Consider the following 286110-nt stretch of genomic DNA (forward strand, 5'->3'; position numbering starts at 1 on the left):
CGGCCCCGGACGCCCTAGAGGGGACGTTCCAGACCGAGGGATAGTGGGTGACCCCAGGGAAGGAGGGGCCTTAGCGCCTACCGAGCAATGCCCATGTGCCCGCCCTCCGCAGGGGCCACGTCTCACCCCCCGCAGGATGCTTCAGGGCGGGGCAATGACCTGTTTTACAGAGGAAGAAACTGAGGCTCGGCCGGCCTGGCCCTGATCAGTCACACACAAGCACTCAGACGTGGGTGCCTTCACACCAGGGTGCCTGACAGGGACCACTCGGCTGAGGCCCGTAGCCCCTGCAGCCTTAGCGGCTGGCCCTGCACCCTAAGGCTCCGTGCGGGGAGCTGCCCCCCACGGACCCGAATGGCGACGAGGAGGGGTCTGACCGCGCAGCTCGGTGCGGGAGGCACAGCGCACAGCGGCCTCTGGGGACGCACAGCCAGTGCCCGCCCTCCGCCTCCCCCTGCGCGGGCCAGAGGCTTCCTCAGACGCCCTCGATCACATTTGGCCCCGTTCCTGGACCCCCTAGAAGTTTCTGGCAGGCCAGCAGACAGCTCTTCAGCCCCGTCCAGAAACCCTGCTCTGGAATCACACTGTACGCTCCCAGCACAGAAGTGCACCTTTAAAACATAAATACAAACCATTTTTGGCACGTGAACGCTTCATTAGATATTTATCGCATATTTAAAACGTTGGCTTGGAACAGCACACGGCGTGCCACGAAGCTGCTCCGCGGGGGGGAAAGGCCGGCTGTGTCTGGGACGGCTGTCGGGCCTCGTGCGCAGACCCGGGCTCAGCGCTCACCGCATGCCCGGGCCGCACCCACGCCGGGGCCCGGCAGGCTGCCCGAGGACCCCCGCGCCCCAGGCCTGTCTCCGGTGTCAACGCGTAGACGGCTGGACACAGCGGACAGTGCGTTCCTCCCTGCGCAGGAGGAAATCCAGCGCTCTTGTGCCAAATAACTCAACAAAAATAAACATTAAGCGCTGATGCGACTCCAACACATTAAAATGTGGTTTCACTGTTTAAGCTGATTCCTCCAGCTCCCGCCCCCGGCCAGCTACCTATCTCTAGACAAAGAGAGCTGTCACTCCTGCTGAGGGTGGACCCCACATTTATTTTTGGAGGGGTACCATGAAACCAGGGGTTCTGGGTGTCTCGAAGACTCTAAGCACACTTGCCCTGAAGCCTGCGTTGGAATTCAGTTCCTGAGCTCTTGGCCCCGTGGCCTGTGATGAGACATCCTCTGGGTGTTCCTGATGTTCTGCGGAACTGCAGAGGCTGGTGGGAAGGCAGCTGTTTCTTGGCACCCTCCTGAGTTTGTGAAGAAAACCCCACAAGCTCCGGATGCCGCTGGGGGTGCGAAGGTCGCAGGCGGGGACTGCCCGGGCAGCCAGGTGCCGCGTCCGCACATTGTGCAGAAACACAGGAGAGCATCGGATCATTCTAGAACCCCAGTGCAAACACAGGGGCCGCTGCAGTGTAGACAGTCGGCCTGGCTGGCCAGGGGCCAGCGCGCTGTGGCTCCAGCCACCTGGCTTCGGCTGTGCGCACACAGCGATTCCTCAGTGCACAACCAGCTCTCATGAATCCTGTCTTTCTCATCCTGAGTTCCCATCAATTTTGCAAAGCAAACTTACTTTGAAACATGTCAAAAGCTGTGCACGTCCCAGGTGGGCTGAAGAAGAGGCAAATTGGCGTAAAAGGAGCCAAGAATTTTCATTTGTTGATGAAAGGTGAAATTACGCACCTGGCACTCATTGCCTGGCTGACCAAGAGCGAAGAAATGGTTTTCTCTGGCCCTTTTCTAAATGCATTTGCTATGCTCGACTGAGACAGAAACGCCATTCACATCTGCGCGAGCAGACCTCGTTTCCACCCTCTGGACAAGCTCTGAAGCCGGGGCTGAAGTAGATCAAGTCCCCAGAGAGCCGGGTCTGATTCCAAGGAGATGGCTAACATTTTAGAAGAGAGTAAACATCTTCTGAAGTCTTTTGTTGTCTAAAGCCAAAAAATGCACTTGGGCCTCCTGAGAGGGTGGAGCGGAAGCCGGGGGCTGGGAAGTGAGCGCAGCAGCAGAGAGGACGGCGGATTCTCGGGGAAGAGGAGAGGCCGGGGTTGGGTGGGTTCCAGGCCACTCTGCGAAAAGCAGGTCTCCGCAAAGGCCTTCCGCAGGGGAAGGTGCACGTCCACTTTCAAAAGCGTCTTCCTCTCCCGGTCCCTCTGCTGCTGCCGCCAGGTGGGACCGTGACGCTCTGACGGGTGCAGGGACCAGGCGGCAGCTGCCACGCCCTGCATGCGCCGCCCTCCCCTCACTCAGCTCAGCAGGTCGGCCCGAGTGGGGCCTCTGTGTTGAGAAACCAGGGAGGGGACAGTCCCCAACCCGTGAGCTCATCTGCCGGCTGGCACCTCCTAGACCTGGGCTGACGCCCGTCTGGGCCCTGCTGGCCTCGACTCGCGTCTCCAGTGGGACTTGCCCAGAGCCTAATTCTAGGCCGTCCTTCCAAATCTGCTTCAGCTCTGTTTTGTCTCAGTAAATGACAGCCCCACCCACGTGGCCACCCGAGCCAGACACCTGTGGCGTGTTCGATTTCCTCCTTCCCTCACCCCCTCGCTGGCTGCACTTCCAGGCCTCTCTCCCTCCGCTCCTGCCCCTCCAGGCCCCGCCCTGCCAGTCTGACGTGGACAGGGACCCGCTCTCCGGTTCCCTCTGGGTCATGTCCCTGTGAGGACACCCAGCCAGCGTGACACGTGACATGAGCAGAGCCAATACCGGACTGTTTTGAGTATTACAGCTGTGTAGTGTGTTTTGAAACCAGGTGGTGTGATGCCTTTAGCTTTGTTCTTTCTGCTCTAGGTTGCTTTGATATTTTGAGTCCTTTGTGCTTCCACGTGAATTTTAGGATTGTTTTTCTAGTTCTATGAAGAAAGGCATTCGAGTTTTGATAAGGATTCCATTGGCTCTATAGATTGCTTAAGAAAGTATGGCCATTTTAACAATATTAATTCTTCCAATGCATGAAATGGGATATCTTTCCATTTATTAATGTCTTATTAGATTTCTTTTATGAATGTTTTAGTTTTCAGTGTATAGGAAAAATACATTTTTCTTAAAACGATGATTTTTCTCAGGAGCGGCGGTGGTGCCAGGACTGTATGTGAGGATTGTGGACGCATGGTGGGAGGCGGAGCCCTCAGTCCCACAGTCGCAGACAGCCAGGGCACCGGCGGCTGAAGCGGTTTCTGGATCGGGGTCCCAGCGCGTCGCCCAGCACAGGAGGACGGCAGGAAAAGCAAAGGGACGTGTGGGACGGGGAGTTGAATTGTGGCGCCCAGAGAGTCCCCGGGGAGCACCCCAGCCACGAGCAGTAGGGTGAGGAAGGGGTAGTCACACCGTGTGCGCGACGGGGACTTCACATCTGACCCATGTGTCCTGCAGCGTAGCAGGGAGAGACGGGGGAGGACTCGCTTGCCTCTCCCCTGGCCCAGGGATTTCCCGGAGTGGCTGCGCCACCCCCTTCCCAGCTCTCCTCTGTGTCCCTGCCAGGCCTGCTGCCGTCACCACGTTTATAACTCAGCCGTCCCAGTGGGGCAGTGACACCTCCCTGCAGTTTTGGCTCGCATCCCCTGGTGGCTGGTCACGCTGGACACTTTGCACGTGCTCCCCTGCACTGGCGTGCCCTCTGCCCTCTGCCCTCTGCCCTCTGCCCTCTGCGGTGGGAGGTCCGCTCACACCTTCACTCACTTCGTACTGTCGTGTTGAGAGCTGGCTGTACGTTCTGGACACCAGTCCTTCGTCAGATGCGGGGTTTGTGAATATTTGTCTTTTCATACGCGTCAGGTCTTCTGCAGAGGGGAGTTTTTTATTTCAATGGCGTCGACTTGTCAGCTTACCTTCCTTCTGTGGGTCATGCATTTGGTGTGAGGTCCTTGCTCATCCCCACGTGTCCATCTGCGTCTGCTGTAAGAAATGCCACCGACGGGGTGGCTGCCGTGGACTGGGATCTGCTGCTCACGGTTCTGGAGGCTGGAAGTCCAGGATCACGGTGCCAGCAGGGCCGGTTTCCGGTGAGGTCCCTCTTGCTGGGTGTAGACGGCCACTTTCCCGCCGGGTCCTCTCACCACGCTTCCTGTGGGCGCGTGTGTGCGTGTGTGTAAGGAGAGAATGCTCTGGCGTGACCTCCTCTTCATATAAAGACACCAATCCTAGCAGAACAGGGCCCCACCCTTATGACCTCATTTAACCTTAACTACCCCCGGAAGGTCCTGTCTCCAAATACAGTCACATTGGGGGTCAGGCCTTCAACACAGGAATTTCTGGGGGTGAAAGGCACAATTCAATCCATGGTACCCTAATTCCAAAAGATTTTCTTCTACATTTTCTATAAAAGTCTTATAGTTTTACATTTTACATTTAAGCCGATGATGTAGTTCTTAAAAGATGGGTTGATTTTTTGAAAAAGGTATGAGGTTGCATTGAGGTTCTGCCTTAAACTTTTTTCCTATAGGTGTGCATTTGCTCTGGAAGCCGTGGTTGAGAAGCCTCATCCACCTGCGTCAGGCGTCAGCTGGGCTTGTTTCTGTGACTGTTTCTGGGCTCTCCCCTCTGTCCTGTCGGTCCGTGTGTCCACCCACAGCACCAAGCCGTTCTGACGACTGTAGCCGGAAGGTTAAGTCTTAACATCAAGTAGAACAACTTCTCCTACTTTATTCCTTTTTTGTTGAAATTGTAATGCTTGGTCTTGTGCCTTTCCACGTCATTTTAGAACAGGTTTGTCTATGTCTACAAAAATTCTTGGTGGAATTGTGATGAGAATTTCATTAAACCTAAGGGTCAACGTGGGGAGAACTGACGTCTTTACTTCGTTGCTGTCCAGCCTGCGAGCAGGGACCCCGCGTCCCCGGTCCCACCCGCGTCCCGGACTTACTGCAGCAGCAGTTTATACTCCAAGATACAGATCCTGCACACACTTCTTTAGGTTTTGTTTGTTACATTTTACTTCTTTGGAGTGATTAAAAGTAATATTGTGTTTTAAATTTAAGTTTCCACGTGTCTGTCATTAGTATGAAAAAATACGATTGATGTTTGCATGTTAATCTGGTACACGGCAACCTTGCTACACTCACCTGTTAGTCCGGAGGATTTGTTTGTTTCTTTATATTTATTTATTTTTGTAGATCGCATAGGATTTTCTACATCAGCAATCATATTATCTGGAAAACGGGGCAATTTCATTTCTTCCTTTCCATCCGTACACCGTATATTTCCCTTTCTTACCTTACACTGTGGCTGGAACGTCCAGTGCTACGTCAAACAAGAGTGACAGAAGCAGACACTTTTGCTTCGTTCCTGACCAGGGTGAGGAAATTTTCTTCTATTCCTAGTTTACCTGGACGTTTACCATAGATCTGTACCTTTATTTTTATACCTTTGTTTTTAAACCCCTTGTATTGCCTCTTAGTTGATTAAGCATTTGTTAAGAGTACAGCAAGTCTACTTTGTTTTAATCTCCCACGTTTAAAATCATCAAATACTAGATGTCAAACCATGGGAAATTGTCCTTTCGAGTTGGGATGTAGATAAGAAATTGGAGCCAGAAACTCAAAGCATAGAGGGAAAATTTGAATTATAAGGAGATACTAAATTATAAGCACGTATGTACAGTGGAAAGTGTGACAACATGGACGTGTGTGTAACCAGTGTCCGGGTGCAGAACATTCCGGCAGCCCGGGGAGCGCCTCCTGCTCCCGCAGGCTCCCTCTCCCTGGGGACGGACGTTGTCTGGAGTCTCCGGCTGGCATGGCCGCTGCCTCTGCACGTCCTCACACAACGCGGCTCAGGGCACGACCTTCATTTTTACAGACTGAGCAACATATGTGACCATCCGGATTGACTGTCCTGTTGGCACCACAGCCAAACTTACCTCCACGTCATGAAACAAGACCCAGGTGGCTGACTGAAGGGAGGTTCCATCATTGACAGCAACGATCTGATCTTAGGTCGTACCCTTTGACCCGGTCAGTCCTTTCACTGAGGTGCGCAAGCCACGGCCCCAACTGTGATGCTACCTCGATAAGCTTTAAAAATGTCTCTGTCCTCCCCTTCTCGAAGCCATTAAAAAGCAGAGAACGTCAAACGGGGGAAGAGCAGGGATGCGGCAGTTCACGGGCTGAGCCGCGCGCCCCCACGGCGCCGACCGCACCGGCCCGTCCCCTCCGTCCTGTCTTTGAGGCAGCGTCTCCCCTGCAGACGCAGCGGAGATTTAGTAAGTATTTGTTTAAGATGCTGCTGATAAAACTCGGCCCTGCCACAGAACTCTTCCTGCGGACCCGCGTCCACCGCGCTCCGGCTCTGAAGTGTCACTGTGGGCGTCAGTGCCTGTTCCAGACACGCGAGACAGTGCCGGCCAACTCGCGTGTCCAGTGCTGGGTAAACGCCAGTGTAGACGTTGCTGCGAAGGCTTCTCTTAGATGAAATAACACAAATCAGCAGACTCTGACAAAGCAGGTGACCTGCGTCATGTGGAAAGGGGCGAAGTCCCGCGGAAGGAGGAACGGTGCCTCCATCAGCCGTCGGACGGCTGCACCGGCTCTGCCCGACCCCAGCCTGCGCGCCGCGGATTTCAGACCCGGCAGCCCCGATATCGCGAGAGCCACTCCCTGAAAATCCCTCTCTCGCTCCATGTGTATACACACACACGCTCGCACACATATACACACACGCGGAACAGACACACGCGCGCACGCGTCTTCTGTTGGTTCTGTTTCTCTGGAGAACCCTGAATAACACAGTGGCCCTCTGCATTGCTATATTGCTTCCCATTTTTTAAAAACAACTATTTTTACTGAAGTGTGAGACTCACCACAGCTGGGTCTGACCTTACGTGTGTAACTATTTTAACCACCTCCTTTGAATAAGCCAGTTCCTCGCGGGTCCTGCGTGTATCTTCTTGTTGCCCGACAGCAAGTTCATACGTCTGTGGTGCCTTTCTGTGACGGACGCCCTCTTGCTTTTTCTTATCCCCCTACTCACGTCCAGAGGTAGCTCCATGTCCCCTGGGATTGCTCTAACGTAATAATCCACGATGACATCTCCCTCCCCAGGACTCCACGGTACTCGTCTGTTTAGGACTCATAAACACAGGAACCTGGTGCGTGCCAGGGAGCCCCCGGGGCGCTGGGATGGGAGACTCGGTTATCTGCTGCGGGATCTCGTCGCTCAGAGCTGAGGCGGATGCCGACGAGTTGAAACAAGGTGTGGTGGGGCCGCAGGTGAGAGGAAGTAGGGGAAAGGCCTGTGGACCGAGCCACCTGGCCGTGATCTGGGCCCGCGGAAGCCCTGTGAGCAGCTCACGGAAACGGGGGCGGAGATGCTTGTCACAGATGTTCTGACAGCCAGATTCGGGGAAAACCCAGCCAGACTTCAAGTCTGGTGAGTCCCGGGCAACCTGAAAACAACAAAACGGTGTGACCTTCGAGCCAGGTAGGCAGGAGAGCCGCCGTCCGGGGGAGGGTGCTGGTGGAGTGGAGTCCAGGCTCACAGAGAGCAACGCAGGCTGACAGGAGGAATCGCCCCTCGGAGCTGGGCGCAGACAAGCATTCCGGGCCAGAAACCCAGTGCCTGGAGGGAAATTCAAATTCCAGACGTGCCAAACTATGCCAGCAAGATTCATCTGCACCCTGGGCCCTCGTGCTGAAGGAGCTGCGTGTTTTGCCTTCCAGACAGCACGTGCTGTGCTGGGGTGGGCAGGCACAGGGGGTGAGTGCTTTGGGTTGCAAAGGCCACAGAGACCCCGGCGCACAGTCCTCCCACTGGCCTGCCCCAGGGCCGGCATTAACCGTCTCAGCAGGACTGTGAAGGTCTTACGGGGACTGCCCTGCTCTGCCACTGGCCCCCAAACAAGGAGGGTGCACCGCCTTCCAGCACAGGAGAAACTGTGTCACCAGGGGTGCAACCCCTGAGCGTGGGGTGTGCAGCACCGGCCAGCCCTGGGGGGAGACCTGAGCTGCCCGGAGCCAGGGACCCAGCAAAGCCACACCTGTTCCCGCCCCACAGAAACTCTGCAGCAGTAAATGCTTGTTTTCTCCAGCTGCTAATCTTTGGGGTAATTTGTGATGCCAAGGGGGAAAAAAAAAAGAAGTAGCTATTATAGCCACATGTGGTGGCGTGAACCTGTAATCCCAGCTGCTCGAGAGGCTGAGGTAGGAGGATCGCTTGAGTCCAGGAGTTTGCAATCAGCCTGGGCAACATAGTGAGACCTCATCTCTACAAAAAAATTTAAAAAATTAGCCAGGTGTGGTGGTGCACACCTGTAGTCCCAGCTACTGGGGAGGCTGAGGCAAGACGATCACTTGAGGCCAGGAATTTGAGGCTGCAGTGAACTAGGCTGACACCACTGTGCTCCAGCCTGGGCAACAGAGCAAAACCCTATCTCTTAAAAAAAGAAACAAGGTAACTAATACAGAGTGTGTTACCCGAAAGTGGCGGTACCACAACAACATCTAAAATATGGGAGTACTTTTAGGGGGTGGGTGGGAGCGTGTCAGTGAATGCTTGCCCTTTGCATACACCATTCGTGGATTCCACAGGTGAAAGTTTGCGGGAAAGTCAGGGGACCTTACTGAAACCTGGAGCAGAGGGGCCTTGGGAAAGTGACAGGATGTCCAGCAACACCGTAGCCTGCTGTGCCGGGCAACGGAAAACAGGAAAGTGGTAAAGTGCTAATGAGTGAGATCGGGAAGCCAAGGGGCTGCCCCAGCAGGTGCTGCAAGTGCCCGCTGTGCTAACCGGTTCGGGTGCAGGGTCAGCTCTCTTGTTTCTCGGGACGGAGCAACCGGCCGTTCAGTGCCGAGGGCCCAGAGTGGAGGGGCGCTGCTCTCTCCATGGCTTAGGTTTGACTTTCTTTTCATTTCTTTTTAAAGCCTGTGACATTTTCACTGCTCTTGCCCTGAGCAGCCCCACCCCAGATCCTGTATTTTAAGGAAGCTCTCGGAGCCCTAACCGCCCCCTCTTCGCCTTCCCCCACCCCATTCGCTCTTGGGACCTCTCCCTGGTTTGCACAACCTCATGCATATCCTTCCCTCTCCTCCCGCCTGTCCCCTGCCCGGCACATCTGGCCAGGGAGGACGGGCAGAGCTGGGGGAGGAAGGACTGTCCCTTCTGCCCTGCTGCCCCCGTGTCCACCCCAGTCCTGCCTCGCCAGCTGGCTCCTTTGGGTCTGTTGTCTTTGCCTCTCACAGCAGAGCTGTCCTCAAACGTCTGGTGCCCTCGGCGTCCGCGTGTGTGTGCAAGGCCGGGACAGTCCGCTGCTGCCGCCGCCGGGCCAAGCGTGTGGTGAGGTCTGTCACCCGCAGCTCCAGCTGGGGAGGAGTCCGCCTGCCCCTGCCCTGGGGGACCCCACTGCCCGCATCTCCACCTTGTTCCTTGGCGCTGGCTGGATCGGACTTTGTCTTGGCTTTTCCCTCCTCTGTTTCAGTCGCTGCCTCCTCACCCGTCTGCTTTGCAGCTTCTGGAACTGTCTTGCGTGTCTCCTGTCCTTTCCCTGCCGTCCAGTTATGCCTCCCATGCGGCTCAGCTTTGCCCTGCAGGTGTCTTTGCAGAGGAAGGAAGGATGTTCGCGCCCGTCTGCCGTCAGGACTTGGGGAAATCTGGATGCTGTTTAGACTCTTCTTTTGTTTCTCATTAGTTTTTTGAATTTTTGTTTTTGTTTTTGTTTGGTTTAGTGGGCATGTGTTTTTCTTATGTTGAAGAAAAATTATAAACCCAAGTATAAAACAGACCCATTATTAGCTATTATCATTGTTCCAAAGCAGAGAACAGACATATTCTATTTTATACATTAAAACATGCTCATTTCCCTTTATATTTTAGCAACTCAGGGCAGGGGGTACCTTAAAGACTGCTAAGAAAGTATTGTGTCATAGTTTAACTAGACATATTTTTTTCTTTTCATAAGGATAAATAAAATAATGGTATGCTTCTATTGATATAGTTGTATATTCCAATGTTTTACAGGTGGAAAATAAATTAGAGATGTAAAATAAAATAGGATAATAAAATTAGTCTGAAAAAATCTTGAAATAATAAAGAAATTCTAAAAATGAATAACAAACTGAAAATTGCCTATGATGATCTGAATTACCAATGGTAAACAATAAACAAAAATAACCCCCAAATGCAAGGACATACTTTTTTGGCTAAATAATTCCACCCGCGCTTGCGTGTTAAGCAGCCCTCCACGTTGTATACCGTTGGGAGCCCCAGGCCCTTGCACAACCGAATTCCCCCTTAATTAAACATGAAGCTGGTGTTGAATACACTGCAAAGTCGATTGCATTGTCTGATTCAAGCACAGATTTCTAAGGTATCCTCGAACTAAGCTGCTTCCTTCTAGATAACAGATGTAGCCCACACAGCCACGGTTTCAGTAGCTCCTAGTAAATCGAGATGTATGTCCCGTGGAACTCAAAGAGGTGCATCTTGCCATGTTGCATATGTTGTGGTGGAATGATGATTAAAATTGGCCTGATAGTTCAGAAAAGTGCTTGAAGATGCTCACACAAGTAAAGAAACGAGTAATTGCTTAGGATGTAGAGGAAAAAGGTCCCAAGTGCCTGAGCGAACAAGAGACGCGCTGTGAGGCCGGAGAGCGCAGGCGGGGGCCGTGCAATTTCCACCTGCTCCTCTGCCGGCACCTGAGGCCACCCGGCCAACACGCCTGCCCCTTCCGTGCTGCAGCTCCCGGGCACAGACGTGCTGATTACCCCCACTGCCCGCGTTCTCCCACGGGCACCTGCGTGGCCGCGGACACGCTGCATACATTCGCTGAACATAACGAGCCCCGCTGTAAGCTGTGGAAGACAAACCTGTGAGCACGTCCTACCTGGAGCTGGCACCTGCAGAGGCCTCACTGGCTCTAGGGCTCTCGTGGTTACATCACTCACAGGTCTTCTTTGGGCAAGTGTCTGAACATATAGAACTAGGAATAAAATGGCCCCAAGTCATGTAACTGAATCTCCACTTTTGGATACTGTTTTCTAGACATGAAAAGAGTTAAGAAATTTGCCTGGGATGGGGGCACAACCAGCCAAGACCAAGAAGATCTTGGCTTCCCTCGCAGAAGCCAGGGCCCCTGGCATGAAGACCATGCAACGCTATTTGGTAAGGGCTGCTCCACCAAAGGTCAGATCCAGCTGGTGGTGTAAGGACTAGGGGCAAATATTTGTCACATCGCTGTTTCCATGACCATGTTGCCCAGTGCTGGGCTGTTTTTCTGAAACACGCAAGGATTTTTATCTTTGTATGATGCATTTTAGGGAAGGAGGGTAGAGTGAATGGAACTCCGTGCCGGCCTGTGTGCTGGGCTGGGGAAGAGCGGGAAGAGGGGGAGTTGCCGAAGGGAATCGAAGCTCTCTGTATCGGAGTATCTCCTTACACTGCGCTCTGTCGGTATAAATTGTCTCTGTGTGGTCCTCACCGCCCAGTTTCCTGGCAAGTTGTATTTCTGTTGCCATTTTACAACTTTTCCCCCCTAAAGGCAGCCTCCTATGAAGAAAGGAGGAAGGGACCCTTCGTTTGAGTTAATAGGGAAGGAAAATGCAAAAGTAGTTTAGATCATCTGCTTTTAGACTAGGTTGGTTGCTATAAATTTAATCAGTTCTTATTCTCCTTCCCTGAAACACCTTGTGCCTTGATTAGTCTTGGTAGGGCTCAGCTTTTATTAGCTCTGTAGCTGATACAGTCTGCAAGTTTCATATGCCAATAAAGGCTGCTTCGCGAATGGAAAGGCAAACATGGCTGGGTATGATGATAACAAATGATTTCAATAAGCCTGGGATAAGGATAGTAACAGTCTCAGCAAGCTTGGTCGTTAGATGGGATGTCTCGCCCAGGCTGCAGCTGTGGCCTTTCAGAGGGGCACAGGTGTCTCCCTGCAGCTTTGGAGGGACGGTTCTCACTGTGAACGTAGCAGTTTTGTGTTTGGCTTTGTGAAACAGCTTTCTCAGGAAACATTAAACCTTAACTTGGGAAACACTGGAATGGGATTGAAGTATTATCAATAAGTAAAAAAACAACGGCCAAGTGCTTTCTTATTTGTTTGGGGGTAGATATTAAAGAATATGAGAAAAAGCGAGTCAGTAGATGAGTGTGTGCACAAACGTTTTTCTGGGTAAGATGACCCACGGTTTCATCACATCTCAAAGGTGTTCATGATTTCAAAAGTCTAAGAACTGGTTATCCGCAGGCCGGGCAGCAGATTTTGGAACTCTGTTTCCTTGCTGAAGTCCACAGGCTCTCCTGCAGTTTCCAAGATGTGGAATATTCTAGGTGAAAGATTCTGGACCCTGACATTAAAGTTGAGCTGAATTCTGCTCCTACCCTTCCTAGTTGTGTGAATCTGGGCAAGTTCTCTAATCTCCCAGGATCTGATTATTATCATCTGTCAAACGATCCCTTTGTAGTTTCTGTGAGAGTTAACTAGATAATGCATATAAAATACCCAGCACATTCCAATTGTTTATTAAAAATTTCTGTTAAGAGCCTGAAAAGTATTGTCATAAAACTTGTCCGAGGGCATTTTAAGGAGGAAGAAGAAACTTGTTTAGACCATTTTATTGAGCACGGAGACAAGTTCAAGTTCTCTGTTACTTAAGTATGTCAAAGTGGGGGAAGGCACAATTCCATTGTCCACCCTCCAGCAGGACTTGCTGGCGCGGCCCAGCGAGCTCAGCAGTGCTGTTTCCCGCCGCGGGTGGGACGTCCTCTCTCCGGCTTCTGCAGCTGCGGTGCGCAGGCTGAAACCTGGGACTCCCTCGGGATCAGGCATGGGCTCCCACGGCCGAAGGGAACAAAGTGAAGGAAAGAAGCAGGTTGTCAGTGAAGAGCAAAGAAGACTGAGACTCCAGGGAGCCTGGTCCCCAGTGCGAGGTGGCCTAAAGGGACAATTGCACAGCGCTCGCCTAAAAACTCCAAGGGGACTGCAGACTCCCGTTCCCAGGATTAAGTAGAAAGTAGGAGAAAATGTCAGTAAAACAAGAGACTGACGGGTGACTGGCGGCGTGGAGCCCACGCTCCGAGTGTAGACGGCATTCAGTGCTCCCTCACTGCCCGTCTGTCTCCACTGACACTCAGAATGACGATGGAGAAATTTCTGGAAGTCATTGAATCAACAAAGAGACATTTGATTAAACGTGTGCTTTGCATATTGAGGTGGGAAAGTGGCTGACAAAATTTTTCTAGCTAAACACGAATTAGCCAGAAATAATAATTACATTATATCATGTCTATAACAAGCATAAAATCCTTTTGCAGTTTTACCATAGTAAAATAAATAGAAAAGTAAGCCGATACCCACGGTAAAGCATTTTGCTAATGGCCCAGGGGGAAAAGTCAGTTTAGAAACGTGAGAACAGCAGGGTACTTAGGGACTAGCTTCTCCTGCTCTTCCTTGCTGTGACTTCCACAGCGACAGAAAGTTAAACTCCGGATCCACAGGCCAGTTTTCAGAATGGACGCTGCATCGCTTATTGATTAAACACACGCGCACACACACAGACACACACACATGCTCTTGCAAGAGGAGGGAGCGTCTTCCTGTGTCCTGTAGGAACTGTTTGGAAGCATCGAGCTGATCAGTTCCTGTGTTAGCTTTGAACCAAGCTAATTTACTTCTATATTCTTTCTGACGTGACACTCACCGTGCCAGTAATAACTTTCTTGGAGACGTACAAATGAAAGACAGACATAACTGTTCCAGCTTTTTAAATAAACGTATTGTTTCTCTCCATAAAAATGGGACCTGATTATCTCTTCACATTCCATTTCTAGGATCTTTGACAAACTAAAATTTGGCTTTCCGGACTTGTGAACTTCTCCAGATTTTAAAGGGTTTTTGAAGGCTCAAACCTTGCCCAATCTGTCAGAGTCTTGGACAAATACATTTCATTTATCTTTCTGAAATTCCCAGAGGATTCTGGAGTTGATCCATGAAAGATGCTGAGATTCTTGGATCCAAGGCACGCTTCCCCCGCCCCCCACATATCCGGAGGAAGTAAAGTGGATTTGCCAGTATGGCAAGTTAATATCTGGATTCTGTTTCTGATTTTTGTGCTTAGGAGATCTGGCTAAGACATTTGGCCTCTTTGACTTTTATTCCTCATCTGTAAAATGGGAATAATTAAGGCTACTCCTTAACTGCCATTCTTGCAGTGGGTGAGGGTGAACAAACGAACATGTTTTCAATCTTTTGGGTTCTAGAGAAAAGTGCACAATATCAAATATTTCAGCTATTGACTTATGACACTCTCAGTAAAATAGAAAGTAAAAATTCTTTCGTGGCAAATACTTTTTAAAGGAGGCATGTCAGTTTTGAATGTAAATTTTCTTCTTTGGATAATCTTAGAATTAAGTAGTGGTATGCAGTATTTATTTATTTTACCTTTTCTTTAATTTGTATTAAAGTTTCCTACTAGTGAGCCCTGTTCACTTAATCCTTTGCAGCTGCTTTGCTCACCTGTGTTTCTGGACCCAAAAGCAGCCCCTAAAGAGTTTTATTATAATTTCCTTCTAAGTCCTCAAACCAGGAGGAATGTGTTTAAATACTTAATAGAGTCTCTGGGCTCTGGAATGTGGGGGGACCCCTTAGAATACCCTCCTTCAGGAGGGGCATGTTTCTTTCCCACTCCCCCGCTGATGCACATCACCTTCCTGGTAAAATGTGAAGACTTCTCCCCCACCCCGCAGTACGGGAAGGTTGGAACAGGATGGCCTTCCTCCCCCAGCAGCCAGTCCCAGAGCTTGCGGATACAGCCTCCACCCCCAAATTCATAGCCAAAGCCGTGTACCAGACGCCGATGAAAATCAGATTTGGATTTTCTGTTTTGTTCTTTCCCCAGTACCCTGACAAATCAATTGATTCATTGTTCTTGAAAATCTTCACTCTTTGGGCTTTCTGTGTGAGACAGAACTAGGCTTTTTCCTGCGCAGTTACAAGCCGAGGCTAAGCTATTTCAGCAATGTCGTCCGTGTGGATGTTGTCCAGAGCCTAGGTGTGCAGCGCTCGCTCGGTTTCCAGCGCAGTCCCCACGGACGAGTTTCCAGCCTCCGCAATCGGTGCTCGCTGCATAAACACCTGGCAGACTTGGACGAGCAGTTTAAAAGCCGCCACATGTGTCCGCCAGCGACAGCCAGCCGCGTTCCCCCGCGCTTGCCGGATCAAGGCTGCACAGACTTGGGTCTCACTCCTGCGGCCCCCACGGGGTGGATTAACCTTAACCTGCATAAAGATGCCAGAGCGCTGCCCCCGTAGTGTTTTCTGGATGGTGTGGCGTTCCAGCGCCTTTGCCGAGAGCCAGCTGTCAATCAGCATGTGTGAGAGGCGGTATTTGGGGCTGGACCAGGTGGCATTAGAGTCAGAGGTCAAGAAGAACCCCGGGGCTTGGGGTCGGGCCAAGGCTTCCTGTTAACCCTGTGGATGAAGGAGGCTGGCCCTGCCAGTGCCCTGGGGCGGGAGGAGGGCGCTGTGCACCCCGTGCCTGCGCCTGGGAGCCCTCCCGGGTGGGCGCGCGTGTGTGAGTGCGCGCGTGCACATGTGTGCGCGCGCGAGAGTACATGTGTGTGCGCGTGAGCGCGCGAGGAGGCACGCGAGCAGCACCCACAGGCCACACACAGCCCTCGTGGCCCCTCCACCTCGCCCTCTGCCGACCCGCGCCCAGGGCGGCCTCTCGCCCCAGCGGGCACCGCAGCCAAGCCGGGCGCGGCGGCGGCGCGGGGAGGTGGGGCTGGGGGAGGAGAGGGGGAGGGAGGCGGGAGCGAGGCGGGCGGGAGGGGAGGATCCGGGAAGTTCTAGGGGTATTTGACAGGAGCGAGGGAAGCCGCACAGGACGCGGAGGACCGCGCGGAGTGGAGCCGGTCAGGTCTGGGCCGCCTGGAGCGGAGCGGGGAGAGGACCGCAGCAGCCCCTGCCCGCCGGCCGCGCTCGCCCACCCGCTCACCCGGCCGCCTCGCCAGGGCGCAGGGTGCGGCCACTGCTCCGTGTGTCTCCCCGCCGTCCCCGCGCCGGGCCACCATGCTGCTGCCCCAGCTCTGCTGGCTGCCGCTGCTGGCGGGGCTGCTGCCGCTGGCGTCCGCGCAGAAGTTCTCGGCGCTCACGGTAAGCCCCGGCCCGCTTCGAGCGGTGCAGCCTCCCGCCGCTCCGCCGGCGCGGCTGGGTCCCTGCGATCCCTCCAAACCTAAGCGTCCCTGCCAAGGGCGCAGGTGGCCCTCGGGGGCGGTGGTGGCTCCGCTCGCCCGCGGGGCCCAAGCAGGTGGGGCCGGGCGGGTCCTGCGGCGTGTGCGCCTGGGACTGTGAGACCACCCGCTGCGATGGCTCCTGGGGACCCTTCCCCGCAGCGGGGTCCTCTGGTTCTATCCTTGGGACTCCTACCTGCCTCCGGCCCTGCCCCCGCTGTGCTGAGCTATGGGTCCTGCCAGCAGCAGATGAGTGGGAGTTTTGGGTGCGCTCCGGTGGGTGTCCTGCGTCCCGGGTTCACTGGTGGGCGGGGCCTGCGGGGTCTGGGAACGCGGCGCCCCCGGGGGACCCACCGGGACCGGCGCCCACGTCGCCCCACGCGGCCAGCGTGTCTGCGCTCGGCCGGTGCGCCACGCTGACCCAGTGGGCCCCACTCTGGGCCCATCCTCCCAGAGAGTGTACGTGAGCCGAGGAGAAGCAGATGGCATTAAAAATAAAAGATGATTTTTCACTCGCCTACGTGCTAATAGAGGAGCAGTAATGAGCGCTTTCCTTTCTTCTTGGGTCAGAAAGCGGAGGGAGGAGGCGGCTGCTCATCCCGCCGCGCCCTTGCCCCTCCAGGCCGCAGGGATGCTGCGCGATCCCGAGCGAGTAGGTCACCGCGGTTGACCGCTGTGTGTTTTTCTTTCTTAGCTGCGAGTTCTGTGCGACAGCCTTGGCCCGGCCGAGGCGCGCGGTGCCAACCATGGAGCTATGTATAGGGGCTGAGCCAATTCCGGGCTGGCCAAGCCACCGTGGCCGCCCGGCCAAGGCCCGGTGTCTGCAGCCCCTAGTGCGGGCAGACCTCGTGGGCTTGCAGTGTCTGCAAAACCGTAATTAATGCAATCTCCAGAAACGAAAACATTCCACTTAAATGTGTTTTTGAACAAGTGCTTGAGAAAACACGAAGGCAGAGAGAACATCTCTGGTGGGGAGACGCTTTTAAGTGGCCAGAGACTTGTCCTAAAGGTGTTTATTGTATGGAAAATAACAGTTGAAATGAGCTGTGGCTGGTTTCTGCTTTTCAGCAAAATTTGGAGCAGTTGTGGGATCGTTTGCCTTTTCCTTTTCTTAGGTTCTTTCTTCTTTTCTTTTCTTTCTCTCTTTCTCCGGGTTTTCTTCTAGCAGTGCTGGGGGAAGGAGTGCGAGAGTTCATTGTTCATACCTAAAATTCTTGTGCAGCAGGCCTAGGTCACTGCCTTGTGTCTCACAAATGACTTGTAGATTAGAAACTGCCAAGTGGAAGTTTTAAGGGAGTTTTCACAGGCTGGAGACCTTCTGTCTTCTCGGAGGGGACCCCAGAGTGCAGCTGCTGTACGCACTCCTGCACACGCACACGTCATGCATCCATAGGCACCCGTGTAATATAAAACCAGGCCCCCCACACACTTAAAGCACATCAATGGTGAGAGAAACTGAGACCAATTCTCAAAATGAGATTGTAGCATTTTCTTCCAGGGCTGTCGCAGCAGGTACCACAGTTGCCATCAATTTTCTGAAAGTGCAAAGAGTAGTCTGTCATCCACCTGCTGCCGGGGATGGGGGGTGGGGAGGGGTGGGGGTGGGGAGCCTCCACCACTGGTCGCACCTGGGAAAGAAGAGCCTGGTGGTTAGTGATTAGAGCGGGTTGGGAGGAGGTAGCTTTCCTGCCTTCTCCCCGCCCCTCCTTGCTTAGCTGTTTGCTTTCGCTCTCCCACCTGGCCTCTGAGACTGCTCCAGGGTCACCTGGGCTGCTGCAGTGCCAGCCACCTGTGGGCCCTGTTCAGGGGCCAGCACCCCACCCACGGCCCTCCCCACGAACACTCTGCCTAAAATTCCATTCGCAGATACAATGCTCTGCTGTTTTTGCATCCAGGAGAAAGGTTCAAAGCATAAAATACTTTGTTTTAATCCTTTCCACCCACTCCCCAGTCTAGAAAAATCAGGAATTAATTAGTGGGTTACAAAGTACTTGAGATAAGATTGAGATAAGATTGAGATTTAACTGGTCAGTGGGAGAGGTTAAACAGGCTGGATTTTTTTTTTTTTTTTCTTTTGTGGTGCTATCCTTTTTCAAATCACCTTCTGGTTTTTGGAAGTGTCTTGTTTCCAGGGATGCTTATTCAAAGCGTGTCCTTCCCTGTAAGATTTACCCTCTGAGCTTTAATAAATCCGAGAGGCAGTGTCTGCCCTGTAAGATTTACCCTCTGAGCTTTAATAAATCCGAGAGGCAGTGTCTGCCCATGTAGTGGGTGAGGCCACAGCTCCATGTCCTGCTGGATGTCCCCTTAGGCAAGTTACTGCATTTTCCTTGTCTGTAAAATGAGGATAAAATCATAGTATCTCTTTAGCATGCCATGAGGATTAACAGTAAACCTTCTAATATGTCCAGTATGTATTAATCCCACAATTAACATTATTTTTGATGGTGGCCATGCCATTGGTCCAGATGAGCGGGTTGTCATGACCATAGTTATCAATTCGTGTAGTGCTCAGGTGTGTTTGGAAATTGCTGTCTAGGTTTTTGCTTTCCACCAGCACTCGGGGCACACCACTGGGCTCTTGGTTAATGAGCTTAGTGGAGGGAAGTCAAGAAGGGCGGTGTAGGCAAAAGGGGTAAAAGTGACTCCCTACACCCTCTGTTCCAGCCACTTCTTCTCATCTAGAACTCGGGAGACTCATCAGCTCTCTGGGGGTACTGAGGCTGCTCGGGACTATGCAGTTGTCGTTTCTACCTGTGACAAGTGTGTGCTGTTTGTGAGCACAGCCTGGCCGGAGCATGCCACTGCTGCGGCCACCTCGGTCACTCTGTGTTCAAGACTAAGAGAACCCGCTTTGCTTGGGGACGATCTTTTCTTTTTTCCCCACCAAAGTCATTCCTTGCAAATGGCACTACAAGGCCCTTTGTGTCTTTGCTTATGACTTTCTGATGGCTTTGTGTCATCTCCTGGTTGTCTCTCAGACCTTGGTGTCACTTCCAGTCAGCAGTTGGCATTCTTAAGTGTGTCTTATACACCCTAATTTGGATGCAAGTCTATTTTCTTCCTTGGAGAAGTAGGTACATTCCAAGGCTAGACTGTGTCCATTTTTCTTTTAATTTCTGCAAATGACTGAGACTACGAAATAATTTCTAATATAAATTGTTTGGGTTACACATAATTATGTGCTTCAAAGAGTAAACAGACATGATCACAATTCTCCAATTTTGTCATGGATGTAGCTATATGAGTTTTGATGCCCGACCAGTAAGCTTGTGCCTAGATGTTTCTTCAGGTGCAACAAGGAACAATGTTACCTTTGATCCCTTTCCCAGGACTTTGGGGTTAGAGCCCATTGATTCATTTCAGAAGTGACTAAATGGCATTTTGCCTGTACTTAGAAGGCTGAAGTTAAGCCACCACCCTTCTCATGCCTTTTCTTTTTGCCAGTGTCAATGCTCTTCTAAGTGAATGTCCGAGACTTCACCGAAGGTATCGTCTCCACATTCAAGAGATGAGGAAACTGAAGTTTTGAAAGCCTCTGTAAAAGCCCCTGAATACTAAGCTATCTAGAGACTTCTAAATTCACCTGCAATTATTTTTCTCTCTTCAGGGGAAGCTCCTCGCACTATTTTCATGTAACCTTGAGGAACTTTGCAGTTCCATGCTGCTTTTCTTATCTCAGAGTGCAGCCAATTTCCATTTTGAACCAGCGCCTGCTCACACGGGGTCTGGCGCAGAGTGATGTCTGTTACTGATCTGGGAGGGTGTGTCACAACGGAGTCGAAATGGTTCTTCCCCACCCCTGTTTGGGTTTATTTGCTTTGAAAGAGACCGATATCTACCCACATGTACATTTAAAAAAATGTGTCATTATTAGCAAGTCCATGACAGGATTGAATACTGATCTTGCTGAAACATCCAAAGTAAAAGTGCTCTTCCGTGTCTGAGCAATTGTGCTATGGAATGTACACACCATCCTGTTTCGATGTTGTTCTCACTCAGTATTGGATACCCAAGGGAATGACTGTGTTTTCCCCTTCCTCTCCCGCTGCGAACGTGCCGAGAGTGTGTGATGCCCGGGGAAGGCCCCATGGACGGGCCCTGAGGTGGTTCAGGAGGAGGGAAATAAGCACAGCCCCAAATCTCCCACTGAGAAGCCCATCTGCATGGCGTCTAAAGCCCAAACATTTAGAAGAGTCGCTCTAATTTTGATTTGAAATCAAGACCATAAATAAAGCTATAATCAACTTCAAGCCCCAACAAGATTGTTCAGTAAATGGACGTTGGTGTAACATAGGTTGCCAGGGCCCTAAACGGAACAGATTTCTAAGCAATTCTATATGAAAATAAGCCTTGGTGACAATCCACAATTTTGGAATGGGGGCTGTTGTCAAGATTGTGGAACATTGGGTTGGAGTCAAGTGTAACATTTATATATTTCTGAATTAAAGGGTACACTATTACACATGTACATGACACGAGCCTCGAATAATAAATTTCCAGCAGGATTTTGAAGTTAGAGAAGGAAACTTAAGAAAATACTTTTCTTTTATGCCTGAGTTTATTCATAGAAGATGAGAACTGTCACCTTTATGTTTCCCCAATTGATGATGTTGAGGAACAGAACAAGGTTCCACCATTAATCATTGTGTATCTTCAAAGTTTGAATAACAGTTAGCGTATGGAGCATTTAACTGTAGTCCACCAAAAGAAAGATTTCAGAATAAATATTTTCTTGACTCCTAATTTCATATGGGCTAAAAAGTAACTACTCTAAATGTGAAAATAACAGATATTCTTATGTGACAGTCTCAGAATGACTTTTTTGATGAACCATAACTATTTCGGATTTTTATTACGTACAACACAGTGTGATGTGTTCACCAGTTAAACTGCCATCTAAGAGAAGGCGGCACGTGAGTACAGTACGTGCTCTGCTCTTTCTTCCTCAGTGTCTGTCCTTTCTTGCTTTACTTCTTCTTGTCCCTGTCATCTGTTTTCTTTCTCTTTTATGCTTCTGCCCAAATTACAAGGAACTCCCTTTGCTTCTCCTATTGCCAATATACTGACCATGAATGTTACTACTTCTATTTTGGCACTAGCTGAGATTCCACAGGGGTTTCCTACTTTCTGTTCCTCACATCCTTCCTCTGAGGGCGCTGGTGAGCTCCTGTCCGCGGGCCCTCCCCTGGGCTGAGCGTGTCCGGTGCGTGGGCCGCCGCAGTCATCCTGGCCCTGGCGTGGTCACGCTGACCCCACCCATCACCAAGCCCCCGAGCCTAGGGCAGAGTTTTCAGCAAAGGGAGTGGGAAAACTATTAACACGTGAGGTACCTGGCAAAGAGTCTTCCAGTAGAGCAAAGTCTCAGAAAGCCTGACGTGTTGTAGGTAAACCCAGCCACCTGTGGCATGTTGGATCCGGGGTCCAGAACGCCACACTATGGGACACTCTGTTAGGCCCATTTCATTTTGGGTATTCTGAGTCTGTTGGATTGTAGTTACTTCTTAAGTAACAAGTTCTTCAGTTTGGTGGCAAGAAGATGCTGTAGGGTATCAGTCGAACTTGCCTGAGTTGGGGGTTGGTTTGTCTCCTGCTGTGAGCGGTCATCCAGGCTCCGGAAACAAGCAGGACCAGCTGTGTGCCAGGCGGGCGCAGCCACAGTGGTCGGCTCCTTCTTGGGATTAGGAACATCGTCTGACTTCCCGGGGCTTCTCCTGCCCTGGCCAGTCCCTCCCACCCCACAGCCCACCAGGGACTGAAGATGACAGTCACATTCCCCGCTGCCCCTGGGCCAGACCAAGTCATTCCAGTGTTCCCCAGTAAGGACTGAGGAGGAGCTGGTGGTACTGAGGGCTGAGCTGTGGAAGAGAAGAACACCCGTGGAAGAGACCCTTTTCGGTTCTCTCCCATGAGGGTCACATTGAGCTGGACTTGGGAAGCCCCCTGGTGGGGACCTGGGCTTCCCCCTCCCCTCTCTGGCCCCCAGGGGCAGAAGAGAAGGCATTGCCGTCCCCCCTGCAGCCTTCGAAGGAGCTCGGTGCTGTCTGTCCTCTGACCGAGACGGCGGCGCCCCTGTGTTCCCGCTGATAAGCGCGACGAGTCCCTTGGTGCACATTTATGTTTAATGAACAGTTAAAAGGACTGATAAATATATTTTAGCACCTTGAGGAATGATAGAAAAGTGCATTATTTCAGTGAGTAGACTGATAATTCTAATTTCTTAGGGCACTTCTTTAGTTTTAGGGCAGGAAGATTGGAGTTGCCTTAGTGGGGTCTGTGTTTGGCAGGCAGATGTCAGCAAATCTTTTCCAAGGTCATGATGTTACTGTGCTGTGATTGTGCTGATCATTGCAGCTCTAACAGGCAACTCAGAACCTAACGCCAATTTCAATTTTTCATATCTAATGACCTTTTTTCCTTTCTTTGCTCACATCTTACCACCTTTGTGGCTCATTTCCAGAAAAACTGAACACGGACTTGCCTTTTCCTCATGGTGTCTCGTTAGCTGATTACTAACGTTCATGCAATATTCGTCCCTCTTCACAGGAATTTCACGCAAATGCTTGCTCTTTTATTATTCTGCCTCATCTTTTATAACATTAAGAAAATACATAAATCCAAAGTAACATCACAGAATCACTGTTACAAACTCTTCTCACATTTCTACTGACCACAGGAATGTTCTTCCCCACACTAGAAATCAAATTGTAGTAAAAAGACTTCATGAGATGCAGTCACTTCTATTTATAAGAAAGAATTAGTTTTACATATGAGGTAGAAATTTCAAAATAACAAAGAATTTTACATATATACTTATAATTTAAAAAATAATTTTAGAGATTTGAATGAAAATAATTGAGTAGAATTTAGTATATATGTCTTTGTTTTCAGTTATATATTAATTCATTCCAAATAGAATGTGGGTCTGTGTAATCACAAATTTGAAAAAAAAAAGTATAATTAAAATTAATTTTAAAAATTGACCTTTGGAGAAAGGGTGGTGTCCTTCCATTCTGTGGTGGCTGGAAGCCTCAGGACTGTCAAATAAATGGCATTTTGAAAGATCATAACCAGTTTGGGGCAATGAGGTTCCAGGCAGTGTAGTTCCCTGTGAGTGAAAAACACTCTCTGCTACGCTTTCTGTTGGATTCATGAACTTGACTACAGTGTGATACAATGTAGTGAGCACTGTGCTTTCCGCCGTGCTCTCATGTCTGAGGACAACCCAGTTAAATATCTTAATATGCCTGTTTTAAGAGGGACTGTCCTATTGTTTACAGTGACATGGCTGCTCAAAGAACAAACGGACAGTGCCATGGTCAGACCCCTCTCCCACTGGTGAGCACAGGGTTCCAGCTTCCTGCCGGTCCTGTGTCCCCAAGGGAAGGCCGGTGTCAGTCAACACACTGTAGCTGCTCCCTCCTTCAGATGTGCTCATCTGCGAGGAGGAGGAGGAGGAGGAGGAGGAGGAGGAGGAGGAGGAGGAGGAGGAGGAGGAGGAGGAGCGGGGGGGCGGGGAGCGGCAAGGACAAGAGGAGAAAAGGAGGGAGAAGGAGAGGGAGGAAGTGAAGCAGCTTTTCTGTTGAACCGAGTGGCGTAACATGACATCATGGCCCTTTTCAGACAGTCCAGGCCTTTGTGTGTGGAATACAAACACGTCTAACGTTTCAGACGTTGAAAACGGGAGCTGGTGTGAACGTACCGCTGCCTGCCCCAATGCCAGTTTCCACAGAGCAAGGATTCTTCTTGGACCCTGTGTAGGAAGTTGTCAGCAGGAAGTGCTGGGAGAGCTTTTGTTTCACTGCAGGCTGAGGGTCATGTAATCTTTACCACACGTGTCTGTGAATGAATCAGCAGGAACTGGCACCCTCTGTTTTCCAGGGGCCATTCACTTACATATTTAAGGAGGATGCTCGGGTCATCTGAGGACACGACCCCTCCCAGCACATCCATATCATCCCTGTCCCTGTCCCTGTCCCTCCACCGCCTACTCTCAGCCCGCTCTCTCCAGGACTCTGAGTACTTCGCGAAGGTGCAGTGAGATGTCGTCAGTCAGTAGAGTGCGGGTCATTCACTGGATGTCCCTTTCCCTCGAAAGGGGTCGTGTCGCCTGAGCCACTGCTCTCAGCCAGGGCCCAGCAGCCTCTGGCTGGTCAATATCCTTTTAAGACTGTGACCTTCGATCCAGACACGATATTTCACAAGTAGCTGGATGCTACGTGCAGAACATAACCTTTCAAGATGGCACTAGTTTGTGGTTGGCTAATGTTCCTAAGTGACTCACTAAATTCGAGATTCTGTTAAACTGGTCTCTACCAGTAGTTGTTTTTGTAAAATGTTTTGAACCTGTACAAAGTACTTTATACATTATTCTTATTAAAAGTAGATTTTCATCTTGATTCCATTATCCCAAGCTGGAATGTCCCCAGCAGTCAAGGCCAGTGTGCTGAGTAGTCCTGTTTCTTCCTGCAGACGCTGGGCCTTCCTGTACCTGAGGGGGCTTGGCCAGGACTCCTCCTGGGCGGCAGAGGCGGATTCCTCTCCACGCGCCGCCGCACTGACCACCGTCCCGGGGGAGCCCCAGGAGAGCTGGGACCTGACTCCCCTGCCCCCAGCCACTGCCCCAGCCAGCGATTTAAAAACCACCAATAAAGTACTAAACTGGACTCCCTAGTACGTGTAACTGGAAGTGTTACTCTAAAAAGCTTACGCTAATCCAGTAATTGACACCTTGTGAACAAGGTTGTTCAACCAGCTCTGAGTGCTCATGACTGTCTCTTTACCCCCATCCTGCCACCGGCAGGGGCCGTTTCCTGGAAACATGGGCACGTTCTTCTAAGTGACAGGATGATGCATCTGGTCCGTGGGATTAAGGTGCCTGAAATAATAATAAACTGTCTTCACACGCTGTACCCTTTTTCCTAAAATATGCCAGAGCCAGCTTTCTGTGCTTTCACAGATATTATCCCATTTGTCCTCCCACGATCCTGCCAAATAGCTCTCTGTGCACGTGTGTGTCCTGGGTGTGTGTGTGTCTCCTGGGTGTGTATACATTAGATTTTTGCAAACGCCTGAGGGTATAGAAAGTGAGCAACAGCTCCAACCTGAACACACATGTTTGCTAAGTTCTTTCTTCGCTGGCTACACAGAGACGTGCTTATGCTAATCAGTTCATTCTTAAAAGATTTATCTTTTGGAAGGAGTTGCCAAGGATGGCTCTTTCTGTCTATTCAGAGATATCATCCAGGTGGAGTCATGAATTCTTCTTTCCTACTCTTGGCGTCTCTCCTGCTTTCACCCTGCTTGAAACACCCAGAGCAGCCGCTTGGCTGGTGTGAGGAGAGGCCCGTTCTTGATCCACCACAGGAGGGAGCCCGAGAGCAGCTGGCCGCTGTCCTTTAGGGGAGGGGTCCTAAGCTGGGGCTGGGTTACGACCACCAGCAGAGTTTCTGCCACATTGATTTTAAAAATAGCCCAAGGACCTGACACTTCATACAGTTTAACTTTCCAGTTTTAACGATTTGGCTTATGAGGCAATGTGCTAAATTAGGGAATGAAAAAACGGGGACATTTTTACTTGATGTTTCTCATGACTTTATTTAGAAGTCTGGGCTATGTGTGTTGAATTCAGTATTACCACCCAACTATCAGATAAGAGCATTAAGTTATTAAAGTAGAATTCAGGTTTTAAAATAACCAAGTCTGGGAGGAACGTGAGGTGGGGCTGTCTGTGGGGCCCAGGACTGTCCAAATACGATGCTGTTTCCTTCCTGCCGAAAGGTCGGTCCCCTGAGTGAGTTGGGTTTTATTTAAAGCAATGGCTTCACTGGTTTTACTTGCTAAATTAATATTATATTTCACTGTTCTCCAATGATAGGAGTTCTCAGATATGTCATTTTTTACCCACAAGAACAATAAATGCAGCAAATCAAAACGTTGTGCACAGGCTTTCAAACGTTTTTCCTATTGAGTCTTTCCCAGTGAGGTCTTCACACAACTGTATGGAAAGAAAACTTTGGGAAGATAAATTACCGACCTCCATTTAGATACATTGTCATTAGATACTTCTTAGGAGATACATTGTCATTAGATATATTCTTATTAGATACATTGTTCTTACAAGATATGTTGTTATTAGGTATGTTCTTAATAGATACATTCTTATTACTAATGGATATGTTGTCAGTAGATACATTATTATAAATGCATTCTTAGTAGATATTTTGCTATTAATGTGTTCTTAGTAGATACATTCTTAATATTAACAGATACATTGTTAGTAGATACATTGTTATCAGATATGTTCTCAGTAGATACATTCTAACTGGCGCCTCACTGGAATCAGGCTTAGAAAGCACTGTGCATCCTATTTATATTCTTTGTATCCAAAAATCTGAAGGAAAGTTTTCAAAATCATTCGTGGCTCCATTTAGATTTAAATCACTATTCCTCTTCCCACATTTCTACCACTTTGTCTTTTTGTTTTATTTCTTAAGTGCCAGACATGTCTGCAGTTGTGCAGCCAACTCTGACTCTAGAAGTCACGGGCGGAGCAGCAGCTGAGGTACTGTGAGCCCTGCCCTGGTCTCCTCTGGAGCCCACGCTCGTCTCCGCTTGGCTGGGCCTGACAGCCATTCATCTGCGTGTCCCTGTGCGTGGCCGTGTGATCCCGCGCAGGGCGACGCAGTCTGCGGGCTCCAGGCAAGACCTGCTCCTCCTGAGACCCCGAGAGCAGGATGGGGAGGGCTCACTGGTAGGTGGTCTTGGGGGTCACAGCCTCTGTCTCTGCAGCAGAGTCCCCCTGCCTGAGCAGGACGCTGGGTCAGGAGGGCAGCCCGTCCCGTCCCGTCCCGTCCGAGGGCTTCCGGGCAGGGCGCTGGTCAGTCTGCTCAGGTGCAGGCACAGCTGGGCGCAGCCGCGTGTGCTGAGGTTTGCCTGAGGAGATGTGGCATCTCTCCTGCGGGGGAGGAACAGGGACGGGGGATGCTCCCGGGAGGCCGTGGGGTCAGCAAGCGACGGCACCGCACTCAGGCCGTCACTGCCCGCCGTTCTGTCTTCCCAGCTGTGCCCGTGTCTCTGGATCTGCTCCTTGGCCCTTCTTACTCTGCCTCGAATCTGGCAGAAATGATCAAAGAATTTCCCTGGCAAAGCCAAGGTGGGGAGGTAGAGGCTGATCTCTCTGTCTCTCTCTCCTTCTGTGTCTCTGTGTCTGTCTCTCTCTCACTCTCTGTCTCTCTCTCACTCTCTGTGTCTGTGTCTGTCTCTCTGTCTCACTCTCTGTCTCTGTGTCTGTCTCTCTGTCTCTGTCTCTGTCTCCCTCTGTCTCTGTGTCTGTCTCTCTGTCTCACTCTGTCTCTGTGTCTGTCTCTCTGTCTCTGTGTCTGTCTCTCTGTCTCTGTGTTTGTCTCTCTGTCTCTGTGTCTGTTTCTCTGTCTCACTCTGTCTCTGTGTCTGTCTCTCTGTCTCTGTCTGTCTCTCTGTCTCTGTCTCTCTGTCTCACTCTGTCTCTGTGTCTGTCTCTCTGTCTCTGTGTCTGTCTCTCTGTCTCTGTGTCTGTCTCTCTGTCTCACTCTGTCTCTGTGTCTGTCTCTCTGTCTCTGTGTTTGTCTCTCTGTCTCTGTGTCTGTTTCTCTGTCTCACTCTGTCTCTGTGTCTGTCTCTCTGTCTCTCTGTCTGTCTCTCTGTCTCTGTGTCTATCTCTCTGTCTCACTCTGTCTCTGTGTCTGTCTCTCTGTCTCTGTGTTTGTCTCTCTGTCTCTGTGTCTGTTTCTCTGTCTCACTCTGTCTCTGTGTCTGTCTCTCTGTCTCTCTGTCTGTCTCTCTGTCTCTGTGTCTATCTCTCTGTCTCACTCTGTCTCTGTGTCTGTCTCTCTGTCTCTGTGTTTGTCTCTCTGTCTCTGTGTCTGTTTCTCTGTCTCACTCTGTCTCTGTGTCTGTCTCTCTGTCTCTGTGTCTGTCTCTCTGTCTCTGTGTCTGTCTCTCTGTCTCACTCTGTCTCTGTGTCTGTCTCTCTGTCTCTGTGTTTGTCTCTCTGTCTCTGTGTCTGTTTCTCTGTCTCACTCTGTCTCTGTGTCTGTCTCTCTGTCTCTCTGTCTGTCTCTCTGTCTCTGTGTCTATCTCTCTGTCTCACTCTGTCTCTGTGTCTGTCTCTCTGTCTCTGTGTCTGTCTCTCTGTCTCTCTGTCTCTGTGTCTGTCTCTGTCTCCCTCTGTCTCTGTGTCTGTCTCTCTGTCTCTGTCTCCCTCTGTCTCTGTGTCTGTCTCTCTGTCTCACTCTGTCTCTGTGTCTGTCTCTGTGTCTGTCTCTCTGTCTCACTCTGTCTCTGTGTCTGTCTCTCTCACTCTGTCTCTGTGTCTGTCTCTCTGTCTCTGTGTCTGTCTCTCTGTCTCTGTGTCTGTCTCTCTGTCTCACTCTGTCTCTGTGTCTGTCTCTCTCACTCTGTCTCTGTGTCTGTCTCTCTGTCTCTGTGTCTGTCTCTCTGTCTCTGTGTCTGTCTCTCTGTCTCTGTGTCTGTCTCTGTGTCTGTCTCTCTGTCTCACTCTGTCTCTGTGTCTGTCTCTCTGTCTCACTGTCTCACTCTGTCTCTATGTCTCTCTCACTCTGTCTCTGTGTCTGTCTCTGTCTCCCTCTGTCTCTGTCTCTGTGTCTGTCTCACTCTGTCTCTGTGTCTGTCTCTGTCTCCCTCTGGCTATCAGGCGCTCACTCCCAGTGCCTCTCTCACTCTCCTCCCTGTGACCGCTGTCCTGCGCAGCGTGGCGGGCCGTGTGCACGCGTGGTCTCAGCGCGCACAGGCCGCCGCTCCTGTGCGGAGGACGCAGAGCCCGAGGGCTCCGGGCCGTGCGCTGCCCGGGTCGCACAGAGCTGTCTGAGAAGGAGAATTGAACTCACGCAGACAAGCTTCAGAGCCAAAATCTAACCGGCCTTTGTTTTTAGGTCACAATGTTTTGTTCACCTCTTCTTCTTCAAACGCTTTCGGGTCTCCCGGTTGCCCCCAGCCCTCGAGCGCCCTGTGACTCTGCAGCGTGGGGTCCGGGCTGTCAGGGTGCGGCCGCCCCAGAGAGCAGGCCGGGCCGTGACGCCCGCGGGCCTGTCCGAGACCAGGTGTCTGCAGGTGGACACCTGCCCTCCAGCCCAGCCTGGCGCAGCTCACTTTGGGGGTTTTCTGAGTGCACATGGAGAGCAGGGGCCTCGATGGAGAGGAGAGGAGAGACTCACAGCGCGACACGGGAGGGACCTTGATGTGCTGGACGGAGCCAGCGACTTTGCCACGAGGCAGGTCTGAAGGGCCAGGTGGGGGCTCCGGAGCTGAGCCCCGCGGGCCTGGCCTGGTGGGTGTCAGGGGCAGAGAGCCCGGCCAAGAGGGTACTCTCACTGGGGCCCCAGCAGGGCACAGGGGGCAGAACGGGACGGCTGAGGGTCCAGCTTGCGGGTGGCTCTCGGTGTGGCCTGTGCTGCTGGGGAGGGACCTGGCTCTGCCCTTCCACTGAGGCCGGACAGGGCCAGGCGGGGGCAGCTGGCTTTGGCCTAGTCTAGAGTTTTTAAAATGTGAGAGAATTAAATGGTGAACTTTGTAATAGTCTTGTAATTTTCACATGTGGCCTTTTCTCCTAGCAGTTGCTGTCTCTGAGCAGAATCAGAAATGCCGAGTTTTTGGGGGGTTGGGAGTGGCAGGAAGGACATTGGCCCAGTGGCCACCCAGACCCAGGGCTGGCCCAGCAGGTGGGTGTGGGGGCTGCCACGGCTTCCCTGGCTGTGGGGTGTGGGCCTGGCTGGCCTTGGCGTTTCTCCCTGCAAACGTTCACACCGTGCCCGTCCTCCTTCCCTTCTCAGAGTTTGCTTCTGAACAACGTGTGATGCTTGTTCACCTTGAAAAGGTTACACAGCAGAATCCGTCATTTAAAAACAGCAAAGGAAAACACACAGATTTTGTCATTATTTCTGGGGTCTGACTCAAGATTCCTGTTGTCGAATGTCACAGCAAGGACAGAGGACTGCTGTATGGCGGGTGGGTCAGAGGCAGAGCTGATGAGTTGGGAACAAACAGACCTACCCCAACCTTGTGCAGATGGCAGCCCTGGGATAAGATTGCAGGTGACAGAACCAACCTGCTCAAAGCGCCGTAGCTCGGCACCATGGAGGAAAGTGAAGATGACACATGCTCTATAAACCTACGTAAAAGTCTAGACAAAGTCGCAGTGTCTCTTCCCCTATTTTAGGTCTAATCCAGGGAAAGCACAGGACTCTGGCCAGGGAAGAAATGGCCGAGCCCAGCCTTGGGGCTGTGCGGTGACCCGGCCGGGGCCAGGCCAGACGCCTCGACCAGGCCCGGCTGGCTGGAATCAGGCAGCAGAGAGGTGGCTCAGCCGGTCCCTCCCAGCCTCGCTCCTGTTCCCCGGGACCCCACAGCACTTACGAGGGTCTTCTTGGTGCCAGATGGAAGCAGCTCTCTGATGTGGGGCTTCCTTCCCTCGGCCTGGAACTGAGGCTTGAGGTGGACTCTCCAGCCAGTGCTGGGCTGTCTGGCTGTGCTCACCACAGTCTCAGGACCGGGCCTCGTGGTGTCTGGGCCACAAGTGTCATCAACAGGAAGCAAAGCTGGGATTCCCAGGAGAGGACCCTTCAGGCCTCCCTTTAGGTGGGGGCGAGGAGCCTGTTGCAGAGCGTGGAGGGGAAGCGAGCGGCTCAGACAGGGACGGGGCGGGGCTGCCATGTTCACGGCAGCCAAGGAGCTCTGGGGGGTCGGGGGAAACAGCAGCTGCAACGTCACGACACTAAGACCATTGGAATTTGTGAGGAGAACTGTTCGGGGACCAGCATGCACACGCGTGTTGGACAGGGTCAGCATTCTATGTCACACCTGGGCTTTTCCTCTGGCAAACCACACACAGTTTGGGAGAGACGGCAAAGCCTGGCCTGGGTGTCCTCAAACTTCCCTCGACACTGCCCATGTGGCTGAGCCCCTCCTGGCTCTGTATCACCTTGTCCCCTGGACACGGTGCCTCCTCTACTGTCCACAAAGGGTGTCAGGAGGAAGAGGCACTTAAACACTTGGAGCAAAAACACAGGGCACCTCCACAGCGGTGTCGTCCACTCTCCACACTGCACAGGTCAAAACCGAACTTACAAGCAGCCCCGGCCCCAGTGTGAGCCCTGCGGCCGTGGACAGGATGCCACCGACCTTCTCCAACAGGCTGGCGCAGCGTGCGAGGGGCTGGGCTGAGGACAAGGGACGCAGTGACAAATGGCACTCAATGCCGGCACTCAAGCCGGGTTACTTAATGCTTTCGTGTTGCTTGTGGGGTGACTGGCAAGGATGAGGTGACCTGGAGTCGTCATTGTAAATACGCGGGTGCTGGGTCCCAGTCATGTGCATGTGGTGAAATAGTCGTCACGGATCACGAGCCGATGACATGTCCCTCAGGCCGCGGTTGTGACGGCTGCCGGGGGTGGGAGCTCGGCCTGGCGCTGTGCCCTCCCAGCCCATGCAAGTCCTCTGATCTCTCTGGGGACGATGCCACGAGGTCGGCCTGGCGGTGGAGGGGGATACAGGCAGCTCGGAAGCTCTGAGTTTCTCCGAGAGTGTTTTCTTCTCTCTCTCCTTCCCTTTCTAATTAGCGCAGTAGAAACATTCCTGCTGATTCTTTTTTGTTTTTAGTGTTTTGGGGGTGACTCCTGCAGCCCGGGTACCGTCTCTCTGGTGAGAGTCTCGGCCCAGCCTGTGGCCAGTCATCCCCACCCGCGGGAAAAGCGGACACTGCAGGCCCTGTCACTCGACGTGCTCCAGCGTGGACTTTAGTGCGACAGGGGCCTGTGACCTTGTTCCGCAAAGATTTAGAGATGGGGATGTTGGAGGGGCTTCAGGCGACACAACCCTGTGGGTGTGATGACGCCAGGGCTTCCTGGAGAGTCTTCACACCCGAGGGTGCCGCCCTGGGCCTCCCTCGACTTGGCTGGGCCACCAGGGATGCCCAGTGGCCCCCAGGCAGGGGACATTCGGTCGGCTTCCGCGGGAGGGAGAAGGGCCCAGTGCTCACCAGGGGCATCGCGCTGCCCGTCCCGGGGGTGCCGGCAGCTCCGGTGTGAGCTCCGGATCCAGTGCTCACTGTGGGTTGGGCCAGCTCTGGGTCTCAGTCTTCTGTGCTGTGAAATGGGGCGGGATGTGCTCCTTCGGCCACCGCGCTGTGTGACGTCGGTGTGCCCTTCCCTGCTGCAGGGTGAGGCCCCGCTGCTCAGGGCAGAAGCAGAGGCCCCCGGACCTGGGGCAGCCTGTGCCCCGCCCTGCGGTCTGCAGTGAGGCAGTGGTGCAGCCCTCGTCCTGCCACACCCTGGCCTCGCCGCGTCCCCTGCTGCGGGTCTTGGCTTCTCCTCCTCTCTTTCTGCCACCGGGGCCACGTCTCGGAAGGTGGCCTGGACTCGGGACAGGCTTAATGTCCCCTCTTCAGTACAAAGGCAGTAGGAAGCTGGGACACATAGTTAGGAATATCATTATATTTATTCTCATTTTATAATAATTAAAAGCTGATTTATCTTATTAAGTGTGTCTTGCAAATTAGCATAGTGTAGAGATTTAATTTTATGGGAATTAAGTACTCCCCAAGTTGTGGTGAAGAATGTGGAGACGTCGGCCACCACAGGTCGTGTTTCCGTGGTGTTTGCTGTCTCCAGGGCCCGGTTCAAACTGCCTCACCATGCTGACCCTCAGGCCCAACACATTCGCACCGCACAGATGCGGAAACTGAGGCACAGATGAGCAGGGTGACCTGCCCAGTGGACGTGACAGATGGAGTCCTGCGGCCGCCAGGGCAGGGCCTGGGCCGACTCCAGGCACCGGGAGGTTAGACAGGAAAGTCACACGTCAACCCAGTCACGTCCGCGGGGACTTGGAGCCAGCGGTCCGAGCCTTGTTCATGGCGTCTAGGGTTCCGTGGACCTGCTTTATCAACGCCGCAGACTCCGCTGGGTCCAGTGGCGGAACCTGGGTCCTCTGCAGGGAGCGCAGCATCCGGGCACAGCCGGAGAGGACGTGTCGGCAACATCTGGAGGGAGAATTCTCCGGACGCTTCCGCGAGTGCGGCTCAGTCCTGCCGGGGATGGGCCGAGGGACAGCCGCGAAACTGGATCCTGGCGTCCAGCTTCACAGAAGGAAGCGCGGTCTGGCCCCTGGCAAGCCCCGGGCAGGCGCCGGCCTGGTGGGCACGGCCCCGGCAGGCTGTCGATGTTGGCCCGGGGCTTTCCTGAGCTTTGGTTTCCTCATCTGTCAATCACGTGGTTCTCCCAAGTAACAGGCTTCCATGATCTTGACTGACGGGTGTTTTTCTTGCTGAAATTTTCAACTCTTTGGAAAATCTTCAGAGATACTTTTTAAATTTTGCCAATGAGATAAAACTCACCTGCAGGGACTGATGCCCAGGAGACACTCCCAGGCCTGCTCATTTGCCCGGAGCACGAGGCTGCACACGCAGGGCAGCCGGGCACACTTGAGACCATTGCCGAAATGATGACAAAATCAGATGTAATAAATCCCCTAGACCCCAGTCCTCCAAGCGGTTTCTCTGAAAGAAATTATGGGAGATTCTCTTAAGGAGAGTAAAGAAAATCTAGAAGCAATATAACCACATAACAGGCACTTTCTACGGATGCTGACCCGTCACGGTGCACCCGATGCTTTTGGGGCGTCCCCTTCCAGACTTTTCGCATGTGGTTTTTAAAAACATTGTTATGATGAGAACATGCACCAAACGTTCTCTCTTTTTAACTGAGTAATTTTTTAGGGGCAGACCCACTGGAGCCCCAGAGAGGGTATTGGGGGTCTGTCCGCCCAGGCCTGGGTGTCGGGGTGGGGCCAGGTGTGCAGCCCAGCGTTTGGGACCAGCCTCTCCAACTTCCTGCCAAATTCCTCGCTGGCTTGGATTTAAAGTTCAATTCTTGCCGCACTTTAGCATTGAAGTTGAAGTTGGTTTCCACGTCCAAACCCTCCTGGTATCTTACATTCATTATTTTGAAGAACTTATTTTGGTAGAAATGTGTTAACAGACAAAGGCATCACTTGTTAAAACGAAAGATGCATGATGATGTGAACACGTTGTGGATGTCCTTTGATTAAAATGCTTGTTAAGTAACGAGTGACTGTCGGTGCGTGGGGCCAGCGTGAGGCGGGGCCATGGGACATCCCAGACTGTGGCTCCGAACATGGGAACTTCTGGCTGTGTCTGCAGAGACCCCAGGCTGTGGGCAGCATTTGGGTTGACGGGATGAGGAACATTTACCTCATTCCCTGGTGGTGGTACAGGCACTATGGATTTCAAGTGAATAACTTGTAAAATTTTGCTGGGTACCTTTCAGAGAATACCTAAAAATCACAATTTATAGGACAACTTTCTAGGTATTTGCTTGAAGCAAACTAAGGCTTAATGTTCCAGTGACTTTTCACTTGACGACTGTGTCTCTTTCCCTAACGGTTTCTTTAGTTTAGTCAGAGTCTGATGTGGCGTTTCAGAGCAGTTTGAAGCATTTTGGACGCTCACGGAAGTCTTCACTCCAGCAGCACGTTTAACCCCGGTGCAATCTAGCTGTTTCACGTGCGGAGAGAGATGCCTGATGAGGACAGTGACGCAGACTCACTACCCAGGGGACTTTCCCTACACGCTTGTTTCCAAGGTGCTCCCGTCCTGGGACTCTGCGTCCAGGGCTGCTGTCGTCTGGGCAGCCGTGGTGTCTAAGTCCAGAGCACAAACATGTGAACGGGCAACTTAGCAGTGAGACGACACCTTAGTTCTCTGGGAATTTAGTCAGACCCTCTGACTGTCGCTGACTCATTCTTTCTTCCCCTCTTCCCCTCTAGTTTTTACTTACAGAGGATTTTTTACGGTGGTTCTCCGTGTCCAGGTCAACTAAGAGTTGTGAGCTGTGCCCCCTCCTCCCGCTAATCCTCTGATTTTTGCCCTTAACTTTCGGGCAGTTTTTGGTTGCACGAGCGATTCAGAGGCCAAGAACCCGTCCGTTTAGTCTGCTCCTTAGGAAATAAGGATTCCGTTTCTGTGAAGTGTGATTGAGACTATTTCCCATTCTGAAGCTCGTGCTAAGCTGTGACAAGTTGTCTCTGGGGAAATTTTACCTTTGCAGTGAAGCCGAGATGAAGCCGTGAGCGTGTCCTTGCTGGAACTGCCCAGGGTCGGCAGGTTGGGTCACCCTCTCCGTGCACTGCTCAGGCCTGGCCCCGTCCCCTGAGGCCCTGCCAGCCCCGCTTCCCTTGACGCTTCCCAAGCTCTCAGGGGTCTGCTGCTCCAGCCGGTGGTCCCCACCCTTCTCCCCAGGGGTCCTGCGTGGGAGACCTCACCTCCTCCTGGCTGGTGACCTCGCATGGGCTCCCGCTCGGCCTTCCCAGTGGTGGGTTATGGCGAATGGCAGGAGGTCGCATGGCTTGAGTGTTCCACGGAAATGAAGTCTGCGGCACTGCAGAGACATTTAGGTGGAGGAATAATGTATTCAGAGGATTTAGGGAGAAAACGGTTTGGGTCTAAGCGTCTCCATGTTACTGCGGTGCACCCTTTCCAGGAATGACTTGAGCGCTGGCGCTGCCACCCACTCTGCCAACCCTCTGGGGAAAGCCGCGGCCTTCAGGGGGAGGGTGGAGGCGGGTGCACCTTCGGGCCAAGCGCCGCCCGCAGTGCGCTCAGACTCGCGCGGTGGGAAGGCTGCCACGTTTATTTGAGGACGATCTTTGGATCAGAAAGTGGCCCCCTTCCTACAGGAAAGCGGAACCCGGCTGTCACGTGGAGATTGCTCCTCGAGTCCCTGTCCCCCACCTCTGCCCCACCCCCCGGGTCTCTGTCTTTAAAACACGCTACTGAACAAAACTCAAACCACAGGAAATAGTGAAATGCAGTATGGGAATTATTTTCTTACTGTGGACTAGTAGACCCGGTTTTTCTATATTTACCCTAAGGATAATCTCGTTTTAGTAAACGTAAAACACTGGCCGTGAGGAAATGAGGTTACAGCTCTGGAAAGTTTTGATCAACACAGTGTCGGCAGCTGAGCTGGCCTCTGCTGACAATCTTGTGTTCTAGCATAACAGGAGGTGCCCAATAAGGCGTGGGAAAAGCAGTCATTTTGAGTGGTTTGAGAGGTTAGTGAAATCTGCTAGTTTTCATTTTTCCAGTTAATGCCTGTCAGCGTTTGGGGGAGTTTGCTATCAGAGCATGGAGGGGTGTGGAGACGTGGGGAGCGGAGTCGCCCCAGCGGCGAGGTGGATACCAGGGAATGAAGTGCGATGTCTGGAAGCTGAAGGAGGAAGATTGAGGCTGCTAGGCAATATCCTGTGCTCGCGGGGAACATCATCCTGGAAAGATATCTCCTTCCTGACACCTCCGCGCTGACCTCTGGAGACCGGGGGGCCAGGGGGGGCCAGGCGGAGCCGGGGCTCGTGGCTGCTGCTGTCAGGGCTTTCCCTGCAGAGACGCCCCGAGGTGGGACTGGGACCAGGTCCTGCACTGAATCACGTTTTATCGCCAGGATTCAAACCTCCTCCTCGTCGATACCAGCTGTGGGGCGGCCCCCGAGGCTTCGTACCGGCCACGGACGGTGCCGTCGCGCGTTGAATGTCTGCCGGCAGGGCGGCTTGTCTAGGGCCATTTCTGCGTGGATTATTTTTATTGCAGAGGGGCAGACGAGTTCTCCAAGAAGGAAAGAACATTTTGGGATCATTAGCAAGGGACTGGTTCAGATATAATGTTTCATAAATATTTAATCAGGTTTTCCTTTTTTCTTTTTTTTTTTTTTAACATGCCTCCTACATCTAAGCTTCAAAAACCAAAATGCCAGATACAACTATTGTAGTATTTCTATTAAACCACCAGTAAGCAACCCAACCCTGAAAGTATTGTGTGTCCCGGCTTTTTAAAAAATTATTTTTGAATGTGTAAGTGGTAATATTTTGAAGATTTCCAGCTTTCTCTCCAGATTGCACTAGTTTACCTTATTCTACTATCCTAGAAACAGATCCCTCTGAGATAATTAAAGAAAACCAATTGGGAGAGGAATAAAAATAACGTACCAGGTGGAAAGTTCTCAGACAGATCGTGGGTACAGACGTGCGCTCAAAGCCCGAGAGGGCCCCGCAAGGCTGGGCCTCAGACAAGCCGAAGGGCCTTGGCCGCCCGCTGTGGTCCTGGGTGGGTCGAAGCGCCAGTGTCCGCGAAGGACCTGCGGCCCCACCGATCGTGGGACACCCCTGCCCAGAGAGGAAGTTTCTTACTTCTGGGAGACCCCGCGCCTGCCCTGGGCAGACCGTGTTTACAGAGCTCCCCCCCAGAGGAACGAACCTGACCATTGCAGCTTCCTGCTGCTGTTTCATCTGCTGCTTTTTGCCAGAGCTTCAAAACATGCATTCTTGTCTCTTTTTAACAAAACATGAATTTCCCTATTTGTTCACCTATTCTTTACTCAGTAAAAACTGGCCGGACCTGCAGCTATTTTCTGTGGTCTGTTTTGACTCTCAGCTGTCGGGAGAGTCCACCCTTTGCTTTTGGGTCTAGGTGATGAGCCAGCAGACTTGGGACACTTCTGTTTCCCCCAAAGTTTCTAAGCTTGCGGAGATTTTCTCTGGTTGTCAAGACTTAGGTGCAACTTAGGGGCACAGAGTTCTATACTGATGAGCCATCAGCTGAAAAAAAGATTTGCAGGAAATGCTGAGAGAGTCTGAATCACTCTGGGTTGTGCGTGGACAAATGAGTGATGTCTGAAAATGGCATCCTTTCTCCTGCCAAGAGAGTCCTCGTGCGAGTGACGGGGGTGGGCGGTGCTCTGGCCGGGCTGAGATGCTGTCCCTAGAGCCCGAGTCCCACTCGTCTGCGCGCTGTGGAGGCTCCACCGGGACGTGCGGGCTGCTTCTGCCAGCTGGTCGCGGGGGCGCGTTGGGGACACTGGGGCAGCCTTCGGAAGGGTGGGGCTCGGTGGCCAGGCCACTGCCTGTGGCCTCGGTGGACGAGGAAGCCTCTCACCCTCCTCCTCTGCTCTTCTCAGCTGCAGCGGGTTTCCGAGGGTGCCAGGTACACGTGTCACAGCACTTGTGCCTACGCGTCACTCGAGCTTTCTGTGTCTGTCCCAGAGGACACATGCTTCAAACCCCCGCTCGCGAAGGGCGCACCTCAGTGTGTTTGTCCCCACCTCGGCCAGGGCTGGTGTGGGGAGGGAAGCGGGCTGGGGAGCGGCCTGGGGACCAGGGCCAAAGGTCCAAATCCTCTCAGAAGCCTGGTTTCCCCCATGTTCCAGTTGGGCCAAGGAATGGGGACCAGTGCAGCAGGGCGTCAATCCAAAGCCGCTGACGTTGCCCTGGAAGAGGCAGCCCTGCAGGGGCTGAATCCCCTGTCCCGCTCCGCACGGAGGGTGATGGCGCGGCTGGGGCTGTGCCTCCCAGGGCCACGCGGCTCCTGTGGCCGGACGGGCTCTGGGCTAACAGCATCAGTCCTTTCACGGGTGGGGGCTTAATGCCTCGGAAGTGACAGGGCCGCTACAGTCCCAACTGCAGTGGGAAAGTCACCGACAACCAACTCAATACAGTCAAACTGAAATAAAAATTGTATTTTTTACCAGGATGAATTTTATAATATGTGAAATACGTCTTAATGAAGCTGTATAAAATCATACTTTTATATAAGATGTTTTATGGAGTTCACTCAGTTACCATCCCTGTTGCTCAGGGGTTATAGTTCTTTTGATTTCCCTGCATGGGCCATTCTTATTCGAATTTTTCTTAAATTCAATATGCTATCTGTTATATGAAAAGATTTCCTATGTATGTAATGAAACTGTAGCCCCCAAACCTGCAAAATCCATCTACATTTCTTAGGATGCACAGTATTGTGTTTGTTTTTAAAAAATAATAGATGCACTTTATTAACATTGACCCTGTTGTACAAGTAACCCTGGGAAGCTTCGAGGCTCGTGCTTTCGTCCCCCCTCGGCTCACGTGACACTCTTGCTGGGCCAGTGTCAGAGGCCACGGCGGAGTCGGCAGCTGCAGACACACCATCCATGCTCGCCCGCACTTGCATCTCGGAGGGCAGACGCCGCGCTGGCTCTCACGCCCCCCAGCAGCGCCAGCAGGTGAGGACCGCGGGAGGCCAGGGCTCTGCCAGTCTTGCCGGAATTCTCCGAGCACGCGCTCTAAGGTGATTGCAGACCGTTCAGCCTCGTGATTGTCACGCCTTTGGAGCCAAGGAACCCTCCACTCAAAAGCTGTGGGTGCTCCCCGGGAAAAACCTCCCCTCCCCCGCCGCCTCCTGCCTCGGCGTTGAGCATCATTTCATTATTCCGACTGACCACCTCGATAATGAAGTATTTTATGTGCAAAGCTCATTTCTGCATCTCTCAGTAAGGTCTCTAAATAGTAGTTTGAAATGTAAGTGGTCTTATTGATGATTCCACTTTCTTTGGTCCCCAGGGAAAACGATAGTGACAATATAACTATAACCATTAGGTGCAGAAGTCAGCATTTTTGGAGCAATCGTCTGAGACAGGTCTGACCAACTGTGGCTGGTGGACGAAACTGTGCTTCCCTCTCAGCAGCTTCCTCGTGTTCTTGCTACTCACGAGCCAGAACCAGCTGCAGAACTGGCCACACGGTCCTCTGTTCTTAGTCTCAGAGACGCTAAGTGTCCTTGCCCTGGCTGGGGAGGCCGGTTCTCCGCAGGCCCCGACTGGCGGAAGATCTGCATCCACAGATAGGACAGGCGCTTCCAGAATCCTGCCACCCCCCCACCTCCATCCCCCGAGAGAGCAGCCGGGAGGGAGCAATTTCAGCTGCAGTTTTGCCTCCCGGAGTTTTTTATTTTCTTGGAAGCTCCCTAACTGGGCAGTGCGTTTGCCAGTGGAGAGTCTGGCAAAGGTGCAGCGAGTGAGGCTTTGCTGGGGTAATTTAGCATGTTTTGTAAACAGACTCGGGGTCACCAGTTTATATAAACATGAACTTAGGAGATCGATAGCATTCAGAGGCTCAGGGGTTGAATACAGAAGCAATTTTCTAAATCTTTCTGTTTGTAAATGGTGTCCTGAAATCAATAAACTTTAGTAATTTGAATCATCGTGCAAATTCAGACCCGTACTGGAAGCCAAATCACAAGCTTTTGTGGTAAAAATAAGCAAAGCCTTTGGTTCTCCACCAACTAGCCGGTCGGGGCCGATGACATTTACCGAGGCGGAGAGCACTCACCGCATTGCAAGCACGGCCGGGACGCCTGGTCCACAGTCTAGAAAGGCTTCCTCATCCCTTCAAGAACATTGAATGGAAATTTCCAGTTCATTCAGCGAAATCGTGCATTTGTCTTTTTCCTTGTCTTTCGGCTGCAGGACTAAATTAGAAACAATAATTTTCTCTGAGTTTGATCTGCTTAGAGACAATGCAAAAGAAATTTAAAATATATTCCTTTCCCCACATTGGCCTTTAGAAGTGGCAATGTGATTTACTGCAGCCCTCTCTGGTGTGACCAAGGCTGATCTCGTCAGAGCACTCGTAGGAGGGGCCCAGACGTGCTTGGTTTTAAACTGGGCTTTCGGGGGCCTCCCGCATGGGACGTTTCAGCATCGCGGTCTTAGCATGCTCAACGTGCTTGTCGTCTTCAGCGAGCCCCTTCAGACATAGACCCCACCGTTTCCTTTACAAAGCATCTTTGCTTGTTTATGAAAAATACCTGCCAGTTAAGCTATTTTGCCATACAGGTATAATTTATTATATATTAGAATCCAAGTTTTAAATTGGTCTTCTTTGACATTTCTTTGTTCTGTGTTTGAAAAAGGGTAACCAAATTTTCTGAAAGGATTTCTATTTCAGAATTCCGTAGGGTTTTTTTCCCGACATTTTATTTCTTAATGAAGTCATATTAGATACATCTACATATGTGGATATGCAGATGCCAAAACACGGAAGCCTAGAAGTGCAGATTCTCGCCGCTGCCATTTGAGGCTCTTCCAGGAAAATTTTTACCCAAACAGGAAACAAAAAAAGAAATATCACATGTGAGATACTGAGAGTTTATTATATATAAATTCTATTATGTCTATCTACTATGTTTCATAACACTTGATTTTCATATATACAAATTATTGATTTTTAATTGAGGTAAAATACACATGAAATTTACCATCCTAAGTATTTTTTCATCTGAAGAATATTTAAATGTAAAGTTTAGTTCTGTTAAGTATGTTCATATTGTTACTCAACCAATATCCAAAACTATTTCCAGTTGCAAAACTGGAACTTTAACCACTTCTCCCTGCCCCAGCCCCTAGCAATACCACTCTAGCTCTGTCTCCATGAGCTTGACGGTTCCAACTGCCTCGCGTAAGTAGAATCATACGATATTGCTCTTTTTGGGACTGGCTTATTTCACTTGGCATGGTGTCCTCAAAGTGTATCCATATTGTAACATGCGCCAGAATGTCCTTGTTTTCAATGGCTGAATATTCCATTTATGCACAGACCACGTTCTGTTTATTCCTTCATCTGTCCACGGACACTTGAGTTGCATCTAACCTCTTGACCACTGCTGTGCACACATGTGTCCTTTAAGACCCTGCTTTTGATCCTCTCGGATGTATATCTACAAGCTGAATTGCTGGATCATATGGTTATTTTGAATTTTTCAAGAAACCACCATATTATTTATTTTCCATGGTGCCTACAGCATTTTGTATTCCCACCAGACTGCACGGGAGGAAACTGGTTTCTTCACATCCTCACGAGCACTTGTGATTACTGTGTTTCTTTTCCTTCCTCCCTCCCTCCCTCCCTTCTTCCTTCTTTCCTCCCACCTTCCTTTCTTACAGTAGCCACCCTAATGGGTTGGGCGGATATGTCACCTAAATGTTTTGAGTTGCATTTCCCTAGTGATGTTGAATATCATTCCATGTGCTTGTTGGACATTTGTACGTTACCTTTGGAGAAACGTATATTCAAGTCCTTTGCCCGTGTCTACTGGGTTATTTTCATTGTTGTTGACTTATAGAAGTTATTTATATAGTCTGCATAGTAAACTTTTTACAGATATGAGTCACAAATATTTTCTTTCATTCTGTGGGTTGCTTTTTCATTCTGTTGATTGTGTCATTTCATGCACAGAAGTTTTGAATTTTGATGTAGTCCAATTTATTTATTTTTACTTTTGTTACCTGTGCTTTGGTGTCATACCCAAGACGTGGTTGCCAAAGCCAGTGTGGAGAAGCTATTCCTCTATGTTTCCTCCAGGAGTCTGATAGTTCTGGATCGTAGCTTGAGATGTTTGACCTATTTTGGATAATTTTTGTATGTGGTGTTAGGTAAGGGTCCAACTCCATTCTTCTGCTTGTGCATATCCAGTTTTCCAAATACCAGTGGTTGAAAAGACTGTCCTTTCCCCATTGAATGGTCTTGCCGTCCTGTTGAAAGTCATCTGGCCACATACCTGTGTGTATTTCTGGGCTCTCTGTGCTAATCCATTGCTCCATGTGTCTGTCTTCATGCCAGTGCCAGTATTTAAGGTTTTTAAGGTTCCTCTTTTAAAAAAGTAAAGTCTTTTTCTTCCCCCGAAGATCTGTTAGATGAGATCCGTTGCATTCAGGGTGGTTTGGCCGTGGACTCAAAGATCTTTTAAGAAAAGTGCTGGAGAGCTGGATGTGGGGGTGCACATCTGTGGTCCCAGCTACTCGGGAGGCTGAGGCGGGAGGATCCCCTGAGCCCAGGAGCTGGAGGCTGCAGTGAGCTGTGATTGCACCACTGCACTCCAGCCTTCGTGACAGAGCAAAACTCTGTCCCTAAAAAAAGGAAAAAAAGGATTGTAGAATTTGGCATAGGCAGTAGAGTCCCATCTTTGAACTGTGGGTGTGGCTGTGTAAGGTAACAGTCTCTCCTGTTTATTCAGATAAAACCTTCCATGTTGCTGCGATACCAAGTTGCTGTTGCCTTTGGGCATCTTGACTCTGGGAAAAGGGTCATCCTTCATGAAGATACAGACGTTTTCTCTCCGAGGCATAAATTAGGCCCCACGTCACACACTCGTCTTGCAGGTGGAAGGGCCAACGCTGAACGTTCCCTGTGCGTAAGGAGACGGTGCTGATGGCTTCACTGGCCTGACGCTGTCAGCTGGGGCCTCCTGGGGGCACTTTTAACTGCTCTGCCCTCTTTATGGCATTTCTTTCTCTGTGCTGCTGATGCCACCATCTTCTTGTCCCGGGGCTGACTGATCCTTTCAGCCTCCTTTCCAGGCTCACTCTCCTGCCCCTGAGCTCTCTCTGTTGGTTCTATCTGTCCCCTCTGCCCTCTCTCTGCAAGCTCACTCTCTTAGTAATGCCGCCATGTCTGTGTCTTTAAATACTATCCACACTCTGATAATTTACATATGTATCTGTCCAGCAAAGCCTCCGGATGCATATGCAACTGCCTCCTTGCTAGCACTATGGCCACGACCACCAGGCACAGCTGCACAGGCTGTGCACTGTACAACCCAAGGGTGTCATTTATATCGTACACATGATGAAACACAGTAACCAGCCAGGGTAACAATTCAGAAATTGGCAGTTATTGCTGCTATTGTTCAGTTCAGAAAATACGGAATTAATGACATTGTCTTAGCCTTTTTAGGCAGATTAAACTTTTCAATATTTGGACATTGATGTGCTTAAAGAGGTTTAGACTGTTGGAGTGTGGTTTCATAGTTATTGGAATGTATTATTGATTCATTTTCATTTTTAAATGATACTATACCATTAACCACATAGGAAACTAGCTTCTAGTCTTAGCACTAAGGACCCAGATACATTTTTAAATAGAAAAAAGAAAAAGAAAATAATGTAAGATGGATTTGACTGTAATTTCGGATTGGGTTGCTTTATAGTGAGTTGGCACTCATGTTATCAACTTTTGTCGGATAGTTTCTCACTTTAAGAAACCACGATCCGGTGGAGAGTTTGGAATCACAAAGACTGAAGGTCAAATCCCGGCTGTGCTGCTGGTGGTCAGGCCAGGTAGTTGACCGACCAAATCCCTTTCTCCTCATCCATCGCGTGAAGGCCGTGAGGTTTCACTGAGTCTGGCTGAGGCTGGGACGCTCCCGGCACCAGGTCCCGCGCTTCCCTTCTCTCCCCGTGGGAGTCCATGACGTCCACTCACTCGCTCACTGATTCCCCAAGCCTTTGGAAAGCGGCATCCCACGCGCCAGGCACACGTGGAGGTACCTGGGTGAACAAAACGTTGCTCGGCACCCCCGGGCCCCGCTGCACCCCCGACTCCCGAGGGCACAGTCTCACGTGGGCTCCCGTGTGCCAGCACGGAGTGGGGGCGTGGAGCCCCCCGAAGTCTGCAGGGGCCCTGGGAGAGGAGGAGGCCGTGAAGGCCTCGCTTAGGGAGGAGGGACATGGTCCCGAGGAAAGGCAGGGACAGCACGTACCCACAGGGTGAGGCCACAGCAGGGACCGAGGGCTGAGAGCTGCTGTCCAACTGAGCAAAAGCAGCTGGAAACGCAGGACAGGGTCCTAAGTTACAGATTCTGGGAGTCAACACAGACAGGGTGGTGGCAGCGATGACGGGAATGTGTCTTTGAGCCACACTCTGCATTACATACGGGTGACCACTCAGTACTTGAGAAAATGACACCTAAGCTTATTTGTAGGGGCAAAGAAATTAGATTTCTATTTTTCATTGGATATTTTCTGTATTTACTTTTTGCTATTTTTTTTTAATAATTAATATTTATTTTTCTTACTTTGCTATCGAAACACATAAATTTGGGTAATGGGCATATAGTTATACACTTTTAGTAGGTTTGAAGTATTTCATAAGTTCAAAGTAAAAAAGGTGTGTGAAAAATGAAATTTCTTTTTTCTTTTTAAAGAAAAATATTTCAGGTCCATTGTAGAAATTTAGAAACTATGAAGTCACAAGGAAAAAAGCACAAATCTTCAATAATACCACTATAGAGAGATTAAATACTGGTGTAATATTCTGGTACTGAAAATTTTGCAATCTTCTATCTTGTGTGTATTATATGTACATGTGTGTATATCTGTGTACGTAAAATTGGGGTCATATTCTACATTTGCATTTTTGAGTATTTTTTGTTTGAAAATATATAATAAATACTTTCTATAGTTTTTACATAATATAAAATTAATTAATACATTTATGATATATGGAATTATAGGAATTTATTTAGCCAAACCCTTATTGTTGGATATTTAATTTCTTTCAGATTCACTTTGTTACTAAAAATAATATTGCAGAGAGTAACATTGCACATAAATATTTATATGCATTTCTGATTTTTTCTTCACATATATTTTGGATGTGAAGTAGTTGAGTCAAAGGGCATCAACATTTTAAAGGCTTTTAATACATATTATAGAATTAGGGTTTCTGAATTTATGAGACATTTGGAACTGCTTGGAGCAAGTCACTACTTAAAGTTCAGAATCAGCAAATTTATTTTCCTTGGTTTCTGATCTAAGAGTCTATGTTCATTATAGACTTTTGCGTGCAATAATACCAAGGACTCCAAACTTTTAACCAAAGTTGAACTAAATTAGAATGCTTTTGAGTCTCAATTAAGGTTGGTTAACTTTAAAAGCTGCAGTACATGTAGTTTCGTTTTCATGTGGGTCTGCACTTTTCAAACCTTGGTGTCAACTAGGAACAGATGGGCTCAGATCCTGAAAGAGCAGCCTTTCCTGTGGACACTCCAGCCCACGCTCCAAGACAAAATTGAGAGTTGCTCAGATAGCTGTCCAAACCTCAAGCGTATGTGTGGACTGCGCAGTTGAGGTCACCAGCCGCAACCTCGTGCCCACATTAGCTGGCCTGGCCGGCACCTCTGAGACTCAAGTCTGACTCTTCACCTTGGCAATTTATGGAGCATGAGAATGCATAGTGTGGGCTGTAACGTGGGGCTCAGTTATTAAACATGTGTTTAGATGGGCTTCCAGTTATTTCTTTCTTTCTGCTGGAAAGTATGACCAGTTGGTATTTTTATAACTTCTATTTTCTACTAAGAGAAATGACAAGTCCAGTGGAAAGTTTTAGGCATACAGCAGAGACTTTCTCTCTCTGTGATGGGCATCTCCAGTCCTGAGGGAAAGTGCTGGTGGAGCAGGAAGGTCCGTGGTGAGGAGTGGCTGTCACTCGTCATCTGTGAGCCCTGCTGTTGCCATGTGGGAGCAGCTTGGTGGACATGTTGGGGGGGAAGGGAAGTGAGGAAAGTACTTTGGATGTGGTTCTCTACAGAAGCATCCCATAACATGCTTGACTTTAGGGGTCCACCCAAGGTGAAAACCAAAAATGCGTAACAGAAGTAATTTACAATTCTGCAGCACTGTGTATCCTCCAGAGCGTTTTCCACATGCACAACCCCCAACTCGTCCTACAGCCAGTGAAGATGGTGTCATTGTCCCCAACTCCTTGTGAGAAAACTGCTCACCAAGGTCTCTCCTTATCCTGCCACTCTCTGTTTCTCCCCCAGGGGAGCAGCTGAGCATGTGGGACGTGCACTGGTCTTCGTTTTGAGGGCCCAGTGCATGCCATGCTCCCACAGTCCCTTCCGTACCCAGGGAGCACAGTGGGGCCACAGCGGGGACACTGTGGACACCTGCTGTGAGCTCATGCTCAAGATTAGGAGTGATGTACAGAGTCAGGGACCACATTCTCCGCCTTGAAGGCCTTCAGTCCGGCTGGGAGCCTGAAGGGTGGGGACTTGGGCTCACAGGAGAATAGCTCACAATGGTCTGTTTCTCCTGACACAGCCAAGAAGGTGACAGTTGCAGGAGTTTAGGTAAAGAAAGGACAATTGTGGTTGGGGTGGTGAGCAATAGACCAGAGACAGAGTTCTAGGTGAGACTTCCAAGTGTAGGATGTACACCTGTAAGAGCAGGTCAGTGGGGGATAGAGTAGCGTTATTAGAAAAGATAGGAAAATGGTATTAAAATAAGTGTTTATAAAGAATCAAAAAAAGATTAACTTCCTGAAACAAAGGTCACGTTTTGCAGAGAGTTGTGGCAGGTAAGGCTGACAAGTGAGGGTCCATTTGAGGGGGACATTTAAGCCCAATGGTTTTCCAGCCAGCACAGCTTCTTAGCTTCACGTGCTATATGGGAGAAAGAGTGATCATGTTGGATGCGCTTAATCTCTGTCTGATTTATCCCAGAGAAAGAAGCCAGGAGCATTGAATAATATACAATGTCTGGTCTCAAAAGCCATGGCTTACAAAGAATGGTTCTGCTATTGATTAGCAAGTTAAGATAAAATATTTGATTTATATTTGTGAGTATCGGCAAAACTATGTATAGGTGATTATTTATAAACCTATTAAAATGTATTTATAAACTATTTTATAAGCCATCTCTGTTCCATAGCTTAATGAGAATCAAGAAATTAAAAATGCTGGTAGTTTAGGGAAAATGGCGGAGCAGAAAGCACCAGGGGTGTCTTCCCAGCTAGACAGCAATTGCACGGGCAGAGTCTGTCTGGAACCCTGGAGTCTATTAAAGACTTACAACTTCCAGGAGAAGGCTTGGTAATTTCAGTCAATTTCCACTCTTATCACAGTAGCAGCTCTCCGTCCTCCACCCCAGCCCCATGTGCACACACCCCAAGAGCAGCTGGCATGCAGTTTGTGAGGGCCACGGTGAGCAAAAAGGACTTTGTCCTCCTAATATCAGGGATCTGTGCTGTGAATGTTGATTGCAGCTTTTGATCATGGAGATGCTGACAAAGATGTGGCAGGCATTGTTGTACCTCTCCACATCGCTGCAAGCTGCTCTCCTCTGGCTGAAGTGACTTCCAGGGGATTTCAAGGCCTGGTGCACTTTTTATCCCCACCTTTCCTTTTTCTCTTTTTCCCCTTTTGGGAACGAATTACTAGGACATTCCAAAGCAACTTCGTATATGGTGAAAATTATTACAGAAAGTGACCACACATAGCTAGGGAAAGGTGCAGGCTCAGAAAAGACCTAAGAAGACCTTTCCTGGCACAGAGGCAACAATAAAAAAAATTAAAAAAAAATTAACAGGAAAGCCAGCAAACCCTGGGGAAAAGGAAGAACCTGATTTTCAGAGTTACCACATTATTAGATTCAAGTATGCAGTTTTCAACAAAATAATCACAAGATATACAAAGAAACAGGAAAGTATAGCCTACTCAAAGAAAGAAAATAAATCAAGAGGAAAATGTCCTTGACAAGGACCTGATGGCAGATCTACTTGTCAAAGACTTTAAAACAATTGTCTTAAATAGATTCTCAAAGAACTAAAGGAAGACATAGAGAAAACCAAGAAAATAATGCATGAACAAAATAAAAATATCTCTATACATAGAAAATCTAAAAAGAAATCAAGAAGAAATTATGGAGATGAACAGCAAAATAACTACAATGAAAAAAAATCACTGGAGGGATTAAAAGACGTATTTGAGCAGACAGAAGATACAATCAGCAAACTTGAAGTTAGGACAATGTAAATTATTGCTTTTAAGGCAAAATATTTTTTGAAAAATGAAGAAAAGTGGACAGGGACAAAGGAACCTGTGAGACCTCATTAAGGAGACCAATATACACATTATAGGAGCCCCAGAAGGAGAAGAGAGAAAGGTAAGGGGGAATATTTGAAGAGATGATGGCTGAAAACTTCCCAAATTTGATGAAAAATATGAATAGAAACATCCAAGGTCAGTGAACTCCAAGTAAAATGAATTCAAAGAGATTCACATAGAGATGTTACAATCAAACTTTCAAAAGACAAAGACAGAGAGAGACTCTTGAAACCAGCAGGAGAGAAGCAGATCTTACATACAAGGATATTCAATAAGACTCTCAGCAGATTTCTTACCAGAACTTTTGAGCCAGAAAGCAGTGTACATATACATTCAAGGTGCTAGAGGGAAAAACAAACAGTCAACCAAGAACCATGTATCCAGCAAAACTGTCATAGCCTTCAAAAGTGAGGGACAGTTCAAAACTTAAGACATTCCCAGATAAACAAAAGCTGAGGGAGTTTTTTTTTTGCTATTAGTCCTGCCATACAAAAGATGCTTGAGGGAGTTCTGCAAGGTGAAATAAAAGAACACTATAGATCTCAATAAAGGCAAATACATGGCAATTATAAAGATAGTGTTATTGTAACAGTGGTTTATAAATCTGTATTTTGTTTTCTACATGATTTAGGAGACTAATGCATTTAAAATAATTAGTAGTTTGTGTTTTGGTGTACACAATGTATGATGATGTGATTTGGTAACATCAATAATTTAAAGGGGTAGGGACAGGGCTGTTAAAAGAGCAGAGATTTTGTATTCTATTGAGGATGAGCTGGCATAAATTTAAGTAAGAATGTTTCAACTTTAGGATGTAAAATGTAATTGGCATCATAACCAAAAAGAAAATAGCTATGGAATATATACAAAAGGAAATGAGAAAGGAATTTAAATGTTTCACTACAAAGAGTCAACTAAGCACTAACCAAGACTGGAAATGCAGGAAATGAGGCAGGGACAAAAAAAGTTATAAAACACATAACAAACAAAAAGCAACGTGACAGAAGTAAGTCTCTTCTTATCAGAAATTACTTTACATGTAAATGAATTAATCTCTCCAATCAAAAGACAAATACTGACAGAATGGATGAAAAATAATGCAACTCTATGCTCTGCAAAGGACTCACTTTATATCTTACAGGACTTGTGTCCAAAGACACAAATAGATTGAAAGGGAAGAATGGAAAAAGATATTCCATTCCAATAATACCCATAAGAGAGTAACCAAACATTTACAGAACAGAGTAAAAGCTGTGCTAAGGGGAAGATTTATAGCTATTCATGATTACATTAAAATGAGAAAAATCAAATGCACAACCTAAATTTATAAGTTGAGGAACTAGAAAGGAAGAACAAACTAAACCCAAAGGTAGAAGAAGAAAGTAAATAATAAAGATTGGGGCAGAGATAAATGAAATAGAGAGTAGAAAAATAATAGAGAAAAATCATTTCGATTGAAATACAAAGAACTATAAAAGGGCACTATGAACTGTCGTATGCTAACACATTGCATAAACTAGATAAAATCAACAAGTTTCTAGAAACTCAAAACTTATCAAGACTAAATAAGGAAGAAATAGATAATATGAATAGACCTATAACAAGAAGATTGAGTTGATAATCAATAAACTCTCAACAACAACAAAACAAACCCTCAGCCTAACGACTTTCACTTATGAATTCTATTAATACCAAAAATTTAAAGAAGAACTGCTACCAACCTTCCCATAAAATTTAAGAGGAGAAAACACTTCCTAACTCATTCCATGAGGCCAGCATTACCCTGATACCAAAGCCAAAGGACACTACAGGAAAACTACAGACCAGACCAATAACCCTTATGAGCATTGGTGCCAAAATCTCCAACGAAATGCCAGCAAGCTGAACTCAGCAGCCTGTTGAAAGGATTATACACCATTATCAAATTTGATTTATTCCTGGAATGCAAGGATGGTTCAACATAGGAAAATCAATCAAAATAATATACAACATTAACAAATGAAGGAAGAACAAACATGATCCTCTCAACAGATGCAGAAAAGCATTTGACAAAAATTTATCACAATTCATGACAAAAACTCTCGACAAACTAGGAATAGAAGAAAACTACTTTAACATAATAAAAGCTATATATGAAAAATTCATTGCAAACATTATACTCAATGGTGAAAGACTGAAAGTTTTCCTCTAAGCTCAGCGAGGAGAGGATGCTGCTCTCACCATTTCTACTCTACATAGTTCTGGAAGTTCCAGCTGGAGCAATTAGGCAAGAAAAAGAAATAAATAGCATGCAAATTGAAAAGAAGTAAAATTATTTCTTTTTACAGGTGACATGAACTTATGTATAAAAAACCCTAGTGATTTTACACACACACACACACACACACACGTGTCAGAACTACTAAATGAATTTAGCAAAGTAGCAGGGTACAAAATTAAAATACAAGAATCAGTTGCACCTGCGTACACTAACAATGAACAATAGGAAAAGGAAATTACAAACACAATTCCCTTCAGAATAGTACCGAAGAGTGATACACTTAGCAATAAACTTAACCAAGAAGATGAAAAACTTGTACAATAAAAATTATATATTGTTGAAAGAAATTAGAGAAGACATCAACAAATTGAAACATGTCTCATGTTCATGGATCTGAAGACTTAGTATTGTTATGATGTCTATGCCACCCAAAGAGATCTGTGGGTTTAATGCAATTCCTACCAAAATTCCAGTGATCTTTCTTTTCTGCAGAATTAACAGTGCCCATCCTGAAATTCATATGGAATCCCAAGGGACCTAGAATAGCCGAAACAATCTTGAAAAGGAAGAAGAAAACTAAAGGACTCACACTCCCTGATTTCAAGTCTTACTACAAATCTACAGTGGTCGAGACAGTGTGGCGCTGGTGTTCTGACCACGGGAGCAGAACAGAGATCACAGAAATAAACCCTCACATGGAGGCCAAATTTTTAACGAGGGTTCCAAGACCATTCAAAGGGGGAAGGACACTATTTTCAGAACATGGCACTGAGGAAACTGGATATTCCTATGCAAAGGCTGAAGCTGGACCCGTACGTGCTGCCAGGTGCAAAATTCACTCACGATGGTTGACGATCTAAAGGTTAGCCCTGAAACTATAAAACTCTTAGGAGAAAGACATAGGGAAAAATCACACCATGGGATTTGGCAATGATTTCTTGCATACGATGCCAAAGGCACAGGCAAAAAAAGTAAAAATAGAAAAATTGGATTTTTATGAAAAATGTTTAATATTTGTGAATCAAAAGACACTATCACAGATACAGGGCATCACCCAGGACGGGAGAAAATGACTGCAAAGCATGTCTGACGAGGAGTTAATATCCAGGACATACAGAACATCCCGAAAATTCAAGAACAAAGAAATAAGAAACCTCATTTTTAACTGGGCAGAAGACCGGAGTAGACGTTTCTCTGAAGGAGACATGCCGGTGGCCAGTAAAGACAGGAAAGACCCTCAGTATCAGTGGTCGCTGGGGAGCTGCCAGTCAGAGCTGCAGGGAGACGCCGGCTCACACCCATCAGGACAGCAGCTGGGAAGCAAAACGGAGTCACGAGTGCCAGGAGGATGTGGAGAGGGGCCCCTGGGCAGTGCTGGGAGCGTAAGACGGTGCCCCTGCTGTGGAAAACAGGACGGAGGTTCCTCAAAAAGTTAACAGTAGAATCACCATAGGATCCATCAGTTCCACTCCGATTCTGTACCCAAAAGCACTGAAAGCCGAGTCTCAGAAAGGGACTTGTCCCCCGGCATTGGCAGTGGCGTATTCACAATAGTTACAGCTCGGACGTGATCCGAGAGTCCGCTGGCTCACAGCAACGTTATTCCTAGTGGCCAAAGAGGTAGAATCAACCTGAATATCCATCAGCCAACGAATGGATAAACAAGGTGTGGTCTATTCGTGCAGTGGGGTGCTGTTTGACCACGAAGAAGAACGAAGTTCTGATTCCCATTTCAACCTGATGAACATTATGCTGAAAGTAGTTGTCACGAAGGACCAGGTGTCATGTGAGTCTCTCTCTCTAAAGTGCCCAGCGTGGGCAGATCTGTCGTGACAGAAAGCAGATTAATCACTAGGGCTGAAGAGGTTTGGGGGAGATGGAGGTGTGACTGCCAACGGCTGTGGGCTTTTGGGTAGATGATGAAAATATTCTAATATTAATTGTGCAATTGTATTGTGCAACTGTGATAAACTAAACAAGAAAACATTGAAGTGAACACTTTGAATGTATACGTCGTATGACAGGTGAGCTATACCTCAACGAGGCTGTTATTTAAGAGACACTAGCAGTTTGCACAAGCCTCCCTTACAGCTTTGACTCCTCATCAACCAAAAGTGCTCTGCAGCACAGATGGTTTTGTCATGTTATGAGCAGTTCAAAACTGAGCCACAGAAGACACCGAGAAATTGGGCAAGAGCCGGGTGGCTCCTCCTTTGCTTCTCTCTGACGGCGGATGTGCACCTGTGCTGGCGTCGGTGCTGCGAGGTGGGGAGACGGTTCCTCTGCTCCTGAGCACGGGCAGCTCGTCCCAGCGCCCCGGGTCAGCGGTGCCCAGCAGGGGGAGAGGCCCACCCAGTGCTGGCTGGACAAACATGAGAGAGATATAATACCTTTCCCAAAAACACTGGAAAAAAGTCTAATGGCAGAACGGGGGAATGAGATGTGGGTTGTCTAATTCTCAAAGCAGCACACCACCCATCCAACTGCATTTCCAATTTAACACTTCGTCGTCTTCTCTCCGTGATCTGCGTTGCTCAGTGGGAGCTTCACGGTTTGACCTTCACAAAGGATCTGCATGTTTCCTTGGGCGATGAACAAGAGAAGGGAGGAAGAAAACTCAGGAAAGAACCGTCCTGTGTCTTGTCCCTGCTGCGTCTGCACAGACATGGGCAGTGAGCGATGCAGAGAAGTGAAGTTTGACCTGGCGCAGGTTTGGATGTGCAAGAGCTGTTCCCCGTCATGTTAATTTCAGAGCGGGCTCCCGCGGCTTCCTTCCCCAAACCAGTGCTGGTTGCCAGCGCGTCCAAACCGGTCGTGACTCACCGGTGAATCAGTGCCATGGCGTTTCTGGGGCTGATGATGTGAAAACCTATCTGACTCCCCGTATAGTTTGTCCATATTCGATTGTGGTTCTACAGTGTTTTACAAAAACAGTATTCCCAGTTCCAACTCTCTGCTGTCCAGATCCACATCTTGCAACTTTTTATCACCGAGTAAAAGTCCAGGGTGAGACTTCGGCCTGCACAGAGCTGCTTTCCTGGGAGGAGACCATGAGCGAAAGCTGCCGGTCCTCGGGAAGGCACCGCCGAGCCCAGGGCGCACTCCACGCCCCCATCCGCTGGGAGGTGGTTTGGAAGCTCTCGGCAGGACAGTGTCTGGCCAGGGAGCTGCGCACAGTGCAAGAGCGGTTTGCCTCCTTTCCGGAGTGGGCGGGAAGGGGACCCGCAGGGGACGGGGCTGAGAAGGGAGATGAGACTCTCAGACACACGCTGCTGGCGCGAGTCCCTGCTCGGCCCTCTCCTAAGTGACTGCTGGGTCTGAGCTTGTTTGTGGGGGACCTGGGGGCAGTGGCAGAGTAGTCCCTAAGAAGGTAATTTTGACCTTGATATACCCTGTCCCCATCCACTTCCAGTAAGCCCCGAGCACCCTAACCCGATTCCGCTTCTCGTCTCAGCTGCCCTCGCAGCTTCTGCCGTGCTCAGCAGATGGCACCTGCCTCGACTTCTCTCCTCTCTGCTGGAGCTGTCACCATGCACCTGTCCTTCTGGCCACGTTCTTGCTGGGGCGTCTTGGAGCAGACCATGAACTCAGTGAATCGAACCCCCGGCCCCCCGATTCCTCCTGGCCTCCCTACCTGCTCCACCCCCACTGGCTGCCTGCACCCCCGCCGGGTGCTGGTCACCTGACACGCCGAGCCCTGGGCCGTCTCTTTTCCAGGCAAAGCTGCACCTGCCTCCCGGGTGCACTTCTCGTCTCCCTGGAGACATCCCTGCGCCCCTGTGTCCTGAGCTCAGCTGGACGCAGAGAAAGGTCCAACTTAAATTCACTCACAGTTGACAGGAGCGACCGATTCTTGGCTTATGAATTATTCAACCCGATTAGCTGCTCATCCGGGCAATGGGCAAAGTTGTCTTTATCTCAGAACACAGGAGAGGCTGTGCTAACGGGATTTGGAGGCTGTTTCTATATGGTGCATTTTAGTGTTTGCTGAGGTACCTCATGCAACTTGAAGGGTTAAATACAGAGTCAATTAAAAATTATCTTTTGGTCAAAAAATACACGAGGCACACAAGCTACATATACACATGGTTCTTCCTCTTCTGAGTATTTTTGGCAGAACTGCTCTGCCTGTATGTAAAGCAGTGAAATGTCACAGTATTTTGGCTGAGGAATTTTTGGTGTGTTGCCATAGTTATTTCATTATTTTTCTCATCTGCTACAGCCGGGCAACATATCTGCATTAGTTTCTAGCTGCCGTAGCAAAGCGCCACTAATGGGGTGGATTAAAATGATGGAAACTTACGCTCCCACCGTTCAGGAGCTGGAAGTCCCACCTGAAGGTGTTGGCGGGCTGCGCGCTGGGCGACATCTCTCCTTGTGCCCTCCGCCCGCTGGTGTCTCTGTGTAACCCCTGGGCTGCTTTCCCTCCCGGACGTACCGCAGGACTCTGGGTAGGCCGTCCCCGATGGCGGGAAATACCTCTGGATCATCTTGAGGCTCGCAGCGGGTCAGCCCCGCCAACCGCAATCTCTCCCCTCACGCCTTCGCTGTCTGGTGTCTGAGGGATACGGTGCTTAGATTGGGGTCCGGTTGAAGCTGGGTGGATTTAAGTTATGAAGAGTCAAGACACATACAATGCTGGACAGAAATGGATTTTATTTTAACTAAAATCACAAGTTAATCTGTGCATGTGAAAGTTTGGACGCTACCATAGTATGAAGATGTCAGCTTCCAAACGTTTGCATCATGGGACGAGGGTGAGAACAGGATTGGGGAAGGGGCTTCCAGGGCCTCGCAGGGGGCTGGGACGTGTGGGTCTCTGGTTTCAGAGTCTCGCGATGAGATGGCCCACTGGGTGTCAATCCAGCCCAAGGTCCCCAGGGACAACTTCCACCAAAGTCAGTCAGAGCTTCATGTGTACATCTAGAGATCAGAACTATTATTGCTAATAGCAATACAGTGTTTAGTGACAATTTAAACCAAACATTAATTTGAGACTCCAGTTAAAATATCTGTGCATATGAGCCATTGGAATGTTTCTAATCTTATCACGGACACAGAAAAGCTGTTTGCGTTTCCTCGGTTGAGTTCTGTTTTGTTATTTCCAAAGCGTTTGCCTGTCGGCCACGTCACAAACTAAAATTGGGTGGGAGCCTCGACTGCAGAAATTATAAACAGAGTGAACTGTCTGTTCAATGTCTGAAGTCTCTTCTGGAATGATCCTAGATATCGCTAACTCAATGGACAGCCTATTTTCACCCATTCGCAGGCCGCCCACACACTGCCCCTCAGCTCTTCTCTTTGATAAACCTCATTTTCTAGCTTTGAACACGGCCCCGTCTTACTGGTCTGGACCTGGAATTCCTAATGAATTTACTTAGATAGGGTGATGTCTCCTCTGGTCTTTACTTGTGGATAAAAATTACAGGTTGTATTTGAAAGGAAAATTTCTCCTGGAAGCTTATCTATCTAAATTAGAAAAGTCAATTGTATTTGAAATGAAAGTTTCAACTTGCAGTTTGCATGAGAATACTCTTGGCCTGGGCACCGGAGCCCGCACACATGCATGCTGCTTATCTTCATTCTCAAGACTTTCATCCACCTGCCCATACCTTTCAAGCTTCCCTTGTGTGTTAGAGGTCAGAATATCATACAGACAGGGAAGCCCTGCCACTCCCAGCGGGGGGGACGAGTTGTCACAGAGATGGGTTAATCAAAGGTAACCAATCTCAGCTGACAAAGTCCCTCTTACAGGTGTGTGGAAATCGAAGTCGCAGTCCCGTGTTGGAGGTGAAAGTTTTGCCAGAAAATATAAGCATCAGCATCTGTTACTAATTTCCTAGTCATTACCTCAAGATTTAAACAAAAATTGTTGTGGCACGAGGTGGGTTTATCTAAACTGACTTTTTTCCCAGGGACGGGATGATGTGATCCATGGGGTCGCTGACATTCTGGGAGACGGCTCTGTCTCGGGGAGGCCTGTGGGCAGTGCCTGTCCCCACACCGCGAATAGTGCTGATCACTTTGACATTTCTCTGGCTTCAGCATTGCCCTCTGCACTGGGAGGAATGTCCCTTGGTTTCCTTGGGCCATAGGCGTGTTAGGATTAAGTGAGATAATACAGGAGAGACTTCTTTGTGTTTTGCCGTCACCCCAGGACATAATAAGGTTGACTTTTCTTAAGTTCTTTGTAAACTGTGAAGTAGCTTCAAAGGAAGAGTTCACAGCTTTGAATAAAGACGAAATGCTGGAATGTTCACATGTGTCAAAAGTGGCCTCTCTGAAGGACAGCTGACTTGAACACTGACCCGTGTGGGTCGAGGTTTGCTGAAAGCCTAGTTCCTGCTGCTGGGTGAACTCACCTTGTGCGAGACAGTATGTGCCTTTGCACACGACGCAGGTGCACGTTTGTGGGTGAGGCGCGGGTGGTGTGTGCGTGGCCGATGTTCGGACCCGCAGAAAACTGACCTTGGAAACACAGAGGCCGAGATGGCTCTAGAATGGACGCCCATGCAGACAAGATCTGGCTTATAACAGTGTCGCAATTTAAAATTGCATTGGTTTGGTATATTAATATCACAATTTTAGGGATATTAAATCCTAGTTAGTTAAAATTAGATTTAGACAAACAAGTTGACAATGTGGGTGTTATTTTTCACAAAAGCATATAAATCCTAGTTTTTCTTTTCCCAGTTAAATGACAGCTAAGAAAAATCTGTTTTATCTCAGGATTTATTTCTTCAGACATATCTAGTTTTTAACTGTCTTTCCTGTTGTTGCTATTTTAATTAATTCTTGAGATTCAGTGTTTTTTGACAACAATTTCCATAGCAGTGGCACTTCAGAAAGCAAAATCTGACTGTACGCCGTAGCCACTCTTGGTAAGTCTTACACAGCCGACACTGGAGGGTCAGCAATGTTAAAATGAGCCAAGGAGTCATCCCGATGTCCTCGGAGCTACCCTGAATTAGAGCTTTCTCCCTGTTTCCATCGCAAACCTCATTGTTTCCTCGGTTTGACAGTGTTCCAGGCACAGTGGTCTAGCTCTTGGCAAGTCCGTTACATGGTTATACCAGATGTTGTCAAGAGCAGTTGTCCTTTTAAGCCGCCAGAGTGGACATTTTCTTCATGAAATGCAAAGTACCTGGTCTGAACCGGGCCGCGTGCCGATCCCGTCCCAGGTCTCAGCCGGCACCTACACAACACGCTCGCCAGGTAGCGGACAAGTATGAACAGGAAGAGTGGGTGGTCTCCTCTCTTTTCCCCTCTCCTGGTCTTCTGATTCTAACACCTAGGTAGCATTTTTCTGGACTTTAGTCGAAGCACTGTGCTAGGATTCAGGAGCCCACCAACACCTTTCCCGATAGATGAGCCCACAGAGCACGTTTCTGCGACACATGGTCACCGTCTAGCAGGTGGGGGTGGCTCTATATGCACACGGGCGGGCGCTGGACCCCATATTCCCGGAGGCAGCACCTCTTTCACTTACTCTGCTTAGAATTCAACTGATTCCCTGGGGCAGAGAGCCCCAGGACTGTGAGAAATGTGGTTTTCCTCATGTTAGTGTTTTGTGACTCTTTCCCAAAAGTCGGGGGGGCCCAGGCTGGAGCAGCCCCATCCCAGCACCAGGCGACTGAAGGACGGCCAGAACCACTGAGCGGGACAGGGGTGGCTTCGCTCCCAGCCTCCGAGCGGAGGGAGATGCTGGCCGCGGCCAGGGGCGGGTGGTCCCAGCTCCCCGGCTCCAGTGCGAGTCAGCCGGGGCGTGTTGTGGGCAGGTGCCAGTCTCTCCCTCCCTGTCACCTGCACCCTCACCCGTGCACACCCACGGCACCGTCACCCTTTCTCATGGCAGCAGAGTGCCTGTCCTCCCACGACCTTCCTCTGAAAGTCCAGGCTGGGGCGGAGGCTGGGGTCCAGCGTTCAGGAGGACGAGTGCGTCACCTTCCAGAGGGACGGCGTGCTGGTGCCTCACACACGCTCTCCGCCCGCCTTCCTTCCTCTCTGGGGGCCTGTGGGCCGCTGTGCTGGCCGCGCCGGCCCTGGGCGCACTGCCCTGGTAAATGTGATTTCCTCCTGGCTCCCGCCCTGACACTGACCCGGGAGGGCCTTGCCGCTGGTCCCCCCCACACGGCTGCGCTTCCAGAGCTCTGACATTTCCCCTGGAGACCCACGGCTGAGCTGCAGATGGGGCCAGTCCTGCGCACCTGTCCCCGCCCTCGAGTGCTGCCAAGAGCAGCTCCTTCCCCGAGACGGGTTTCTTCTGCTGTTGGCACCTGGGCGCAGGCCGAGAGGTGTCGGGGAAAGGACCGCAGCGGCGGCCGGCGCTGGTGCCCGCGGGGCTCCCGGAGCGCTCACTCCTATCGGGAGATGGTGCTTGAGCCTCTCAGCGGCGGTGACGGCTCTGAGTGGTGACGGGCAGCCGTGATACGGGGAACTGTCCTGGCAGGAGTCCTGCCCGGCTATCTCTTAACGTAAACAAAGACTGTCAAAAATTCCAAGAATCTGTCTTGACATGTGGCCCAAGTGAGAGGGGACGAGCTGTTTCCCAAGCGAGGAGAGGATGAAGACCTTTCTAATGGGACGGGCCACGGCGGGTTGCGGCAAACCCCCCGCCGCTGTCCCTCGTGTCTCCTGGGGCTGCTCTCACAGTCGAGGCTGCGCAGGTGCGGGGGGACGTCCCGGGCCCTCTGGGTCGGGTGTCCCCATCGGGTGGAGGCCAGAGGTGTGGGTCCCAAGGCCTCTCGGACCTGCCGGGTGATCTCCGAGTGCCACAGGTGCTCTGCGCTGGTCTTGTCAGAAAGCCGATGGGACCCTAAGCGGATGGGACCAGGGACCCACCGGGTTTGCAGGACATTGCAGTCATCACCCTCATTGGCAGCCAAACATCCTTAGTTTTGAAATCTTTCCTGGGGGCACGTTTGGCCTGAGGAAGGGCAAGGTAAGGGCAGAACTACGGAGAGGGCGTGACGTGGGGATGCAGGTGGTGTTTAGAGTAGCGTGAAGGTGTCCCTGCATTTAGACAGCGGCGTGGCATGGACACTGCCCAGTCTCGTTCGGAGATCCGAGACCCCTGACCCTTCCAGAACATATTCATCCTAACGCCTATGAAAATAGAAGTGTCTGTCCCCATAGTGAGCCTTCCTGCTGTCTCTCAGGCCTCGCACAGGGGACCGATCCCTCGTCACCTTCCTGAGTGGGTGGGACAGGGGACCCCGCCAGGCTGCGCCTTGGGCGGTGTTTGCAGCATGGGTCTGGCCTTCCGTTTCCCATCTTTAATCCTTCGGTTACACCTCCTGCAGGAAGTGATTTCACCGTGTAACATGCAGTCTCCACTGAGGTTTGGCTGAGAAACGTGGTCTGGAGTCTCAGCGTGTGGCTTCATTTCCCACTTTCCAGGTTCCTCTCATCTTCTCTAACGTGTACTTTAGTGCAATTGGCCCTAAAGGCTGTGCAGTGAGCAGGGGCCTTGCTAAAGAGACGCGAGCTGCAGGCCTCTGCAAACGTCATTTCCTCACAAACGCATCTGATCTTCCAGGGCACGTAAGGCCAAAGGCAGCGGTGGTTGTCCGTCAGTTAGTTTGGCTGCTCCAGAAAATGTAGACGCTATTAGGGAATTTATAAATTACATATTGCCATAAAAATGGAACTATTTTTTAAACGGCACCACTTGGGTGTTTGGGGTTGCCAGGTACTGTCATTGGGGACGTAGATCCAGCGATTTCTCACCTCCCTCCTTGCGGTGTGGCCAAGTGCTCAGCCACACGGTCTGCTGCACCCCTGAGCATACGAGTCACCCCGCGTTCAGCATGTGGCCGTCACACGGGAACCCCGGGGTTCCACAGAGCCCACTGAGTCGGACTCGGTGGAGACGGGCAGTCTGCAGCCGGGCGCAGAGCCACACGCTGGCCCCGAGGACTCCGCGTCCCCGCGCAGGACGGTGTTAGGAGGTATGTCCAGCAAGTGCTGCTTGGACTCGTGTCTGAGGTTGTTCGTACTTTCATTTTTAGACACTTTTCACTCACCCTCTTTGCTCTTGTCATCCAGTGATCACTCTCCGGGTAGAGTGTTTGTTTTTGATATCACCAAAAGTCGGAATTTATCTGACTTTTGCGTGTTTTGGCCTGGGGTTCTGGGAGCTGCACCTGAGACACAAAGGCTGCAGTGGTGGCGGCTAAACCGCAGGTCAGAGGTCGGGACGGGCTTTTTCCAAGACAGTCACAGCAGAGAATTCCAAGTGCATGAGACCCCCCAAAGTTTAATTTTCTTCTATACGTGCACAAAATGTTTATGCATTTTCATTGTTTATATTTTTCATGGGAACAATATTTTCACGTTATACCAAGTTATGACCCAACTTCCTGCTCGGAGCCCTGGGGTGCCGCACGTCCCTTTGCGATAAGCAGCAGCGATGGCCCAGGCCTGGAGCCGGCCGCGAGGGGAGCCCGCGCCACGACGGGCAGGTCAGTCCCTCACTCTGCTCCCACCAGTCCCTCTGTGACTCGGGCGGATGGTGGCATTTGGTGCAGGGGGTCGTGAGGTCAGAGGAGAGCGCGTGCAGTCAGGTTTTCAGAGCACGCCTGGCCGTGTTGGCTGTGCTCAGGGTCGCGGCTGGGGGAAAGCAGCCCCACTGAGACAGATCCGAGGGGTGGAGCCAGAGGAGGGAGGCGCGAGAGGAGAGGAGACCGGAGGCGGGAGGAGGGTGCACCCTCGGCGACACAGCTGTTTCCGTGTGGCACTGAGCAAGTCTCTCGCTGACTCCGTCAGATGGAAGGGACGGTGGCCGTGCTGGGGACACGGGGCTTCCCCACTGCTGCCCTCCAGGGCCGGCCTGTCTCACCCCCACGGGTCACACCCACAGAGCTCTTCAGGCAGCAGCCACTCGTGGGCCCCAAAGCAGGCCAGAGCCCGTGCTGGGACCCCAGGGCCACCTCAGCAAGTGGACGCCGTCTCTACTCTCGAGTCACCCTCTCGAGGGCTCAGGAGTGGTCGAGTGTCACTGTCATGTTCCTCCATATCCCGAATGCATGCTGTCGACAAAGCCACAGCCGAGGAAACGTGCCAGCTGTTAACGTCACCTGCACCTTCCTGGACTCGCGCCGCGATCTCGAAAAGAAACTGGTGCCTAGTTGTGGCTAAACCAATGCCCACCACGCCCGAGGCTGAGCCAGCGTGCTGTACACGCCCCCAAGCGACCAGGGTGTGAGGAGCCCCCCAGGCAGAGTGGGTTCAGCTCCGTTTTAGTGTTTCGTGGGGTGTTGGTTCTCGCGCAAAGCTCAGCTCTGCTCTGTGAGAACAACCAAACGTCAAGAAAGGCGAGTTTTTGTTGCCAGAGAGAATTCTTGCCTTGAGGTAACACCGTCCACAACGATGTCTTATTAGAAGTTTAGAATTACAAAGTGCCTACTGAATCTCAAATAAACACAAATCTGGAGCAATTAATAACCCAAGAGCGATCTCCGAACATTAAAAACAAGTCGCAGAAATGCCACTGTCACCATGGGGACGCGCGGGGTGTGGAGGCGGGGCAGGAAGCGAATGCAGGTGAGCCTTTTGGAGACCAGACAAGGGCTGCAGGCAGGACGAGCCGCCCTGGCCTGGAGTCTGGGGTGAGGGGTCAGCGGCGACTACAGGGTCGCAGGACGGTTGGGTCGGGGGCCACGGCCCGTAGGAGTCTGTAAAAGCACTTTTAAAAGTTTTACGTCCACTAGAACAGACGGTAAAGGCAGCGTGGTGAACACAGAGAAAACAGCAAAGGCCCCTACGTGCCCCGTTTCCGTGGCAGGATCTCCCGCCCGGCCGCGTTGCGGGGCTCCTGGGTGCGAGTGTGCCGGGGGCCTGGCCGCTCCCCAGGAGGGGTCCCGGTGCCGGGTGCTGGGGGGCTGCCCTCCGGCTCCCAGGTTTTCCTTCCTCTGTCTGAAGCTTCCCCGAGAAACCTGCTTCCTCTTCCTGAACCTCTAATTTCACTCCCTTTTTTTTCTTGCCCCTAATTTTCTCGGTGTAAACGATCTCCAACAGGAGCCTCTTCGTGCTCGTCCCTCGGAGCTGAAATTCTCCACTGTCGCTGTTGGGAGGTGCCGGCCAATGGCCCGCGCTCTCGGAGCAGGCAGGCTGCTCGGGGCTTATTGCAAATGTCCCGCACTGCTCCAGCCACTTTCCTGTGCAGTGCTCTGTCCTATCCCACACCACTCTCCGTGACACAGGCGTCACCCAGAACCCTCCTCCCGGCGCAAGGTCCACTCGGCCCTGCGGCAGCTGTCAGGTGGGCCCTGCCGGAGCCAGGAGTGCACGCCCACCCTGCACCACGGCCTACCCTGCAGTCCCCACCCTCGGTCTTGTCATTTCGTTCCACAGCGACCTCAGAGGCAGGGGAGAGCGTGGCCACCCCCACTGTGCAGACGAGCCAATCAGAGAGGCTGCGGAAGTGGAAAAATGCGGAATCAAAACTAAATCTCAGTCTGTCGCTTTAGAACCAAGGGATGTCACAGTCTTGCTAGTGGCTGTGATGGCCGCTGAGTGTCCCTCGCAGACCAGAGGTGGCCGGAGTCCGGCTGTGCCGGCCGACAGCGGGTGCCTGCGCATGTCACGATTTGGTCTAGTGCATTAGAAGGAATTGAAAACAGGACTAAGAATCGAGTCAGAGTCTACGAGGACTTTGTCCTCTGGCATCACCTGTGTCGACCCACGTCCACGGATTTGTCTCCCGGGATCGGGTCTCACGTCTCTTCTTGTTCTCAGATGATCGTTTAGAAAACGCTGCGATCCTCCGAATCCGATGGGAGGCCCCACCCCAGTCTGCGGGGCACTTGCGTTCCGCCGCGTGGGGTCGTTTCCCGCTGTCTTCTCTGCACCCGCTAGGGCACGGCCCTCTCTGAATTCCCACCTTCCTGCAGTTGGGCAAGACGCCCTTTACAGAAAGTAGCCACTTAATGATTTAATAACCTTGATTCAAGCTGGATCTGACTTTTGAGCTAACTTAGAAAGATGAGGCTTTATTCCTAATTAAAGATAGGAGCAAAAGGAGGCAAAGACAATGAGAATATGAAGAAAGGTGTTTTTAAGATACAAAGTGGCAAATTACTTCCATCAGATGAATGAGTGAATGCACGAAGCAGTGAGTGGATGAAGTGGCAGTCTCTCCGGGAGAAAACACCCCGGGGCGAGTCGTGCTTCACTTTGACATTCCAGCTTCGGATCACTGGCTCCAAAAAATAATTTTCACACTGGCATCGTAGATTCAGATTCTCTCTTCTACTAAAAGAGTGGGAAGCTCTTCCCTGAAGCCTGAGCAAGTCCAGGCTCTGAAATGGAGAAACCACTCTTCACAACAGGCCTGACTTTGCAGTTGCTCTGCCCCAGGTCCCTGTCAGTCTCTCGACCAACCCCCTCCACCTTCCAGATCTGGCCCCTCACCAATGCCAGGCTGTCGTCCCAGCCCTCACCCTAACCCCAACCCTAATCCTAACCCTGACCCTAACCCTGACCCTTCCATCCTAGTCCTCGCTGCGCAACCTCCTCCTTGGAGAAAGCAGACACTCTGGGATACTGTCGTCACGTGCCTGTGTCCTAACATCGAGAAGAACCTGCCTTTTCAAATCCTATAGCTACAGAATTGTGTACTTCAGAGCTGAAATTTTCTTAATGTGGTCTCACACCATATGATTTCCCGTATCATAATCAGAAAAAAAAAATAGAGATTTTAATCAATATTACAGTGGGAAAATTCATCCATTTTAAGATTGAGGAGTGTTTTAACCCATTTCTTAAATGGTTTAATTTTGTTTTAAACTTTTTATTCTGGCTTAAAGCCAGGAATTTCTGAAGAAAAACACAGGCCTTGTCTTTGATCCATTGTTTGATCTCCTGACTTTCTAACGTGTGAGCTGCTCGGGTCCACAAAGAGGCTTCCTGTGCACCTCACAGCCTTCTTCCCCCCTCACCTTGCACCTGTGCAAACAGCACTGCTTTGTGGAAATAAAAAGAAATGGGAAACACCTGAGATCCTCAGGGTTTTTTTTTCTTAAATAAAGTTGCTCAAAGTCTAATTGGTTGCATTCTAAATTTGGCAAAGCGCCTTTGATCTTGAATTGGTTTGAAGACCCTCAACGAAGTTCTTTTAACAAATAATAAATTCTCCAGAAAAGGAATGTTTATTTTTCTTTAATGGGTTCTGTTTATTAATGAACACAGCTTAGTTATAAACTTACTTTCTCCCATGCGGTGTCTTCCTTGAAACTTAATTGCTGTTAAAAACCAGGAGGGGAGAGATGTGTGCACAAGGTGTGTGTTCTCTGATTTCCGAGAAAGAAAACTTCCCCTGTTAGTTCTCCACCGTTAAATCATCCAGAATTGTGGTCACATTCCAAATGCCTGAATGCCAGCCTCTTTTTTTTTAAATAAAAAGTTTAGCGGCTGTCTCTAAGTGAACATGGTAATTACAGTGTCTCATCTAAGTCCTCAGCATTTCCTCACTTAGAGTTTTAGGAAATGCAAATAGATTACCTCTTAAACATAAAAATTAATAGGATTTAGGTATTCTGTCTTTTCATCTGTGAACAAAATAGAAGGCAGCTGTCCCCGGGGGTGGGCTCTTGTTCCAAACCAAGGGACTTGCGCCCATCCCCAGCGTGCCGTGTGTTCGGAGCCTCCTTGCTGTTGTCCCTGTCCCGGGCGTGCATTTGGGTGAAGTGAAAACGTGCTCTGAAGCTCCTCGGTGGTAGAATGCAAACCGCATGTGCTTATGTGCTTGTGCTGCCTGTTCTAAGTAAAAACACAGATTTTTGCAAAACCCTAAAAAGGCAATGGGTCTGTTTTCACTTGACTCTTAGCTAAATTAAGCATGGCTCGTTTTCACAGGTGAACCTATTCTTAGGAAAAATCAGAGCCTGCCACGTGAAACTGCACACGTCAGAAAACCAGCTGTCGCCTTTGTCCTGGGGCAGCCTCTGGCGTGGAGGCCCCGGCCCTCGGGGCCGCCCACCTGCCTCTCGTCATGCCTTCCCCAGGCAGCAGCTGGGAGGTGGCCCCTGCCCGGCTCCCACAGGAACACACTGGCACCTGGGGTCGGCCACACCTGCCCTTCCGGCTCTGCCGACCCAGCCGGGCGTGGGGCTGTGGTTCCCGAGGGTGGCCCTCCCCACGGGGTCTCTTCTTCTCCCCCTGACTTTGACTCCAGCTTGAGCTTTTGGCCAATCTTGATTTTTATTTTTTTATGTTTATCTTTTTTCAGCATAAAGTTTTTTTTAAAAAAATTATGGATCATATTAGACAAAACTATTTATTTAATGTCAATACATTTTTATCCAAAGAACTTCATGTGTTGTGATTCTTCCCACTGCCCACCAAGGTCACCTGAGTTCCTTTAGAGCTCGAGTCAGGACTCACCTTCCAGGCGACGCTTTGTGAAGACAGGCGCTTGCTGTGCGGTGCCCTGCAGCCCTGCGTGACAGCAACGCAGAGGCACATATGTGTCCCCAGAGGTGCCACCACACGCACATGCCTGGTCACTAGCAACCCCGAGGCCACAGAGCAGGGGAGCCAGCAAGGCCAGTCGCTAGACAGAGACCAGAGGACACTCGGAGGTCAAGGGGGGATGATTTGTTAACCATTCAAGGAACGAAACATCCTTGAGAATTTCTTTTTCCTCTCTTACTGATGAAGGGACAAGGTGATAAGGGTCCCTGAACTTTTGCTGGAGCCCAGTCCTATTTTCCCCAGCTCAGCCTGGAAGAGGTGAGGGTTACTGTGGTGAGTGAGCACCGTCTCTGTCTCCCTAAGTGTGGCCACGGCAACCAACCGGTGCCCAGGAAACCGGCTCCAATACTCACAACACCCAGACGGTCCAACACCCCATGGGTTGTTTAAGAATAACCACAGCTCCCTTTCCTTCCTTCCCTCCCCCCTCCCTCCCTCCTCCCTTCCTTCCCTCCCTCCTTCCTCCCTCCTTCCCCCCTCCTCCCTTCCTTCCCTCCCCCCTCCTCCCTTCCTTCCCTCCCTCCTCCCTTCCCTCCCTCCTTCTTTCCTTCCCTCCTTCTTTTTCCTTTTCCTTTTTCCTTTCCTTTCTTTTCCTATGAATTGTTAATGCTCCATAAACCACAGAAAACACATTCGTGGGACATGTTATATTCCAGTGACCAAAGGCTTGTCACAATTGCCTTTGTCCTGAGTGTCACCTTGAGACTCACCTTCTTTCTGTTGCTTTGTGTGGCCCGATGCAGGCCTAGACAGGACCGAGGCCAGGGGTGGGGGCAGGACAGCCCATCACTTGTCCAAATCCGAGACTCCCTGGGAGTGTCGGGCTGTGGGAGGAGCCGGTCGAGAGCAGAGGCCTTGGGCAGTCAGCGCTGTGTGAAATGGCCTTTAGGGACATCTACATCCCCCAGGCTCCGGCGAGACTGTCTTTCTGCCTGTAGCCACTTCCAAGGACCCTGGGGGAGCAGTCGGCCATGTGCTGTCTTCAGTTGGGCATTTTCAGAGAATTAAGAAAGCTTCCTCTGCGCAGGGGAACCCTCATTCACTCAGCAAACATTTATTCAGGGAACAGTAATCCACACAGGCGCACACGAATGGATTCTGAGAACGTAGACAAAATCCTGGGCTGCCCTTTAAGCTGGGAAGGGCTACCTCCCAATTCCCAAGGGGACATTCCTGACGTTTGCAGCTTCCAAAAAGATGACACAATATAAAATTGAAGTAAATTAGCAAGTTTAGCAAATGAATCTACAAATTAACAGAAAAACATCGCCACTCAGAGCAGTAAAGGCAAAACAGAATCCGAGTGCCTCCCTCTCCAGAGACGCGTGGCCTTGAGTGTCGTTCTGTGTCAGACACTGAGTGCTGACTTAGAGAATCGCCAAATTACGGAGGCCGTGGACACAGACGATGGCCTAGAGGTTTCAAAGAGGCTCACATGATGCTTCTGGCAGTGGAGGAAAACGAACAGCGTCGTTCCTCGCGGTCTCGTTCCCTGGCCGTGAAGTGGCCTTAGCCTGTTTTCTGCTGCTTCCCAGAACATGTCTTTAAACTTGTATGGCTTCTTTTTTTTTTTTCCTCCCCCAAGTTTTTGAGAGTTGATCAAGATAAAGACAAAGACTGTAGCTTGGACTGTGCGGGCTCTCCCCAGAAACCTCTCTGTGCGTCTGACGGAAGGACCTTCCTGTCCCGCTGCGAATTTCAACGCGCCAAGTGCAAAGACCCTCAGCTAGAGATTGCTTACAGAGGGAATTGCAAAGGTGAGCTGCCCTGGGCTGTGGGTTCCAAGATCCCAGATCAGTCATGAAAATGCTTGTATGCATATTTTATTTTCACATTTGTAAATTTTTGTATTTGAAAACTTGAGTTATGTTTGTAAATTTTTTCCAGGGCATGTAAGGAAGAAGAGTAATTTCTACAAATTGCAAGAGCAGAGTCTTTTGTTTCACTTGTTCAATTCTCTTTGCTTAGAATGTTTCATGCCATCACAAAACAAATCTACCCAAGTATTTTATAGTGTTTGTTCCAAAGTCTTCTGACATTATTCTACCCAAAGTTTACTGCTGTTTCTTTCAACTCTTTCTCGTTCTCTTTTTAGTGAGTGGGATTGTACCATGCACCTATGCAGTTTTGAGTGATTTTTTTCTTTTGGTGCTGATTTTACACTTGCAGTTTCAATGTTCATAATTTGAGAGTCAGATTTAGAATTAACTAGTGTGCTTAGAGCCAAACATTGAAATGCTTCCCACATTAATGAAGGGTTTGACTCAGTAAAATGTGCTGATGTCTCAAACACAAATAGGGCATTTGCAGAAAGAGATTTATCTTCTTTCTCTTATTATCTAGGAAAAAAGACCACACAGACTAAAAAAGCCTCTGGGATGCTGTTCTGGGTTGTCTAGCTATTAGCTGCAAAAATCCTTTGAACAAAGCAAAACCCCAGCCGCCAGCAGGCCCTGAAGTCCGAGGTCACAGCCCCTCCTCAGCCAGGTTTTGACCACGTTTGCACCTCCTTTCATGGTGCAATGTGATACCAGGAGCATAGACCTGAGCTACTTTTTCAGATGACAAAGACAAAATTTCGCCATGGTCTTCAGATCTGAGTCCTCCTGCTGACATTACAAAGGAGTCTCTGTGTACTCGGATTCAGAGCCCTAAGCAGACAAACAACTTAAAACTCCCGCTGGAGCCCCGGCCTTTGCCCAGTGACCACCGCTCCGCCGCCGTGCACCTGTTTGCCGCGGTGGCCATGGACACCCGGCGCCCGGCCCTCGCTCCCGCTGACATGCATGCGCTTTGCCATGAGCGATGGCTTCACACCATCAGGGCTTGCTCAGGGTACTGTAGGATGCTCAGCCGTGGACGGCTACAGAAAGGCCAGCAGCAGCCACGGCAGCAGGCAGGTGGAGTCCCAGTGGGTCCCTGGGAGTTACTTTCCGTCTGACGGCACAGGAGGGAAAGGACTGCGGGGTGCAGAGTCCCATTCTGATCCTGTGGTCAGATGCTGTTTCTAAAATGTTCTCACGCCATGGTGTTATCTCCCCCTTGCCAAGAAAGACACAGAGACCCCAGGGTAGGATCCCTCTCAGAGGGGCCAGGAGAGGTAGGTGGAGCCAGATCACAGGGGCCTGGAGTCGGGGACCCTGTAGTCTGCTCTCACCTGGGGAAGTGGAAAGGTGTGAACATAATTAGTCTTGTTGTTCTTAAACCCTGGAGTGTTTCAAAAAGGACACACAAAGGGAAGAAATCAGCTACTTTCTTTCTTTCTTTTTTTTTTTTTGTTTGTTTGTTTTTCAGCTCATTAAGGGGGTACAAAAGATCAGGCTATATACATTGCCCATGCCTCCCCATCCCCCCGAGTCTGAGCTTTAGTTGTGTCCATTCCCTAGACAGTGCACATCACTCTCATCATGTAGGTGTGCACTCCTCCCCTCCCCCACCCCGTCCCCCCCAGTCAGAGCTTCAAGCGTGTCCATTCCCCAGGCAGTCACTCAGTAAGGTCAACATGCTATTGAGTTTGCAAGAAAGAAATGTAGCAAAAAAGTATTTGATTAAAAATTTAAATAAAGATATTGCAGTGATAGTATCATATCTGAATCAGAAAACATGAGGTTTAAAGGTGTGGAAGTGAAATTAATGCTACAGAGGGACAGGGGTGGAGCGATAGGGACAGAGAGGCAGAGAGACAAGGGACAGAGGGGCAGAGGGACAGAGGGGTAGGGGTAGAGCCACTCTCTGTGTGGCCTGGGACTAGGCTGCTCCCTGGGGCTGCTTCGAGTGCCCGGGTGACGGACCCCCTACCTCAGAACCGAGGTCCAGAGAGCTGGGCTGGGGACAAGCACCTGCTCTCCCCAGAGAGCCACTCTCCGTGGCTGACGGCCACGGCCACGCTCACCCAAGGAGATTTTAGCTGATCTTGTTCCAAAAAAAGTAACTATGTGAGATGACAGATATGTTAATATGGATCACCATAGCAACCATGGCACATCTGTACATATCCCGTAACATGTCAGAAACCTTAAATATACACAGTAAAATTTACTTGAACAATAAAATAAAATGCAATTACAAAACAAGAGAAAGAAAGGGCGGGTAGCTGATGGGTGACGCTGACTCCAGCGAACCTAAAACCTGAGCAGCTGATGTGACCGGAAGGAGTTTTCTTCCAGCTTCAGCTCAGATAGAAAATGATGGCACCTCAGAAATGTGTTCATGAAAAGAACTATAATTTTTTTGTATGAAACCAATATTATTCACAAGTAAAATTTTATCTTAGTAGAGAAAAATAGTTTAAAATGATAAAACCACATATAAAATACTTTTCTATAGAAAATTCCCATAAAAGTAAAGAACATAATTCAAACCAACAGCATTTTAAAGTATTTCATTGACTTATAGGCTCGTATGAATTAAACTCTCAACAGTAAAAATATACCGAAACTCTGAATTTAGAAGCAGGAGTAATTTCTCCAGCTTTCTTTGTAGTGTGTGGGGGGAGCTAAACACGCCATTTAAACAGCGTTTGTAAGTGACAAATGTATCTTTTTCTCCATAAACGTCCATTTCTCTCTGTGGTCCTGTGTGATATTTTCAATAGAATCCCAGATGCCCGCAGTGACCCTCGGCCCTCAGGCCTTCCCCTGAGGGGACGTCCCGGAAGGGGACTGTCGTGGAAGGACACCACACACCGCGCCAGGCACCGTGTGGCACGGGGCACACGTGTGCACCAGGGGGGCCTCCTGGGTGCAGGGAGGGGTGTGTGTCCCAGGCCTGGTGGCGCCTGCATCACGGGGACCGTGAACACAGGACCCCAGACCTCCGTCCCCGCCCAGCCTCCCATCCGGCCTCAACACTGGGAATCTGCTAACTTGGCCTTCGACACGGAGCCAGTAAGCTCATTGCTCCGGAGAGCAAGTGACAATCGGGCTGCGTTTTCCAGCCCGGGGACACGTGCTCACCGGGAGCCGTGTGTCTCGTTCCGCATCCCGCCTTCGCAAGTGCAGATGCTCTGCGGCAGAGCTCTCCCGCGCTTCACCAGGAAGGACAGCCGTTCCGGGTCGGCCTGGTCCACGGAGTGCTTCGCCACGGAAGCAGCGGTCGTGGGTTACGGAAACCCGTGTGTGTGACTAGCGTGTGCAGGACACATACGCCGGAGGAGCGTGCAGATGTGATTTTATGCTTTGACCATAGTTAGAAATCTCTGCTGTCTGCACTGAGAAAAGAGAAACAATTTAAGAATAAATTTAAATTCAGATGACGTACTCTTCAGGGGAACTTCTAGAAGCAATTGCCTATGCAGTCTTAGCTTGTAAACCAAGTGCTGTGGAAGTGGGACGGCCACGTCACCCACGGTCCTTTTCCTCGCCCTGTTCCCACACACACCCGCCAACGTCCTGCAAATGGCCTGGGCCCCGGCGGGAGCCGCAGCCTCCGAGGCAGAGCCCAGGGGCTTGTTCCGTGGAGGCCGAGGTCGCGGCCGTCCCTCGGGTGGGAGCCAGGCCCCGGAGACCCCTGCCCTGGCCTCCAGCGTGGTCCCCCCGAGCACTTGCCCCGACCCCTGCCACGCCGCGGGCAGGGCCGAGTCGGATTCCTGTGTGACAGGGCGGATTTGAACCTAACACGGACGTCCTTTCCGGTGAGGTCGGCGTTGGTTTGTCTGCGCCTGTCCTGTCTGCGTCCCCCGTGCCTGCAGCCTCCCTGCTCTGGCGCCTCCCCGAGCTGGAATTCTCCGCTTCACTGAAGAAGATTTACACCAGAAAAACGTGGCACGAAAACATGATGCGGGAGAAGTAGATGGAAATGAAATTTGCCTCACAGAGGTGTGTTTGGCTGAAATCCAGAGGACGAGGACAGAACACGCCAAGTCTGTGGACCTCAAGATCGTGCTATTTGGCACTGCAGGTGCCAGGGCAGCAAACGCTACCATCAGTCTCTGGAGAGTGGTTGTCCACGCACTGTGGTTATCGCGTGACTGCGTGTGGCACATCTGAGCTTCCAGCTGTGGCCTGCGGGCAGCTCCGAGGGGCTCTGCTTCCAGCTGGGTGGGCTGGGTCTGTTCCCGGGGGCTGCCTTACAGAGGGGTTCCAGAAAACAGGAACCGTGGTTTAGGGCCTTACTGGGGGACAGGCTCCTTCCCCGGCTGGGTCACTGGCAGGGGCTCACCCACCGCTGTATCCAAAGAAGCCGCAGCCGCTCACGCGGAATCAGGGGAGGCGTCGCCGAGCCCTGCGCTGACGTGGCCACACACAAGCCGTGGCTGCCACGGAGCAGCCCGTGCTACCGTTTCCCCCGCTTCCCTCCGAGCATAAGCACTGCAGGCTCCTCAGGAAAACCAGGTGGAGAACGTCCCTCCCCGAAGGTGCCAGAGAGGGCAGAGGACTGTCCCCTTAGATCCGCTCGGGGAGCACGGACAGCCACGCGGAGTCTCTAGGCCACTCCTGGCCTGCACTGGCGGGAGCGGCGCAGCACGGCCCCCACAGATCAGGCTCCTGCTTGTCTTCACCGTTTTGAGGGCATTTTCACGTTTTTGGAGGGTGATCCTTCTGTAGGCCTGTCTCTTGGATGTACTAGTTTGGAAACAACAATTAAAATATTTTCGTCCACATTTAATTAAATTGGATTTAAATGCCTTATGCATTTTACATTATGATCTCACCATTGACCTCAGATAGAATTGCAGTGGTTCATACTGGTGGATTTTTCTCATATTTTCATAGAAATTTGTGGAATTTGTGTTTTCAGAACTCAGCAAACACATTAATATTTTTCTTTTGATGTAAGATGATCAGGGCTGTCTTTCTTTTTAACAAAATCTCTGGCATTAAGTAAAAAAAGCAAAAAAAAAAAAAAAAGAAGACAAAGTCAAATGCCAAGACATTGGAATTATTTTGAGATTTCTGGAAACAAAATTATAACAGATATCTGACAAAACATCTTCCTTGGAGACTGGCAAGACCAGGGCTTTGTGAGGAGCTGACCCATGTGGAGGACGCTGTCACCGTGCTCCACTGCCGCGGCGTCACCATCACCGCCCGCTCCAGGGCAGCCCGAGGCTTGGCCCAGTCCCCGCAGCATGGGGCGCAGAGCAGACCCCGTGCAGCAGGCCCGCGGCCCCAGGACGTCAGAGCCCCAACTCCACACGTGCATCCGCAGGTGCTACTGACGGTGCTGCTCCCGCGAGCTCTTGGAACCGTCACTCTTTCCCAGGAGACCCCAGACTGCAGCGTGGATCCGCACTGGCCAAGTGGCATTTTCCTTGCGGAAACCCTGGAGTTGGTGCTGGGGCCTCTCGCCCCCGCTGGGTCTGCCGAGACAGAGCCCCCACCGCAGGAGCCCCTGGAAAGCCCCTTCCCTGGAGATTGTTCCCCACTCCAGCTGCGCGTGGAGACCTGGGCCCGACGCCCTGTCTGCAGCTGCCTCTCCGGCATTCTCTGCAGCTCCTGCGGTGCGGTGGTGACGCCTCTGTGCTTGTGGCCAGCAGTGCCGCAGGCGTCTGGGGTCACACGTCCCGGGTGTCCTGGGCAAGCCACCTGCAACGTGCTCCAGGACATCCGGTTTGGAGCAGCCGTGGCAGGCGTGACTCAGGGAAGAGCAGCAGGGCCTGTCCTGGGTGCGAGGACGAGCTGCAGCCTGCTCTTCCGGGCCTGGGCCTGGGCCTGGGCCTGGGCCTGGGCCTGGGCCGGCCGTGCGAGGGCGTCGGCAGGGAGCCCACGTGCCCCGGGCCAGGCCGCTGCCGAGAGCTCAGTGGAAGGAGGCGACCCGCAGCCTGCGTGGCCATCGAGGGGGCTCGTCACACCCGAAACCAGTGAGGGGTCCTCGTGGCTCCACACAAAGCCCGGAGGCCGTCCGTCCTCCCGTCCGGTATGCGTGGCCATCCCAGAACCGCTCCGGTGTCCCTGTCACAGCCGTATGAAGGAATGTGCCACGAGTCCAAGCACAGCGGGAACTGCCACATGCCTCTAGCGATGACCTCTGCCCTCCCCACCCGGGCCTGAGGGGGGCTCGGCCACGTCAGGGGAAACCGCACATCCGGCCCCGCCGGCCGGGCGAGGGGGACTCCGGTGCCCCGAAGCCACTCGATTCCAGACTCTTGGAACCGCAGAGTGAAGACGCCACGGAGCCCCGGCCGGTCCCGGACTCGCGGGGCGCCCTGTCCTCCTCTGAAATGAGGAGTCGGTCAGGCGCACCGGGAGAATCCTTCCTACCTGGAGAGTTTCTCGTCATAAAACTGTTCTTAACAAGCCTGCCTTGCGCCAGTGACCTGGACACAGGCCAGAGATCCGCCGTCACCGCACTCCGCGCGTGCCCAGCCGTGCCGCCTGCCCGGACAGGAGCTGCGACCGCCCTGGAGCCCCCCGGGGCTTCCTTAGCCCACGAGCCGGCACCTAACGCCAAGCAGTGTCACCCGGTCACTCCCAGCAAGATACTGACTGTCCCATGTTCTTCACTGACACAGGCACTGCACAAGCAACCCGTCGTGTGGGGCTGCGAGTGTGTGTGAGAGCGTGTGTATGTGTGTCGGAGTGACAGTGTGTGAGTGTGTGTGAGAGCATGTGTATGTGTGTGTATGATGGTGTGTGAGTGTGTGAGATTATGTGGCTGTGGTGTGTGTATGATGGTGTGTATGTGTGTATGACGGTGTGAGTGTGTGTGAGATTATGTGGCTGTATGTGTGTGTATGACGGTGTGTGTGTATGACGGTGTGTGTGTATGACAGTGTGTGTGTATGACGGTGTGAGTGAGAATCACGTGTGTGAGTATGTGAGATTATGTGGCTGTGTGTGTGTGTATATGATGGTGTGTGTGTATGACGGTGTGAGTGTGAGAATCACATGTGAGTTTATGTGGCTGTGTGTATGTGTGTATGACGGTGTGAGTGTGAGAATCACGTGTGTGAGCAGGTGTGAGCGAGCGTGAGTGTGTGTGTGACTCTCTGTCGGGGTCTCCTGGCCAGGTGCCGTCTCTGGCCCACGCGGTGCCCGGGTCAGGTTTCTTTCCTCCCATGAACACAGCTGTGTGATGCAGCCTCACTCCTCGCTGTCTCGTCTCCTGCGGAAACTCTACCCCAGCCGTGTTGGCCGCAGCTCTTTCGCGGCACTCTAACAGGTGTGATGTTCGGAAAGCCCTCTTTGCAGACGGCGGCAGACATGACAAGAGGCAGCGCCTCGCTCTCACGTTCGGGCCTGATCAGAAACACAACAGAATATTCCTGGCATGTCACTAACGAGAAGATCTTTCTCCGTGCGTGTCAGCAGATCTTTCTCCGTGCGTGTCAGCAATACCTGTGACCTCAAAGCAGTGGCTCCCCCCGGGAGCAGGCGCCGCACAGCACAGCGCAACGTGGCCTCCACCCTCTGCGACATGGCCTCCACCCTCTGCGAGGTGGTGGCCAAACTTACAGCAGAGAACTTGGCGGCCACTGGCGCAATCATCTACTAATACACTGATGCATCGAATCATGGTTACTACCATGGAGACGGTCACGATCGGTTGCTTCTTCCGTAAGTATTGGGAAGATTGTCTGAATACCGTAATATGTTCTTGCAATGCTTTGCCGTTTGCCTTAACTTTTCCTTTACAATTTGGCAACCCCGTTCCACACTTAGGGGTTTCCTAGGATACTGTTGCTGCTTTTGTTCATTTACAGTGAGAATGTCATTCCTGCCCTCCCCTTGCCTGAGATAATGCCTTCTCCATCAGGGGCAGGAGGTTTGATAGACTGGCCAGTCTGTCATGGGGACGCACCTTGGGCCCTCAGCTGGCGGCAGCGGGGAGCACCTGGCCTGGACCCCACGGGCTCCTCTGCACGTGCATCGGGGTCGGGCAGGACGTCCCACCCATGCCGCAGGGCACCGCAGCTCCACTGCTAGTTCTTCTCCGAGTCTGGCCTTCAAAATTAGGGCCGGGTAAGATGGGACAGCTCTAAAACACAGCATCTTCCTTCATTTGCTGCCAGTAGAAAGGAAAGGCGTGCCGCTCTGAGGGCCACCACCCCTCTGGCACCGCACGGGTGGGCGCGCTTCCTCGGCTCGGGCGCCATCTTGGTGCACAGTGTTCGCACCCAGCTGTGTCCACCCGGCCCTGCACCAGGTCACCAGGAGACAGCAGTGGAAACTGGCCTTGACCTCAGAGAGTGCGCACACCTGTGCCCGTCAGCAGCAGCCGTGCTAGACCTGGAGTCGGAGCACCTGCCGGCCAGGAGGGCACCAGGCTGGCCCCTCGCTCTGTGTCACGTGAGTGGGACGCTGGAGCTACGAGTCTCCCAGAGGTTTCTCCCTACCGCAGTGGGAGCTTGTTGAGCCGCGTCAAAGCCGTGACCCGTTATCTCTGGCGTAAACCGAAACATCGTAGGAGACCAGCGGGCAGAGTTCAAGGAAGACTCGACTCCCCTTCGTCTGGCTTAGTGTGTTTGTGTCGCCCTGTCCTGGCGTGGACAGGGTCCCTGAGAGAGGAGCTCCCTGAGCTGAGGATGGTCAAGTTCAGGGTCACCTGTAAATACGACCGTTTCACAACCTTGTTTTGAGCAGGTGACCTCAAAGCTTCCTTTAACCTATTCCTTCTAATCGTGGCTTTCCAAAATCCTTCTGCGTAAAATATGCAGCAAAGTTCTCTTCTGATTATGCTTAATCCTGTTTTGAGAGTTTAGCAAAGCAGGGGATTATTTGCTTCCTGTTTAAAAGAACATCATAGACATAACCTTCATAAAACGCTGTTGTTTATTTCTGGTGTACAGAGAGCATCACGTTCTGATAGTTTCCATGACTAGCTTATCTCGATACCCAAACAAGCTTGCGTCCCTATTTTACTTTGCAACTGAGAGGGGGAAATCAACAACCTGGTAGAAATAAATTGCTTATAAAACTCATTAACCAAAAATCTGTGAAAATTTTCTATTAAAAACCTGTAGTTATTGATGCCTTCTGAGCACAGGGATGACTTTTTTACGGGTAAAGTCCTGGCTCTTTCAGGTAAGAGCAAAAATATTTCACCAAATTTGCATCCAATAGTTTTTCTTTGGTTTAGTAAAAAGTGATTAGAGTCTTCAATTAGAAGGAGATTAAATTAACAGTTTTATTTAATTAAAATATTAATATTATAGTTTTCAGTTAAGATAGAATTTCCCAATATTAACCAAGTAGAAAAGTACTATGATCCAAAATATTATGACACCACTTCATACCCACTGAGATGGCTGTCTTTTAAAAAAAAGACAAAATAAATTTTGGCCAGAGAATTGGAATACTTTTCCACTGTTGGTTGGAATGTAAAATGGTTCAGTCATGGTGGAAAACAGCCTGGTGCTTCCTCCCGAAGTCAAACACAGAACTGCCGTGTGACCCCTGAATTCTACTCCTGGGTATTTACCCCAAAGACTGGAAAACAAGCGTTCCAACAAAAACCTGTATGTGAATATTCAAAACAGCATTATTCACAATGGCCAAAAGATGGAAAACCCAGAGTCCATCAGCAGGTGAACGGACAAACCATGGTCTCTCCGTACCAGGGAATATTATTTGGCCACAGAAAGGAACGGCGCTCTGATACGAGCTGGCATAGGCGAACCTCGAAGGCATCGTGCTGAGTGGAGGAAGTCAGACACGAAGGCCGCGGATTGTAGGATTCCATTTCCATGAGGTGTCCGTGGCAGGCAGGTCCACAGAGGCAGAAAGTAGATTAAAAGTTCTGGGGCTGGGATGGGAGGGAAATAGGGACTGACTGCTTAGTGGGCACAGGTTTCCTGCTGGGGTGATGGAAACGTCTGGAACTAGACAGAGGTGAAGGTTGCACAACACTGAGAAGGTATTAAATTGTTCGCTTTAAAATGGTTAAAATGGTAAATTGCATTACACAGAGCTGTACCACAATAAAAAATACTTTGCTTATATTTTGAGGATTTAATATCCAAACAATTGGCAGTAAAGCGTCCAGAGAAAAATCTCAAAAGGCCCCTGAACGATTAGGGAACTGCCCAATTTTAACTTAACCGCAAGCATCACACAGAGTGAAAATGCAGTAAGGGCAGAAATTTATCCCCTGTAAGTAAGGTGTCAGGGGGCAGGTGTCGAACCTTTCTGTTCCATTCTTTCAAAACTGATTAAGAGTTAGGAAGTTGGAGACAATATAATTTGAGGGCATGTGTAATATTCTGATTTTTATAAAGAGGGCGTCTAACCTAGCCTAAGTGCGCACACTGAGCACGCTCGGTTGGAGTGGGAGTGAGGACAGAGGGGGTCCCTGTTTTGCTGTGAATCCCCCCGTGGTTTTCCGTTGCTCGGCAGGCCGGATCTGGGTGGCTGCTGCTCTGGCTTCTCAGTAGGAAAGACCCTGTCGCTGATGTAACACAAGGTATCTGGAGTGAGGGTAACACACAGGGAGAATGAGCCATAACAGGAGGTTACTGTCTCGCATCTTTGTTTAGTAAGGTGACCACAGATTGGCTTGGGGGGACTGGCGTGGGCTCCGCACTTCACGCCGCTGAGTCCTGCCTGTCTTCTGTGACTAAACAGTCTGCAGGATGCTAGGCATAAACTTGGAATTTAATATTCTATTAAACCAAGGGCTGCATGTTTGAGAACTATCTGATCAGTGGCAAATGTGAGGTCTTTAAAAGAAGCCCGAGCCGGGAACAAAGCCCACAAGTTGTTTGGGAAAAACGTATGCTTTTCTGGCATAATCTGTGGTAGCTCAAATATTGGAAATAATTTATAGCCCCACCCCTGCCCTGAGCCCTTGCAAGCTGGAACCCATATCGCTTTTCCTTTTACACAGTCAAAACCACAGGTTAGACAAAAAAAAAAAAAAAAAAAAAAAACCAGGACCGAAGTCCAGCGAGGCAGTGATCCCTCCTCGGCTGAAACACAGACTGCATTAAAACCACATGCTGCCGAGTGCCGGCCGCGGGGCCAAACGCAGCCGAGACGGAGGGCCCGGAGCCGGGATGCAGGAGCGTGATCCGGACTCCGCAGGCTGCCCCGCGGTTCTGCAGGCGCCCAGGATAAGTCCTGCACAGGCCCTAAAGGACTTGCATCGTGGAGCCCCCACTCAGCACGCTGTGGCCGTCGGAGCCAGCGCAGAGTCGCCGGCGCCCTTGAGCGGGTGCCCAGCACGGCATTCTGTCGAAGCCAGCAGTTCGTAGCCACCAGGGCGTCAGAAAGTCACCGTCTGAAGATGGGGGTGGACGTCACTTGCGGAGGTGCCCCTCCGAGTCCAGGGGGTATTTACACTCTCACGACCTCGGTGCTCGTTATTTAAATCTGGAAACACTTAAACAACTGGGAAGGCCTTTCTTTTCAAGTTTTAAAATTCAAATGAGCAACACCGTGTGCTGGTCCAGAGCAGTGAAGCCGGGGCCTGCGGCCGTGCTCCTGGCGTCAGCCCTGGAGAAACGTCACAACTTTCTTCCTGGGCAGTGAGAAGCCACGGGGGGCCCGGGCGGAGGGGCCCTCGCTGACCGGGGCTCACACTTCACGCCCTGAGTCTGAAACAGGCTCTGCGGTCCTCCGTTCTGGTTGTGCGATTCGAGGAGAACCGTGGATCTCGCCCTGCTGGTTGCCGTGTCTCTATTCCCTAAGCAGCGTTCTCCAGACTGAGATGAGATGTGCTTGATTTTAGACTTTTCCATCTTTACTGGTTTATCGAGTCCCTGGGAGATACCTGCCTAAGTAGCAGCAGCAGCACAGTGATGTGTATCAAATTGTAATTTGCAGTAATTTTGACATGAATCTGTGAACGTTCGGGGAGGGAGGAGGTGTTCTGAGGACGTCTGACCTTTTATGCACTTGGTTGTCAGACTGTCCCTGTGGAATTTGAAGGGGCAGGAGCTTAGTCTCCTCTTGAGATCCTTGGAGTCTAAGAAACAGAGACCAGCCATGCTCCACGGGTTCCTGGCAAAGGTGGCCTCGGCGTGGGCAGGTGCCCTGGCTGCGGGTGTGCGTGGAAGGCCCCCACCAGGTGCCCCAAAGCCCCTTCCCCAGTCCCTGCCATTTCGTCTGGTTTTAACGGTGGTGTCTGGACCTGGCCCCAGCTCTGCGTCTGGCCGGGATCCTGGTGGGCTCAGACGGCTGTCTGTGGACCGGCAGAGCCAGCCTGTGCCTGGCCAGACAGCCGGCGGTTCTGCCTGTCCAGGGCCCACCCTCTTCCCAGGGACCAGCTGAGCCTCAGTCTCCCCACTCATCCCGTGTGGAGAATGATCTGCTCTCTGCCCCAAGCCCCTCTCCAGCATAGGAACAGGGCTGCCCGCCCGGGGCTCCTGCTCTCCTTGCTGGGAGCCGCGCTGCCTGCGAAGCCCCTTCCAGCCTCCGACGCATCTGTGACTCAGGCACTTGCGTCTCACGGTGCTCTGTGCCCTGTCTTCTTGCAATTGCATGACCTCTGCCCTCTGCTTCCCCGCAGACATGTCCCGGTGTGTGGCCGAAAGGAAGTACACCCAGGAGCAGGCCCGGAAGGAGTTCCAGCAAGTGTTCATTCCGGAGTGCAACGACGACGGCACCTACAGCCAGGTTGCCCGCGCTGGGGGGCTGCCCCGGCAGCTGGGGGAGGGCGGTGCCGGGGTGGGCATGGAAGGACAGGACTGTTCTGCGGGAAATCACCTTGTGCACTTTAGAGGTTAGTTCATAACGAGCCCGAGGGGCGTAAACAGCCGTGCAGGTAAATGTCCGTGCTGAGTCCTCAGCTGGCCCTGGTGCTCCTGCCAGGTGCTCCTGCCAGGTGCTCCACCATCGCTGCCATCCGCACCTGCCTCACCCTGAGTTTACCCGCGGCAGCTTCCTCCTGTGACCTGCTCACTGCTGGGAGTTTAATTTGGGTTTAACTGATGCGGGAGCACGCGGAAGTCACACGGCGTCTGTGCCGGCAGAGAGCTCCCCGACGGCGGAGTCCGAGCCGGCGGGTTCGCAGATGGAGGCGGAGCCGAGTCAGCGTGTGCTCAGATTCGTAGCCGACGGCGCTGTCGGGAGCATAACCCAGGGCTTCACTCTGATGTGTCAGTGCTGCTATTCTTTATTAAGGAAAAACTCCTACAATACAATGCTAGCTAACACGGCGGCAGGAAAACAAAAGCGGAACCACGCCTGTGATCCAGCAGAGAATAACGCCGGTTCTGTGTCTGCAATGGTCGCTTGGCCTTTCCAGGACGAGGGAAGGAGAGGGCGAGAGGCCATGCAGAGGGGCTGGTGCTATGGAAGCAACCGGTTCTCGCCGGTGGTGCCTGGGCTGGGGGTGCATCCTGCCCACGGCTGGACGCCAGACCCCTCCCGCTGGCCCTGCCGGGGACCCATGGGGGCCTGAGCAAGTCTCCTCAGCTTCGGGCCTCAGTGTCCCCATTCGCAGGACTAGAGCTTGGGCTCCGTCTCGCAGGTCGTGAGGCCTAGACGCTTCCTGTCCCCGGCACGTGCCAGCAGCTCTGACGGTCCGTCGGTGAGACCCTGTGGTCTAGGGCGGCACCTTGTCCCCACTGCGCACGCAAAGCAGCAGTGTCAGGGGTGCTGGGTGCGCCGACACCCGTCACCTGTCTGAGACGATGCTGGGGGGTCAGAGTTGGCCTCAGAGCGGGAGGGGCTTCCTGTGCCGACCCCGGGAGAGCTCACCCCCCTTGTCCCCTCCCGGCAGGTCCAGTGTCACAGCTACACGGGATACTGCTGGTGCGTCACGCCCAACGGAAGGCCCATCAGCGGCACGGCCGTGGCCCACAAGACGCCCAGGTGCCCGGGTAGGTCCGACTCGACTCCCAGAGGGGAACGTCCGCGGGCATTAGGCTGCCGCTTCTTCCCGGCGTCCTGCCTGGGCTGACTCGTAACTCGAAAGGAGATGCAGCCTGGGTGGACTGTCAGCAACCGCGGGTGGGGGTCAGGGACGCAGCCTAAGCACTGGGCGACGCTGGTGTCTGAGAGGAGAGAAGCAAAGGTGCGTGTGTGCGCACGAGGGAGGGGACAGCTCGGCGAGACACCCGGGTCTGAACCACGGTGGGTGAGATTCGGGATCCTAAGGTGAAAAATAACCCCAAGTCACCAGGGGAAATGACCAACTGTTTTCTTTGGCCAAAAAAGTGAAAATTTCTGGTTTCATATGTATGTTTTCAAAGAAAAAGTGGGTCATTCTTCATCGGTCAATATCCAGATGGTTTATTTGTGTTATTTTGTTCCTCAGAAGACAGCTTGATGTACAGAAAATAACAAAATTAGCAGGATAAAAATCTACAAGATGTTCTCTTTTCCATTACTATTTTATTGAAAATGCTATAGATGATTCATATCATTTTCATCTAAAAATAATCTGCAGCCCAAGTTTGATTAACTTGTTGGGGAGAGTTACCCAGACCATAGAGCCGTCTGTGAAGAAATTGTGTGATCTGTCATCCAAATTCCTCAATTATACAGATTAAGACAGGTAGCATATTTCATTATATTAATATAACAGCTAAAGTGCAGAGCACTGTTCCTAGTTTTTGATGTAAAATATTGAAACATTTGCATTTAGAGTTTGCTTTTAGACTAATTTTCTCTTCAAGTGGCAGGCGTCTTGTAACTGGGAATTCTGTTCGTAATTCAGGCATTCTGAGCAACCCGGAGCCCGGCACAGGGTAGACTCAGGCTGTCTACGGCTTCTGTGAGAATGACGAGATCTGTAATTCACAATAACATACAGCTGGGTATTTCAAGTGACTGGTCATTACTGAAAGGCTTTGGGTGTACATCATGTGGAACTAAAATATATTTATTTTTAGAAACTGTTCTATAATCCAGGGCCCCAAAATTGCTGAAAATGTGTTTTTAGCAAGCTAACATTCACATGTAACAGTTCTTTTACAAATTCATGGGGGAGAAGAAAAAGCAAACAGGACATGATGGAGTTGGCCTCGGTGTGCGCCGCCCACTCTGGAAGACGCTCTCACGTGCTGTTTCGTTCCTTCCGTGTAGCAGCGTGTGAGCTGAGCCTTGTGCTATGAAGGGGAAAGCAACGTGGCTATCTATTTTTGTGATTTTAGTGATGCCATCTGAAAAATTAAGAAGTGTCCAAAAGAACTTTCTTAGAAAACCATGTGCAAAATTGGTTGAATTTCGTGCCGTCTCCAAATATTGCTTTGTCTCTGGAATCAGTGCACACTGTTCACTTGTGTTATTTTTCCCAACCAGGTATCGGCAACATTTCCCTACATAGAAATGGTCCATTTATGTAACTACTCATGTTGGTTTTTGGTTCAAGGAGTGGATTAGGGAACAAAGGGTTCTGTCCTTTTACTTAAAATCTGGTAGGTATTGTGTGGAAATGCTACTGAGCAGGGAGCCGAGTGTCCCGGGTTAAGGAGCTGATTTGGGGGGGCAGTCTCCCCAAGGAACCTGCTGCAGGCAGTGAGTTCCTGCTCCGCCGCGCGGCTCTGGGGGCAGCCTGGACGCCGCTCGGCAGGGGTCGCCTCGCCCCTGCTCACCTGGTCGCTGTGACTCACATGCTCCATGTTTCCCACACAGTGACGGAAACTCTAATCCACAGCTGCCGTCGGGATTTATTCTGAGCACTCGTGGGCGTGGGGAGCAGGTGTCGGTGCTAGGAACACTCTGGAAACCTTGTGGATCTGTGGGGAGTCGCTGAGGGAGTTGGAAAGTTCAGGGAGAGTCAGGGGAGCCCTGCGCGCACACCCTCCTCCCCACAGGTGAGGAACCCACAGGCTTTCCGTGGTGCAATTTAACTTCTTGCAGATGTGGACGGGAGCCTCACAGATAATGCAGAGAAGCAGGACACGGGCACCACTTTGCCCGAGACTGTGACTAGTTCTGTGGGCCACAGCTGCTGTCCCCAAACACCAGGGAGCTCCGTCTCTGGCTGACACGCACGCAACCACGAGTCCGTCCATGCTCACAACAGACCAGGCTCAGCTCCAGCACTGGGCGAGGCCCTGCAGTGGTCCAGCACACGGACAGATGGGGGTGTGTGTCACACACTGGGGGTCCAGCACACGGACAGATTGGCGTGTGTGTCACACGCTGGGGGTCCAGCACACGGACAGATGGGGGTATGTGTCACACACTGGGGGTCCAGCACACGGACAGATGGGGGTGCATGTCACACACTGGGGGTCCAGCACACGGACAGATGGGAGTACATGTCACACACGGGGGGGATCCCCAAGGCAGTACAGCACACAGACAGGGGTGCGTGTCACACACTGGGGGGTCCCCGAGGTGGTCCAGCGCACGGACAGACGGGTGCATGTCACACACTGTGGGCGGGTGCTTGCGGCAGAGGGGGATTCTGTGGTGGAGGGAGCTGACCTGGGGCTCCTCTTCCTGCCCTGGGTGCTGTTGTCCCGGGTCACGGGGGTCCCTGGTTGATGACAGTCCATCGTGGGTACATCTGTGTTTTGTGTACTTTTGTGTGTGGGTGTAAGTATTTCAGAAATCGAAAATGTTCAAGCTTGCGAACGCCCCTGGAAGAGGTAACACTCGGCTCGAGTTCTCGCTAAAGACACGTGTGTCTGGCGTCCTTTCCTGGGGATTCTTAGGGAAGAGCCGGCAGGCGCTCAGGACTGGCGGGCGGGGGTATGAGGACAGCGCGCCCTGCGCCTGGGGAGGGTGGGAGGAGGGGCCCAGCCGAGACGGCGGAACTCAGGTGTACGAGGGTGCTTTGGCACCAAGCGGTGATTGCCGAGTCTGGCTGGATTTGAACCAAGTGCTTAGCACTGCGCGACTTGGTAGCTCATCATTCCTCCCTCAAACCAGAGACGCTTTCCTCACGTTGTATTTTGTGGTTTTCTGCACTGGAAATGCGTACTCTATTGCTAAAATAGCCACGCCTTTTAAAACAGTATCAAAATGGGATGAGATCTCACGCACAGCAGAAATACAAGTGTGTCCTTCGAAATACAAGCCAGAGGAACGTCACTTGGTGGAGTCCTCGTATCTGCGAACAGTGATCAGCGCTGAAGGTGGCACCGGCCGCGGTTTGCGGAACCGTCCCTGCCTACCCAGCGCCCTGCATGTCACCCCTGGTCTCTGCACCTGCATCCGGGAACCTTGCTGTGGCAGACACGGGGGGTCAGCACATCCCTGTCTCCAGAGAAGTAGAGTCGGGATAGGAGCAGTGTTTTGTTGCCGGATTCACGTTCGTTTGCACGGTTGCGCTGACAGGCGGAGAGTGACGTGAGCTGTTTTCCCATCCTGGAGACTGAGGCAGGGAGGTTGGGGGACGTCCTCGGTCCCCAGGCGGCTGGAGGAGGAAGTGGATCCTTGTCGGGGTCTCCTCCAGATTGCGTTGCAAGACACTTGGATCTCGGAGCCGGTTATCAAGGGACAGACATCTGGTTCTGTTTTAAAATTATTCCTTATATTTGAAAACCAAAGTAGAGACGTTCTTGTATGGGCTTATTTAAGTAAATACCGACTGAATTTCGGAGCCCGATGGGCGAGCTGCCGCGCTGGTCGGCTCAGGGAGAGACGGGCGCCCGCGGGAGGCGGGTCCCACCGCGAGTCGCACCCGCAGCCGCTGATCCAGCCTGAAGCCGCGGTTCGCACTGCTCTGCCTTTGGGTCACAGAATAGCATCTCAGTTCAATGGACGCTGCCTCACGCAGGTGTGCTGATTGCTGCTTAGCGTCTTCTCATTTCATTCACAGTGTTAAAACCTACGGAGTTACAGTCAGAAATATTAGCGAAGTATTATCATTTCCAGTCAAAAGGAGAAGATATTTTTTGCCTCATTTCGGGGACATGTGATAGTAACAAACTGCTGCCTAAGAAACGCGGGCTTGCTAGGGAGGCTGGATCTGTGGGGAGACACAGCCCAGGCGGGTCTGGGGCTTCAGGAAAAGGCCACACATACTAGTGCCGTGCCCGGGGTTCCCGCCGGAAGTGAAACCCTGTGTTTTGAGGCCTGGACGTGATGAAGTGTTTCACCAAACGGTGACAGCAACGGCTGGGAAGCAAAGACTTGACTCGGTTTAGAAAGTACCCAGAACGGGTGGAGAAACAGAGGAACCGGGAAAACCGTGTTCCTTTTTCTCCATCGGGAACGCCAGGTTTTCACACGTGCATTATTTGGCTATTTCTCAGATATGTGGCCCTGGGTGGGGGTGGGGACACCGGCGTGTCCCGTATAAATCCCGTTCAGACTGCCGGGGGTTGGCGCTGCCTGAGAACATGGCTAGAAAGGAGCATTTCAGGATGGTCGCACGTGCTCCCGTGAGTCACCTGCTGAGCCATGTGCACCCCCTCGCTGCCTTCATCAGGACCTGGGGGACCTGGGGGACTTGGGGGACGAAGGTCAAGTGGCCGCGCTGCTTCCCGGCTGTCCCAGGGCCTCTCCACAGCGATTCACTGCGGGTAAATTTCCTGCTATGTAGCTATCGCATTTCCGAGAAACAAGATAAAAACACCCTCAAAAATGTCATAAACTTTATATCTTTAATGTACCTGCTAATCTGTATTTCAATGTCATATTCAAAATGGAAAAAAAAAATAAATTCCCAGTTCTGAGATGTTTTTGCTGTAGAGGGTTTTACCTAGCATAGATGTGGCCACGGTAATTCTAAATTCATTCTGAACAGAACATTCTGAACTCATCAGCAGATAAACTTCTAATTAATTCTGAACAGAACCTTTTTTTAATTTCTTTAAGTGTAATAATCATGAGGAAACAGAAAGATGCCTATAGCAGTTTAAGTCTATTGGAAAAGAAAGAACAGCACTTTATAATATAAATATTTGGCATTATATAAATGTTAAAAATTTTGTCACAAATTAGTATATTTCCTATACTCTAATACAAAAAGATAGTTCCTCAATTTTCATATCTATACATCAGAATCCAACTAAACCAGGGTTATCTTTAGTTGCATTACATTTTATTATTATAACATTATATTATAACATTGCCTTTTTACCTAATGTACTTCAGTACCCAGCCTGGTGAGGTATGTTAAGAAGGTCAGGACGACATTTTCGGGCGAAGGAACTGTAATATTTTGGCTAAGGGGCCTTGTAGCCGTGTCCCACTACTTAGCACAGGAAGTAGAATCTGATCCTGGGTGTCCTAGTCCAGGGCTCATGACTTAGGGAGACCTTGTCCCCTCAGGGTACCAGGCAGCTTACAGAATTTAACTAGAAACTGCCAGAGCACTGTGAATGAATCAAAATGGAGCAAAATATTTGCATAATGTGTTCTTTGATAACCATTAGATATTCCAAACTAATTTCGTTCCTTACTTCCCTCTTTTAGGTTCCATAAATGAAAAGTTGCCCCAACGGGAAGGCGCAGGAAAAACAGGTAACTATCTTCAATGAATTTCTGAGATGCTATAGAACATCTGACCCAACCTGTGCCTTAAAATCACTTCTCAAGGTTAAAACTTAAACATGTGCCAGTGATGCCAGTGAGGCTGAGACAGCCCGTTGGTTCCTTATTCATTCAACAAACGTTTCTTCAATGCTTGCTGTTGCCAGTTACCTTGCTGGGGTTGGGCATACACTCTGCTGGGAAACCCTGGGTCCACGTCGGGGGTTCTCAGACGGGGCTTGTGTGGGGACTGCGTGTGGATGCTGCCGGGTACCACGTGGGCCACGTGGGCCAGAGCTGGTGCGCAGGGCTCAGAGGTTCGGCGTCTCGCTCCACACGGAATTCTGATGTCTCGACCCTCCTTGCGAGGAGGGTGCTGTTCCCATGTGCAGCAATCACGGCCTCTGGGACAAGCAAGAATGAAGAGAGTAGTTGACCAGATTTCTCATGGAAACCACTTTGTAGCCCCCCGGGCTTGTGTCTCAGTGGCAACCACACGCCCAAGACCTGCCGGGAGGGTCCCCGCCTCGCTCTCTGCTGTCCCTGGCTACTTCCTTCCACTCCAGGGACAGTCCGCTTTCCTCTGATGTCAACCTGGAAAGTCAGAAATTGCTTTGAGACAAAATGAGGTTGGGTTTAATTACCGAGGTCTTCGACACTTTCGTCTTCCCTGACGTAGGCTGTGGTGTAGGGAACCAGTGACAGAGACAGGAGACCGGGTCTGTCCAGCCCGATCTTGCACATGTAGGAACCGGGCCGGCACCGTCCCTGCCCTGGGAGACCATCTGTGAGACGGTCTCTGTGTTATTAGGACACAGACGTGAACAGGGACAAATTGGCAAGGAGCGAATCTGGGGTATCTGGAGACCTCTCACTGGGGGTTCAGAGGTGGCATTACCACGAGAAAGGAAGTTTTTACCAGGTGTGACATGGAACAGAGCAAGCCTCGTAGTTGAGGAAAATGCCTCATTTCTGAGCTCATGTCCCTGTCACACCTGCTGTTACTTTCCAGCTGAACATGAGCTCATGGCGGTTCATATGGTGCCCACGGTAAGCAGATGCTGGAACTGCGACTCGGGCACAGAGGTGAATCTCAGCGGCGAGCAAGCGCGTGGTCCAGACACACGCGTGTCACAAGGGAGGCTTGCAGAGCCAAGCGCACAGCTCGCTCACAGACGGGCACGAGGCACTCAGCAAACCCTGACAGAGAAGAAGTGAAAAGCGCGCAGCTCTCCAAGACTTTGTTTCATTTTCGTAATGCCGAGTTTGGCAGCTGCCAGGGTTTGCTGTGTCGGGACAGAGATATTCCGGGGCGGGGTGTGGAGTGGCATCGGGTGGACCAGGCGGAACGGGGAGGAGCGGAGACAGGCGCAGAGCGGGGGGACCCTGGCGCGGCCCCTCACTCAGCACGTCCTCAGGCCACGCCCTCCCCTCACATGCAGCGTGGGCTGGGCCCCCCCAGTGCCATCCCCCCGTGATTTTGGGAACACACTGGTGGCCCCAGAGTGGTGACCTGTTTAGGCCTCAGCAGAAATACGCCAGCAATAATGTATTTGATTCTCGTCTTTCCAAAACCTTTCAAATATGTTCCTCTAAGACATTCTCTTATGTTCTTTTAAGAGCTGTAATATGTCAAATATGTTTTAAATATGTTCCCCATTTCATTGCATTTTCTTAGAAGAAGATTGCAAAATATTTAACAGCAAAATATTTCTAGTTGATAGTCATTATCAATGTTAGACTTGGATATTTCAAACAAGTGATTTTGCATCTTTGTCAGCATTTTGACAGCTAACAAATTTTCTCAATTGTTCGATGTTAAAGACTTTTTAAGAAATCCTTTTTTAGTTTTCCCCTAAAAAAAGAGCCTTCTGAGAAACTTCATTTTCACTCTTCAGACGGCTGTGAAAGTATGAATTGCCGTTCCCCCAACAGCCCTGGTGGCTGTCCTGTCCCTACAGCCCTTCCGTGTATTTCCGTCCTGAAATCACCACTGAGCGAGACCACAGAGCGCGCTTGGGGGAAAACAATTAGGCTGATTCTTGGAGGCCCCACCAGTGCCTCGTGGCCCCTCCTGGGCTGGGCTGGTGTCGGGGGACTCCCGGCTCACAGAACTGGCACCTGTGAGTCTCCAAGTGCTTCACAACCTTAAATTTCCCAGGGACCCCAAGGGGGCCTTTCAGTTCATTAAATAAAGAGTCTTCACATGAAATGTGGGTGTGGCCCACGAGACGGGTGTGGAGGTCCCTGTTACCCCCTGCACACCTCCCTCCGTTCTCTGACCCTCCGCTCTGGTCCCTGTGGCCCCCACGTGGAACCTCGGATGCTCACGCGTGTCAGCCACGGTAGCGGTGGAGAGAGGGAGGGCTGAGGTGCGCAGAGATGCGCAGGGAGGGAGCCCGTCCACGGTGCTCTAGGCCCCGCCTTTCCACCGGGGACAGCGGTGCACTGGGGGTGTGAGGCTCCGGCCCCTCCTCCGGCCAGTGTCCCTTCACAACATCTGGTGACCTGACTTTGTGGCTTATCTGACTTGACGTCCCCTGCCCACATTGTCTCTGTTCTTCCTCATCCAGCCCATGGCCCTCATTGGCCCCCGTAGTTTGGAGCCACGTTGACCATTTCCCTCCCGCCCCTGCCTCAGCGCCAACCTTGCGTCCGTGCCAGGGGGTGGTCGACTGGGGGGCTGCGTGCGAGTCCTGCATCCATCCTGTATGCACACTTACTTCCCTTACTCTCATAATTGTAGTCTCCTTGCAAATCTTTTCCGTTCTGAATTCAGATGATGCCGCGGCTCCGGCGTTGGAGACTCATCCTCAAGGAGATGAGGAAGGTGAGCCCGGGGGACGACCGGTGGCGGGAGGGCGGGCACGAGGGCGGCCAGGCAGCTGGGCGGGGAGCGTCATCCGGGTCAGAGCTGCATCCGGAATGGCCCTAATAAGCCAGAAAGAAAACACTGCACGATCTCACCTATACACAAAATCTGATAAACCGAAAGACAAAACTCAGATGCACAGGAGCAGAGAGTGGAAGGAGGGGCCGGGGAGACGGAGGCAGAGGGAACCAAGCTGCAGCTGTGCAGGACGAATGAGCCACAGGTCAGAGCAGGTGCAGCACGGGGCACACGGTTCGTGGTGACGTCTCGTGCACTGCAAGTCTCCGATCCACACACACAGGCAGCTGCGTGAATGGCGTGCACGCTCATTTGCTTTACTGTACAAATTATCCTACCACACACATGCAAATGCAAACAGCGTGTGGTGCACCCTAAATGTAGATAATACGGCAAACCAACGCGCAAAAACAGATTGCGTTTGGCCATTTGCAACTTACGGAGGACACCCACTATTTTTCCGGATGACTTTGGGTCTCGGGCTTTTAAATGTCGCTATGGTGACTTTATATAGCAGAGCGCTGAGTTTTGTTTTTTTTTTTTTTAAATAAAAACTTCTTAGTTGACATTTTACAACTTGGGTCACATAAAGTGTATAGTTCAAAGGGCGCAATAACACATGCCATTTTCTATTACTGTTTCCCATCTTCACAAGTCGTCACGACAAGGACAGATTTCCTGTTTGTACCTTTCATAAATTGTCTCGGGTATTTGCAAAGGTACAACAAATCCTCAGAGCAAACGGGGACAGGATCTGAAGGCAAAGTATAAAAAATACACATTATGAGTAAATCACAGACTGAAGTATAGAATTGCACGGCGCTTTGCAAATAATAACAATAACAGCTAATGCGTGAAGTGCATCATGGCGTGTCCTCCTGCTCGTCACCTGACTGAGCCGCCAGGTGCCGGTCCTCAGACGAGAACGCAGAGGTCATTTGTCCAAGGTCATGTGGACAGTGAATGCAAATGGGTCCCACTTGGGGTCTGTGTTCTCAGTCGCGTGACGGTGACCATCACCGGAAACACCCAGTTTTGTTTGATAAACAATGTTACTTACTACAAGAGATGTGTGCTTGAAAAGTTTTAGGCAGACGTTATATTTTACGTATTGCATCTTGTATCAAGTCTTTTACCTGAGCGAAAACCCTGTATGTTACGTGTGAATAACCATTTTTGCCATACAAGCTGATATTTTTATACATTTGGACACTTTTCTAAAATCCAGTTCTTTTAAAGTAAAACCTGTCTGGATCCAAATAGCTTGTAATTACACTTTTGGATAAAGAAAAAATATGCTAAAATAATGTCTTAAAATGTATATCATTATTTTCTTTGTCTTATCCATATAATCATTTTAATAATTTCTTTAAAAATGCACAATGTATATTCATTTATTTTATTGAATTTTTTGGATTTTAGGCTACCTGCTGAAATCTTTAATTGAGGACTTTGTGCTTTCATAATGAAATAAAAATAATCATCATTTTCTTCTGATTCCCTAGATATTGCATCACGGTATCCTACCCTTTGGACGGAGCAAGTTAAAAGTCGACAGAACAAAACCAATAAGAATTCAGGTAAGATGGGGCCAACGTCACTTTGTAAGAAATGATTTAATAGGTCCAGAAAATGGTTTTGTTTCCATGGAATTCAATGTATAGAGCAGTTGATCCTTGAGCAACAAGGGAAGAGGGACGCCGTCCCCGGTGGCCCAGTGAAAACTCCACATGTAACTTGGACTCCCCCAAACTTAACTGCTCACAGCCTGCTGTTGACCTGAAGCCTTACCGACAGCATAAATGGCCATTAACACATGTTTTGTATGTTATATGTATTGTGTGTTGCATTCATACAATAAACTAGAGAAAAGAAAATGCCACTAAGAAAATCACAGGAAAGAGAAAATGCACTTACTGTTCATTAAACAGAAGTGGATCATAGTGAAGGTCTTCAACATCATCATCCTCACCTTGGGTAGACTGAGGAGGAGGAGGGGGGTGGTCTTGCTGTCTCGGGGGTGGGCAGAGGCGGGAGGAGCCTGTGTGTAAGTGGGACCCCTGCAGTGCAAACCTCTGTTGTTTGGGGCCAACTGTGTATCTTTTTCCTTGGCTACTGAGTCATGAAAATACGTCTTCCAGCTTGATCACCAAAATATATTTCCAATTTTGGCATTTTTACTAAATTTTTAAAATTCTTCAAAAGATTTCTCTGTATGGGCCAAGCGAACTATAGTTTTAAGTATAAAAATGTAAATATTTGTTAGTAAATATTTGCTTTTGACTTAATTTCAGAGATGTCAAAACACTTGGCTATTTTAGTTTAAAGTCCTCCAAACTGTGGATTGGGTTGGCCACAAAACAGTGCTTGGTAGAACTTTTACCTCTTAAAACTGACTGTTTCTATGCTTTATAGACAAGCAGTGGGTTGCTTCATCTTTGGTGAGTGATTTTGACTGTTTTCACGAAAACTGACTCCCTGTAGTTTGCACCTGAGCTCTGGGGTGATTGCTGGTGTGTTTCCTCTGGCCTTGTCAAACTGAGACTTCATAAACTCTCAGTGAAGGAAAGAGTCATCCAGGTTCGAGGCATTCGGCTGCTGAGGAAGCACAGAATTAGCAAAAACACGGGTTTTCTGTGCTCAGCTTTGAGTGGAAAACTTGCAAACACACGGAGGAAGACTCCGCTTGCAACAGAGCTTTGTTATCGGCAGTTAGCTGTTTTCCTGCAAAGTATATTTTTAATATCCACTTACAGAAAGATAAGAAGGTTCAGGATCCTAAGAGTTGTTTGATTCTCCTTTCTCCCACCTGTGTCCTGACTTGCACGTCCTTTCAAGGACTGTTGAGGGGAGACGCCCGAGTCCTGATATGTCACCGGCCACCGCGGCACCCCGTGTGGTGGGGGAGTCTCAGCCGCAAAAGGTGACATGAGTGGCTCGTAGTGGTGGCATCGGGGGTTAGGAGGGGGCGGGTCCCGTGTGCGCTTCCTGCAGGATTTCCACCCACGGTGTCCCTGTTGCCACCTCCCACCCCTGGATCGTGACTGCTTAGCTGCTCCTTGTTACCCTTCGTCCCGGGCTGCGGTGACACAGGGCTAAGTCCGGGGGTTTGACCATCACATACATGCATACAAATGGCAGGAAAATTAAAGACATGTTTATAGAATTTATTTTTTTCAGAAACGATTGTTATGAACAAGTATTCCCTATTGTGTAAAGATTCTGACTTGTATGCTTCTCGTATGAACTTCAGAGACTGAGTTTTCTTCCATTTTGCCACCCTATTTTCAGAAGTTCTCTTATTTCAGTTGCTTCTGCATCATACAAATCAGTCTTGGGAAATTTAACTTAGAACACTGCATGTTTCAGATTTACTGGTAGATTCTGAAAGCAACATGGCAACACCTAAACACAAATATAAAATATAAAACAAATATAAAATTAAATATAGAACTATTATAGATGATGGCACTGGAAATATACGTTTTTTAAAAAAGCAAATTTAATTTTTAGTGGGACACCATTTCGGGTTTGGCGTACGGAGTTTCGCGTTAGCTCACGGAGGGAGGAGGCTGCTGAGTTCCACCTCTCACTTGCAGCTGCCAGATTTCCGAGCATTTGCAAGACCTGCCAATTACAATTAACCAGTAAAAACTGAGCAGGCTTTTAGTATTTAGTGGGATTGAAAATAATGCTTCAGGAAATTCCAGTTTACACAAGTTACCCTACACTGTAATTTGATTTAAATCAGCCCAAATGAGTGGAACACAAAAAGATGACATTCAGTTGATTTGCAGGCACAGGGCGTGAAATTGCCGGATTACGTACTTGTTTGATGCTGGTTGTCCAGCTACATGTTCTTTCTGAGGGTCTGAAGAAAGACCGTGTTGGTATTTTAAGACATTAAAAATAGTATTTAATTTATTAAGTTTTAACAATGAGATGGGAAATGATCATAGGGTTTACAAAATGACCCCTGTTATAAGTGAAATTTCAACATCAGAATAATCTCATTTGTTTTAATTTTTATATTTAAATAGTGCTTTACCTTATGATCAGCTTTGGTGGAAATAGACACAGTTTTTTAATAAAACATAAATAGTCTGTGACTTGTTTATTATTCTGTATTTTCAAAAATTTACTTAGCTTGCAGATAAATATTCTTTCATGTTTTATGAAAAAGGCCAAACGAGAAATGTATTGCTTTTTTTGTTTTCCCTTATGTCTCTTTGTATTAGCTAAAAGTAGTATTTTTCCCATAAGTTTTTTTTAAGTAACATAACATTACTTTTGTGACCAGATACAGTGTGATTGCCACGCACCGGAATGTGGAAGGAGCGTGCACGGTGACGGTGGGATGGTGTGCTTTGGAGCACATGGTGGTAGCAGTTTTTCTAAAACAGGGACCACCCTTGCAAAGGGAAATAAATTGCTCCTAGTCTATGAAAAAATGCACATGGTAGCTACCCGATAAATATTTATTTACGAAATTTGTAATAAAGAGTTCTACCTTCATATGTTTCATGGGCACTCCAGTGGTATCTGCTTTTTCCCCCCTAAAACAAGCTAAGTGAAACAAACAAAAGTAACCAAACGGATAAATAACTAGAAAAGAGGGGTAATTTAAGAGCCACTAGAGTTTGACTATTGAAATTATTTTGATTGAAAAACAATATAGGCCGGGCGCGGTGGCTCACGCCTGTAATCCTAGCACTCTGGGAGGCCGAGGCGGGTGGATCGTTCGAGGTCAGGAGTTCGAGACCAGCCTGAGCAAGAGCGAGACCCCGTCTCTACTAAAAATAAAAAGAAATCGAGACCCCGTCTCTACTAAAAATAGAAAGAAATTATATGGACAACTAAAAATCTATATAGAAAAAATTAGCCGGGCATGGTGGCACATGCCTGTAGTCCCAGCTACTTGGGAGGCTGAGGCAGTAGGATCGCTTAAGCCGAGGAGTTTGAGGTTGCTGTGAGCTAAGCTGACGCCACGGCACTCACTCTAGCCTGAGCAACAGAGTGAGACTCTGTCTCAAACAAAAAAAAAAAAAAAAAAAAAAAGAAAAACAATATAAATAGAAAATATATTCTCCTGTTGGTTCATTTAGTAAGAACAGCACCACTTTCACTATGTGAATCAACATACATTAAATAAATGAGTAAAATCTGAAGTTGCTGTTCCCCAAGAACGCATTGCTCATTTTTCCTATCGATATAAAATTGAGTATTATTTTTTTACTATCTTGAATCATCTTATATTCAGTTTTATTATTCTATTGGTAGAATATATACAAATTAATTATAAGATTTTATGAGATAAGATGTTTTGCAAGATGCTTTTGATTATATAAAATGTATTCATATATCTATTTAGTGAACAGATATAAATCTACTTGGCACTCTTTTCCCGTGGTGCACTGAGAGCTTTCTAGATTTCTGCCCAACTTCCTTCACAGCAAATCTAGAGTATTTAAGAGGGGACTGCGGTTTTTTCTCAGTTGGACAGTCCATTATGTCATCACAGAGTTACAAGTGCTGTTCGTGAATCACAGATACCAATGCCTAGGGTTCTATATCCTGTCCGTAACAAAAGACATTTTTCTTTAGAGAAAAGGCACGTGATCAGGACATTTTAAAACAAATGTGGGATCTGACCTACAGGGCCGGGGGCTCAGGTGACAGTTCCTGTGTCACCGGTACCGGTTTGTACCGTTTGCCGCGTGACACGGCCTACAAGCAGCAGAGCCCAGACAGAACGGGGGAGGTCTGAGGAACGTGGGCGGCTGCGTGAAATTTTGGCAGGGAGAGTGTTCGTGTTTGTGTCTGTACCTACGTGTGTGGTGCTCTCCCCCCGTGTCACAGCTTTCACAGAAAGACGGAACACGAGAGCCCTGGCCGTCCCCACGGTATTTCAGTGCCGTCATCTTCCGTAAAGTACCGGGAACCAGGTTGCCATCACCTCACTATTTTTACTCCGAGCACAAAGACTTCTTAAATTCATGCTAAAAATCTTGCCTCAATCTCACCGGTTACTAATAATCAGTGTTCTGGGGTCCTGCTCTGGGTCTGCACGTGGCACTGAGGGGAGCGTGAGAGGAGCTAAGAAACAGGTGCGTGAACTCAAAACACGTCTGTGAAAACATTTCTCCACTAGGGAATCGGAAGCCGTGGGCTGGCCTGGGGGGCCCTGGGGGGCCGTAGCAGCCTCGCCTGCTTAGCCTTGGGCGGACATGGTCGGTTCTGGGACCTGCGGGGCCGGAAACCACGTCTAACCGTTGGGACAAAAGGGCCAGACGTGGACCCTCACGCCGTGGGCCGAGCTGGCGCAGCCTCGGTGGCTGGCGGGTGGCAGGCAGCCCCTGTCCGTGGCCGCCGGCCAGGCCAGCTCAGCCTGACGCAAGGTGACTCTGCAGCCTTTCAACTCAACACCGTGTGCCCAACCGTAACTCGACGGTAGATGCTGCCAGGCGCTTCGTCACGGGGCAGAAGTTCCTGTCTCCTTCTCCTCCCAGTTTGGTCCTTTGGGGTCCCAGGTCAGTGCTGAGACAGGTCTCACGTTGCCTGGGAAACTGAGAGATTCAGGTGAGTCTCTTTGGCCTTTTTGAAAGCACCTTCTGTACGGTCGGTGGGAAACCAAGGCTGAAACGAGCCAGGTGGAGAAGGGGGTGCAGCCCCCAGGGGGGTCCAGCTGGGCGTCTGCTGCCTCCCGCAGCCCCGGCACTTCCCTCCTGGACCGCCCGTGTCACCAGCCGACAGGGCGAGCGGCCGAGTGGTCCACGTACGTCCAGCTGGCGGGAAGGAAGTTACGTGTTGGCAGCTGCTAAACGGGGACCAGAAACTCCGGCACTGCTCTGCGTCCACCTGCCAGCGCCAGAGCTCCGAGGGGCCGGGGGCCTGTGGTGCAGGTTCCAAAGCGGGTGACCGTCGGGAAGAGGTCGGTGCTGTCTGGACACGTAGCTCCCAGCGTCACGCAGCTTCGACCAGCAGTCAAGCGGGGATTCCTATTCCCTTCCCTTGACGAGCACGAGGAAGCCGGTCCCCAGCTCGGCCAGCTCATGGCGGGACCCTCAGCAGGTCCTGAGCCTTCACCCCGGAAGCTCAGCTCCCTTGTGCCGAGCCACGCAGCTCCAGTGGGATTTGGGGGCGGATTTGTGGAGTCCATGGTCAGAGGTCCCACTCATACCACGTTAGGTAGTACGGAGCCTAAATCACGCCTCCTATGGGGTTTGAACAAACTGGGGTCTGTCCCTCAGGGTGGAATGCCTTCAGACCCAAGCCCGACCAGATCCAGGTGCGCAAAGACCCCCTCCAGCCGCCCCAGGCCCCTCAGGCTCCTCACACGCACCGAGTGGGGTGGGGAGTGCGCGGTGTCCTCACTCAGTGACCCTGAGGGCTCTGTGGGCGAGGCTGACCACACGGCTGAGGCTGCCTTCCCCACACGGAGGAGCCTGTGAGCTTCCTCCCCAGCTTGGTCTCCACCAGCCGAGCTGCACCTGTCTGGGTGGCTCCAGCACCTGTGACAGCGAGGTGGGTGAGCCCCTGCCCGGCTGGCTGGCGCGTGCCCGGCTGTTGGATGCCGCTGCAAGGGCTGTGTGGGTGGGCTGACACGAGTGCAGCCGGTCGCCTCCGCAGGGTGGGTGGCCCACCCAGGCAGGGCCGAGGGGTCCCACGAAGCCAACGTGCAGTTCGGCAGAGGGTGGGGTGGGCAGACTCTGGCGGCCTGTGCCTGGAGGCCCCGTTTTAAGTCAAGCCCGTCGCCTCCCCGATGGGGACCCTGAAGTGCCCCATGCAGTCCAGGGACTGGGCGGGGCTCCCTGCAGGGGTCAGAATGCAGCGGGGGGGGGGGGGGGTCTGGGGTGTCTGCAGGTGGGGGAGCAGTGACTTCTCTCTGCGAGGAGGCCGCGTGTGGGCCTAACTGCCGCCGCTAGGATGCCAGCGTCTGTCTGTCACCTCGGGTGTCTTCAGCGTGACGTGTGCTGGGTTGTTTCTGCCCCGTCAGAAAGGCCATTGTTGTGAACAGCTGCGCTGTGTCCTGGCAGCCTCGTTGTCATTGGGTTTGAAAACCTGGGTGGTTTCCATGGCTGCGGTTCCTCCCAGCGCGCCCCCTCCCCCCCCCCCCGTCTGCAGCCCCAGGAGGGGGGGGAGGGGGGGCGGCCCTGGCGGCTGGTGCTGCCCAGGGAGCTCCCCGGGCCCGGCCGGCCACCTGCCTGGTGCTGCAGAGGCTGCTGCCCTGGGTGGCCGGCGTGTGGCCGGTGTGTGGCCGGCGTGTGGCCAGCAGGCACGCCCCGTGGCGGGAGCTCTTCCTCGGGCTCATGGGGTGCAGCTTCACACAGAGAGTGGAATCGGGGTGCTTGAGGTCTTATTTCTTTATTTATTTTAAATCTGAAGGTTCTGTTTCCCTCCATCCAAGGCTCTTCCGAAACCCAGGGGCCCTTTGGGGCCAGAGTGAGGAGCCTCTGCCGACCCGGGAGCGTGTCCCCCTACCCCGACCCCGCAGGCTGTGCCCGACGGGCCTGGGCTGCGCCGCCCTTTTCGCTTATCGACCTTTTAGGTTTTGCGTGCGAGCCGGGGAAAACATAGAGCCCGTGTTTTGTCATCTGTGAAAATCCTCCTACTTGGGAGAGCAATGTGCCCCCCTCCCTAACCCGTCAAAAACATCTCTGTTTTACATCCAGGAAGACACCCCGATGTTCAGGGCGCCCTGCGGTTTTATGGGACCCTCAGTGGAAATGCTTTTCTGCTTTATTCAGGGCTGATAATTTTTGTTTTATTGCACATATTAAAATCAGTGCCAAAAGATAATTATCTCTGGATTCTGCTTTAAATCATGCTAGATTGCATTCCCTCGGGGAAAATAATACAAAATATACTTGACTTTTCATTAAGCTTTTTCTTTTCATTCTGTTTTTCAATATGACATTCCAAAAACATCAGCATGCCAATTAGATTGTTAAGTTATAAAGTTTTGATCATTTCAGGACATTAAAGTACTGTATTAAAAGAAATCAAATACCTCCTCTTAAGCATGAACTTTAAAAGTGTATTATTTAAAAACATTAATTAACCTAACTAAAATAATACACCACTGAATTATCCAATTTTCCTAATTAAAAAAGGGAGATTTAATTTTAATCATATTTAATTCTCAGATTTCAATATTCAATCAAACTGTGGCTAAATAATCAAGATGTAGCGTTGCCACATAAGTGCAGAAGATCGTGATGAAAGCACGAAGATTAGGTCTGAGCTGGTTGAAAACATACATCACATGTGTACTTACAGGCCTTGAGCTCTCACCACACAAAGAAGGATATTTGACTGACTTTATTTTCCAAAAATAAATGAGATTCAATTCACCATTGAAATAACGAGCTCTGCTATTAAAGTTTCCTTTGTAGAACCATAGCTAGTTACATATGTGATGCTTACTATGCACCAGGAAAAGTATCGTATGTTTTAACGCATAATATATAATCCAGGTCTTAAAATAGCCCTGTGAGCCTGGACCTACTTGTCTTAGATAAGAACATTTTTCAAAATCACTACATGCCTGGGCCTGGGTTGAGCCCAGATCTGTGGCTTCAAACCTCCCCCCTGGTGCACACAGGACAGGCGTGTTTAGCTCCTCAGCCAGCAGCCTCCCAGCCCGCAGGGCGTCTCTGTGGCCACGGCTGGAAGGGGGCTGGGTGGCCCACTCGGCTGTGGATGCTTCTGTGTAATGCCGGCCCACCAGGCGCGGGCATGTCTCCTCTGGGGGGCGGGGACAGGTTCCAGATGTGACCTCACGGAAAATGGCCCAGGGCAGAAGCCGTGAGGTGCGAGGACGGGAGAGCCGCGGTGTCTCCACTCTTGACCCGGGAAGCAGAGCGCCGTCCCCCTCACTGACTCAGCAGGTGCCTGCGTGCCATGAAGGCGTGTCAGGACGCCGCACGCTCCAGACACCACCTTTTCTGCACAGGGGAGCACAGGGAACTGGAGAGACGTGAGGGGTGTGTGCGCCTTCTGTGTGCTCTCCGTCTGCTCGGAGCCTTTCTTCTCACGAGAGTTGCGAATCTGTGGCTTCAGGCTCCCTCCCGCCGGCCGGCACAGAAGGGGCCCATGGCTGGTTCTGGGCTCGCGCTGTGCGGCCCTGATGGCTGCCCGTCCCCTGTCTGAGCCCAGGCGTCCCGTCTACCATGGCACGGAGGGGCCACGCCGCAGCAGAGGCCCAGAGCTCAGTCTGGCTGGGTCCCTCGGCCGGCGTGCGGTGGGGGGCGGAACTAGCTTCCGGCTGTGCACTCCTGAGATCAGCACCCAGCTTCACTGGCGACAAGAATGCGGGATATTTCTTGAGAATCTTCTGTATGTGAGTGCATGTGTGTGCATGCGTGTGAGCCCGTGTGCGTGTGGAGCACCGCGTGTGGAGACTGCAACGGAGGGAGAAACCGCGCTGAGACTTCCCGCTGCAGTGAAGTTCACGGGGTGGCGTCTCGCGTGCTGGTTTGGAGGGAAGCAGGGACCGAGTGAAACGCTTCCTTTTGCTTTTCACACTTAGGAGTAGAAACTTCCCAGGACAGATTTCGCCGTGGTCGTCCCGCCAGCTAGCGAGGACACTCAGTGAGAGCTGGTGTGACCTGTCAGTCACGGCGACGCTGTGTCACTGTGTGTCACTGACACACTGTGACTCTCACAGCCACACTAAGCTCCGGATTCCTGCCTTCACCCGCTGTGTGATGGCTCGGGGACCGCTGGCGGAAGGCTGTGTCCCCCAGCTGTACCCCGTCTTGTGAGTAGCCGCTGTCCCGGCTGTGAGCGGCTGAGGACTGATGTGGGTGCGGTAAGAATCTCGGCAGCCGCAGGTGCGTTACCAGCACATCCTCCCCCAGCGGGGTGACGCCAAGGAAACCGTCTTCCTTACTGCCACCCCTGTGTACTGGTGGTGACGGGGACCTGTCGCCCAGCATGAGGCCTCAGTGCCAGTGAACCAGGATCACACCGGGGTCTGAACGATGCTGATGTGTTTGCTAAGGAATTGGACTCCTTCCCCAGGAACCGTGTGGTGCATGTGTGCACACACACGTGTATGTCATTGAACACGTGTTAATGATTTTTACCTGAAAATACCTTGGTGTTTGTCATGGGTACGACCTTTATTCTTACTCTGTTTGACTTTATATTTGTCATTGTTTCCCTCTGACACACCCACTTCCTGCGTTTGTCTTACATGAGAGTAGGTACAGGCATGTTGCTCTGTGTTTTTGCCTGGAAATCACGTCAGTGACATGCCAGAATACATCGGGCTAGCATGTTTCAGATGAAAGAGCAAACCAAGGCGTTATTTGAAAAGCATTTCAGAAGATCTTATCCGGTTATATGTTTAATAAATATCTGCATCAAAACACAGACTATTTAAGTAATGTTAAGGTTCTGTGTGATCACAAACAGACTTGGAGAGGACCTGAGTTATTTTCAGACTCCCCAGATACTGCAGGAGCGGAGGATGTGTCCCTTTGTCCCTGCCTCCCTGCCCAGATGCGGTCACGGGGCAGGGGGGGTTATTGTCATGAGGTCCTCACGTTAGGTATGAGGAGATATTATTTTCCCTATTTACACGTGAAAACTGCAAAAATTTACCTAAACAGTAAGTGAAGATCCCGTGACTTGCTTCACGCTCCAGTCTGTGTTGCGTGTGTTCCATCAACGGTGCACATTTCTTTTTTTTTTTGGAGACAGAGTCTTACTCTGTTGCCCGGGCTAGAGTGCTGTGGCATCAGCCTAGCTCACAGCAACCTCCAACTCCTGGGCTCAAGGGATCCTCCTGCCTCAGCCTCCCGAGTAGCTGGGACTACAGGCATGCACCACCGTGCTTGGCTAATTTTTTCTATATATATTTTTAGTTGGCCAGATAATTTCTTTCTATTTTTAGTAGAGACGGGGGTCTCACTCTTGCTCAAGCTGGTCTCGAACTCCTGACCTCAAGCGATCCTCCCGCCTCGGCCTCCCAGAGTTCCAGGATGACAGGCGTGAGCCACCGCGCCCGGCCACTAAGGGTACACATTTCTAAAGTGCAGGTCGGGGTTCCCAGGTAGGGTGGCTGCACCTGTTGAAGGAAACACCCCCCACTCAGGTCTCAGCAGCTCCGAAGTGCCCTGTCTTGCTGGTGACAGTCCTGCCCTGGGAGCACCGGGTCAGGGGAGCGGCTCTCCACGAGGTCATGCGGGGATCCAGGCAGGCGCTCTGCACGGCTCCCTCCCCTGCCCCCGCCTTACGCTCACGGACACCAGTCGCAGGAAGGGAAACCCCAGCTAGTGAGGACCAGCCGTGTCCTCACATCCCGTGGGAGAGAAGAGGCGCCCGGGCACACTGACCACAGAGGAGGCTGGGGAAGTTAGACCCACTGTGCGCCTGCGGCGACCCCACCACCGTGGGAGGGGAGGGCGGCTTTGGAGGAGCAGCGGGTCTCTGCTGCGTCAGGCACGGCTGAGCCCGTGACAACCTCTGCAGAAAAGAGCAAATATTATCAGAGTCCCTCTGCACGGATTATATCCCGTGTTTAAGTTACACTCATCACTTGCTCACTTCTTATAACATTCTTATGATTAAACACACACATGCATTTATACACATACATAGATGTGTGTATGCACATATGTGTGTGAGTTATATATATGTGTGTATATGTTAATATTGCTTTTGCTAAAATTACTGCGCTTGTGTCCTCTCTCCCTGCTACAGTCTGAATGTTTATGACCCCCCCAAATTCAATGTCGAAACCCTGATCCCCGGGTGACGGTGTTAGGAGGTGGGGTCTTTGGGAGGCGACCAGGTCGGGAGGGTGTGACCCTTGTGCATGGGAGTAGTGTCTTTCTGAGAAGAGGCCCGAGGGACCCGCACCCCTTCTGCCGTGTGAGGACAAGTGAGAACGTGTGGTCTGTGACCAGGAAGTGAGTTTCCATCAGAAACCCAATCTGTCAGCACCTTGGTCTTGGACGTCAGCCTCCACGGCTGTGAGGAATAATTTCTGTTGTTTATAAGGAACCCAGTTCGCGGTGCTTTTGTCACAACAGCCCAAACCAACCACGACGCTTCCCAACTCAGGGCACGCTCCTTAGAGTCCGCCTTTCATCTGCGTGTCTCCTGAGCCGTCCACACTGCGGCTCACCTGCACCGCCTCACCTGTGATCCCCATTAATGCACAGTCCCCGTGGCCCCGTTAGACACTGACTAACTGTCCCTGCTCCACGGGCCGTAGCTACTGCTCTGATGGGACCAGACACTGATTTCAGGAACTTTCTCCTGATACGAGACCACCCACCATGGACTGGTTCTGGCCTGTTCACAGAGGCTGTGGCTGAGTGCCTTCATGTCCCTGTGTCACCTTTTGATAGAGATGAACTAATTGTAGCACACTTAAATTTTAAGTCTCCACCCCAAAGTGAACATGGGACATATGTAACATACATGTTTGCTCATCACACATGCACATGGCCCCCTGTCATGATTATTCACAGCTCCTCCTATCACTTTCAGCCTGAATTCCTGCCTCACCCCTCCCTCCCCACAAGTGTCTGTCCCCAGCTCTGGCTGAAGGCCACTTCCCAGCCTGCAGGTTGTAACCCCTTCATAAAAAATAAAGTCTCTTCTCCAAATTTGTGAAGACCTCAGGTTCTTTGTTTACACAAACTTTATACATTCTGCTTACAGAATATTAACCTGAACCTTGCAGGTAGAATTTGAAGTTAATACCCCTGGATAGTTTCCTCCTCCTGCCTTGAAACTTATTTGCTTATTTATTTATTTGAGCTGATGACGCTGATTAAATGTGATATCGATAGCAACTCTGAATGGGGGAAGAATAAGAGGAAATATTACTTAAAAATATCAATTTTGCACATGATAAACTTATACTAAAAATTATTCCTTATTTATCAGAATTCAGATTTAGCCTGGAATCTGTATTTTATCTGATAACCTTGCCAATAAATAAATATAGTTCCCTGCTTACAACCTTCGTTTAGCTAATCTTCGATTGGGGAAAACTGCCATGGGCTTCTTCAAAGATCCAATGTTACTGCGTGAGTGAGTCAGCTTGGGCTGCTGGTATGTCACCACTGCCAGAGTCCGGGATTTGTCTCATCCGAGTGCTGGCGGCTGGAGTCCCCCGTGGGGTGCTGCAGGGCCGGCCCCTGCGAGGCCTCTCGGACTTGCAGCCTGTGCCTGTGTCCTTCCCTGTGTCCCCAGCTGTCCCCTCCCCTTCCTCTGTTATCCTGCATCAGGGCCCTGCTGTCATCGTGACCTCATTTATCCCTAACTGGCTTCTGAAAGGCCCCTGCTCCAAATATAGCCACACTGGTGGTTAAGGTTTCAATATGAATTCTGAATCTATAACAAGCAGAATAAAATGATTTCTATCAGTGTGCCTCAGATTTGGGTTTTTGGCGTTGAGAGTGAAGCCTGTCAGTAGAATGTCTCAGTGTGGAGGTGAAACTGACCGCGGGTCTGTCCCCGGCCCACCCCCCACCAGCCGCGAGTCCCGCCCTCCCAGGTGTCTTCCCGCCGCCATGTCTCTGTAGCCTGGTAAGGAAGGCCACGCTAGGGGAAGCCACGTGGGTGGTTTCGCTCCAGTCTTTGACACGTTTCCAGTTTGAACCAGGTGGAATTGATTCGTGTATCAAATGTTGGCTGAAGATGAAAGTGAGAATTCCCCCCAAATTTTGCTATTGTTTTTCACGGCTACTGATATTTTATATAAAATAGTTATTTTTAATCTGTGATTCTTTTCTGCTATTTTTATGAAAACTCGCCAAGGACAGTTCAAGTTAGCTAAGAAGGAAGTTCGTGTACTTCAGGAAGCCCCAGCGAAGTGTCTGTCACCCGTGCTGGCAGGGAGTCCCCGGCCACCTGTGCGTGCTTCTGCGCGTCCATACACAGCCTGCAATGTCTGCCAAAGCACCTGGTTTGAGTGCAGTTCCAATGTCTGTTGTATATAACACGTAGCATTTAAGATTTCATGACAAATCCTTGTAATAGACGACTTATCTTCAGTTTGCATGCTTATGGGTTTAATATGCTTTAAGAACTGAAATTTTTAACTAAGCTACAAAGCCTCAAAGGAACTTGCAGCCTTTGTTATTAGTATCTTAACGCTTCCCATGCAGAGGTGGGCGCTGCGGAGCCAGCGTGTGCGGCACGTCCGTCCTGCGGGAAGGCGCGCGGTGTGAGGAGGACGGTGGGGAGGGTGTTGCGACAGCGGCTGGCTGGCGGCCGCGCAGCAGGAGAGGGCCGTCGTCTTTATCTACAATTAAACCCTCGACTAGGAAACATTCTACCCCTGTGTTTTACCTTGTGGAGTGGAGCTGCTAACTACATGTGCACAGGGTCACCTGGGCGTCCTGCCGTAGGGCACCTCTGGCCCCCAGGTGAGGCCGGTGCTGCGGGTCCGGGGATGACAGTCTGCGGGGCCAGGCGGGCAAGACACAAGGAGTATAAGAGTTCGTCTCAGCCGTGTGGGTAGCAAGTGCCTGTAACCAGATAAAAAGTGATTCACGCAAAGAGCCTTTGACCTGTTGACACGATGACCCCTGCGTGTCCTGGTGTCCACACCGCGGTGTTGGGACCCGTCTCTCCCTCCCCCGTGTCATCAGCTTGGCTCTCAGCGGGATCCCTGCACGTGGGAGCCTGACAACAGCCAATATGGTGGAATTAAAAAATAACAAAAATTCCAGCACTGATTTCCAGTGACGGTCCTAGGTCACATGTCCACCCCTGAACCAACTGCGGTGCCTGAAGGGGCAGGAAACGCTCACTGGCCATGCTGGGACCACGTGTCCCTCTCTGGAGTTGGTGGCCCTGGGGCCTCGTGCCCACCACAGGCGCTGACCACGGGAGAAGCGTGTCGCCCACTCGGGAAGGAAATGCAGGTCTGTCCCCCACGGCCCTCTGCTCCCTGGACACGTGGCTTCTATGGCTCGAAACCGTGGTTCGGGGCAAACCCCTGTACCTGGCACACGGGGGCTGGTGGGTGACGCAGGACATCGGGCCAGGCCCGGGAGCACCCGTGGGGGGGCAGGTGAGGAGGGCCCCACAGGCCGACCTGGTGTCCCGGGGTGCGTGGCAGGGCTAGGGCAGCAGGTGTGTGTGGGGGGGGACCCCTGTGAGTGGCACAGGTGGCAGAGGTCACCCGAGACTGTGGTGTTCTGTGTGAGCACCAGCGTTGCCACCAGGCCTGACAGAGTTGCAGAACATTCCGTGGGAGTCACATCACAGAGGCTGGGGGAAGGTGAGGGCGTCTGCCTAGAACACCCGCAGGTGCCGTTAGAGCTCAGGTTTCTCCCAAGGCACCAGAGTAATTCTGCTCAGATCGCGAGGGAGATGCTGCGCCTCACGTGCCGGCGGTCGGCGTGCGACGCCGCGGGACACGGGCAGATGAGAGCTGCAGCCGCTGCACTCGGTGCCCTGCCCGCCCTGACCGCCGTGAGGATCTGCAGACCCCGTGGGAGGAAGGCCCTGCTCCTTCCAAATCAAAACAAACCCTGGACATAACGTTTGCACAGAGGGCGGCGTGAGGCCGGCGACAGCCCGTTGCGTAAACCAGGGCAGAAACCTCGCCTTATTAGGTGGCTTTGGCCGGGGGTGCCGCTTCCTGTGGTCCCTGCTGCTCTGCACAAGTTAAATATTTAGAATCTGTCCCGTTTGCACACGTCTGCCCAAGTGTTTCTTTCGGCTTCCCCCTGTCAGGACGGGCCTCAAACTAAACAGGGTCCTCAGGCCAGGCAGGAAGGGGGAAGTGTCTGGGGACAGTGCGGGCCGCAGCGTCACACCCCTCCCAGGGTTAGCGTCCGCAGGGTGGGGTTCTCCACCGAGCTGCGGGCTTTGCAGCTGAGCATTTAAAGCAGTTACTCTGCGGCTTGCAATGACAGCAGACATCAGGGTGTAACGTGAGCATTAAACATGCATTTTTGACGTATCTTTAATAATGATACTTTCCTGCTTAGTTTCCCCTCCGAGCCTTGTAAGGGCGTGCACCTTGATCTATAGCAGAGCTGTTGGAACATTGTTGGGAAAAGTAACTTTATGGACGACACTGGTGCAGGGCCGGGTGGCGGGCCTGGGGCTGTGGGCAGGTAGGACACGGAGAGCGTGGGTGCAGGGGACAGGTGACCCTCCTCTGGGGGTTTGGTGTCTTGGTGACGTTGGAAGGCAGAGCCGAGCCTGGGCCTGTCTTCACCACGGGAAGCAAACACAGGCAGGACCGTCTGAACCCGCCGTAAACACCCGAAGGCTAAACCAGGCTGAGCGGCGGGAACAGGTCGCGTAGCTCAAGGACACCATTGGCCTCTGGGGACACCTGTGCCCCCGCTCGTTCTCATGAGGGATGCAGCGCTTGGCGCATTCCGGAAGCTCCTCTGTGATCTGCCCGGAGACTCTGCACCTCTCTAGCGCAGGCCCGGTTTCCGTGGTGATTACCCAGCGCTTTCCCCAGGGTCACGCTCCAGCATGTTGGTTTCACCGACGTTAGCGCCTCACAACCATCAGCCGAAGGCGGAGCGTCCTCCCTGCCGGCCACACGCAGGCAGGCGGTGGCCAGTGTCAGCCGTCGGACACTGAGCCAGGGACCCCAGGTCTCAGAGCGGATGTTCCCTGCCTGCCCGAGTCCGGTAGGTTCCAGCCGCTCAGACTCAGCTGTCCCCACTGCCCAGCGGGGCCGGTGACAGACCAAAGCCACACGGCTGTGGCGAGGCCTGAGCAGGTCTGCACATCGCACCCGGCACACGCCCCGAGATGTCCATTGCCGTGATGTGAGGCCTGCTATGTGCTCATTTAAATACATAGAGAGCACGAAATTCTTCCCCTTGAATAGTTCAAGTTTATGGTCTAATTCAGCAGTTCTCACAGTTTTCTATGTAATTATCCCTTTATACTCTTAAAACTTAGGGAGGATCCCAACATGCTGTTGTTAACGTGGTTCTACCTGCCCGTGTTCATGATCGGTGTTAACGCTGAGCATTTAGTGCTCGAGGACACGTCCTGCCCGGCCTGCAATGGTTGGTGTCATCACAGGTCACCTGGGACCACAGGTGTGAGAGCGACAAGGCAGTGGACACTTTAACAGTTTAGAAACCATAGTTCTGACCTCACGGAACACCTCCGAGGGCCTAAGGGACCCCAGGGAGCCCCGGACCTCACTCTGAGAGCAGCTGGTCACAGTAAGAACTCGGGAAAGAAATGCAACTCTGTCCCCTGCAGAAATGGCAGGTTTCTCTGTGGACACGTGGGCCCAACCTCACATGCGCTAGGTGCGTTGGTGTCAACCCGTGTGCTGAAACGCCCCAGCCCCGCTGGGCCCGGCCACCGCCCTCACTGCCCGGGGCCTTGCCTACAGCCCGCCAGCCACACACGCGGTGGGGGGGACATGGGGAACCGCACAAGGGCTGAGAATTAGGGAGGACAAAGGTGCCCCTGGAACCACAACATGAACAAAACGGAGGCTGGAGTTGGGGACAGAACTGGAGAGAACTCGTAAGTGAGAAAAGAGGGCTGCTGACGGCCAGTTTCACCATTTTGAGCGTTTTGGGGACCAGCTCTGCTGATGTGTCACTGGAACTTTCCACCAGGCTGCGCACAGGGAGGGAAATGCAGTCAGACACTTGTCCCTGTGAGCACCCAGGACAGGGCGTTGTCAGCCGTGGGAGGAAGGCTGTGACGCCCTGCTTTGCCCTGTACGGAGAACTCGCGCCTGGATTTCAACAAACGCCGGAAAGATGACGGACGGAGGGAGAGGACGTGGAGGGCGACCTGGACCCGCCTCCCCGACAGCGCCGGACCCCGACCTTCCACTTCCGCTTCTGGTCTTTGCCCAGCCCGTTTCCCACATGGACGCTCTGACCCCCGGAACCCACCCAGCCAAGCCCCCCTCCCCCTCCCTCGGCACCTGCCCAGCCCCAGCCGCCCCCACCGCCCCGTCCCTCTGCAGAAGTCTGATTCGCAGCGGCTTTGAACACGAGGAGCCGTGTTACTTACTTTTTTTTTCAAACATTTACTATTGTTTGCTTTTTCTTATTTCAAAAATAATTCATGCTAATGGTAGAAAATTTGGAAAATTCAGGTGGAAAGAAGAAAACTAAATAGCCCTGACATCCAGGCACAGCTGCTGAGGTGGAGCCGCGGTGAGTGTGGACCTCGGGGCCGCGATGACCCGGCTCACGTCCCGTCCCTGCGCTCAGGTCCCTCACGGAAGGTCACTCAGCTGCTCCAATTCAGCCGCCTTGCCTGTACAATCCCAGCAGCGCCCCTGCCTGGCAGGGTCCCGTGCAGTTAGTTTGTGCGCGAGAGGGCAACAAGCTACCGACAGCAAGCGTTGCCGTGGCCCATCTCCAAGCTGTGCTCAGGTGTGAGACGCATGCGCTGTCTCAAAAGTGCGCTCCTCCTGAGAGCAACTGGTACGGCTTCATTTCCGAAATATTTTTACACGTCGGATCCTTTTTAAACCGCAGAATACTTCACAAACCTCCCTTATGTGTAACAGTTAAACTTTCAGTATCCACTAGCTGAGACAATGTATCTAGGAGACAAGCAGAAAGAATTCACAGCCGTGAACCCCAGTGCCTTTGCACATGTTGCGAAACCAGGAGGACAAAGGTGCGAGAGTCGCACTCAGAGCACTGACCAGGCTGCTGCTTGTCCTACTCGAGCACCTCGAGTAAGTCGGGCCCGCGGCCCACCGGACGGCAGTGGCCGGCACCTTGAGTTGGGCACTGGCAGGTTATTGCCTTGTGCTGGGTTGTCTGTTTTTATCCTGGCTCATCCAACAAGCAGCAATGTTGTGTTGCTTGTTGCTCTACGCCGTCTTGTGGCCTCAGGGGCTCCAGGCCGTGGAGGTCTGGTCCGCTCCTCCTGCCTCTCGCCTTCCCTGCACAAGTGAGAAAATCCGGGATGTTCTTCTCACAGCAGTGGCAGAGGCACAAGAAGGCAGGTCCCGGCACGCAGGGAAGCTGAGCCCAAGCTCAGGTCAGGTCCAAATGCGGCAGCCACGGTCAGTCCACGTGTGTGGGCCCAAGGTCGCAGGCTGGGAGGAGCACCGGCCTCCCCCGGGAGAGCCACAGAACCGGGGTAGGGGGAGCGGGGCGTGGGCCAACACAATGTGTTCATTCCTGGAAATGGGGCGTCGATGTCCTGAGTGGGAACCGACTGTTGAAGTGGGGAGAGTGTGCGGGCTGCAGGCGGGGAGGGTTCCCGTGCCCAGGACCGGGTTGTGGTTGCCACGGTAACTGGGACTTGGCAGTGGCCATCGCAGGCAAACAAACTAGTCCCCGCGCGTCAGAGCAGCGCAGCAGGCCCGCGCACGCCGGGCGTCAGGCCAGGCAACGGTGACCCGGTGAGGGCGGCAGAGGAAATTCGGGCAGGCCGCGAAGAGGTCGTCAGGGAGGCTGGGGGAGAGCAAGGCACGCAGACGCCTGGCGAGGCTGCGTCCAGAGCAAACTCAACCGTCCGGGAAAACCGCCTCCGAGAGGGAGACTCTTGAGTAGCTTCTCGCAGATGCTCCTCTAAGGCCCTGGGACAAGGGCCTGCAGGGATCTGGCGCACTCCTGCGGCCTAATTCACGCTGCCCAGTGAAACCCCCGCTTGCCCACGCGGGCAGCACTCCGCGGCCCAGAGCGTTACTGTAAACAAAGCTGAACTTGCGTGTATAAAGCCAGACCTGGCCCTGGCTGCTGATTCCCATGGCCTCTTCTTTATACCACCGTTCAGGGTAATAATTCTTTGCTCAATGGAGGAGTGCTCATACAGTAGAACACTGAGTCCTCTTGGAAAAAAAAGAAAAAAGAAAGGCATTATTTCTTGGGAAGGGAAAGCACTTAAAAATACCTTCACTTGTATTCTTGAATACTGTTGAATCTGAGATACTACCCCTTGTAAGATATACCGAAAAGGGAAAAAAAAAAGTTACCAATTAAAATGTGACAGACATTTTCTCATCTCTTAGAATTCCTATTTGATACTTATTGAGAGAACTGTGTAAGACTTCTTTCGGCATCGACTGTGCTTGCTGAGGGTATTTACACGGAAGGGCAGCGGTGGGCAGCAGTGTGCAGGGAGGTGCGCGTGGCCCGTCCACCTGCCCAGGTGACACACTCAGTCAGGGCGGGCGGCACGTCCTTCCCCGAGAGCTGCCCGGTGACGTGCCGGTCGGTGCCTCTTTGCTCGTGGAAGCAGCTGCTGTTCGATTCCAATCACCAGGTATGTCTCCTGCCCGTCCCCAGCTCCATGCCGATGGAATAACGCACGAGGTTCCCTCCGTCTCGTCCCTTTTGGGTCAGTGTGACGTTTTGCGATTCATCCTTGGTGGCCGTGTGTGTTGCCTACTCACTGCCCGCAGTGCACATGTGTGATGGCACACTGTGTGCACACACCACACTTGGTTTCCGCGTTTCCCAAGTAACGGATATTTTGTTTTTCCTCCCAGGTTGGGGCTATTACAAACGAAGACCCCATGTGCGTTCTCGTACTAGTGACTCTGTGAGTGTGTGTTTAATTACTCCTGGAGACACAGGGAAGAGCAGGTTTCCACACGGTCCTACCCGTCCGCACTCACGGAGGAGCTCGCTGGAGCTGCCGTGGTCCCAGAGCTCTGCGACGTCGGGCGGGCGTTTCCGATTTGGGCCCCTCCAGCAGGCGGGTGGTGATGTCTCACTGTGGTTTTTATGTGCGTTTCCATGACGACTGATGATGTTGAACAGTTTTTTCAAGTACTTACTGTTCAGTCATCTTTTTCACTTTGAAGTGTCTATTTCAAACTTTGCAAAGATTAGGTTGGCTTGTTGGTCTTTTGTATTGATCTGTAGGAGTTGCTTATATGACCGGGAAGCTCTGGCAGGTGTATGTGTTAGGAATGCCTTCTCCAGGGCTGTGGCTGGCCTTCTCACTTGCTTAATGGCATCTTCTGGTGAGCGTAAGTCCTAAATTTTAATGACGTCCAGTTTGCCACGTGTCGCTGCTGTGGTCAGCGCTTTCTGCGTCTGCCCTGGAGATCTCTGTCGAAACCAATGTCACAGTCACGTTCTCCTGCATTTTATTTTATGGTCTTTGTATTTTAGCTTTTGTGTTCAGATCTCTAGCTTATCTCTAATAAATTTTATGTGTGGTGTGCGTTAGGCTTTTTTCTCGGTAGTTGGCATTTGGATATCCCACTGTTCTGGAATTATTTGTTGAGAAGACTTTCCCTCGTGGAATTGCTTTGGCGCCTTGTCAAATACCAATTGAACACATAGCTTTGAGTCTACTTATAACTTTTATTCTTTTCTGTTCAACTATCCAGCTATCCTCAGCCTGCTAACATACTGGCTGGACAACTGGCTTTATGATGACTTTTTAAGTAAGGTCATACCCACCCTCCAGCTCTGTTCTTTTAGAAGAAAGCTTTGGACGTCTTAGGTCCTTTGCATTTCCCTATACATTTTAGAACCAACACGTCAGTGTCTACTAAAGAGCTTCCTAGAATTTTGATAGGAATTATGTTGGATCCACAAATCAATTTGTAGGGGAATTAACATTAGTATGTTACTCATTTATTAACACGGTATATCTCTCCATTTATTGAGGGTTTCTTTAATTTTTTTAATAATGCTCTTTAGCTTTTAATGCCTTGCACATATTGTCATAAATTTATTTCTAAGTGCTTTTTGTTTTTGATGTTAGAGCAAATGACATTTGGATTTTTTTAGGTTCCAATGATTCATTGACAGTATATGCAAATAGAGGTAACTTTTGCATGTTGATCTCGTATCGTGGGACCTTGCCATGTTCACTATTAATTCTAGCAGTCTTTCTTTGTAAACGCTTTAGAATCTTTTTTTAACACGCACAGTCCTATCATGTCCCATGTGTGATTAACCACAGTCTGCATCTTTCCTTCCAATCCTTACGGATTTCACGTTCTTTCCTTGGTTATCTTTGTGGGACCTTCAGAGTAATTATAAAAATAAGTGGTGTATTTACAATGTTACAGTGGAAGCATTCAGGCTTTTGTCATTAACTATGATCTTAATTAGGCTTTTAAAAAAAATATGCACTTTGTCAGATAAAGAAGGTTTTCTTCTATTCCTGGTTTCCTGGGAGTTTTGCCATTTAATTAATGAAATAGTTCACCTTAGTAAAAATGTACAACTAAATCTTCTTTTCAAAAGATTGATGATTTTCCTGTAGCTGAGAACATCTGCACAGAGGATACAATGCTATTGCAGTGACTAAAAGAGTTACTGGGTGTTAGCTTGGCATCTGAAATAGTCCCTTCCGTTTTGCAGGACACGTTGTCCCCTTTGCAAACACACTGGTGTATCGTTCCATTAGCAACTCTTGACCAGCTTAGGAAGCAGCGAGACAGGTTTGATATTGTGTTAACAAAATAGACCAGGAGGCTTATAAACCACAGAGATTTACTTCTCACTGCTCTGGGGACTGGAAGTCCAAGATCAAGAAACTGGCAGATTGATGTCTGGTGAGGGTCCACTTTGGGTTCGTAAACAGTGTCCTCACCGGGTAGACGGAGCAGCCCCCCGATCTCCTTCGTCGGGGGCACGTAGCTCATTCCCAGGGCTCCCCCAGCACCGACACTCAGACCGTAGGAGAGTCCGGCCGGGCTGGGGCTGAGCTGAGATGTCGCTCTATCCTCACCCTGTTTCTTCTTCCCCGTTCCAACTGCGCACCTGCCATATTTTTGGAAAGGTGACCTCAGGCTTAAAAACTTTTTGGCTTTGCAAATTAGATTCACTTAGTTGCCTCTTCTTGCTCAACATGGAATGAACAAGAAGATGGGGGTAGACACAAATTAGAATCCACCAGCGTAAGGTAGATATGAATCAATGTAAACATCACGGACATTGCACTTAGTGTCCATTTACTTGACAGCTAAGACCTGCTGGGGTGACGTGGGGCACCCCGTCCACTCTGGTAACATGTTCCTGAACAACTCGAGGTACTGGCTGCTCCTGAGTGACAGTTTTATGCGGTTCTTTGCAAACAAGGTGTGTCTGGGAAAGTCTATTGTGCCAAGAGGAGAGGGACGTGGAGAAATGAGACACAGAGTCCCTTGGCAACTCACACCAGTAGCATCCGGCCAGCAGGCTGGTGACCTCTCCAGTGACAAACAGCAGGACAGACCCGGGGTGGCAAATCCGGGGCCGGGAGCGGCGTCCTTGCAAGGGTGCAGGTACCTGAGCAGCACGCAGAGCACCTGGCAGCAAGCAGAAGTGGCCCTGGGCCCCAGCAAGGCCCCGGTGTCTGGGAATCCCATCTCCACGGCACTGGCTTGGGGACAGTCACCGTGGGGGCGGCTTCAGCTACTTCTGTGGTTCCAAAGCGCCTCAGGAGCCTCTGCCTGTTGGAGGGTGAACAACAAAGCTCTAAATGTTAATGCAAAGCTCTTGAGATGTGCTGGCCAGAGAAACACACACACGCAGCATAGAATTTCTTGAAATGTGGCCAAATCCAGAGATCTTTCTCTGTAGCATGGATGCGATTTGTCATTGTTTCCCACAAAATGCTTCAGGCATCATCTTCCTGAAACCACAGGTCGCCTGTGGTTAATACGAGAAGCATTTAGTAGTTTTTAAGTTCATAAATGTCTGGCAGCTGTTTGGTATAATCTAAATTCCCTTTGGTTGTATTATTTGGACAAACTGTCAGGCACATTATAAGTCACAAACATCTAATACTAGTTCAGGAAATGAACTAGTATTTTCTTTAATGGACTTTCCACCAACTTTACGAAGGTGAGCTTTCTTTAAAACACGGTTGTTAAAGCAGATAACTGGCGGATTGCGTCTCGAGCGGGCGCTCGCCCTGTGCCCCAGCGGTGTCTCCGCAGCCTGTCGCGGGACCCTCGCCTTCATCACGGCTTTGCTAGAAGAAAACGTGATTTGAATTTCTGCAGTAAGCTGAGTTCTTCACGCAGAGGCAGGTTCCTCAGGCGGCCTGTGTGTGCTAGCGGCCCTCACCACCCCGACGCGGGTGCAAACACACGTGGGTTGTCGTCTGACTCCGCTGCAAGAGCTTTGATACTTACAACATGCTCAGCAAATTTTAAGAGGTTTTTGGTTTATTCGATATTATTTCATGATTAGCCTTCCAATATGACATAAAACCCACAAGAGTTACACTGCAAGAATTTCCCACAACTATTTCTATAGATACAGTGTGTCCTTGGATGGAGCATGAAGAATGTTCTGTGGCCAGATAATCACACCATAAATTCTGTGCACTAATAACATTTCTGAACGAGCGCCCGGTGACCATGTCGGTGAGGGAGGGGTTTTGCAGCTGCCGCCACCGGGGCTGGCCCTGCCCGGGGAGTGGGGGTGGGGGGCTCCCTCGTGATCCATCAACAGTCTCTACAAAGAAACAACCCCAAGCAGCGTTGAGCTCAGCACCTTTTTTCGTCTGTTCACTCGATCTAAAGTAAATTATGGAACAATTAAGAAAGAAACATGAATCATTGTCATTTTAATTTCATACCAATTTCCTAGTTATAGTTGGGGCAAAATCCTCTTTAAGATAAGAGTATTAACTCGGGGGGGGGGTGTTTATTTATGTCTCATGTGTTTACTAAACAAAATCTAGAGTATACAAAAGGAGGTGCAGAACTTATAAGGCACAATTGACATGAAATGTCAGTTGATGACCAATTTCTTCTTCTCTTTTGATCATTAAACCCATTTTGAGCACCTGCTGTGGCATTTGGGTGACGTTTGGCGTCTGTCTGGGGTCACCCTGCAAGTGTCGATCTGGACAGAGGCAGTGACAGCTTCAGTCGTCACCAGCCACGATTGCAACGGGCTGAGAGCACCAAGGGCCAGAGCGGGGAATGATTGTTAGTCATCTGGGAATAGGAAATAGGGAAGAAGCTAAACAGTAACATTTATTTTTGTACATCTCCAGTGAATGCACAAAATTATATACTTTTTAAAACTCTAATGGCAGCATTTGGTAATATAGTCAGTAATGAATTCACCATAAAATTATGTATGTCATTATCCTTGCTTTGTGAATAGAATCACTGAGAAGCTGAAATGTAGGTGATTTTCTAACAATTGATATTATTACTATGATTTATTATCTCAAAAGAAATTTGCTGAGAGCCTGTTATGGGCCAGGTATCCTTTCAGCATTGGAAAGACAGTGACGTGATAGCTGGCAGGTGCAGAGCACCGTCACTATGCCAGGACAGGACAGGGACGATCTCGTTGATCCTCGGACAACCCCTGTGCCTGGCACTGCGGCTCCCCCACGCCACCCCTGCAGCGACCGGCTCCGGCCGGGTGGTCTTGAAACAGAGACACACTCAGCTCCCTCATGTGTCCCACCTGCTTGGTGTCACCTTTATGGTCCTAAGACCCCATTGCCCTAGGGGGTCAGTTACAAAGCAGGCTCAGAGCACACCTTATCGACAGTGACTTCCGATTCGGGAGAGAGATCCTGGGTGCCCGGCCCTGCCGTTCCTCTCACTTTCAGCCTCATGGAGGGGCTCTCCCCGCGGCCATCCCGCCTGGCGCTCCCGCTGTGCCAGAAAGGTCAGGAAAGGTCTCTATTCCCGGGCGCTGCGGCCGGTCAGGCGTGTGTGTGCACATCCGCGTGTGTCTTTAGCGTACACACACACACGCTAAAGTATTCCTGGCTTAGCTGTTTGCAGCAGAAAATGGATATAAATAGACACGTCTAAACACTAAGGAGAAACCAAGTTTATTAACATAAAACGAGGCAAACCTTTATACATTGCAATGCATCATGCTGAAATTTTTAAAAGCCGTTGTTTTATTTTTATGTGAATGAGTTTCAGTATTCATGGAGCACAGTGCCTGGTTCACAGACCTGAGTAAGAATACCCTGTGATAGTAATATTAATAGAATACTGTTACTCTTTACTAATTCCCAGTGGCGAAGCTTGTTTCAGACACATTGCAGTGGAAATTTCCACCATTTGGGGCTGATCAGCCTGGGTACGTTGAGAGCCTGTTCTGCTTAGATCCAGGTGGGCGCGTGGAGCTTGCGCTGCTCCCACTGGCAGAGGGCGTGGGCGGCGGGTGCTGGCGTGTGAGAGGGGCCACGAGGGCTCTCCTGAGACTAGACAAGCTCCCACCCCAGGGCGCTCGGCTCGTGCCCCCTTGGCATGTGCTCTGGAGCACAGAAAAGGCGGTTTCCAGCCTCGGGTCTGGCTCCGACCCGGGGCATCCAGACCACCTGGGGATCACCTGTCCAAGGCGACTGCCGTGCGGACCGTGAGCTCACTGTGTGCTCAGCAAAGAGTGTCCGTCCTTTCCACAGACTCCAGGTGTGGGTCGGTGATGGCGGGGGCACCTTGGAGCCACCGGGACGTGGGGCCCCACATGTTCCTGGTTCTCTGAGCCCCAGAGTGGCCACACCCTCTTCATCTAGTCCTCGGTGCCCCCAGTCGCACCTTTCTGCCGGCTCCATGCGTGAGACGCCCCCTTGGCTCTGCTGACCTGGCTTTTGTCTCCCTCCTCACCCCAGTGTCGTCCTGTGACCAGGAGCACCAGTCCGCCCTCGAGGAGGCCAAGCAGCCCAAGAACGACAACGTGGTGATCCCTGAGTGTGCTCACGGCGGCCTCTACAAGCCGGTGCAGTGCCACCCCTCCACGGGGTACTGCTGGTGCGTCCTGGTGGACACGGGCCGCCCCATTCCCGGCACGTCCACGAGGTAAAGTGCACCCCAGGGGCGGCGGGGAGGCTGAGGCGTGAGCGTCGGGAAGGCAGAGCCCCGTTCCCCGCCCACCCCCAGTCTCCGTCAGCCGTGAGGCCGGCACCTCCCGGCCGGGTCGGGCTGGGCAGGCTGGGCCTGCAAGTGGCGGCTGTCTGAGTGTCAGCCATGTCCTCAGTTTCTGTGCAGGGACCACCTGGGGACACGGACGGCTTTGGCTCTCGGGAACTAGAGGGCATCATTTCTCTACTGGTCGCTAAGAACTGGCTTAGAGGCGCTGGAGAGCGGGGGCTGGCCGCGGTGGGCAGTGCTGCTCCTCCTGCGGGGCGGGACGGCTCTGAGACGCTGGTGTCGGGCCAGGCGGGCACTGGGGAGGGGGCAGGCGACCGCGCAGCCCCTGTGCCCTGGCTTTGGCAAAGACCTAATGTTGGGCTGAAAGCGCCGCCCGCTCGGGACGGCTTCATACGGACACGCGTGCCCTGAACCTACCGCCGAGGGGGAGGGCAGGGCCGTCCTGGTCTCCGAGGGTCTGGATACGAGCACAGCTGTTCACTGACGCTTCCTGTGAGTTTGAGCACAGCAAATAGCTTCACGGCAGCACCTGGAGAACGAGTTATTTGTCCGTGGAAGTCGTACGATGAGTGGAGACGTTTTTGCAGCGCTTTGTTATATGAATTTGCCTTTGATTTTTCTTAGATTTATATAAAAATAGTTTACAAATTTATGAAAATATTGCCTCTCACATATATCAGATTTAGCCACTGACCTCACCCCTAGTGCCTAGGCATGGGCATGTGACGCTTCCTAAATTATTTCCCTGAGTTTTTCAAGAATAACCACTGGGCATTTAGAGGTGGGAACATCCGTGCAGGTTTCGGGAACTAACGCTTGTTTCACCAAGATCGAGTCCACCCGCCCAGCCTGGCCGGTGCAGCAGGGCCGGTGACCTCAGGAGCCCTGCCTGGGAACTGTGGTGGCCCCGCGGCCAGCGCCCGCCGTCCCAGCGCCCTGGAAGGCCGTGCGCTTCCGAGCCGCACCCCGCAGAGGAGGCCGCACGGAGCGGGGTCCAAGCAGGGCTCCGAGGCCAGCGGCTGCGGTTTGGCTTACTCCGGGCTGGGCTGACACAGGGGCTTGTTTCAGACAAGTGTGCTCTGCGCGGTTGGAGAGAACATAAATCTTTCCAAGGTTTTGGTTTGAGAACTTTTTTTTTTTTTTGGTCCCTGTGCATATGTATATAGGGGATACTGTTTTCTAAGAAACCTTTCTTGGAAGTGGTGTTTCTGCATGTTTCAGATTTTGGCTGGTTTCCTGTATACTTGGGGGGACATTTGTTCCCCAGCTCCAGCCGTACCCGCTGTGGCCCGGCCCTGCGCCCCTGCGTCTCCCAGCAGGGGCGAAGTGTCCTGGCAGACGCTGGCCTGCACCGGCCAACGAAAACCCTCAAGCTGTCAGCCCCAGAACTGCTCACTCTGGCTCCGACGATGAGGTCAGCACTTACCACGTTATCCTTGAAGAACCTGCAGACATGCTTACAAAACGCCTCACCAGAAACTAACAACCCCTCTCTTCCCATCCATCCGTCCCCATTTCGTCCTTCCCGAACCGTATCTGGTTTCATGGCAGAAAGAAAAGTGTCCAGTTCTCATTGGCCCTACTTTTGCCTACAGGAGGGAGTAACTCTCTCTTCCTGCAGTTTCCAGAAAGGGCATTAAATTAAACCATGGGGAGAAGCCCACTTAGACTCCTGCTGTATTTTTATACTTGTCATTTTTCATTCATTTGTTGAGCACAAATAGTGATTGGCAGGACATTCAAACACCGGGACAGATGAGGTCTGGTCTCCCCATGGGGTTTGTTTTCTGCGTGGGGGCGTCAGATAAGGAACGTTTTTCACAGCTGGACAGCTTTCCCTCGCGGCTGACAAAATCCTCAGACGCCCCCCGTCCTGGGACCTGGGAGCCACACACTGCACGGGGGCGGCAGGACCTTCTGGGCGACTTCAGCGGCTCAAAGGCTTGATTGCAATGAGCTGTTTTTTCCTTTCTGCTCTGCCGTCTCCAACTCCGTGGCAGGCTTTGTGGCTTGTCCATGCCGCAGTTTCTAGAAGTATCATATGTAGCTGCAACCACATATTTTGGAAGAAAAAGGTTGTTTCTCTTTTGATATCAAGAAAACCTCCCCCACCCGCCTGCAGTGGCCTTGTCCTCCCTCTGACCGGCTGGCAGGTCACCATGTGCCGGGACCCGGCCTGGCCTGGGCCGTGAGGAAGAGGAAGGGCCCATTGTGCTCCTGTCTCCAGGCCCAGGGCTGGCATGGGGTCAGCTCCTTGGTGCCCACGGCCACACAGAGCAGGTTCTGTGTCCAGCAAAGTCTTGATTTTTCTAGAAAAGCGCAGGGGGAGAACCCCCCCAACAGGGTCTCCTCACTCACACAAACGATCAAACAGGTGAGAGACAAAAACACGTGGAGGCCACGGTGGGCACATCGAGGGGCGGCTTCAGGGACGGGACCCTCCGAGGCCAAGATGGTGCCGCTGGTCACAGCCAGACTGGGGGTCCGGGCGGAGGGCAGGGCGTGTGGCGTCCTGGGGTGGGGGAGTCTGGTGCGCATGAAGGAGGAGGGGCACTGTCGGGACGGGGTGGGCCCAGCGAGACAGCAGACGAAAGCCAGAGACAGACAGCAGAGCCTGGACGTCGGGACGGGGCACGTGGTCGCCCGCGGGTAGCTGCTGGGACTGTTCAGTGAAGAAGTGATTCGGTCTCTCAGCAGCTCTGCAAAACCACTCGTATCTGTACACTCACTGTTGTTGGATAGACACCTGAACGTCCCCAGTGTTCCAGGCCCTGTGCTAGCGGCTCAGACGCACCAGTGACCCAAGCACGCAAAGTGCACGCTCCCGTGGGGCTCACGTTCTGAAGGGAGGAGACAGATAATAAGTAAAACATGCACAGACGAGCCAAGTGTGAGTGAGCATGTGCATGACGCGTGCTCCGGAGGAAAGTAGACGCGGGTCGGGAGTGGGACAGTGGGACAGGGACGTACCACGGACGGGATCACGGGGTGACCCCTGCAGTGCTGACACTGAAGCCGGGGAGCGAGCGACGGCCCAGCCAGAGCTAGTGGAAGCAGCCTGCACGGTGGATTCCCAGCGCCGGAATCCAGGCGCTTGGAGCAGGAGGTCTGGTCTGTGGACCAGGGAGCCTTCGGTTCCAAGCACTGAGATGAGAAGCTGACAAACGGGCGTGAACAGCCACACAGGTTCCTCTCGAAGAGGTGCTGGCGTGGGGGGCGAGCTCAGTTGTGGGCGGTACTGTCATCTGGCGATGCTGCCCAGGACACGGCATCTCCCATCTGTTCTGTCATCCTTGTTCTGTGGGCTCAGCCCTCGGGCAGGTTCCCCTCTTGGTCATAAGGTGACTGCAACAGCTCCGGATGTCTCAGCCATACGCACAGTGCTCATAGGACTCAGGAACCCGTCTCTTTCTGAGGAGCCCAAAATACCTTCCCTGGAAGTCCCCTAGCCAATCGAACTCACGGATCATTGGCCAGGATTGGATCGTGTGCCATGGCTAAGCCTATCGCTGGCGAGAAAAAGGGAAGCGGCTTAAACTCATCTGGACAGACAGGGACGCTGGGGGGCCCGTCAGTCGTCAGCACGGGGCCGTGTCTGGTAAGTCGCCAGGCAGCGTCCCCAGCCCTGCTTCCCCCAGTTTCTGCTGTGACGGAGCAGCGAAGTCACAGAAAGTCGTCTGCACCACTGTGTAAATGCCCCGTGTGGCATTGATGTGACTGTCTGAAATAAGCAGTTCCGGGGAGACGCTTGACAGTGTTGACTTATACCTGGGTAGGCAGCTAGTGTTTTCCTCAGCCACCCTCAGTGTTTCCTGATGGGGAAGAAAAACCTAAAAAGTCAACAACAGGAAGAAGCTATGAAAACAAAACGCACCACCCTGTATATGCTGGCCCTGTCCCCCTCGTGTCGCCAGGCAGGAGCACTGGGGAGCATTGCTCAGGGAGCACAGACGCACACCGTGCTGCCTGTCCCCGGCAGACAGAGCCCCCGCCGCAGTCTCTGGCGGGAAGCTCTGACACAGTGAGGGGGACAGAGGCTGCAGCGCCTCCTAGTTCTCCTGCCTTTTTGTGTTGGGATCGAAGTCTTGGCCTGGTGCGCAGATGCCCTGGAGGACGGAGTCCAGGCCCCTGTGGTAGGCGAGCAAGCTGGGGCAGAGGGGCACGTTTCAGCAGGGCCACTACCTACCATGGGGAGATGGCTGGAAAGGCCGGGATGGCCGGGATGGCTGGGATGGCCGGGATGGCCGGGATGGCCGGAGTGGCCGGGATGACCAGGATGGCCGGGATGGCTGGGATGGCCGGGATGGCCGGGATGGCTGGGATGGCTGGAAAGGCCGGGATGGTCGGGATGGCCAAGATGGCCGGGATAGCTGGAATGGCCGGGATGGCCGGGATGGCCAAGATGGCCGGGATGGCTGGAATGGCCAGGATGACCAGGATGGCCGGAGTGGCCGGGATGACCAGGATGGCCAAGATGGCTGGGATGGCCGGGATGGCCGGGATGGCTGGGATGGCTGGAAAGGCCGGGATGGTCGGGATGGCCAAGATGGCCGGGATGGCCGGGATGGCCAGGATGACCAGGATGGCCGGGATGGCCGGGATGGCTGGAATGGCCAGGATGGCCGGGATGGCCAGGATGGCTGGGATGGCTGGAATGGCCAGGATGGCCGGGATGGCCGGGATGGCTGAGATGGCCGGGATGGCTGGAATGGCCGGGATGACCAGGATGGCCGGGATGGCTGAGATGGCCGGGATGGCTGGAATGGCCGGGATGACCAGGATGGCCGGGATGGCCGGAATGGCTGGAATGGCCGGGATGGCCGGGATGGCCAGGATGGCTGTCAGATCCAGTGGGGATCGGGCTGCTTGCCAGCAACTACACTAGTGCCCAGAAGAGGGAGATTTCCCCTTGGCCGTCCACCTGCCGTCTGTTCCTACCTTGGGTCAGGGCAGCCTCTGTCCCCGCCTCCAGAGCTGTCCCCCTTGGCGTGCACACGTGCACACGTGGCCACGTGGGCGTGCGACTGCATTCCTCCCTGGCGGGCAGCCTGCTGTGTACGGGCAGCACAGAGAAGGGCGTTCTTTCTTCCTTCCTTTCTTTCTTTTTTCTTACATGAATAAATTAAAACAGACACTATTGAAACGGAGGGCGATGGATGTCAAAGCTGAATTTAATTATTTTTAAATTTGAGATGTCAAAGGCATTGACGCTATTTCTTGAGATCGCTGTTTCTGCAAGGTACAGGCATTTCACGCTCCCCTTTTAAGAGAGAAGAAGGCTGTTACCTAAATATGTATTTTTGTATTAGCATCAGTGATAGGATTCTTAGCACATCTCCAGTCCAGACTTGGAACAAAACCGGAATGGCCATCCAGGGCACCGGCTTCCACTTGCTCCAAAGTTAGAAGATTCAGAGTGGGGAGAAGAGGTGCTGTGCTCTTACCACCCCCGTTACAAAGTGGGCAAAAGATACGAACAGAAGTTTTTTCAAAATAAGATAGACAAATGGCCAAAAAACATATAAAAAATGCTCAATGTCACTGATCATTAGGGAAATGCAAATTAAAATCATAATGAGATATCTATCACCTTAGTCCTGTTAGAATGGCTTTTATTAAAAAGTCTAAAAACAATAGATGCCAGTGTGGATGCAGAGAGAAAGGAATGTTTATACACTGTGGTGGGACTGTAAACTAGTACAACCCCTACGGAAGACAGTGTAGAGATTCCTCAAAGAACTAAAAGTAGACCTATTATTTGATCCAGCAATCCCACTACTAGGTATCTACCCAAAGGAAAATAAGTCATTTTATCAAAAAGACACTTGCACTCGAATATTTATTGCAAGACACAATTCACAGTTACAAAGATGTGGCATCCAGGTGCCCATCAATTCATGAGTGGATTAACAAAGTGTAGTATATTTGCACCATGGCGTACTACTCAGCCATGAAGAAGAATGAATTAATGCCTTTTGCAGCAATTTGGAAGGAACCGAGACCAACTATCTCGAGAATGGAAAACTTAACACTACATGTGCTCTCTCATAAGCTGGAACTAACCGATGGACACGCGTGCCATTTGCACTTCTCACGAAGTCTCTCCCGAGGCCCTGGACGACACCTGTGCTCCAGGCTGTGATGGTGCTGGCGGGCGCTGCTCTCCCCTCAGAACATCACCTGCCACGTGGGTGGCCCAGGGCCCCAGGAGACCCCCGGGATGGACGTTCCTACAGAGGGCAGGTGGCCAGGAGAGCACCAGACGGCACGGCTGGGGGGCTGCAGAGCCAGTGGGGGGGAGGGAGGCGGCTGGGGGGACTTGTCCCGGTGGTGGGATTCCACAGACAGGGGCCGGGTGATGCCGTCTGAGGACGCCCCACTTCCCAGGAGCGGACCTGCCCAGTCCTCGTCTGGGACCAGCCTGTGAGAAGCTCGACTTTCAGTCAAAGCTGCGGGACTCTGGCTTGCAGACGCCGGTCCCTGGGCCGACTGTCCCGGTTGAAGTCCGGACTCTGGGGGGCAGGGTCTCACAGCCACCACATGCTCCATTTTGGTCGTCTGTGTCCTCCCTAGATGGGAGGGTCCCCCCGGCACCGCAGTGTCTGGAGCACAGCAGCACTTGTCAAGAGGGTGGGGCCAGTGCGCACCTGGCTGTCCACGATTTGGGTCTGAGGTGCCACCCCCCACCGCCAGTTCCACAGCTCCCAGGTGCCACCCCCCACGGCCAGTTCCACAGCTCCCAGGTGCCACCCCCCACGGCCAGTTCCATGGCTCCCAGGTGCCTGCCCCACCCAGCGCCCGTGCCCACCCGCCACGGCCACCTGCCTGCCTGGGCGTCAGCCCCCAGCCCCCACAGACGGGCTTCTCTGCAGTTTTCTATCAGTGCTGGGACCAGAAGTAGATTTTTTTTTAACACTGAGACAAACTTTTTCAGCTTCATGAATTGTACTGAAAGTGAGTTAGTCCTCGAGCAACTAGGACTAGAGAACGTATCAGTGTCCCGTTCTGAGGCTCTTTCTGCCATGCTGCATCCTTCCCGGGGGTGAGCGGCCGGCCCGCCGCCCTCCTTCACACACGCTTCCGGCTCTCACGGCCCCTCCCTGCCCTTCTCTGTCCGCACTTTTCATACAGTCGTGAGCAGCAGGCGGGCGGTGCTGGCAGCCGGTGGGCGTGTGGTTGGTCTCGGGACCTGCACCCGGAGCGGCCTGGCCACGGGGCAGGGGTCTCCGCATGTTCTCCCTGCGGCTGTGGGAAAGCAGCCCCTCGACCGAGCTGCAGAAAGGAGCAAACAGGAACCAAGCCAGGGCGTTGCCACACCAGAGCCACATGCCGTGCTGGGTGCCGGGGTCAGGGACGGGCACAGACACTTGAAAGAAAATTCCTGTACCAAGGTCTCCAACCAGGTGCTTTCTCTTTCCTCCCCCTCAGGTACGAGCAGCCGAAATGCGACAACACGGCCCGGGCGCACCCGGCCAGAGCCAGGGACCTGTACAAGGGCCGCCAGCTGCAGGGTGAGTGGCCCGGCGGGCGGGCGGGGGCTGGGCGCTGCCCCGCGTCGAGGGTTCCTGCAGATCTGGAACAAAACCGAGCTTATCCAGCTCCACTTGGCAGAGGGCTTGGCTGGGACCTTGAGCCCAGCGCAGATTAAGAGGGTCCCGCAGGTAAAGTCCTCGGGGAGTCCCCAGGTTGCTGTCACTTGTGGCTGGCAAAGTCCTGAGGCCACCAAGTGCGAGGTCAGACATGGAAGAGAAGGGCAAACGCCACGCTGAAATCAGAAAATTCCCACAGCGGAACCTCATGCTTCTGAAATACACAGTCAAAAGGATCCTTTATTTATTCTACCTAAAAGAAAGCAATAATTCAAATGCCGTTCTCTGACATTTTAATAAAACATGAGCTCAATCTATGTATCAAGTGAGTTCAGTTGCAAAGAACCATTTGAAACTAAACAGAGGCAGTGAGTTTAAATCTGTAATGATCACAAAAAGCATCCAGAAAAAGATGGTTCATAGATGTTCTCTTTCATCAAAAAGCAAAACATCAAAAATGATTCCATAGCAGTTAAACCTACAGACTGTCAGGGAACCGCCGTCCTTGTAGGAATTTGCGTAGATGCGAAACGGCTGCTGGGTTGCAGAGCGCCGGCGGACACAGCGCGGTCCCAGCCCAGGTCCTGTCCGGACCTCGGCTGGGTCGGGGCGAGCTCTGGCATCACGGGCCACTCGACGCCATCGGTCAGACACTTCAGAGCCACACTCTGTTTTATTTCATTTTGATCCACTCTGCTCATGAGACATCCCCAGGTTGTGAATGTTTAGCCGAAGTCTCAGAGACCATGAACGTCACTGTGTAATGTTTTTACTGACAGCAGTGTTTGACCTTGGTCTCACGCAGAGTCTGGACAAGTTCCTTGGCAGAAAACTTGCAGTTCCTGCGTTGTTCGTACTATCCCTGATAAAGGGTCTTAAATTTTGAAAGGTAAAGATGTTTTTCTGCTTATAAACAAAGGTAGGACGACCAGAACATCCAGTAAGTAAATTCTTCATTCCTACGTTTCTGTATCTGTCCAACAACATCTCGAACAAAAACACGTGGCAGGGAGGAGGCAGAGATGGCGGAACAGGGTTCCGGGGAAGCAAAACACGACTTCTCCACCAGCACGGAGTCCAAGTGGCCCCTCTGTCCCTCTGCTTGTCCTGGGACGTGCTTGTCCCCTTCCCAGCGGGGCAGGTTTGAGGAATCTCTCCGAGGCGTTGTTTTCATCCTAGTGTTTCTCTGTGTGTGTGATCAGCTTGCCTTTGCTTAAGAGCCCGGCTTCTCTCTGCACCTGGGTGTGCGGGGGAGTCGCTAACAGTGCAGACACAACACCCCTGCGGATCCCTGGCGGAGGGTCTGCCGTGTCCTCGGAGGTGCTCGATCCGGAGCTGAACTGCGAGCTCCGTGAGGCTCCTGGCAGCAGGGAATCCTCTCCCCCATCATCTGGTGCTGCTCTTGCCTCTGAAGTCGGATATTAACGCTGGGGGGCTGTACGCTTCCTACAGAGACATAACACACTTACCACGCTGCATGGAAAACCCTCAGTAGATAGATGTTTGCCGGTTTTGACTGGTCTTAATCATGTCATCTAAACGTCAAACAATCTGTCCTTTGCCACCAACATGCTTGTTAAAGGGTCCAAGCTGCTTAACATTTTTTTTTGGTTATACCAAGCTGCATTACTTTTCAGCCAAGCTGCACTGTTCTCGCCGTCTTTGCACAGGTAACAGGCATGTGATGTCTAATGTGCATCACGCTTTCCTCTTCGTGGGTGAGAGAGAGTGTGACAGAAGGTGACTTCTGCTACCTCTTGTGTCTGCACTCGGTGGGAAGATCTTCCTGTGGTGAAATCAAGGGCCTGACCCCAAGACAAGAGTTCTCGATTAAAGACTGAATTGGTCGTTTATCTGGTGAGAGCGAATGGTCACTGATGTGGAAAAATGTGAAATGACGCTGTTGTCCTCGCTGAGTGTCGGGAGAACACCTGCATCGCGGGGGGTGCAGGGCAGAGCCACAGAGCGGGCTCCCTTCTGCCGGGCCAGCGGGGGGCGACAAGGCTGGCACCACAGAGATGCGAACTCCTCGCCCGCAGCCCCGATAAAACCAGATTTCTCCGGCAGCAAAGCCGTGGTATGCACACTGCGCGAAGGTCGGTTTATCCCGTGGCTGTGGATGTTTGGGAGTGTGCTGTCCATGAATACTTAATCAGTTTGATTATGTGGAGATAATTATCCTTGTTAGGATGAAAACAAGTAGGTCTTAACTCTGGGATAGAGGCTATTCTTGGTAACAGGAGGAAACAGATTTCTCTCCTGGGGAACAGGAGGAACCTATTTCCAAAATAACAGCAACAACTGGGCAGGCAGATTCTTCAAGTCCCAGATGGGCTGCGACCTTTTCTTCCTAAAAGGTGCAGTTTCCATTTGAAGTTGTCTTTCTGTGTTTTGTCCAACAAGGGTCCTTTATTTTCCACGTAAAGCTGACAATCTTCTCACACATAGTTCACTGTGGGGGGCCGATGGCCGCCACACGTGTGCTCCTGTCACAGGCAGGAGCGGGAACAGGTTTCCTAGCTCAGCCCGGCTGACAGCAGACGCCATTGGGTCCTGGAGGACAGCACTTTGTCCTGTGACCAAGAGATGAAGGCCCGGCCTGCGGGGTTACGTACTGAGATTGGAGCCATTGTTTTGGCTTTCGAAGATCCGTGTTTCATTCTGTAAGTTTCCTTGTAGGATGGTCGTATCTTCTAGGGAGAAGTCTAAGCTCGAGTGGTGGAAACTCTAAACAAGGCATCAGACCGCAGCCTCCCCCTGTGCGGATTCCCCACGTGGTTTGCCCTGGCAGCCCAGTCGCACCCCAGTTGCTGAGTCATGGCGGCCGCCTGCTCTGTCCTGGCCTCCTGTGCCCAGTGCGGCTGCAGGGACACTTGCGGCTGCGCTGCGGTCCCCGGGGCCCTGCTGCCCGGCTCCCACTCCTCAGCTGTCCTCCCGGGGCTCCCCGTGGCTCCGTCCTCGTCCTTCTGGCCTGGGCTGCTGTTGTCTGCACACGCCCTCCCCGGGCAGCCGGGACACAGCACGTTCCGCAGGTGTGGACCCTGCCCTCGGCCTCGCACGGTCCCCTGAGAGGTGGCGACTGGGCATTGGGGTGTCCCACCACCCCAAAACAGGCGCATTAGTGACACTAAGCCGTTTTTCTTCTCCTACTGTAATGCCATTTGGCTCCTGTGTAGAGTGATGCTGCTGGACTGTGACCACCTGGCTTTGCTATGTCGAGGGCCTGTAGCATCCGTCACAAGTGGGGTCTTCCGTGTGTGTGGGGATCCTCTGGCCTGAAGGGCACTGCGCTGGGTTTACCCCCGTCCTCGGCTCCGTCTGCCCAGGGAAATGGCGAGGGCCAGCAAAGCCTTGCCCTCTTTTCTCCCTGGGGGGCCGGCTGCACCCCTCGGAGGCCAGCAAGACATGGCCAGAGGAAAGATGGGGGCAAAGACAAAGACAGAGGCAGATTCCTGCCCTGGGGAGGGAGGAACAGGGGTGGGAGACGCCCAGGGAGCCGGCGCAGGAGCTGACGGGGGGACTAACATTTGCAGGGAAGTCAAAGCGAGTTATTTTTACCGCTTGGATTTTATGACTTCTTATAACTTGTATTGATCAGATGATTGTATCTTTCATTCTTGAGCACAATTGTTGGCTTTGCTTATCCTCAGGTGCGATTTTAGTTGAATAAACAGGCTCTTTCCCCTTCCTCTGGGCCTTTGCTTCATTTCGTCTTTGCTGACGGGAGTTACTTGCTGTAGTTGTCGGTTTCTGCAGCGCGGTCAGGTGGTACCTGTGGGCGTGGCCTATGCGGTGGCCCAGACAGGGCACCGATAGAAAGCCGTGCTCCGTGAGCCGCTGGGGACTCTGGCTCCCCGCCTGACACTCTGATCCTCCGTCAGCGGGTGGGGACCACACGGCCTTTCTGTGGCCGTCACAGTGCGGGCGCAGCTCTGGCCCACGGCGGGATGCGGAAGGCGCAGCACGGAGCGTCCCAGGGGTCCTGGCCAACCTGGGGACGGTCTCCCCTCCCGCCGGGGCCCCAGCCAGAGCCCTGTCCATCTGGCACGGGGGTGTGGAGAGGCATTTATTTTGGTCAAACAGCCTCTCTCCGAGTGTCCTGGCAGCTCTCGGGCCCAGCAGCCGCCAGGGACAAGCCAGGCCTCGCCCGCAGCCGCGGCGTGAAGCCGACTCGCATCTGCGTGACGATCAGCCGTTTTCTTAGGGCCGCACCATGGCAGGTAAGTTATAATCTTTGACTAAATAGAAACCCCAAAGGCAGCCTCTGGATTTTTCAAGCAGTATTTTAGCACTATTCTAAATTTTTTCAGAATTAATTATGATTTTCCAAGGCAGCATAAAATGATCCTTACCTCGCCCTCAACATAGCTTGAGATATTTTCCAAAAGGTAATTAGAGCTGGCACCGTGCACTTGTGCCAGATACTGCTCGACGCTCAGGGACTTGGGCGTTTACCTTCCTCGGGGCAGAGGCAGCGGCGAGGGGCTCCCTCCTAAAACAGGCGGAGAAGGGGCGTCAATATTCCGCCCGTTAACAATGCCAGCGACAGAGCAAATGCTGGATTCACAGACGCAGGTCTGCAGCCTGAGCCGAGCGGGGACCGGGTTGTCCCGCTGCAGACGCGCAGCCCCGGTCCTGGGAGCGCGGCGGCCCCGTGAACTCTGCCCTCGGTCCGCGCCCACGGCAGGAGCGTTTCCAGCGACACTTGTGGTCTTTCTCCGCCGAGGCTGGGCGAGGCCAAGGCCGTTGGGAGGTTAGGGTGAATGTGCCCTGTGCGCAGAGTGGATGTTTAAAACAGCCCTTTGCTTTTCAGAGCTGTGTGGCGGCGCCGCGCCTGCAGAACGCTGCTTGTGACGCGGTGTGGCAAACTCAGGTCTGCGCCTCTGCGTGTGCCAGGGGCGGTTCGGAAGGCAACACTCGCAAGAGTGACCTGAGCCTGCATCAATTTGTTTCGGGTCACTAGGCTTGACGACTCATTGTGAAATTAAATTTGTAGATGAAAAAGCTTACTAACCCTTTAGAAGAAAATGGCATTTTTTTTAGAAAGCCTAACACAGAAATGGACCATTAAATGAGTCTTCCTGAGGGAGACGGCTCGGAATGAAAGTCAGTTACGAGAATCACACGTGTCATTTCTACCCTGAAGGCCTCGTAAGACAGAAACAGCAGGACGGCAGGCGCCGCGGCTCTGGGGTCAAATGGTTGGGAACAGGTGACACTCAGGTGGCAGCATCTGCAGGAACGTCCTGAAACGCTGGTCCCGTCTCGCAGACGCGTCACAGGAGGTTACAGGGAGCTGGGAGCAGGCCTGGCAGACACGGGGAACCGTTGCTAAGCGAGCCCTTACGTAGCACTTGCTGTTCCTCAGAGAAAGTTGACAGGATGCAAATACTTTGCAGGGGCATGCAAAAGGGAAAATGGAAAAGTAATAATTGTGCTATGCTTGGCAGAATTCTGAGGGTTTTATTAGAATATTTAGTTCAGTTGATGTTCTGTCTCCCTTTTTAAGAGTGAGGAGAAATTGGAGAAGGCTTTGGGGAGATTGTGGGAATTGGTCATTCACAGCGAAATAAGAACAAATAAAGTTAAGGAGACAAAGGCGTTCTCTTTTCCTTCACATACAGAGGAAAGAAGAGTAAATGTCAACTGAGAATTTTAAATGACGTACAGGAAGGTGTTGGGCACCTTTTCCGTTTGTCAACACTGCGGCATCGGGATGAAAATCGCCCGTGTGTGCGGCTGTCTCCCGCCTGCTTTGGCCGCGGACGAGGGGACGTGTTCCCAAACCCTGGGATGTGCCGCCAGGGCGAGCGCGGAGATCTCAGTTGGTGACAGTCTCATACGTTAGATCAAAGCAGTTCAGAAGAGACGGGACGCTGGAGCGATCGTTTCCTTCGTGTCCCTTCCAGTGAAGATTTCCTGCTCTGATGAGTCAGAGATATTTTCCGTCTTGTCTGCTGACCTTGAGACGTGTCTCTCAGCCCGACGGGATGGTCACAGGGGCACAGCTCCTGATCCAGGGAGACGGGTCCATTCCACGTCCTGAACGGCCCCGGGTCTCCCATCCCTGGCACTGTCCCATCCCTGGCACTGTTTAATTCCCGCATGGCCCTGCAACTCAGGATGTGAGGAGGCGCCACTACCGCTTCAGTCCTCGGGACACAGGTTGTCACCTGGGAGATGCCCTGTCATGGATCGCCAAGTTTGTGGGGTCTGCCAGTGACAAAATAATCTGAGATTTGTGCACAATTAATCTACTCATTTATTTCCCACCCAAGAAGATGGGCAGGTTTTAGACACTAGCCTGAGTGGGCCTACGGTCCTTACTCTGTGAGGGCGCCAGCCCTGGGGGTGCTCCGAAGGGACCCGCACTCAGTTCAACGCTCTGGTGTCACCGCCATGAACGAGCTGATTTCAGAATGTGGGCCCTGGATGCTCAGTTCTGCGCTGGGCCGTACGGACTAGCTGGTCCTGGCTAGCAGAGCGCGTGTCTCACTATTCACTCGGTGGCGTTTGATTGCAAAGAACCAGTAACCAGCGTGGGGCGTTTAGAGAAGAGCAGAGCAGACGCAGAGGATTGAACTGTGCCGGGGACGCGAGACACAGGGTGTTCAGGACGCCGAGTGCACCAGGGGGATTAGGAGCACGCCCCTCCCACTTCGCGAACATGGGTTCTCAAGCCAGAGGCCCGAGAGCGTTGCGTGGCGGACACAGCCGTGGCAGGGACGCTGGAATGACCCGCAGCTGTGACTGGACAAACACTAGTAAACTAGAACCAGTGAGATGAAATCACATTGCGAATGTTTAGCTTTTTAAAAATGTTTTAAAATTTCTAAAATTCATAGGCTCTAATTTGATTTCTTGGTTCTCAACATAATAGTACAATAAATGTCTTCATCTCAAAATATCCAGCAATTTGGCGAAATGGCAGAGAACCAAGCGTTTGGTGACCTGTGACCTGACCCAAATGGCCGTCAGCAGGGACCAGAGTGTCTGGGCTCTGGGCGATACCGGTGACACCTGTGTCACAGAAGAAATGCGACTTGAGTTGGTTTATTGTTTCCTTTAAAGCCAAACTTTTGAACCTAAAGTGTCATTGATTAAGAAACTCCCCAAGATGGCAGGGAGTGTTACTGATGTCATGAAATCTGGTCAGTTTGGCCTTGGTTACTTCGCAAGTTATGATTACGCGGAAGAGAGATGGAAGAAAGTTTAGATTTATATGAATCATGATAAAAGCATCTGCCAACAAATTAATAGTGTAAGCAATATTCCAGTGACAGTTTCAATAGCTCGAGAGAATAAACTGTTCTCCAATGCCATCAAATATGTTAAATTAATTGCGAAACAATTGTTGTTCTATTGCACATAATTCCTCTCTCTTTATCGAAGCAGTTTATCTGAAATAATTCACCACTCTAAGAACCTGCCAAACATAGCGAGCACTTGAAAACAACAAGTTTGCTTTTATGGGCTCACAACTCATTTTTATTAACGTAGACATTCCTCAGTCTCATCTGGATTTACTGGGACTCTACATAACCAGACGAAACCCTCCCGCAACGGGAGGCTCGTTAGTGACAGACCAGCGTGGCCTGTTCCGAAGGCCCTTCTCTCTCAGGGCGGCTCCGCAGGGGAGGCGGGTCAGGTGGTCCAGGCAGGTGAGGCTGCGCCCGGGGTCCGGAGGTCCCCACAGCCCGGTGTCCCTGTGCGATGAACAGCGTCTACCGCAGTTATTAATGGAGGTTTGCGTTTCGATTTGACATTTTCTGCGTCCTGTGATCCCTTTATTGTCAACACAGCCGGTCTGCCTTCGCTGCCACGCAGTGAGCGAGGTCCTCGCTAGGATAGGAGCTGCCTCGCTGCAGAAACTCGAAACCCGCTGTCTGCTACTCGGCAGCTGGAGAACTGCTCACCCCGCCCTGCCGGGGCAGCGCTCGGGCAGAGGGACGCAGGAGTCCCGCCACCTTACAGAGGCCAGTTCCTGACGCTGGTTAGAGGAAACCCAATCTCAAGCCCCGAGGAGTTAATTCTTTTCACTTTCCGGCTTCGGTGGGTGCAGCGCAGACACGTCGCGCTCCTGCCATGGGCTCGTGACAACCCCTCATCTCCGTGGCCTGCATGGGGACTCAGGCCGGGCCACCGTGGCCTGGTGTGAGGGACAAGGCAGGACAACCTGCACTCTCACCCTGGGCTCTGCCTTTCTCTCCTGGGGAACAAGTGTGTGAGAGATTCCTGCAGGCACAGCCAGACGACTTGAGGTTGTCCCGAAAAGTGTGGGACGTAGCTGCATTTTTACATCAGAGCAGGCACGGTCAGTGGGAAAACTCGACCGTGACATTCTCACAAACATGCCTGTGGCCGCTTGGGTTTGTCCCTGTTGTCTAGAACATGCTGCTACAATCTGCTTGACATAATTTGGGGCCATAAAAGGTCTGGTCCCTGCTCTCTAATTAGTGCTGTAGGTCAATTGCTCTACAAGCAAACGCTGTCATTTGCTGGCGCACATGTAGTTAGAGGACATGAATAGCAACTTAACTCGTGCTGTCCCCGGAGCCAGGTCATCGTTGGCCTGTTTATCTTGGCACCTTCACCGGGGAGTTGGTCACTCAGAACCCACTGGCCTTGACTGGGATTTTAGGGTGTGGCTGGAGGGTATGTTTGGCTACACCTGCTTAAAACGTTTCAGGCTGAAGATGCGGCTATGGACACTCAGGACGGTGGTCGCCTGTGCTCTGTGCGCTAGTGGACCTGCCAAGCCATAGCCTGCCCAGCCGTGGCCTGCCGAGCTGCAGCCTGCCCAGCCGTGGCCTGCCGAGCCGCCCCCGAAAGGAAGGAACATTCTTCCCTCTGGTGTGTTTGCTTGGGCGTCTTAGTTCATGGGACTCTCAAGGCAAACGGCTCTTCATTTAGCCAACTTCAGAGACAAGAGGTACCCCAGGCCCCCATAGCCTGGGAGGAGCTAGATATTTGCCCAAACCCAGCCTAAGAGAAACATTTATAGAAAATTTGCATGGGAGATACATGCTACTTCCTCGTCTGCTAGCATGTTGGCTCTGGGTTAGCAGGAGCTGAAGACACGTGTACTTATGGCGGTGTGTGTGTCTCTACGTATGTATCTATGGGGTGTGTGGACATATATATATGGGCAGGGGATATGTGCATATATCTCTCCTCTGGTGGGACGGATGTCCCTGGCTTCATGGCTGTGCCACAGGCCTACAACTGGAGCAGCTTATTATACAGCTGCCCTTTGAAAACTGCGTGCTGTTTGCCAAGACGCGGGTGAGAGTGCGGTCCCCCAGGACATGGCCTGCATGCTGCGGGCACAGGGAAGGTCTCTCTCTGGCTTCAGGATAAAGGTGTGGTGTTTCATCTCCTTGCTGTGCAATCACTTCTGCAGTTTTTGTTTATCAGCTCTCAGTCTTCTGTGAGCTGCTGAAGTCAAATTTGTGGCTCCGTCTATATCAAATATGCATTTTGTGTGTTAACCTAGTTCTTACGTTCTACCAACATTCTCTCTTCTCATTTTTCTCTATGCTAACTTCCTTACATTTATTTTAAATTTAATTTTATTGTGCAATAGTGTGTGCACTTTGGAACATGTGTAACGTCTCCTTGGATTAGGTAAGCAAATGCACGTGTACACAGATCCTTAGAGACGCAGAGCCGCCCCCTCTACCCGTCCCGTAAAGACTGTAACGTTGTCCGCTGACTTTGTTACATTTCAGAGAGTGAAGATGCCAAGTGTGGGGATCAGGACACCACTGAAGTCGTGAGAAAGACAGTTTCACCCAGAGGTAGTTGGTTGTTTCTGTGGGCTGAGTACTGAGAGGGAAAAAATGTGTCCCTTAACTGCAAAACAACCAAAAAGTACGAAATCTAGTGATTACGACAGTTGCTCAGTGTGATCCAATCCAAGCGAAGAATTAGGTTATAAACATTGTTCCTACTCCAAGGATGGATGGTCACCAGGACACTAAACAGCTCTGGTCTGTCTCTGTTAGAGTAAAGGGCCCAGTGTGGGGGGTGCAGTCAAGGAGTGCAGGGAAGGAGTGCAGTGAGGGGGTGCAGTGAAGGGGTGCAGTGAGGGGGGTGCAGTGTGGGGAGTGCAGTGAGGGGGTGCAGTGAAGGGGTGCAGTGAGGGGGGTGCAGTGAGGGGGTGCAGTGAGGGGGTGCAGTGAAGGGGTGCAGTGAGGGGGTGCAGTGAAGGGGGTGCAGTGAGGGGGGTGCAGTGAAGGGAGTGCAGTGAGGGGGTGCAGTGAGGGGGTGCAGTGAGGGGGTGCAGTGAAGGGGTGCAGTGAAGAGGTGCTGTGACGGGGGTGCAGTGAGGGGGGTGCAGTGAGGGGGTGCAGTGAGGGGGGTGCAGTAAGGGGGGTGCAGTGAAGGAGTGCAGTGAGGGGGATGCAGTGAAGGGGGTGCAGTGAAGGGGGTGCAGTGAGGGGGTGCAGTGAGGGGGGTGCAGTGTGGGGAGTGCAGTGAGGGGGTGCAGTGAGGGGGGTGCAGTGTGGGGAGTGCAGTGAGGGGGTGCAGTGAGGGGGTGCAGTGAAGGGGTGCAGTGAGGGGGTGCAGTGAGGGGGTGCAGTGAGGGGGTGCAGTGAGGGGGTGCAGTGAGGGGGAGCAGTGAAGGGGGATGCAGTGAAGAGGTGCTGTGACGGGGGTGCAGTGAGGGGGGTGCAGTGAGGGGGTGCAGTGAGGGGGGTGCAGTGAGGGGGGTGCAGTGAAGGAGTGCAGTGAGGGGGATGCAGTGAAGGGGGTGCAGTGAAGGGGGTGCAGTGAGGGGGTGCAGTGAGGGGGGTGCAGTGTGGGGAGTGCAGTGAGGGGGTGCAGTGAGGGGGGTGCAGTGTGGGGAGTGCAGTGAGGGGGTGCAGTGAGGGGGAGCAGTGAAGGGGTGCAGTGAGGGGGGTGCAGTGTGGGGAGTGCAGTGAGGGGGTGCAGTGAGGGGGTGCAGTGAAGGGGTGCAGTGAGGGGGTGCAGTGAGGGGAGTGCAGTGAGGGGGTGCAGTGAGGGGGAGCAGTGAAGGGGTGCAGTGAGGGGGGTGCAGTGTGGGGAGTGCAGTGAGGGGGTGCAGTGAAGGGGTGCAGTGAGGGGGGTGCAGTATGGGGGGTGCAGTGAGGGGTGCAGTGAAGGGGGTGCAGTGAAGGGGGTGCAGTGAAGAGGTGCAGTGAGGGGGTGCAGTGAGGGGGGTGCTGTGAAGGGGGTGCAGTGAGGGGGGTGCTGTGAAGGGGGTGCAGTGAGGGGGTGCAGTGAGGGGGTGCAGTGAGAGGGGTGCAGTGAAGGGGGTGCAGTGAGGGGGGTGCAGTGAGGGGGGTGCAGTGAGGGGGTGCAGTGAGGGGGGTGCAGTGAGGGGGTGCAGTGAGGGGGTGCAGTGAGGGGGTGCAGTGAGGGGGTGCAGTGAGGGGGTGCAGTGAGGGGGTGCAGTGAGGGTGCAGTGAGGGAGGTGCAGTGAGGGGGTGCAGTGAGGGGGTGCAGTGAGGGGGGTGCTGTGAAGGGGGTGCAGTGAGGGGGGTGCAGTGAGGGGGTGCAGTGAGGGTGCAGTGAGGGGGGTGCAGTGAGGGGGTGCAGTGAGGGGGTGCAGTGAGGGGGGTGCTGTGAAGGGGGTGCAGTGAGGGGGGTGCAGTGAGGGGGTGCAGTGAGGGGGTGCAGTGAGGGGGTGCAGTGAGGGAGTGCAGTGAAGGGGTGCAGTGAGGGGGGTGCTGTGAAGGGGGTGCAGTGAGGGGGTGCAGTCAGGGTGCAGTGAGGGGGGTGCTGTGACGGGGGTGCAGTGAGGGGGTGCAGTGAGGGGGAGCAGTGAGGGGGTGCAGTGAAGAGGTGCTGTGACGGAGGTGCAGTGAGGGGGGTGCAGTGAAGGGGGTGCAGTGAGGGGGTGCAGTGAGGGGGTGCAGTGAGGGGGTGCAGTGAGGGGGTGCAGTGAGGGGGTGCAGTGAGGGGTGCAGTGAGGGGGTGCAGTGAGGGGGTGCAGTGAGGGGGTGCAGTGAGAGGGTGCAGTGAGGGGGGTGCAGTGAGGGGGTGCAGTGAGGGGGTGCAGTGAGGGGGTGCAGTGAGGGGGTGCAGTGAGAGGGTGCAGTGAGGGGGGTGCTGTGAGGGGGTGCAGTGAGGGGGTGCAGTGAGAGGGTGCAGTGAGGGGTGCAGTGAGGGGGTGCAGTGAAGAGGTGCTGTGACGGGGGTGCAGTGAGGGGGTGCAGTGAGGGGGTGCAGTGAGGGGGTGCAGTGAGGGGGTGCAGTGAAGAGGTGCTGTGACGGAGGTGCAGTGAGGGGGGTGCAGTGAGGGGGTGCAGTGAAGAGGTGCTGTGACGGAGGTGCAGTGAGGGGGCACAGCGGGCTCCTCCGTGCCCTGAGATGCAGCTGTGACCAGTACCCACCTGTGGCCACAGTTGCCGTGCACGTGTGTTCCAGGACTGCAATTCCTGTTCATTCCTGAACAAACTCATTTTTAGGGGGGCTCACTTTGTTGCTATTTTATGTTGACAAAACAAAGGGCCTTGTTGTGACATAAAAGTTCTTGGAAGCTGAACAGTAACATCCACTTACTGTGTGGGGAGAAAAGTCCGCCGTCCTGTGGCTAGCCCCCAAATGAAAGTTTAGGGTTTAGAAAGTATTTCTGCCATTAATTAATATAACCTGAAGTACACGAATAAAGACTGAAGTATGAAGTGAGAGCGTTTCATTCCCACGTGAACCTGGGTTCGTGTCCCCCACGCCAGCCACGGTCTGTGACGTGTCTAACGGAGAGCGCGTCGGGTCTGTGAACGTCACAGCAGGGAAACAGTTTCAATCCTGAGAAATGCGCAAGTGAGCAGCTTGGAGAAGTGGCCTGAGTTTGAAAATGCGAACCCGACAGCCTGTTTCCAACATAAATTATCCCTTTATTTGAACTGTGTTCCTTTCCGTAAATCCCCACTTCTGTGCTCGGCTTGCTTGTTTAGCAGGGCTGCCGGCCTTGCGAGAGGTTCCTGGCCCGTGCGCAGGGCTGGCTGCTCGCGCTGGTGGCGCCGCCTGTGCTCCGTAAATTCCTCCCCGAGGAGAGGTCGGGAGGGCCCAGGACAAAGCCTGGGCAGAGTCCACTCAGCCAGGGCTGGTGGGCAGCAGGGGGCTCACGATTTCTCTTCACCTCTTTTTTCCCTGCTTGCTGTCGAGCTCTGAAAGGAATCCCGTCCTCGGCTACCGGAACGGCCGCGCCTGGCTTTGCTGTCGCCTGGAGATTTGTGCAGGTGCCTCTGACACCACCAACCCTGCAGCGCCCGCCCGAGCCCAGCTGCACAGCTCTGGGCTTTGTGTCATCTGATGTGTCCTCTGTTGCCCCAAAACGTCCCCATTGCTCTTTCGATTCTTCCCGAGTGGGAAAGAATCCAGGTGGGTGGACACCTGGAAGCCCCTGTGCACTGCTGCTTCCGACGGGCCCACCGCCCTCCCGGCGTCTCTGCTGATCGAAGCCTTTGTGGAGTCCATTGTCATCTGGGAAGTTTTAATCCAGCTGAGATCACTCTACACAAATCGTTCCCCAGAGTCCCCATGAGAGGAAGCTCGTCTCTACGCATCACTTGCTGTGTGTGACACGTCCCTGAGCGCAGCCCGGGAAACCGAGGGTCATCAGGGATGAAACAGACGTTCAGACCTTCCGTTAAACACATGCACCAAGTGGGCAGCTGAACCACGCCAGAGTGGCGGGGAGGCGTGAGGTGGACCCCGGGCTGGTTTCCAGACGCGGCTTCATGCCTGCTCCGCAGCCTGGTGGAATAGCAGGCCTCGAAGGCCCCGCTGGGCTGTCCACGTTCCCAGCATTTGCGAAGCCGCCATTGCTGGTCCCTCAGCAGCCCGAGTTCCCTTTCGAGGTCACGCGTTTGCGCGAAACCCCAGGGGGCTCGGCGGAGGGCGTCCTTCGGGAAGCACAGCTGTGTGTGGGCCACGGCTCTTGCTCTGCCGGAAACCACGTTCCCCAGGATTCCATGGTGGGGGCATGTCCTTCGGGTGGGGGGCCTGGATGACGCGCTGGGTGGCTGCGGTGCCCACCCATCTCCAGCCTGGGGGGCCGCAGCGCTGGTTTCCTGCAACGGCCTCCCCTTGTTCGAGACGCGGGGGGAAGACCACAGGCACAGAGCGGGTCTCACTCCCTCAACCCAGCAAGACCTGCCCCGGGAAGGCGGGCATCGGCCTGGGAGACGACCGGGAGCCTTTGGCGCTGTGCCTGGTTCCCGGCGCTGTGCGTTTGTTGGCGTCAGGAATTTAGACAGGGGAGGAAGTTCAGGTCGGCTGGAGTAGGCAACAGCTATTCCTGAGAAAAGGGGCTTGGAGCTAATTTGCTGAGAATGAGAAAGATGTGAGTAGCAGAGAATAAGTGATGTTCCAGGCAGGATAAACGCCCCGGGCAACAAAGCAGAAGTGAGAATGTAAGGATTTGCAGTTGATAAAACTAAGAGCATGTGTTTGCGAAAAGCTTATGTTTAAGGAATACAGAATTGATGTGGTTTATTTGTTTCTGTCTGGTTTTGCTTCGTGTTTCAAAACCTACCGTAGTGTTTTTCTAAGGAGGGTGGGACTCGCAGACGCAGTCTTTGTGGATCCCGGGGAGTAGCACCCTTGCCATCTTCTCTCCAAGCACCTGCCGTTTCCCGAACTTGCACGTGGAGCCGCGGCCTCCTCAGCCAAGCTCACGACTGTCTGGTCTGGTGACAGTGACAGCCCTGGAGAAGGAGGAGCTGCTGTGTGTGTGACTAGTGGCCAAGAGGCTCTGGGTTCCAAATGCAGCCTCAAAGGGTCACTGCCCGTCACGATAATCACAGACGAGCACCGTCCCCTCGCCCAGCAATTCCAGACCTGACGCTTTGTAAACACAAGCTAGGACAATGATCTCAGATTTGAAAACATCTTCACCTGAATTTTTTTAATGACAGGAGGCTTTTTGTCACCTAGTTGGTTAATAATTAATGGCTGAACTCAGTGACATCAGAAATACTATCCATATTGATTATTAACCTTCCATCCCAATAGCAAGTGCTTCCTTAATTAGATGAATTTCCAAAAGCTTCTCACCCTGCACAGTCAGAGAACAAAGTTCCCAGAAGGCACTTGTGCGGAGAATCAATAACTTTACTCTCCTTGTCAACTGTTTGTGAGATGATTGTTTCTAAAAGTACGAAACCAGAAAGCACTCATGAAAATAACGGTTCTTCCCTTATCAAAGGCAGTGCTTTCGCCCTAGAGAGTTGGTGAGATTTAAGATCGTCTAAGCATTTGTCTCTCGCTGAGTGTTTTTAAGTCCGTGATTATGGTTGTTTACAACACCGCACAGTCCAGGTGCGGGACTTTGGCTTCTCTGTTATATTTTGTGTTGCAGGTGTTGGCTCCATGCTCCAGCTGCTATGACAATTTTGAATCAAGGTTTCTTACAATTTTGCTATCTAGCCTATTATAAACTGTCCTCATTTTCATGCTGTTTCAGAGTTTGATGTGCAGGCGATTAATGTCCTTCTTCCTCCATGTCATTGTAAATGATCTTGAAATGGGGCAGGCTAAAGACAGAATTCCACGGCTCTTCCCGACACCATGAGACGTTGATGCCAGTCCACAAATTTGATGGCTTTTCCGTGAAGCCACTGAGCCCGACGGGAACCCACTGACCTCTGTTGCCCACGAAGGCTGTCCCTGGTGAAGCCTTGAGGGCCGTGTCCCTTGCTCAAGGGTAGCAGGTGCGGAGGGTTCCCGCCCTGTCTTGGAGCCCTCGGGCAGCTCTCCAAATGCCCCCGATTCTCCGGTGTGGAGCCTGAGGGCTTCATTCTGGGCAAGGTGTCCATGGGAACCAGATAAACCCAATGCCCACTTCTCCTCTGGGACATTAGAGTGAAATGACTTCACTTTTCCTCTTCGGATAGTGAGCCTTTGTGTTTCCCTCGCCTTGCCAGGAATAAGCAGGGGTGTAGCTAATCTGGAAAGTGAACTTTGGAAAATTTGCTATGTTCAGATGATCATTTGAACTTTGAGAAGTGTACATACGTGGAATCTTCTGGAATCTGAAACCTTCAGAAACTGTATTAGTCATGCCCCTCCCTAAAGGTTTTGCTTTGCGTTTCCCCCAGTTCTTAATTTTGGGGGACAAACCCCCACAGCACTCTAGATGCCCCAGGAATGCACGATCCCAGGATGAAGTCCTGGGTGAGCAGTCTATGCACAGCTTCCGGAGCACCTGCTCTGCCGCGTGGACTCTGAGTCGTGGGGAGGGGCACATTCAGCCCTTGTGCACGAGGATTTGAACTCTAGTCAGGAAAGTGGAAATAAATGTCACAAACTCAACAGTAGGGTAAGAATTACCCCAAATGCACAGCAAGACAGCAGTGGCCACAGTGCACGGCTTGGCCACGTGCCATTTGGGCAGAGCGGGGGAGGGGTCCTCCATGCCAGGCACAGGAGGGCAGAGGTTGCTGTGCAAAAGCAGAGGTGTGTTCTCGGGGCTGCGACACCATCGTCTTGGGCTTAGGTTGAGTTTTTGCAGGGACAGGGTGTGGTGGTGGTGGCTCAGGCTCTGCAGGCCAGGTGGGGGACTTCTGGGGCCAGCCGTCTGTCACTGAATCCGCTTACTCTCCTCTCACTCGTTGGTAAAGAGGGAACGATGCCAACTAGTGCTGGGCGCCCTGCGATTATTCCTCCCAGCTGTTTCGTAACACACACTGCGCTCCTCTTACCTATGACTCCCCACTGTGCTGTGGCACACTAGAACTCATTCCTTCTAACTGTAGCTTAAGTTAATCTTTCCACTGGAAATTGGTTAAAATGGGAATTGTTTTTAAAATCCAGCAATCCTGGCCATATTCTGAGTGAGTTCGGTTCACCCTCAGGCTGGTCCATCTGCTCAGGGAGTCACTTCTACTTTCATCCTTCATTTCTGTCTCAAAATTTCAAAAAAAAAAAATAATAATAATGCAATTACAGATATTGCAGAAATGGTCCAGTCCCCTGCTTGTGCTCCTGGTGCGATTTCCAGAAGCTGGAACGCGGCCGGCACAGCCCACGTGAGCAGGGAGCCTCGACTTCCGGAGACCGTTTCTCTCAGGAGCAGCAAGGGTTGGATTTCTTGGGGACCTCCTTCTTTTTGGGGGGGGCATGGCATAGCTTTATTTTTGTGTTTGGGTTTCTGAAGAGGTAACTCTTACCTGCACCTAGGTAATTAAACCCTGGGTCACTCACTGATTGATTTGGGGACAAGGGGCCATTGCCTGTCACCGTCCTACCCCCAGCCATCCTTCCCGCCAGTCCCTCGCAGCCCACAAGAGCACCAGACCGTGTGGTCGGCTCCGCGGTCCTTTCCAAGGGACCGTCCACCTCGCTTCCACGCGAGGGCTTGCTGGTGGGGGACATCAGGTCACCGAGCCACAGCAGGGGAGAACCGGGCGGTTGGGAGGCAGCGGCCGTGAGGCCAGGCGCTTCCGCGGGTGCTGGGCTGCTGGGCGGCTGCAGGGCCACCACTTCCAGGCCCCCAGGGGACACGTGCCACGCGAGCTTCTGTAACTGCACTGGCGGGGACAACGTAAGTGGCCGTCCACTGGACGCTGCCGTGCACTCGGGAAACACTTACTTGCTCTGAGTATTTTAGGAGTTCAGGAAAATGTAACCTCACCTGAAATCAAAGCAAGGTCGTTGTAGCTACAAAACATAATTTACTAGCACATCGTAGAGGGGAAGCTCACTTTTTATAACAATAGTAAATGAATTTTTAGATATTTGTGATTTTTAAATAAATGGAGAGTCTATCTTGTTAGTACTTAATTCTTTCTTAAAATGCTCATAAAAGATACAAAAGGGGCCACATTGTAGAGCACACTATTGAAAGTAAAAATAAATGAACTGGGAGTTTGGAAAGGAGAGTTTCTCTCTTTGACTTGAAAGCGTTCCTTAAACTCCATGTGTGGGGGAAAAAGAAACAGAACACAAGTCTTTGCCTGAACATCTGGACGTAGTTCAGTTCTTTCTGGGCTGTTTGTTTTGTGCATATTTGGTGCCATCACCAGGCCTGGAGCAACCTGCCCAGACTTTCCTCCCTCCCCGGACAGGCAGGTGTGAGGCTGTCAGACGGGGCGGAGTGACGGCCGCGTGTGCTCTGCACGGACAGGCAGGTGTGAGGCTGTCAGACGGGGCGGGGTGGCGGCTGCGTGTGCTCTGCACGGACAGGCAGGTGCGAGGCTGTCAGACGGGGCGGGGTGACGGCTGCGTGTGCTCTGCACGGACAGGCAGGTGTGAGGCTGTCAGACGGGGCGGGGTGGCGGCTGCGTGTGCTCTGCACGGACAGGCAGGTGCGAGGCTGTCAGACGGGGCGGGGTGACAGCTGCGTGTGCTCTGCACGGACAGGCAGGTGCGAGGCTGTCAGACGGGGCGGGGTGACGGCTGTGTGTGCTCTGCACGGACAGGCAGGTGCGAGGCTGTCAGACGGGGCGGGGTGACGGCTGTGTGTGCTCTGCACGGACAGGCAGGTGTGAGGCTGTCAGACGGGGCGGGGTGGCGGCTGCGTGTGCTCTGCACGGACAGGCAGGTGCGAGGCTGTCAGACGGGGCGGGGTGGCGGCTGCGTGTGCTCTGCACGGACAGGCAGGTGTGAGGCTGTCAGACGGGGCGGGGTGGCGGCTGCGTGTGCTCTGCACGGACAGGCAGGTGCGAGGCTGTCAGACGGGGCGGGGTGACGGCCGTGTGTGCTCTGCACGGACAGGCAGGTGCGAGGCTGTCAGACGGGGCGGGATGACGGCCGCGTGTGCTCTGCACGGACAGGCAGGTGCGAGGCTGTCAGACGGGGCGGGATGACGGCCGCGTGTGCTCTGCACGGACAGGCAGGTGCGAGGCTGTCAGACGGGGCGGGGTGACGGCCGTGTGTGCTCTACACGGACAGGCAGGTGCGAGGCTGTCAGACGGGGCGGGGTGACAGCTGTGTGTGCTCTGCACGGACAGGCAGGTGTGAGGCTGTCAGACGGGGCGGGGTGACGGCCGTGTGTGCTCTGCACGGACAGGCAGGTGTGAGGCTGTCAGACGGGGCGGGGTGACGGCTGCGTGTGCTCTGCACGGCCTGGTGTTTGCAGGCAGAGCTCACCCTGCACCTGGCCAGGTGTCTGCCCTGGTTGTGTAGCCCAAGAAGAATGAGGTGTTGTCTGCCCCGCTGACCTCCGTTTGACCCTGTTAGGTGAGGTGATCTCTCGGGGGAGGTGACCCTGTTGGGTGAGGTGACATTGTCAGGTGAGGTGAGGTGACCCTGTTGGGTGAGGTGACCTGTTGGGTGAGGTGACCTGTTGGGTGAGGTGACCCTGTTGGGTCAGCCACCTGCCCGCTGCAGTAGGAGCAGCAATGACGTCAGTGCTGAGAACCGTGGGCTACATTGTTACTGTCGTTAGCCCTGTTGTAGTAACATTAGTCACACTGCTGTTACTGGTTTGTTAAGACCCCAAAAGCCTTTTAATTAGCAACTGCATATACGGCATCCAGCCCTGGCTTCAATCCTGCAGGGAGGCAGTGGCACCTTCAGAAATGACCAGACATAGTCTCGGGAACGCAAGCCTGCGCCGCGTGTCCGTCCTCGGAGGGCGAGGCGGTGATGGGCGTGGGAAGTGCTTTACAGATTCAAACCCTGCACAGCGCAGCAGCGTAATTCTCCCAGTGTCACACGGACATGCACAAATCTTGGTCTTTCGTGAAACGCAAATGCCCCGAGCTTGTGTGTGCAGCCTCGTTCCTGCTGGACGCCGACTCTCGTGGGCTTTCTCCTCCCTTTCTCGGTCTCCTTACCTTTGAGTAACAGCTCACGCTCTCTGTCCCCTCGCGCAGCTCGCTCCTGCTCCTCAGCGTGCAGGGGCTGAGGGCAGCCCCTGGGCAACTCGGCCACATGACACTAGAGTGCGAGTGGCTTCCCGAAGGGCTGCAGCATTCAGATGTTGTGAGAATAAACAGCAAAAGTTATGCTTTACCAGTCGTCTCTGAAACGTTCCACCTAAAACTTTTGTTGTCAGTTTGGAATTGTTCCATAAATTTTGCTCAGGAGAAAATCCAAGCAGCAGTCGTTGTTTTGTGCTGCTGAGCAACACTGGAGTGGGAGTAAAGTTCTGCAAATCAGAAAAGGTTTCCTTGTAGGGCACCAGGAATGATCCTAACACGTGGCAAAAGTATTTATTGGAGAAAACTCCTTAAAACAATTGAACATCTGTCCTCAAACACATGCTCTTCCGAAGACGGCAGGACGTGGCCTTGGTCTCTCCTGAAACGCCAGCACCACGCAGTTCCCAAGTTCATGGCACCTGTGGAAGTCCTGTGCTTCCGGTTAATACCAGTTGGACTTTGATCTTACGTCACCGCAAACCCTCTAGTCTCCACCTGTAGTCCTCTATTTTATGAGCTCCTTGAGGGCAAAAGTGGTGCTTTTCACTAAGTGTGTTGCTAATAATTAGTTGTCAAATAAATGTTTAAATGACATAACGTCCCCGAGAAATGTAGGGGTGGCTCCAGAAACCCACACGTTGGTCTCCAAGATGGACACTCACAGTTAGCTTATTAGCTGTGACAAATTCCTAATGCACATCTCGGACTTGGATGACCTCACCCAAAGAGTGTTAAAGTCACAGGCCAAGAATCCCCGGGACGTTGCCGTGAGCGGAACCGTAGGGAGGCTGCCCCAGGGTGGCCCCGAGGGTCAGTGGGTGGGAAGTGGCTGGGCCAGAGCAGGCAGGTCCCAGCGTCTGCACTTCCTCTGCTCACGCCCTCCCTGGAGTGACTTCCTGATCCTGTCGGCACCGACTCCAGTGAGTGCTGATTTTTATCAGGGTATCACTAAGTGTTGACTCATCAAAGCACAATCTAAAGCCCATGAAATTCTTTTAGAATAAGAAAAAAAATGAAAAATCTAGGACTATGAAAATAAACAGAAAATATATGAGTATAGAAAACACAGAAAGAGTTAATACACAAGAATAGTGATTTTTTTTTTTTAATCTTAAGATTGAACAGCTTCATGCTTTTTCCTTAGTGCCTTTTTTAAAGTAGGAATAGGTCTGAGAAAATTTCGACTGATAGATACGCTTTTGACCGTCCTTGGCTGGGACTTTTTCCCCATCACATGGTACTTAAGAAGCACGTCTGTGATTGTGCGTGGTGGGTCCGTGTGAGGGGCCCTCGCTTCTGTGCTCTGCAGCCTGGGCCTCGGGGTCCCGACGGTGTCTCTCTGGACGGTGACTCGACAACCAGGCTCCACGTGGAGGCCTCGTGTAAGCCGCAGGCACCTCGTGAGCCTTAGAACGAAAGTGGCTGCGGGCAGCGTCCTGACCTGCCTGAGTTTTCCTTACGTCTGAACTGCGCAGAAAGTTAACGCTAAGACGTGCGTGTCAGAGGTGACGTGAGATGTAACAAGAGACCTGACGTACTTAGTGGAGAAAGTGGGGCACTTAGGAAATGCCATCTCGCGCCCGTTTCTGTGGCTACAGAAACGTGGGATGGGGCTCTCCCTCGGGAACGGGGTTGGGGACTGAATCAAAGCCAGCTGCCCTGCGCCTGTCTCTGGATACTTGTTCAGGGGGCGCAGCCGACCCAGCCACAACCGAACCCCCAAAATGCTGGACCTGCTACCTCCGTGACTCCCCCGAGCCTGTCTCACTTGGCCTCCGTGGGCCCCCCTCGGGGCTCAGCCTCGGCCACCCTTCCTGGACCACGCGGAAGCCTCGCCCTGGGCTCCCTCCGGCCTGGGCCCGTCTGTCCGTGACTGCAGTCTGGACACCCGACACTTGCAGAACAGAAATCAGATTATTGTGTCACTTCTCCAAGTGTCCCAGTGGCTTCCAATTTTCTTTCAGATCAAGTACAAACTCCTTTCTGTGACTTTCAGAACCCCCTAAGTTCACGAGGCCCCTCTGCGCCCCACTTCACTCCCCACTGTCTGCAGCCTACTCCACGCCGGCTGCCCTGGGGCCCGTACAGCACGAGGGAACGGCGGGCACCCCCAGGCCCGGCTCGGCAGGGGCTTTCCCTCTGCCCACGGTGGTCTTCTGGGCAGAGGAGTGGCCTGGTCACATCAGCAAGGAGGTTCTCCGGTGTCTGACACCACTGCCCCACCCCCAGAGCAGGGGTGGCCAGAGGGCAGGTCCTGTCCCTTGTTCCCTGCTGCGTGGCAGCCTCCAGACCAGTGACCAGAGCTCCGCAAGGACTCAGCGTATGTATCTGTGGGTGCAACGCTGCCCTCCTGCACCCCAGCGAGGTCATAGTTCTTGAGTGCAATGAAAGTCTTAATGTGCCACTGAATAAATCTGTGTGTGACCTGGGCCTCGACTTCTCTCTCTCTCTCTCTCAGTCTCTCTCTCTCAAATACCAGTCTGGCCAGATCTAGGGAGGCCTGGGCGTGGGGGTGGGTAGAAGCTGTGTGTGGGAGACGTGTGCCCCCACAGCACGTGTGAAGCTTTGTGCACAGCCCGTCATGGGCCGTGCTGGACCCCGCAGGCCCTGGCTGCGCCCCCTGAATAGCGCTGCAGGGGAAACCTCTGCCTGGACTGAAACTCGGAAGCTCGACCTTTAAGGAACAGGAACGTGCTGAGCGGAAAGAGCTGTGTGCTTAGGCGGGGCGTGGAGCATGCGCATTCGAGCACTTTCTAACTGGTGCTGATGCCATGATTGTAAGCAGACGTTTCAAATTCAGCAAGTGCCACTAACCCGGAAGTGCAAAACGTGATCACACGTGTTTGTGGGTTTGGTTTAAGGACGTCTCCTCCCTGTACAATCTCCTCTTTGTTTCTCAGATGCCTCTATGTCCCTGGGAGTCGCTGGGGAGCCCTAGAGATTCCCTTGTTTTCTCTACTAGACGGTTGTGTTTAAACTGTGAGTGTTGGTGAAGTTTTGTCTCTAGTTGTTTTTGCAAATGACCCCCCAGATGAACGAGTTATTATCTGGTGCCCTCCCCACCCCCCAGGGGCAAGAGGAAAGGGCTTTCTCCCAGGAAACAAACACAAGGTGTCTGGCATGGGGACGATGGGACCTTCTTCACGAGTCATCAGTGCTGCTCCAGGGGAGGGTGGGACTCTACGTGGCACCTGGAACTTTCTCAGACACTCACAATGCACAGAGAAAGAACAAATCAAACATTTGCCCGTGTTTAATACCCACTGTCGAGTAAAGACAATTTATAAAGAAAAGTACAAACTGCTTCGCTGTGTTTATATGGTCTGAAATAGTTTCAATAGGGGACTTAAGATCCCGGTGCCTCAGACCCATCGTAGTGTCGGTACACACGCGATGTCCTTAGTCTGCGGCAGGACTGGATTAGCTGGTAGCCAAGGGACGTCATCGGCCCGTTGCTCAGCGACTTCCAGAGGGGTCCCACGAGCCTGTTAGCAGCACCATTTCCATCTCTCACCACCTACAGGTAGCAAAAGATCTCATTTTCTAGCCCACTTTTACCTCTACGGTTAAAAATGTATCCCTATTACTTTCCAGAAAGTAGCAAAAAACTAGACTGCTCAAATTTTTCTATGATAAATTCTTAAAACTGTGGAGAAAGCCTGGCCTGTGAGTGTGTTTGAATCCGGGGGAAGGGCAGTTCCGTCGGGGGAAACGCCGCCTCGTTACGACGGACTCGGGCTGGGGGACTTGGCTTTGGAGGAGACTTTTCAAGCCGCCCAGGGCCTCTCTTTGGGTCCCTCCCCCCCTTGGCCACCACGCAGGCCATTGAGCGAGCCCAGCTCCTGCCTTAGAGCTCTGAGCAAATCTGTGAAAACGCAACCCTGCAGGCAGGCGTCTTCTCCACCCAGAAGTGATGGCCCGGGGCAGAGGAGGGTCCCAAAGCCACAGCCCCACCGCTGCCTGCTAAGGGAAGCCCCCCGAGAATGCAAGCAAGCGTCCTCGGCAGACAGTGGACAAATTCCTGGCCACATGTAGAGAAGCGGCTTCCCCGTCAGCCTCTCAGGGCCTGGGAGGGCTCTTTCCCCGGGGGGCTGACCCAGCCCCTCACACCAGGGAGCCGAGGCCTTCCGTGCGCGGCTGGGTCGGGGCCTCCGTGCACGTGTGCCACGTGACAGGAAGCGTTTGACTCCCCAGTCGGGGGACAGACAGCTGTAGACAGACACGCGGGTAACGGCGACGGAGGGAACACGCCAGCACGCAGCCCCGGGGTATCGGGAGAGATTAGAGGAGGAGGCTACTTTTCTTACCCAGCCCTTCCTATTCCCTTCTCAGCTACGTCAGTTTCCTACACGTTTGAGATGACACACATACAACCAGGCAAACGTTTTTACGCCACCGTCAGATGCTTTAGAGCCGGGTTAATCAGCCTCACTGTCCCGGGCACTTCACGCCCACGCGGTTCCGCATGTTTGAGGTCTCAAGACTCCGTCCCTCGATCCGAGTCTCCGCCGCGGGGTCCCTGTCCCGGAGCCCCGCGGGCCGTGCACGGACGGGTCAGCGTCCGTGCGGGTGCTACTGTCAGTGCGTGAGGAGGGCACCCCAGCTTCACCACGTGCCTGGTTTCCTCGGGGAGAACCGAGCGTGCCGGTCGCAGGAGGGACCAGGGGGTTGATTACAGACGATGCGGAGAGGAAACAGCCCTGCACGGGCATCAGTCTGTCCTGGGAAGACTAAGGGAAAAGAAGAAACTGTATCAGAAAACTTGTTGAAATTAGGAATTTTTATACGAAACATGTACACACATGGGGACAAGCAAGAAATCGGTGTCTCGGGACGGTTTCGAGGTGGAGAAAGGCACAGTTGGCCGGGCTGGCCAGAGCCGGGCGTTTCCACGGAAACCCGACCGAAGTCGAGTGCTTTGCTCCGACTGCGGATGAGCCGGCACAGGGAGCCCCAAACCCAGGACGCCCACTTCGCTGCTGCTGTGCCAGAGATTTGCAGCTAGGCTGACGCGAGCGTCTGAGCCTGGCTTTGCAAAGAGCAACCCCGTTGTCCTTTCCCTTTCTCTGTCCCATCAGTCGGCTCATTTTCCCTCTGTGGAGCCAGGGCAGTAGGAGGCCCCTGTCGTGTGGGTGTTGGGGACGCGCACGTCCAACACGTGAGACTTTGCGCCTGTGGGGGGGGCTGCCACCCTGTCACACCTTCGCTGGCCTGAGACCTCTCCACGCTGTTCCAGGTTCACTTACTTGGAGCACGCACTTGTGGCTGGCCTGTCCCAGAGTAAACAGGGACTTTGCGTTGCGTCTCGGAGCCCCACGCCGTGGCTTGACGCCAACCGTGTGTTTGTGGAAGCTATCAGAGCGCGGACGGCGGCTGCACGCGCAGAGAGGGCGGAGCGAGCTCGGGAATGAACCAAGCCCACGGCCGTTCCCCTTCCACGGCCCGCTGAATCCTGCTCTGCCCAGGGCCCGGGGGCAGGGGAGCAGGAGGCGCGGGGGCTGGTCCCCTGCACGGGACGAGGGTCTCTGCCCCGGCACTGAGCCGTCACGAGGGGCTGCGCGTCTCCCCTGCTCGGCAGTGGGAAGCCCCGGCCCCGCGGGGCGGTTTCCTTCTTTACTGCGAGCTGTGTTGCTCCTTCGTCCACTTGCGAGACCCGCCGGGCATTTCCCGGTGCGGGAACTGTCTTTCACGGCACTTCTGTGGTTCCCTGCACGGTGAAAATTCACTTTCATGGATTCTTTAGTTTTTTTCCTTCCGATTTCTTCTAATTTTACATTTTTATTTGCCCTTTTTCCCCTCAGAATAGCTTCGACCTACAGTCACCCTCACAGTGAAGGCAGCACCACTGCAGGTTCTGGGGTGACTGTGACAGGGCCCCCAGCTTTCCATGAGTAGAAGCCGCGTCAAAGCGTGAGCCGAGTGACGTGAGACAACTGCAGGGGGGACATGGGGACAACAGGGTCCCGCTCTGGCTCCCTCCCTGTGCCCCACTGTCACATCCCGGGATCCGCACCCCATAAATAGGTCAGCCCAGCCAGTGCCACCTCCTCCCCTGGTTGTCCTCTCGGCCGATCTGGAGGTGACACAGGCTACTCCCATCTCACACGCCGTGCTTCTCAGGTACAGGTGAGCCGAGTCCCTGTCACCCGGTCAGGTGATGCAAGGTGCCGGGACACCCTGCTCACCCCTGGGTCTCGGCACCTCTGCAGGGTTCCCGGGACTTGGGGGGTAAGTGGACCCTCGGGCCAGGCCTTCCCACGGCAAGTGGGCTGCACGTGTGTGGTCTCTGTTCATTCCAGCCACGCGTGTGTCTGCGTAGCGTACGACACAGAGTGACCTTGCACGTCATGGAAATGTGGCGGTTTTGCCTTTCTGGGCCTAATTCATTTTCCCGTTTCTTTACTCAAAATGAAGTTCAGTGTCTGTGTAAACGCAAATAAAAAATACTCTCCTTTTGGACTCAAGTGCCTCCCCCTGATGGAATGAGACCCTTGGCAGGAAGATGCGCGCACTTGACAATGTGTAACTTATACCACAATTTAAAGAAACACTTGAGTAGGCTTGAGTTAGTATTTCTTGTTTTAAAAGTAGATCATATCTTTTATGTTAAGTTTTCCTTTTTGCATTAGAATCCTACAGCTTTATATATGATGCCAGCCCTGTGCTTTATCATAGATATATGTTATTGTCTAATTAAAGAGATATTGTGTTGCTGTCCCTCATTTGGGGGGATGTGATTAAATTAACAGCCAAAAATCCCTTGGTGTATCCGAAGTGACGTCATAACCGCACCGGACACAGGCGTGATTCTCACAGCCGCTCGGTGCTGAGGATTATGGAATATTCTAACCTTCCCCGACAGCTGAATTTCCCTCATCTTCATCGCACCCCTCTGGGGGGCTCTGGAGGGTGCTCCAGGGTTGGGAATTCGCAAGGACTGGCCTCCGTGGCAGCTGTGGTGTCCTCGCCGGGCCACTCTGCAGAGTCCTCACAAACTGCTGGCCCCGAGTTCCTGCTGCCCCCGCGTCCCCCGCATTCCCGCTGCCCTGTGTTCCCAAGCACGGCCGGGAGGCGTCCTCAGACCTGCGGGTCGGGTCCCTGCTCCTCTTGGCGGGATTCCAGCCTCTGACCCCAGGCCATGGCAGGGCGGGAGCCGCTGAAGCGCCACTGGCCATCTGCAGCCGCTGGAGCCCACAGCTTCTAGTTCTTTCCGAGGGAATACCTAATGAGATAAATTACATTCTCTTGGAAAGCAACATTCTGCCCACGGTGGTGGGTTTCTCTGTAGATTGCAATCTACTTTTCGGTTGTGTGCAAAGGGGACAAACACCGGCCTTTTCACTCTCAAATTCCGCCTCCCCCCTTAATGGTTCACATCTGTTTTCTGACATGTGCATTTAATGAAGTGCAAACAGGCATAAGTGGATTCCTGCTATAGGCAATGAGCGTATGCTTGAATAATAATAACAGCAAAACTCAAGTGTCAAAAGGGAACTTATGAAAACCAGAGTGTTCCTAATTGCATCAACATGTTGGTCTCCGAATGGCTTGGCCGCCGTGGGGCCCTGCCGAGTTCTGCCACTGCCCCAGAGTCCCGGGAAGACACGTGGCCTCCCCGTGGGCCGTCCCCTGACGGTTTCCTGGGAGAGCGTGTTCCGGTTTCCTTCCTCCTGGGGCCACCGTGAAGGGTCAGGGAACGGCCCCTTCTCCTAGCTGGACACATCTTTCTGCCATGGGCTTTGCAGACCTTCTTGTCTTCTCTCTGAGCAGACTCCAGAGATTTTAGAGGGACCATCTAAAGCTTTTCTTATTAAAAATTTGATCTAGATTTGGTAGAAGTCAGCTTTCCACTCACCGTGTGGTGTGAACTTCCTTCTTGCCGTGGCGAGGTTGGTCCGAGCAGACGCCTGGCACAGGTGCTTTGGACATCTAGGCACCTGCGTGGCACGTCCGCAGCCACAGCAGAGCCGGAGGACACCCAGAGCCAGCACGGCAGCCTGCCCAGACTCGTGGCCGGGCATGTGGCACGTGGCATGTGGCACGGCAGGCCTGGTGGCCGTCCCTTCAGTCCCGGCCCATTGGCTTCTCTGCTTCATTCCTATCACGTCTGTCTCTTCCTTCTACCAAACTCTTCTAGGTCTTTTTTAGCAAAAAATTTAGTTAAACAAAATGTAAATGATGAGGAGTCAATTTGCCGCCTGTGCCCTGGACATCTGCTCCTGAACAGGTGGACAGAGAGGACAGAGCCCCTCAGACCCTGCACCGAGCTGAGCCGAGCGCCGGTGGGATCCGCAGACGTCCCCCCGTCCTCCCCGCTCTCCGCGAGTGCCCGCCACCAAGCTCCTTACACCCAGTGTGCTCATCCGTAAAGCAAGGATGGCGCCTTCTGTCTCTTTCTTTTGTGTATTTATCCCGTGGACACTCACTGTGTGTCTTCTCCACGTCCGGAGGGCAGCCACAGAGGGGACAGCCATGGTGGGGATGGCCACAGAGGGGACAGCTCCCATTCCTCCTGGCACCCGTCCTGGCACGGGGACTGCGGGGGCTGCCCACACCCAGGCGCCACCCCGCAGCAACGCATGCCTGGGGGCTTCCAGCTGGGAAGGACCCCACAGTGCGCTGACGGCTTCTTTACAAAGTTATCCTGAACTCGGGGAGAGAGGACTGTCCCAGGCATGGCGTTTAGGGAATTGCAGGGGGGGGGCGGTGAGAGGGAAAAGACAGTTAAACGACGTCCGCATGGAGAGGTCTGTCGAGGAACATCAGGTTTGGATACACTGAATCACTGCATCACCCCTGGACCCTGGGACCATATACGGTCAGCTCTGAGCTCTGAATCACAGGCTCTAAAGCTGCTTAACTGTGTGAGCCCCGGTGTCAGGCATAGACACCCGGCCCCGCCCCCCGTCTCCTTAGTCTTCCAAGCAGTGAGGTGGTTCTGGGAAGGGAACGGGCAGAATCGAGCTGCACTCAGGCCCACCTGGACCACCAGACTCGTCGTCTCTCCCTGTGGTGTCAGCAGGGCTCCTGGTCCTTCCATGCGTAGGTGACTCGCGTGTGGCTCTGGGCAGTGGTACCACTGACCCTGGGCTGCTGTTCTGAAGATCAACAAGCTCTGAATGCCAATGAATCTTAGTCTCACCTAATAATTCAAAAAATGTCAGATATCGTAATTAATAACAACTACAGTTCAAAGTATGCATATCTGGGTGCACATATTGGAATGTGTTTGTCAGTGTTCAGATTAGCTCCTTAATATTAAGGTAGTCCAACAGAATAATTTCCAAATACTGAAACGACGTTTCTTTCCATTACAGAAAACATCTGTTATACGTTGTGAGTTCTGTGAAGTACGAAAACATGTGCATTTTTTTTCCAGGTTGTCCTGGTGCCAAAAAGCATGAGTTTCTGACCAGCGTCCTGGATGCGCTGTCTACGGACATGGTCCACGCGGTCTCCGACCCCTCCTCCCCGTCCGGCAGGTACGCCGCGTGCGAGAGGCCCAGGAGCCGGGGAAATCTGCAAAGCTCAAAGTCGATCTGACCCTTAGATATCTGAGACCGTCAGCTTATTCCGACACAGTAAGACCTAAAAAAAAGGTGTCCTCGCCAAAAACAATTTGAAATAGCATATTTTTCTTGTAACACATCTAAATCCCAGAGGACGCTGTCATCAGGGTAGAGGCCCTGGGCACGTGATTCCCAGGGGTTCTGTGGGGCAGGGTCACCGTCCCTACAGGTGGTGGGGTGAGGCCAGGAGGGTAGAAGTGGGGGGAGGTGCCCCCTTCCCATGGCCGTGTGCTTTGGAATTGCATTTTAGAGTTGCAGGTTGGATTTTAAATACTTTGAATGGAAACGTTTGAAGTTATCAGAATATGATTTGTTTCCTGTGCTAAAATATACATCCCATAAATTTGCAATCTCAACCATTTTCAAATGTATGATTGAGCAGCATCAGTTGCATTCACACTGCTCAAAATACGATTTCTGAAACCTGAGAAACGTTCTCCTGGGTGCTCAGTAGCCGTACCTCGGTGTCACTTCCACGGTAGAGGTAGGCGAGCCTGCCCCGGCTCTCGCCCACCTTCCTCAGCCCGCGCTCGGCGGGGCTGCCAGAGCTTATTGCTGTGGCATTTCAAGGACGGGACATCCCCCCGAACTGGCAACCGTGTATCTGCTCCACTGGCCCACACAAACGCACTGGATCAGCTGCGATTTTGAAACCAACTTGAAAAATGTTTACTAAATTGCTTTCCTAAATAATTTTTACGAATTGTTATATCTGATGAGTGGTACATGATACACGCAGGCTTAGACTCCAGACCGTGGGAACCGCCGCGGGGGGTGTGAGTTTGGGGAGAGACGGGGCAGAGAGGCGGCCGCGTGGTCCGCGTCCTGACCGACCCGTGCTCCCCGCAGGCTCGCAGAACCCGATCCCAGCCACACGCTGGAGGAGAGAGTGGTGCACTGGTATTTCAAACTCCTCGACAAGAATTCCAGCGGGGACATCGGCAAGAAGGAAATCAAACCCTTCAAGAGATTCCTTCGGAAAAAGTCAAAGCCCAAAAAATGTGTGAAGAAGTTTGTGGAGTATTGTGATGTGAACGACGACAAGTCCATCTCTGTGCAGGAACTGATGGGCTGCCTGGGCGTCACCAAAGAGGAAGGCAAAGCCAGCACGAGGAAGCGCCACAGTAAGGCCTTTAACTTCCTTTGCCTTTGGGACGTGTCAGCTCTTGGTGCCTGTGTGGTCGGTCACTCCCCACACCCCACCGGTCGTCCTTGTGGTCTGAGGGTGCAAGGAAAACCAAGCAAGCCATTTAATTGCAGGTCACCTGCCTGCAGGGATAAGGATAGACGATAATAAACCACCAGCAACTTGCCCTGGGGTCAGGAGAGCTCCGTGTGCCTTCGCACATGAGCCAAGTGCTGATCTGAACAGGGGTCTTTAGTGTCCGAGTCACAGTGGCCCAATTTCCAAACACGTTTAGTCTCCTGGCATCTGAAGTGCAAACCTGGGGGTCACTGGACGTGACCGCCCACCCTGCACACGGACTCCAGCCAGACATTCAGGCCCATGGGCCAGCAGTCAAATAACTGCAATTATGCAGAGCAGGTATTGCAGTGGTTTTAGCAGTTTTACCGATAGAATTGTGTGCGCGGGCCTGGCCTAACTGAGCAACCGTTACAAGAAGAGAGAGCATCCTACCATAGCCAGAGCCCACGTGTTCACACGTGGGCAACACGTGTGGAAGAGCCAGGTCTCAGAGGCTGGGGCCGCAGGGCCAGACAGTTGGCCACACGCGTGTGCTGGACACGGTGCTTCCACGGGGGTCTCGGTCTCCTCATTTGTACAGTGGGGTGCTGGGTGGGGCTGGGGGTCCTCCCCCATCGCTGGTATTTTATGCTTCTTTTATTCTATCATCACCTTTGGCAGCACACTGGGGGAGGAAAGCGAGTGTGCGCGTGTCCTGGGCGCTAAGGTTCTGTGCGGTCTATGACCAGCCAGTCCCGAATCTCAGCTGTGAAATATGAACCCTTGGAGCTGATCTGGGCGAGGCTTCTGGAAGGCAATGATGCATTCCTTCACCTTTCTCCGTGTCCTTAGTGCTTGTCCTGATAGTCACTCAGCATCACTCAGCTAAACTAGGTTCCAGCTAGATCTGTGTCGCCGTGAAGTGCTCCGTACTCCTTTCTCTGCACGAAGCCAGTTCTGAAAACCGAGCCTTACTTAGAAGATGTTTGCTTGGCTCTGTCAACCACTTCTGTTGTCCTGATGACGCCTTCCCTGGAGACCACATGGCAACCACGAGGCCACCTGGCTTTGCTGTGTGCGGAGGTCACACACGCTACGTGCTGGCCCTTCTGCTGTCTGACAGGGCGAGACTGAGAAGTCATTCTAGACCTTCTGTCCCTAGCAAGGCCCCTTCTGCAAGTGTGGGAGGGGCTGGGCTTGCGCGAGACCAGCAGGGCAGGAGTCACCCCGGGCTGGCACAGCTGCGCCGCGTGGAAGCAGGCGCGTCCCGATTAACACCGTGGAGACAGCGGCACTAAAATTAAACTGTCCCGAGGGCTGGAGAGGGCCCTGGGTCCAATCCCACTCCATCTTATCCACAGCCGCCCCTGGGCCACGAGGCCACAGCACAGCTGGAAAGACAGTTTGTTGCTCACGGACCCCAGAAGAGAGGGCAGGTGTTGCCGGCAGGGCCAGCCCGGAGACGGGGCTGGAGGGGCACGTGGGCAGGGGCCTTTGTGGTGGGCCCCCTGGGAAGGAGGGTGAGGGGTGGACAGACGCCGGCCTGCACCTACAGGAGGCGGCTGGGTGGCCGGTGGGGGCAGGCGCAGGTGTGGGTTGATTTGCACGGGAGGGGCGTGCTCCCTGCTGTCTCTGGGGGCTGGCCGACCCCGGAGGGGCCTCTCCACCAGCAGCGAGGCCCAGCTGTCAAAGCGGCAGGTAAAGTGAGAGACGTGGTTCCTACACCAGGGACTCGGCCCACTGACCCGACTCAGACACTTGACCCCTCAGACACTCACTCTGGACGTGGGTGACAACCCGTAGGTGACTGTTGTGGCTAACGCGTCCTGACTCACGATGCTGGCGCCAGTGCCTTCCCAGGGCCGTGCCGTGCTGCTGGCGGCAAGGCTGAGCGGGAACTGCCACTGAAGAGCATGCGGTTCTCAACAGCAGAGGGAGAGGGGGTGGGAGGGACACTCCGGTACTGTGTACGGTGACAGATCGAGCCACGCTTCACTGGGCGGGGGAACATCCTTCCTGGTCCCACTGCCTAACGGGTGACACGGAGTCCGAGTGGCTCAGGACTCCCCGTTTCCTTCCGATTAGTGTCACGTAAGGGCTGCGGGCTGCTGGCACGCTGCCGCGGGCGTCAGCTCCACGTGTCTTGGGGAAGGAAATGCTGCTTTCTCGGCAGGAGACAGACAGGACAGCTGGGGCCGCCCACTCGACTGCAGGTGAAGAGACGCTCGGGTGGAACAGGCCGCGTCCTCCCCCTTCTGCCGGCCTGAGCCGGAGTGTGGCCAGGATGCCGTGTCCCCCTGCGAGGGCAGGGCGGGAGGGCGCAGGGGCCCTGACAGGGAGAAGGCGTGATGACGGGGCAGAGGACACTCTTGATGGCATCATCACTTATTAGAAACGTTTAAATTACTGCAGACTTTTGAGTTAACTTCTTTAGGTCCCTCTGAATAATCGCATATGTCTGAGCTTTATTGTCTTATTAGTAACCAAGAAGAAAGTGTATGATCTACCCCTAAAATAAGCTATAATTGGGTAAAAGTAGCACTTTGGTCAAAGACGAGCATTGGAGATTTGAACACATATTTAGCTGATCTTGCAACCCTTTCATTTTCCTTACAGAGTTTTTCTAGATTTTTCCTCCTGTTTGTCCCCCTGCCCCATTTTATTATTAGCTATTTTTTTTCTACTCTGTGTCGTTTGAAACAGTGAAAAGTCAGAAAAACCTACATATGCAGGAGGGAATTCACTGGGACTCTAAATATTCAAATGCTACTAGTTTCATTTGTTTTGTATTTTTTCTCACAAGTGAACATGAATTTTTTATTCTAAAAAGTGAGAAATCAAATAAAAAACATAACATTTGACCTTAATTCTCAGAGATAAATAGACCTAGTTCCATATCTTCCCAAACAATATTTCTATGCCTGTGTATATATGTACTATGATTTTTCCCCGCAAAATGGTATCATAATGTCTATACTTTCTAAATTAATCACACTTATTTTAAGCAATTACAAAAGAGTTTGCATTGAAATTATTATAACTAAGACACATTATTGGCAATTTTGATCTAAATTTTTGCTATTAAAAATGCAAAAGAGAAATAATTGCCTGAAAATGATTGAAAAATGATAAAGCCAAGAAAAGACATATTTCTGAAGAATTCAGAAAAAAAAAATTACACAAGATTACAACGTGCCCTCATAATTCTCCAAAATTACCATTACACAGAAACTCAGCAATTAGGGAATGTTCATTTTTGACCAAATTATCTTTTTTCAACCAAATCGTCATGCTAGCTACGTTTCTTTCAGGCATGTTTCCTTACAGCCACGTTGCTGTTTGCAAGGTCACCTGGAAACAATCACTGTCATCTGATACCAGATGATGTCAGCTGTCCCAACTGGTTCTGAACTTTATTTAGTGGTTGTGAGATACATAGTCTCTCTCTCTCTCTCTCTCTCCTATGGCCTCACTGAAATGTATTGTTATTGATGTAGCATTGCCGCACATTTATTTTGATAATTTACATCATGTTCCATCAAAATTAATGAGTAATTTATTACTTTCCTTCCTTCCATATATTTTAGATAGTGTTTTTTCCTACTGCATCTTACATAAAATATTCTGCCAGGTGTCATTAATGAAATTTATATTCTTTTCATCTCTATAGCAAGGCTTTTGTTCCTCACACATGAGAACATTAACTTTTTCTTACTGTAACTTATTTTTAATCTACAGCTACCTCTAAGTATCAGGGAGATTGATATTAATCGTAAAACAATCCAACAAAAACCTGGCAAGTGCTGAGTAGCCACATTGGCTCAAAATAGAGTCAAGTATCACTTTCATATTCTTTAATTTTGAACTATTAGCCACAAAGCCTATTTTTTCTCTAGTAGTCATTTCAGGCTATGGGCGCCAACCCCCAGGGCCTGTTAGGAACTGGGCCATGGAGTCCCCCCCCACGACCCCCGTCCATGGAAGGATTGTCTTCCATGAAACCAGCCCCTGGTGCCAAAAAGGTTGGGGACCACTGATTTCAGGAAAACAAAGTGGATGAGTGTAGCAATTATTCTGACATGTAGATCATTGAAACCTACAACTGAAGAAAATAATAGACGTAGCTACTGTTTAATATATTTGCAATTTACTGAATACATTTGTATTTTACCTGTTTACATTGTGTTTCTATATAACAAGAGAAGACAAAGTTTGAAAGTAGAGTAAGTTTACTCTTTTCTCCATATTTTTTATTGAGCAGATAGAAATAAACACATTAACAAGGAATTTGGGATGCGGACGCTCCCCGCTACCCATCCGTTCCCCTGGCAGCTAGTCACGGAGGGTTCGCCGTTCCAGATGTGACAACACGGTACACAGCACAGACAAACACTTTGCCTGTTTGGGGCCCGCACTGTAGCAGGAAACAGGCCGTCCGACAAGTGAGAAGAGCCGTGGTTTGGGGGGGACTCGAGCTACGGAAGTGCAAGGGAGGGCGGGTGCCCAGTGGGGAGGGACAGAGAGGCCCACCGGGGTGTGTGCGGTGGGGACCCCGAACAGGCACCGGGAGGACCAGGGGTGTCGGGTGGGGCACAGCCAGCAGGGACAGCAGGGGCCCCGCAGGCTCCAGGAGTGGAGAGGAGTCCAACCTGGGGACAGGCAGTGCCCTGGGGGTGACAGGAGGTGCGGACTCGCCCAGCCCGGCAGCACTGGGAGAGTCTGGCCAGTGCGCAGAGCAGGGGCCCCGGGAGGGCGCGTGGCCGCCCTGTCGGTGTACACGGCAGGTGGGGAGGGCTGGGGGGCAGAGCCGTGGGGCAAAGGCTCTGCCGGGTCCGTGCCACACAGGTGGACAGCTGGGCCGGGCGGGGCAGCAGGTTCTGGGAAGCTCCTGAAGGCAGAGCCCAAAGGACCTGCTCACGGGTGACACGGCACGTGGGGGCACAGGAGTGGAGGCCACCAACCGTGTGCCCTGGGCAGCGCCAGAGCGGAGCTGCTGCACCCTGAAAAGGGACGACGACAGGAGTGGCTTTTAAAGGGCAGGTGACAGTCTGGCCCCATCCAGTTTCCTTTGAGCTGCCTGTTAAACATCCCCACGGACGTAATGACGTTGAGTCTCAGACTCCGGATTGAAGACCCTGAGACATGTACCCCTGGGGGCCGCCAGGAATTAGACACTGTGGAACAGCCGAGGCTGAGCGAGACCCCAGTGGGTGAGGGTCGCCCGAGTGCCCTGGGGGGCGATGGCAGGGGACGGAGGGGAGGAGCTGGAGGGGGCGGGGCGAGCGGAGGCAGCCCTGGGTGGAGGCTGTCCTCCCACCGTCCAGCAGTGCGGAGAGACCGAGAGCCAGGGGGGAGAGCCGGGGGGGAGAGCCGGGGGTTGCGCTGACGGGTTGGGAAGAGCGCTGGAGACAGGGCAGGCGCTTCCCAGGGACGTCTCTGTGGGGACAGAAGTGGAAGCTGGCCCTGGGGAAGAAGCCCTGGCGGGCTGCTCCATCCGCCCTGGGCAGGGAGGCCACAGAACTAACCCCAGGGCTCCTTCTGGCTTTGATTTTACTTGAAGATTTAGGAAAAATTATTTTGAGCCAAACATGTTATTTTTTCATGATTTTAATATAAAACTAAAAGATTGCAAGGAACTTGTCAGCTTGGTGCATTAGGGCTTCATTCCCAGAATCTCAGGGGCAGGAATCCTCTCTCCTCCAGGAGAGTTTGGGACTCACCTGTAAGAAATTCTCCAGTCAGTGGGTTTACCTTGGAGTCCGGGGCGGAATGAAACGTTCTGTGTTGGACTGTGCATTTCCAGTATCAGAAGGTGTCTACACAGTGACTTCAACAGCGCACTCCTCGTCACCTGCGCTCCAGGTGCATGCAGGCGGCTCTCCACGCCCGGAGAGGCCACTGCTGCAGACTCGAGTAACTACAGATGGAAAATGCTCGAAAAAATAACACAAAAAATAACAATACAACAATGAAAATAATGCAAATGAAAAACAATATAGTATAGCAGCTGTTTACATAGCATGTACATTGTACAGGGTGTTGGAAGTCACCTAGAGATGATTTGCATACCCAGGAGGACGTGCGTGTGTTCCGTGCAAACACGACGCCATTCTGCATGAGGAACCTGAGCAGGTGCAGATTTGGGGTATTCTGGGGTCCTGGAGCCAATTCCTCTCAGATTCTAAGGGACAACTGGTATTTTTTCTCATGTAAAGAAATTTGTCAGTTGACAACAGCTTCGTAAAGTGACATGGACCCTTCCTGAAATTATAGTGAACCTTTCATTGAATGAAGAATATTTGATTTTTAATAATATCTTTTTTTTTTTCCTGCTAGCCCCTAGAGGTAATGCTGAAAGCACTTCCAATAGACAGGTGAGTATGTCTCTATTTTAGCCTTAATAATTTGCTGGTTTAATTATAGACAATAAAAATTCAGGGCCATGTCGATTTGCAAAGGACAGGTCTTGCCAAGAGAAGACACAGTCCGGGAGCGGCAGCCGGCACCGTGTAACCCCTGTGGGAACTGAAACAGCCTCGCAAAATCCTGTCTGAAATCGTCAGCTTGTCTAATCATCGACGTGAAGATTTTGCCCTAATTTTTTAATTATTTAACATTTCAATTGTTTTATTATTTTTTAAAAAAAATCTGAGTTCCCTTATTTTGTGGAAATTTTTTTTTAAAACTATTGTCTGGGTGTTTGTGATTTATCTCCTGCATTTTGTTCCGGGTGCGCGAACAGCACACTCTGGGTGCACAAGTGACTATTCTTTTCTCCTAATCCTAACGAGACAAGCGTCGGGGTCCCACAGGGATTGTCAGTTCCTGCTGTGTGCTCATAAACACGGGCTGGTGTTTCTGAGTCCCTCCCTCTCCCTGCAATTAAAGGACGCACCTGTGGTACCTCCAGCAACACAGGCCACAACCCATCACAAGAAGGACGTTTTCCACGAGATAAACATGAGTGGATTTATTTTGGCTTCCACCAAAGCCGGGGCAAAACCCTCCTCTCCCTGAGAACCTCGTCAATTTGTCGTTGATTCTGCCTGCACCTGTGTGACGCCAGGCTGACGTGCCTAAGGCAGGGCCCTGTGTTTAAGTGGGGACCTCTAACACACACCTTGGATGTCATCTAGAACCGTTTCATTAGCAGAGATGTGTGACACGTTCTCCTCTGTTTAGCACGTTTGTGGCTTTAACATTGTACATCCCGGTAAGCAAATCCCTCACGCTTTCCAACAGGGCGGTCTGAGGGCAGGTACCGCGCGGCCCACGGACCTGGCAGGGCTGTTTCCGTCAGGTGGCGGCAGTTACTGCACACGTGTGCGCCACGCAACCCCGAGCAAGCCCGACGGCACGCACAGCCCCACTCGCCTGCCTTTTCCCAGAAAAGAAACTAGAGCAGTTTCTCCGGCTATTTTTATGGCGCCCGAATGGATGTGCTGACTCCCCGGGGCCACGCCTGCGAACGGGGTCCGGGTGGAGTCCTGACGGGCGGGCAGCGGCCGGCGTGTGACACGGGAACTGCGGACGATAAACGTGTCTTTGAAGAGTGAAGTCGCGCCAGCCCCCGAAGCCTTTCCCTGTGTGAGTAACCACAGACGGGAAATGCCAAGTGACGGGCGTGACGCTGGTATTTAATCACAGGGGAGCGGGCGGCCTTGACCTCCCGTTTCGTCACCATTCAGAAGTGACCGAGCTACACAGTCAAGCTGACATTTGTACAGGTGAACATGTCAGCCCACCCCTCCAACAACTCGACGCTCTTCAGCCACTGGGAAAATGCGTGGACGCGCTGTCCTTTGTAACTAATGAAAACAGATTCTCGCCAGCTTAGTGGAGAGAATGTTCTCTTTTCTCATAACCTCCTCAGATCTTTATCAATGGAAATAAAAGCCATCCCAGAAGTCTCCTACACTTTAAAGTTTAATTGTTTTAAATTAAAAAACAGAAGCATGGATTGACTTATATTGGTAAGAATCAGAACATTTGGAAAAATAAGTCATATATCAATATTTACAAACTTTTCAGGTCTCAATTCTTCTTAGAACGGTAAAATAGTGAATGGAAAAGATGAAATAGAATATTAAAAAATCAACTGTGCCCTTACCAGATTTGAAGCATAAATTAGATCATTAACATTATTTTTGCATAATGACTCCACGGTGACGGTGACAGGAGTTTCTCTGGAACATTTACTGTATTTAGTCCATGACGGTGTTTGCAGTGAATGCTGACCGTCTCCACTGAGACGCTTTCCTGGTCTTTCTGACTCTGTCAAGGGGGAAAGTGGTAGCAAGTTCCCAGTGCCCGAAAGACTTCGCTGTTTCTCGTGAATCCTTACAACTAAACGGTCGGCGCAGCACTCTTTCTTCTCGTGTCTGTTTTAAAACATTGCTTTTCCCTTGTTGTTGCCACATGGGCTTATTTTATGCCTAGAACACGAGCCTCAGTCTGCACAGACGAGTGATGCAAACTTCTCACACGGTGTCTCTTTCTGTCTTTGTGTTTTTCAGCCGAGGAAGCAAGGATGAACCGCTCACGGCCAAGGCAGTTCCTAGACATGTGGGAAGCTCCCTCACCAAAGAGCAATTTAAAAAACAAAAACACATAGTATTTGCACTTTGTACTTTAAATGTAAATTCACTTTGTAGAAATGAGCTATTTAAACAGACTGTTTTGATCTGTGAAAGCTGGCTTTGCAAAATTAATCACATACAATGTATGTGCCCTGTTCTGACCTTTGAAATCTGCGCTTGGTGGAGATGAATTTTGAATGCATTTAAGCTTAATTTCTCGGTCCTACACCTTTTAACAGTAGAAATCTTAGCATAAGGCACTCTGGTTGCAATCCGCCATCCTTTCCCTAACCAGAGCGTCACTTACAGTCTGCGGTACCCGCGGCGTCCCTAGGCTGTGTCGGGAGCCTCCCAGTTTCATAGAGGTTTGTAATGTGCTGCCGACCCGTCGTGCAGTTAGCATTCACGGGTTGGTTTGTTTCTTGGGATTTCGTGTTTGTTTTGTTTTGCTTTCCGGAGATCGCACTCACACAATGAATTACGCAACCACTAAGCAATCCCATTAGCTGCAGGTAGCTTCCTGGTAGGAAAGAATATTTTCAAACTATTTTTGGTGTGATAGTTTGGTTCCAACTGTCTTTGTTTTTCCATTTCAAGCTTCTGTTTGAGTTTTGCCTGGGGCTCCGATTAATCCTGCCGTTAAATTCGAGAGTACGGCTCCTGCTGTTGGAGGCAGCCCAGAAGGGGCCCGTCCGCAGGAAAGTAAATCCAGTTGTGGCGACGGAGCCACCCCACACGCCTGCTGCCTCCCCAACCCCACCGCACGTGGCCGTTTCCCTCCTGCCGTGGACCCCCAGGTCCCCAGGGAGGCAAAATTATCAGCTGAGGAAATGATGGCATGATGGACAGGCCCCGTGAGACACAGCGGGTGAGCCGTGCCCCAGCCAAGGAGAAGGGCCTGCCGGGCCCCACGTTTCCTTCCTTCTGTCCTGAAGGCCTCAAGGACTTGCCCGTGGGAAGCTGGTGGGGGGTGGGGACAGGATGCCCACACTGGCGATAGCAGGGCCGGCCTCCGTGTGCATGCCAGCCGCCGTCCCAGACCTGGGCAGAGGCCAGACCATGTGCCCTGTCCCTGTGGAGCCGTTGGAAGGTGGGCCCAGAGCCGGGCCTGGGAGTTGAGGCCATCTCAGCTCAGACTTCTGGTTGGAAAAACATCTTCATGGCCCCAAATCACCCAAAATGCGGCATGTAGGGTGACGTCTGTGGCCGTGCGTGACGGCACTGAATGGGCGTCTTATTGAAACTGCGCAGAAGTGAAAGCTGAGCCTTTGGAGCCAGAACCCGACTCAAGTACTTGTCACGTTGTTTAAGAAACAGTTATAATCCCAAACTTTTTGGATAATCTTTTATATTTCTGACCTTTGAATTTAATCACTTTTCTTAGATTAAAATAAAATATGCTATTGAAACCGTAATTAGTCTTTTCTGTCCAGCTAAATACAGTCTTGTCACTGCTGTTGTGAAGGTGTCCCCTGTCTGGGAGGTAAAGGCACAGTGTGGCCAGAATGAGCGTGAACCCGGATCTGCCCGTCCGTGGCGTGTGCCTTTGCACCCTCGCTCAGTCTCGGCGTGCCTCAGTTTCCTCCTCTGTGCAGCAGGGGTGTGGGGTGTGCGCACTTTGCGGGGACGGAATCACACAGATAACACGAGTGAGCTGCTCACAGCCTGGCACCTGGACGTGCTGCGCATGTGTGTGTGCATATGTGCGTGTGTGAGTGTGTGTGTTTGTGTGCATGTGTGCGTGTGTGTGTGTGCGCGCATGTGTGTGTGCATGTGTGTGTGCATATGTGCGTGTGTGAGTGTGTATGTATGTGTGTGCATGTGTGTTTGTGTGCATGTGTGCGTGTGTGTGTATGTGTGTGTGCATGTGTGTGTGCGCGCCCCTGCTGTGTGCAGCAGCCATGTATCAGTGAGTGACACTTCAGCACTGCTGAGTGCTTATGTCGCCGGGTGCTATGGGGGCTTTCGAAGAAACAAGAAGCGTGTTCATATTTTGATTAAAGACAGTTCTACTCAGAGTCATACAACCAGAAGCCTCGGGCGCCCTTATAGCTCTGACCACACACCCTGTGTCCCTCCCCGTTGGGCCCCACTGTTTCCCACCAGGACCACAGCAGTGGCTTTCTCCAGGTCTCCCCGCTCCCTCCTGCCAAGTTCCCCCCCCCCACACCCACAGTTTTCTCTCTCAGAAGGGAGTGAACCCTAAAATCCCAGCCCTGGTGCTGGTGAGGAGCGTGTGCAGGGCTCTCTGAGGAGCCGGGAGGCAGCGGCCCAGCAGTGCTGCTGAGCAGGGGCTGGGGCTGGTTCTGCACCGGTGAGGGGACAAAGTGGGTGAGGGGACAAAGTGGCCACGGGGCTGAGAGAGCTGCACAAAGGCGGGGGCGGGGCAGGCGGCGTGGAAGGCAGCCAGCGCAGATGGTTCCCATCTCGGAGCACTGAGACTGCAAATCCAAAACAGAAACCTGCCCCTCACCTACGCAGCGCGGCTGTTTCCAGTGAAGGGTCCTCCTCCCCAACCCTCCCTGCCTCCCCTCACGTGCGCCAAGGCCCCCTGCGTCCCTGTCAAAAATCTCCTCGTGGGAGATTTGCTTCAGAAGCACAATGGCCAACACATAAATCATGCCATGAATGCCACACTCAGAGTTTGTTTAAATTATCAAGGTGAGAGGTTTCAGCTTTTTTGGAATCCATGTACAGAAATGACTGACACGATCATAAATGGTCAGTTGTACAACCAAATTGTGCAAACGACAAAGTTACTCCAGAAAAACTATATGAGTGTGTCCAAAGCTAAATTCAGGTCCTGTGATGATGGTGGTGTTGATGGTGATGATAGTGGTGATAGTGGTGATAGTAATGATGGTGATGATGATAGTGGTGATGACGGTGGTGATAGTGATAATGGTGAAGATGGTGATGGTGGTGGTGATGGTGATGATGGTGAAGATGGTGATGGTGATGGTGTTGGTGATGATGGTGATGGTGGTGAAGATGGTGATGGTGATGGTGTTGAAGGTGATGGTGATGATGATAGTGGTGATGACAGTGGTGATAGTAGTAATGGTGATGATGGTGATGGTGGTGAAGATGGTGATGGTGATGGTGGTGATGGTGGTGATGATGGTGAAGATGATGATGGTGAAAAGGATTATTTTCTCCCTAAACCACCCACTATTACACAGGCCAAAATTTGAAAAACATCTTTGACTAATTGGATATTTAGCTATATTTTGGCATTTCTTCCTTCTAAAAAGTTGTGTTAGCCACTTCCTACCGTAATGCTGTGAACGAGCCACCCCAAAACTCAGTGGCTTCCAACAGCACTCATTTATCTTTGTTCTCACTGCTGTGTGCTGGCAGGGCTTGGTCAGTCGTATCGGACTCGGCTCTGGGCCCTCATGAGGGGCACAGGTCTGCTGCGTCTCTCCTCCTTCAGGACTTGCGGGCCGGGAGGGCACGTTCTCACACGGCTGTGGCTGGTGCACGAGGGAGTCAGCTCAGCTGCACAAGCACAGGTCAGGCCTCTACTTGTGACCCGTCTGCTAACACCTACCGGCCAAAGCCTGCCGCGTGGGCCAGGGTGGGGCACAGGGCAGGGACGTGCACGCCAGGAGGCCACGGCAGGCTGCGGGTGCCGCACGCTCCTCACAGAAGCGAAACCGCCACCCCACGCCAGCCTGCACGCAGGCGTCTGCGGGGCCTCCCGCTGACAGAGCCGGAAGGCTGCGGAAGGGGCGCTCCTCGGTGTGCAGCCCCGGACCCCGGAAGTCACAGGTCACGGCGCAGGATGAGAGTGGAGCTGTGGGCGTCACCAGGTGCCACCAGCACAACCTGCAGCAGGTTCCTACCCTCCTCGACGTCAGCCTCTGAGCCACCGAAAGGTGTTTGAATACCCCGTCCTTGGAGCTGTTGTAGACAGAACGGGAGCTCACACGGACCAAAGGGCTGACGTGAAACAGGCGTCAACAAACGGCGTCATGAACTCAGACGGAGGAGTCAGAACTGTTTTGTATCAGATGATTTGAACTCTCCTCTTCAAAGGGTATAAGGGACAGAGAAACTGAACCCAAGTCCCCGAGTGACACACACCAGGCTAAGAACCGCAGGTCTGAACCGCTACGGAAGGAAACTCCCGACGCTGGAGATAAGAGAATTTATTCTGAGCCCTCAGAGCTGCTAGGAATTGACTGACTTTGTAGGAAATAGAAGGTGGAAAACCAGACCACGGTAGCCGGCGCACAGGTACTTTTCTCGGTGCACAAGATGACAACGGGAGATCAGAGGCTCGTGTGCCCGTGCAGCCAGCGGTGACCCGCCCGTTTGCGTGCCTGCCAGCATCTCCGGAGGGCGGCTGTGTCCCCACACCGTGTCCCTGTGAGCCTACCAGGCAGGGCTGACGGCAGAGTGTAGGCCGCAGGCTGAGTGTGGCCCGTTCCGTGATTTCCACTGTCCCGAGTCCCAGCTGGTAGAATCTGCGGCAGGCACTGGCCACAGGCAGCTCTTGGCACGTCCGGCTTTACCTGGACACCTGCTGCCCAGGACGGCAGGGTGGCCCCGTCAGCGAGGGGGGGAGGGGCGGGTCCCCGGGCAGGTGCCGGCCAGGCTGGACGTAGGGACCCTCTCAGGCTTGATGGCACGTTTGACAGCCGACACTGTCATTCCATCTTGTATCTTATGTGAGATAAACGCCTTCTTTTCTGCTATTTCCTCTGGACATCTGAACGCTTACCAAGTACCAAAAAAGTTGACAAGTTAACTCAGTTCATGTGTGTTACATAGCAATAGTTTCTACCTATTGTTATTTTTTTTAACTTCAGAACAAATATTTTGTTTCCTTACCTTAAAGTTGAAATCATGCTCAGTGAATAGGGTTTTTTGTTGCAAAAGACGGAATTTTTATATTCCCTACTCGCCGACTGCTCCATTGCCTTTTCCAGCTACCGTTGTGCCGCAGTCGGGAGGAACGGCGTCTTTTTACTCCTTCCACGGTCTTGTAAGTGCGCCCCGAGGTCAGGCCCTCAATGCTTTCTGCAAATTTACACATTCGTGATTCTCGTAGCATTGTCATTGAGCTAAGTTGTGTTATTTGAAACACGTCAACTTTTTCATCTAGGAAAATGGTCTTTCTAATTTGGTAAATACTATTATTAACTGAGCCCTGTTATAATAAAACATATTTCTAAAGTAAAATTTAACCATTTAAATGTGTTTTGAGCTGGAGTTAGACTGTGGACGTGGGAGCTCGATTTTTTTTAAGTGTCTGGAGGAAATAGCAGTTTTGACCGTCAGTCCTGGTTCTCCGAAGGCTCAGGTCTAAGCTGGGCGACCCCTTCTCGGCAGGTCGGTTCCCGCTGGCGCCGCTCTGAGCCGCTTCCTCAGACAGCCGCCCCCAGCCCCCTGCCCCTGGACGGCACACTGAGGCTCGCCTTAAAGCCTCATCTGCTCGGGAACGAGGAAAAAGCGAAGGCAGCAGGTGTCAATTGGGACTCTCAGATCTGTAAGGAAAGGCGGCCCTTCCTGGCAGCCCCGCACTCCCCGTTGCCTGTTCTGGAATAAACTAGAAACGCGGCACCTTTGGCGAGGACATCCTTCCTACGCATGCACACGTATTCCACAGGGTCCCTCAGGCAGAGCCTACAACTGACACATTCCCTACTCCCCACGGCACCCAATAATCGCGTGAAAGAGACTCTCAGAAACTACTGTTTCCGTGGATGAGTGAAAATGACCCTTGTAGTCCATGCAGATTCTCAGTAACGGGGTCTTAATAAGACTGTGTTCCCCCTCCCCTCCTGTCCCACCTCCTAGATTTAGTGCCAGGGATTTTTGATTTTTCCAAATACATATGCCTGGAAAATGTGTCTATTAAATGTAGCATTGAGAAATAAATTATATCCTATCATTAATGGCCATCAGGAAGACATGCTGCAGGCAAGATAGTAATGACAGTGATAATGACAATCACAGAAGAGCTGGGAAACTTCCGGGAGGAAGCTTGGCAGCTCGGCAAAGAGGAGAGACGCCTCGCCCCCCCCCCGACCCCCGCTGTGACCCGGCTCCGCCCACAGAGACAGACGACGACCTCTTTTCCGCTCTTACCTCGCGAGCAGCTCTCCACATCCGCCAGGCACTGGCATTATCCCTCCACCCGAGTTCTGAGCGATGGAGCCTTTTGTCCCACCCCAGGTCAGTCGTTCCCAGAGTGTGACATCGGTGTCTCAGGTGTGTGCCGCGCGGTGGCGGCGCAGGGCTGCGGTTCACTGAGGATCCCCAGGGACTGCAGGACGTTCCTTTGCTCGTAAGTCCTGGTGTGAATAAACACATCATCATGTCACCAGTTCTTTCTCCTTCTAGTTTGAGAGTCCACACGCCAAGTGCATCTATACAAGATACACCTGTAGACACCACAGGTCATGTTTTCTTACAAACAAGAATTATGTCCCTGGGTTAGGTCACGATTGCCACCAGTTCAAAGCCCTCAGAGTCACCAAAGAATTGTCTGTGCCTCACAGGTGACTGCAAATAAAGATCTCCTTCAGGATTTAATTAATCTGTCGTCCTCTTGGTAAGCTTGTTTCCGTTGTCTGTAGCTGGATCTTAGTCAACAAAACTCTTGTCTTTCGCGTTTTCTTCATTCACGTTCTGACTGTGACACAGAAATGCCATTGAATACACCTGCGGTGGACACACTGTTCTTCATGCTCTGTGGGCTTTCAGGCCTGAGAAGGAAAATGTAGAAGAACTTAACTTTTTGTTGAAGGCTAAACGCCTGTGAGTTTTTCTTGCTTCTTTGCAGAGTGCGGCGTGAAGGCTGCGCTGTCTTGTTGATGAGAGGCAGGTCGACTATTGAAGGAAAATCACTCATTTACTTCAAACCTGGAAAGGAAGACCCTGTCACAAACCCAGCTGGTTACCTGTAGGGCGCTGAAAAGCCCCGTAGATGAGTATCCGCTGGCAGTGAGCCCAAAGGGTTCTTATTTGATTATACGTTGGGTGCATTTCCAATCAGTTAAAGCGGTTTCCTTTTGGGAGTTTTCTCCTGCGAAGCAGACTCACCTGTGCTGACAGTGAGGCGGGCCCGGCCGCAAAACGTCCTTGTATCAGTGGCTGCCTGTCCCGGGGCTCGCTGCCCGCGTTCCCGGGAGTGTGCAGGGACACGGGGCAGAGCTCTGGCCCTTCTCTCCCATTTGCAGACATAAAATCCTCCTGTTTGAAACGTCGTCTCCGTTTCTGCTGCAGTGACGTGGCGCGTGCTCGGGTCCGGTCATGCGTGTTGAATGCCATGCATGAGTGAGTGAATGTATGATGCCATTTTTATAAGAAAGGTGAGGCTGTGCGGAACCCTTTCTGCAGGTCTGAATTGAGTTGGGGCTTGTGTAGCCCTACAGTGTGCTCTGCTAGTTAGTGACCTTGGGCACGTGGTTTAGTCTCCCCGAATTTCAGGTTTTTCCATGGAATATGCGATCATTAACGTCCATCCGTAGGATTACAGGGGACCAGGCCCCAGGGAGGCCCAAGCAGTCCTCGCTTCTTAGGGCCTCTTCCCCAACACGCTCCACCCTCCTCCGGGGACCCGGGGTCTGGCTGTGCCTCTGTCGCCGGGCAGATGCCAGCGCCCAGTGGCTTCAAATACTGGTTGCAATTCATGATGTATCCAAAAAGTTAGAATTTGCATGGGCTTATGCTAGAAAGCATCGTCAGCTGGCTCCGATCATTTCTGTCACGTAGAGACTTGCGTCACCTCCAGTAAGATCAGGTGTGTCTGCCTTTAACTGAGTTCAAGGGCCCACGCACACGCACACGCACATGCACACGCACACACACACACACACACACACACGGTCATTCACCCTTCACACACAAACACAGAGACAGAGACGGTTCCTCCCCTGCTCTGCTCTCGCCGGGTGAGCCAGGCACTGTCAAGGCCGAGGTCGGAGCAGCCCCGGCTCCGGGCTGGTGTCCGGCGTCCTGCAGGGGGACGGCTCGCGGAGGACGCCCAGCCCCCCAACCCCGCATTCCCCTCCAGGTCTCGCTGGTGCCTTCTAGACATGCGCGGTACTGTCCCTGTGTCAGTTAGTGTCCATACGTCACTCTGATCGGAAGCAACAGTGTTGGCCTTGTCACTGTGAACGTCAGGATATTGACACGGCTTTTAGAAGGTGTCACAACTATTTACGGGGAAGTCCCACCCTCTTGTCCTCATGTCGGGCTCTGCCTTAGTCTGCCTGGGCTGCCACAGCGAAACGCCATAGACCAGGTTGCTTAGACAATGGCTTTTTCCTCACGGTTCTGGAGGCTGGAAGTCTGAGAGCAAGACGCCGGCGCGGTCGGTGCTGGTGAGGGCCGTCTCACGCTTGCAGGTGGCCGCCCTCTCCCTGTGGCCTCACGTGGTGGGGACAGAGAGAGCTCTCTGCTGTCTCTATAAGGGCGGGGCCCTCATGACCTCACCTAAACCTAATTATCCCCCAAAGACCAGCCATGGGGTGTCGGGGCCTCAGCATGTGACACGGCCCAGGCCATGGCAGGGCTCTGCACGCACCATTTGGATGTGAGCTCATCGGGAAGTGAGAGGCGTACGGGGAGCTTGGGAGGGCCAGGTGACCCTCCAGTGACATAGTGTGGAAGCAGAGGACGGGAGGGAGGCAGGTGACTGGCGTTTGCACATGGTGCTGATGGCAGCTGGGAGGAACAGGTGGAAATACCAGGGAGGGGACAGGCTAGTGACGAGGACTGAACACAAGCCGTGTAAGCGGGTGGGTGGCTGGGACAGGCCACCTGCAGCTAAACGCCATCAGCAGCCTGGTCGCTTTCCTGGACATCCAGGGCTTCCCTCTGCCATCGCTCGGCACTCGGGTCCCTCCACCGCGCACACCATCTGCAGTGAGAACAGGTCCTTGTCCCCAGGGGGGTCACACGCAGGCTGGGTGACAGACACTTCATGAAAATGTAAAAGGAGAAACCAGCATCCATTTCTAAATCAGTAGAGATTTCAGTAGAATAAGGAAATCTGAACCACAGTGGAGGTGAATTTCCCTTTGCAAGTTTTATATAGTAGGACTTTACGTAAAATCTAATACCATGACATTTTTATTTCATTCCCATAGCCGTTCGTCCTTTGATGACTTGGCTGATAGAACAAGCAAGTTTTCGTTATGTATTCAGCAAACACATTGATGGTAAAGACAGTGGCCAAGTGTTCACTTTAATTTACTATTATTATCATTACTTTTTGGTGCTTGAGTTTTTGGTCTGTAGTAGCCAAAAACAAAACAGAGCAAAACAAAAACAAAAAGAAGACTCAATTTTTAACATTCAAGCAGAAGTTTCTGTATAACTCATTTTTTTAAATCAAAAAGCTACCATCAGAGGTCCTTTTCACGGAAGCTTTATGGGAAGTTGACGGCTACATCACGAGGACCCATTGTGCTAGAAACTGTTGCCACCCAAGACTCTGTGACTCCGTGAGCAGATATTTATCCGGGTTCATATGCTCCTCTCTGCCTGTATCCAACCCCTGCCTTCCTGCAAAGCCAGCACCGAACTCGGAGGTTCCGTTGCTGCCTCCCGCGTAGCCCCCCCCAACCCCGGTCTGGACCCCTCCCCTGCTGTGTGGTCCGGGCTCTGGTCTCCGCGTTGGGAAGTGGGGCCGGGGCAGGGGGGCTCGGGGGCAAGAGGGATGCGGACGGACGGCGTTTGGCAGAACACAGGCCACACAGCAGCTCCTCGAGGAAAACGGCTATCGCCGCCTATGGCCAGGCCTGCTCCCCACTTTTCAAGTTCTCTGAGATCACGCGTTGTCACAGGAACTCGCTGCGCAAGGCATCTGAGGGTTAGGAGACGATGGTGGCCTCGTAAGCTTGCGTGGCTTGTGAAAACGCAGGACTTGAATCCAAACCAGCCTGACTGGCCACAGCGACAACGAGATCCACGCTGCGTCAGGATCTCTGCTGGCTGCGCTGGGGAAGCTGGACACGCCAGGGAAGAGCCCTGCCCCTCGGAGCCCACTCCCCAGCGGGGGGCCCGGCGGGGCAGTGGCTCCCCTGCTGCGGAGGCTGGTGCCACTCGGAGGAGCCCGGGTTTCACGGAGCTGCCCCGAAGTCCACGGTGGCCCACACGCTATTGGGCCCACGGGAGAGGGGCTCGTGGAACAGCGTCTGCCCTCCCTCGAGTGGGATGTGGTCCCACGAAGTTGTGGTTCCCAAATAAGAAAGACATCAAGGAGCAAAAGGGGGTTGTGAGGCGGGAGGAAGGGGGCTGGGAGGGAGGGGAAAGGAAGGAGGGCGGGAGAGACGGCAGAGGGGGAAGAGGGGCGCGCCTGCCCCTGCCCGCTCTGTGCCGGGCTGCCCCTGCGACGCGCCCACAGCTGGGCCGGGCTCTCCCCTTCTCTGCCCTCCCCGTCCCCCACCTCGAAGCGCCACCCGGCCCTCCTCCTGCAGGGCTGCCCATGGCCAGGCGGGAGCTTCTCCTCCCACAGCAGCTCCCGTGGGCGGCGGCCACTGTGCTGGGCTGGACTGAGGAGTCTGTCTGTCCCCAAGGAAGAGTGTGCCGCACCTCGGGGCACTGTGGGTTTGCGACTGTCTGTGTCCTCTGGGGACAGCGGTCAGGTTCAGGCTTTTACATCTTACTGCACTATGCGACCCCGCTAGGGAGAATCCCACCGAGACTCAGCATCTCTCTAACAGCGGTCAGCGCACGCAGCACCGAAGGCAAGGGCAGGTCATGCCGAAACACACGTGTTCTTGCGGGTTATATCAAAAGCTGCCCAGCATTGTGGGATCACAAAGGAAAATGTTAGAAGACAATGAGTTCCACATTTCGCTGCCCTGGAATCCTTTAAAACACGCAAATGTGGAGCGAGTTTTCACTGACAGCTGCGATTGTTTTAAATGGAACTTTGGTCTCGGCCAGCATCGATCATGTGTGTACTACGGGAAGCATGGGGCTTGAGTTATCACATGGGCGTGGGCGTGTCTTTTTCTGAGGTCTATTTTCATGTTAAACTGCTCTAAAGACCCAGAGATGAAGCAGCCAGGCGTCTTCCCTGTGCCTGGCATTTTACGGAGGCATGTAGGGAGGCGTGTAGGGAGGCGTGTAGGAGGGGCGCGTGTAGGGGGGTGTGCAGGGGGCATGCAGGGGGGGGCGTGTAGGGGGGCGTGTAGGGGGGTGTGCAGGGGGGCGTGCAGGGAGGCGTGCAGGGAGATGTGCAGGGAGGCGTGTAGGGAGGCATGTAGGGGGGCGTGTAGGGGGGTGTGCAGGGGGGGCGTGCAGGGAGGCGTGCAGGGGGACGTGTAGGGAGGCGTGTAGGGGGGCGTGTGGGGGGGTGTGCAGGGGGGCGTGCAGGGAGGCATGCAGGGAGGCATGTAGGGAGGCGTGTAGGGGGGCGTGTAGGGGGGTGTGTAGGAGGGTGTGCGGGGGGCGTGTAGGGGGCGTGCAGGGGGCGTGTAGGGGGGCGTGTAGGGGGGCGTGGAGGGGGGGCGCATGGGGGCATGCAGGGGGGCGTGCAGGGGGCGTGTAGGGGGGGCGTGCAGGGAGGTGTGCAGGGAGTTGTGCAGAGGGGCGTGCAGGGGGGTGTGCAGGGGGCGTGTAGGGGGCGTGTAGGGGGGCGTGCAGGGGGGCGTGCAGGGGGGGCGTGCAGGGAGGTGTGCAGGGAGGCGTGCAGGGAGGTGTGTAGGGAGGTATGTAGGAGGGTGTGCGGGGGGCGTGTAGGGGGGCGTGTAGGGGGCGTGTAGGGGGGCGTGTAGGGGGGCGTGCAGGGGGGGGCGTGCAGGGAGGTGTGCAGGGAGGCGTGTAGGGAGGCGTGTAGGGAGGTGTGTAGGAGGGTGTGCGGGGGGCGTGTAGGGGGCGTGCAGGGGGCGTGTAGGGGGCCGTGTAGGGGGGCGGACCCGGCTACGCTGACGGCAGCAGAACAGGCAAACGCCCCCCTCTCCCTGCACAGGGTGCGGAATCCCCGTCGGGTGCAGCGGTGAACGTTACAGTTAGTTTTCTTTCAAATAGATGAAAGGAATTAGTGACGGAAAGGGTCTATTAGGTAAAGTTATCCATTCTTCTGTGGTTCCGACAGTTCTGGTATTTATCCGTAGAGGATGCCTTGGATCCCTCATGCATTAAGCCAGGGTTGCAATGAACATGGTGAAGCGTTACGTGCAGTTATGTCTGGTTAAGTTGTGGGCTCACCAGAGCAGGCGTGTGCAGGGCTGAAGGGCTGGATGGAAGTGACCGAATGACTCCTGGGAGCGCAGGCCTGAGATCCACCCCTGCTGCCCTCCAGCTATGCGGCCCCCTCGCGGCATCTCCCGCCGGGCTGGGGCCGAGCCGGCCCATCTGGTTTGCAAGGCGGGTCCGTGTTCTGCCCGCAAGGCTGTGAGGCTGGTGGAAGGAGAAGGATGTCGCAGAGCCCACCGTCCTTCAAGGTGCAGAAGCCACGGCCCCCGGGCCAGGGCGTCTCTTCACGCCGCTCTCAGTTCAAGGGTGTCAGATAGAGCCTGCGTCTTGCCCTAAACTTTGATTCCATTCTTGTACTGCCGCTTGGGACCTGCCTGTGTTTCCGTGTCTTGTTAGTCCCATTGTAGAGGAGAGTTTCTGCTGACAGCATCCTGGGCCCTGGGCTCTCATCAGTTGGTGACATGCTGCTGGTGGTGCTAGCCCAAGTCCCCACATCCCCACGTCTCCTGGGCGTACGGGGGTCCTGGTTCCCGTGAGCACCCACAGACCCAGGCCAGCGAGGGACCTCTCTGCTTCCTGCCGGCGGGCGGCCTCCTGTCTCCAGACAGCCCAGCCCCCGAGTGCCAGGCAGGGGACACCTGCCCTGGGGACACCTGCCCTGGGGACACCTGCCTGGCCCCTCGGCACAGAACCAGCAGTTCCGAGGGCCTTTTAAAGATTCCTCCGAGAGTCCTCAGAATTCACACCCTCTCCTCAAGCTGTCCCCTTCCCCTGTCACTTGGTCTGCAGGGTCACAACGCTGGGGTCACTCTTCACATAAAACCCCTGCAGCCACGTCCTTGTTTCAGGGTCTGCTCTGGGCAACACAAACAAGGCCATCAGGATCTACAGTTCATGCTTTTTTCAATCAAAAAATCTATATATTTTTTAAATTTTAATTTTTAATTATTAGGAGTAATAGTTGTTTATATTTGTGGGGTGCCTGTGATGTTTTGATGTAAGCATGCAGCATGTAACGATCAAATCAGGGTGACTGGAGCATCGTTTATAATTTCTTTGTGTTAGGAACATTCCAATTCCACTCTTAGTGATTTTGAAGTATATCATGTCAGCAAATTTATATTAAGCATCTATGTACTCTGCACTGAGCTGGGTGCTCACTGTGGGTGTAAAAGAAGCTGTGATCTCCTTTCTCATAGAAACAAGTGAGTAATGGATACCAGTGTTAAATATTCTTGTACATGTGTGAGCATAAAAATTACTCAGATCATTAAATATGACACGTCTGATTCCAAATACAAAGTGTAGTTTATTACGTCTCAAACAAGAAGCAGTACAATTAATCAAAGTTTGTACCTAAACTATCAGCATAGTTTTACCACCTTAATGGTAGCTTGTTTATGTCAGCAGCAAAGAAGCCTGGAGAGCAAATGGCAATGAAATCACGAAAGGCGTTTTCCACAGCTTGTTGGGAATTGAATTATGTTCCTTGCAAGAAGTGGTCCAATGCCTGGAAGACGTGGTAGTCAGCTGGTGCAAGGTCTGGTGAATATGGTGGATCACAGAGTTTCCAAGTCCAGCTGCTGTAGTGTGAGCAACATTGTTTGTGCGACATATGGTCAAGTGTTGTCTTGCAAGAGGACTGGCCTGTCTCTATGGACCAATCTCGGCTGCCTAATCACAAGCATCCTCATCATTTCATCCAGTGGTTGCAGTAAACGTCTGCTATAATCGACTGACCAGGTTTCATGAAGCTGTAGAGGATAATACCAACCCTGGACCACCAGACACCATTAGCTTTTTTTGATGAATATTCGATTTTGGACTGTGTTTTGGCACTTCAACTTTGTCCAACCATTGTGCTCAATGCTGCAATTGTCAAAAAGAATCCATTTTTCATCATATATAACAATGCCATGTGGAAATGGTTCACCTTTATGGGTCGTGACAACAAAGAAAGGCAAGCTTCAAGATGATTTCTCTTCTAATGCTCATTTAATTCACGCGGTACCCATCTATCCAGCTTCTTTACCTTGCCAATTTGTTTCAAATGGTCCAATATTGCTGGAATAGTAACATCAAACCTTGCTGCTAATTCACACGTAGGTTGAGATGGATTCGCTTCCACGACAGCTTTCAGCCCATCATTATCCACCTTGGTCTCAGGTCACCCACATGGCTCATTTTCAAGATTAAAATCACCAGAATGGAACATCTCAAACCATTGACAGACTGTGCATTCATTAGCCACATCCTTCCCAAACACTTTGTTGATATTTCAAGCTGTCTGAGCTGCATTGGTTTCATAATGGAACTCATATTTGAAAATAACACGAATTTTTGACTTACCTATGGTTTCACATAAATTGCTCTAAAAAAATACTTGACAGATAAACGCAAGCCACAATATGCATTTGAAAGACTGAGGATGCACCTTCACAATGAACATAAAACAAGAAGTGTCAGAGTGAAATGTCAGAGACACCAACTGTCAAACTTAGTACTTAAGGAAATTGGACATTTCGTACTTAGTAACCTAATCCTGTAGCGTTGTGGGGAGGTGCGGGATGCCCCGGCACCCGGGGGGCTCAGGAGGCGAGAGGCTTGGTCTGCAGGGGTCCCTGCACCGATGCCTCCAGGCGATGGGAAGACCCAAGGCCATGTCACCCGCTGGTCTCGGTGGCCTGTGACAGGCTGAGAATTGCAGCAGTTGCTCCTTTAGATGAGATTTTAATCTGTTTCTCACTCACTGTGTTAGTCAGTGTTCTCTAGGAAAACAGCAGGATGGGCACATGTATATTCATACACACACGCACATGCATACATTATACATACAAGCACATGTACACGTATACACAATGAACAGGTACACTATACACATATATACACACATACATTGAATGCACACATATCCATGTATATTTTATACACACATATACTCACATAGTGTATATTTGCATCTACTATATATTATACACATATGCATATACACATATACACATACACATATATATTATATATATATACATGTAGAGAGAGATCTATTTTAAGGAATTGGTTCATGATTGTGGGGGAGGGCAGGGCAGGCTGGCGGCTGGAGCCCCGGGGAGACGGGTGCTGGGGTTTGAGTCCAAGGCTGCCCACGGGAGACTTCTCCTTCTTTCTGGGGGGCCAGTCTTTTTCCTCATAGGGTCTCCTGTTGACTGTGTGAGGCCCACCCACGTTGTGGAAAGTGGTTTGCTTTACCCAAAGTCTACTGATATACGTGTGAATCTCATTTAAAAAATACCTTCGCAGCAACTCGTAGACTGGGAAGCACAGCACAGCCAGCGTGGACGCGTGGAGCCGACCGTCACACTCACCATTAGTTTTTCCACGCGAGGCACCTCCATGTACGTTGTTTGTTACCTTAGTCTCTGGCTTCTAACCCAGCCCTGCCTGAGGGAGGCTGTCGAGCACTTCCAGCTCCTGGGGCTTTGCTTCTCCTTTTTGCATTTGCGAAGAAAATGGTCAAGTGCCTGGTTGGGAAGGAGAAAAAGGAAAGCCCCCCTTGAATGCCGGAAACCTTCCTCTATCCTCTGTCCACCCCAAGCTCTCACTCCTAGAAACAGCCGAGGAACCCTGGGAAGGGCGGGGGTTCCGCAGACACAGCCAGACAGGAGCCAGGCCCGTGTCCGACCCTCCCCGCCACACGTGGCCGTCTGGGCCAGGGAGACACCGCGCTGTGAGCCGCTTGTCACTCGACGCCGTCGCGGCGTCCCGAAGCCAGCGGGCCCTCCTTACCTGCTGCTGCAGGACAAATCACATTCAGTGACCTAATTCTCAGCTATTTGTAGACAATGGCATTTTCCCGTGTATAAAAGTCATTTCGAAGCTCGCGAGGCCAGAGTTGAAAGAGGTAGGGTTCAGTGCTCATTATTTTCCCAAACATAAGGTACTGACTTTGGGAAAATAGTTGAAAGTTCAAAAATTTTCGGGCATCAGATAACTGTCACAAAGAAACGTTCAGATAAGTTTCAGTACGAATAGAGGAATTAGAAACATGTGACTCACAAGTTCCCCTGAAATGCACTTGAATTTAAAGATTAAGGGGCAGAGAGATGCTGCCTGACCACATGTGTTCAAGGACTTACTAAATTCAAAATATTTAAAACATAATGAAGACATTTAGGAGAAAAATCGTTGCTGCATTTATTCAACTCTATTTAGGCCATGCACACAAAGCAGTCTTTAGAACGTTCTTACACATTATTCACGGTTTAACGTGGCTTAACGGGGCCAGCACGAGTCACAGGAATTTGATTTGTGGGCCCATATGCTACCTTTTTAAGACTTTCCATATTTGCACTTGGAAGAATTATATTAAGATTCTCAGAGGTAGTGATTAAAGGTACTGATAACTAAAGAATGAAAAATAATGTGGCAGGCTCTTTCATCATTTCCTGACAAATTAGTATGGCTATTTTAGATTTAATAAAGATTCATGGGAGACTTTTCCTTTTTGTTCAAGTCACATTTTTTTCCCCGAGTCAATGGCAGCCCCATAGAATCCAGGTCATTAAATATGAAATGTCCGATGTCTGCCTTTCTTTCTTTCTTTCTTTCTTTCTTTCTTTCTTTCTTTTTTTTCCTTTTTCTTTTCTTTTGGGGGGGTGGGGGGGGTGGAGACAGAGTCTCACTCTCTTGCCTGGGCTAGAGTGCCATGGCATCAGCCTAGCTCACAGCAACCTCAAACTCCTGGGCTCAAGCCATCCTCTTGCCTCAGCCTCCTGAGTAGCTGGGACTACAGGCATGCACCACCATGCCCGGCTAATTTTTTCCGTATATCTTTGGTTGTTTGGCTAATTTCTTTCTATTTTTAGTAGAGATGAGGTCTTGCTCTTGCTCAGGCTGGTCTCAAACTCCTGACCTCAAGCAATCCTCCTGCCTCAGCCTCCCAGAGTGCTAAGATTATAGGCATGAGCCACCTTGCCCAGCCGAAATGTCCAATTTCAAATCAAAAGTGTAGTTTATTGTATTTCAGAAAGCATTACAATTAATCAAAGTGTGCACCTAAACTATCAATACAGTTTTGCCATCTTAACAGTAGCTTGTTTATGCCAGCAGCGAAGAATCCTGGAGAGCGAGTTGCGATGAAATCGAAAAAGGCGTTTTCCACAGCTTGTTGAGAATTGACTATTTTTTCCTTGCAAGAAGTGGTCCAAAGCCTGGAAGATGCGGTAGTCAGTTGGTGCAAGGTCTGGTGAATACGGTGGATGACAGAGAGTTTCCAAGTCCAGCCTCTGTAGTTTGAGCAGCGTTGTTTGTGCGACATGTGGTCGAGTGTTGTCTTGCAAGAGGATTGGCCTGTCTCTATGGACCAGTCTCGGCTGCTTAATGACAAGCATCCTCATCATTTCGTCCAACTGGTTGCAGTAGATGTCTGCTGTAATCGACTGACCAGGTTTCATGAAGGTGTAGTAGATAATACCAGCACTGGACCACCAAACAAATACCATGAGATTTTTGTGATGACTATTCAGGTTTGGACCATGTTTCGGCTGTAGGTCTGGAGGCCAGGAGCGAGAACGGGGGGGATGGCCTGGCCTGGCTCCCTCAGAAGCACCTGGGGGAGGCTCCTGTCCACACGTCGTCCTCCCTCTGCACCTGTCCCTGCCCATGGTTCCCCTTCTCACAAGGACACCTGTCATATTGGATTAGGACACCCTTGTGACCTCATTTTAGCTTGATTTCCCTGTAAAAACCCTGTTTCCAAATAACGAAATATTTCCAAACAATAAAATAAAATCTTAAAATACCACCAGGTTCTGAGGTGCTGAGGGTTAGAACTTCAGCAAATCTTTTTTCCTGGAGGGGGAACGGGGGATGCAATTCAATCCGTTACACCCTCTTTACCTATCTAACGTTTCTGCCTCATATTTTACTTTGTATAACACGAATATTGCCATATAAGAGTTTTGCTATAATTTTTCTTCCTCTTAGTTTCAAATTCTTTTGTTTCTTTAAGAACGTTGCTCGTAAGCAGCATAAGGCTGGGTGTTTAACTTCAATCTCATCGGCTCTGCCGTGTGTGAGGAGAGGCGGACACACGTGTATTTACTGTGGCTATGGATGTGATTAGAATAATTCATTTTGCATTTTATGCAAAATCTTAATATTTAATCCGTATGCATTTAGTTCAGAAAATCTAGGGAGATGCAAGTTACAAACAGACTGAGGGGTGGACAACTGTAAGTCCCAGCAGGCTGTGCAGATGGGGTTGGAAACGGCTGCACCCCCATGTCCAGGACCCCACTGCCTGCCAGCCAAGCTGCGAGGGCATGTCCGAGGCTGAGTGCAGGGGCAGAAATGCTTCTTCGCTTGGAGCCCTCTGCCCCATCGCCTGGTGACAAAGCACAGGGACTTCCCCTGGTCAGGACAGCCATGCACCAGCTCCCTTTAAAAGGACACAAGGCCTCGCCCACCCTGGATCCCGTGGGCTTCAGGCTCAGGCAGAAAACAAGTCGCCCCTCTCGGACATCAAACATCCTCCCTCTTCTGGGGCACCGGGTGCCAGGCAGCTGCAGAGTCCAGGCCCCACACTCCATCCGCACATTTTGCCCACCCCACAGGGCCTGTGCTGCCCCCAAGCTTCTCCCCCTTCCTCCTCTTCTCCACTCCCTGGGCTTCTCCTCCTTCCTCCTCATCTCCACTCCCTGGGCTTCTCCTCCTTCCTCCTCTTCTCCACTCCCTGGGCTTCTCCTCCTTCCTCCTCATCTCCACTCCCTGGGCTTCTCCTCCTTCCTCCTCTTCTCCACTCCCTGGGCTTCTCCTCCTTCCTCCTCTTCTCCACTCCCTGGGCTTCTCCCCCTTCCTCCTCTTCTCCACTCCCTGGGCTTCTCCTCCTTCCTCCTCTTCTCCACTCCCTGGGCTTCTCCCCCTTCCTCCTCTTCTCCACTCCCTGAGCTTCTCCCCCTTTTTCTCTTTTCCACTCTCTGGGCTTCTCCTTCTTCCTCCTCTTCTCCTCCTCTTCTCGCAGGTGCGAGATGGAGGAGTCCCCTGCAATTGCTCTAGGAAGTTCCCTTCACTGAAATCACATCATTTCTTACTCTGATAGAACCTGGTTCTGCACGGTGACGAAGAGCGTGAGGACAAATGCTTATAAAAAGAACAATTCAGAAGCACCTGGTGACACATGTTCGTATACACCATAGTCTACTCGAACCTTGTAATTTTCTCCAGATGATTCGTGCAACGGGAGGTTGGGGACGTGGCTGGTGACCGAAGCAGACGTTTGGAATCTCCGCGGGGCTGAGCAGAAGCCCCTCGTCCCACCCGAGCTTCCCCTAGAGGACTGGGGTGCTCTCACCCCATCTGCCGTCTGATTAAAGGTTGTGGTGGAACCGCCCGGGCTACTTTGGTCTTACGTTTTGCTGAGAAGGATGGACTTTCCAGCCCGGTTTGATCTCTGAGCTGTCGTATTGCAGACCCAGTAGGTCTGCCTGTTTTGGGCTGAAGGCCACAAGATCCCTTGTTCTCAGCCTGCCGCAGTGTTTGCTCTGTCGTGAGGTCGACCTCCAGAAAGGCCACCCCAGCATGCGCTCGGGCACCGCTGTCATCTCAGCGCGGGCCGAGCTGGGAGGTGTCGGCACCGAGCTGCCTCAGTGCCAAGTGCCTGACGCGCTCGCCCGTCCTTTTGTTCCCTGTCAGAGGACAGGGTCTTCGCAATGACACGCGGCACGGCCAACTCCACGAGGGAAAGGAAGGAGAGAAAGCACAAGGACACGTGCCCCTGGAGGCCAACGTGGCTGGACCTGGTGCTCGGAAGCAGCGAGGGACGTGTTCTGCGCCCGCCCACTCGCGCCTGCGCCCGGCTCCCTGCGGCTCCCTCGAGTCGGCGCCCACCGGCTTGCCCAGTGTCCCAGCGACACCTGGAGCCCCTTCTCAGCTCCTTCTCCTGCTGGTGACGGTTTCGATTTAAACTATCAATAAGAGCAAAATGTGTCCCTCCGCCACACACGTGGTATGGGAATCCAGTCACGAGTTTGGTGATGTCACAGGTGTGATGTAGCATTTTAATTGAGAAGGGGCCACCTGGTGGGCTCCTTTTCCTCTCCAAGTTCTCCCTGTGGAGAAGACACCTGTCTGCCCTGAGCTGTCACCACAGTTGCTGTTTATTAGTGACAGTCTGCACAGGAATCTGGCACTTCCTTCCTGCCACAGGCTCCCTGGAGTAAACTCAAGCATCAGGATGCAGGGAAGGAGCAAAGGCATCCAAAAAGGTGTGTGTGTTTGTTACAGACTGTGCATCTTAACCCAAGAACTGCAGGTTTCTGTCTCTCTCCTTTGCCGGTCCGAGAGCTGTGCCAGCACAGGTGCAGCCTGGGAATGGCGGTTTGCAGGTTGCTTTCTATGTCCCTGTGACCCCTCGCTGAGTGGCGCCCTGGCGAGCTGACGTTTCTTGAGAGGCAGAGCGGCTGCGGGGCGCAGACCTCGGCCCATCAACCACCTTCTCTGGCCACTCACCGACATTGCACCCAAGGCAACTCAGGTTCCAAATTCTGAAGACAGTTCTTCCTTCTTTCTCTCTCTCTTTTTATTATTATTATTATTATTATTATTGCCAGGCTCTAACCAGAAAGGTAGGAGCCTCACGTGGAGGGGACGGCATTGCAGGTCGCAGCCTGGCCCTGGGGGCCTCCTGGCCATGTGATCCGGGGCCACCGGGGTGGTGGCTGCCGCAAGGGCCAGGGAGGACCATGGCGCAGGGCACGGGCTGCAGAGGACAGGACAGCACTGGCCACGCAGAGCCCCAGCAAGGCTGTCCCCAGCCCCCACCGCCCAGCCCAGGCCCCGGGAGCGGTCGATGCTCCGAGACGGCATTCCTGCGCTGATTAAAGGAAACGTTCTTCTGTGACTCAGACCGCACCACACACGCCAGGTCGCCCCGCGCGCCACACAGGCAGCCGCCTCCTCCCGCGCCGGGGGCCGCGACGCCAGGGCTCAGACCACCCCGGTTCGGCAGCTCCTGCGCCTCCGTGGGGAGCATCAGGCCCTTCAGAGAACGGGGAACACTTACAGGAAAGGTGACTCCCTGCTGGTCCCGTAATTGCCCTTTCTGAGCTCAGGATGATTTAAGTGGAAAAAGGCAAACGCATCCAGTTTGATCAGCACTTTTTCTCCCTCTTCCTTAATATTTCCTCTTCTGTCCCCAGTCAGGGAAGGCGACTGTGGACTGTCACTGCCACGTGGGGCTTCCCAGGCACCTGGTGCCCCCGGTGGGGCTGGGGCGGGGACCTGAGCCCAGACTCCGCCGAGAGCAGAGAGGAAAGTGTCGGAAGCTGATGGGTGCTTGACCCAGAAGCCAGAGCTGTCTCCTCTCTGTTCACAAGGACAGTGCGCGTGTCTGTCACCTGGCAGCGCTGGTGTGTCAGATGTCACTCGAACTCGGTGACAGTAAACAGCAGGAGAGGCTGGTCCCTGTCTTGCCCGGACGCCAGCTCCTTGCCCACGGCGGCCGGGGCCACGCAGGAGGCCACGTCCCTGCAACCTGCGAGCCCGGAAGGTCTGCTCCTGCCAGAGCTCTAGGCCAGCGAAGGCACATCTGAGATCTTCTCTCTGTTGCCGTCTTGTGTCACGCAGACCGGATTTTCCCAGGAAATAAAATAAAATAAAATAATTTAAATGTGAATGAGATAAACTGAGAAAGCACATTTTCTCGGTTCGTGCAAGAGCAGTCGTCCTGCACACCAGAGGCAGCCTGTGCCCTGGGCAGGACCCCACGGGCCGCAGGGACAGGTGTGGTGTGATCGACGCGGGGCCAACACTCGGTGCGCAGGAGCGAGGGGGCCTCACGGGGACCCAGAAGGCTCCCTGGAGGGGGACGCGGGTGCAGCAGGGGCCGTGCTCAGCAGGGGTGGGAGGTCTGCGGTCGGCAGGCGGGCAGGGGCCAGGGCGCCAGGGCAGTGCAGTTTGGGTGCCACCAGCTGAGAAAGAGGAGCCTCGGGTCTGGGGACCACAGGAGGACCGGGCTGGGGGGAAGGAGCTCCCTGGGCAGGGGACGGTCCTGACGTCCTCACGCAAGTCGGGCGAGGGTGAGCAAGGGAGGAGGAGCGGGGAGCAGCGCTGAGGAGCTGGAACTGAGATTGGGTAGGAGAAGGGTTTCCTGGATGACACAAATCTGAATGTCATGGTGCACTGATGTTCCTCTGTTTAAAAGTGAGGACAAGCCCGGCTCCCTTTAATTTTCTCCTCCTCCCCCGCCATACCCTGAAATGGTCACTACTGGGGGTGGGGAGGGAGGGGTTCCTCCCATCCTGGTCTTCTGGGAAGGGTGACTCGGTATGACCCCAAGCAGAGCTGGCTGCTCTCTCCCCTCACCCAGTTGTGTCCACTTTAGGGCGGTCTGCGCCGGAACACTGTGATTACTGATGGAACCTGTGATCTACAGTCACTCCGGTCACCACCACGTCTGCCCCTCGTCTGCCTGGGAGCCCTGCCCAGCCCAGCACGCGTGTGGGCACCTGCGGCACAGCACGGCTCCCTATGAAGCCCCGTCACAGCCTGGGGGCCAGAGCTCTGGGGTCACAGCCCATAGTCACAGCCAGCAGGTCACAGCTCTGGGGTCACAGCCTGTAGCAGAACTCCTGAGGGAGGCCGGTCAGCACACATTTCTCCCCCTTCCTCATCGGAATCCCTGGGAAGCCTCAACAATTTGCTTTTTAACAAACTCCTGGGACTCCAGGCATCTGAGATTTTGAGCGTCTCTGCCTCAAAAATTCGGAGCTAATTTTGAATGCTGGTCTTTAACCTGGTGCCCCATGTCGCCCTTTCGCGAGTGCGGCTCTGGCGGCTGCGCCTGGGCTCCACGATTGGAAAGGCGGAGAGTCCCCGGAGAGACAGGGGGCAGGGCACGACCCACACACGGCCAGGCGAGTGCCACACAGGGTCGTCCAGTCACTAGTCAGTCTCGGGTGGATCTGAAGTACAAGACTGCAGAGTATTTGGAAATAACCTCTAGAGTTGGTCAGATTTAAATAGATCATTTTACCATTATTTCAACAAGTTACAAAAAGACAAGCGAAGTCTCTGTCCCCCACAGACGTTAAAGGCCCCCCAAAGACACAGGGCGCACCCGCTCTTCTGCTCCGAGCCCAGAAAGGGAGGGAGCAGAATGTAGCTGGAAGTGGCCTGTCAGCACGAAATGCATTGTTCTTGGGGAAATCACACAGACACCCCCAGGGAGGCTGCTGGGGTAACGAGAATCCCAAACGTCGTCCTGGACCCTGGGCGTGAGTCTCACCGTGTGGCTGGGCTCTCAGGGGCCAGGGGAGCGGGGATGGCAGCGTTGCCACCTGGAGCCCTGGCCCACGTGGAGTGTTCCTGTCACTGTCTGTCTCCCAGAGCCGGGCTGCCTCCCCGGCCCCAGAGAAGACCGTGCCTGAGGGCCAGTCGGCACCGCCGGGCACGGCCCAGAGTGTCGGCTTCCGGGTTTCAGACACCTGAGCTCAGCCTCAGGGTGGGCCCAGCCCCACCGAACCCCAGTCACCATCTTAATTCTCAACCGTGTCCTTGCTGCGGAAACCTGGGCTGCCTCTCTGCTTCCCGAGGGATTCCCGTGTGTAATGCAGGTGGTGAACCTACTGTATTGATTTTACACAAAGTTCTAGAGACGAGCAAGAGGAGAGATTCCATGGTTTCTATTTTGTGGATTTAAAGAGCAGACAGACAAGCTCACATTTCCCAGTGTCCCAGGTCACGGTCCCAACGTCCTTAGCTGGCCCCCGCTGAGTCAGCACCGCCCACACAGTGTCCTAACCACGCTGGGAGAATGCGTGAGCGTGAAAGAAATCTGCACAGCACAACTTGAAATAAGTGTCAAATAGTGCGGGACACTTGTCTTAACTTTCAGTCCTAGCTCAGGGGAGAAAGGGTCACCGAGTGACCAGGTTCCCGCCTGCGCCGTCCGGAGGGCGTCCGGGAGGAAGTGGACTCGGTTCCGTCCACTCCAGCGGTCTGCGGTGGGGCAGAGGGCTGAGATGCCAGCCCGGTCAAAAAGGCCTTGAATTAGTAGACATTTCTTTCCTTAATTCAATAGATACTTCTAGTTATTTATTCGAGAAATCCTTTGATGGAGACATTACATGACACAGCACAAATAGTGACGTTATAACAGGATTTTTTCCGCTATCTGGAATGCTCTTAGACAGAACATATTTTATTCAACCCAGTGAGAAAAAGAATTCACACACTCTTGTGTGCGTTTAAAATAAACAACGAATGCACGTGAGCAGACGGCCCACCTGCAGCGTTTGACAGCGATCGCGGCGGAGGCTGCTCTGGGCTGGGGACCGGGGGCTCCTGCAGGGGGACAAGGACAAGGACGAGGCCCTGCGCTCCCCGCCCCAGCCGCTCCTCCTGCGCCGGATTCCCAGGGCCGCGGACACACGCGAGAACCGGCTGGTTTGAAACAGCCGACACCTGTCCGCTCCCAGCTCTGGGGCCCGGAGAAGCCGTCAAGGTGAGGCAGGGCCGCGGGCTCGGGAGCCTGGGCGGGGGATTCCTCCGTCTCCCGCAGCGGCGGCAGCCCCCCGGGCTCCAGGCCTCGCGGCAGCCTCGCTGCAGTCCCTGCCTCCGTCCGCGCACCGCGGTGTCCGCTGTGTCTCCCTCTGTCCCTTCCCTGCTTCTAAGGGCCCCGCGTGGACTGGATTAGGGCCACCGGAACCAAGTGCGGCTCCTCTCGCCCTGACGCCGCCGCGAAGGCCCTGCTGGCATTTCCACCGCGGTTCACACGCACAGCCCGCAGGTGGGGTGGTGCGGGGCTTCCAGTGTCTTCTGGGAGATGCGGTTCACGCACCACGTGTCCCCTGGGCTGCCGCGGAGCTCAGTGGCTCCTGCCGGCCCCTCCACCAGCACCGGGCTGAGATGGTGAAAGACAAGGAAGGGGCTTCCCGGAACGCTGGGAAACCGCTCTGTCCCCTGAAGGGGCGGCCCCGGCAGCGCAGCGCAGGGATGGAGGAGGGACCGCCGCTGGGGCTGCAAGTGGCCTTCGGAGACGAGAGGACCCTGGGCCCGGTGGGCGCCTTCAGCACGCCCTCCACGTCCCTCTCAGACGCTGGCCACGGCTGCACCTCCAGCCCCCCAGAGCAGGCGGTAAATTTGGCTGGGACCACCAGTTCCAGAGACTGCGCGAGCCCAGAGCCATCCCTGGTGGCAGCAGCTTTCCAGCCCCTCTTCCTGTCCCCGAGGCAGGGTCTCCGCCCCCTTCCCCGGTGCCCCGGCCAGTCAGGCCGCGCGCAAAGCCCCCCGCTCTTCCGCCTGCACCCCGACGGCAGGCCTCACCAACCCGCCGGCGCCAGGGCACCGTCTCAAGGCCTGAGCGGTTTCGGGAGGCGGCGGCGTCCAGAGCCGCGCAGCTCCTGCCCTTCCCAGGCACCCTCGGCTGTGCACGCCAGACCCGCCCCGAGCCTCCTTCTCTACCAAAGCGGGGACCCCCCCAAAAGCAACGCTTGCCCTCAGAGAAATCTGGGGACCCCACCGCTGTCTGCTGAGAGAGCAAAGATTCTGTACCACGTCGCACACGGAAATGCAAAGACCCGCGTGTGGGAAGATGACTCAGTTAGTGCGTGTTCTCCGGGGGACACGCAGCGCCTGCCCAGCCTAAGCGCGCGGACCCCCAGGGAGAAGCGGGGAACGCCGCACGTAGGAGAGAACACAGAGTGGGTGCAGAGAGAGTGAGGAGGGCGAACTTCAGGTAGGTAAAAAGCTCAGTGAAAACTGTTTAAATATTTACAGTTCCAGAGCATTCCTGACGAACTGTTTGTTTATTATTCCAATAAAACCGTATTTCTCTAAACCACAAATATTTTCCAGTTCAACCTACATTCCATAGAAGACCAAAAGCACAATTGATGTGCTGGAATGAAGATGAGTAAGTTTTTGAAACAAATAAAAAAATTTAAATTAATTTTTCCATCTTTTGGACTTGGGTGAGTAGGAATAAAACAAGCAATGAGTTATATGAGCGTATTCTTTGAAAACTCGAAATCTTTGCATAGGTGGACGATTTCAAATTTTGATGAGTTACAAAGACCAAAGTAGGCCCCTCCGAGACCAGGGACACAAACTTCAGACTGAGCAAGTCCTGGGACCCGCAGGGCCGGCGGAACCTCAGACCCTGCCCGAGGGACCGGAAGGTGCCGGAGCTGAAGGGCTCTCTCGGTCCCGGCCACTGTCAGCATTCACCAACTCTGTCCTGCACTCAAACCACCCTGCCGTAAATGATTCTCAATTTTTCTTTCACGTTGGACTCGAAATTCCCAGTGCCCTATCAGCATCTCCACTGATGTAAGAGGTTGCAAACTGCAAGCACAGCCCACGCCAACTGCGAGCACAGCCCACGAAACCCCAGGGCAGCGGGGCCAGGCTCGGGGCACAGCCCAGGCGGGGGCCCCACCTGCCCTGCCGTGGAGGCGCCGTGGGCTGCAGGGTGGAATTTGTCACCCTGAAGAAGGACTGTGCGATTTTGTCATACTTTGAAAGGAGAGGGGAAAAGTCAAGATTGCAGAGCCAATAATGTTCTGATCGCAGGACTAGTCCAAGTCACCTGTAGCAGCAAATGTAGGTCCTCGCGGTGACGTGTTAAAGCATCGGTGGCCCTGTGAGAGATCAGTGAATGCAGGCAGTGTTTCGATTCTCCGATTAGAATTCAGTAGCTGCACGGCACCTTCATAAATGGAAAAAATGATTCTGCCAGGAACGTTCTAATCATCTTTTTAGCTATAAATATTTTTGTAGAAACCACGACCATGACTCACAGGGCTTTCTCTAGGAGTTCTAAGTTCTGAAGATTATTCCATATTCCAGGACTGTAGGAAGAGCAGGTTTGGGGTTTTAAATTTCTGACTCACAGTATAAAAGTATGTATATTTAGTCTGCTTTTCTCCTCACATGATACAATGAAAATAATAATGATAATGCTCATATTGTGATAACTGGAAAATACATTAGGGTACAAGAGATGGTAGATATTAATAATAATGGTCCTAAAGTTTGAGATTTCGCAGACTCATAATTTTCTAATTCGAAGACCAACACACGGTTGCCAATTTTATGTATTTGTTGACTTGCAAGCATTATAAAGGAATTTACCCCAATCTTTCGTAGGAAAAAAAAAGCCAGAACGGAGCCAGGCTGCCCTCTGCGTGGACAAGAACCTTCTACGTCCAGTAAACTCAGTGTTCCTCAGTTGCCACAGCCCAGCCCACTGCGGTGCGCCTGCGCAGGTCGTGCATTTGAGTTTGGGGTGAGACCGTGGGCTCTGGGCCTGCCATTTGCTAACTGATAGGAGCTGGGGCTCCTTGCTGGATGTCGCCAGTGTCACTGTGGCTGGAAAATTAGCCGAAGAAACGTACGTGAGCATCGCCCCACAGAGCAGGGTCAGAAAGCGCAGTTTCCTTTCTTTCCAGCATAGGACTTGGGACATCTGTCCCTGTCCAGAACAGTGCAGAATCCAGGACATCTGCCCCCGTCCAGAACAGCTCGGGACCGGGACACCTGTCCCCGTCCAGAACAGGGCGGGACCTTGGACACCTGCCCCGTCCAGAACAGTGTAGAATCCAGGACAACTGCCGCCGTCCAGAACAGCGCGGGACCCGGGACACCTGCCCCCGTCCAGAACAGCGGTCCCGGGAGACAGGACCGTGTGCGTGATTTCCCTTCCTTTCTTTCCACTCTCTTCCTTCTCTCCTGGCCTGGTTTGCGGCAGCTCCAGCCCCAGGGTCACAGCAGCAGAGAGGACGCGGGGCCGAAGCCCGTGGAGAGCACTCCCGGCGGGTCTGCGTTACCAGTGTCCTCCAGTGTGTGCTGCGTGCTGGGGACTGACTCAGGGCGTCCTGTCCTTACAGCACGGTAAGCGTGTCTGTGAGCATTTGCTGAAAATCCTTTCTGCATAAACCGGTTTTGTTAGGTTGGGTGTAGGGACTTCCCACGGCGACGTCCCCTGGTCCAGCTCAGCGCGAGTAAGAGGCGGCGGGACGGAGCTCTACTGCGGGTCCGTCTGCTGGGGTCAGTGCGGTGCGTGGCGGGCGGAGTGTCACTTATCAAAACCACGTACGTCACATCTCCAGAAAGAAGAAAATCATAGCAGTTCAATTCCAGTGTGTACCTTTGATTTTTTTTATTAAAAGTAAAAATAAGAATCTGTACTCACTTTCACTTGGGTATTTTGGTTTAAAGGATGAGCTACAAGTTGTGTGGGTCTTTTTATACTGATGTGTCACTTTTTAAATATTTTGTACCATGAACAAAAAATTGGAAGAGGTAAGAAAAATAAAGTTTTTCACTAGGCCCAATAGTGTTCTCATTACAATTTAAAAAAAAAATTGTCTGTTACTGTTTCCTTTTACATAAGACATTTAAATCAACAAATAAAGTGGAGGAAAGGGCATTTTGCTTCTCAAAAGGATGTGCAAAACATGAAGAAAAATAAAAATTAGTGGGGAAATTATCTAAATATTTGGAACCTCAAACAAATATTTGGTTTGCTTTTGAGGCAAATAAACGACGTGGCTGCTGCTTTTTTAATCCCCTGGGTCCCAGCTGCGCGAGGACCAGGGAGGGAAAACACCGGAAAACACCGGCAGGTGGCTGATCCAACACCCCCAGGGACGCTGGAGAAACGTCTGTTGTGCTTCTGAGAGCCGGGAGACTTGGACGCTTATTTCATAATTACCGTGACATCGACTTTTTAATTGTCCATTTTATTTAATAATAATGACAGTTTTCGATTGAGATTCTCCTATTAACACCCTGGTATGAAATTGAGGTAACATGTAACCAAGCTGGACTGTTTGCAAATGGTGCTAGGATTTGAACGGTCCGCTCAAGCCAGTCCCTGCTATTAACAGTCATCCTGCAACAGACGGCTTCATTTATTCGTTGGTCACAAATAGTGGCTTAGAAGACTGGTCTGATACGCTCCTGAGGTCTGCACAAATCCCCGGGTGAGTAGGATAGAGCCGGCTATGGATTACCTGAAATGAAATCGCCCCTCTCTCTGTACAGAAGGCATTTAAGTAGCACACACTCTTTATGTCTTGAAAACTCTAGTTTCCAAATTCCTAAAACTTACAAAAAGGAAGAAAGCATTGTAAAGATGAAATTTGACTAGAACTTTAAAGACAGATGAGAGGAGAGGTTTCAGTTGTTGACCTATTGGTGAAACGGAGTTTAATTTTATCTCCATTTACAGCAGATTCCATTTAAAATCCTGGTGTTGAGCCACAGCTCTAACACCTGTTCCACTGGTACCTTCGCCGCCCTAGATCATGCTTCGGAAAGGTGTGGCTGGACTTCTAAAATGTTCAAATCCAAAAGAAAAGAAGCAAATTATAAACAAGGTTTACTATCGCCTGAAGAAGAAAGAACAAGTTAATTTATCATCTGCAAAATACATATTGAGAAGATAAAGAAAACTATCTTAACAAAATGTAGTTAACATGTGTCCTAATTACATTTACCTGAAAAGTATTTGTAGCTATGGAGAGGATGAGAGAATTTGATTATTTTATAACCACTTTTGCTATTTTTTAAACAATATTTTAATGATAAAAATAGTAAATTTGGACATTCAAGAATATTTGTGTTTTTCATATTTTTCCTTTTTAATTCTTGCTAATGAGAACATCTGAATAAGGACTTAATGATTGTCCCTTAGATGAGCAGGAGAAACTAAGAATTTGACGTTTCTTATTTTGGGGCCGGCAGGGGTGACGAGACGCCCGGGCCTGGGTGTGGCTTAATTTCCCTCTGCCTGAGAGGGGAGAACATCACTGTCTGGGCTCAGTGATTCACATCACGCTGCTAGAAATAAACGCAGCGTTTGAAACTGTTTACGCATCAGTTGTATTGCTTTTGGAAACTGTGAAGTTTATGCTGGTTAGTTACTAAAAAAAAAAGCTCACCTTACTTATTTTTCTCTTTTCCACAGCCCAGAACCAGTATGTGCACAATCACCCACCTTCCTAGTCCACTCAGGCAAAGTCACAGAATATGAAACAAGAAATAAGTGACATTACTTATTCATAACAGATTTTCTAACACCGAGTAAATACATTTCAATAATTTCAGTCATGTTTTTCATTTGTACAAACTTTTAAACTTCTGGAAGTCATCTGAGCCTTATAATCATTGCCCATACTGAGTAAATCTTAACTAATTTTTTATATGTTAATATTTTAAACTTTAAAACTCTATGAATATTATGGGGAAAAATAGTCTGATATTTTGATAGACATTGATTATGATTTTGGTAATAGTGTATTGTGAAATAAGTCAGGAGATTTCTATCTTTACAGATAACAACTCACTTGAATCTGTTTTCCATCCTCACACTCGATACTGACCCGCCACACCTGTACGGCTGCTGAACTCGGATATGAGATGAGAAAACTACAGCGAAAATCACGGAGAACGTATAGAATGCAAAACAAAGCTGTTCTTTATGAATTTGGAACCAATAATAAGCTGTTAACAATCCTTTGCTTTGTTACATCTCTTTACACCGTAATTACTTTCTGTTTTAAATCTCACTGGAAATATTTCTTTTAAATTGGAGAAAGTCCAAAAGAGAAGCAGATCAGACCACTAAGTGGTTAGGAGAATCTGGGCATCAGGGCTTCGGGGTGGAGGCAATGGTCCAGAGTGAGCACAGGTGTGTGAGCATCTCAGGGCTGGGGGATGTAGCTAACAGCCCAGAGAGAGCACTGCTTTTTCAGTATCTCAGGGCGGGAGGGATGGAGGCAATGGCCTAGAGTGAGCACAGGTGTGTGGGCATCCGGGTGGGGCATGGAGGTCCTGTCCGAGAGTGAGCACAGCTGTGTGGTCTCAGGGCTGGTGGGATGGAGGTGATGACCCAGAGTGAGCACAAGTGTGTGGGCATCTGGGTGGGGCATAGAGGTCTGGTCCCAGAGTGAGCACAGGTGTGCTGGCATCTCAGGGGTGGGGGATATAGGTAATGGCCCAGAGAGAGCACTGGTTGGTCGGTATCTCAGGGCTGGAGGATGGAGGTCCTGGACCAGAGTGAGCACAGGTGAGTGGGCCTCTCAGGGCTGGGCTGGGCTCTGCGACTCAAGGCCGCTCTGCGGGGTCTCAGGGTCTCTGCGAGAAGCTCAGGTACTGAGAGGAAATGTCGCAGGCGTCCCTGGCAGGTGCTCAGTGAGGGTGGCTGATGCGGTTGGTGCCTCACTTGTCCTGGACCCCCGCTTCCCCTTCTGGGCTTCTTACTCGTGTTGAACTGTGAGCTCTCGGGAGGGGTACGCAGGCTCGGTGCCGTCTCTCTCTCCTTGGAATCCACCCGCCCAGCCGTGGTGTGTTCTTCCTCCCCTGGGCACTGTGTCTCAGCCAGGGGAGGGTCCGTCCTCGGTCCAGGGCACATTCACCACGAGCTTGTCAGCCGCTGGGTCGCGCAGAGAAGGTGCTGAGCGCTAACAGGGCCGGTCCCGCCTCAGCTGCCCTTACTGCTATTCAGGTGAAAAGAGGTTCCATGTAAAAGTATTTTTAAAAACCTGGCACTTGATTTTCTGTGTGTACTAAGCGACAGGTGTAGACGGTTCCAGGTAAGTGTATGTTACTTCAGGTAGTTTTGTAACTACCACTTCAGACATTTTTCTGAATAAAACATCTCGGTTTTACTCCATTTATGAATTTAGTTTTTAAATGCTGCACTTATTGTTTGAGAGGTCTTCTCTTTTGTCAGAGGCTGAGTACCTGCCCCTTTCTTTACCTTTCTTACAGAGGTGGCGGGATCACAGTGAAAACCCTGCGTGTCTGTGGTTAGTGTTAAGCTCGACTGACGTCTGCTCTCGGATCCCGCAGGACTGTAACGGACGTGGGCGCTTGTGCTCCTCCGGGGACGGCGCGGCGTCCTGGTTTCACGCACCGCTCCGTTTTTCGCGTTTCCGCCCCCGCGCCGGGGCCGCTCGCTGGTGGGGACCTGCAGCCTCGGCTGCCGCTGGTTTTCCGCCGCTGTCGGCGCGCAGGGGGCTCACGCCTGCTGGGATGCTCCTGCGTCCTCCGTCCTCCGGAGCAGCAGCGAGAGCTTCCCGCGGGGGACTGCGGCCACCTGCTCACCGCGGCACCGTCTCCGCAGCGGCGCCCGCCACGTGTTCAGACGCCAGCCCGGAGCCGCCGCCGTCGGGCCAGGCCCCTGCGAAAACCGTCTCTGTGGCCGTTCCCGCGGCAGGCACTGCGTAGGCACCCACCGTGCGCATGTCGTCAGCCACCAAGCTTGAAGGGCAGTTCACAGACAGCACGTCCTCAGGGAGCTCGCCGTCTAACGTGTGTGTGTGTGTGTGCGCGTGTGTGCGCGCGTGTGTGTGTGTGTGTGTGTGTGCGCGCGCGCGTGTGTGTGTGTGTGTGTGTGTGTGCGTGTGTGTGCGCGCGCGTGTGTGTGTGTGTGCGTGTGTGTGCGTGTGTGCGTGTGTGTGTGTGCGCGCGCGTGTGTGTGTGTGCGCGCGCGCGCTACTCAGTGCACAGATCTGGAAACAGTGCTCCCGCACTGGGAACAGCAAGGAAAAGGCGGGAAGCGGGCGGCGGGGCGAGGCTGGGGGCAGAGGCCGTGGATAAGGTCAGAGAAGCAGGGGCCGTCAAGGTGCGGAGTCGAGTGGGGGCTGATTTAGGCTGGGGGAGGGGGCAATCTGAACTTTCAAAATGAGAGAGTGATTATAATGGTACATTTGGGGGGTGTTTTCACTGGAAACTCAGCATCAAATAGATCTTGCCCAATACGAAAATATGGCTACGATGATAAACAGCTGGAACGTGTCCTAGAACTGGGACACCACAGATTCTGCAGACACCGTGACTGCATGGGGCACCTTCATTATACATCAGTTAGGAATGTAAGGTACAATGACAACATGTCTACTTCATCAAACGCTCGTAATAGCCTCAGTTAGGTCAATTTACTAGCCAAAAAGTATATCCAATTAATTATAACCTCTCCTTGCCTTTTTATTTAATGAAAGTCTCTTTGTTAATGGCTGGACTTTGGGAGCCACCCAGGAGTAGACGCCTTACAAACTTCATGTCAGGGAGGACACGAGTGCCCGCGGTGCCCACGGTGGCAGAATGCTCCCCCCTGGCTCTTCTCCAAACCAACCAGCCTCGGTTGCCCATCCCGGCACCTGGCAGCGTGAAGACTTCTCCGTCACTTTGCTGGGAAGGTTCGCAGTGTGGTGTGGTGGGTCACCGTCCCTCCTCTTGTCTTCCAGGAAAATCCAAGTCAGCCGTGGAAAAGAGCAGGAATCACAGCACACGCATGGGGAGGCGTGGTCGTCGCCGTCCTTTGCCACAGTGTGGATCTTCCCGCACTAACGATGCAGACACGGCCTGAGGTGTCTTTGACACCGGCTGAAGGAGACAGATTCTTCTCTGCTCTTCCCTCCCCCTGCGACTTTGAGTCACCTGTGTGGGTGTGTGTGACAGGCTCGACGCTCGGGGGCCTCGGGAGTGGTGCTGTCTGAGCCTGGAGCTTCCCAGAACATGGGGAAGAGCAGAGAAGCCACGTCAGGGAGGCCCGTGGGGGGTTCCAGCTGGGTGCGGCCGAGCATGGCAGGAGTCAGAGGGGAGCGAGAGCACGGAGCCCGCAGCGTGTGCACCGTCTGCAGGAGGGTGGCCCAGGCCCGGTTCCAGCAGGGACTGCATGGAGAAGGCCCCGGCTCGGGCTGAGGACTGCAGCCACGTGCTGTGGGGTAAGGGTCAGCTCCTGGACACGTGAGGAACGAAACCAGTGCCTGGGCCCAGGCGGTTACGGGGAGACTGCGGCAGAGTTCCCGTGCCCGGGCAGAGGCTGCAGGGAACACGGCACTGGGTGGGAGCAGATGACGGGGACGCCGCACAGTGCGGGCGCAGCTGAGCAGTGAACTTGCACCAGCAGCAAACTGCCCTCACCTCTTAGCGTGTGGGACGGCTGCTGTCCTTCTGTTTTGGTAAGAAAGGCCCAGGACTTCCAGGCTCAGACACCAGATGACAAACATCCTAAGCTCCATTTATTGGTGGAAAGGCTGGTGCAATTAATCACACAGGATAATTAGCAAACCTTGACTCCGCAGGTGTGCACCTAGGTTTCCGGAGCCAAACCACGGGCAGCGTCTTCTGTTGCTCCTCCGTGGTCAGCGGCACACAGTGGCCATTGTGACTCTGCCAACGTGTCGTTCTCCTGCAGTGTGTCGACGTGGCAGTTCTGTCCCGCTTTCTAAAAAGGAAGCCATGAATCACCACAGAATAGTGGTTTTTTCTCACAAAATGTGTTTCCCAAATTGTTATGAGAACCTTCCTTTCCGAGGAGGTCGTGCGTTGAGTTGCCCGGTGGTTTCCGTGACCTTTTCCCCTAGAGATCAGCGCAGGTGTTGTTTCTTCAAGTCGGTAGGAACACCCTGTCAAGTTTAGATGTTTGTCTCCAGCTTTTATTTTAACTGAGATAAAATTCAGGTCCCTTAAAGTGCAAAGATCGTGTTGACTTCATAAAAAATACACTTGTAACCGCCACCCCAGTAAACACGTAGCATCAGTGGATCCCCCAGAAATCACTCGAGCCTCAATTCGAGTCTCCATCCTCCAGAGCCAACCCCTGTCCTGGCCTCTGTCACCTCAGCTGAACGTGAACATCACACAAACGGAAGCACCGGCATAAACTCTGTGTCTGTCTCCTCCCCCTCGACACGGTATTTTAGATTCATACGTGTTGCTGCGTGAGTCATTTCTTCTTATTGTGGGGTGTGTTCCATTGTGGGAACACGCTACAACCAGTCCATCCACACTACCGACGTCCGAGTTGTTTCTAGCCTTTGGCTATTATCAATAACATGCTGTATAAGTTATTTTATGGATGAATATTCTCATTTCACTTGGGTAAAGACGTAAGAGTGAAATTTCTGCCTTTTTTCCAACGCAGTTCAACTACGTCTCACTTCCACCAGCGGTTTACCGGAATTCCAGTTGCTCCGTGACCGCGCCAAAACTTGGTGTTGCTGGTCTTTCAACTCTAGTCATTCTGAGATCGGTGAGTTGGCATCTCCTTGTGGTTTTAATTGGCATTTTTTATAGATTAATGATGTTGAACACTTTTTGAGTGTTTATTGGCAATTTGTCTATTTTTCTTTTAGACATGTCTGAGGGTTCTGCTCATTTTTAATAGGGTTATTTATCTCTTTATAATTTATTTGTGGAAGCTTATTACATGTTCTGAAGAGGAGATCTCTGTTAGGTATGTTTTGTAAGTATTTTCCTCAGTCTGTGGCTTGCATTTTCATTCTTACGTATATGTTACAGGAACAGAAGTTGTTCATTGCAGTGAAGTCCAATCTCTCAACTTTTCCTTTTATAAGTAGTGGTTTTGTGTCCACTCTAAGAAATACTTGCCAGTCCCAAAGGTGAAAAGTCATTTCTCTTTTTCTTTTTCTGGAAACTTTATAGTTTTAGCTTTTATGATTCATCATTAATTCATGTTTCTAGGGTTGCCAGGAAGGGGTTGAGGTTAACTTTTCCATCTGTTTATCCAGATATGAAACCACAGTTTGTTGAAAAGATCTTTTCTGCTTTGAACTACTTTAGTGGTAATTATCTCAAATACGGTAGCTTTATGGTCTGTCATTAAATCACACTGTGTGACTCTTCCAACTTTGCTTTTCTTTTTGAAGTTTGTTGTATCTATTTTATGTCATTTGAATTTCTATGTAAATTTCAGAATGAACTCATCAATTTCTATAATAAGCCCATTATGATTTGACTGAGATTGTGTTAATCAATTTTTGGACAAATGAAATCTTCACAATATTGAGTCTTAAAAATCCATGAACATGGTATGTTGATCCATTTCCATTTGTTTAATTATTTTAAAATTTCTCTTAGCAATATTTTAAAATTCTAAATGTAAAGTATTTGCATATAGTGTATTATATTTAAGTATTTAGTTTATGTTTTTATAATACTAAAAATGGAATTAAATGTATTTTGTTTCAATAATTTCACTGTTAATATATAAAAATATAATTGTATCTTGCCAACCCTAGAAGTTATTTTATTCTAGTAGTTGATTTGTAGATTTCTTAGTATTTTCTAGATAAACAGTCTTATCATCTTCAAATAATCAAACATTTTTCTTTTTTTTTTCCTAATCTTTATGCTTTTATTTTTTTCATTGCCTTCTTTCAATAGGAAGGATTTTCCAAACAATTTTTAATAAAATTGATAAGACAGGACATACTTGTCTTATTGATATTACAAGGAAATCACTCAATATTTCATCAATACATGTGATGTCATATGTAGTGTATCCATTAGAAAGGATATGTAACAATAGCTGTAGGTTTTCTGTTGATTCTGTATATCAGATTGAGATTTTGATCTTGTATTTCAAGTTTTTATTTACTGAGAATTTTTTAAAATCATGTATGAATGTTGAAATTTGTTAAGTGATTTTTTTGGCATATGAACATATGGTTTTTACTCCTTTAATCCGTTACTATGGTGCATTACATTGATTAAATAATAAATGTTAAATAAACTTTGCATGCATGGGATGAACTCTACTTGGTCATGATATATTTTTATTTTAGATACTACTGGACTTAACTGTTTGATAGTTAATATTTTTGACATTTATTTTCCTGAGTAGAATTGATCTGTAGTTTTAATTTTTTATAATATCTTTGTCTAATTTTGATATCAGAGTAATGGTAACCTAATAAAACAAATTTGGAGCTGTTCTCTTGCAGTTTCATCTGGAATAGCTATAAAAAATTTGGACAGACAAAATACATAAAAAATGGTTTTCAAGACACTGAACCACAGACGATGGAAGACAGGGATTTATGGGCATGAGAAGTAAGTGAGCTGAGATCTACGGTTCCTTCTGCTCACAGCTTAGAGAGAGCGTCCAAGCTGTGGCGCAGGGAGGAAAAACTAGCAGAACCTGGAAGATCTTTGGGTTGAGATGACGCAGCTGACAGTTTGGTAAGAACAAGGCAACTGAAGTTCACAAGACACAGTACTGGAGAGGTAGACGTGTACTCAGAAAGAACTGAGGGGGCTGCAAAGATCTCCCTCAAGTGTTCTGCAGAGTAGTGTTAATGCATATGAGCGAGATTGGGGAATGAACCATCCAGAAGGATGGTTGGAGGGAAGAGCACCTACCACTCACACATAACTAGAAACTGTGCTTAGTTCCACCAGCCACACAGGAAAACCTCATGATTCAGGACTACCGGTTAGAGTAGTCAGGGAAGTCTTGCATCAATAGCAGGAAACAATTATTCCTAGAATAAAAATTGCTCAAGTATCACTTAATGAATCATGGAAGCAATACCCGAAGGGTCAAACTGTGTGTACATAAATTAACCACAACTCAGAACAAAGTTCGAGAATGTGTATGAGAATTCAGAAGTATCAAGCTGTCAGTAGGGCAAAGTGTACAGTTTCTGGCATCCAACCAATGATGACCAAGCCTGAAAGAAACAGAAAAACTTGACCCACAAGAACTGACAGAATTGGCCAATTAAAACCAATTCAGAATGGAAAGAGATGATAGAATTGGCTGAAAATAATATCTAAAAATGTCATTCAAATATTCAAGAATTTAATAAGAGATGTGAAAGATATTAAAAAGACAAAAGTAAAACCACACAAGTTAATAAGCACAATGTTTGAAGTGATATATAGATTAGATTAATGGAAGATTAGACATTGAAATAAAAAAATAACAAGTATTGAACTTAAAAGAGTTAGTGGAAACTACCCAAGAGACATGACAGAAAGAGGAAAAATTAAAATTAAAATGGAAACCGCGTAAGTGAGCTGTGGGACAATTTCCAGTGTACCAACTGGATGTCATCGAATCACTGAAAGAAAGGATGGGGGGCTGGCGGAGCAGAAAAATATTCAGGTACATAGCTATAATATCAATATCAAGTAATTTTATTTCTAAAAATTTCCAAATTTGATGAAGAATATACACTTACAGGTACAAGCAGATACAAGAATCTCAACAAATTCCAAGTACAAGAAACATGAAGAAAACTACATACGCCAAGGCAGATCATAATCAAATTTCTAAAAACCTGTTAAAAAGAAAAAGCCTTAACAGCAGACAAACAATATGCACAGAGGAATGAAGATGAGAACTGCAAGATGAAGAAGATGTTTCTCATCAGAAACAAAGCGAATATCGACAATAGCAAAAATAGTGGAATTAAGGACTTCTGAAAAGTCATCTCTAAATAAAAGAAATTTTTAAAAACTGGCAAAATGGGCCAGGTTCAACTTTTTCAGGATGCTGGAAATTAATTGAAGGCTTGCAGGAACCCAAGAAATGTTTATGCAAGAAAAATAAGCATGTCTTGGGAAGAGCGGCGAGCTCTATGCTGCTTTAAGTTGCCGCCTTCTGACCCCCAACCCCCAGCTCACTTGTAGCCTCGAAAAATAAAATTCCCAGTGCTAGAGGGAGCAGATGGAGCTGGAGCTCTTCTTGTCTTCAGACTTATTCCTAAGGAATTGTGATTATTTGTGCTATCTGGTCGTTCCCTGGAAGATTCACTTGAAAGGTTTGTCTTTACCTGACTTGACTTGGAGTTCATGGAGTGCTTCTCCATTGGAGGCATTAGTCAAATATTTACAGGCGAGTGTTTTAATGTTGCATCTGCCTGAGACAATGGATAGCACTTGGAGCAGACAATAGACTAACCAAAAATCTTGAAAGGAAAAGATGAAAAAAAAGAACGTAAGGGCTTTGAAAATCTTTGAGATATCCCCAGGAATCTAGAAGACCATGCACATGTGTATGCCCATGTGCATGCTCAGAAATAATCTGGGATGGCCCTCAGCTCTCACTGCTGGGTAACCATGAGGCTTTGCACGAGTAGGAAGTGATGGCTGAGGCAGAGCTGTAATTTCCTGGTGAGGAGTTGAACACATACCCCAATGTGCACATAGAACCCTCAGCAAAGACCGGGAGATTTATTTGTTCCAAGCATATAAAAAATATTTCCCAGTCATTAGCTGACCATTAGGCAACCAAACAGAGGCTTTTAATGGCCTTATAAGGTAAAGAATACAGATTTTAAAGAATTAGTTAACAAAAGTCACCAAACAAACAACAATGACATAGGCAGCAACAACAAATCCTGGCAGAAGAAGGGAGAATCTGATTTCCATACTATATTATTTTCACACTACATTATTTAAAATATCCAGTTTTCTACAAAAATATTAAGAGAACTGCAAAGCAAAACAAAGCATAGACAAAGAATGTATGGCCCATGTAGGAGAAAAAAAGGCAATCAATAAAAATTATTCCTGGAAATCCAAGATCTTAGACTTGCAAGACATATCTTTAAATCAGCTATTTAAAATATATTCAAAGAGTTAAAGAAAATCATATCTACAGAGCTTAAGTATGAGAACGAAATCTCATGAGATAGAGAATATTGATAAAGAGATAGAAATGTTGAAAAATAGAAATACTGGAGCTGAAAAATATAATATTTAAAATGAAACTTTCACTGGGGTGGCTCAACAGTAGGTTTGAGCAGCCAGAAAAAAGGATCAGCCATGTTTAACCTATGCTAATTGAGATTATCCTGCTGAGGATCAGGAAGAACAGAGAATGAAGAAGAAGAAGTTGGGCCCCAGAGACTCAAGGGACACCATCAGACACACCAGCATGTGCACAACGGGCGTCCAGAAGGAGAAGAGAGATAGGAAGAAGTAGAAAAAAATTTTGAAGAAATAATGGCTAAAAACATTTAAAATTTTATGAAAACCATTAATCTACACATATGAGAAGCTAAACAAACTATCAAAAAGAAGAAAGACTTCAAATCAACAACTTAACATTCCACTTTAATAAACTGGAACAAACTAAATTCAAATCCAGGAACATAAATGGAATAACAAATATCAGAGTAGACATAAACTACCGAATATGACTCAAGAAGAAATAGAAAGTCTGAATAGATATGTAACAAGTAAAGAGATTGATTTGGTGATCAGAAAACTTCCCACAGAGAAAAGGCGAGGACCAAATGGCCCTAGTAGTGACATCTACCAAATATTTTAGAAAAATGAGCACAATCCTTCATAAATTCTTCAAAAAAAAAAATAGAAGGGGTCTAATTCTATGAGATCAGCAAGTTACCGAGATCCCAAATGAGACAAAGAATCACAAGCAAAGAAAATTACAAACCAATAAATGTTATGACTATAAAATACTCAACAAAATACTTGCAAACTAGATCCAATATTACACAAAAAGGAATTAGACACCATGCCCAAGTGGTATTTGTCACAGGAATACAAAGTTAGTTCATCATCTGAAAGTCAATTAATATAACATACTATATTACTAATAATTGAATAAAGGAATAAAACTACATAAATAACACATGTGGAGAAGCATTTAAATGAAACTTTATGATTAAAAACATTCAAGAAACTAGAAATATAAAGAGACTTTCTCAATCTAATAAAAGACATCTACACAAACACCATAGCTTACGTATTTGGTGGTGAAAGACTGGGTGCTTTTCCCCTAACATCGGGGTCAAGACAAGGATTCCCTCCTGCCACCTCTATTCAACGTTTTATCAGCTGTTATAGCCAGGACAATTAGATAGGGAATAAAATAAAGGACATTCAGATTGGAGAGGAAAAAGTAAAACTATCTCTATTTGCAGATGACGTGAGCTTTCGCATGTAAAATCCTAAGGAATAAACACACACACACACACGCACACACACACACACACACACAATTAGAGCAACAGAATAATAAATGAGTTAAGTGAGGTTACAGGATACAAAAATCTGTTGTATTTGTATATACTAGCAATGAAAAACAGAATATGAAATTTAAAAGACAATTACATTTAAAACAGCATTAAAAGAATAAACACTGCTTGTTCTCACTTGTATGTGGAAGCTAACAATGTTGATTTCACAAAAATAAAAAGTAGAATAGAAGATACTAGAGGCTGGGAAGAGTAGGGGGAAACAGGGGAGAGAGAAAGATTGGTTAAATGATTAAAATTACAGCTAGATAAGAGGAATAAGTTAAAGTGTTCTTTAGCACTGTAGGATGACTATAGTTAACAATAATATATAGTCTCAAATAGCTAGAAGGAGGTTATCAAATGTTCCCAACACAAACAAATGATAAATGTTTGAGATGATGGATATGCTAATCACCCTGATCTGATCACTATGCATGATATTTATTGCAGCATCACTATGTACCCCATAAATACGTATACTCATTAAATCAGTTTAAAAAATACTATTTAAAAACAAAAAAGAATAAAATACTAAGAGTAAATTTAATCAAAACAATATGAGACTTGCACATTGAATCCTATAAAATAATTTTGAAAAAAATTGAGTCAGACTAATGGAAAGACATCCCATGTTCATGGATTGGGAGACTTAATATTGCTAAGATGACAACAGTCCCCAAATTGTTCAACACACTCAATGTAATACTTATCAAAGTTCCAACTGCTTTTTTAAAAACAGAACTCAATAAGCTGATCCTAAATTGTACATGTAAATTGAAGAGACCCAGAATAGCCAAACAATCTTTAAAAAAGCACAAACTTGTGGCGCCACTCTTCTCAGTTCCAAATTTATGACAAAGCTGTAGTAACCCAGACAGTGTGGTACTAGCACGAGCACAGACATATGAATCAATGGAATAGATTCTAGAGTCCAGAGGTGAAACCATGTATCTATGCCCAAATGGTTTTCAGCAACAGTGTCAAGACTATTTAATGGGAAAAAATAGTCTTTTCAACAAATTGTGCTAAAGTTAACTAAAATGTGACCAAAAACATAAATGTAATAGCCAACAGTATAAACTTCTTTAAAGAAACCTCAGGAGTATAAAATCTTGTATTGGGCAATAGTTTCTTAGATATAAAATCAAAGCACAGTCAAAGAAAAAAATAGATAAATTGGAACTTATTAAAATTAAAAAAACTTTTGTACTTTCAAGGAAACTATCAGGAAAGTGAAAAGGCACCCACAGAATGGTAGAAAATATTTACAACTCATCTGATAAGGGTGTACTATTCAGGGTATATAAAAATAACTCCTTCAAATCAACAATAAAAATACAAGTCAAGCAATGAAAATATAGTAAAGGATTTGAACAGATATTTCTTTAAAGGATATTTCTTTGTATGCCAATAAGTGCGTGCAAAGGTGCTAGACATCACTAGTAATTAGGGAAATGCACATCAAAACCACAATGAGATACTACTTTATACCCACCAGGGTGGCTACAATTTTAAAAAAGAAGAAGAACAATAACAAGTGCTGGCAAAAGAGTGGAGAAATTAGAGCTCACGCATTGCTGATGGAAATGTGGAATGGTGTAGCCTCTGCTGCAAATAGGTAGGTAGTTCCTCAAAAAGTTAAACATAGAGCTACCATATGACTTAGAAATTCCAGTTCTAGGTATCCACTCAAGATAATAGAAAACATGTGTTTACACAAAAACTTGTACACAAATGTTCATATAAATGGTCTCAATATTCCAATAAAAAGACAGGGATTATCAGATTGAATCAAAAAGCCAATCCCAAGTATATGCTGCCTGTAAGTAATATACCATGAATGCAAAGACTCACATGGGTTAAAAGTATTTAGTAAAAGAAAGGAAATCTGTGCTTTGCTAGTAGTAGCCAAAAGAAAGCTAGAATGACTGTGTTAGCATAAGAATAAGTGGATCTCAGAACAAGTAATGGAACTTATAATGGCAACAACTTGGCTAAATAAATCATAATACACTTATATAGTAGAATACTGTAAATTTACTTTAATTTAATTTGATTCTAAATTGTAAAAACCAGTATGCTAAAACAACCTTGAGCTTGACTGGGCAGCCAGCGAGGAACCAGGACCACACCTGGGCTGCGTCTGTTCACACGCGTGTTCTCGTGGTCTCAGAACACGGAAGCGCTTGCCTTTGAAGTTTATGAAGCAACCCGGGTGGACACGGACGCTGAGGTCAGCCTGCAGGGAAGGAAATGCAACAGCTTGGCTGTGTTTGCGCGACTCAGTGCTGACGGCTTGCTTTGGGTGTGTTTTCACAATTTCATCTCTCTTGATGCTCACCAAGATATTCTCATGTTCTTTTGGTTTCTGAAAACTTTTGATATTTTGTGTGTTTACACTTTAAAAAATTTAATACTGTTTGATATTTATTTGGAATAAACTATCCAATATGAAGGAATACTTCACCAAACAAAACACTTTAATATAAAACAGTGTTCACACATGATCTCCTCGCCCTTTCCTAAAACTGGATATATGAATTTCCAATATTAAGAGAAAAGTGGTTTTTTTTTTCTTTTGGATTTGAATCTACTTAAGACCATGTGGTTTCTGAGATGGAAATCAACGCAGTTCCTTTTGTTACTGCTGGTACCGGGGAAGACTGATAAGAAAAAGGCTGAAATGACTTCTTAGGTGTCAAAAAGTCCCAATTAAACAATTTTGGTGAGCCCGTGTGAATGCAGCTGCCACACATGGATCGTGTTTTCCGTACGGTACGCAGGGCTCACCATGGGGAGAACACGCTTGACCCGGGTCTGAGCACAACATGTTTGAAGAGATATTTTAAAATACTTAATAAAATGTGATTGGACCCAGAGCCAGCTAGCTGAAATATTAACTCCTCTCTGGAAGTATCTGAGTAATCAGAAGTTCATAGCTATTTAAGAATGGAAAGTAAGCATCTATAAGAAAATGTTCGAAAGAATGTAGAAACTAATATGTCAAAGCATGAAAAATAAATCAATGCTATGTAAAGGAAGATGACTGGGAAGCCTCCTGTGTGTCACCTGAGCCAGGACAGAGTCCAAGTTGTGTGTTTGCTCTTTCACGTCAGGTGCCTGATGAGCTAAGGTTGCAATTTATGTTGTTTAGTGTATCCACTAATCACCAAATTAATGCACAATTCTAAGTGTGCAATTCATTTGGTCACTGATTTATGTTAGTAGAATACACACTCTGAGCGTTGCTTTGGTGAGTTTTGAGGGAAAGTAGCTTAGTAGCTACTCAGTGAGGCAAAATATTACGTGTAACTTCCACAGCAGAGAGATTAAATATACTGACCACTTTTTATCATTATATGAATAATTATTTCTGTATTTGTGGCAAAAGCCCAGAGATTGTGTGCGTGTTGCTTCCTGGTTATACTCTTACACGTTCAATGTAAAATGAGAGGAGAAACAACACCCTGTAGCAGGGAACGGCTGTCCTGATCCGATACCCTGCATTTGTGAAAAGGGTGGAATCTTTAAAATGTGGGTAGAAAATAGCATTTTATGTTGAAAGCTACTTATCCGTGACTTTCTAAATGTGTTTATACTTTCTGCCTATTAAAAATATTTATTTTATTTCTTTAAAGTTCATTCTTTATTCAGACCTCTTAGGTTTTGTTTTTTGTTTTTTTTTTTTTTGAGAGGCTCGCTCTGTCACCCAGGCTGGAGTGCAGTGGCATCATCATAGCTCACTTCAGCCTCCAACTCCTGGGCTCAAGGGATCCTCCTGCCTCAGCCTCCTGAGTAGCTGGGACTACAGGTGCAAGCCACCACACCTGGCTAATTATTCTATTTTTAGTAGAGACGGGGTCTCACTTTTGGTCTGGCTGGTCTTGAACTCCTGAGCTCAAGCGATCCTCACCAGCTGTCAGCCCCTCAATCTTGGACTTCCCACCCTCTATAACCATGAGCCAAGACATGTCTGTCCTTGACCAAGTGCCAGCCTGTGGTGTCCTGTGACAGGCACAGAACAGACTGAGCAGGGTCCCGAGTGGCTCTTCACAACGCCGCCCGATGAAACCTCCTCGCCTGTGACGCGGCTGGTGACACTGGGGGAGATGAGGGAACAGACTAGCCCAGTGTGATATTTCACTGATAGACACTTAGCCCCTACACCCAGGGGAAGAAGGCAAGATCGAAATTCAATATTCACATTTGGAGACAACAATTGAGAAATTTTTTACATGAACTTTTTTTCTGATTTGGTTTTTCAAGTTTCATTTCTCCAAGTACGAAATCATAATGTTTGGCCACTTATTTTTATTAGAAATTCAGGTCTGTTGTTAAAATAAATATGAAAATAAACTAAGTATAAAATGACACCTCAAGCACTTTCTTGAAGAGTTAACAGGATTGCTCATATGTAAATTAGATTATGTGTTATTAATCAAATATAAAATACATTTGTATGTAGTATATTCACATAAACCCTGAAAACATTATTTTTATGAATATCTGCTTCTATTTTTAAAGCACTGATATTTAACCTCAGCGATCATAAAACTAGCTTATACATCCTCTTTATATCAAATTTGGGATGAATATAAAAAAAGTTTGGCCCAGACAGCATCGCAAATATTGGATGTTTGGTTGAATGTCCTCTGAATTTCCTAGGCTTGAAAATGTGGGAGGTGAGAAACCCTGAGGCCGCGTGTCAGATTTCCAGTGGTTCCTGTTTGTCGTGGTGACGGGAGCAGCGGGAGGCGGGACCGTGGCGTCCCCGGGCGACCCGCTCCCCCGGCCAGGCCGGCCGCTGGGCAAACGGGGGTCCGGTGGGCCCGACGCGTCCAGTGTGGAGAGGCAGCTGGGTCCAGGCCGCGACTGTACCTGGCTGGCGCAGACACGTGACTCACAGGGGCTGGAGAGTTTCCAGGTGTGATTTCCTCCAAGGCTCCCTTTCGTCTCCATCCTGGAAATACTCGGATTTCCGCCAGCTGCTGGCACCGTTTCTGCCTCCGAGCAGCCGCCGGGGCTGAGGCACGTCCAGGCAGACCCAGCACATCCGCGGGACGCTTCGCGCCTGACCCCCTCCTGGCCTGAGCCGACCTCCCTGGGACCGCAGTCCGCCGGTGGCCGTGAATGGTCCCCGACACGGGCTCCGCCCACGGCGGCGCTGGGCTCTGCACGGTGGGAGGCAACCGTCTTCTCCAGGGAGCGTGCAGGGGGACCTGCAGGGGGTAGGGGCAGGAGAGGGACCCGGAGGCCACACGCAGAAGCTAGTAGGTGACAGAAGCACGAAGTCACCAAAGCAAAGTCGAAATGAAAGAGTCATTCCGCCGAAGCAGAAAGCGCAGAGACATCAGAGACAATGACAAGGACAGAAGGCACAGGGGTCTCCAGAACGGCGCGGGGGTCAGCTGGGAGACGCCGTTTCTGAAGGGGTGCCCCCCGCCCCCCGACTGCTGTCTCCCCCTTTGTCCAGCAGAGCTGTTGATGCCCACGGTGCGCAAGACGCAGCGCCCAGGACAGGGTGAGGGCGCAAGTCACTGCTGTGGGGTGGGACGCAGGGGGCTCAGACGAGGGGTGCAGGAAGCAGAGGGGAGAGAGGCCCCCAGGACACCACACCGAGTGCGGAGTTACTCAGCAGGTGTTGCACCCGCCACCCGTCTGTCCTGCTGCCCTGACCAGGACAGTGGCTGCAGCTGGGTCATTGCTTAAACACAGGGTTCATACAACACTCGGAAGTGGTTATGAATAAGTTTAATACATTTAAAAAGAACTGGCAGGCTGTGGCCCCTACTTCTGTAGAGCTGACAGTTCAGCAGGGTTCCCGCACCCAAGCCACGCTGACTGCGTGTGATGAATGTTTTTCTGACTGTACAGGCTGCACGGGGGCCGTTGGGAAGCAGTGAGTGGCCCAGGACAGGGTGGCCGTCACCCAGACAGTGGTTAGAAACGCGGCCAAGAGGAGCAATTCCAGGCCCGACTCTGAAGAACATTTAATGCCTTTTTAAGCAACGCAGGGCTGACGTCTTTATTTTGTGAGTGTTCATATCTGTGCGATGGAAAGTGATGAGATCCTGTCTCTGTGTCACAACGATGTCCCTGTTTGCAGACCAGATGCGGGAGCGTCACTGCCCAGGCCTTAATAGCCGTGAAGACGTCAACTGCAACTTACGTTTCCTTTGAGGTTGGGACAAGGCTGCTGGCGGAAGGCTGACCGCGCACCCACGGCCTTTGATTTTCCACCGTGCTGCACGGCAGTTTGTCACGTCTGGACTCACGTGGTGGGGACCGCAGCCGACTGGTCATCCGTGTAACAGTCACAGACACGAGGCACCTACGTGCTCACGAAAACAGCAGTGCGTTCTGTAAAGGCTGAATCTGCATCCGTAAAGCATCACATTTGAAATTACTGTGTCTTTACCTTGGGGGTATACAGTGCACTATGGCTCAGTGGGAACTGCAATGACAGTTTTGGTTCCTAGGCGTCTTCTTGGGCTGGCAGGTGATCACACGGCTGAGACTTCATGCCTATAGTTCTGTAGAGCGGTTTCCCGAGGACCCACAGGACAAGGCCGGACGGGACCCGGATGAGCCTGGCCGCACAGTCCCTGCACGCGGCCGCGCTCCCTCTCCAGCTCCCGCCTAACAGACCCGAACTGGTGTCTCCGACCACTTGCACTTCAGAATCACATGAGAGACTTTAAACGGTTCTAGTGTCTGCCCCGAATCCCGAATTCTGCTCTAATTGACTTTCATGACGAATGCCATTTAGAAGGTCTGCTTTGCACGTCTTCCCTTAAAACATTGGAACTCGGGCAGCATGCTAATTGCACGAGGAGTTTAAAGCTTTCGGGAAGAAACAGAGATGATTAACAACCCAGAAAGGTGGAATTAATTCTCCCCGCCGAGCAGGGAAACCCTGCTCCGAGGAGAAGCTCCCCAAGGGCGAGACTGTCGATGGCATCAACTTCGCCTTCAGACACTGTGGCCAGAGCCTGCGTCGGCGTTAGTTGCGTCTCAGCACGACATGACTCGCGAAGTCTTTCAACAAACATCTACCGTTTGCGAAGCTTATCATCGAAGTCTTCATAAATTAATTTTACAATTGATACAATACAGTTATATCAATCAGGTACACTATCAAAATTTGATAGAATCATGGAATTCTACCAAGTATGGAAACTTGATAGAATTTTTGTTACTGAACTAACAACAGCTAAGACTTTGTTTTTTATTCAATAAGTTTTTTCAACTCTTGTTTTCCTTAACATTTATATTTCTCCTTCTTAAAAATGAAACTTCATGCCAGTAAAAGCTTTTCTTTTAGGTGAGCACAGACTGCTGCCACCGCCGCAGACTGTAGCGACTGCTGCCTTTAGCGACTCGGGTTTTCACCGGGAAAGCCTTGGACGCCGTACGGCCTCGTTCTGCTGAGTCCCCACCCACTCAGGCCTCTGGTTCAGAACAAAGCCAGTAAGTGGAAGGATGTCCAGAAAGTGAAATTAAAGAATTAAGTTTCTGTGTGGATTAGTTGTAATCTTAGTTTATGAGCCTTTCCCAGAAAATTGAATGCGGTGAAGGAGTGAGAAAAATAACACCACACGTTCACCTCCAGGGGCTCGAATTGCCCAGGGAGAGACAGTTTCACCCCAGCAGAGAGAAGGAAACCCAAGCTGGGTTTGGACTGAGGAGTTAGGGCACAGGGGCAGCCGCTGCCAAGCCAAAGTCTGTGCGAACCCGGGACCGGCTGGCGCAGGCCGGCGGTGGCGAACAGAGCACCCAGTGTCCTGGCCGGCAGGGACGTGGGCCCCAGACGCCGGCACACTGGCGTCGCGCGGTACCTGCCGTCCAGCGGGACTGCAGTTCTGACCTGAGCGTTGCTTCTCTCTCTCAGGGACACACGTGTGCTGACAGGAGCACGGCGGGGACACACCGAGAGCCGTGAGGACGCCGGGGCCGTGGGCTGGAGCCCAGGTGCAGACAGACTGCCGTGACGGACCTGGAATGCGCCCAGCTGGGAGCCGGCCACTGTTCCCCTCCACCCTCTTGGAACGAGCCGGGGATTTGGGAGTCAGTTCTGGGCCCCCACTGTGCCGCACATGGCAGAATAAACACTGTTCTGAAAGAGCCTATTAGGAATAATTAATCATCTTAACCCAGGATGGTTTCTGGAAGGGCTCATACGCCTTCGCCACGGGAGAAATTTCTAAATACCGAGCAAAGACACCAAATTTTTTTTAAAAACAATTTAACAAGGACTGTTTCTTCAGAAAGCATTTTCTATCTACATGCATCGATGGCTGGACCTCAAGAAATGATTTAAATGTTTTTCTACAAAACAAGGCAGGCATTCTCCCTCGCGACTGTGTTCAGGGGGAACACACTGAACTTTTGTGAAATGCGTCTTGATACTTACAGAGATTTTAAAAGAAAATATTTGGGCTGTGGTTTAGGAATCAAACAGTCTTAAGTACGTAAATAATGACACGATGGAACTCTTTCTAAAAAAACATATATTAACTGCTGGACACAGGGCCGGCTTCTGCAGCCAGAACGCACGGCGAGGAGCCCCGGCAGGTCCGGTTCTTCTACACGCCCGGCGGGGGCTGGCTCGGGGGCTGGCTCGGGGGCCGGGCCGGACCTGGCGAGCCCACAGCAGCCACGAGCCGCCGCTGGGTGTCAGGGAAGCTTCTCTGATAGGAATGTCTCCCTCAGTGGTCCTGGCGTAACCCACTGAATTAATTCTGCAGTTTAAGAGTCTTCGTGAAGAGTTGATCTCGGATTAAGACAACTCATTCCTGAGAGGACACACTCGTCCCCCTGGAGAAGTGGCAGAAACTGAGGCGTCTCATTCAATGCACTACTGTCCTGCAGCAGTGTCCGCCCCGTGGGGCAGGGACGTCACCTGTATGAGTCACTCTGTGTCTCCGGTGCCCAGACGGTGACAGGCCCACGAAGACGCCACTCTGCACCACGTTCTTGCCACGGTCATTTCTGGAAGCTCGATGGCCTGTGCGTCAGTCCCAGGCTGTCACGTGACTTCTGGATTTGAGGAAGGGCAGGCGTTGGAATTCATAAATCTGGAGCAGTCTAATTAACGTATTGTGCCAATTTGATTTATTGTTTAGAATTTAATTAATTTCTGAGCATCTACTGAGGGGAGTTAGAAACTGTATATCAGTGAACTCCCAGGCCGTGTCTGCTCCTCGGGCCTTAGCCCGTGGCCCCAAAGGGCGGAGACGCTGACTGAGAAGGACCTCCACTGTCGGGTGTGCCAGCGCCTCCGGGGTGGCCCCCACGCGTCCCCAGAGGTCACCCCTCAGGACGGCGGCTGTCCATTGCGCGTCTTCCGGGCTCCCAGGCACACGGAACCCCCTGCCCTGGCTGCTGTGAACCGCGAGGGGCTCCGCACCTCTCTCAGGGCGGCTGTGCTCCCCGCCCGCTGTCCCCAGGGCTGGGAGCTGGGCGTCTGCCTCCAGGGTCCCCGTCCACCCGGGACACCGTCCTCTTGCAGAAGATGGCCAGTCCCACTTTCCAGGGACACCTGTCAGCCCTTGATTTCAATAGTTATTTCAGGTTTTACTGCTTTTCCCCATTCTCGGGAAAATTTCTCAAGTCAAGGTATGGAAATAAATTGTTCTGACTGTTCTGTCTGTCTCCTAAGTCCTGCTTTGCAGACTCAGTTTTTAAAATTAAAATGTCGAGACGTTGATCAATTTCCTCTTTTTGCTGCTTTAATAATTCTTGCTTCAGGAAAAGGATGTTTCTCGGTTTAGCTGCTTGAGTGGAGGGGATCACTGAAAACAGAAATTTCAAGGGAAAATCATACTAACTAACTTATCAGAATACGCTCCCCGCACTCGTGTTCGCGGATTCCTGTCTGGGCCTGAGCACAGGCTACAAGAACACGAGTATCATCCAGGACATCCATGTAAGCGAGGACCCAGGGCCTGAGAAGCCAGGCAGGAAGCCAGAGGGGGAGACTGGGTGCCGAGGACACAGGCGCCGCGGCAGCTCTGCTGGTTGGAGGGACACGAGAGCTGGGATTATCCTGCTTCACGAAGGTCTTCACGCCCTCGGAGTAGAGCAGGCCTGGGTTACGGAGAAGAATTAAATCCATTCACCCGCCAGGAGCGAAAGGCTGAAAGGTGGGAATCCTCTTGGACCGTGACGAATTGCGATAATTGTGCAAACACAAACCGCACTTTGCCCAGCCTCAGCCGTCAGCTGGGAGTGTTTGGAATATATAATTGACCAGATGACTCAATTTTCCACTTCAGCTTCATTTGCAGATAAATGTTAAGATAGGTTTTCAGTTTATATACCAATTCTCCTTAGAGAAGAGAAAAAACGAAACACGTTTTATGAGCAGTGCCAGTTCCTGGTGACTTTGATTCATATCCCAGGTCAAAATAGAAAACTATTTTTGTCCTGTTTTTCCAAAGAAAAAAACGCAATTTTTATTCTTTACACCCAGGAGTCAGAAAGTTAGAAAGCTACGTGTGAGTTGATACTGAGAAAATTTACTTCCTATCAATAACCTAAGACAAGAGGACCCGGCTGTCCCCAGCTGCACACGAGGGTGAGCACCTGCTCCTCGATGGGCTGCCCGGTGGCCCCTTCTGTGGGTGGGTGCAGAGGGTCCCCAGGAACCTGCCGTGTCAGGAAGGGGGCAGAGCAGGACGCAGTATTTTGGCCGTGGCCAATGTGAGACTCTCCAGCCTATTAATCCTGATATCAGACCTCCCAGAACTAGACCCAAATGGCATCAACCCAGTGGTTGGACTGCTGGATTGGATGGTAGGTCTACTTTTAGTTCTTTGAGGAATCGCCATACTGTTTTCCATAGAGGTTGTACTAATATGTAGTCCCATCAACAGTGTATAAGCATTCCTTTCTCTCTGCATCCATGCCAGCATCTATTGTTTTTGGACTGTTTAAAGAAAGCTATTCTAAAAGGGGTGAGATGATACCTGATTGTGATTTTAATTAGCATTTTCCTGATGATTAGTAATATTGAGCAGTTTTTTCATACATTTATTGGCCATTTGTCTATCATCTTTTGAAGTGCTTCTATTCATGTCTTTTGCTGACTTTTTAATGGTGTTGTTTGGTTTTTCTTTCTGATTTCTTTGAGGTCTTTGTATTAATAGATTCTGGATATTAGCCCTTTATTGGATGTGTAGATTGGGAATGTTTTCTCCCATTCCATAGGTTGTCCATTTGCTTTGTTGATTATTTCCTTAGTTGTACAGAAGCTTTGTAATTTAATTAAGTCCCATTTATTTATTTTGGTTTTTGCTGTATTTGCCTTTGGAATCTTAGTCATAATTTTTTTTTCCCAGGCCAATATCTAGAAACATTTTTTCCAACATTTTCTTCTAGAATTCTTATAGTTTCATGCCTTACATTTAAGTCTTTTGTTCATCTTGAATTAATTATTGTGAGTGGTGAGAGATACAGATCTTGTTTCAGTCTTCTTCATGTGGCTATCCAGTTTTCCCAGCACCATTTATTGAATAGGGCTTCTTTTCCCCAGTGTATGCTGTTGTCTGCTTTGTCAAACATCAGTTGGCTATACGTGGATAGTTGTATATCCAGGTTCTCTATTCTGTTTCATTGGTCTATGTCTCTATTTTTGTGACAATACCATGCTGCTCTGATTACTATAGCCTTATAGTATAATTTGAAGTTCAGTAATATGATGCCTCAAGATTTGTTGTTCTTGCTTAAGATTGCTTTGGCTATTCAGGCTCTTTTCTGGTTCCAACAAAAGCATAGAATTATTTTTTCTAGATCTATGAAGTATGACACTGGTATTTTGATGGGGATCGCATTGAATCTGTAAATCACTGGATAGTAAGAACATTTTAACAGTGTTGATTCTACCGATCCATGAGCATGGTATGTTTTTCCATTTGTGTGTGTCATCTGCAATTTCTTTCCTCAGTGTTTTGTAGCTCTCTTTGTAGAGTTCTTTCACCTCTTGGTTAAGTATGTTCTTAGGTATTTTATTTTCTTTGTGGCTATTGTCAATGGTATTAAGTGTTTTATTTGACTCTCAGCTTGCCTGTTATTGCTGTATAGGAATGCTACTGATTTGTGCACATCAATTTTGTGACCTAAAACTTGCTGAATTCGTTTATCAATTCCAGGAGTCTCTTGGGAGAGTCTTTGAGGTTTTCTAGATATAAGATCATATCATCAGCAAAAACAAATAGTTTGACCTCGTCTTTCCTGACTTGGATAACCTTTATTTCTTCCTCTTGCCTGATTGCTCTGGCTGGGACTTCTAATACTATGTTGAATAGAAGTGGTTACAGTTGGCACCCTTGTCTCGTTCCAGTTCTTAGGGGGAATGCTTTCAACTTTTCCCCATTCAGTATGATGTTGGCTGTGGGATTGTTAGATATGGATTTTATAATTTTGAGATATATTCCCTCTATGCTTAGTTTGTTGAGAGTTTTTAATCATGAAAGGGTGCTGGATTGTGTCGAATGCTTTTTCTGCATCTATTGAGATGATCATATACTCTTTGTTTTTGCTTCTGTTTATGTGGTGAATCACAAATATTGATTTATGTATGCTGAACCATCCTTACATCCCAGGGATGAAGCCCACTTGGTCATGGTGCATTATTTTTTTGATGTGCTGTCGAATTCGGTTTGCTAGCATTTTTATTGAAGATTTTTGCATCTATATTCATAAGGGATATTGGTCCATAGTTTTTTTGTTGTTGTTGTTGTGTCCATTTATGGCTTTAGTATCAAGGTGATACTGGCTTCATAGAATGAGTTGGGGAGGATTTCCTCCTTCTCGATGTTATGGAATAATTTCTGTAGTATGGGGAATAGTTCCTCTTTATAGGTCTGGTAGAATTTGGCTGTTAATCCATCTGGTCCAGGGCTTTTTTTTGTTGGAAGAATTTTTATTACAATTTGGATCTCACTGCTCATTGTTGGCCTGTTCAGGAGTTCTGTTTCTTCCTGATTGAGTCTTGGGAGGTTGTGTGTTTCCAGAAATTTGTCCATTTTCTCTGTTTTCTAGTTTATTTGTGTAGAGATTTTCATAGCATTCATGGATGATGTTTTGTATTTCTGTGATATCAGTTGTAGTATCCTCTTTTTCATTCCTGATTGAGCTGATTTGGGTCCTTTGTCTTCTATTCCTTGTTGATCTAGATTAGGAGTGGGCACCCCAGGTAGTCTCAGTGCTCTCTGGACTTGCTCAGCTGCAGGGCTAACAGGTCCCATGCTCTGAACTCATAGGACTTAGTGAAAACTAAGCAATTAAAACAAAGATATAAAGCCACATTATTGATTAAGTATTGCGGGAGGAAGAAAACCTTTAAATATTGTGGCTTGAACAGTGAAAGACTTAGGGCAGTAGATTCTTTACAATCCTAAGCTTTTCCTAATTATTTTTCTAAGTGAAATGTTTGTCATTTCCTATGTAATAAAAAACACATGAGAAAAGTTAGATGTTCTATCTATGTGACTTATTAAGTTTGGAGCAAACCAGGAACTCAGCTTTCTTCTGGAACATTCATTTGAATTAATTTTCTATAGGTTTGAGAAGTTCTAGAAAATGTCTATGTATCTATAATTGAAGTTTTTGTGAAAAACTTTAAACCAAATGTAGTTTACACATTAATTTTTTGCATACTTTTTGGAATTTTCCCATCTTGAATCAAGATAATCAATCTTCTTTATGCCTTTGTTTATGGCATCAGAATTCGGTGACAGGACTGTGCAGGAATGATCTTGAATTATGCTCTGAAATCCAGAGGGGTTACCTCAATTTGTTTAATATTCTTCTTTCTTTGTGCTGACTTTTCAACTTCTGAAAAAACAATGTTATCCTTTATAAAGTTAGTTTTGTACTGGCCAGCACTTTGCCTTCTGAATTAGTATAATAGCATTTGTTAATTTGATTAGGTAAAACTTGAGCAACTTTCTAAGCAGTACAATCCTTGAAAAACATAAAGAATGTTAATCTGAGGTCCCTAAAGACTAGAAGAGGAGAAAAACTGGACTCCACAAAAGCACAATGGCTGCTTTGTGAAGAATCATCACTGGGCACGTTTCTGTGCCGTGGGTGGAGGTGTGACGCCTTCTGCTCCAGAGATGGCGGCATTTCTTTCCATATTGTGCTTTAGCATCTGATTAATCCTAAATAATGAAGACATTAATGTGGATTTAAATGATAACATTGAATTATGAATCTTTTGTCTTAGCCAAACTTTTTACTGCTTTATCTTTTGATTCAGTAAAATGTTTAGGATATAACAGTTAAAATGGGTTTCTTTCTTGCTGTTTGCTTTGTTTTGTTTTGTTTCAAGGTTCATTATTTCTCTGAAAGGAAAAATTTAGTTTACATCTCAGTGCTGATTTAGTAGTTATTGGTTGCAAAGCACAAAGCATGCCTCAAAACCATCAGTAAATTAGCAGTAAGAAACCAGAAAGAGCAAAGATCACAACTGCATTGCAAAAGTATCGGGAAAATAAGCTTAATGACAACAAGATGGGCATTTCCTGATGAAACATATTACAGGTCTTTCTTTCTATTTATTTTCTAGTGAAAAACATAATTTGATTTGTTCTCCTTTTTGCATGTAAAAAATATATGGATGCACAAATGTGTTGCTTAAGGATCTTAGAAATTTAAGAATATGGTAACTAAAACTACATTGTTTCCTCAAGTCATTCTTATTTATTGAGTCAGTTGCTTCAGGAAACGTTTAGCTCACGTGACAAAGCATCATTTACAGCCACGCTCCTCACGCATCTCGATACACTGCAGCTGCAGGATGGTGGGCGTCCAGAGTGGGGAGGACCCTGACCACAGTCAGTTCAATCCAAGGAGTAAACAGGCGTCATTAGAACAGCAAGGGCCGCCCTTGATTGAAGACCCACCAGGCATTGGTGCTTACATTGTTTCTTCATGTTTGCAAACGTTATTTCTTATGTTTATACTAACCCCAAAGGACACTCCCCCCATTTTTTAGAGGACAGCATGGAGATATATGAAATTTATTTGCCCTAGCAAATGTTGGTCTCGATTCCAGGTGTGTCTGTCTCCAATTCCTTCTCCTGTTCTCCCAAACTTCTGCCTCCATCCCTCACTGCTTTCCTCCAAGTTAGAGTCTAGACTCTTGGCTTCCTATTCCGATGCTTTCCCTGTTACAGCACCATCTCAGACACCCACAAAGTGGTTTAGAAATACATTGCTTCAATATTTCTATCATATGTTCTGAAATAATATTAGTTCTTACCCTCATTTTTAAAAAATTCCAGCTTCTTGCTCCATATGGTAAACTAATTTTCCTTTGTCTTACACCCCATCAATAAAAAAACTTGTATCCAGAATAGATTATAAAAATCACACGACTCGAGAGTAAGGAGACAGAATAACCAATATAAAGAGGAGGAAGATTTAAACGCACACTTTGTGAGAGAAGATACATGAATGGGACATAAGTACATGGATAGTGCTCACTACTATTATTTATCAGGAAAATGCAGAATATAAAAGCACAATGAGATACTGCTTCATACCAACCACAACAGCTAATATTAAAAATTTTTTTTTAAACTGGTAATGCTAAGTTTTGGTGAGGTTATTACGATAAGTAACTAGAATTTTCATGCATTCCTAGTAAGAATGTAAATTAGTACAACCACTTTGGAAATTGGCTTGGCAGTTTCTTACACAGTTAAAAATACAACTAAGATATGATCCAGCAATTACGTTGCTAGATCCTTATTCAACAGAAATAAAAGCAGCGTCCACACAAAGATTTGTACACAAATGTCCACAGCAGCTTTATTCGTAAGAGCTGAGGCTGGACAAGACCCAGTGTCCATCAGCAGTTGGGTGGGCAACACGTGTGTGGTGTGTCCACATAACAGAATAATGCTCACAACGGTTAACAGTTAAGGTATGTTGATAGAGAGAACAACCTGGATAAATCGCAAACCATGATGCCCACCTCACGCAACACTCGGGGAAGGTCCCTGCTGGCCCGTGGGCATCGCGTCAGCGGCTTCCTGGGCCACAGAGTGCAGTGGGGGTTGCCTGTGAGGAGGCTCAGGGGAGTTTTTATTTCTGAGTCTGTGAAAATTTTCTCTGTCTTGGCTGTGATGGGGGTGACACGAATACACACATTCGCCAAAATATGTCAAACTCTTTCCTTGGAACACATTCATCGTACTGCATGCTCACTCTACCGCAACAGCGTGATTTAAAATGAAAATGAGACAATGATGCCCGTGTTGCGTTTCTGTTGTGCGGTCTGAGGAGACAGCACACGTGGAAACACCAGCCATCTTGTGACCCAGCGTCTGTGACCAGCAGCAGTGGTCACGCCTGCTCTGTCCCTAACGCTTTCTCCCGTTAGACCGTGGGTCCATTTCACGCTAGCACTCGATACGACCTTGGGTTACTCCAACGGGCTATGATTTACTCGGATCCAGTTCCACCCCAAAGCTTGGGCTTTTCCTTGCAGCCCACTGTCCACTTGGACTCAAGATCTCCACCCTCTTTTGGGGGACAAAGCACACGAATATTATGAAATTGTTGAGAAGATCGGATAATCTGATGGGACTGTGCAAAGTCTCTAATTCTTGAAATAAATTGTTTGAGACATTCTTACTGACATGGTTGAAGCTTTACCTGAATTAAGGGTGATTTGTTGGAGTTAAGGGCACAGCCATGAGATTAACGATCTTTCCTACGTCTGTGCACGTGTCTCCAACCTGGTGACTCCCTTAAACATTTTATTGCAAAGCACGTGTAGGTGAGTGTCTGTGCTCACAAAGCACATGTGTTACCATTGCCTATGTCATTGTGGGAAGTAGCCTAGGAGGTGCTCTGGCCTGTTTTTATATGTTTCCCAAATAAATTCCCCATTAAAAAGGTAACTAAATGTCTTTTAAAGGGTTTATTAAAATTATTTTTCCAGAATTATTTTTCAGGATTTTGATCTTTCAGGATTGTGATTTTTAGGATTATGGCCCCAAACAAATAATAAAAACATATGTGGGGAAAATATAAAGAAAAAAATAAGTCGTGAACCCCAGTTTAGGCTGGGAGTGAAGGTCTGACGGGGGAGGAGATGGGGAGGGGGGTCACAGGCAAATGGCTGCTCTGAAATCGATGTCATCGCGAGTTTCCTAAACCGGGTGGGGCTCCGACGGTGGTGTTTGCCGGAGTTTTTTCCTTGTGCTCCGCATATATTACATCTATATTAGTTGTGTCTCTATAATACTTTGAAAATCAAAATTAAAATGTAAAATTAATAGAAGAAATTAAGTTTTTGTCAATTATACTTCAATAATGCTGGAAAAATAAATTAATTTAGGAAAAGCTACTAAGAGTTCACAGTTTGAAAGTTTCTGTAGCAAATCAACATAAATAAAAACAATCATGTAAACATTCATTTAGAGATGGCATAAAACAGGTAAACCATGGTACCTGAGTCTAAGCTGCAAAAGATAAGGTCAAATAAACGTGAAGAAGTGTTTTCTAAGTGCTTTGTATTGTGGAGAAGAAAGTAAACCTCTGTGAGTCAAATTAAAATTAAATGTAAGCATGAGTATTTCAAACACACATAGCGTACAAAGCCAATATTCTTTTTTTTTTTTTAGTTGAGAAAAATCACTTTCTTTTTTTTTTATTTTTTTAAATTTTTTATTTCAGCTCATTATGGGGGTACAAAAGTTCAGGATATATATATTGCCCATGCCTCCCCATCCCCCCCGAGTCTGAGCTTCAAGCGTGTCCATTCCCTAGACAGTGCACATCGCACTCATCATGTAGGTATGCACCCCTCCCCTCCCCCACCCCATCCCCCCCAGTCAGAACAACAAAGCCAATATTCTTAATGAACAAAACGTTTTCAAGACTGTTCATATCACATGGGCACTTCAATTTTTAGCATGGTGAAAGACAAGCACAGGAAATTCAGACGGAAGAACCAGACGTGGTTGAAAAGTTGAGAAAAATAAACATCACTAGCATTAGACGCACGCAACTGAAACAAGTGAATGTTACCGAGAGTCAAGCTGTCCAGACTGGTAACAGTTATATTCAATGTTGATGAGTCATGTACCTTGCCAAGTTCCTTCAATATTCCTACAGGCCAGTTGGCAGCAAATACTAAACATTTTAAACTTGAATATTCTTTTAGCCAATATTTTTTTAATAATTTAATCTAAAGAAATAATAAACTAGCTAGGCAAATATTTATCCTTTAGAATATTCTCGTGCAATGTGTGTGGATACAGAAAGAACTGCTAAAACGTACAGACCCCACGATACTGATGCCTTGAGCAGTGCCCAGAGCCGGCAGAGGTATTTTGCAGCCGTGAGCCGGGAGTGAGAGCGGGTCACAGGGAACACGCCGCAGTGAGAGTCCTTCGTATGTGAGACTGTAACTCACGTGTGCAAAGACAGAGGAGAGACACAGGCCGGGAGAGAGGCGGACAGATGAGACGGGGCTAAGGACAGAAGGGCTGAGGGGAGGGGACTCTGGCAGCAGGGTCTCGGGCGGAATTGGAGAAATAATTGAGTCCCCCCACCCGCTCTTGTTTCTTAATTTGCCATTTACAATTTTCTCACAATCCTTTCATGCTAAAAGCTCTACCACGGAACGGATTATAACAAGGCAGCCGCTGAGCCAGAGAGAACTGCTTCCGTGGCAGACAAAGGAACCCAGCGAGGCTGGCAACAAAGGCCTCGTTAAAGACCAGAGTCCCAGCCAAGGTCAGGGTGGGAGGGGACGGACGCTGGACGTGTCTTGTGGTTTCAAAGCTGTTTCTCCTCTGTCTCATCTCTCTCTGCAAGTAGGGGACACAGTGTTGGGTGCAGTGAAGTGATGTGTCACGATGTGGGGACCGGGAAGATCATGCTCCCTCTGCACACACCAGAGGCGCCTTGCCACACGGTTCCCGCACGGTGCACGTCCACTCTGTGGCCGTGGCTGACTCCACGTCGCACGCCGGGGCTTGGCGGCCCCTCGGCAGCTGTGCTGTCAGGACAGGAGAGCACGGATGCTCTTACAGAAAGCCGGGCGGGGGTGGTGTCTGTGCCCACACATGTGTGTGCGTGTGTGTTTATGCGTGTGCGTGTGTGCGCGTGGCTCAGCCCTGCATTTGCTCTCAGCCGAGGCTGCCGGCACGTCTGGCCGCTCGGCACTGCTGGGCATGGCAGGCCCCGCCCTGGGCTCCCACCCGTGTCCGGCTGTGCCTGGAGGGCCGGCCTGGGCAGCAGACCACCTTCCGCGCAGACGCGGCCACGACGTGTGGCTTCCCACGCGCCCCCCCACGCCATGAGCCAGACGGTGCCCAGCACTCTCCCTCTGCCGTCCCTAAAGTTTTACGCCCCTTCTCCCGGCGTTTAGCACATTCTGTAGAGTCCTTCCTCTCCTTCTTACATTTTCCGATAATACCGAGTAGCGCGTGCCAAGGAGCAGAAAACCCGTCAGAGAAGATGATTTTTATGCCTTGATCTGTCAGTATTTTACTAAGTCTCTGGGAAGAAGCACTAATGTCTTTAAACCTGTGATTAACTCGTCAATCTCTTTCCTCCAACAATCTTGCAGAGGTCTTAGAAGATAGTAAGCGACGGTGTGTGTCATAATTTAAAAGCAAGTCCCCAGCAACTTCTGACTTTGTCCGACTTCCCTGAGTGACCCGGCGGCAGCTGGGATGGGTGTGGCCACCAACAGCCTGTGGCCTCCCCGCCCGCAGCCCCGCTGGCTGCCCCCCAAGTGCTGACCCCCACCCCCGGGACAGCTGGAGGTGGAGCTTCGGCTGGCAGAGGAGGGCGGGGCCAGGGCAAGGCCGAGGGGGGACGGGGGCCCAACCCCCAAGCACCGCAGGTCCAGCGAGCTGCCACCACGGAAAGTCCCAGGAAATCCCTGGGGAAGTGGCCGGGATGGAGAACGGGGCGGGTGCTGTCCTCGTGGTGGCTCGGCCCTCGCTGGAGACGCAGATGCCCCAGCTGGGCCGGAGCAGAGCCAACACCCAGAGGCACCGTCCAGGTGAACGCACCGCAGGTGTGTTTGGTGAAGGCCCTTCATTGTCCTCTTCCCTCCGGCAGCAACCTTGGTTTTTTGACATCTCTGCCCCGCAGTCCATTGTCTCTGAGGAAGCTGACCCACTGGTGACTTGACAATGACTCCATTCCCCGCCCCAGTGACCCCCAAGTCCCCATGTCGACTCCCCATACCTCAGAACCTGGCCGTGTTTGCAGTGACGTCCTTTAAAAAGGGGTCAGGTTAGACTGAGGCCATTGGGGTGGTCTAATCCAATGACAGGTGTCCTTAGGAGAGGGAATTCAGATACACAGAGACACTGGGCCTGGGCGCACAAAGGGACGGACGTGGGACACGGCCACGAGGCCCCTCTGCCAGCCACGGAGAGAGCCTCAGAGACACCTGCCTGCCAGGGCCCGGATCTCGGACTGCCACCCCCAGAGCCGCGCAGAAACGAATGTCTGATGCTCAGGCCCCCGGTCTGTGGCCTCAGTCACGGCTAGTACCCCTGTCTATGGCATCGGTCACGGCCAGAACCCCAGTCTGCGGCCTCGGTCTCGGCCAGGACCCCGGTCTGCGGCCTCGGTCACAGCCAGGACCCCGGTCTGCGGCCTCGGTCTCGGCCAGGACCCCGGTCTGCGGCCTCGGTCACAGCCAGGACCCCGGTCTGCGGCCTCGGTCTCGGCCAGGACCCCGGTCTGCGGCCTCGGTCACGGCTAGGACCCTGGTCGGTGGCGTTAGTCAGCATCAGGTCCTCTGGTCTGTGGTGGCAGCAGCTCACCGCCCCCCGCCCCACGAGCAGCACAGCAGGGGGCCTGGGACCCATGACTCCGTCCCTTCCCACGTGACACCCTCTGCTGCCACAGGAAGAGCCAGAGCTAGAATGGAGCTGCCTGTCCTGTTCTGAGACAAGGAATTTCCTTCTGATTTAGGCGTGTTTGGGCCGGTCTGGTTTCCCTGTTACCTGAAGCTGAGCACATCCGTGAATGCCACGCCATTGCTGCCACCACGCTGTTGCTGCTCCCCCGCTGGCGTGTCCCTCTGGCCCCGTGCTGCGTGGCGCACTGTCCACACGCGTGGGCTCCCATGGAGTCGCGTGGTGCTCAGGGCAGCGCGGGAGCACGTCTCCACACCCTGCCCCTCCACCGAGGGCTGCAGACGGCCACGGGCGGGACAGTCTCGTCCTGGGTCCCTGGCGGCCGCCCCCCCCCCCGAGCACCCACTGGCCCGTTCAGCCCCTGCTGTGAGACCAGAGCCCCCGCTGGGAGGTGCGGCGAGAGCGGGGGCTGGTGTGTGGACGGCGGGAAGGGGGGAAGTGAGAGAAATGGGGACCCCCTCCTGCCAGAGCTGCCCCTGGGCAGGGGTGCGGGTGGGAAGGAGAAAGCCCAGCTCAGGGCCTTGGGCTGAAGAGGGCGCAGGAGTAGGGTGCAGAGGGTGGCAGTGGAGGGGTGGGCAGAGAGAAGGGAGGCGGTGGTGGCCCCGGGCACCTGGGTTCCCGTGTAGGCGCTTGCTGGCCTTTTCCTGATCTTGACAGCAAGTTCGTGCAAGACGGCTGAGGACAGGCACAGGCCTCTGTCTGTCCGTGGGTACAACACGTGTCCTCCACTGCGTAAGGCTCGGCACGGTGACAGTTAACCGTGCACTGCTGACGGCACTCTAGGAGATGCTCATCTTGTTTAAATGCTTTGGGATTGCGGGTCCACGTCACAGAAAGCAGACTCCGGCGGCAGCCCTCCCTCTCCCGCCCGCGCGGCCAGCCAGCACAGCGCCAGCGTGGCCGCGTGTCGGCCAGCCGCGAGGCAGGGGCGGGGCCCCGCTCATCCTTTGCTTACATACCATTTCCGTGTTTGGGGTGTTGGAGGGAAGCTGGGGACAGGCTCCTGGCCGCCCTCCGTCTGGGGCTGCAGGACAGCAGGGCCGCGAGCAGAGAGCCGCGGGTCGGGCAGAGGCGCTCGGGGCCTGCAGGCGCCCAAGACCCTGGGGTCCACCCCACAACCCTGTTGCTCCCAGCGTCCTGGCAGGGATGTTTAGAAGCGGGGTAACAGCTGGGCCCCTAGCTCTGCCGCCCGGCACACTTGAAAGGCCGAGTCTCGCTCTCATGCTGAGAGGCTCTGCTCACCACGCCACGGCCCGCTGCGGACTGTGGCCGTGCAGAGGCCATTGCAGGGTGATTCGCGGGCTTGCATAAACGCCGCAGTTACAGAGGAATTTCTGAAACGATAAAGCATATTTAATGCGATGGGGCCATGTGATATGATCTCTGAGGCTTCATAAAACTTTAAATGAAATTAACACACATAACTTTTAAAACTCCCACGTCAGAGCATCTTAAAATCATAAAAAGTAAACACATAAAATCTTTTAAAGCAGCACCAAAGTTTGGATTCTTAGCTTGGTTTATCAAACGCTTTTTATAGGCCTGGAATGATCACAGAGATAGTATGTTTTCATGACACTAACGTTCTGGTCTGACGTTTCTAGTCTCGAGAGGTCAGACGTGCAATCCCTGCAGACCCTGCGCCTCCCTGCCAGGTTGGCCGCTCCGGCTGGTTACGGACGCTGCTCGCGTGCTCTCTTTTCCATCCTTTTGCTTTCAGCCCGTTTGGGTCTTTGCATCCTTAGAGTGTGGCGTCCTGCGCTGTCCCGCTGCATATTGTCACACGTGCCCAGAAAAGCTGCCCATCGCAGCTCAGCAGGCTGATGGCAAAGCCCGGTGTGGCCGCCTCTCTGCCCGCGCCCTGCCCCGGACCAGCTTCCGGCCCCGGCTCCCCCCGAGCAGCTTCCTCAAGGGTAGCCCTGTTTCTTACTTTGGTTCTAGTTCTCGTATGGCCTCAGAGCATATAAAAAACAACAACAACAAAGGAATGGAAACTGTTCACCCAGAGTGAAAGGGGTGCTTCTTTTCATGTGCCAGGGCTGGCATGGGGGTCGCCAAACACCTGCCCTCCAGGCAAAACTCTGCCGCTCCAGGTGTTTGGGAAACACTGTTCAGACAGACCCTCATGAAACAGCTGCCCAGATGTTCAGCTGCCTTTTAGCAAAACAGGCTTTTTCTTAGACTAACAGAAGTCAAGGCCTCTCACCTTTCCCAGTGTTCCTCCAGGTTCTTGCTTCACCTGGGCACACGTGGGCCCGTGACACGCACAGGCCAGGAGCACTGCGCTGCGCCTCGCCCAACCCCCTCCCCGCCCGCCGTGAGCCCCACGACCCTCGCACGGCCGGGCTGGGCTCCGGGCTGTGGAACTGACTGGGCCTCTCCCGCTGGCCTCTCCCCCACCTTGTGCTTCCCCAACTCTCCCATTTATTACGTTCGTGGTAAACGTGCGTCCAATTAAAAACACGTTTAAAAACCAGCGATTACTCTCTTTAGTGTAAAGTGAAATGAAATTCTGGGTACCAATTAGACCTGCATTTGACATTTTGAGGGTTATTTAGGCGTCACTGGCCTAAACACTGCTTCAGTGCTTTCTTCAAGAAGCAGCGGCTCCTCCGGCCCGGTCTTGGCGAAGCCATGGCTCAAAGGAGGCGGTTTGTTCTTAGACAAGGACTCTTTCCGCAGGGCTCTCCTTTTCCCAGGAAAACATTTCCAACCGTGCTGTCTCCGCGATGTCGCAACAACATTGTGTTGGGCTTGGCGAGGAGATGGTCTGAGAACATTCTTTCTCTGGAATGTGTTAGATTCTAGGTGGTCCACGAACGGGATTGGGAAACATCTCATTCAGCAGGGACTCAGCCTGGTCATGCCGGCTGTTGACAGAAACATCAGGTATGTTCTGGCGTATTCCCTGCAGTATCTGACAGTCAGACTGCCAGGATTACAGCAGCAGGAGCCTGTGGGGCTCCAGAAGTCGGGGAGTCTCATGATCCAGGCTTGGGGGGCTGCTAAGCGTGGGGGCCAGCTCAGAGAGCTTGCATCCCGGGGCAGGTTTCAGACTGTGCTGGGCAGGAAGGTGGGGCAGGTGGCAGACTGTCCCGGGGAGTCACCGGGAGAGCACTGTCTGCAGGACCACCCTGCCCAAGCTGTGCAGAGGCAGCAGGTGGTGAGAACACGGAGTCCGGTGGGCAGAGAGCTGGGGACCCTCGTGGAGGAGAGACTTCCGGAATCCACAGGGGACAGTGGGCCCAGAGGATGGGCCGCGGCCAGGACACCCGAAGGGTTTCCGAGACTGGCTGGGTGAGCGATGAAGGGGAACAAGGAGGGGTGTGGCCGTGTCTCTCCTCGGGGAAGACAGTTCCACCGGCCTTCTCCGAGGGCCAGGAGGAAACGCCAGGCCTCACCTTGAGAGGTGACAAGTTTTGAGTGATAGTGCTAAGTTCTCGTGCAAATGCAGAGACCACAGGAGACCAGAGCCCACTGTTTCCTGACAGGTCGTGGGTGGGACCCCGGGGTGTGCCCACCCAGACTGGCGTGGCATTGCGGGAGGTCTGCTCAAGGCAGAGAAGCTGGAGAGGATGGTGGGGTCGAAGGAGGTGGGTGTCTCAGGGGCCACTCGAGGAGGGGACTCAGCGCAGCTTCTGGGAGGCCCAGGAGCTCAAGGCCAGGGAGGCAGCAGGTGGGATTGAGGGCTCCCTGCGTCTGGAGTGAGTGGTGCTCCCTGGATTGGTGGTGAGGACTCCCAGGATCCAGAGTGAGTGCTCCCCAGACTGGGCAGTGAGTGCTCCCTGCATCGGCAGTCAGGGCTCTCCAGAGTTGGGAGTGAGGCTTCCCAACAAACATTGCTGACTGACCGGTCAGAACAAATGTCCCTCACAGGTGCCACCACGACGCGGCAGACCCTGGCTGGCTGCCCGCACCTGTCCTCCCTCCGCTGAGCCACCTGCAGACTGTCTTCCAGCTTTGTTCTCTCGGGACACAGGAAACCACCATGTGGGGAAATTTACATCCTGTCACCGCACGCAATGGAAAATACGTCTTAATTTACACTAAGGCCGTGGTGATTAAACACAGACGCACACGCACGCGGAACGGCAGCCGTGAACGTCCATCGCGGGCCACCCGGATCAGGGAGTCCTAACGGCCTGTGCATTTATACGGGAGATGACATTTGTGGACAAGATTGAAATTTAGGCTGTCGTGTCAGGAAAGGGAATGTCTCGCATTTGGAGTTGAGCAGGGAGATTGCGAGCTGGTGGATTTCCCCGCAGTGGGACGCAGTTTTTAAATGCAGTTTTACAGGAAAATCGGTGTGTGGATCCAGGTGTGTGGGCTGTGGCCGATGAAACTGCACGTCAGCGTCCTCTGTTCCGTGGCTTCTCCCCGGGAAGGTGCAGCCAGGGGCGGGAAACTGCTGGTGTCCTGGACAGAGTGTCCGGAACTTTGTTTCTTGGGCCTTATTTAAGAAAGTTTTGAATATCGTCACCTCTCGTTTCCCTCCAACTCTAAAAGTCCAAGTACAGACTTTTCCAGAAGACAAAGACCAAACTTTGGAAAAAAAAAATAAACCAAAAGATGTTGGAGACAAGGCTGGCGGAGACTTAAGTGTTCTTTCTTAGACTTTCTTTAAACTGACAAACACGAAGCAAACACTTGGTGAGCGATGATTCCTCCAGCCTTCTGCACACCTGGGGTTCACATTTGACAGACAGTCTCACCTGCTTGCTGTGTTAACGGAGTCAAATCTCCTAGAGCATCCGCACCTGCGAGGCCTTGAGAGCAAAACACCTGGGCCGGCTCCGCCCGCAGGAACCAGCACTGCTCGCGAGTCTCTGACGCGGACACCTGGGCCGCTGCCCCGGCGCCTGTCGTCAGACCTGCTCGGAAGCGCTCTCTCCGACACCCTGAAACTTCTCTTTGTAGTCGACTGATTCGACCGCTCGTTTTTAATTTTCGAAATAAAATTTTAGGTTTGATAGTGTTCAGACGAGTTCAGGCGACAAGCTTCATTTCATTCTCAGCTAGAAATGTCATTTTAGGGTAAAAATGACCAGCGTCTCCATGGCTGTTATGTGAGCACAAGGCTGAATTAAGAATCGCATGTGGGGAAAACACCCTTCATGAGTGTTCGCTGTCTCTGGGTTAACAGCGGCTCAGTGAAAAAATGCCCTTTGTTTTCAGGGCAGGATTGGAAATTCAGCGGGAACAGAGCCCAGGGACACGGAGCCTCCACGGGTCCCCAGTGCAGGTTGACTCGGGACACGTCGGCCGTGGGGCGAGGCGGGGCCCCCTGTCCTGCGGGACTGCGGTGATCCTCGGCCGGTGGACCTGGGATCGCAGCTAAACCCGCCTGCTCTGATCTAATGCGGCCAAGGAGGCCCAGCGGTTCTCTGTTTATAACCAAATGCTCCCTGGTATTTTGATAGTTCGTGGAAACACTGAACTACTTGGTCTTTCCTCACCTGTTCACCCCCAGGGCGGGCAGGGGCCCCGTGGGCGCGTGAGCCGTGGCCCTGTGGGGGTGAGTACTCAGTCCGAGGACGGGCTGGGCCCTGAGCTGACGCCGAAAGTCAGTGACTGTAAGAATGAAATTTTGCTGCCATGGAGACTACGTCCCTGTTTTGACGCAGTCTGACCTGAGGTAGAGGTTTTGCATTTTTCAGCGCAGTCGTTTTGGGCGACCACGAGGTCGGGTTGACAGAGGCGCCCGGCGCGCTGCGGAGGGGGACCCGCCCTGGCCCAGACACGGAGACCAGCCGGCCCCGCCCGAGGTCTGAGGCCCTTGGTTTGAAGCGTTTCGGAGCAGCCTTGGTGTTTACATAGGAAAGTGACTGAGAGGGACGTTGCTGGGGTCCCAGACAGCCCACAGGCGGCCTCAGAGGTGGCGCCCGGAAGCCTCCACCCGTGCTGGACCCCCAGGAAGCCGAGGGCTCTAAGCCTCCTTCCTGTGTCCCCACTCGCCAGCCTCCCCCTCCCGCTGACAAAGGAGCGCGTGGCTACTGTGGCACAGACCCGAGCACGCTGGGAAGGACACGGAGGCCCCAGAACACAGCGTCTGCGTCAGGACCAGCCCATGGGACGCCCGTCCCCTGGGGTCTGCCCCGCACAGGTGGCCCATGCGAAGGTGGCCCTGCGCGTGGGGCTGTCCTCACTCTGAGCAGACGTGTCCAGGGAGCAAATGCAACACTCGTTTTCCAACAATCCGCTAGACTAGGACGAGCGTCTCCTCTGTGGACCTGGCAGGTGGGTGACCGGATGGCACCAGGCTGGCCACCGGCTCTGGACAGGTCTCCGGGGACGGCCGTCCTGCCTGCCCTGCGGGCCTGCCGGGCGAGGCGGGGTGGGCGTCCAGAGCGGGTGGGCTCGCTCAGCCTTGCGCACGCTCGGCGCTGAGACCAGCGCAGGCCACGTTTAGCTTTGTTTTCCAGTTGGGTTTTTCCTTATGTGAAACTAAAGCTGCGTTTTTTTTGTTATTAATTTACTTTGTTCTGTTTTGCTTTGTTTTGATTTAAGCCAATTTCCTCTTTTTCAAACACTTGTGGACAGAGAAAATCACTTCACATTCTTCATCAAAAACACATTGTCAAACACAGTGAGCCCCTTCTCACCCTAACTCCCGTTTCTTCCCACCCGAGTTCCTTCCCCTTTACCCCAGGCTTGCACTGGATTCTCTGCGTCTGCTGCTGGCTGACAGTCGGCGTGAACAGCAGGGTTTCCCACACGGGGGAACAGCCGTCGTCTCAGGGTTCCTGAGGAGGGGACAGTGGGAGGGGACAGTGATCCCCAGCAGACCCTGGCAGCATCTGGACAGTCAGTCTTTCTTAGTCGGTTACGCGGAATATTTAAAAGTGTTTGATGTCCTATTGGAAATTTCAGGAAAAACAGCCTGAAAGATTTAGCTTTGATTTACAGACATTTTGGTTTTGTCCTGCAGGAGAAGGTGGACGATCCTTCCAGAGTTTGCCGTCACGTCTATGGGGAAAGGTCCGAATCCGTGTCCTAACGTGATTGCTTCCGGGGGGAGAAGCCAGGAATGCGGAGCCGGTGGCGTGGGGTCGCCGGGGGGGTCTCCCCAGGGAGGACGGACAAAGAACACACACGCCTGCGCTGGAGCAGAGCACGCAGGTTCTAAATTCCAAACGCTCCTTGTAGGGGTGTGGACTAGAAACACAAGGAGGAAGCCGGACACTGTTTCTGGTTTCTGTGGGTGGTCCGGCCCCGGCCGGGTCCCCCGCGGCCCCCTTCGCTGTGCACACGGGCAAAGACAGTTGCTGCTTCTCGGAGCGGCCGAGACCGCAGTGGCCCCCGGGCACACGGCGAGGGCTGGGACCGGGTGGGGCCGAGCAAGGGTGTTTCTTCCTCACGGCTCCAGAGGGCCTTTGTGCGATTTTCCATTTGAGAGTCTTTAAATTCGGTGGATTTCTATCCGGCACAAAGCTGCCGTCTTCCAAAGCAGCTCATGGACTGCAAACCGGAAACCTTTCGGGTAACCTCGGCAGGGCCTTGAGGCTGGTGTGCTTAGGGAAAGGTCACTTCTGAGAAAGGAAACGAAAGCGAAAGGAACCTGCAGAAGGCAAGGAGGTTTCATCCGCCCACGTGCCGGGGGCTTCCTGGGTGCTCGGGCTGGGCGGACCCTGGCGCAGGCCCCCCGGGCACGGCCCACCTGTCTCGTGGCTCCGCTCACGGCCCACCAGCCTCATTTGCTGCTGCGCAGCGTCTGCTGTGAATTCAGACTTGGCCAGTAAAAGCTCTACAATAAAAATGATTCTTTGATGTCCAATCCCAGCACATAAAATCCCAAAATATGCTTTCACTAAGGTGAACGGGTGGATGGTTTGGGTTAGCATGTGAGCAGTTACACATGTCAGGGGCTCGGAGGGAAATAAACACGATTGGAAATTTCACTGAAGCCAGGTGTCTGGTTCAGATTTCAAGAACTGAATATATTAAATATGCTTTATTGAGCTGTCATGCGTAAAATTGCATCCTTATGTATCTGGAAAACATTGGGTAATTTTCCCAGAAGTTTGTAGGATACCAATGGCCTTTTGGGAGTGCAGAGGAGAAGACCTCGTCTCAATACCCATGATGCACAGTCCTAGAGCCTTGCCAAGCTGGGGAAACTGAGTCCCAGGCTGACGGTGGCCTGACACAGAAGCCAGCACACTGCCCGTCAGGGGCCGTCACGGTGCCTGGAAACTCCCGGCGCGTCTGGGCCAGGTCGGCCGAGCAGCCGCTCGTCTGCGTGCCGGGGAGCCGGCGCCTCCTGCTTCCCCTGCAGAGACTCTGGGGGTCCCCCAGCTGCACCCGTCACACCGCCGCCCCGTAAACAGGAGCGCGATTGGCGTAAGAGGAGCAAACGCACGTGCCGTGGGCAGTGGCCTGACGGACATCGTCAAGGGCACAGAGTGCTGGTGACACTTCTGCCTTTCGAGGTTGATCATTGTTTTTAAAAAATTAGGCTCTGGAATGAGAACTAATTAGTTGAGAAACAGCATGATAAATAAATCATCTCTCTGACGGAATTTATGGAATTCCGCAGAAATCACCTTTTATGCAAATTCTTTCTCACGGCGCTCTCGCCGTGCGACTCACACAGGCTGACGGTTGCGTCCTCGCTGGGCAGACGCCCTACAGCGCGTGCACTCGTCACTAGGCTCATGTAGCCTTCCCAGCCCCTGTTTCCACGTCTACGAAGGGGACTGACGGTGGCCCCGGCCTCACAGGAGGGCAGCAGTGAGTGGTGAAAATTAACTAACGTGACACCTGCCGGTGACGCAGGGCAGAGATGGGAACATTCTCAGCTGTTGCTGTTGCCCTCATAACCCGAACGTGTCCTGGTGCCGGGTGTGCCGGACGCGCGGCAACCGTCGGCCCGGCTGCAGGAGCGTGCACTGAGATGGGGGTGACGGGGCAGTGACGGTGTGTTGGGAGGGGCCGGGGAGTCCTTCGCGTGTGTGTGTGTGTGTGTGTGTGTGTGTTTGAGAGGAAGGTTTCCTCCCGCTGAACGGCGGGAGTCGCACTGTGCTCTGTGCTGTTGGCCCGTTTTCTCCCATTGCTCCCCCAGGGCCTCCCGTGTGACCTCACAGCAGAAAACAGATTCCCCGTTGTGCAAATATTCCGCAGGAAACCCTGGGAGAGCTGAATGGCAGGCCCGCAGCAGTAACCTCTCTGATACGTCGCACATGGGTGTGCAAGTGCTTCCAGTTCTGGGAAGGGCCCAAGTGAGGCAGGGGCAGACCTGGCATCTGGACGTCCCCGTTTTCCCCACGAGAGGAGTGTCCCCAGCCAGAGCGATCACAGGAGGGCACCCCACGCGGGTGCGGGGCAGCGCGGGGACTCTGTGGCGGCTGGGAACGTGGAGGGCGGCAGCCTTCACCAGGAGGCTCTCGAGCCCCTCGGGCGCCAAGCAGCGGCCACCGTGCAGGCGCTCTGAGGCTCTGGAACACTTGGACCGCAGAAGTTCTCTAGGAGACTTACACATTTCTCTCTAACAGTGCAGGAGCAAACCGTGTTACACTGTGCAACGGCTGCTACTAGCTGAAATGGAGTGAAGGAAGCAAATTACACGCAAGTTCGTGTGTTCTGTTAAATAATGTGTAAATGAAATAATGCTTTTTTGAAAGATAAATTTTACATTTAAGTGGAAAACAATGGTGGCTCTAGTGATACAAAGTGATCAAAGCCGTGAATATCCACACCCCTGTCTGGCTGGGTTTCCCAGGAAGGGTCCTCCAGCCCACGGCACAGGCAACTTCTCATGTGTAAGATAGTGCATGGCTTAGGTCTTGTGTGACATATGGCCACTGTGGCTACTCCTGAATTTTGTCAGCATGACTCACAGGGAGCATGGAAAACACATAAACCAATGAGCGTGGCTCTGTTGTTCCAGTATCACTGTTTTTAGAAAAGGCATCCAGCCCATAAGCCACGCCTGGCCCATGCCTTTCCTGGTCAGTGCCTTTTGTTACTGAGCAGCCTTTAGACTCAAAATGATATCTGCTCTCAAAATCCACATAACCAAGTTCATATGTTTTCCTAAAGCAGATTAGTGAATTTAAAGAAATAGCAATAGAATAAATCTCAAAAGTTGTGCAGACAGATACTATGTAAGCCAAAAGATCATGAAACGACACACCTAATGCTATCAGCCAGAAGTTCCACACCCAGCAAAAACAGTCTTCGGAAACGAAAACCAGCCACGAGGAGACAGCACCACACGCCCACTGAAATGGCTGTAACCGGAAAGGCTCCCATTACCGACTGCCGGTGAGGAAACGGGTGCCTTCCCGCAGTGCTGGCGGGGACGTAGGGTGACACAGCCATCAGCAAACATTCATTGGAAAGAGATTGGCAGTTTCTTAAAAATATAGGCATCTACTTACCACAACAGCCAGCAACTTGGTCCTACAAATGCACCCCGAGCTGAAAGGAAGCACACGTCCACAATGAGGATTCGCACCTGGATGTTCATAGCACCGTTGTTCAAGACAGCCCAGAACAACCCACATGTCCATCAAGCAATAAATGAATAAACAAACGGTGGTGCGTGCCTTGCCATGGGAGATTATTTACCAATTAAGAAAAACAAACTACCAATGCATTCAAGATCCTGAACGAATCATGAAAACGTCACTCTGAGCATATGAAGGCAGTTGCAAATGCATGCATATTGCACGACTTCATTTACATGAAACTTCTAGAAAGAGCAAGTGTGCAGAGAGAGGGGATCTGTATTCTGGGGGTGAGGAGTGAAGAGAACCAAGATGGTCATGAGGGAACCGTGGGGGGTGGGATGCGTGAGACTGGACATGGACACTCCGTAAACTTGACAGAAATCACCAACTGGTGCATGTACACAGCGCAACTATTACGGCACACAGATCCCACCGCAACGCAGCTGTGAAAAACATGAAGATGAAATAAAAATTTGTTTCACATGAACAAAAAGAGCAGATGGGAAAAGTAGAACGCTAAGAGCAAGTGTGTAGCTTTAATCATGTTGATAATCTCATGAAATGCAAATGGTCTCAAAAGAGTGCATGCTCTATGGCCCCAGTACTATAGAATTCTAGAACATTCTAGAAGATTATCAGATTGGATAAAATAACAAGACTTAATCATATGCTGCCTACAAGAAACAAGCTTTAAATATAAATATATAGATGAGTGAAGATTAGAATAACAGAAGAAAGAGCTGCCCAGGCAAGCACCAGACATGAGAATGTGGCTGTACTAGCGTCAGACGAAGGAGCCCTGAGGATTTTAGGGGCTGCGAGGTGTGAACAGGAGGGAAGGCTCTGCCCAGCTGCCCAGCATGGAGATGCTGTCCAGGCAGAAGTGAGGGACAGTCCCCCTGAGCAGAGGACGCAGAATGGGAGAAAGCTGAGGAACAGCCAGTGCGGCCGGTCCCGGCCCTGAGCCTCCCGCCCGGGGCAGCTGGTGCTGAGGCCCCCGTCCCACCCACGTCCTAGCTCTGCAGCTCAGGGCTGGGCACAGAGGGTGCCAGTGTCCTCTGAATGCCGAGGGCAAAGTCACATTTATTGTACAGCGTGAAAACATGTTAGTCAAAAGTGTTAGTCTTTACTAGCATTTCTTTTATTTTAATACAAAGAAAAATAGGGTGTGTCAATTTTGGTTGACAAAGAGTTAAAAAATCAGGCATGCCGCAGACTTTTAGAATGATGTATCTTTGCTTATTCTTCTCGACAGGTTTTCCTATTATTTATGGGAATCGGGGAATTGTGGCATTCTTGCCGGCCACCTGCAGAACATCTGGCATTCATTTAGGGAAATGGGTTCGTTAAAGGAGCTATAATTTATTTGACTGCTTTTGGCACCGGCCGGGAAACACTGGGTTGTCGATGTTCTCGGCAGATGTGTGGGCGGGTGATTCCGAGGTGTGCGCACAGCAGGGACACACCCTTCGGAGGAGCCCGGGCTTTTAGCAGTGTGCCCGGATCAGCGCGGAAGACACGGGGTGTGTCTCCACCCCGAGGGACCACAGATACAGGTTCTGAATTTACGACAATCGCACATTTTTGTTTCCCGTAATGTCACATTCTTGCTAATCGCAGCATAGGTGCTGAAGCCGAATCAACGAGCCGCCCGCGAGTAAAGCAAAATACACGAAACCCTGGGAGCCCTGGAGACCCGTCCGCGATGTGTGCTCCGCTGTGCTGGCCCCTCAGCTGCACTTGAACACCAACTGCTTTTCTTCCTCCGCTTAAAGTATTAAAATCAAACTGTAAGACCCATGAGCTCAGGGCAGCAGGATCCCGAGGGGTCACTGCACAGAGCCCCCTGTCCCCCGCCCAGGAGGACCACCCACCGTGTGCCTGCCGGGAAGGGCCCCGGGGGACTGCCTTCAGTTCCCCGGTCCTCTTGTTCTCCCTGACCCTAAGTGTCAGTGCTGACAATGCCCATAAAACTGTGAAACTGTAAAAGTGAGATGTGCAGCGGTGTCCACGGAGATCACACGGGACGGGCCCGTGCAGAGAGGATCGGCTCCGGCCAGCGCCTGGCCCCCGGCCTCGCTCTGCAGGGACAGGCAGGACGAGGCCAGCAGGACTCGGGTGACCCGTCGGCCAGGGCAACATGGCCGCACATAGATTATTTCAAACACATAAATGATGAAGTAAGAACATTTAATTTGGCACAGTATGTTTATTCCAATTAATTCTGGATGATTTGTATTTTAATTTGGACTGGAAAACATGGTCTGAAATCTGAAAAAAGTGGATTTGCATCCATTCTCTGAAGGGACCTGGACACAGATGTCCTCTAACTCACAGCTAAAGCTGTTGCTGGGTCTTAGTCACGTTATCTTTGGGAGGTTTGTGGGGGAATTACATCTACAAAAAAGAACGTAACGTTAGCTATTAACGAAGGCAGGGGATGAATCTTCCCAGAACCCAGGACGCTGCCCTGGACATTGAGAGGGATTTGAACACGTCCGTCCACCCCATCGGGCCCGTGAGCCCAGCCCCAAGCCCTGGCAGCTCACTGGTGAAAACAGCGTGACATTCGTGTTTTGTTCGGGAACCCAGAGACCCACAACCATCATTCCAGATCGCGCCCTCCCTGGTGGCTTTGCTCGGTGACACTAGCAGGTCGTAGTGTTTTTGGAATTGTATATGCATGGTAATCAATTCTGTCTGATACTTTCCCTCCCAACACAGCCCAGAGGACCTGCGTGGTGACCGATGTCTGCAAACATTTAATAGCTTTTTCCTAAACCCAAGAGACTGCGTGTTGCTGAAGTGCCCCGTGAGGTGGAGACGTGGACTCCCCACCACACCCAGGGGGCCTCAGGTCGAAACTGCATCTTAAAGTTGATGTCTCACGATACTTTATAAAACTGCAGAATGTATAGCCCGTGTCCATTTGTGTAATATTAAAATTAATATTCTGAGTCAGACTTAATTTAACTTGACCCAGCTGTCAGCCCAGCTTTCCTCTACTTTTTATTTTTCGATACACCCTAAAGCCTAAAGTCATCTCAAATACTTCCACTCAAACTTTTTCTCTACATACATAATGTAGTTAATTAACCATGTCTTGTTCTGTTCTTCAGTGATCACAAATTACATTACATTCAAATTTAACTTAGTGGAAAAGGATGTTAATTTTCCCAAATCCCATTATTCTAAAATGGAAACACTTATGTGGGTATTATTTCAAGATTTTATGACCAGCAGCAAGGGATTTTATGGTTAAGGAGTGACTTGGCAGAGATATTTCTCATCCTTTTCTCCATTGAAGTTTTGGATACTGTGATGGGAACCCTCACAATAGAACAAACCTTCTGTCTTCTCTCAGAATCTGTATATTAAAGGGGCAATACACACAGTCACATCTCTCAGGATGCCGACTACTGCAACTCACCTTTAACTGACTTGTTGGGGACGTGGGTAGCTGTTGTCATCTAGTTAGAAAAGCTGAATGACTGACCTGCTTGTTGCTACCTACAGAATGTGTGTGTGTGTGTGTGTGTGTGCGTGCCAGTGCACGTGCATGTGTGCATGCATGTGTGTGTGTGCACGTGTGTGCATGTGTGTGTGCACACACACGCACGTAATTTTTAAATTTGGGAAAGCAAGTCTTCCCTAAGAATACACTGAATATGCATCGCTAGCTATTTAAAGGCAATCTGTGCGTGTAAAACAATTCATTCATTTCCCCATTCATTCATTCAAGAAATAGTCGTTTAATACATAGAAGAGCCAGGCACTGAGGACACGAGTGTGGAGACGGGGTGTCTGAGCTCAGCATTGCAGAAACACCCTCCGACTTACAGCTGAAGGACAGCTATCTTTGAGAGGAAGCCCAGCATATTCAGGACTTTTACATTTTACATTAACATTACCTTTTACATTAGCTTCCTTTCCTGGGAGGATGCAAAGTTGACAATGATGGAAAAATATATGTGAGGAACCGAAACTGGAAACCCATGACGTGGGTCAAGGAGCCAGTTACCCTAACAGGAAAACTGATAAAATTGCAATCTGCTGACTATGATTCCGATAAATAAGATCCCAACGAACATCCGTGTCTTCTCCAGCCACTGACAGACAACGATTTGTACTTCTAAGAGCAGGTGTTATGTGCCCCGTTCTATAAACTGGCCATAGTTTCTTTGCTGATAACAGTAGCTGCCATTCTCTGCCTTTTCCGTGCCGGGCAGTCTGCACACCAGACGGCCGACTTCCAGCAGCGCAGCAGGCGCAACACGGGCTCCTAACAAACACTCGAGCACGGGTGACCCAGCGGCCGCCCGCGCGGCTGGACAGCGAAACACCGGGGGTTGCAACATTCTCAGAATCCACTCATGCGGTGTCCGGCAGGGCTCTCCAGGGAAACAGCACCTGTGGGAGGCAGGCAGGGAGGGAGGGAGAGAAAGGTCTGTTTTAAGGAGACTGTTGGGCCATAAGTCCCAAGTCCCCAGAGCTGGCCAGCAGGCTGCAGACCCAGGGAAGAGCTGCAGCTGCAGCCAGAATCCGAAGTCCTTCCTCAAGGCCTCTGTCTTTTTCTCTGAAGGTCTTCAACGGAAGGCCGAGGCCCACAGACAATACGGATGTAAACTGCTTTCCTCAAAAGTCTAAAGATGTAAATGTCAATCCCACTTTAAAGACACCTTTCCAGCCACATGTAAACTGGTGTTTGACCACATAGCTGGGCGCCTGCAGCCACGGTGGCATGTACAAGTGACTGTCACAAATCGTGTGCACACTGCCGGGCACACCAGCGGGATTCCCGATTACCGCCAGCTGGATCCCGGCGTCACGGCAGGGCTTGTCCACGGCTGCTCACGGCTGTTACCGTGCAGCAGAGCGTGAGCTCCCGTGGCGGACGGCACACGGGTGGGCGCTGGGTGGGTGTTGGGAATCAGAGCACCTGTGCCCGGGCGTTTTCTCATTCAGCCCTCACAGCCCTCACAGCCGCCAGAGATGAGCTTAGCACCGTCCTCAGATGAGGAAACTGAACTTCAGAGAATTCAGTAAGTTGCCTGGGGCCCACGGTGAGAAAGTGGAGGCAAAGGTTAGTCTGGGTCCCCTGGGGCGTCCTCAGTGGCCATGAGGGACCTGCAGCCCCGTCCACGCGGCCCCGTCCACGCGGGCCCTGTCCACACAGCCCCGTCCACGCGGCCCCGTCCATGCGGCCCTGTCCACGCGGCCACGTCCACGCGGCCCTGTCCACACGGCCCCGTCCATGCGGCCCCATCCACGCGGCCCTGTCCACACGGCCCTGTCCACGCAACCCCATCCACGCAGCCACGTCCACGCGGCCCTGTCCACGCAGCTTTCTGCTCACTCTGCAAGGACAAGGTGCCTGAGTGGCAGGTGCTTGAGTGAGCTCCCAGATAAGCATCCTTTGGGGAACAGACATGGATGAATTTCTGTATTTCTGTCCTCCCCACATCGCTGTGAGCTTCCAACGCAAGGCTGTAGTTTGTAATTAATTTCAGTCCACAGGGCACGTTCCACACCGTCATCATTTCTGGCTGTTTCCCTGTGATTATTCCCAGAGCACATCGGACCGAGTGTTGTAAGTGCAGTGCTGAGTAGACAGTTCTTAGAAAGAAACCTCTGCGTTAAGAAGTAAAGAGAGAGATAAAATCTACAGGGACATTGAAGTGGTTGGGAACTAAAAATAGGTCTTAACTCTCTTAAACAAAACTCTTCTGGAACAAGGAAACAATTTTAAGTACTTCAGAGTTAATGAGCGTAGTATTTGCAATTTGTTGCATTTACTGTATGATTTTAACACAGTGCCTGAACGTTATCAATATCTTTCTAACGTCCGTAAAATAGCTGTGCAGGACAAAGGGAAAGAGATTTTGAACCTGAGAATGTTTGACGTGTTCTCTCCCTTGCGTGAGCCTGCGGCCGGCTGCTCGGCACACTGATGCCAGGAAGGAAGCTCAGAGCAACGTGCAGGAGCTTGTGACAGAGTCTGACGCTGTGTTGAATATAGTAAATTAAAAATAGGCTTATATTTTGTAATATCTTTATTTTTGTTACCTTTGATTTTTCTCATAATTCGTTGCTATTGTCTTGCAGGACAGTGGGGCCTGCGATGGATTGTAATTCACACACAGACCTACACACGCAGCGCTCCTAGAGCCGCCCCCGAGAGCCTGGCAGCCCGGTCCCTGCCCGTGTCCTCTGCTTCCTGGGCACAGCGTCCGCCGTGAGACAGTGCAGCGCCGTGGGGAGGGCACAGTCTTCTCCCTGAGAGTCACCCACCAGGAGGGATCCGGGCTCGTCCACGCTGCCGGGGGGTCGGCTCCTTGGCTGCAGAGGGGGCTGTTCAGGGCACCAGGTGTCGGCTCAGCCATTTGTCTAACGTGGGTCCCTGGGCTTTGGGCCTTAGTTTCCCCATTTGACAAGTGAAAGGATTGGATTAAAAATGTTCCCTATGTCAGCTCTAAGACTTTCGTGATTCAAAACGGAAGGATTCTGAGTGAGATGTTGTCTCTTAGAGGTAGGTTAAACTTCTTGACTCTGAACTGGGAGAACGGATTCTGTTCCCGGGGTGCTGGTGACAGGACACACACCTTCCGGCCGTCACCGGACGCTCTGTCCGTGGCAACCAGCACATAAAGGAGCCTGGACAGGACATCTGTTAGCATTTCTTCTGAGTCGTGAGAGTCTCTGACATTTTCAGTGAAATAAAAACGCGGGCAGGAGAGAAATCAAACACCCTTCCCTGCGGGCCCGGGCATCCCCTGCCCATGGCCAGCGCTGCCTGGTGACAGAGGCCCCGGCTCGCGGCGGCCGCTCGCCCAGATTGCAATCTGCGTTGCAGCCTTAACGAGAAAGTCTGGACTTGGCACGAAAGGGCCTTGGTTACGGTGCGGTTCCAGCTGCTGATTGTGCACATCAGCGGGGCCGCACGGTCCCTGCCAGGACACGGTGGTCGCTGCTCTTCCCAGAGGGCAGGAAAACGGAATTGCCGGCCGCGCCCACACGCAGGGACCGCCAGGCGCGCGGGGGGCGCAGAGGTACTGGGGGAGATAATGAGCCTCCCAGAAACCTTCTGTTTAAATTCACTCCTGATTGACTGTTAAGAAAAAAAGAGAAGGTTCCATTGCCCACAGCTAAGAGTCGGTCTGGTGGCGTCATCTGCGCCCGTCCACCTTTCAACCCCGCCGCCCTCACGGCCTTTAATAACTCGCAGATGAGCCATGCGGCTGCGGCGGCGTGGAGGTCAACACGCGTGAAGTTTGCAAGAAGGGGGTTCGGGTGAGAAGCAAGAAACGGGGAAGTTGTGATGGTCACAGCCGGGCAGGGAAAGTGTCTGCGGGTCTGGAGAGGGAGGGAGAGACAGAGACACACAGACAGACAGAGACAGAGAGACAGAGGGACAGAGACAGAGAGAGAGACAAAGACACAGACAGAGGGACCGAGACAGAGACACAGAGACAGAGAGACAGAAGGACAGAGACAGAGAGAGAGACAAAGACACAGACAGAGGGACAGAGACAGAGACACAGAGATAGAGACAGAGAGACAGAGGGTCAGAGACAGAGACACAGAGAGACAGAGACAGAGAGAGAGACAAAGACACAGACAGAGGGACAGAGACAGACAGAGAGACAGAGGGACAGAGACAGAGAGAGAGAAAAGACACAGACAGAGGGACAGAGACAGAGACACAGAGACAGAGACAGAGAGACAGAGGGACAGAGACAGAGACAGAGGGACAGAGACAGAGAGACAGAGGGATAGAGACAGAGAGAGAGACAAAGACACAGACAGAGGGACAGAGACACAGAGACAGAGACAGAGACAGAGGGACAGAGAGAGACAGAGAGGACACAAGCCCCCTCCCCTCGTCTGCTGTCCTACAAGTTTGCCTTTTTTATTTTTATTTCTAGAGACGGGGTCTTGCTCTGTGTCCCAGGCTGGGTGCAGTGGCGCAATCACAGCTCACCGCAGCCTCCGACTCCTGGCCCCAGGCGACCTTCCCACCTCAGCCTCCCAAAGGCGTGAGCCACTGCGCCCGGCCACGTCTGCCGTAGGAGAAGAAAATGACTTGCCACGTGGGGTGGGGAGGGGTCACCCTTCTTCAATACTGAGACAGCCAGGATCTCCAGGGACAGCGCAGAACCATCTTATTTTTAGGGAACTAGAATTGTTATTCATTTTTTTTTTAGCTACTAGGGAAGAATTCTCCGAAGAGGCGGATGTATCGGGTAGACATGATGCAGTTTCACGCGTTTGCACCCCTGGCTGCTGTGGGACCCTCCCGTGGGGACGCTGGCGGGGGGGGAGCTGTGTGAGCAGGACGGGGTGAGCTGTCCCGCACCCGCCGGGCCGGGCCCCTCCTCTGACAACCGGAAGCTCCACCTGCCTGGACCCTGCCCTGTTCCCGGGGTCCGCGGGAAGGAGGATCCACAGTGGTCTCGTGCTGGTTTTTCTGACATCAGGGCAAGGTGTTCAGATCATGTCCCGGGGGCCTGTGGTTGTCCCGGTCGCATTTAGCTCTTAACTGTATTCATGGAGACCTTGTCACCCCCAGATTTTCCACTTTGATGTTCTCAATTTTTTTCCTACAATTTCTACTCTTTGTAACATATTTTGAAAATATTTCTAAATACAGATGTAATAAAATATTTCCTATTTTCTTTTACATGTTTTAGAGTTTTGCTTTTTCACATTTGCATCTTTCAATCACAGGTAACCATGGTAACAGAAGAAGTTAAAGTGACGAAACATCAGCACGGAACACACAGGGAGGACGGACCAACAGCTCACCGCCTGCTGCGTGCACAGGAGCGGGTGCCGTGTGCACACGTGTGTGCGCGCGTGTGTGCCTACCGTGGCCACAGACAGCCTGTGTGCCAACAAGGGGCGTTTCCGATCTTTACAGGTCACTCTGCAGCCAGCAGTGCCGCGACGCTGGGGAGGGAAACGCAGTGGAGGCCGAGTCTCTGCTCTTCGTGCCTGCTGAGCTCTCCGGGTTTGTCCCGAACGACGTTTCTCGGAAGGAAAGAGGTTGGAGCAGCGCCCACGGCTGGAACACCCGGATCTGTCCCCAGGACGTGGCTCAGCCTCTCAGGGAGAAGCATCGGATTTCTTTGCTGTCAGGAAAAGCTGACAGAAAACGAGAAATGCGTGACAGAGGCGGGCAGACTGGCCTCGGCCCTGCCATGGTCTCGGGGGTCGAGGACTCTGCACTTTCAGCAGCTTTGCCGCTGAACCTGCCCAGACGCTGCCTGACCGGGCCGGGCGCGGAGACGCGGTCCTTGCTGTCACTTGGCAAGTCACAGGTTCCCGAGAATCGCTCAGCTGCAGCCCAGCAAGTCCTGCTTCCTCAACACACACCAAGAAAGTTACAAAAAAAAATTAATTACGATGCAAAAGACACACTTTGTTTAAAACATGTATTTTAATTCACTGTAATAAAGTAACAAATTTATATCAGGGATTATCTAAGAGGGTAACTGTTGCAAAATCTAACAAAGTTTCCAACAAATGTTTCAAAAATCCCTAAGCTGATCAGAGCAATTTTTAAAAGAACTGTTCAAACTGCATCTAAATATAGTCAGTTGTACCACGATGGCTTACAAATGTCGGTTATGATAATATAAGTATGAAGTTCAATTTATAATAAATGGAAATTCTAAGAAATGTTTCAAATTGCTGCTCCATGTTGGTATCTGTCAATTATTAATGGTTGGGGTAAATTACAGCATTTCCATACTTTTTTAGGCAACCTACATATCCAGGAGTTGGATATATTTAGAGATGATGTAAACTGTTGGAGCATTAGCAGAAGTCATACTAAACCCAATATGAGATTAAATCTCACCCACTACTTTATGCCAGCATCTGTTCCACATCCGGACTGTGGAGCGGCCTGGGCACCAACGTGCTACAGATGAGCCACGTCCTTTGCTCCGGCTGCACCTCACCCTGTTCCACGTGCGGACCCGCGGGGACGGCTCTGCGCCTCACCCCGGGGCGGTGGGTCCTCCTGCGTCGTCCTCGCCTCAGTCTCAGATAGCGCGGACTCGCCGGGTCTCGGCAGGGAGGGGCGGGGCCGTGAACCCCAGAGCTCTGCCCCTCGTTGCCGTGATTTGCAGGGATGTGGGGAGTAACTTGCTCTTTCTGAATGTTTGCGTGTGTGTTTGCGTTTTAATTTTTAAAATAAAAGTAAAAAAAGTTTTCCAGCTCGGATGATTGTGAAAGTGTATGAAGAGCCAAGAATCACTGCTCTTCCTCTCAGCCCAGGACGGGTTTCTGACGGTGTGAAGAGGCCGCGCCACAGTGACAGGGACAGGGACGTCTGTGCTCTGAGCCGACACAGCTCACACCCAGCGAGGCATGTTCACTCCGGAGGCACCGCTGTCACCAAGCTGGGCGTGCATTAACTGAACATTAATTACTTCTGGATTCAGAGCTCCAGAGTTGTACCCGTGAGTCACCAGTGGGGAGGGCCAAGGCCTTCTGGGGACAGTGGTGTGACCCACGTCTGCCTTTCAGGTGACAGCGTGACTCACCGCCCCACCCCACCTCAGTGACAAAGAGCCCACTGAGCTTGGCTGCGCAGACCCTCCCGGCCAGCGCTGCCTCCTTACCTTACTCTAAGCAGAGATTAACAGTGGTGTGTTTACGGCTTGTCTGCGGTTGTGTGACACCGTGACGTGCTCATTCCTGGCCACAACGTCACAGGAACAGCAATGCCGCTGAGTCCACTTCCTAGACTGTCACTTGAGGAGAGGCGGGCGGAGAAGGGGTCACTGCAAATAGAAAACGCACTTCTGCAAACCGTTGTTCACGGGCTGCTCAGGACTGACCCCAAGCCGCGGCCGCGCAGTTTCCGGTAAGTGGACGCTGGGACCGCGGGGCCTCCCCAGGTGGGGGCGTCCGAGGCGGGGGCGGGGGTGGCCTGGTGCTGGCTGGGCGCCCGGCAGCGTCTGGGGGTGCGGCCCTTCCACCCCACCGCAGGCTGGCCAGCCCGGCCCTGCTGACAAGATTTACACCCGCGGTGGCCGCAGAGCCACGGAGCCAGCACCGCCTTGTCATTAGCGCCCAAATAACCCCGGGATTTATTATTCAGGGCTGTTTTTGTTTTTCTGTGTCTATGAAAGGTCACCTTAGGCAGCCTGTCGGCGGGAACATGCAGAAGCCGTGTGATGCGCTAACTCGAGCCACCGGCGGGTGCCACACGCGGCTGGAGTGGATGGGGTGTCGCTGGCCGACAGGCCGCCAATGTCCGCGGTTTATTTCTCCTCCACTTTTCCTCCTTCTTTATTGTTTTCCAACTTTAAAAAGAAAATAAGTTTAAAGTGCATGAGACACTACCAGTTGTTTACAAGGTAAAAAACACAAGAATATACTAAGCATAGCACGTAGATGTTATTTCTGCATTCCCGTTAGTGATTTTTTTCTTTACTGAAAGGAGACCTTTTCGTTGGCTTCCCAGCAGGTTTCCCTGGACTGAAAAGTCAACTGATTCAGGGGTGGAAAGATTTGTAGAGTTGGTTACTGTTTAAAAAGCGGTTCGTGCCCAAATCCAGCGTTTACATAGTGAGAGCGGGGCCCCTACCTGTCAGGAAGAGTCATCGCAGGAAAGGGCCTGGCGCCGCGAGCTGGCCGGAGCAAACAAGTGACCCTCCTGTGCTCTGTTCCCAAGGCCGCGCGGACGCTCTGAGGTGCAGTCTGGGAGCCTCACGGCCTCAGGTCTTCCTGCTGAATTCTGTCTGATTACCTGTCTGTGGCCTTTGCTTAATTTCTTCCAAAGGAAAAGCCACGTACTTCTCTTCACACCGCACTTTCACCCGAGTGCTGTTCCGAGCGCACGTGGACAGATTCGGCCAGAAATGCCCACGCAGGGGCTTCTGCCCTCTGGACCAGCAGGTCCCTGGTTCCCCAAAGTGCCCGTGTCCGTGGGCACCGGGGCAGAGAACGCGTTTGCAAGCCTGCAGACACGTGCGCCAGGTGTCTCCGTCCCCCTTACCTGCTCTCACCCGACTCACAGGAGTCCCCTCCCTCCTAGGTGCCGGACACGCAGCGTCCAGACGAGGGCGCGTCAGGGTCGGAAGGGCTCGGCCACCGCTCCCCGCCCGCACCAGGAGCCACAGCCCCGGCCCCGGGCATCGGCGCCGTCCCCACCGTACGCAGAACACTCGCCCTCCAGCTCACACGTGTCCCCCTCGGGCTAGGGCGTGGTGCTGTGTTGGCTCTTTTGTTTGCATCATATTCTTTGTTTTTGTTTTTGCTTTTTGAGGTGCCAGTGATGAAAAGACGTCTGGTTCCTGAATTCAGATCTCGTGTGAGAGAAATGTGCTTTCGTCGTGGCTGTGACTCTGTGCCTGGCTGGTCCGTCGGAAGGGGGCACTCCGATCCTCACCTTCTGCTCCGAAATTACTTTCCAGGGAGGTGACAGTAAGTGGGGAGGCAGAGAGGTCCCCTCCCGGCAGAAGAGCCTCCCCTCCTGGGCCTCGCCTGGAGAACGGCTCCCGGTCACCGTGGCCTCCCCACTGGCACCTGCAGGCCCACCTGGTGCGTCGAATATTAGCAAATCCACCCATGTAACACATTGGATTTCTTTTCTGCAAAAATATGGGTCTTATAAGGATTTAAAAGGATTGGCTCTCATATCTCATCAATCCATAATTTTCCATGACTCATGACTAATCCTTATGCCCACGGGGGAGTAAGGAAATCTAATCCACAAAATGTAAATGCATAAGGTGAAACCTTTTGTAGGTGAATGATTAAATCTTTATTAATTGCAACATTGCAGTAAGACCTTTTCCTATTTTGGAGCCAATGAAATTGTTGCAAACCCCAGACGTTTCCTAGACCCTTGCAAGGCTGTGGGGCCAACGGGACTGTGCCCGCCCAGCCCCTGCAGCAGCCACAGCGGACGGCCTCGCGCATTCCCGGCTCCTCACTCCGGGAGGATGAAAGGGTCCCCAGAGGTGTCCACAGTGACCTCCTGGGGACCTGCCCGTGTGCCACCCTGTAAGGCACAAAGGGGCTTTGCCGATGAGACTGCATCGAGGCTCCAAGCTGGCACCTCCTCCTGGGCTGGGGGTGTCTTGGGTGGGCCCGATGCAATCTTGGGGTTCCCGTAGGAGGGAGCTGGGAGGGTCACAGTTGGAGACGGGAGCCAGGACCATGGAACCCGAAGAGCCAGGGCCTGGGACGGGGGTGTCGGGAGCCGCGGTGGAGGAGGCCTGGAAGGCTGGAAGGACCACAGAGGAAACACCCCACACCCCGAAGGCCCCGAAAGCAGGGGCGATGCTGCAGGCACCTGGGTTTTACTTCTGACCTCAGGAACCGTGAGAGGACAGGTCTATGTGGCATCAGGTCCAATTTGTGGTGAGCTGTCCCAGCAGCAGTTGGGAACTAATATTCAATCCTAGTGGCTTCATCCCAGCCACCAGCCCCGGATCTCAGAGCCGAGATCTCAGAGCCGAGATCTCAGAGCTGGGATCTCAGAGCCGGGATCTCAGAGCCAGGTCTGGGGCCGTGGTATCCTCTCCTCAGCGTCTCTGCCGCCTCCGGGAGGGGCCCTGCCCTAGACGAGGGGCTCCCTGGCACCCCCCTCTCCAACCCTAACTTCCCCAAGCCTGATGGACGCTCCGCCACTCCAGGTAGAGGTCGCGAATACGGGGCTGTGTGGGGACAGGGCGGGAGGCCACCCTGGGGCTGGTGCCCACCTGCTGAGCCGCCGGCATAGAGCGTTCGCTGCCAAGGAGTGAGAAGCTCAGGTTTAAAATGGGTCTAGGGTTCAAATGTACGTGACATCAGGAACACACTCCACCTTGAACTGAGTATTTAAAAAGAAAAACAAAACTGAACACATGTTTTAGTTGTGAAAAATTAATACTCATTATAATAACCCACGTGACTTGTTAATTATTTTTATCTAACCTGACCACACAGGGAACTTGGGTATTTTCTATTTTAGATATTTTGTTTCAGATTTTATTTGACTACAAATATAAACTCCATAAATACATGTTCTGTGTTCATACTCTAAAATTAGTGGTTCTCTTCTTTCATATTCCAAAAAAAGGGAAAATTCTCTGAAAAGAATGTTTGAAGTAATCTCTATATTTTGAATTCCCACTTTTTAATAATTCTGTGTATTTCAGTGCACAGAAGCAGTTGACTCTTTATATGACAAATGTGTCGGAGGCACAGAGACGCCCGCGTGCAGTCCCTGGGCTGGTGCTGGGCCGTCCGCGTCCTCATGGCAGGGAGGCTGCCCTGGGAGGGGCCTTCCCCCCCCCCCACTGGCACCAGACTCATCCCAGACGTGGGGACTGACTCCTGCTGCGTCGCTGAGCCTGCGTTCAAGGAGCATCTGCCATGTACTAGTGTGGGTTTATGAGAAGGACAGGCCCTTTCTGCGCGCGGTGGGTCTACAGGCCGGGGGAGAAGCAGGGTTTGGGCTCACGACCGGGACAGGGAAGACGGGATGAGAACTACACCGGCGGGAGAACCCAGTGGCCCCAGTGGCTCATGCCCAGGTGTTCAGACAGGCTGACACTGGGGGCTCCACCAACAGAGTAGCGCTGGGGGCCGGCCGCAGAGGGTGGGCGCCTGGCCAGCAGGGAGCAGCTCTAGAAAGTGCTTCCTTCACACAACAGCCGACTTTGGACTCCCCACGGGAGGAAGCCAACTAAAGGGGAACCAAGCAGTTTTATTTACAAATTGCTCATTCTCTTTTCTTGGGTTTTCCAAGAGTCCACAGCAATTTTAAACAGCACAGATCTAGGAAAAAAAGAATCCTAAACTTCTTGGAACCAAACTTCCATGGAACCAAAAAAGAGCCCAAATAGCCAAAGCAATCTTAAGCCAAAAGAACAAATCTGGAGGCATCACATTATCTGACTTCAAACTATACTACAGAACCATAGTAACCGAAACAGCATGGCCCTGGTACAAGATAGACACATGGACCAATGGAACGGAATAGGGAACCCAGAAATAAAGCCATACAGCTACAAGCAACTGACTGTTTACTAAGCAGCCAAAACATACACTGGGGAAAGGACACACTATTCAATAAATGGTGCTGGGAAAACTGGATAGTCATATACAGAATAATGGGATTGGATCCCTATCTCTCACCATATACAAAAATTAACTCAAGACCTAAATGTAACACCTGAAACCATACAAATTCTAGAAGAAACTGTAGCTAAAACTCTTCTAGACATCGGCCTAGGTAAAGAATTTATGACTAGGACCCCAAAGCCAACTATAGAAACAACAAAAATAAATAAATGGGACTTAATTAAATTAAAAATTTTCTGCAGAGCAAAAGAAATAATCAACAGAGTGAATGGACAGCCTATAAAATGGGAGAAAATATTCACAAATTATACATACAAGAAAGGGTTAATATCCAGAATCTACAAAGAACTTGAACAAATCAGCAAGAAAAAAAAAAAAAAAAAAAAAAAACCCCATCAAAAAATGAGCAAAGGACATAAACAGAGTTTTTTTCGAAAGAAGGTAGACAAATGGCCAAGAAACATATGAACAAATGCTCAACACCCCTAATCAGCAGGGAAATGCTAGTTCAAACCACACTGGGGTATCAATTTACCCCTGTCAGAATGGCCATTATTAAAATCAGAAAACAATGGATGCTGGCGTGGATGCAGAGAGAAAGGAGCACACACATACTGTTGGTGGACTGCAAGTTAGTTCAACCTCTGTGGCGATTCCTCAAGGAACTAAAAATAGAACTACCATTCGATCCAGAAATCCCACTCCTGGGTGTCTACCCAAAGGGAAAAGGCATTTTATCAAAAAGACACCTGCACCTGAGTGTTCACTGCAGCACAATTCACAACTGCAAAGACAGGGATCAGCCTAAGTGCCGTCAGTTCAAGAGTGGAAAGAAAATGTGGTGTGTGGACACCATGACGACCCCCTCAGCCACAAACAGTAGTGAAATAATGTTTTTTGCAGCAACTTGGGTGGAACTGGAGGCTGTCATCCCAAGTGACATGTCCCAGGAATGGAAAAGCAGACACGTGTGTCCTCACTGATAAGTGGGAGCGCAGCCGTGGCTCACACAGGCGCAGAGCCGTGAAGGTCGCTGGAAACCAAGCAGGCGGGGGCGGGGTGATGGGTAAACTCACCCGTCTGGTACCGTGAACACTGTTCTGGTGACGGGTGCAGGAGAGCCCTGCCTTCAGTGTGACACATCCACCCATGTGACAAGAATAATTGCACCCCCTAATATTTGGAAACAAAGATTATATTTTAAAAGGCAGCATCGTTAGCACCGTCTCTAGAAGCACCGTTCGCTGACGCTGCATTGTGGAAAGATCTCTGCAGGCTCCGGCCGCGGACGTGGGCGTCTAAAGCCGGCTTCGGGGAGCAGCTGAGCCTGTCTCGAGCGTCGCTGCCACCTGCCGGCGGTGCCACCCACACGCTGCGGGCTCCAGCTGCTGGGGTTTCCCACCGACGTTTGGCATTGACGGTCAGGGATTCGGTGTTTGCTGCAAGGTGGGGGACAGCCCGCGGGGCTGGACTGCGCAGGCATCGCTGAGAGCCGGCTCTCGGAGGCGTGTGCCTCGCTTGTGGCGGAGAAAGTGGCTTTCCCGGGATTCCTTCCTGCGCTCCAGGTCGGGGGACACTGCCTGGGCGGCCCGGGGCCGCGACGCTGCAGCGAGGTCTGCGAGGGCTTCGGAGGCTACAGAGGTGAGCACGGCTCACGCTGCAGGAAGCGAGATCGGGGAGCGGCCCCCATTTAGGCTGGTTTTAGGGCCCTCGGGGGACAGGGAAGCACAGCCTGGAGCCCCAGCGTCCCCACGGCAGGACAGGGGACCAGGCAGGTGTGAGCACAGACAGCGCCCTGCAGACCCAGCGGCCCAGCACAGCGTCCCTGTCAGCGCGGAGCCAGGGGCCTCTGGGGACATAAATGCCACCATTATCCAAACCTTAAGGCAACTTTTCTACAGAAAGGACACCTTTTAAAGAATATCAGACCGGAAATGACGCTCTCCCAGCCCTCCTGCCCTCTGCCCCGGACCGTGCGCCCCTCGGGGGGGGGTCACGCAAGATCTGCCCTTTGCCGACCCCACGCTGAGGCCAAGGAACCTGGGCAGCGGCAGCCCCGTCCCAGGCACCTGGCTGCGGCTTTGAAACATGATTTCTGAGGCAGCCACCAGACGCCAAGGGTGACACCAAAGCAGATGATGCCATAAAAAGAGCTGATCAGGAGCAGGAGCGGAGGGAAAAACCCTAAGTAAGCAGGAGATGAGCAGGTGTCACCCCTCGGTTCCCCTGCACAGCCCGTGGGCTTCTCACTGTGAGGTAAGTTGCAGCAGGGAACACGCACGTGGTTAGCAGGTTCCTCAGCGGGAGACTCGCCTGTCTCAACCCCGGGAGCCCCAGGAAGAGCCCGGCAGGTGCTCGGGAAACTCCAGGTGCGGGAACAACTTCCATAAGTCTCCCTGCTCTGGACGTGGCCCTCGGGCCCACGGGAACCTGTCTCCATGGCGCCCAGAAACAGAGGCCCACGGACCTCACAGTACGAGTGACCACAGGTGTCATTTCACATTTTACAGCAGCCACCCTATAAAAAGTGAACATTGGTAACATTGATTTTAATAAAACATGTATTTAATGCAATATATAGTTATTATTTCAACATCTCCCACAATAAAATATATTAATAAATAAATGATTTTTGTCTTTGAAACCTGGTGTGCATTTCACAGCTCTGCACGTCTCCCTGCAGGCCAGGACGCCAAGTGCCACCTGCGGCCCGTGGCTGCACGTTGGACGGCCAGGTCAGAGCCCCGCGGAGGGACCTGGACCAGGCTGGGCTCCGTGGGACAGCGCGGCCTCCTCCGGGGGAGAAATGACGCGCAGGGGAGAACCCCGGGGGTGGGCCGGGCTCTCCACCTAGATCCGGAACAAACGCATCACCCCAGCCAGCACGGCAGGAGGCAGGACAGCCGGGGTGGGGGCTGCGGTCATCTGAGTCCCCTGCACGGTCTCTCCCCACCCTCCTGTGACCACAGGTAACTGCCAAGCGTCTTCCTTCCTCGGTGGCTTCCTCATGGAAACAGGAGTTCTAAGAAGATCAACTGAGCTAACAAATGTATCAGGGCAGCGCGTGGCACATGGTAGTAACCATCCACTTTAGCTATTGTTGATATCACTACTTTATACTGCAGTGTAGCACCCAGGTTTCCGGGAAGGAAGGGGCTGGGCCCCTCAGGGGCGGTGCCCGTGTGCCAACGTCCTCAGAGCTAACGTGCCCCCGACTGCACGTCCCCTACTCTACCTGCCTTCAGCGCATCTGTGAGCTCACTGCCCAGCAGGCAAAGCTGAGTCCTTCTCGTTTATTTTTTCACACTCTGAAAAGCAACCCCAATTCTAATGTTTAGGATTTGGTAAGTTCCTATATGTCCTATCTTTAATTTTTTTCCAGTTTTATACATGTCTACTGTAATTGTCTTTAATTTATTTTTTATCTTTTTATGTTTTATAATATACATTTTTATGATTTTAATGTAATCTCTGAGAGCAAGAAATGTTTACATTTCAAATCCCAAATTTTGCCGTAAAACCTCCTACGTGTTTGAAAGGCTGTGTCCACCGCTGTCCTTCTCGGCACGTGGTCACTGGCCCCTCTCTTTGCAGCACGGAACAGAGCCCTAAGCAATGAGCGCTGTGTCGTTCCTCCTGACAGGAGTGAAATGAACTCTCCCCGGCGAGTCGTGCTGGCTTCCTTGGTCAGTGGTCTCGTGTGTTTTCCTCTTATCTCTGAGAACCAGCTTATCTGCGGCTGACGTGTTTTGGAGAACGTCTCATAGATGGAGTCGTTTTGACAAAGCGCAGAACAGAGACCGTCCCCGTCAGCGCCGGGGGTTCCTCCGACATGTAGCAGGTCGATTCCCCCCAGTGACTCGCTGACGTGACGATGGCCTGTCAGACCAAGGCCTCTAGCGTTTGCCACCGTCTGACCCCCTAGTCTGACCATCTGCTTCCCGGGCCGATTGCGGAGGGCGCCTGTCCCCCGTCACCGACCGCGGGGTCCCTCCCTCCCCCTCCCCCAGCCGCGGGTGCCCCGCGCACGACCTCCTGCCTTGAGCCACTAGCCGGCTGCCTGACAAGCATGTTTTTAAACGGTCTCATCTACAAGACTGTCTTCTAGTCCCCTGTTCTCTGCCTGAACTGGACTTCCACATCTCTGCTGTTTGGACACATACGACAATTTCTCACTTTTCTAAAAACTTGCTTTACCCATTTATTGTCTTCTTTCCGTTACCGTATTGCTCTTGCTGAGCACAACATGAACACAGAGCATCTGGGCTCAAGATCTGACCCCAGGCCCTGAAAATTTTGAGGGGAAAACCTTGTCCTCACTTTTATACAAGTTTAGCTCTTTTCTCTGCATCTGCCTTGACTAGTTCATGGCACTTTGTCTTGGTTTCATAATATGGTGGGTTTTCATCTTTCTGTCTGACAATGGTGTGACCACCTTCCTCTCACTGGACTGTGGAACTCAGTTTTGTATCAAACAGGGTCACTGATTGGTACAAAATTTGGAGCCATAACTGTAAATTTGAATCAGCGTTCTGCCACTTGGACAGATAATTCATCTGCATGTTACCAAGTGTTATGTTATTTCTCTTTGTTTATTCTCATTGGGTCGTATTAAAATCAATCTTGGAATTTGTCAAAAAAAAATATTCATCATTTAAAGACCGGATAGTTCTATCTAGTAACACGGCAAATCCCGGGGTTGGCCTCACTGGTAAACGATGTCGGCGCCATTCTGCCACACGCAGTACCCAAGTCCCGCCACTGGAGGGAGCCTGAAACCCGTCCTTTAGTCCTTGGTGGCTGCTCTGGAAGGTGGGAAGCTGTCCTCACGGTCACTTCAGTGTCTGCCTTTGCTTCCCCCGGTGTGTGGCTTTACCATCACACGTGGGAAACATAAAGACTTCAGAAAGGTTAACAGGTACTGTGATAACCCCGTACACAAGCTTTCAGTTTGCTTAGAGTCCTTAGATCTGATGATGTGCGTGTGTGTTCATGTGTATGTGCCCATGTGTGTGCATGCACGTGCATGTGCATGTGCACACGTGTGTCCATGTGTATGAATGTGCATGCATTTATACCCACATGTGTGCATGTATGCCCATGTGTGCACATACATGTATGTGCGTGCATGTGTGTGTATTGTACGTGTGCCCGTGTGTGCATGTATGCCTGTGTGTGTCCATGTGTGCGTGTCCATGTGTGTCCGTGTGTATGCATGTGTATATGTGTGTGTGCATGTGGGCGCCCTAGGTGAACAGACCGTCAGCTCAGCAGCAGAGGCCAGCCTTTCCATGGGGCTGCTTTATGCTGATCTGTCGTACGGCACAGCCCACGGTGTTTTCAGTTCTTTGAGCTTCATGACTGTGTCTGACTTGTCACTAAACGTTACCAGCAGGTGGACGTGGCCGCGCTGAATGAGGCCCAGCTGGCTGCAGAGGACCAGCGTGGCACGCTCCTGCCCTGGCAGCGGGAGGAGGAAAATCCGCACGAGCAGCAGCTCACGCGGCTCCCCACGGCAGCCTCCTGGGCACTCGCAGGCCAGCGTGTGTTCCAAGCCTGGAGCCAGCGCCTCCTCGCAGCTGGGCACATTCCTTCCTGCTCTTCAACGGCCTGTTTGAAATTCCACCCACCAATCTGAAATTCCATTTAATAAACTAGCACAATTCTGTCTTCTCGCCCTCCACCTAGACAGACTCTCAGCGAGGCTTGGGCGCAAATGCGGGTGCTTTGACCTAAGCCCACGTGGGGAGGAAAACCAGAGGGTGGCTCTGGGGCACAGGGCCCCGGCTCTCGGCAGACAGTGCACCCCTGACAACGCTGGAGACTGCAGCGTCCTGTTCTAGAGTTTTCCCTCAACCCTCGCTGGGCTGCACTGGCGTGTGCCTTGCCTCTGTTTCCTGAAACGTGTCATTGTTGGTTTGGAAAATGTGGTGTTTCAGGCACTGTGGCCCTTGGGGAAAGGCGGAGGGGAGCCGGGACACTCGCCTGTCCTGAGCACCTACTGTGCGCCCAGCACCCCGTCCCTCACGTTTCCCTGGTTGGGTTTCTGCACAGCTCTGTCCCGCTACCCACAATGAAACCGAAGCTCAGGGCTTTGGCCAAGGATGCCAGGAGGTGACTGGACACCCGCAGCTTGAACCTGAGCCACCGAATGCTGAGATTCGCAGTCCCTCCGTTTTTCCGCCTCTCCCCTCGAATCCAAAGGCCCTTTTTCAGTGTCCACACATCCCCGTAGTCCACGCACAGGTTTCATTGAAGTAATAAAACCGTCTCTCCGAGAGGGGATTGGAAACTGGCAGTAGGTGTTCAGTAAGGGCCTGCTCTGCTTTGGCGCCGGGAGCAGGTGACCACAGAGCAGGGACGGTCCTCGTGCACGTGGACGTGGTCCTGCGGGGGAAACTGGTGACAAGTGGCCGGCAAGACACCAACGAGAGCGGCTGCAGGACCCCGGAGCCCTCCCCCCACCTCCCCGGGCACCTGGAGGGCACTGGGCATGTCTCTGTTAGGCGCTGGTCTCCACTTACCGTCACTTGCTGGTTTTGTCCATCGGAGAACGTTCTCCTAGCGTGTTCCCTCTCCTCGTTTTCTTAATGTCACCTTTTGTGGGAAATAAATCCTTAATTTTGATGTGTAACTTATTTTAACTTTTGCTTCATTCTTTGGCATGTTATTTAAAGTCTCCCATCCCAAACTCACAAAGACGTTCCTGTGATTCTCCTGTTACCCCGAACAGTCTTTCTGTCCATGGTGAGGGCTTCGTCCACCCGCTCACCAGGTGGCACAAGGTGGATCCGACCGGCTTCTCAGTAAGAGGAGCCTGTCCGCTGGCACCAGCTGCTGCGTATCCATGTTTTCTCATCGGTCATGATGCTGTCCTTGAGGAAAAGGGTTTCTGCTTCATGCTGTAAATGCTGGGAGAAATGAGGAAACCGCAGTCCTGCACCATCTCACGTAGACACCACGTGGCACCAGTGTTTCTCCCACCTGGGGACAGTCTCTCTCTCTCCTCGCCCACCATGAGTGTGTGTCTGTGTGGGTGGACGGGTGTGGGTGGGCCTGGGGCCACGGTACACTCTCCACCTGGGTCTCGTGTCAGCTGTGGCCGGGGTGGCTGCCCAGGCCGTGGCAGCTGGTGCCCAGTCTGTGAGGCCCTGGCGGTGGTGGGGTTGCAGCACCCCCTGCGGGGCACACGAGAGCTCCTGACCTCCCCGCTCCCTCCCCGGCCCTGCAGGGGGATGGGGGGATGGGGAGCCAGCAGCAATGGGTCTGACCCCCGGGTGGACCCAGTGCTCTGGGGTTGGAACTCAGCATGGTGCCAGCCCCAGCGCCCACAAGCTGCCGGGACCCCGCTGTGCATGACGGACACGCCGGGTCAAACAGGCCGGATTTAGGGCCTGGACCCTGCGTTTCCATGGAGTGGGACTTTGCATGAATATAAATATAATATCGATGCTGTAAAACACCAGTAAGTTTCCATATCCTTTTCTACAAAAATAAGAGCATTCCCTACCACACAAGACTGTTCTGAACATCGAGAAAATATACAAACCCTCCATGTAATAAGAGTTCCAATAATGTTAAGTACTATAAATAATTGCATTTATTTAATAATTTGCCATTATTTAAAATTTTCCTACTGATAATCAGACACAACTCAAAGTCAGGGAAAATATTTTTGGCAGAAAATTTTGCATTTAGTGAGCCTATAAAGTATTCTGTGGATTTGACATTTTTTAATAATTTTTCCCTAGTAGGCCATGATTACATCCAACACTTTTGTCTAAATGGGACTGAGATGTTCCCCTTCCACCTGGGCTTGGGCTCTGCGGGTACATCATTAGAAAATGACTAATTGCAGTGTCAGTCAAAACAGACGGACATTTTCATTTTGCACCCCTCCGGCTCAATTGTTAAGAATTTCTCCCTCTGGGATTGAGCAGCCTATGTTGCAATATTTATAAACCCCACTTACTACGCATAAATGCATTTAAAATATGATGAAAACGTCTAGACGTGGTTTCCACCGCTGCAGATTTGGGTTTGGAGCCAGAGCGGTTGAAATGTCTCCACCTCCCCCATCCCGGAAATCCAGACCTGGTCTTTCCAGCCTTTCCAGGGGTCTGAGATGTCTGGCTGGCGGTGTTTTTTTATAACTAAACTTTTTTAGTTTTAGAACGTTATTTTATTTTAGATCTACAGAGAAGTTGAGAAAGCACACCCGTGTCCCAGCTGTTGGCATCGCTCGTGGTGTGAACAAATGAGAACCCCAGAGAGCCTGTCCTTCCAGAGCCATCCGGGGGGCTGCGAGGCCTCGTCTATAGCAGAGCCGAGGGTCCACGCGCCGGTTGCAGCCACACACGTTCCGAGTCCCCTCTGTGAACTCAAAGAGCTCGCTCTCCTGACCAGCCGGCCACAGCTGCCCTAAGCCCACCAGTGGGAGCTTGGCCGAGTTGCCATCAGAACTCAGCTGCTTTGAACAGTCAGCGCTAAGCCAGTCTGAATCCTTCATTTGCATAAACGGACCTGATTGGGAACCTGGGCAGGAACTTTCTCTATAAAACCTGAGTCCTCCCTCTGTCCTCTGGAGGCGCCTTCATTGGACCCCAAAGGCCGAGTCTGTCCGTCTGCAAACTGTTGCCGGAATGAAGTCTTTGCTGCTTTGCGGAGAACCGCCGTGCACAATAGTAGGGCGCACTTGTCCCAAGTGACAAACCGGCTCAGGAAGCAGCACACTGGGGGGCCCTGGCTCTGTCCCAGACGCTCCTGGCCCCTGGGGGAGGCGCGGCCCCCCACCCCCAGGGCCTTCCCACCCCCCTTGTGTGTGACTAGGCCAGGCCAGACTTTCTAGGTGTGTAAAATGTGACGTTTTAATCTAGTTTCCAGATAGCTCTGCCTTGAGATGCCGCCCCCTTTTCCGAGATTTTCCAGGCAGTTCTCCGTCTTGGACGGAGCAGACCTGGGCCCTGGGCTCCAACCTGCCAGGCACAGGTCCTGGCGGCGGCCGTGGGGAAAGCTGGGCGTCGAGAGGCACCCGCGATTTCCACCTTCCCCCCGGGGCACCGCCCAGCCGAGCCTGAGCCCCCCGGCCGTGTCCCGGCTCTGCACTTTCCGGCATCGCTGCCCAGCTCACCCACAGACAGAGGGCTGGCCGGGACTCGTTCTGCCTTGAAGGCGATCATTGGTATTTAACGTAGGTTTGGAACATTTTGAATTTAGAGTCTTTATTATCAGAGATGTATCGTGAGGGCTCTATTTCCAGCCGGCGCCAACACGGAGCAACTCAAGGGCGTAGCCCGCGATTCCCTCGGGAGCAGGCTGCTCTCTCCTGGGGCCACACGCACCCCGGCTCCGGCTCCGGCCCTGAGGAGCAGGTGGGTTTGCCCGAAGACGCACGTATGTGAGTCAGGCCGAAACACGCTCTGATTTGAATAAGGAGAAACATATTTCAAAATTATGCCCTGCTCAGCACTGTTTCTGGCCAATTATTACCCGATAATGTATTTGGATTAAAGTGAAATGAACATATAGAATATCTATGCACCTGGATGTATGATTAATACTGTTACTAAAAAAGTTAAAACTTAAGTACAGATAGTGGGCCCGGATCTTACGTTCAGACAGGGGTTAAGTGACAGGGACAGATGCGAGGCCGCGGTGACGTCGGGGACTGCTTGCACGGTAGTAACTCATACTGCACAGGAGGTGTGCTAGTCTACAGAGCAGCCTCTTTTCAATTTTGTCCATTACTTTTCTTCCATTTGAGTAAAATTTAGATATTTGGTAAGTACTACTATAGAGTGATAAAATGTCAGAAAAACTGACAATGAGTGAAAGCTAGGTTTTACTTCTCTTTGGCTTTTGTCAGTTTTGCTAAAAAGGAATTACATTTCATTCTATGTAAATTGTACCTCTGTCTGTTTATATTGAAAGAGGAAGAGAGAGTGCTCGCCTGTGCGCCTGGACTTTATAAAATGGAAACTGAGCAATTGCAAACATCATTTAGATATTATTTCATTTAAGTCACTTTACTTTTGGGAAAAAAAAGCAAATATTTTTTCTTCCTGTTTTTCCATTTGGTGGTCAGTTCAGCAAGACTGTGGCAGCGTTACACACGTGTGTATCCCTGCAGCCGGCGAGCCGTGTCACGTGTGGGGAAGCGGGTGGGCCCCAGCGGCCAGCCCCCACACCCACAGCCTAGGGGCCGGGCCGGCCCAGGCGGCACCCCGAGGACAGCAGCCCGGGGAGCACGTGCTGGGAGCTCCACCCCAGCTGCAGGCCTCCCGGGGCCCCCCACAGGGCACCGGGGCCACCCGTGTCTCAGATGTGAGGGGCTCGTCAAGCCCGTGCTGCCAACGAAACCGCTTACACTTGAACTTGGGTGTTCGCAGTCGACCCAGAGAGCTACCTGGGGAGTTCTGACCGCGGCCGATTCACTAAAATGTCAGTGCTAACCCCTGACCCCCGTGGGTGGGGACAGCGCTGGAGCCAGAATTAAGCTGTGACGTCTGCCCCAGACAGTCCAGCGGGCCTGGCTCGGGGCTGTTCTTGCTTCAGGGCTGTTGCTTTGCTTTTAGATACGTTTCTTTAGAATACGGTACTTAGGTTCCCAGCCATCTTCAGTCGGTTTTGATGGAAGTTTGCGTTTTCTTGCGTCATACGCATTTCTCCTCTGAGCTTCCTCTGCCCGCATGGTGGGTCAGCTCCGACCCATCTGCGGGTTTGCGTGCATAAGACGTGTAAGGTGACGATTATCCCACGGTCTCTGTCTCTGGGGATGACGACGCGGTGGCTGGGCCCTTGGCGGAGGCAGTGTCACTTCTGAGCACAAGAGGCCGCCCAGCGGCCCGCCGCCCCCGGCCAGCCCAGGCCTGCAGAGATGCGTTTCCGAGCACCTGGGACATGTCAAAGCGTAGACTGTTACCAGCCCTCATCCAGAGTCAAGAAGTGCTGCGTCTGGTTCCTCGGGGTCTGCAGGGCCTGCGGGGTCCGCGGGGCAAACCGCAGGAGAACAGGCTCCGGGGGGGCGAGGGCGGCCCCAGCAGCGGTCAGCGCGGGGCTTTGAGTGGACTATAGGTGTCTCTTTGCTTTCCTGTTATTTTCTAAGTAACTACTTGGATACGTTTTACCATATAAACTATCTTTGACATTGTGTTTCAGAACTGAGGAATTTCTTCATATCCTATGGTTTAGATTTTGCTGGATCAGAGGAAAATTGTGGCCACCCTGGGCAGGCCCATTCCTGGAAATAGCCTTTTCCAGTGGTGAGACTGCAAATCCACCGCGCCGCCTGCTGCCAAGTCCTGGCCTTTGAAGCCTGCAGCTGGTAGAAGCTACTCCGCATCAATTAATCTTTTCCTGAAACCTTTCCCCTTCTATCATTTTACAGCCACGCTCTGCCATGGTCTGGCTTTTAATTATTAAGGAGCCAAGGATTACTTTTTCAGACTATTTTTAAGTGAGTCACACGGTGCTTTCTTCCTGCTCAGACGCATTTCATTGCAAAATCACACCCGACTGCAGTGAGCTCCCGTGTTCCGCTTCTGTTTTCTGCAGTAAACTTAGCCGCAGGGATCGTGTGTTATCAACATGACGTCTTATTCTTACGCAGAAATTGATTTCACTTCAGGACTCTCTGTCGTTAAGTATATTAAGAAATATGTGTTCGTGATGATGAGAAAGGTGTGTATCAAAACAGCGCTATGTACCCTCATGAATAGGGACAATTATTATTTGCCAATTAAACACAACTGAATTTTAAAAATGAGGATAACAGTTAAGAGGATTAACTAAAAGAGAAATTCGTATTTAATTATGAAAAACTGATGTGATAAGGTAGACTTTAAGGTTTGCACATTGCAGGGGAGCAGTGCGAGGCAGGTGCGGTGAGGGCCGTGGGCAGGTGCGGTGGGGGCCGTGGGCAGGCACGTGGGGGCCGTGGGCAGGCACGTGGGGGCCGTGGGCAGGTACGTGGGGGCCGTGGGCAGGCACGTGGGGGCCGTGGGCAGGCACGTGGGGGCCGTGGGCAGGCACGTGGGGGCCGTGGGCAGGCACGTGGGGGACGTGGGCAGGCACGTGGGGGACGTGGGCAGGCATGGTGGGGGCCGTGGGCAGGTACGTGGGGGCCGTGGGCAGGCATGGTGGGGGACGTGGGCAGGTACGTGGGGGCCGTGGGCAGGCGTGGTGGGGGACGTGGGCAGGTACGTGGGGGACGTGGGCAGGTGCGGTGGGGGCCGTGGGCAGGTACGTGGGGGCCGTGGGCAGGCGTGGTGGGGGCCGTGGGCAGGTACGTGGGGGCCGTGGGCAGGTGCGGTGGGGGCCGTGGGCAGGTACGTGGGGGCCGTGGGCAGGTACGTGGGGGCCGTGGGAAGGTACGTGGGGGACGTGGGCAGGTACGTGGGGGCCGTGGGCAGGCATGGTGGGGGACGTGGGCAGGTACGTGGGGGCCGTGGGCAGGCGTGGTGGGGGACGTGGGCAGGTACGTGGGGGACGTGGGCAGGTACGTGGGGGCCGTGGGCAGGCATGGTGGGGGGCGTGGGCAGGTACGTGGGGGCCGTGGGCAGGCGTGGTGGGGGACGTGGGCAGGTACGTGGGGGACGTGGGCAGGTACGTGGGGGCCGTGGGCAGGTACGTGGGGGCCGTGGGAAGGTACGTGGGGGCCGTGGGCAGGCATGGTGGGGGGCGTGGGCAGGTACGTGGGGGCCGTGGGCAGGTACGTGGGGGCCGTGGGCAGGTACGTGGGGGCCGTGGGCAGGCATGGTGGGGGGCGTGGGCAGGTACGTGGGGGCCGTGGGCAGGCGTGGTGGGGGCCGTGGGCAGGTACGTGGGGGCCGTGGGCAGGCACGTGGGGGCCGTGGGCAGGCACGTGGGGGCCGTGGGCAGGCGCGGTGGGGGCCGTGAGGCAGGTGTAGAGACCTTGAATTTGCCGCCAGGCCCAGGGACGCCAGAGCCATTGTGCTTTAGGCAAGTTATTTGATCACTCTTGGACCTCAGTCGCTCCGTGGGTGGGACCGAGGATGACAACAGTTCTCCCCGGACTTCTGGCCCCTCCGGCCTCCCCGCTCCGTGGAGCACCGCCGCACGCCAGCCACCCGCGAGGGCAGGCCGAGGTGGACGTAGCTGCTCGATAAACCCACATGCCACTCGCGCTCCTTCTTAGGGCAGCTAGTTTTCAGCCGTAGACCAAGTGGGGGAGACACACCGTGGATCACTTTAGAAATTGCCAGACATGATCCCTCACTTTCTTTCTGTCTTGTCATGCGCTGAATGAGACATACTCAGTGACTTGGGGAATGTGCCCATTTTAATTGGTTCTGGGAGTGAGATGAGGGCAGATGGGTGGCCTGACATTCAAACCTTATAGGATTTTTCCACTAAAGTTAAATTATTGGTGAGATCACCCACCACACGCCTCCTACTGTCCCCTGGAGACACCCCCCTGCCTCGGGGACCGCCAGTCTTAGCGAGCAAACAAAACGGGAAGGAAACCCGGTTAAACTTGACCATCCGGCGAGCAATGAGTAACCTTCAGTGCAGCTGCACCCACGCAGCGTTTGGGGCGCACTCACGCTCACACAAACTGTGGTCTCCCTCCCGCTGACTGCAGGTGGGGTGCCCTGTGCTTTGCCTAGAAATCCCACGGGGCCCTGCAGGGTCTGCGGGTCTCCAGCCAGCTCATCCCGAAGCCTCAGTGTGCCGCCGTGGCCTGCGTAGGACTCTGATTTCCAGGTAAAGTCACTGTTTCTGAAACTGCAGGGGTAATCGTGTATTCTACAAGAAATTTTAAGTTCACTGCAAAGAGTTTCTACAAAAATTAGTCTAAGAAATCCTGAAACACCTGTATGACCACTTATATTCAGGTAATGCCATTATAATGCCATGGCATTCTTCTTCAGTTTGCGTTTCTTTTTGTGTTTGTCCTCAAATTGTCAGCACGTGATTCTCCTTGACTAGGAGCTCAGCATGGAGAGAAGGGCAGAGGTTGTCAGGGAAACACAACCCGCTCGCTGCGCGAAGGCCGTGGGGTGCACGGTGGTACAGATGAGGGTTTACCGGCAGTTTAAGTTGGGAGAAGAGGCTGCCTGGCTGACTGCAGGCATGCCGCATCCAAACGGTCTACACTGCAGGCACGCCACATCCAAACAGTCTACACTGCAGGCATGCCACATCTAAACAGTCTACACTGCAGGTATGCCACATCCACATGATCTACACTGCAGGCACGCCACATCCAAATGGTCTACACTACAGGCATGCCACATCGAAATAGTCTACACTGCAGGCACGCCACATCCAAATGGTCTACACTGCAGGCATGCCACATCGAAACAGTCTACACTGCAGGCACGCCACATCCAAACAGTCTACACTGCAGGCACGCCACATCCAAATGGTCTACACTGCAGGCACACCACATCCAAATGATCTACACTGCAGGCACGCCACATCCAAATGGTCTACACTGCAGGCACGCCACATCCAAATGGTCTACACTGCAGGCACGCCGCATCCAAACGGTCTACACTGCAGGCACGCCACATCCAAACGGTCTACACTGCAGGCACGTCACATCCAAATGGTCTACACTGCAGGCACGCCACATCCAAATGGTCTACACTGCAGGTATACCACATCCAATGGTCTACACTGCAGGCACGCCACATCCAAATGGTCTACACTGCAGGCACGCCGCATCCAAATGGTCTACACTGCAGGTATACCACATCCAATGGTCTACACTGCAGGTGTACCACATCCAATGGTCTACACTGCAGGTATACCACATCCAAATGGTCTTGGACTGCGGCCCCCAGAGCTGTGAGCGGTTGGTCCGCACTGCAGATGCCGCCCGGGCTGTGCCCTTCTGTCTCCGCGGGTCAGGCCGACTGAGACGGCGTCCAGTGTCTTCAGGTGGTGGTGGCATGGGGTGGCGGGCAAGGGAAGGGACGCTGAGCCGTCCCCTTCTTGTGTCTCGAGCCCCCCTTCTCACCCTCATGTTTGCCGGCTGTGGCTGCAGCGGCCCAGGCGGGTGAGCTCCACGCACAGGTCGGGAGCCGCCCCGGGGATGTTGGCAAAGGGCAGATGGCGGCTGTGCTGAGGCTGAGCCTGTCCCCGGGCGGGCGGGGCTCACCTGCCCCTCTGCAGGCCCCGGCAGTCGCTGCCACTGAGGCAGCCGGGCCCGCGCAGTGCTGAGGTCTGTCCTCTTCCAGCGAGCTTCAAACCAAGACAAACGGAACTCAAAATGCTGACAGTAAGGAAAGGAATTATAAAGCATTTCTTTTTCCAGCCTTCAAACCTAGCTGGAAGATTTCGATACACATCTTTAAATGTTCAAGAAGCAAGTTCAGATCAGTTCATCCGTTTCTTCAAAACATGCCTGTAGAAAAACGAAGGAAATTAAACCACAGAAATATGTTGAAGTACGTTGCAGATGTGGCCGGAACCCACAGGCCAGGAAGCCTGGATGGGGGTTAAACCCGCCCTGCGTGCGTCTCACTCGCGTGCTGGGTCCTCTTCGTTTGCTCGTTGAAATCACGTCTATTCTGGTATGTTTTAAAAGTGTTAGTTTTAGTGCTACGGTGGTGGTTTTTCTCAACACAGCCATCTAGGTGCCGGTTTAGTGCAGTTTACGTGGTTGGAAGAAAAGTGTTATTAATCTGTCCTGACTACTGACAGTTTTTGAAACAAAAGCCATACAAATATAGACAGTATGCACTCAGCTTTCACACCACGTAAAGTCACAAGCAAGACATTTTTTGAAACTATTTTTTAAATTAAAAATGTTTTGAAGTAGTGTTTTTAGAGACTTCTTAAAAATAATCTTTTATAAATCATAAGGCATTTTTTATTCACTCAAGAAGAGCAGAGGTTGGTGGCAAAGGGCCCTTCAGTGGCTGAGGCCATCAGTGTTCCCAGCTAATGATGTGACAATGTCCATGGCTCCCCCAGGAGCCACCAAGTCCCCTTGCCCTGACCCTGGGCAGACGGGGAGAACCAGAGGGGAGAACAGGTCTGCTCCCTGCGGAACTGAAGCCCCTGGCAGCACACCTTCCCTGCCAGCCCTCACAAGGGGCCTGGCTCCGTCCTGCACCTGGCTCCGTCCAACCTGCACCTGGCTCCGTCCTGTACCTGGCTCCGTCCTGCACCTGGCTCGGTGCTGCACCTGGCTCCGTCCTGCACCTGGCTCCGTCCTGCACCTGGCTCCGTCCAACCTGCACCTGGCTCCGTCCTGCACCTGGCTCCGTCCTGCACCTGGCTCGGTGCTGCACCTGGCTCGGTGCTGCACCTGGCTCCGTCCTGCACCTGGCTCGGTGCTGCACCTGGCTCCGTCCTGCACCTGGCTCCGTCCTGCACCTGGCTCCGTCCAACCTGCACCTGGCTCCGTCCTGCACCTGGCTCCGTCCTGCACCTGGCTCCGTCCTGCACCTGGCTCGGTGCTGCACCTGGCTCCGTCCTGCACCTGGCTCCGTCCTGCACCTGGCTCCGTCCAACCTGCACCTGGCTCCGTCCTGCACCTGGCTCCGTCCTGCACCTGGCTCGGTGCTTAGGGTCTACTCAGATCCCGGGTCCAGAGCTCAGCCGGGCAGCACATTCAGCCTCCACCCCCTGCTCTGAGACTCTCTTCTGTCCCAGTTCTTGGAAATGTCTGTCTTATTTTTTATTTTAGCTATGATTTTAACTTTCTTTTTTTAAGCATTTTTACTATTGTGACATGTAACATACAAAACCACACATGAAGCAGACATGTGCACCCTGGTTGTTTCCCGCCCGTGTGAGCCCGCCCAGGTCGATGTGCACGACGATCCGGACACCGGAAGGCCCCGGCCCCTCGCGGGCCTGCGCAGTTCGCCGCCCTCCCGGCTCTGATGCGGACGCGCCTCTGTGTCCCCGAGGAGGTCTGGCCCGGCCGCCGGCCGACTCGGCGCTCTCAGCCTGGCCCCTCCCCCACGGGGGGCAGCCCAGGTCATCCGGGGCTGTGTGGACAGGGGTCCTTGTTCTATCCCATAATTCCCAGGGCGCTCCTCACAAGACCGACCTAATCTGCAAACTTCATTCTTTCTAACATTGTCTGCAACCCTCACAGGCCTCCTAAAGGCTCAGGCTTTGGGAAGACAGATCCTTGCGTCGCTCCCGGGCCCCCTGTGTGAAGAGGGAGAAGAGAGGAGGGAGCCACAGGGCAGGAAAGAATCCCTCGTATGTGACATTTCAAAACATCCAACCACAAGCAGAAGATCTGGTTGCACAATATCTTTTCCCTAAAAATGTTGTGTTTCTTTCTTTCTTTTCATTGGCCCAGATCCTACGTGTTTACCATGCGCGGATGAGATGCCAGGTCTGAAGCGGCGGAGTTGTCCAAACCAGGGTGCCGACCACGAAGCCATCCCGGGCCCAGGAGCCCGTGGCCTCGCCTTACACAGGGACGGGGCACGTCAGCTCCCTGTGTCTTCTGGCTGAAACAGGTGTTTCGAAATGAACGTTTTCCTCTAAACGGTCCTCATTAGGTGTCCGGGCGGGTGAGAACCTAACCCGAACGTGCTGAGAGGGGACAGCTCAGTCACCTGCAGTCTGTCCCCAGAGGAGCTGGGCATCCTCCAAGGCCAAGTGAGACAGCCCTGACTTCAGAAGGAAGGAGCACAGTGACCTGGTGACAAGGACACGCTGGCAGTGTGGCTTCCACACACCGTGGGCCGTGATGGAAATGCCACGTCCCCCAGGGCTCGCAGAGCCACGGCACACGCCAGGGCCTGAGGTTGCCCGGGGGCTGGAGGAGAAAGCAACACGCGGCCTGCATGGAGGACACAGGACCCCATGTCACACGCAGGCATTTCCGTCCAGCCACCCAGGGCCGAGGCCTTTTTGCAGCCTTTTTGTGTAACATGGTTTTTTTCTAAGTTGTGAGTCATTCTCTTTGATGATGCAAGGAAGTATGATGGAATTTTCCCTGTGATCAATGACTTTAAACATTTTTCTATTAACAAATTTAGAACAGTGCTTGCCACGTACTGAGTACCACGTACATATTTGTCGAAAGTAAGAAAAGCTACTTGTTTTCCGTAGGAACAGTGTGGAGGCTGGGGAGGAGGCGGCGTCTTCCCGTCCTGGCCTGTGATTTTGCGTCTCACTCAGTGCTGGCGTGGATGTCACGCGTGACTCTGGACGGAGGCGGGACGGTGAGCACGCTTGCTTCGTCCTGGGTTTCTTAAAGTAAACGTTCCCTAGATTGTTCCATAAATGCTGATATTTGGTATAGTTCCTTTAGTTAGCTGCACCTCAATGGGATAAGTGTATTTGTAGTTTGCTAAAAGTTTAAATTATAAATGGGTACAGATTTATTATTTTGTATCCATTAATCTAATCACGATCTCCTTAATGTTCCTGCTATGGTGAATTTTGAGGAGAATTCATAGGGTTTCCTAACTTTTGCGCCATCTGCCTTTCCTAGAATGTACTCAGTGAGGTCATGATACAAGTTTTTAATGTGTTTTTTCCAGATTTTGTTTTCTAGTATTTTGTTTAGCATGTTTGCACCCATATCCGTCACTAAGGTTGGTATGTAATTGTTTTAGTTTTGGCCTCGCTGGCCACTCAGACCTGCGCCCGGTAGATCTGGGTGTCCTGAAATGGCTCAGTGTCCAACCAGCTGTCGGGGTCTGTATGAACTGCCACATCCCCTGTCCAAGGACCACCAGAGGGACCCGGGTGTGGAAAAGTTACGTTTACTGCACTTTCTGAGACCAGGACGAGTGGGAAGCAGGGAACAGGAAACCCCTCCTCCCGGGCGAGCGGCAGGGGCGTGTGCCGGCGGCTCTGGGAGGCGAGAGGCAAATGGTGACTGTGCTGGCAGGAAATGGGGCACCGGGGACAGAGCCTTTGTGTGGAGGTGCAGGCTGGAGGGGAGCGCGAGTGCCCGCTGACAGAGCAGCTGCTCCCCTGCCAGTGACGAGGGGCTGGTGTCACAGCCCCTGGCGGCGAATAGCCCTCCCTGGGGACCCCCGTCCTCCTCGCAGGCCTGCTGGCGGGACGGGGCTGCCCACGGGGGGCCCGTGGCCTTGCTCTCCATCGCTGACTTAAGTGCTGGTCTCGTCGGCGGGGAGCCTGCGGCCGGGCAGGACAGCACAGCCCGGCCACATGCAGAGTCAGTCAGCTCAGGGCTGCCCCTCTGTGTGCACCAAGACTTTCCTAAAACATAAATAAACTCCGCGTCTGCGTGTGGAGTCCGGCAAAGTCCGTCTCCCTGAACTCAGGGTAAGGTTCGCCCCACTGGGGTCCTCCTCGCCCTGCGGGAACGGGGTCCCTGGGCTGGACTGACCCCTGCACCCACAAGTCCTGAACACCCCATGCTTGCCAGGCGCCCCTTCCGTGACCTGCGGCCTGGCCCCTGCTGCCGCCACGCGGATGCCCGGTGGGGCCCTTTCCCACTGTCTGCGGTGACACCTCCTCTCCCGCCACCTTCTGTTTTGGCGTCTGGCGCCTGTCACTAGACTGGAAATTTCCTGAGGGCAGGAATTATGTCTAACTCATTTTTGTTTTCAAATATCTAAATCAATACCCAACATATAAGTGTTCAATGAATATTTATTAATGCAAAAGTTTATGGAAAGAAAGAAGGAAAGAAACAGAATGTGTATTAACTCAGCTTAAGTTAGAAATGTGAGATCCTGTAATGAGGTATTTTCTGCTAAAAACTGAGTAACAAAGGGAAATATTCCAAAACCAAAGTACAATATGTAATTAATAGATAAGAAGAGAAACAGGGCCAATGCTGAACTGTTTTCTTAGGCTTTTTTCCTTTAGCTGGTCTTGGCCAGCTCTCCGTGAACTGTTAATTGGATGATGCTCCATCCATATGTGTGTTAAGATTTACACGGGAGGCTTCGCATGCACTGGTTTTTAAAAAAATTATTTCAAGCTCATATTTTTCAAATTATCCGCTTGTATCTCTCTGGCTCTGTGTTTCTCAGTGTTCTCAGAGTATTTGCGGTGTTTGCATTTGACGTGTTGAGACGTCGCCATTCACGTGTTTGACGCAAAGGCTGATCCGTCCGTTCGCCTGATGTCACTGATATTAACACGGCCTCGGTGTTCCCAAAGTTTTGAAACATGTAAAAAAACTCAATCAGGACATTCTTATAACAGAAGTAAGTGTAGTGAATTGGGGGGTCAGAAGCTTGGGAAGAACAGTTTCTCCCTGGAAATCTCATCCCTGGAGTCCTGGGCACAGCAGCGTCACACAGAAGGAAGAGCAGCCCGTGTTCCTGGTGTCACCTCCTGTTCTGGCCCCGTCATCCTTTGGGGGCTGCGGTGCGTGGGGGTGAGCGAGTGGGGAGGGGTTTCTGGGGAGGGTCCGGAGGCTTTAGCTTAAATAACCCACATGTCCGGCGCCGCTGGTCCTACGCCTGCCTGCGGCCAGTGGTGCAAATGCGCCGTCCATCCCGCAAGGCCACGTTCGCGCAGACCTCGGGGTCACCTCACCCCGCCCTGGCCGTGCAGCTGGGTCTGCGCGACTGGCCCCCGGCTCGGGCTTGGAAGACGTCTGATGTCAGACGCGGAGGGAGGCGGGAGAGTCTCTCCCCTGGACAGCCCGCGTGCCTTCCCTGCAACTTGCTGTCCTCGGGGACGCAGCGTGTGCCGACGTCCCTCCGGTCTCAGCCATGCGGGTTACTGCAGCCCAGTCACCTGCGTGAGACAAAACGGAACCTCAGAATCTTTGAGACTAATCTAATGACAATGACGTTGAACATTTCTTTGCAAGTTTATTGTCTATTTTCACTATTTTTGGTTGCAGTCTTTTCCCATTGAAAAGCCCAGGCTTGGAGTGGAATTGAGGCCTCTACACTTTCACGAGTGTCCCCGGCAATTCTGATGCCGCCCTGAGGAGCTCTGGGCTAAGATTTTCTGGACCACAGTAAAATGGAAGGCCTGCTGAGAACGTCAGAAGTGCCTCCCTGAGTTAAGCTGTGCTGTCTCCTTCTTATTCGTGGGAAAACTGAAGCCGAGTGTTGAACTAGCCGCACAAGGCGCAGTTAATCCGCGGGAGAGCCATGCCTCGCTCGGGGGCCGGCATTCCTAACGCGCCGCGCCGTTGGTGTTTTCTACAAGAAAGCCAATAGCTGAGACCTTTTACATCCACTAAATAGAATATAATTTCAAATTCTATATTTAAAAAATTATTTTTAAATGGATTATTTTATAACCTATCCAATTATGAAATTCTGATATAACTGCATGAAAATGATAACATGTTCTGTAATCCTACGACTCCGCAACATCTGGTTTGTTAGAGAGAAAGAGGAAACCCACACTGGTTTTTATGCTGTTAGAAAACTCGAGAGGATATTTGTTGCAGTTGCAGCCAACAGTCAAGCGTGTCTGGTTCACAGCTACCGTGTGGCATCGCACAGAGCACGCGGTACTGGGCGGGTTCACTGCTCTGCCAACGGGCCGGTCACCCTAACTGGACGCGCCTCCGCTCCCCGCAGGGCAGGGCCACGTGCGGCTGGGAGAGGCTGTCACAGATTTACGCCCGGAGCCCCCGGCCCGAGGGACCAGCCCCGTCCGACTCAGGCGCACCCTGCCCCGGGCGAGCTGGGCCCGGGCCCCCTGCCGAGAGGCAGGTGCTGATTTCACTTGACTAGATGTCACGGTGACCTGGGCAAACCGCTGTCTGCCCTCCTGGCTCCTCGCAGAGCTGGACGTCCTGCGCAGGGCTCCGGGATCTGGCCTGGAACCTGCCTTCGTGAGTTCAAGGCAGAATCAGTAAATCCCGAGATGGTGCCTGACCTCTCGTCCTGCCTGTAACTTTCGTCTCACTCCGAGTCCCACACCTGGCAGGGAGGGAGGCGGCCTGGCCTGCGGGTGCTCCTGGAACCCGCGAGCCGCGGCGTGTGCGAGGCGTCCTGAGGACCGAGCGCCAAGTGCCGGCGCGGTGGAGGCCTCTCTGGCAGGGTAGGTCTGTGTGGAGCCGGCAGCGGGGCCGGCGGCGGCTTTCCACAGCCCCCGCCGCCTTCTCCCTCCTCCGCCCGGCCGCTCACGCCAGACACGAGCGCTGCCGCCCTCCCTGGCTTTGAGCAAACGCCGTGTGGATTCAGGTTCCAGCCGTGCATTCAGGAGCGGCCCCAGGATTTCCACCGAAAATTGGCCTTTACAAATTTCCAGCTGCAGAGCCCAAATCATCACGCACTTGTCACGCGTTAGACCTTCTCACCGCTCTCTGACCCCATCACCGGGCGCCGGCCACGTCCGCTCCACTCCGCACGTGGCGTGTGGCTCCCCGGTGACGGGGACATAGGCCGTGCTGTCCAGAGCGCAGGGGAAGCCACGGAAAATTTCCCCAGAAAATACACATCCAGGCCGTGGAGAGACGGCCTCTGTCCGTCACTGCGTCCACTGTGCTGCCCGGGCTGGCGGACTGTGCAGGTGACTCAGCTGTGACCTCCGGTGTCCTCCTGACCTGCATAGACCCCACGGCTCAGACGTGCTGTGTAGACACCTTCCCGTGGAAAGCGCATCTGTGATAATCGGCACAGTCCCCTCAGTCTGGTTTCTCACCAACAGTTTGCAGACGGGTCTGTGACTCGGACTCACCAGCTCACGTGCCGCGGAGCGAGAGCCACCGCCGCTGCCCGGAGTGTGTCACTTCTGCCCGGCCCAAGGACGCGTCGTGTCAGCAGCGGGGACGGCACTTGCCTGGCAGTCATGTTTGGGGCCACTTTGTCCTGTCATTTCTCTCCCCAGAGATCACAGCAAGGCCTGGGCCGCTGTCCCCGTGCTGCTGTCCCCGTGCTGTCCCTGTGCTGGTGTCCCCGTGCTGCTGTCCCCGTGCTGCTGTCCCCGTGCTGTCCCCGTGCTGCTGTCCCCGTGCTGTCCCCGTGCTGCTGTCCCCCTGCTGCTGTCCCCCTGCTGCTGTCCCCGTGCTGTCCCCGTGCTGGTGTCCCCGTGCTGGTGTCCCCGTGCTGCTGTCCCCGTGCTGCTGTCCCCCTGCTGGTGTCCCCGTGCTGCTGTCCCCATGCTGCTGTCCCCGTGCTGCTGTCCCCCTGCTGCTGTCACCGTGCTGTCCCCGTGCTGCTGTCCCCATGCTGCTGTCCCCGTGCTGCTGTCCCCCTGCTGCTGTCCCCGTGCTGCCCCCGTGCTGCTGTCCCCGTGCTGCTGTCCCCGTGCTGCCCCCCTGCTGCTGTCCCCGTGCTGCTGTCCCCGTGCTGCTGTCCCCGTGCTGCTGTCCACGTGCTGCTGTCCCCGTGCTGTCCCCGTGCTGCTGTCCCCATGCTGCTGTCCCCGTGCTGCTGTCCCTGTGCTGGTGTCCCCGTGCTGTCCCCCTGCTGCTGTCCCCGTGCTGCTGTCCCCGTGCTGCTGTCCACGTGCTGCTGTCCACGTGCTGCTGTCCCCGTGCTGCTGTCCCCGTGCTGTCCCCCTGCTGCTGTCCCCGTGCTGCTGTCCCCGTGCTGCTGTCCCCGTGCTGTCCCCCTGCTGCTGTCCCCGTGCTGTCCCCGTGCTGCTGTCCACGTGCTGCTGTCCCCGTGCTGCTGTCCCTGTGCTGTCCCCGTGCTGTCCCCGTGCTGTCCCCGTGCTGCTGTCCCCGTGCTGTCCCCGTGCTGTCCCCGTGCTGCTGTCCCCGTGCTGCTGTCCCCGTGCTGCTGTCCACGTGCTGTCCCCGTGCTGCTGTCCCCATGCTGCTGTCCCCGTGCTGCTGTCCCTGTGCTGGTGTCCCCGTGCTGTCCCCGTGCTGCTGTCCCCGTGCTGTCCCCCTGCTGCTGTCCCCGTGCTGTCCCCCTGCTGCTGTCCCCGTGCTGTCCCCCTGCTGCTGTCCCCGTGCTGCTGTCCCCGTGCTGCTGTCCCCGTGCTGCTGTCCACGTGCTGCTGTCCCCGTGCTGCTGTCCCCGTGCTGTCCCCCTGCTGCTGTCCCCGTGCTGCTGTCCCCGTGCTGCTGTCCCCGTGCTGCTGTCCCCGTGCTGTCCCCGTGCTGCTGTCCACGTGCTGCTGTCCCCGTGCTGCTGTCCCTGTGCTGTCCCCGTGCTGTCCCCGTGCTGTCCCCGTGCTGCTGTCCCCGTGCTGTCCCCGTGCTGCTGTCCCTGTGCTGTCCCCGTGCTGTCCCCGTGCTGCTGTCCCCGTGCTGTCCCCGTGCTGTCCCCGTGCTGCTGTCCCCGTGCTGCTGTCCCCGTGCTGCTGTCCCCGTGCTGTCCCCCTGCTGCTGTCCCCGTGCTGTCCCCCTGCTGCTGTCCCCGTGCTGCTGTCCCCGTGCTGCTGTCCACGTGCTGCTGTCCACGTGCTGCTGTCCCCGTGCTGTCCCCCTGCTGCTGTCCCCGTGCTGCTGTCCCCGTGCTGCTGTCCCCGTGCTGCTGTCCCCGTGCTGCTGTCCCCGTGCTGTCCCCGTGCTGCTGTCCCCGTGCTGTCCCCGTGCTGCTGTCCACGTGCTGCTGTCCCCGTGCTGCTGTCCCCGTGCTGCTGTCCCTGTGCTGTCCCCGTGCTGTCCCCGTGCTGTCCCCGTGCTGCTGTCCCCGTGCTGTCCCCGTGCTGCTGTCCCTGTGCTGTCCCCGTGCTGCCCCCGTGCTGCTGTCCCCGTGCTGCTGTCCCCGTGCTGCTGTCCCTGTGCTGTCCCCGTGCTGTCCCCGTGCTGCTGTCCCCGTGCTGCTGTCCCCGTGCTGCTGTCCCCGTGCTGTCCCCCTGCTGCTGTCCCCGTGCTGTCCCCCTGCTGCTGTCCCCGTGCTGCTGTCCCCGTGCTGCTGTCCACGTGCTGCTGTCCACGTGCTGCTGTCCCCGTGCTGTCCCCCTGCTGCTGTCCCCGTGCTGCTGTCCCCGTGCTGCTGTCCCCGTGCTGCTGTCCCCGTGCTGTCCCCGTGCTGCTGTCCACGTGCTGCTGTCCCCGTGCTGCTGTCCCCGTGCTGCTGTCCCTGTGCTGTCCCCGTGCTGTCCCCGTGCTGTCCCCGTGCTGCTGTCCCCGTGCTGTCCCCGTGCTGCTGTCCCTGTGCTGTCCCCGTGCTGTCCCCGTGCTGCTGTCCCTGTGCTGTCCCCGTGCTGCTGTCCCCGTGCTGCTGTCCCCGTGCTGCTGTCCCCGTGCTGCTGTCCCCGTGCTGCCCCCGTGCTGCTGTCCCCGTGCTGCTGTCCCCGTGCTGCCCCCGTGCTGCTGTCCCCGTGCTGTCCCCGTGCTGCTGTCCCCGTGCTGCTGTCCCCGTGCTGTCCCCGTGCTGCTGTCCCCGTGCTGCTGTCCCCGTGCTGCTGTCCCCGTGCTGTCCCCGTGCTGCTGTCCCCGTGCTGCTGTCCCCGTGCTGGTGTCCCCGTGCTGCTGTCACCGTGCTGTCCCCGTGCTGTCCCCGTGCTGCTGTCCCCGTGCTGCTGTCCCTGTGCTGTCCCCGTGCTGCTGTCCCCGTGCTGCTGTCCCCGTGCTGCTGTCCCCCTGTTGCTGTCCCCGTGCTGCCCCCGTGCTGCTGTCACCGTGCTGTCCCCCTGCTGCTGTCCCCGTGCTGCCCCCGTGCTGCTGTCACCGTGCTGTCCCCGTGCTGCTGTCCCCGTGCTGTCCCTGTGCTGTCCACGTGCTCACGCGGCAGCTGTTCAGTCCTCGCGGCGGCCTGGGTGTCTTTCCTCCTCCGCGCTTGCTGTTCAGGACGGTGGCTCCGTGCCGTTTCGGTGTTCTGCCTCTGCGCCTGGTCCCTGTCTCTTTCTCAGGTTTTTTTGTGAAGTTCTCCCGTATTCGTAGTCATGGAAATGCCATTTGACCCCCACTGGAGGAGAGGACGCCCTTTGTGTCCGGAGCTGAAGCTGGAGCAGACCCCCTGGTGACAGCCAGAAGCAGCCACACCCCCCCGTCCCACTGTGGGTCACTGTCACCTCCAGTCCCGGCTCCCACCAACGGTCGAGGGATCCCCACCCACACCCTGTCCCTCGGGGGCCACTGAGGGGGAGGCAGGGCTGGGGGGGGTGCCAGAGCACTTGGCCCCCTTTACGTACAGGGCTTGCACCCCATTTGGTTTGAAATAAGGATTCCGTACCAAACACACGTGCACACACATGAGCACATACACGCACACGCACATGAGCACATGTACACACACGTGAGCACACGTGCACATACACAAGTACATATGAGCACATGTGCACATACATGTGCGCACACAAGCACACACATGAGCACACACGTGCACACACACACCGGGACGCCTCACTGACCCGTGACTAGAGTCAGGTTCATGCCAACAGCAAAAGCCCAGACCCCGCAGGAGGGTGGAAACCTTGGTCCTCTCAGGAGGCCCGTCTCGTCCGAGTTTGGAACCAGGTGGGGACGGACTCGCCATGAGCGGGAGGCGCCTGCTGGACGTCCAAGTGGAGCCCGCGTTGCCACCCGCCCCCCTGTCAGTCTCTCACAGGGACCCAGAGCTGTGCTCTTGTGCCCCCTGGCGTCGGGAGTGAGAGTGCGCTGGTGACACAGGACCCCACGCCTCGCGCAGCCTGGGCAGGCCGAGTGCAGAGTCCCCCGTGAGGCTCGTAACCGACCCCATCTTCGCCTTACGCCTTCACTTCTGTTGGGACCCGGACCTGTGGTCCCCACCCCTGGGCCGTGGCCTGTTAGGAACCAGGAGTGCGAGTGAGCGAAGCTTCATCGGTGTTCACAGCCGCCGCCCAGCGCTGGCGTCACCGCAGAGCTCCGCCTCCCGGCAGGTCAGTCACTGCCACCTGTCACCCCAGAGGGACCGACTGTCCGGTTGCAGGAAGACGAGCTCAGGGCTCCCGCTGAGTCTGCATCACGGTGAGTTGCATTAGCATCGTTGTTTCACCATATGTCACAGTGCGACAGTAACAGAAACAAAGTGCACAGTAAATGTGATGTGCTCGAATCATCCCAGAACCATCCCCTGTCACACACACATCCCCCCCATCCATGGAAAAATTGTCTTCTATGAAACTGGTCCCTGGTGCCAAAAAGGTTGGGGCCCATCGGCTTAGAGCACAATTAAAAAAAATTCCTTCCTAGTATTCAGTTTAAAACGTAACCCAGTGGTCCCACGGCCTCTGCTGTGCTGGCCGTGCCCTGCTGTGGGTCCCCGGCGCTCTGGGGGCCCCACCCTGCCCACGACGGGGGCCCCACCCTGCCCACGACGGAGGCCCCAGAGCTCCCCAAGGTGCGGCCTCTGCCCCTCTGGGCCTCTGAGGAGACGCCCCTCCCCCAGCTGCCTGGCTGGGGGCCTGTGGTGACGGGGGGGGGGGGGGGGGGGCGGTGCTTCCCTTTGCGCCAACAGGAGACCTGCAAACCGTGCTGCGGGTCAGCGTGTCCCTCCGTGGGGTCAGCGCCAGGACGGTCACCGTACCTGGGCATCACTGTCCCTGTGTGTGCAGAGACTCCGGGTGTCAGCTGAGACCCCTCCTGTCTGCCCAGGACCTTTTACCTGGGCGGGGGCTCAGGACACTGTTAACACACCTGAGGGACCTAGAGACCACCGCCCCCACCCCTCTGGGCTCTCCCCTCCGCGGCTCTCTCAGTGTCCCCTCCAGGCCGGAGACCCTCGGAGACACCTGAGCCTGTGCCCGGCTCTCTCTCCCGCCCCTCCCCTGCTCGCCTTTCTCTGTGGCGACAAGAGCAGCATCTCTGCCCAGCACCGCGTCGGGGGCTCCCTGCGTGTCACCCACAGCAGACTGTTACTACTGTCTTTGCCTCCATGACACGGTGGCAGGACCGGGATGCGGAGAAGGTAAGTGACCCACTCACGACCTCAGGTGCCAGGCGCCCGACGAGCCCTGAACCCTCACTGCCAGCTGCAGCCCCAGCTCCGCAGCAGGCCTTGTGCTGCTCCCGTCTGGCCCCGGACACACGGTGGGACGGGGGACACACGGTGGGACGGGGGACACACGGTGGGACGGGGGACACACGGTGGGACGGGGGACACACAGTGGGACGGGTGCGATCGGTACCCCCTCCTACAGGTGGAGACACTGAGTCACAGGGAATTAACTTGCCCAAGGTCGCCTGCCAGGAAGGCGCAGGGCATGGGGTGGCCAAGCAGGGCAGCTTCAGGGTCTGCCCCTAACGGGGGGTCGGCGCACTGCGGCCTGTGGGCATCGCACCCGCCCCGCGGCGGGTCTCAGCAGGGAGTTGCTGGCGCACGGCCACACACGGTCCTTCCACGCTGACCGCCTGGTCTGCGCCAAGTCTCGGCGGCAGACCTGAGTAGCTGTGGCCGAGACAACAAAGCCCACGGAGCCTAAAGCACGCGAGGATCCTGTGTTTTAACAGAACTGGTCATGAACACTGACTCGTGAATCAAAATTATCGTTAGGAAAAGTTGGAAACAGGTACCAGTGATTATGGAAATGTCAACAAATCTGCTCTTTGTTTGCACGTGAACTTACGTGAATATAAAGCATCTTGTGACCGCTCACCACAGGTCCCGTCACACTGCAGTGGACACGTGTGACATTCGGCGTCACTGAGATCCGAGCGTGCGGCCCGTCAGCGTGGAGACCGGAAGGGCACGCCTCCTGTGCTATTCCTGCCGCTCCCAGAAACTTATCAGGATTCTATAATTTTTTTAAATTCCTAACTAATGTGTTATGTTTTCACAAGGGCCAGTTATCCGCTGTTTCTCACCAGCACAGGAGATAAGGAAACATCTGCTCTCCCAGTCCCTGTGGCCGACCCGCCCGGCAGACGGCCCGGTTCTCCCCGAGGGGCCCCGGGGACGCCGTTCTCCGTGGTCTCCTCGCTTTCCCAAGTCCGCAGGGCGGCTGCGGTTTTATCTCGTGGAACTGAGTCCTTGGGAACGAAACATCAGGACTGAGAAGAACATCTGTTCTGAAAAGCGGCCCGAAGCTTCGCTAACCAGCAACTCCACATGCGTGAAGCCGGGCCGCCCGGGTGCCAGCGGTGACGTCCTCAGCTGGGCAGACGATGACCTCGGCCCTAGGTTAAGCCGCCAGCCTCCAGGGCTGTCCCTGCGCCAGCCGCGCTCCGGGCTCCCGGCAGAAGCAAATGCAAATCCTCTCAGAAGAGCATTTTGTCAGCCCGTTTAGCATGTCTATGTACGAACAAGTCGAACCACGCGTGAACTCATGATTAAAGACACCAGAAACACTGAAAATGCCACCCTGGGTGAGAGTCGCAGAAACAAACATGAGTGAGCCCGGGAGGAAGAGGCTGTCAGAGATAACCGGACACAATTAAAAACAGAGAACTTTCAGAAGTAAAAAAAAAAATAATCACTGTAATAAAAACCTCAATGTTTAGTTAAAATGAATGGTGGGAGGTCACTGAGACAGAAGGTTGCTCTAAGGAAATTGCCCAGAGGTGCCAGAACACGGCGAGACGGCGCAGGTGTGGGAGGCGCTGGGGGCTGAAGGGCGGCGGCGTCAGCTCCAGCTCCCGTCGCAGAAGGAAGAGCCGAGAACAGGCAGTGAGGCTGCACTTTGGAGGAGTTGACACCAAAGAGGAAAAGAAAACGAGAAATCTGTTCCTAGACACAGCCTAATAAAACCTCGGAACAGTGAAAACGCAGACGAGACCTTAAACGCAGTTAGAGGCGAGAGAAACATCTCCCGTGGGGTAAACACCGGGGAGGCTCCGTGGGCGAGCACGGTGGGGCTCAGGGACAGAGAACCGAAACGTCACCGTCTCAGCCGGCGCCCAGCAAAGTCACCTTCAAGAGCCAGAGAAACATAAAGACATTTCGGGTAAACAAAAGCCAAGTCCCCTCCCCGCGGAGCAGTTAAAGGGACGCTGAACGATCCAGGTCGGGAAGGAGAGAGTAATCCTGAGCGAAGCTCCGAAACTGAAAAAAGGAGTTAAGAGAAAAGAAAATGATAATAATGTGGTTTAATATAAACAACCGTAATGGCATAAATGATAATAATAATGTCTCGGGTTGAAACAATATAGAACTAAAGTACAAAGAAGCCAGTGCACAGAAGCAGGGGGAACCAGGGTGCAATTGGAAGATTTCAGTGCTGAAGTCTAGGGTCCCCCCGAGAAGGCTGAAGATACAGTTTCCTATCTTTGTACTTGCCGTGGTTGCGGCATCAGGATACTTGTGTCCTCATGAATAATCCGGAAGTGCCCCCACCCCGTCCCTCTGCCTTCTCCTCCGGCTGTGCCGCAGGACTCCCTGGGGAGGGCAACAGAGCCTGGAATCTTCCGGAGTTTTAGTTACAGTTCAGTGTCTTTAGTGGTTGTAGGGCTGTTCCAGTTACCTGTTGCATCTTGGTGGAGATTTTGTAGTTTGTGGATTTCAAGGAATTGGTTTGTTTCTTCCAAGTTGCTGATTTTATGAGCAGAAATTGGTTGTTGCATTTCCCTGTTTTCTCTTTCAATCATGTAGCATCCATAGTGAAATTCTGTATTTTATTTCGATACTTATAATGTGGGTCGTCTCTCTCTTTGCGTTTGTCAGCCTTGCTGGAGTTTACTAATTTTACTGTTTATTTGAAGAACCAGCTTTTTGTTTAATTGATTTTTTTCTATTGAATTTCTATTTTCAGTTTCACCCATTTTTCTCTTTGTTTCCTTCCATCGTCTTGCTCCGGTTTATTAGTCTCTCTTCTTCCGGCTCCCGGAGTCTGTGACTTCGATGTTGGTGGAGACCCTCGCTCCTCTGTGGCAGGAGCAGCCGGTGCGGCGGATGTTCCCTCCTGCACGGCTCCCACCGCGCCACACGCACCGTGCAACGCTGCGCTTTCATTCCCTTCAGTTTTACGTATTCTTTAGAATTTTGAGACTTTCTTGATCCATGGACTACTTAGAAGTCTGTTGTTTAATTCCTTTTGCTTAGAGATGTTCCTGTTGACTTTCAGTCATTGATTTCTGGTTTTCTTCCCTTACGTAGAGAAAAGACTACATTATAACTTCATTTTTTCCAATTTGCTGAGGTTTATTTTATGGTCCACGACATGGTCTGTCCGAGTGACAGTTCCACAGACATGGTGAGCACGTTTACTCTGCTGTTGTGGGTGGGATGTTTTGTTTACGGCAAGTAGATACTGTTAGTTGATTGTGTTTTCAGATCTTACATATCCAGGGTGTGTTTCCTGCCTGTTAAGTCTGTGAGTTGCTGAGGGAGAGGTTTTAAAATCCACAACTATGATTTTGGACTTGTCTGTTTTTGCTTCCAGCCCATCAGCGGTTGATTTGTCCATTCTGAGGCCCCGTCGTGCGGCACACGCACGTTCAGGATTGTGACAACTTCCTGGCGGACCAGTCTTTTCATCACTTATGTGATACCCTCTCTGTCTCCTGCAATTGTCTTTGCTTTAAAGTCCTTTATCAGGTATTAATATAGACATTTCTGCTCCTCTAGATTAATCGCTGCACAGTTTATCTTTTTCATCCTTCTACTTTCAAAATAGCTGTTTCATTTAACTTAATATGAGTTTCCTAAACAGGGTATACAGGTCGGAGGTATTTTCATCCACTCTGCCAGTCTGTGTCTTTTTATTGGTCTATTTAGACCGTTTCCATCTGATGTGATTATTGATACTTGAGGGCTCATCTCTGTCACTTTATTTGGTTTCTACTTATTTCATCTGTTCCTTATTCCCCTTAATGTTTTTCCTCCTTCTTCATGTGACATGAACATTATTTAGGATTCCGTCTTAGTTTATTTCTAGTGGTTTTGGGGGTGCCTCTTTGTGTAATTTCCATAGTTCCTGCTTTGGGTATCGTGATAGGTGGGTTATCACAGTCTATCGGCAGGAACATTTTACCATTCGGAGCAAAGCGTGGAAGCTGCACTTTCGTTCAGGTCCTTTTGCCTCCCCTCCTTCGAAACAGAACCGTACTGATTATCACATGCAGTAACAATTGTCGTCGTAATCATCAAATATAATGTACGGGTCTCGTGAGGAGTGGTGCTGGAGTGTAGGCATTCACGCTTCTGCTCTCTCTGTCCTTCCTGCTTTCATCCTGTTGCTCCAAGATTCTTCTATTTATCTTGTCCTTAGACTTTAACATTTTTATCTAGCTGACCTTTAAGCAAAGATGTGCTGGAAACAAATCATTTTTACTTTTCGTTCCTCTGAGTATGTCTTTATTTCTTCATCATTTCTCAGGGGTCATTTTTTCCCAAACATGGAATTTGCAGTTGATGGCTCTTTTCTGCCAGTGGCTGAGAAGTGTGGGAAACAAAGAGGAAAAAGAGAAAAGAACAAACGTTGAGAACTTCTCTCCGGCCTCCACCATCTCGGATGAGGGATCCGCCAGCGTTTGTGTTGATGTTCACCCACCAGCGACGCGCTGTTTCTCTCTGGCGGTTTCAAGCCATTTTGTCTTTAGTTTTCAGAAGGTTAAATACGCCGTGTTGGTGTGGGTTTCCTTTGGCGTCTCTGAGTTCTCTCCAGTCCCGATCTCCGCCCGCTCTGTGGGACCCCGGGGCACACGCTGGCTCCTCGCTGTCGCCCCGCAGCCTGGGAAGCCGCTCACGGTCCCTTCCCATGTCCTGCGTGTTGCTCGGGTTGCGTGAGCCCCACCCTCCCTGTGCTCAGGGTCCCTGCACCACCCTCTGCCCTCCCGGTGACAGCTCGGCCCTGGGCCGAGCCAGGGCGTTTTTAAACGTATGTCATGACATTTCTCCACTTCTGTGATGTCTGCTTGACGGTTTTATAATGTCGATGTTTTTTGCTGAGATTTCCTGTTTGTTATTTCAAGAGAATTTGTAATTGATTGTGTAAGTTTTCCGCTAATGAAAGCTGCTTTAAAACTCCTGTTTTAAATAATTCTAAAACCTGGTTCATCTTGATCTTGGCTTCAGCTGATGATCTTTTCTCATTCAAGCTGTGCTTTTCTTGGTTCTCGGAATAATGATGTTTGTCACTTGCGCGTCCGAGACAGGAAGGGATTCCCAGAGCGACGGGAACAAAGATTCCTTCCTGGAGGGTGGGGAGACCCCGTAACGCACCCCCCCCCCCCCGGGCTCCCTGGCACCTCTGGGCGGGGGGAGGGCTCAGGCCTGCGCGGTCCCAGCGGGTTTCCGGGCCACTGGATGCGGTGGGCCCCGTCTCACTGGAGTCTCAAGAGAGCCCCCGTCCCACTCCACCACCCGCGGCTCCCTTATTCTGGCTGGTTTCACATAGGAAAATGCGATTTAATGCGAGTGAGTAACCGAGGGAGAAGGCAGATCACACTCGATGCGGCAGCTGGGGTGAAGCCGCGGGGATACAGGTCTATGCAGAAAGCACCAGACGGCTTTAATGCATCTTTTCTATAAATATTCAGGACACTCCTAAGAGTTGACACTACTTTTATTTCATTTTAGAAATGAGTAAACAGAGGCTTTGAGAGTCGAAGTGAATTGCTCCCGGTCAAACAGCCGGTAGTGTCGGGCAAAGATTCGGAAGCCTTACTTTACAACCATGAAACCTCACAAAACAAACCTACAGCGCGTCACCACCTCACACGGCCGAGCGTTTCGTGTGCAGAGCCGAGAAGCAGGTGAAGTTCCGGCGTGTTCCAGGGCGCTGAGTGCTGGCTGCGTTCCCGGTGTTCCTCCCCTAAGTCCCAGAAACTGGCAGTGCTGAGCTTGCCATGGCCCCAGCTCCCGCGGCCTCAGCTGCAA

The 286110-nt window shown here is 51.9% G+C and overlaps 1 protein-coding gene across 2 annotated transcripts; it reads left to right on the forward strand.

The window, feature by feature from the left end:
• Positions 1 to 15868: 15868 nt before the first annotated feature.
• Positions 15869 to 166557, forward strand: SMOC2 (SPARC related modular calcium binding 2). 2 transcript variants are annotated; one of them, XM_069487770.1, is made up of 13 exons: positions 15869 to 16142; positions 68084 to 68255; positions 80887 to 80993; positions 82102 to 82201; positions 87699 to 87746; positions 90502 to 90585; positions 92151 to 92225; positions 118144 to 118330; positions 125831 to 125913; positions 155212 to 155314; positions 156251 to 156525; positions 162924 to 162961; positions 165104 to 166557. In XM_069487770.1, exons 1-13 carry the CDS (start codon positions 16059 to 16061, stop codon positions 165119 to 165121), a joined length of 1374 nt encoding a protein of 457 aa, XP_069343871.1. In that variant the 5' UTR covers positions 15869 to 16058; the 3' UTR covers positions 165122 to 166557. The 2 variants fall into 2 exon arrangements, with proteins under 2 accessions (XP_069343871.1, XP_069343872.1); XM_069487771.1 differs by having other exon boundaries at positions 90535 to 90585.
• Positions 166558 to 286110: the final 119553 nt, after the last annotated feature.

Source organism: Eulemur rufifrons, chromosome 15, assembly GCF_041146395.1.
Source record: "Eulemur rufifrons isolate Redbay chromosome 15, OSU_ERuf_1, whole genome shotgun sequence".
Lineage (NCBI taxonomy): Eukaryota > Metazoa > Chordata > Mammalia > Primates > Lemuridae > Eulemur > Eulemur rufifrons.

Excerpts from the sequence above, each read along its gene's own strand:
- SMOC2 (XM_069487770.1), top strand. The coding sequence starts at position 16,059 with ATGCTGCTGCCCCAGCTCTGCTGGCTGCCGCTGCTGGCGGGGCTGCTG. Across the intron at positions 68,256-80,886 it reads TTACAGAGGGAATTGCAAAG|ACATGTCCCGGTGTGTGGCC; the intron begins GTGAGCTGCCCT and ends GCTTCCCCGCAG. Across the intron at positions 118,331-125,830 it reads ATTCCCGGCACGTCCACGAG|GTACGAGCAGCCGAAATGCG; the intron begins GTAAAGTGCACC and ends CCTCCCCCTCAG.